A 257,614-nucleotide genomic window follows, 5' to 3' on the forward strand; every position below is an offset into this window, starting at 1 on the left:
GCGAATACGTATCAAGATTCACACTGCCCCCCACTTTGAGGGCCAAAAGAGTGCGGAGGCGCGACATAGCTGACGCGCAATTCTTGTGCTGCGATCAGTCTTCGGCCACATGCGCTATGATGCCGGTCGGTACGTGCTTGAGACGTACGGCGGATTCACGCTTGTTGCGGTGCTGATCGCCTGGTCCAGACGATTTGTACGTGTCCATTTCGCATTCGCGAAGCAGCTCATCGTCCGTCAATTCTAAGTAATTCTTCTTCTTCGAAGAAGAAGATGAAGAACAATTGTCATTGGTGCTGAATTGCAAGACAAGAACAATGGCTTATAATTCCCGCAATGCTTGTACAACGGAAAGTTTATATTTTTCCTTCCGAGTTGGGGAATCCGAAGCAGGAATTGAGCGGCCAACGCCATCATAAATTTCAATTTCCCTCTATGTGTATGTGATAATCAAAGCAAAGCTTCATTCTGGTAACACATTCTTATAGCAGGCCCAGCCCAATCCAGCCGAGTCTGGCAAGTGAGCTTTAAATAGGTGTTCGACTGTAAAGATATGTCTAATTAAATAGTGTCAAATATAATAAAAATATATCATTTTATTTAAAGATGCATCCATCCATGGTTTTATACTTCAATTTGAAATGGTGACGGTTTATTTTGGACCAGTGATGATCTTATTCAAAATTTGATTTAATAACCATAAATGAAAGGGTATCATGAAAAGTGACAATCCAAATAAAAGAGTACATAATTATCTATAAATAGAAGTCAAGACCTTTCTGTGATCTATCTAATCTTCCTATCGTACTCTTTTTTTCACTAGAAAAACTACATTTGTAATGTGTCTCGAAGCACCATCAATTCTTACCTATATTTCAATTAAAATAAGAGTGAAACTATTGGCACCCCTTCATTATTCTTATAAAACCCTATTTCAAATAAAATTACAATTAAGAGCAAAGAAGAAATAAACACATGTAGGATTTTTTTCCCCAACAAATTACTTTCATTAATAATCAATCCTTTTTTTATTTCCTACCTATTATTTCTTATCTAAGATAAATTGTATAAATTTAGAATAATCTATTTTTCTTTTCCTATTTCTTATCGATTAAATATTTTTGTACTCAAGATTACTTTCAAACTACAATCTAAAATATGTGTTATTTAAGCTAATGATTAGCATTCAAACTTTATCACCTAAAAAACTTTTTAATTTGTATGTAGGATAACAATACGATTGCAAAAGAGATGAAAAAAAACACAATACTACTTTGAGTTTTAACAATAAAAGAAGATTAAATGAAAAACTAAAAGAGTGTCTTTGAAAATAAAAGGAAATTTTTGGAAATAAAATAAATATAACTGAAAAAGGGTTTGATGAGGAGACTAGAGGGGTGCCAATAGTCCAACTTTTAAAATAAAGTTTTATCAATTATTGCTCCCTTTTTCTGCAATTATTATTCCCCACAGATATTTCTTCAACATTTTATTTCATATATTTACTCCCATTACACTATAACAAAGGACGCCTTTTGGACTACATCAGTTTGTAGATGCATTTTATTAATAAATTAAATAAAGGCACCATCTATTGTTCAATTTCTCTAAATAACCACTTTCTGTCAGCTCTATTAAAATTTATTAAGGAATCTATGTTGAAGACCATTTCATCCTTAGTATTGTGTAAATGTATAAAATACATTTTACACTTTGAAATTTAAAATGACCTTATTTTAGCATAAAATTTTAAAACAAATGCCGCTAACTAAGGGACAAATTTTAGAATACATGATCAGTACCATGTTAGCCATATAAAAAGTAAATCATACTATGATATATGTGCACTTATTTTGAAAAACTATCATGTAAATGATGGTTATATTGAATCTAAGTAAGTGCATATCATACATGACACAACCTGACCCAACCTCTTTGCCAAATTCGAGGTGAATCATGTGATCTTATATCTAAAGCTTGTGACATAAATTTAATTCATGAATACATAACACTAGCCTCGGCCTTTGTTATAAACAAATAATAACATATGTACCTCATTCAAAAATATATTCAAAACTTACACAGTTCACATCTTACTGTACATACATACACTTTAGATATATACATATAAACATAAACGTGCTCAAAATATAAGTCATGCAGTAATGCATGTTGTGGCCCAACCTCAACTGATTAGAAACTGAATTGCACAAAATCCTACGAAAATCTTAAAGAAATGGGGTAAATAGGAAAATAATATACTTGTGGCTAAATGAATGGATATAATTGTGTGTTTGTGTGTTTGTATCTATATATATATATATATATATATATATATATATATATATAAATTAGTGCTCTGGTGCTTGTACATAATTGTATGACATACCTTCACACTGAACACATTACACAAGCAAATATGAAATCATATATATATGATAAAACTGCACCAAATAATATGTAGGAGAAATAACTCTCAATATTTACTGGAATCATCATTGCACAAGTAAAGTGGGAGAAAAAACTCTCAATACTCAGCGAAATTAACTACATCACAAGGGTCGAGTAATCTAACTCTCACTACACATGCATAGAGCCTATGGGGAAGGGTACACATATGGTATCTGGCAATCACATCTCATGATTCAATCAATCATATAATATGCGTACATATAATCATAACATGATACTAAATCATACTATCAAACATAAATACTTTGTAGAATATATATAAATAATAATAATAGTAATCCACTCACAAAACATGTTTCACTTCGGGGTTCGTTGGAGCTCCGATAGATTCCTTAATTCTTGGATTTCTCCTAAAATATAGGATTCAAAAATTAATTGTTAGAACTGATATAAAAACTTATACATATGACATAAACTAAATCATAATTGTTCAAATTTCTTAAATACGTTACCTACTGACTTACTGGATATAGATATAACTATCCAATTCTCTTTCCGATAATATTTCCTCTCAATTCCTCTTTTCAAAATCATTTCTCACTCTCGGTTTTTCTTTTCTTTATTTTTTCTTCTTCATCTTTTGTTCTTTTGTTCTTTTCCTCTTCTTTCTTCATCTTTTCTTCTTTTCCTCTTCTCTTTTCCTTTTGTTTTCTTCCCTTCTCAGCTTTTCCTTTCTTTTTCTTCTCTTTGAATTACATTGTTTTAGTTTGATTCATGAAAATGGTGACAGCTGCTTCAATTCTTTACTTTATATATATCCATTGCCTCCAATCATGCATGACAAGCACATAGGTGAAGCATGCATGTGCTTTGCTTTAAGCTGACAGCTTGCTAATTAGCCACATGTACTCCCTTTTAGCTTGCATGTGCGTCACAATACGTGCATTAATTGATTGTATTATTTTTAATATATTATATAATTTCTTTTAGTGAAGGATGTAGCCAACAATTTTATCCAGCTAAACATGTTCTTTGACATATAATACAGTTTATGGTCCAACAACTCATAAGTAGTTGAAATTAAATTATTTTTTAATATCAATTTTCCTTTTCTCTGAATTTGAAAATACTTTAAAAGATTTTCAAACATAAGATACAATGGTATACAATTGAAGCCTAATCCAACATAGAAAGATTAAATAAAATTAATTTTCATCACTATGCAAGAGACTTGAAAAGATATTAAGGTAGCGTTTATTTTTAATTTAAAGTCTGAATAGGTTAGAATTTGATTAAAATTTGAATGGTTTTGAATATAAATGTTTCAATAACATGTTTATTTTTTTAATATCTAAAAATTAAGTGGCATCTTGTTTGTTTTTATAAAGAAAACACATTAAATGTAGTTATTTAACATTTATGTCCTTATAAGTCAAAACGAATAAAAGGGATTAGGTTTTGTAGTTTATGAAATAACTATATTGAATTGAAATATTTTTAGGATATAGTATTTATTTTCCATTCAAACATTTTTTCATTTCGGCAAAGGTCATAAAAATTTTCTTTTTTAATTCAAATGTAAATATCTAAAAATCAAACATATGTTACCAAAAAAAACTAATTTTCTTAAAAAAAGTTAAACTTCATATGTTTAAAATAAACGCTAAGGAACATGAATAAGAGCTATTAAAACAAAAAAAGAATAATTTTGAAACTAAATACAATTAATTGAGAGATGAGGACCGATAAGATAAATTCATAGATAAAAATTAAAATATCAACCCTACTTATTGCTGGCAGTTATGAGCATTAAAGAATAGAAGCCGTGTCTTGATAAGTATGGTGTTCGTGCGGAATTCTCAATTTTAAGATAACTTTTTTTTAAAAAAAAGCTAGACTTCATATGTTTAAAATCAACGCTAAGGAACATGAATAAGAGCTATTAAAACAAAACAAAAAAGAATAATTTTGAAACTAAATACAATTAATTGAGAGATGAGGACGGATAAGATAAATTCAGGGATAAAAAGTAACATATCACCCTACTTATTGCTGGTGGTTATGAGCATTAAGGGTGCGTTTGGGATTGAGGTGCTGTAGCTTTTAAGCTACAGCTGCTGTGAAAAAAAAGCTGTAATTATGAAACAAAAGTTAATAATATATAGTAAATATAAATTTTAAATAATAATTTTGATAAATTTATTAAAGATATAATAAATTTTATATTATACAAGTGAAAAATCATATCAACATAGCTTAAAAGCTACAGCAGCTAGTGTTTACCAAACACTTTAGTGCTGTAACTTTTAAGCTACAGCTGCCCAACCTCAATCCCAAACGCACCCTAAAACACAGAAGCCGTGCATTGAAAAGTATGGTGTTCTTGTGGACTTTTCAGCTAAAAGTCTACAAAGCAGTTGAATTAATCAATCATCGTGGAGTGCACGGTGCTTGGACAATGAGATGAAATTGAAAAATTATCACAGAACTTGAAGGAAGCTTCATGGCATCGATTTATTCTACAGAGTCGCTCACATTTGGTTCAATAATTGTTTTCATCCGAATCAAAATCTTTTTCTAATCAATTCAACTGATTTTGTTGATTATGGCTTCTTCTTCTCAAAACAACAAGAAGTATGATGTTTTTGTTAGTTTCAGAGGAGAGGACACCCGTGACAACTTTACTAGCCATCTCTGTTTTGCTCTGTGTCGACAAAATATCCAAACTTTCATTGATGACCAACTTAACAGAGGAGACGAAATTTCGGAGTCACTTGTGAATGCAATTGAAGCATCAGCCATTTCAGTTATTGTCTTCTCAGAAGGGTATGCATCTTCCAGATGGTGTCTCGATGAACTTGTAAAGATCCTCGAGTGCAAGAAAGAGTATTCACAGATTGTGATTCCAGTTTTCTATCGGGTTGATCCATTAGACGCGAGAAACCAAACAGGGCCTTTTGGGATTTCATTTTCGAAGCTTGAAGAAAGATTTAAGGAGAATTTAGAGAAGCTGCAGACTTGGAGGAAAGCTTTGAAGGAAGCAGCCAGTTTGTCTGGCTTTCATTCTCTTAACATCAGGTGAAATTGAAAAGTTACCTTTAATTTCTCATACTAATATTTAACAATAAATAAAATTCACGCAGCACTCTTAGTTAAATTTCCAGATGCTAAACTTCAATTTTAAATATTTTTAAGCATCAAATTCTAGACTTCTTGACTTCCTCACTTTTGTGCTCTATAATTACAAAATAATTTTGATAGAAAAAGCAAGAGAATTTTACAATATATATCTAACAAAATTAGTGGTGATCTGTTGTTTTTTAAGCAATGTCAACCTATCACTCATACAGCACCATTAAAAAAAAAAACTCACGCATATTCGTGTAATTTAAGAGTTATCAATTCATTGGAAGATTGAAGACTTGTATGGTATGTATTAATTTCAGTAGGAAAACTGACAATCTCTCTTATTTCTTATTTAATGCAAATTCCTCCTATTAATTTGAAGTTACTGCTGCTAATTTTAAGTATTTGCTAGGCATGAGTCGGAACTTACAAATGAAGTTGTTAATCACATTTTGAAGAGATTGGATGAAGTATTTCAGCCGCGTGATAATAAAAACCAGCTGGTTGGAGTGGAATCAACAGTTGATGAAATTGAATCTCTATTAGGTGTTGAGTCGAAAGGTGTTTACGCTTTAGGGATTTGGGGCATTGGTGGTATAGGCAAAACAGCAATCGCTAGAGCTATTTTCGACAAAATCTCAGGTGATTTTGAATGTTCTTGCTTCCTCGAAAATGTTAGAGAAGAGTCACAAAGACCAGGAGGATTAGCTTGCTTACGACAAAAACTTCTTTCAAATATATTGAAGGATAAAAATGTGATGCCTTATATTGACCTCAATTTTAGAAGGCTCAGTCGCATGAAGGTTTTGATTGTTTTTGATGATGTGACTTGCTTCAGCCAATTGGAATCTTTAATGGGAAGCCTTGATTGGTTGACGCCAGTGAGTCGAATCATATTAACCACCAGAAATAAACAAGTGCTTAGAAATTGGGGGGTGAGTAAAATATATGAGATGGAGGCATTAGAATATCATCATGCTCTTGAGCTTTTTAGTCAACATGCCTTCAAACGAAACCATCCTGATGTTGGTTACGAGAAACTTTCAAGCAACGTAACGAAATATGCTCAAGGTATTCCTTTAGCTCTTAAAGTTTTGAGTTGCTTTCTACATAAAAGGGAAAAAGAAGTTTGGGAAAGCGCAATAGATAAATTGCAAAGAATCCTCCATCCAAGTATTCTAGAGGTATTAAAAATAAGTTATGATGATTTGGACGATAAAGAGAAAAGTATTTTCCTTGATGTTGCTTGTTTCTTTCGAGGTGAGCATGTAAATCCTATAATGAAATTCTTTAATGCAAGCGGCTTCTACCCAGAAATAGGAATAAGTGTTCTTGTTGATAAGTCTCTCATCGCTATTGATTCACACAAAAAGATAACAATGCATGATTTACTACAAGAATTGGGTAGGGAAATTGTTCGACAAGAATCAATTAATCCTGAAAACCGCAGTAGATTGTGGTATCATGAGGATATTTATGAAGTTTTTACATATAATATGGTAAGCAGTTTGTTGTGGATTATTATTTTGGAATAATGTAGTGTTTAAAAACTTGATGTGAATATATTTACATACGCTCGAACGGGATGAGTCTTAGAATTAATAGAAGAGTGGCAATGATTAGAAAAAACAATAGTGGTTAGATGACGTAGCAATAAATTATAAATGCGATGACAACTTGCATAACCGTTTGTAAGCATAATTGATATGTAAATTTGTGTAGTACACGTACAGAATTTTTATTTTTATGTTAATATGTTTCTTTGTGCATTTGCAATTAAGTGTTTGATATGAGTAATTAAAGAGAGCCCCTCTCCAATCCCACATAAACTCCATACAAGAATAAATAAAAATTGAATTAATAACTAAGCTACCTCTAATTGTGAATTAGGGACAAAATTGCCCCAAAAATTTGTCTTGGTGGGGTTGAAGTGCGATTCATTAGTGGAATATACATATCTTTCATTTGATTTTAACTTTAATTTTTTTTATTCATTTTTAGGGGACAGAAAAAATCGAGGGCATCTGTTTAGATATGTCAAAAGTAAAAGAGATCCGTCTAAATCCCAATACTTTCACAAAGATGCCTAAATTGAGATTTCTAAAGTTCTACAGTTCATCATTCAATGGAGAGAACAAATGTAAGGTGTCTTATTTGCAAGACTCTGGATTTGCTGAAGTGAAATATCTTCACTGGCATGGATATCCGCTGAAGTCATTGCCTTCAAACCTTAGTGCAGAGAAGCTTGTGTTACTTGAAGTGCCTGATAATGACATTGAACAACTTTGGGATTGTGTGAAGGTATGCATATCTTATTATATATGTGCAATCTTTCAATAACAATATTAAATTATTATATGTGGTAACGATTTTGTCTTGGCCTCTTTTTTGACCGAGCAGCATTAGAGTAAGTTAAACCAGATAATCCATGCTGCCTACAATAAGATAATTGCCAAAGCACCAAATCCCACGTTGATGCCACGTCTGAACAAGCTAGTTATCTTGAATCTAAGAGGTAGCAAAAGCCTGAAAAGTCTTCCATCTGGAATATTTAACTTGGAATTTCTTACCAAACTTGATCTTTCGGGCTGCCCAAAACTGAAGAGGCTTCCAGAGATCTCATCAGGTAATATAAGCTGGTTATTTTTAAGGGGGACTGCAATTGAAGAACTGCCCTCATCAATTGAGCGTCTACTTAGGCTTGGGTTCTTGGTCCTTTCAAATTGTAAAAGGCTTAAGAGTCTCCCAAGCAGCCTATGGAAGTTGAAATCTCTTGGAATTCTTGATCTCCGGGGTTGCTCCAAGCTTCAGAGATTGCCCGAATGTCTTGGCCAATTATCCTACCCAATAATATTGAATCTAGCGAAAACCAATATTGAGAGGATACCAGAAAGCATTATCCAACATTTCATGTTGCGATACCTCCTCTTAAGTTATAGTGAGAGGCGTCAATCTTTACCAAAGCCTCCATTCCTTGCACGAGATTGCCTAGCACCGTAACCATTCTTAGGTTTGTTCTCTAAGTTATGAATCTTATACGCAATGTTTTTTGACCGGAGCAATAATTTTAAATTGGAAGGTAATTATACTGCAGGAATTGTTGAAGATACCCAGAGAATTCCGCATATGGACTATATGCTAGCTTTCCGTTGGTAAGAAATACAGGAAAATGTGTGTCTTTAACTCTCTCTGTTTACAATTTCTACAATTTTTTTTTTGGGTTTAAAATTATGATTTTTTGGTACAAAGAGGTTTTTCCATGGGCTGATACGCCGCGGAGGTCGTCAAGGATTCCAAAGCCTAGCAACAAGTATGCTGGGTACATTTGAATTATGCATGGATGCTTGGAAGTCGAACGGTCACATGGCTCAAGACTTATGCATACGTTACATGCAACATGCAGTGCGTTGGAAGAATGGTCGTTGGAGCAGTCTACATGGATCATGGGGGGGATTCGGTCAACATGGGATCACTTGCTGATTTAATGGAGATTTATCATTTGGTTTAATTCATTTTCGGTTGTTTAGTTAAGCTAAAAGAATAAGTCAAGTTGTTAGCTTAGGACCTGCCTACAATCTCGAGTGATAGTTAGATTGTTTGGCTAAGTTGTTTTAAGTATAAATAAGCTCCAACAGACTTGAATAAAGGGCATTGACTATTTTCTAAAAATCAAATATCTTGTGGTCTTATTTCTCACCCTAAGTAGAAATATATTCAATCACTTACGCTTTGACTGGGACCTCTATCAGTGGTATCAGAGCGAGGTTACTATGTCAACCAACAAGGAACGCATAGAGCGTGTGGAAGCCGAGATCGGAAGCTTGCAAGATGGAATGAAGCGTATGGAACTAGGGCTTACTGACAGATTACACCGCCTAGAAGAAACAATGAGCAAACTGGTAGATTCACTTTCAACTTCAAAAGGGACGCCAAGTCACAACAATTCTGATCACGTTGGATCCTCACAGCCTAGCCGTGGAGACAGTGAAGGGAGCCGCCATCAGCTAGCATCAAGACTTACCAAACTAGAGTGTCCACGATATTCCGGCGACGACCCAACGGAGTGGTATAATAGGATCATGCAATTTTTCGAGTACTAGGAAGCAACCAACGAACAGAAAGTCTCCTTAGCTTCTTTTCACCTCGAAGGAGAGGCCAACCAATGGTGGCAGTGGATGCGACGAACTTATCAAGAAGAAGAAAAAACAGTAACGTGGGAAATTTTTGTGGAGGAGCTTTGGGCACAGTTTGGCCCTACTGAGTGCGAAGATTATGATGAGGCGTTGTCCAGGGTTAAGCAGACAGGGTCACTACGTGATTATCATAGGGAATTCGAAAGGCTTGGGAACCGGGTACGAGGCTGGATGCAAAAGGCCTTGGTCGGGACCTTTATGGGAGGATTGAAGCCGGAAATCTCAGAGGAAGCTATAAGCCTCGCACGTATGAAGGATGATCAATTGACGCGACAAAGGAAGTTGCTACGACCACAGTACCTCAACCGTACACCACCAGCACCAACAAACAATACGCGTGCCCAACCAACGAGACCCATCAAACGGCTGACTTGGGACAAATGCAGTGGCGTCGAGCAATGGGACTTTGCGTCAATTGCAACAATCGGTTTACAGCAGGTCATAAGTGCACCCAACCTCAGCTATTGCTCCTTGAAAGTGAGACAATGAATGATGAAACTACATATGAGGGAATTCCTGAAGTCTTATGCACAGAACCTGACACTAAAGAGCCAACCAATCCAAAAATCACTTTCTATGCCCTCACTGGATGGGCAGCCCCAAGAACCATGCGGGTCACGACAAAGGTAGGACCATATGAGATTATGGTTCTGATCGATAGCGGTTCAACTCACAATTTCATCAGCTCCCGAATGGCCAACATGTTACGGCTGCCAATCATTCCCACAACAGGATTTTTGGTGCGAGTGGCAAACGGAGAAACGCTATCGTGCAAGGGAAAATTCAAACGGGTTCAGGTATTATTACAAGAAGTTCCATTCACTTTGACTCTTTATTCACTTCCAATTACATGGTTGGAGATGGTGCTTGGAGTCCAGTGGCTTGAGATGCTAGGCTCAGTGGTTTGCAACTGGAAACAACTTACCATGGATTTCACTTGGGAGAACAAAAGTTGCCGGTTACAAGGCATCGGGCCTCAATCAATCCAAACAGCATCCTTGACCGAAATTACCAAAGAGCTGAGACAAGGGCAGTCCGGTTTTGCTATTTGTTTCCATGTGAATGTAGAAGACTCTCTCAACACAACAACTCCAGATATGCAAGATTTGTTAAAGGAATACAACACTTTATTTCAAGAGCCAACAAAACTGCCACCTAGACGAGAAATCGACTATAACATCACATTGAAAGAGGGAACTGAGCCAGTCAACGTACGGCCATACCGCTACGCCTATTTCCAGAAAGCCGAAATTGAAAAACAAGTCCAGGAGATGCTGAATTCGGGACTCATTCGGCCTAGTACCAGCCCTTTTTCATCACCAGTACTACTTGTCAAAAAAAAAGATGGAAGTTGGCGATTTTGCACCGACTATCGGTCTCTCAATAACGCCACTGTTAAAGACCGATTTCCAATCCCTACAGTCGATGACATGCTGGACGAGTTACATGGAGCAGCGTACTTCACTAAATTGGACCTAAGGGCCGGATACCATCAGGTACGTGTAAACCCAGCCGATATCCATAAAACGGCTTTTCGTACACACAACGGACATTACGAATACTTAGTAATGCCGTTTGGCTTATGCAATGCACCATCGACATTCCAGGACATCATGAACTCTATCTTCCGTCCCTATCTCAAGAAATTTATCCTTGTTTTCTTTGACGATATACTGATATACAGTCCCTCTTGGTGTAGCCACCTTACTCATGTTAAGCAGGCAATGGAGGTTCTTAAACAACATCAATTTTTCCTTAAAGCAAGCAAGTGCACTTTTGGCCAACAAGAACTCGAGTACCTTGGCCACATAATTACCAGCCATGGGGTAAAAGTAGATGAGACAAAAATTGCGGCCATGGTCTCCTGGCCTCAACCGAAGAACATCTCAGAGCTACGGGGATTCCTTGGCCTTACAGGTTACTATAGAAAGTTCGTCCAAGGATATGGAGTTTTAGCTCGGCCACTCACGAATCTTCTAAAAAAAGGACAGTTTGAATGGAATACAGAAGCGAACAAAGCTTTTATCAATTTAAAAAAGGCAATGACAAGTACACCCACATTAGCCATGCCTAATTTTAATGAAACTTTTGTTATTGTGACAGATGCATCCTGTGACGGCATCGGCGCAATACTCCAGCAACAAGGGCATCCCATCGCATTTATGAGTCGTGCCTTGGGAGTCACAAAAAAATCTTGGTCCACATACGCAAAAGAGATGTTGGCGATTATAGAAGCTATCCGTGTGTGGCGACCTTATCTGCTGGGACGAAAGTTTATCATCCAAACCGATCAACGCAGCCTTAAGTACCTTTTGGAACAAAAAATTATGACACCCGAACAGCAACAGTGGCTGGCCAAATTGATGGGGTTTGAATATGAAATCCAATATAGGCCCGGCCGTGAGAATGTTGCCGCCGACGCCCTTTCACGACGACCTGACAGTTCTGCTCTTAACAGTTTATTTGTGGCGCAGGTATCTATTTGGAACGAAATAAAAACGGCTGCCCAAGATGATGATTACATGCAGCAAATTACACATCAGGCTCTCAACCTACTGGCCCTTATTTCATGCGTAATGGGCTGATTTTCTTCAAGGGCCGAGTTGTATTTCCTCTTCGACTCCGTCAATCTTTAATTTTTGAAGCCCATGACACTAAGATGGGAGGTCATTCAGGAGTTCTACGTACTTACAAACATTTGAAACAACAATTCTTTTGGCCTTCAATGTTTCAAACGGTTCATGACTATGTAGGTAAATGCGAGATTTGTCAAAAAACGAAAGCATCAACCCTTAAGCCTGCGGGTCTCCTCCAGCCCTTGCCAATTCCTTGCCAAGTGTGGGATGATATCACGCTTGACTTCGTTGAAGGGCTGCCAAACTCACTCGGTAAAAATTCTATTCTAGTGGTGGTGGATCGGCTCAGCAAGAGTGCACACTTTATGGCCTTGACTCACCCATTCACAGCAAAAACAGTGGCTGAGAAGTTTATTGATGGAGTGGTAAAATTACATGGCATGCCGAAATCAATAATCAGTGGTCGAGACCCTATTTTTATTAGCAAGTTTTGGCAGGAGTTTTTTCATATGTCCGGTACACAACTCAAGATGAGTTCTGCGTACCATCTGCAAACCGATGGTCAAACGGAAGTTATTAATAGATGTCTTGAACAATACCTGCGAAGCTTTGTTCACCAATGGCCGAAGCAATGGAACTCTTATCTACCTTGGGCAGAATACTGGTACAACACAACGTACCATGAGTCCACAGGCATGACTCCTTTTTTGGCTTTGTATGGGCGACATCCACCGGTAGTACCAATGTATCATGTGGAATCTTCTCCAGTGCACGAGGTAGATCAAGCTTTGTTGTCTAGGGATGAGCTGCTGCGACAATTAAAACAGAATTTGAAAATGGCAACCAATCACATGAAACAATTTGCGGATACAAAAAGGCGCGACGTGGAGTTTAAGGAGGGTGACATGGTATTCCTAAGACTTCCACCGTATAAGCAGACTACTGTATTCCGTCGTGCTCATCAGAAGTTGGCCAGTAAATACTTTGGGCCATATCCAATTCTGCGAAGAGTGGGACAAGTGGCTTATGAGCTTAAACTACCGACGGGATCTCGAGTGCATCCGGTATTTCATGTGTCCTTACTCAAAAAATACGTTGGTGAGATGCCTCAATTCAGTGCAGTTCTTCCATATGTCAATGACGACGGAGTACTCGTTTTAGAACCGGACAAAATTATTGATGTTCGTTGGCTTAAAAGAGGTGGCAAGTTGGTGGAACAAAGTCTTGTCCGTTGGAAACGCCTTCCACATGAGGACGCAACATGGGAAGATTCAGAGTTCCTGGCAAAGCAATTCCCTCACCTGACCCTTGAGGACAAGGGTCCTCTTCGTGGAGGCGGTATTGATACGCCGCGGAGGTCGTCAAGGATTCCAAAGCCTAGCAACAAGTATGCTGGGTACATTTGAATTATGCATGGATGCTTGGAAGTCAAACGGTCACATGGCTCAAGACTTATGCATACGTTACATGCAACATGCAGTACGTTGGAAGAATGGTCGTTCGAGCAGTCTACATGGATCATGGGGGGGATTCGGTCAACATGGGATCACTTGCTGATTTAATGGAGATTTATCATTTGGTTTAATTCATTTTCGGTTGTTTAGTTAAGCTAAAAGAATAAGTCAAGTTGTTAGCTTAGGACCTGCCTACAATCTCGAGTGATAGTTAGATTGTTTGGCTAAGTTGTTTTAAGTATAAATAAGCTCCAACGGACTTGAATAAAGGGCATTGACTATTATCTAAAAATCAAATATCTTGTGGTCTTATTTCTCACCCTAAGTAGAAATATATTCAATCACTTACGCTTTGACTGGGACCCCTATCATGGGCAAACTTCATATCGTACTGTCTGGGAATGAAATTCCAAAGTTGTTTAAGCTTCAAAGTGTGGGATCTTTTATAACCTTGGAGATGCCACCAGATTTCTTCCGTAATAACATAGTGCAGGGCATTGCATTTTGTGCTATTTTAGCATTTTCAGACAGTCATGTAGATTGTGGCAGATGGTTTTCATTTTCTTGTGAGCTCAAAGTGAAAACCACCAAAGATTGTGGTCCCCATGGCACAGTTATTTCAGAGCAGAGTTAATTATGTAGAATCAGATCACTTACATTTGGGGTACTACCTGTTCTGTGAAGAGGATTTTAATGGTTTTTGGAAATGCAATTGCATTCCTGAGGCAGTCGACTTTAATGTTTTTCCACCTCTGGAGTGCCAGTGCTGCGGGGTGAAAAAATGTGGGATCCATTTACTTCACACCCAAGATTCTACGAATTCAATAGAAAATCCAAGCATGTGTTTCAACTGTAACGAAGAAGACTGAGATTTTCATGAATGTATTTTCACTGTTTTCCTTTTTCTAATGACAATTAATAACTTTCGAAGAAGACTGAGAAAATGCCAAAATCAGTTCTTAGAACAAGACATCCATGTAATAACATTCGAGGAATCTGGTGCATTTAACACAAATTCACACTAGAGAACTTTACGTTATTAGGCGAAGAGTATAATGTATGAAAAGCACATGATGTATATTGTAAAATTAAAATTATCGGCTTTCTTTTTCTTACTTTGTGCACACAACACATCACGATTTTGTTATTGAGCCTTACAACTCAAAACAATCCACGTAGTTAGGAGAGCACGTAACTTATAAACCAGTAATAAAACTCACAAGCTAGGCGATATCGGATATTACAGGACGCACAACAATTCTTATTGGCGAAGCTATGTTGTGGGCCCATCTCTCTATCAATGAAAACTTGCCACTCACCGCACTGCGCACCATATCAACTCTCATCTATATAATGCAATCACATTTGAAAATTTTCTACTTTCTTAAGTCTAAATTTTTGTATATGGGAAAGTTTCATCATGTGGAAACAAAGCCATAAAGAGGGAACAGTTAAAACACCATCAAATCTTATATATTTAAAAAATATATATTTGTATACTGATTAAAAAAAAAAAAGGATAGGTGTCGTTTTCACTCTACTTATTTGTGTTGTGAATCCATTCGCTTAAACATGTGTGCACTTTTTCAAGTATATGTACCAATTCCATATTTGGAATGGTGCATTTGATTCCACAGTTGACGTGGTATCGTCTATCGCTGGAATTTATATTTATAAAACTGACTTGTAAGGAAAGGATTGACGATGCCTGTGAACTTATATTTCGATTTAGATTATTGTATGTTTTCCATGTATAAAATTGGATCCTATCATTCACATATCGTTAACATGAGCAATTTAGATTACTAAATAATTGTTCTTTATTATTATGCTGAATTTGACTTTTTATTGAATAATTTGATATATGCCTTGAATCAATTTGGAGCTTCTACAACTTGTCAGGGATCAGTTTCTCCTACATTCTTTTCGGCGCCAAAAGATATTCAAGCGGTTGAATAAGATTTGATATATACAATATAAATACAAGAGCTGTTTGTCTTTTTACAATAGGAATAATATATAATGCTCATCAAAACTTGCTGATGAGAAAGTAAATTCCTCAGAAATTAAATGTTTCAGCCAACCAAGGAAGCAGCTTTTCGTGGACCAACTCGGGTCTGTCGTCATGGGGACAATGTCCTACTCCTTCCAACACAATTAACTTCACATATGAAAGTTGAGAAGGCAGAGATTAGAAGTATCTACCAACAGGTCCATCGAGGGGGGTGAATGGATCCTCATCACCCTATAAAACTAGTACAGGTATAGAGATTGATGGCATCAATTGCACGGGGTTCGGCCCTGGTGGGCCTGTCACAATCGAAACAAATGCATCAAGTGCCCCTTCATCATTGGCGGGTTCTCGAATGATCTGCAATTTTTAGGTCAATTCATGAATTCTGAGTAGCCATTTTTGTAAGAGGTTAAAATGGCACATAAGTGGAGAATATTAATACCTCTACCAGTGTTTCATCCACAGATTTCTTATTTGCATAGATGGACAGTAAAATGTTCCTCAGTGTTTCCCTACAGCACCAATATATACACATCATAGAATTTTTTTAATTTTTGACTGTACTGTTTTAGGATAACGAAAAATGGACTGAATAGAGAGAAGAGAAAATACCTTCGTTTCACATCTTCAAAGATTGCATCTGCAATTGGCCTTTGCTTCAACAAGAAATCAATGAACCAAAGCAATGGCAACCGTGGCTTGATTCTCCAATCATCAACAATTGCCTTGTTGTTCATGCTGCCACCAGCACAATTCAACAAAACAAGCCCTCGAACAAGTGTTTGACTGGATTTTTATGGTAGAAAATATAGCAGGTTTTCGCAAACCATATTAACCGAAAAGGCTAATCAGGTGCAAGTGTTTCTTTGCAAGCATGATGACGAATATCTGATGCCCAAGAGGAAGTTGAATTAATATACCTGAGGCAGCAAAAACACAAGGTAGGCTTCGAACAGAATTACGTACAAGCACTATTGGCTTCTGAGCAGCTTCATCCAAGAAATCCAATATTAGCTGTATCGGTGAGTCTCACTCAAGTTAGCAAGGAAAATAACTACAAATTAAATATGTGTTCATTGTCCACAATTTACAAATTAAATATGTGTTCATTATCCACAATTCAATCTGTCAAATGTATGTTGAAACTTATGGAAGTCGTTTTTTTTGTTGTCAATAATTTTGAATTTTCAGGCACATTTGGCACCACAAAGCCATACCCAATTTAACTTCCAAAAATACATCAATAGGTCACTGGAAGAGGATTTCAAGGTGGTTGTGGGAATCAGGTCAGTACATTTAGTTGTAAACCTTCTTATTTATTTAGTAGTGATGCACATCTTAATTGCAAATTCCACGTTATAAACGAACTTAACCCTTTTTATTGCTTTAATTTCAATTTCAGTCCATTAATCTGGTTCTTCGCAGTGGTGTTTCTGCTTTTCAACACTCATGGTGAGTAAATTATATTTTCAAATAATACTCATTTATGTTCCATGTGTTTTATTTTTATATCCAATACTAACCGAACAAACTGACTAATATGTCATCTTACAATTCTTTCTGTACAGGCTGGTATGCTTATCTATGGCTACCCTTTATCCCATTAATTGTAAGCACATATAATTAAGTTAATTATCTTTCCAAACTTTTATACATCCTTAATCAGCCTACCCTTTTTATTAGTTAACAGCGGGATTATTAATCAACGGCTGATGATAAATTTGCAGGTGATCTTGCTGGTGGGAACCAAGCTGCAAGTGATCATAACCAAAATGGGAATTAGAATTCAAGAAAGAGGAGAAGTTCTAAAGGGAGTTCCAGTAGTTCAGCTTGGTGATGACCTGTTTTGGTTCAGTCAGCCTCGCCTCATTCTTTATCTCATCAACTTTGTTCTCTTTCAGGTACCTATTTAACTTGTAAATTGATGATATAAGTACAGGAGTTGTGAAATAACTTTAAAGGAAAATAATTGCTTATCCTTAACATTTGTGGATGCCTACAATTATATGTTCACAGAAGTAAATAGAATAAAAAAAATAGTACATTATCAATAAGAAAAGTTCACTACAAGATGAAAATTATTTTTTGTCATTTGTGCCTTGTGTACTAAATTTTGTGTTATTTTATTACATATAATATTATTCTACGGAATGCGGGAAGAAAAAATGTGGGGTCGATTTATTGTAAGCCCCAAATTCAACCGAAGATCCAAGCGCAAGTTTCAAACTAAACCAACCCAAAGTTTGGGCAACAGTCCAACGCAACCCAACTAAAATCATTTTAATTTGATTTTAGTTTGGGTTGACTTAATTAGGCTTTGATAAATTCACATGTTGTATACCATAATTAAAATAAAGTATCATTTGTCATACATTTTATACATTAAACACATAAACGTCCTCTCTGGAATCTTTGTGGGCAACGCATACGTGGTATCTTCACTAATAAGTGTTGAATCTTTAGCTTCAAAGGAAAGAAACTAAAAAGGTTTGTAAATTTACCCCACTTCTAGAAAATAATTATAATGAATTCACAATAGTTTTTAAAAATTCAAATTAATAAAAATTTTGTATAGTTAATCAATTAAATCCTTCTATTATTTTTTTTATTAGATTTCTTTGAGTGTATTTGATCATAAACTTGATATAAATTTTACTTTACTATTTTAGTATTATGATATAAAATGGCCAAATTGTACAATAAACACGGGTTATTGTATCCAATAATTTAGGTATTTAATTATGTGAACTAATATTTTTAAATGAAATTTAACTATTATTTTCACTATCTTACCTGTAAATGATGTAAATTTGACAAGCTAATAATTTATATGAGTATTGTGCCATAAAGGCATTATGTTTGTTTAATTAATGTTTTACAATCATACTAATAAAATAGTATTAAAAATAATGAATTTGGTATAAAATTAGAAAATATTGAAGTTAAAGAATTAGTTTTACCTTATAAGGATAAAATAATCAATTTAGACTTATGTCAAATCAATCTTTATGATCAAATATAATAAAAAAATTTAAGTCACAAAAAGTAAATTAAAATAGATTTGTTAATTTGTTCTCCAAAGTTCAAAATGAGTAAAAGGGATTAGGCTTCGTAGTTTAGGAAATAAATTTACTGAATAGAAATATTTTTAGTATATATTATTTATTTTTCATTCAAACATTTTCTCATTTCAGCAAAGGTCACAAAAATTTACTTATTTAATTTAAATGTAAATGTCTAAAAGTTAGATATAAATTATTAAAAAAAATTAATTTTTTTTAAAAAGTTAGACTTCATATGTTTAACAATCAACCCTAAGGATAATGAAAAAGAGCTATTAAAACAAAAAATAATAATAATTTTGAAACTAAATACAATTAATTGAGAGATGAGGACGGATAAGATAAATTCAGAGATAAAAATTAAAATATCACCCTACTTATTGCTGGCAGTTATGAGCATTAAAGCACAGAAGCACGTGTGTTGAAAAGTATGGTGTTCGTGTGGAATTTTCAGCTAAAAGTCTACAAGGCAGTTGAATTAATCAATCATCGTGGAGTGCACGGTGGTTGGACAATGAGATGAAATTGAAAAACTATCACGGAACTTGAAGGAAGGTTCATGGCATCGATTTATTCTACAGAGTCACGCACATTTGGTTCAATAATTGTTTTCATCCGAATCAAAATCTCTCTCTCATCAATTCAACTGTTTCTGTTGATTATGGCTTCTTCTTCTCGAAACAACAAGAAGTATGATGTTTTTGTTAGTTTCAGAGGAGAGGACACCCGCGACAACTTTACTAGCCATCTCTATTCTGCTCTGAGCCGACAAAATATCCAAACTTTCATTGATGACCAACTTAACAGAGGAGATGAAATTTCGGAGTCACTTGTGAATGCAATTGAAGCATCAGCCATTTTAGTTATTGTCTTCTCAGAAGGGTATGCATCTTCCAGATGGTGTCTCGATGAACTTGTCAAGATCCTCGAGTGCAAGAAAGAGTATGCACAGATTGTGATTCCGGTTTTCTATCGGGTTGATCCATCAGACGCGAGAAACCAAACAGGGCCTTTTGGGATTTCATTTTCGAAGCTTGAAGAAAGATTTAAGGAGAATTCAGAGAAGCTGCAGACTTGGAGGAAAGCTTTGAAGGAAGCAGCCAGTTTGTCTGGCTTTCATTCTCTTAACATCAAGTGAAATTGAAAAGTTACCTTTAATTTCTCATACTAATATTTAACAATAAATAAAATTCACGCAACACTCTTAGTTAAATTTCCAGATGCTAAACTACAATTTTAAATATTTTTAAGCATCAAATTCTAGACTTCTTGACTTCCCCACTTTTGTGCTCTATAATTATAAAATAATTTTGACAGAATTAATAATAGAAGCGCGAGAATTTTACAATTTTTACATAGCAAAATTAGTGGTAAAAAAAAAATCACACATATTCCTGTAACTTAAGAGTTATCAATTTATTGTGAGATTGTAGACTTATAGTGATATATATTAATTTCAATAGGAAAACTAACAATCTACCTTATTTCATATTTAATACAAATTCCTAGCTCCTATTAATTAATTTGAAGTTACCTCGGCTAATTTTATGTATTTGCTAGGCGTGAGTCGGAACTTATAAATGAAGTTGTTAATCACATTTTGAAGAGATTGGATGATGTGTTTCGGCCGGGTGATAACAACAACCAGCTGGTTGGACTAGAATCAACAGTTGAGAAAATTGAATCTCTATTAGGTGTTGAGTCGAAAGATGTTTGGGCTTTAGGGATTTGGGGCATTGGTGGTATAGGCAAAACAACAATCGCTAGAGCTACTTTCGACAAAATCTCTAGATATTTTGAAGGTTCTTGCTTCCTTGAAAATGTTAGAGGAGAATTACAAAGACCGGGAGGATTAGCTTGCCTGCGACAAAAACTTCTTTCAAATTTATTGAAGGATAAAAATGTGATTCTTGATATTGGCCTCAATTTTCGAAGGCTCAGCCGCATGAAGGTTCTGATTGTTTTTGATGATGTGACTTGCTTCAGCCAATTGGAATCTTTAATTGGAAGTCTTGATTGGTTGACGCCTGTGAGTCGAATCATAATAACCACCAGAAATAAACAAGTGCTTAGAAATTTGGGGGTGGGGAAAGTATATGAGATGGGGCCATTAGAGTATCATCACGCTCTTGAGCTTTTTAGTCGACATGCCTTCAAACGAAACCATCCTGATGTTGGTTACGAGAAACTTTCAAGCAACGTAATGAAATATGCTCAAGGTGTTCCTTTAGCTATTAAAGTTTTGGGTTGCTTTCTATATATAAGGGAAAAAGAAGTCTGGGAAAGTGCAATAAATAAATTGCAAAGTATCCTCCACCCAAGTATCCTAGAGGTATTAAAAATAAGTTACGATGGTTTGGACGATAAGGAGAAAAATATTTTCCTTGATGTTGCTTGTTTCTTTCAAGGCGAGGGTGTAGATCTGGTAATGAAATTCTTTAATGCAAGCGGTTTCTATCCAGAAATAGGAATAAGTGTTCTCATCGATAAATCTCTCATTGTTATTGATTCATACAGCAAGATAACAATGCATGATTTACTACAAAAATTGGGTCGGGAAGTTGTTCGACAAGAATCAATTAATCCTGAAAACCGCAGTAGGCTGTGGCATCATGAGGATACCTATGAAGTTCTTACACATAATACGGTAATCATTTTGTTGTGGATCATTATTTTGGAATATTATAGCATTTACAAACTTGATATATATATATATATATACGGGCTCGAACCGATGAGCCTTGGAATTAATAGCAGTGTGACAATGATTAGGAAAAAAAAAAACAATAATGGTTAAATGATGTAACAATAAATTATAAATGCCATGACAACTTGTGTGATCGTTTGTAAGCCTAATTTAAATATCAACTTGTATACTATACATACATAATTTTTATGTTAAATATTATGTGTGATATTATGTTTCTTTGTGCATTTGCAATTAAGAGTTTAGCTGCCGAGCAATAACCTTAAACATGGATTATTGAAATTTAATTCCTGTAATGGCAGAGAGCCCCACTCCTATCCCACCTCAACCCTACTCAAGAATAAATAAACGTTGAATTAAAAACTAAGCTACCTCTAATCGTGAATTAATGACAAACTTGCCCCAAAAATTTGTCTTCGTTGGGTGTTGAGGTGCGATTCATTGGTGGAATATACATATCATTTTTCATTTAATTTTAACTTTATTCTTTTTTTTTAAATTAAATTTTAGGGGACAGAAAAAATTGAGGGCATTTGTTTGGATATGTCAAAAGTAAAAGATATCCACCTAAATCCTAGTACTTTCACAAAGATGCGTAAGTTGAGATTTTTAAAATTCTATAGCTCATCATTCAATGGAGAGAACAAATGTAAGGTGTCTTATTTGCAAGACCCCGGATTTGCTGAAGTGAAGTATTTTTACTGGCATGGATACCCGTTGAAGTCATTGCCTTCAAACCTTAATGCAGAGAAGCTTTTGTTTCTTGAACTGCCTGATAGCGACATTGAACAACTTTGCGATGGTGTGAAGGTATGTATATCTTGATATATATGTGCAATCTTTCAATAATAACGTTAAATTATCATACATGGTAATGATTTTGTGTTGGCTTCCTTTTGATCGAGCAGCGTCATGGTAAGTTAAACCAGATAATCCATGCTGCCTGCAAGAAGCTAATTGCCAAAATTCCAAGCCCCACGTTGATTCCACATCCGAACAAGCTAGTTGCCTTGAATCTAAGAGGTAGCAAAAGCCTGAAAAGTCTTCCAGCTAGAATATTTAATTTGGAATTTCTTATCGAACTTGATCTTTCGGGTTGTTCAAAACTGAAGAGGCTTCCAGACATCTCATCTGGTAACATAAGCCGGCTATATTTAAGTGGAACTGCAATTGAAGAACTGCCCTCATCATTTCAGCTTCTACTTAGGCTTTCGTGGCTGGACCTTTCAGATTGTAAAATGCTTAAGAGTCTCCCAAGCAGCCTATGTAAGTTGAAATCTCTTGGAGTTCTTGATCTCCATGGTTGGCCAAATCTTCAGAGATTGCCTGAACGTCTTGGCCAGTTATCGTCGCCAATAGTATTGAATCTAGTGAAAACCAATATTGAGAAGATACCAGAAAGCATTATCCAACTTTTTGTGTTGGGATGCCTCCTTTTAAATTATTGTGAGGTGCATCACGAATCCTTACCAAAGCCTCCATTCCTTGTACGATGGTTAGGTGCCGATCATTGCCCGATACTACAATCATTGATAGGTTTATTCTCTAAGTTCTGAATCTTATAAGCAGTGTTTTTTGACCAAAGCAATAATTTTTAATTGGAAGGTAATTCTACTGCAGGAATTATTGAAGATTCTCAGAGAAGTGAGCATATGGGCCATGTGGTAGCTGCCCGTTGGAAAGAAGTACGGGAAAAGGTGTGTCTTAACTCTCTCTCCTTACTTTATACAACATTTGTTTTGTTTAAAATTATGATTTTTTGGTGCAGAGAGGTATTCCCATGGAAAAAAGTCATTTTGTACTAGTTGGGAATGAAATTCCAAGGTGGTTTAATTTTCAAAGTGTGGGATCTTTTATAACCTTGGAGATGCCCCCAGATTTCTTCAATAACAACAGAGTACTGGGCTTTGCATTTAGTGCAATTTTAGCATTTTCAGACCGTCATGTAGATTGTGGCAGATGGTTTTCATTTTCTTGTGAGCTCAAAGTGAAAACCAACAAAGATTGTGATCTGCATGACAAACGGTTATTTCAGAGCAGAGTTAATTATATAGAATCAGATCACTTACATTTTGGGTACTATCTGTTCTGTGAAGAGGATTTTAATGGTTTTTGGAAAAGCATTTCCATTCCTGAGGCCGTCCACTTTAATGTTTTTCCGCCTTTGAAGTGTGAGTGCTGCGGGGTGAAAAAATGTGGGATCCATTTAGTTTGCCTCCCAGATTCTACGAATTCAATGGACGATCCAAGCACATGTTTCAACGATAACGAAGAAGACTAAGATTTTCATGAATATATTTTTTTTTTGCTTTCCTTTTTCTAATCACTATTAATAATAGGAAAAAATGTCAAAATCAGTTCTTGGAACAAAACATTCATGTAATAACTTTCGAGGGATCTGGTGCATGTGACACAGATTCACACTAAAGCATTGAACTTTACCTTATTAGATGAAGAGTATGTTGTATGAAAAGCACATGATGTATTATAAAATTAAAATTATTGGCCTATTTCCTGCTTTGCACACGCAACCCATGACGATTTTGTTATTGAGCTTTGTAACCCAAAACACATCTACTTAGTTAGGAGAGTACATGACTCATAAACAAGTAAAAAAAACTCACTTGCTAGTGATGTGAGATATTTCATGACGTGCAGCAAGTTCTTATTGGCAGAGCTATGTTGTGGGCCCATATCTCTATCAATGAAAACATGTCACTCACCCCGTTGGCGCACTATATCAACTCTCATGTATATAACACAATCACATTTGACAATTTTCTATTTCTTAAATCTAAATTGTTGTATATGGGAAGTTTCATCATTGGGAAGCAAAAGCCATAAAGAGGGAACAGTCAAAACACCATCGCCACTTCGGCCTTGGCCGAAGTGGTGGGCTGCTGCCCTCACAATGCTTGTGAGGGCAGCGGTTCTAGCCCCCACAAAAGCATTGTGGGGGCTAAATGTTCTTTATATCCTTCTCCCTTGCGAAATGCAAGTGGAGTATGGACATCCTCTCCTGTGAGGGGTTATTTGTATTGGGCATGTACTTCATAGAATTTATTGTAATAATGTAAGTCCCAATCATGTATATCTGATTGTAAATATCAGTGTAATATCTCTGCTACAATAAGCAGTTGTTGTAAATATCTGTGTAATGCAGTAATATGATGATTAATCAGTCTCAAAAAAAAAAAAAAACACCATCAAATCTAATATATTTTAAAAAATATATTTGTATACTGATTAAAAAAAGAAGAAAGAACAGGATAGGTGTCATTTTGACTCAACTCATTTGTGTTGTGAATCCATTTGCTTAAACATGTATGCACTTTTTCAAGTATCTATACCAATTCCATAATCGGAATGGTGCATTTGATTCCATAGTTGACATGGTATCGTCATATGGCTAGAATTTAATTACCGTTAAAAAACTGACCTGTAAGGAAAGGATTAAAGATGCCCGTGAACTTATATTTCTATTTAGATTATTTTATTTTTTCCATGTGTAAAGTTGAATCCTATTAACATGAGCGATATAAATTACTAAATCGCTGTTCTCTATTCTTTAGATTGCTGTATCTTTTTCATGTAAAAAATCGAAGCCTTTCATTAACATATCATTAACATGAGCAATATAGATGACTAAATCATTGTTCTTTACTATTGTGCTGAATTTGACTTTTTGAAGCGAGTTAGACTTTTCATTGAATTATTTGGTACATTTCTTGAATCAATTTGGAGCTTCTGCAACACGTCAGGGATTAGTATCTCCTACATTCCTTTCAGTGCCAAAAGATATTCAAGCAGTTGAATAAGAATTGATATATACAATGTAAATACTAGAATTGTTTGTCATTTTACAATAGAAATGATCAACAATTGCCTTGTTGTTCATGCTGCCACCAGCACAATTCAACAAAACAAGCCCTCTAACAAGTGTTTGACTGGATTCTTATGGTAGAAAATATAGCAGGTTTATCGCAAACCATAGTTACCGAAAAGGCTAATTAAGTGCGGGTGTTTCTTTGCAAGCAAGATGACTAATATCTGATGCCCAAGAGGAAGTTAAATTAATATACCTGAGGCAGCAATAACACAAGTAGAGATGGTCAATGCAAGGCCCATGCGTGCTTGTGCCCGTGCAGTGCCCATTATATGTTTCGTGCCGTGCCATAATTTTTTTTGCTTAGGACAGGGCCGGCACACGTGTCATGTCTATTAGTGCCGTGCCGACACATGCCATGCCATGGGCTGTACCGTGCCGTGCCATGCCTAAGAAAAAAAGCCCAATAAACTTTTTTCTTTTTTTTAAATTTTTTTAAGAGCACATGCTAAACTGTTGGTGTACTTTTTTCAAGTATATGTATTCTTTCTTGGGTCTATGCCTTTATTCCAATTTAATAGAATCGAAAAAATTCAAAATTCAAGTTCATATTTAATAATAATAAACTAATAATAGTAAGAAAATATAATATTAATTATTAAGTTTGACCTTATAGTATTAGAATTTTCTTAATACTTAACAACAACAATAATAATAATTTTTTTTAAAGGTTAACTTAATTGTTAACTTGTGCTTACATAGAGTTATAAATCATAGTTCATAATAATATTAATGCATATTTATAAAATCATGATATTTATAATTTTATTCATTAAAATCATGATATCAATTATTTATTTAATAAATTATAAATAAAAATCAATTATAGTATTTTTTAAACTAAGAATTTAATGAATTTAAAAATTCAATTTCAAGTTATTTGTAAAATCATAAAATTTTAAGTTTACCTTCATTAAAAAATAAAACGTGCTTATTGCAGCCTTTTTTATCGTGTCGTGCTTAGCTCATCTCTAATCGTACCGTGTTTTTAAGGCATGTGTGCGTAAAATTCTAAGTTCGGCCCGGTAGATGTGTGTGCCGTGCCCCGCGCCCTACCGAAATGTGCTCGTGTATTGCCGTGCCACGTGCCGTCCGACCCATTGGCCATCTCTAAACACAAGTTAGGCTTCGAACCGAATTACGTATAAGCACAGCTGGCTTCTAAGCAACTTCATCCAAGAAATCCAACATTAGCTGTATCGATGAGTCTCACTCAAGTTAGCAAGGAAAATAACCTAAGGTCGAGCGATTGATGATATAAGTATAGGAGCTGTCATATTTGACCCCCTTATTATATTTTATTAGCCCCATTAATCACTTTTATATAAATAGTTTTTACTCTTTATCTTTATATGAAATAACTTGAAAGGAAAATAAGTAATGATCCTTAACGTTTGTGGATGCCAACTATATGTACACAACAGTAAATAGTATAAAAACTAGTACATTATAAAAAAAATCACTACAAAATAAAAATTATTTTTGTCATTTGTGCCTGTGTTATTTTTATTACATGTAATATTATTGCACGGATGCGGGAAGAAAAAATTTGGGGTCGATTTGTTGTAAGCCCCAAATGCAACCGAAGATCCAAGCGCAAGTTTCAAACCAAACCAACGCAAAGTTTGCGCGGCAATCCAACTCAACCCAACTAAAATCATTTTAATTTGATTATAGTTTGGGTTGACTTAAGCTTTGATAAATTCGCATGTTATATAACACAATTAAAATAAAATATCATTTGTCATACATTTTATTCATTAAAAACATAGTAAAAAAAATTTCAAAAATTCAGTGGCGCCCAACGTCCTTTCTGGTATCTTTGTGGGCAACACGTACGTGGTGTCTTCACTAAGTGTTGAATCTTTAGCTTCAAAGGAAAGAAACAAAAAAAAAGGTAGGGATATTTCCACCCCATTATTTTTGTAAATTCACACCACTTTTATAAAATAATTATAATGAATTCACAATATTTTTAAAAAATACAAATTAATAAAAATTGTGTATAGTTAATCAATTAAATCATTCTATTATCTTACTTCTTAGATTTCTTTGACTCTATTTGATCATGAACTCTGATATAAATTTTATTTTTCTATTTTATTATTATGATATAAAACAAAAAAATTGCCTAACAAACATGAGTTATTGTATCTAATAATTTATGTATTTAATTATGTGAACTAATATTTTAAATGAAATCTAATTATTATTTTCACTACCTTACAAATAAATGATATAAATTTGACAAGCTAATAATTTACATGAGTATTGTGCCATAAAGACATTACGTTTGTTTAATTAATGTTTTATAATCATACTAATAAAGTAGTATTAGAAATAATGAATTTGGTATAAAATTAGAAAATATTGAAGTTAAAGAATTAGTTTTACCTTATAAGGATAAAATAATCAATTTAGATTTATGTCAAAGCAATCTTTATGATCAAATATAATAAAAAATATTTAAGTCACAAAAAGTAAATTAAGATAGATTTGTTAATTTGTTCTCCAAAGTTCTTTTTTATTTAATTTTAAAAAAAAATAATGTGTACTTTTTGTAATTATTTTTTACAAATGGAGTGGATTTGGAGATATCATTAGCCAACAAAAAATTTAGTAAGGATTAATTTGATAATTGCCCATAAAAAGAAGGCATATGTGCATGTGGTGGTAGGGAAGCGTTTTTCCATTCTAAAATTACATGTAAGAATCTATTATAAAAAATTTATCAGTTCTTCACTCCACTAAAATTTATCAGAGAATGATGTGAAAAATATGGGCCAAATAAAACTATTAACATATAAAAAAATTTAAATTATTAAAAATAATAACTAAAAAATACATATTTGTTAAGAATTTTGGAATTATTTTTCTTTGAGTAATGATACTATAATTCAAAAGACGCTTTTTGAATTACATCAGATTTTTTATTCAAAACGAACAAAGGGATTATATTTTACCATTTAGGAAATAACTATATTTAATAGAGATAATTTTGGGATATATCATTTACTTTCTATTGAGACATTTTCATATATTAGATAAAGTTACAAAAGTTTACATTAAAAAAAAAGAAAAATTAGACTTCACACGTTTAACAAATAACCCGAAGGAGTATGAATAAGAATTATTAAAATAAAAATGATAAATAAGGATAATTTTAAAATTAAATGCAATTAATGGAGAGATGATGACTGATAAGAAAACTTGGGGGGCAAAAATTAAAATATCAACCTACTACTCATGGTTGATAGTCATGACCCACTCAATTTGAGAATTAAAAGCACAAAAGCCATGTGTTGAAAACTTTGGTGTTCATGGGGAAATTTCAGCAAAAAGTCTAAAAAGCAGTGAAATTATCTTGCAGTGCACGGTGCCGGGACAATGAGATGAAGTTGAAAAATTATCACGAAAAATTCCAAGGAAGAGTGCCAATAGTCTTACTCATAACGCCGTGTCTAACTCAAAACACAGAGTAGGAGTTCTATGAAAGTAACGGAAGAGTGCCAATAGTCTTAACTCATAATTTCAACTGAAAAAATCTGCCAAGTCGAAAAATTAGGTGGGCATTCCAATAACCCTTGAATATTCCACGAATCATTGTCCAGGAAGCTTGGAAAATGAGCTATCAGGTCAATATATGCTGCAGAGTCACGCTCATTTTGGCTTTGTAATTGTTTCATCTTATCACAATCTCTCTCTAATCAATTCAACTGCTTCTGTTGATTATGGCTTCTTTTTCTGGAAACAACAAGAAGTATGATATTTTTGTTAGTTGCAGCGGAGAAGACACCTGCGACAGCTTTACTAGCCATCTCTATTCAGCCCTGTCTCGACAAAATATCCAAACTTTCATTGATGACCAACTTAACAGAGGAAATGAAATTTCAGAGTCACTTGCGATTAAAGCATCAGCCATTTCGGTTATCATTTTCTCTGAAGACTACGCTTCTTCCAGATGGTGTCTTGATGAACTTGTGGAGATCCTCGAGTGCAAGAAATGTTGTGCGCGGAATGCAGAATCAAGCGAACCAAATAATTATAGAAAAATAAATGACACAAGAATTACATGGTTCGGTAATTAAACCTACATTCACGGAGGCAAGAAAGAATAATTGTTTATTTAACAATTAATAGAGTACAAATATTTGAGTAACGAATCTCACTTCCTAGAAACCCAAATATACCCAGTACTCTCACACTCTGCAGGAAAGATAAATTCCTCAGACACACTTCTCTCAAAAGCTTAGAAACTTATAAGCTTAACAATTTTGGGATGAAATGGAATGAAGAAATGCTCTCTATTTATAGGCTTAAAGCTAGTACTATTCCACCTAACCCATGCAAATATGTCAATAGTGTCCATTTGGCAAACTTGACAAATTTGCCAACTTTTCATTTTTTCTTCAAATGTTTGGTAGCTCTTTGAAAAATTGCATGCTTTCTTGAATTTCATGCCACGTGCATGATTTTTCAACAATTCTCCACCTCGGCGAAAATTTGTCCAAATCTGAGCCGACTACCAACGAACCATCATCCCCAAAGTGGCTGCATCTCTGTGATTGTCTACGTACCCAAAATTTGGGATCAAGCCAACCGTAGTTCAAAATTCCCGAAGGACATATCTTAACACAAGCGAAGGATTTGAATTAGTTTCAAGCAATGTTGAAACTTAACTCCAGAAACTACCCTCGTCAACATATCTGATGGATTATCTTTGGTATCGATCTTTCTCAACAATACAACACCGCTCTCGATAATCTCTCTCACATAATGATATTTCACATCTATGTGCTTCGTTCGAGCGTGATATGTTTGATTCTTCGCAAGGAATATCGCACTTTGATTATCATAGAAGACCGCAATGTTCTCTTGGATTACTCCCAAATCACCTAACAAGCCTTTCAACCAGATAACTTCTTTTACAGCTGCAGTTGCTGCCATATACTCTGCTTCCGTAGTGGACAGAGCAATTGTCGATGGCAAAATCGACCTCCAACTAACTGGATCTCCACCCAATGTGAATACGTAGCCTGTTGTTGATCTTCACTTGTCAAGGTCTCCAGTGAAATCAAAATCACAATACCCAACACATTGTTGACCACAATCCTTCTTGAACAATAACCCAACATCAACTGTCCCATACAAATATCGGAGAATCCACTTTACCTCAAGCCATTGATTTTTACCTGGATTGTGCATGTATCTACTTACCATGCTCACTGCTTGAGATATATCGGGCCTTGTGCATACCATAGCATACATAAGACTACCCACGGCACTAGCATATGGAACACAAGCCATGTAATCGCGCTCTTCTTGAGATCTAGGACATGAAGAAGAGCTTAATTTGAAACGAGGAGCTAGAGGTGTACATACCGGTTTAGTTTTGTCATCCATACTGAATCTTTCTAGCACTTTCTTCAAATAATACTTTTGAGTCAACCATACGCTCCCATTCTTCTTGTCTCTACGAATCTCCATCCCAAGTATTCTCTGTGCATCACCCAAGTCTTTCATCTCGAACTCAGAAGCCAGCTGCTTCTGTAATCTTTCGATCTCATCTCTATTCTTCGAAGCTATAAGCATATCATCGACATAGAGTAACAAATAGATGAAACCTCCATCTGGTAGTCTTCTAAAGTAAACACAATGATCGTGTTCACTTCTGGTGAATTTCTACCCTTGTATAAATTGATCAAATCTTTTGTACCACTGCCTTGGCGATTGCTTCAGTCCGTACAAAGATTTAATCAACCTACACACATGATTCTCCTTTCAGCAACTCTGAAACCACAAGGCTGAATCATATAAATTTCCTCCTCCAAATCTCCATGTAAGAACGTCGTCTTAACATCCAACTGAGCCAACTCTAACTCATTTTCTGCAACTAAAGCAAGTAGGATACGAATGGAAGTATGTTTTACAACTGGAGAGAAAACTTAATTGTAGTCAATACCTTCCTTTTGAACAAAACCTTTTGCCACGAGCCTTGCCTTGTATCGAGGAGTTGATTGAGTCAGAGATGCTTGCTTTTTGGTGTAGACCCATTTATTGCCAATAGCCCTTTTCTCCTTTGGTAATTTTACAAGTTCCCAAGTCTGGTTTTGATGGAGAGATTTCATTTCTTCCTCCATGGCTAACTTCCACTGATCACTTTCGCTACTATGTAATGCTTCACCGAAAGTGTTGGGGATGTCATCATCAATAACTGGAAGTGCATAGGCTACCACCAGAGCTTTAGTAAGCCATCCGGGTTTCTTTATCTCTCTTCTTGGCCTCCTTGTTGCTATAAAATCATCATTATATACATCATCAATTGTTTCTTCATTTTGTGGGACATCAGAAGAAACAACCTCTTCTTCAACTCTAGGTGTCACCTCCATAGTTGAACCATTCTTTGATGTAGAACTAACTGGTACATATAGAGTTGCATCAAACTCCACCCGCTGCAATACCTCTTTGGTCTTGTTCTCCACCTGCTGAGAACTTGAAGCTTTCATCATTGAAGCTTCATCAAATGTGACATCTCTACTACACACAAACTTTTTGTCTTCGAGATCCCAAAGCTTAAAGCCCTTTACTCCACGTTTGAATCCCACAAAGATAGCTTTTTTAGCACAAGGATCCAGTTTACCATCTTTAACATGATAATAAGCTGGACATCCGAATATACGAAGGGAATCATAGTCTTGTGCATGCTTTCCAGACCACATTTCTATAGGAGTTTTACCTCCAATTGCAGCAGAAGGCAACCGATTTACCAAGTGACTTGCGTAGCCCACAGCTTCAGCCCAAAACTTTTTATCTAAACCAGCATTAGATAACATACACCGTACCTTCTCCAGTAAAGTATGATTCATACGCTTAGCCACACCGTTCTGTTGTGGAGTATGTCTCACTGTGAAATGTCTTTTAATATCCTCATTCTGGCATACTTGCAAGAATGGATCAGAAGTATATTCACCCCCATTATCAGATCGTAATACTTTGATCTTTCTGCCAGTTTGAGTCTCCACCAATTTCTTCCATTTCACGAAAATCTCTAGAACCTCATCCTTTGCTCGCATGGTGTACACCCACACACGTCTAGAGAAATCATCAACAAATGTAACAAAATAATGGCTTCCACCAATTGATGCAGTCTTGGTTGGTCCCCATACATCACTATGAACATATTCAAAGATCTCACGAGTATCGTGATTAGCTGTACCAAACTTGACCCTTGTTTTCTTGCCTACTACACAATGCTCACAGAAATTTAATTTACAGGTTTTGGTACCTTTTAAGAATCCATGCCTCATCAGATTTTGCAAAAACTTCTCTCTAGCATGTCCTAGTCGTACATGCTATAACTTGGTGGTGTCACTGTGCGCCTCAACAACATTTGCTTCATCAGTTGTGCCTTCCTTCAAATAGTACAGATTGTGACACCGAACCCCTTGTAGAATCACCATAGCCCCATGTGTAAACTTTATTATACCATTTTTAATGGTAACCTTGTAGCCTCTTGTAGCCTTTAGCTTCTAAAGCACCCATAGAAATTAGATTTTTCTTTAAAGCTGGAACAAATCTAACCTCTTTGAGTTCTCTGACCATTCCATCAAACATTTTGAGCCGAATTATTCATATCCCCCTTGTTCGACAAGGTTGATCATTGCCCATCACAACTGCACCGGATTCCAGATTACGAAAATCTGTAAACCATTCCTTAATAGGACACAAATGATAGGTTGCTCCAGTATCAAGTATCCACTCGCTCGAACTAGCCACGTATACTACAGGAGTAATACTTAGTGAATAATCAGAGTCTTCATCTTTCCGTGCCATGTTTGCTACTGCTGGTTTCTTCCCATCTCTCTTTTGAGCCTTTGGACAATCTTTCCTCCAATGGCTCTTTTCATGACAAAAGGCACACTCGTCTCGAGCTATATATCTGCTTCTCGATTTGGATCGAGAATTCTTTCCACCACGCTTTTTCTTTTTCTCCATCTCCCAATCTCTGGTCACCAAAGCTTCAGACGATGCTCGTTCAGAATTTTTATTATTATTCTAAATCTCCAAGTTAGTCAATGTTGTGCAAACATCTTTGAAGATGATCACGCTTTTTCTATATATTAAGGTAGTCACAAAATGGCTATATTGCTCTGGTAGTGAGTGTAACAAAATCATAGCCTTGACTTCATCCTTAATACCTTTATCAAGATTCTTCAAATCAGCAAGTAACTTTTCAAATCTTAAGACATGATCGTGCATTGACACCCCAGGCTTCATTCGAAAACCATATACTTGGCTCATTGCATGAAGGCGATTTTCAGGACTTTTCACCAGGTACTTCTCCTCCAATGTACGCCACAAAGTCACCGCACACTCCTCATCTTTCACCAAGTATTTCACCTCCTTGGTCAAACAAGATCTGATCTGACCACAAGGTTTCTCGTTCATACGATCCCAAATTTCTTCATCATACAAGTGTCTTTTATTTTTCAAAACAACATCAAGATCGATTTGAATAAAGGCATCCATAACTTCGCGCCTCCACATGCCGAAGTTGATTTTCCCATCAAACTTTTCAACATCGATTTTCTGGCCTCCTATAACAGGTGCTGAATAGCGATTTGACAAATCTCACCTCCACCTGAAGTGTCTCCTGAAATAGTCTCGGTAGATCTCTCCCCAATTCTGGAAGTTTCACCTTCTACCATTTTCTCAATGAACTATTTTCACTTGAAAAACAGTCTCTATGATGTTAATTTCGCATGAATAAATGCACCAGGAAAGTTTCCAGGAGACTGGACGGGAACTTGGTCCCAATTAAAAGCCAGAATCCTCAGACTCTTATCGTCTTTGTTGACAGAACTTTCCTAGACATGCAAAAATACACACTACTTACAATAGACTGTCTCCCAAGTACAAATGGCCATCTCCACCGTATTCGTGAACAGTACCGTATACGGGAATAGTACCGTATATGTGAACAGTACCGTATCCCCCCAAGTACGAACCGTCGGCTCTGATACCACTTGTTATGCGCGGAATGCGGAATCAAGCGCACCAAATAATTATAGAAAAATAAAGGACACAAGAATTACGTGGTTCGGTAATTAAACTTGCATCCACGGAGGCAAGAAAGAATAATTGTTTATTTAACAATTAATAGAGTACAAATATTTGAGTAACGAATCTCACTTCCCAGAAACCCAAATATACCCAGTACTCTTATACTCTGCAGGACAGATAAATTCCCCAGACACACTTCTCTCAAAAGCTTAGAAACTTATAAGCTTAACAATTTTGGGATTATATGGAATGAAGAAATGCTCTCTATTGATAGGCTTGAAGCTAGTACTATTCCACCTAACCCAAGTACTATTCCACCTAACCCAAGCACTATTCCACCTAACCCATGCAAATATGTCAATGGTGTCCATTTGGCAAATTTGCCAACTTTTCATTTTGTCTTCAAATGTTTGGTAGCTCTTTGAAAAATTGCATGCTTTCTTGAATTTCATGCCACGTGCATGATTTTTCAACAAGAAAGAGCATGCACAGATTGTGTTACCGGTTTTCTATCGCGTTGATCCATCATACGTGAGAAACCAAACAGGGAGTTTTGGGGATTCATTTTCAAAGCTTCAAGAAAGATTTGAGCAAAATTTGGAGAAGCTGCAGACATGGAGGAAGGGATTGAGAGAAGCGGTCGGTTTGTCTGGATTTCATTATCGTAGCATCAGGTGAAAAGTTACTTTTAATTTCTCATGCTAATTCATGCAGCACTCTTAGTTAAATTTCCGGATGCTAAACTACAATTTTAAATTTTTTTTAGGTATCAAATTCTAGGCTTCTTGACTTCCCCACTTTTGAACCCCGATAATTATGAAAGAACTTTGACAGAATTAATAATAAAAGACCAATAATTTTACAATATATTTAACAAAATTAATGGTGGTCTGTCGTTGTTTAAGCAATTTCAACCTCACATACCTCCATCAGAAAAAAAAGAAGTCACACATACTCCTATAATTTAAGAGTTATTAATTTATAGGGAGATTGTAGTGGTATATATTAATTTCAATTGGAAAACTAGCAATCTCCCTTATTTCATATTTGATGCAAATCCCTCCTATTTGAAGTTACTGCTGCTAATTTTTTGTATTTGGTAGGCCTGAATCAGAACTTATAAACGAAGTTGTTAATCACATTTTGAAGAGACTGCTGGAAGAAGTGTTTCGGCCGCGTGATAACAAAAGCCAGCTGGTTGGAGTGGAATCAAGAGTTGAGGAAATTGAATCTCTACTAAGTGTTGAGTCGAAAGATGTTTACGCTTTAGGGATTTGGGGCATTGGTGGTATAGGCAAAACAACAATCGCTAGAGCTACTTTCGACAAAATCTCTAGATAGTTTGAAGGTTCTTGCTTCCTTGAAAATGTTAGAGGAGAGTCACAAAGAACGGGAGGATTAGCTTGCTTGCGACAAAACTTATTTCAAATTTATTGAAGGATGAAAATGCGATTCCTGGTATTGACCTCAATTTTAGAAGGCTCAGCCGGATGAAGGTTCTAATTTTTTTTTATGATGTGACTTGCTTCAGCCAATTGGAATCTTTAATGGGAAGCCTTGATTGGTTGACGCCAGTGAGTCGAATCATATTAACCACTAGAAATAAACAAGTGCTTAGAAATTGGGGGGTGAGTAAAATATATGAGATGGAGGCATTAGAATATCATCATGCTCTTGAGCTTTTTAGTCGACATGCCTTCAAACGAAACCATCCTGATGTTGGTTACGAGAAACTTTCAAGCAACGTAATGAAATATGTTCAAGGAGTTCCTTTGGCTCTTAAAGTTTTAGGTTGCTTTCTATATAAAAGGGAAAAAGAAGTCTGGGAAAGTGCAATAAATAAATTGCAAAGAATCCTCTATCCAAGTATTCTAGAGGTATTAAAAATAAGTTATGATGGTTTGGACAATAAAGAGAAAAATATTTTCCTTGGTGTTGCTTGTTTCTTTCAAGTGAGGATGTAAATCTAGTAATGAAATTCCTTATTGCAAGCGGCTTCAACCTAGAAATAGGAGTAAGTGTTCTAGTTGATAAGTCTCTTATTGTCATATCAAATAACAACAAGATAACTATGCATGATTTGCTACAAGAATTGGGTAGGGATATTGTCAGTCAAGAATCAAATGATCCTGGAAACCACAATTGGTTGTGGCATCACGAGGATATCTATGAAGTTCTTACATATAATACGGCAAGCAATTTGCTGTGGATTATTACTTTGGAATATTCTAGCATTTACAAACTTGATATGGACATATCAAGTTTGCTCAAACTCTCAAATTGATGAATCTAGAATTAATAGAAGAGTGAAAATGATTAGAAAAAAACAATAGTGGTTATAAATGCCGTGACAACTTGTATAATTCTTTGTAAGGATAATTTATAATGTCAATTTGTTTTGTATCCCACATGCGTAAATTTCATGTTCAGTATTACTTGTATTATTATGTTCCTTCGTTCGTTTGCAATTAAGAGTTTCAGTGCCTAGCAATAACTATATAAACATGAATTACTGAAATTTGATTAGAGCAATGATAAAAATTTTGCTGCTTCTGATACAGATCCCTCGACTGCGAAAATTAGATCAAGCTGAGCTTGCATTCCCCGTAGTTAACCCAAAAAAAAAATAATAATCATTACTATGACTTAAATTTTAATAGAAAACAAAAAACGAAGCAAGAGTGAATAAAGTAATACCAGAGCAAATTTAGGATTGTTAGGTCGAATTTGTGGACCAACTTCAGAACATCTAATAGTAAACTTAGGAGGAAGGATTTGAAGAAGCTGCGGCGGCGGCAAATACGCATCAAGATTCACACTGCTCCTCACTTTGAGGCCAAAAGAGTGCGGAGGCGCGACAAAGCTGACGCGCGATTCTTGTGCTGCGATCGGTCTTCGGCGGCCTGCGCTATGACGCCGTCGGTACGTGCTTGAGACGTACAGCGGATTCGCGCTTGTTGCGGTGCTGACCGCCTGGTCCCGACGATTTGTACGTGTCCATTTCGCATTCGCGAAATTGCTCATCGTCGGTCAATTCGAAGTAATTCTTCTTCGAAGAAGAAGAAGTTGAAGAACAATTGTCATTGTAATTGCAAGACAAGAACAATGGCTGATAATTCCCACGATGCCTGTACGACGAAAAGTTTATATTTTTCCTTCCGAGTTGGGGAATTCAAAGGCTGAATTGAGCGGCCAACGTCATCATCAATTTCAATTTCGTATGTGATAATCAAAGCAAAGCTTCGTACTAGTAATATTTGAACAATCTTCATTTGGCAGGCCCAGCCCAGTCCAGCAAGTGAGCAATGTTATCATTTTTGAACTCGTGGCGGTTCTGTATTATTTGCAAATTATTTGCAAAATACTCTTTTTAAGGGAGAGGGATATATTTGATGCTAGAATATTTTTAAAATAAATGGTGCTTTTAAAAGGTGTACGACTGTAAAGATATGTCTAATTAAACAGTGTCATATTTAATAAAAACATATTCTTTTATTTAAAGATGCATCCATTCACGGTTTCTTGTTTTAGTTTGAAATGACAATAGTTTATTTTGGACCAATGATGATCTAATTCAAAATTTGATTTAATAACCATGAATGAAACAACCACTTTCTGGTAGTTCTCTTAAACTTTATTAAGGAATCTATGTTGAAGGCTGTTTCATTCTTTAGTGTTGTAAAAAATACATTTTACACTCTGAAATTTAAAATGACCTTTTTTTAAATAAAATTTAAAAACAAATGCCTCTAACTAAGGAAGAAATTTTAGAATGCATCAGAAATACCATGTCAGTCATACAACAAGTGAATCATGCTCGACATATGTGCACTTATTTTAAAAAATTATCATGCAAATGATGGTTACATTAAATCTAAATATGTATATATCATAGATGACACAACCTGCCTCAACCCTTTTGCTGGATCTGAGGTGAATCATGCAATTTTATATCTAAAGTTCATGACATAAACTTAATTCATGAATATATAACACCAGCCTTGGCCTTTGTTATAAACATATAATAATCTATGTGCCTCATTAAAAAAAATATATTCAAAACTTGCATAGTTCACATCTCACTGTACATACATACACTTCAGATACAGACATATAAACATAAACGTGGTCAAAATGTAAGTCATGCAGTAATGCGTGCGTGGCCCAACCTCAATTGATTAAAAACTGAACTGCACAAAATCCTATAGAAACCTTAGAGAAATGGGGTAAATAGGAAAATAACAAGCTTGCAGCTCAATGAATGAATATAATTCTATATAAAAATAAATTAGTGCTTTAGTGCTTGTACATAATTGTATGACATAACTTCATACTGAACGCTTTACAAAAGCAAACATGAACTCATATATACATACATGAAAAAATTGTACCAAATAATATATGGAGAAATAACTCTCAATACTCACTAGGATCATCGTCGCATGAGTAAAGTGGGGGAAAAAACCTCTCACTACTCAGCGAAATTAACTACATCATACGGGTTGAGTAATTTAACTCTCAATACTCATGCGTATAGCCTATGGGGAAGGGTACACATATGGTGCTTGGTGTTGTGCAAATTTTAATGTACTCGCAAGCGCACGAATCTATTGTAGTATAGATCAATGGTGACGAGTGTCGATCCCACGAGGAGGTGGATTTTAATTATATGTAGAATTAATTTTGTAAATGGGTGGTTGAAATTGTGGTGGAAGTGATTTAAATTATCCTAAAATTGGAATTGAGATTCTAAAATTGGAATTGCAATGGCGAGAATAAATTGAAGCGAAATCTATTGAAATGACGTACTTGGGTATCTGGATCCGTATCAACGTGCATCATGGGCTAAATAATCCGTATTAATGCCAATTAAATCATGAGGGGGGAATCCACACCTCATGAACCACGCTCTAATCAATATGGTGCTAAGGGCTTATCGTGCCAAATAATAATAACCTTGTACCAGAGGGCCGGTGAAACCAAGGCGGTACTAGACAAGATTAGTATTATTTGTCGACGAGAAGTCAAAACATCCACAAAAACTAGAGGGGAAGAGAAAATAAATTTACCAAATAAAGCCCATGACACATGTTGAGACTTCACCTTCAACCCAAGCTTGAAAGAAAATTAGCCACTCATAATTGAACTAGGGGCAAAATGGGAATTTATTAAAATACGAAGAAAATACAAGATGGAGAAGGAATTACAGAAAATGGATCCCAAAAATGGATTCAGAGATATCAAATTAGGGGGGGAAAGCCCCGTTTTTATAGATACATGGAGTAAATCATGGCCATCGGATTAAAAACAGTTTGGACGCTCAGGATTGCGCCACGTCATCAGTCAACAGTCTACGGTTTGACCACGCGGATGAACAGTAACACATTTTGACTCGGATGAATAGTAACGCGGTTTGACTCGGATGAACAGTAACGCGGTTTGGTTGAAAATAATCCTGTGTGATGCATGTACTGTACGCGAGATTTTTCATCCACTGATATGCTGCCACGTCACCATCAACAGTACATAAGAATTTTAGCCCAACAGGATCGTGACACCTCATCAGTCAATGCCACATCATCGGTCAATGCCACGTCATCGATCCGTCTATGTGAACAGTGTTGTGAACAGTAACGTAGTTAGTACCGTACACGTGAATAGTACCGTACATATGAATAGTGCCATTTTTCCTTTTATGCTCCTCCTAAGGTTTTCGACCGTCCTGAGTTCAAAAGTGATGTCCGTTCTGATCTCTCCTTTATTGTGAAATGACTATAATGCCCCTAAAATACATAAATTACTTAATTAAAATAAAACACACGTAATTAAATCACAAGAATGTTAAAAACATAAAAGTAAGGGTTGTTAGTAAGACTTAAAATGTAAAATGATGGTTTTCTCCTTTATAAATATGCATTTTCTAACACTCAACACACCCCCCAACCAGCTTATTGCTAGTCCCTAGCAAATAAAGCGAAAACAAAATTCAAATTCAAAATGATTTTTTTTTTGAAACACTCGTATTTATTCAATCAGATGAATGATAGCAATCAAATAAAAGTATAAGCATTATCTCCAGTCTAAAGAAATATCACACCCATATCAACCATCCACATGAATTAGCCCAGTAGACTTTGTTATAGCTACTTTCAAGAATGACATGTCAAACCCCAAAATCTCACTGGAAGTAGTGACACTCTCACAAATAAATTAAACCCAATAAAAATAGTCACTCTAATGAATGGTAATTGAGAGAGAAAATAATAAAGAAGTGATATCACATGCTCTCACCAAGGTGAAATAAATATGCCCTCAGCTTATAAATAATACGAACTCAAGTCAAACAAAAATGCTAGTCAACCCACTTTATTTATCTTTTTTTTTTATTATGCATCACTACATCTTTTTAGCCCATATAACTAGCTTCTACTTCAAACTATAGTTCCCTAAAATCAAGAAGGACTTTTATTAGGACGAAACGTAGGCTAGGGACATGGCTAACAAAGAAGGAAAATAAGGAAAACAAAGTGTATGTTTGAGAAAAATGCAGAGATTTTTTTTTTTTTTTGGAAGTTGCAAGGTGGATTTCACCTATTATTTTTATTTATTTTTCTTTTTGAAACAACAACTTTTGTTTTTTTGTTTTTTTGGCATAACTTTACTGAACAACATGATTATTTACATTTTCTCAAACATAAATAGGTGATGGAACTTATAAGACATTGGGTAATACTCCAAATTGGAGTGGGTCAAGATGATAAGTTGACAAAGAAAAAGGTTTTTTTTTTTTTAAAGGCTCAAAAGGGTTAACTATGGATATTTGATAAAAGGGATGGCTAGAAAGGCTCAAACGGATCAAAGATGGCCTTTCCATCGTCTTTTAGGGCTCTAAATAATCTTCCATATCTACTAGTTAGATGGGCCTCCAAATATAGCAACACACTCTTTTTTCTTTTTTTCTTTTTTTTTTCTTCTTTTCTTTTTTTTTTTTACAATTTTTTTAAGGGTTAACTCAAAAGCAATTTAGAGATCGTGTGTAAAATAATAAACTGCTAAGCTGTATAAAGAGTGGGCGAAAGGGTTATTCTCCAAGAAAAATAATAGGCTCAAAAACTCACTTGGTACTTATTATGACATGTTCATTCCTTCAAGCAACTCATATTTGTCTCTGACATCAACATGTAGAGTAGCAAACATAATGTAACATCACTTAAGACCAAAGATAATACAAATACTAAAATTTGAAATTAATCATGTCATCCAATGTTAAAACAAATCACACAAAATTTTTTTTTTTTAAACAACATTCTACCCCCCAACCTATTCTAAACATGAAAGGAAAATATGCATGCAGAAATGTGAAAATGATGCATAAAAACTAATTAGAAAAGTTACACGTAAAATGATAGAAAACGAAAATTTTTTTTTTTTGTTTTTTAAAGAAGATGCGTTTCTAGAGGAACTACACTCCATATTCAGCCATCTTCGACTCACAAGTTGGAAAATGTATATTTATAGAGGAGAAATTAAAAAGAAGAAAAATAAACATAAAAACATAATAAAGAAAAAGAAAATGTTTGAAATTTTTTTTTAGTTTTTTAATTTTTTTTTTTTTACGATAAAGATGCGTTTCTAGAGTCACTACACTCCATGTTCAGCTATCTTCGACACAAAAAGTTAGCAACAGTTAGTTTCTACAACAAAAATTAGTAAAAACTTAACCAAAATTCCACAATTGTCGACTATTCCCTCCCCCCAACCAGAACGAAACATTGTCCTCAATGTTTGAAAGGAAAGAAGTAGAGTTTAGAAGACATCACCTGGGTGGTGCAATACAGAAAATAATATTTACAAGCGGAGAGTTAAATCTAATTTGTACTTCTTACTGCGGCTACTGTTACCATCATTATTTGGGCGCTCCAACAAAAAGGTCCAGGGGTCTGGCCCCGGTTTATAAGCTTGTAACATATCAAGTAGCTCATTAGCAGTGTGAGCACAAATAAAAAGTTTTTTCACATTAGAAGGAATGAAATAGTTTTTTATTGCATGGTTAAGAAATGCGATAAAGCCATCATAAAAGTTATTGACATTTAGCAAACCGATGGGTTTCTAGTGGATGTGCAGATGGGCCCAAGATGCTAGTGTGATAAGTGTCTCTAGTGTTGCAAGATCTCCTGGAAGGAAAATAAAAGCATCAGCATGATTAAGCATTTCAGTTATTCTTTCTTGCATACCTGAGACGACTAACTCTTCTCCAGTTGATGAGTCAGACGAACTGCCCAATGGTTTTAAGACTCTTGGGATGATGCCTAACACTTGACTTCCTCTGATAAAAGCTGCTTCTGAGACCATTTTTGATAACCCTCGATTACCTCCTCCATACACCAAGTGTAATTTTCTCGCTGCTATGCTTCGACCAAGATCTATGGCTGCCTCAACGAACTCTTTATGTTTGCCATATGTAAATCCAGAAAGCACACAAATATTCTTGAATTGTCTATTGGGAGTAGCTGACATTGTGATACTTCTCAAAAATAATTTGTGAGTGCTTGACAAAAAAAAGAAATCACATTTAAGAGTCTCGGTGATAGTGGGTCATGGTTGTGTATGAGGTAATATGTCAGTGTCAAATAACGCGTAAAGCACGTGGCTCGCAAGTCAAAAAGAAAACAGTAAAAAGGAAAAAGCAAATAGTAATAAAATTATTAAAGACAATAATGCAAACAATAAGACAATAGTGAAATAAAATAACAATAAAGTAAAAGGATATTTACAGGTAGTTGCGACTGTGGCTCACATCTTCCTCTGGTTTTACGTCCAGAAACGGCTTGAACGCCCTCTATGGGTCGAGGATAGGCTTCCTATCCAGTTTTCTTATAAACTGGCAAACAGGGTCGTTTATAGTCAGATTCCCGAGACTATATCGTGCATGCTCTTTCTGGAATAATGGCCATAACTGGAGAATCACTCTTTGCACATATCCACTGGGATGCGTTTCAAGAGACAAAAAGATATCATCCAATGACTCCTTATTCAAGCCATCCCTAATGAATTGAATCTTATCTTCCCTGTTATCAGACACCATTCCTAAAGAACATGGGTTTTTATTGCAACTCATTCTGGCACACTTATGACAAGCAACAGAAATTCTTCGAGCTCGTTGTTTTCTTGCATAATTTCCTTTATCACAACCAGGCATGTATGCAATAAATTTTGGAGGTAACTCACCTGCCGATCGTACTTTAGCCTCGATTAACCAACGGATGTCAGCAGGTATGTTATTCCTCATGAGTAATCGCATGCGTTCGGACCGAGCTTTATAGATCGTAAGGAGGGCATTCTGAGGAAGTGAAGGGAATCGCTTGTGAAGCTTCACTAGAATCTCGTTTCTGTCCATACTTTCGCCTCAGAATATCAGTTATTATGGGAAACTGAAGTAACCGACTTGATTGTCACGGAGTACCGTTATCCGCCACTTCACCGGGGTAACAAACTAAAGCACACAAATAGAAAAACAAATTAAAACACACAAAGAAAATTAAAATCGTCCTCTTATTGAATTTACCTCAAGCTCCAACTGGATGTCGTAAACACTTCTCTCAATGTCTTTGAGTTGGCGTTCTAAACCCTCAACATAGGCTACTAACTCTGGTGGTTGTAGAGCCCAAATACGTTGTGTTTTACAAAATTGAATCTGCCTTTTGAGATGAGTTTTGACACGTTGAAGTGGTTTAAGAATGTTCAGAAGGAACGGTCTAAGTATGAGACTCATGATTAAAAATGATAAAAGAAAACTTAATGGTAAAATAAACACACTTATGCAAAAACAATTTCAATTAGCAAAAGAATAATAATAAAAAGAAAGAAAGAAAAATCAAATCAACAAAAAGAAAAAAAAATCAATTCAAATTTGGTGGGTCACTCAAATTTATTTCGGTGTCTTCTTCATGTGGTTGGTACTCTAGATATGGCTTTAATCTTTGACCATTAACTTTAAACGTGACACCGTTCTTTGGGTCCTTAATTTCAATTGCCCCATGTGGAAAAACAGTATGAACAATAAATGGGTCAGACCAACGAGAGCGTAACTTACATGGGAATAGGTGCAAGCGAGAATTGAATAAAAGCACTTTCTGACCTGGAGTGAACGATTTTCTCATAATTTGCTTATCATGGAAGACTTTCATTCTTTGCTTGTAAATCTTGGCATTTTCGTATGCATCATTGCGAATTTCTTCAAGTTCTGCCAGCTGTAATCTTCTTTCTGAGCTGGCTTGCTGCATGTCAAAATTGAATTTCTTGATGGCCCAATACGCACGATGCTCGAGTTCCACATGTAGGTGGCAAGCTTTTCCATACACTAGCCTGTAGGGTGACATCCCAATCGGGGTCTTGAAAGCCGTTCTATATGCCCATAAGGCATCATCAAGTCTTAATGACCAATCTTTTCTGTCTGGCCTCACCGTTTTTTCTAATATGTGCTTTATTTCTCGATTGGAGATCTCAACTTGGCCACTGGTTTGCGGATGATATGGGGTTGCCACTTTGTGTGATTGAATACTTTGTCAAAAGAGCCTTGAATGCTTTGTTACAAAAGTGGGCACCACCATCACTGATTATCGCTCGAGGGAATCCAAAGCGTGAAACAATGTTGCTTTTCAAAAATGCTATCACCACCTTGTGATCATTGGTCCTACATGGAATTGCTTCTACCCATTTCGATACGTAGTCAACAGCAACCAATATGTATTGATGGCCAAAAGACGGGGAAAAGGGTCCCATGAAGTCGATACCCCATACGTCAAAAATTTCAACCACTAAAATTGGATTTAATGGCATCATATTCCTTCGTGTAATGCTCCCCATTCGTTGACACCTATCACATGAAGAACAGAAAGTGTAAGCATCTCGAAATATAGTTGGCCAATAGAAACCACATTGTAAAACTTTAGTCGCTGTTTTCTTAGCGCTGAAATGGCCTCCACAAGCTTGTTCATGGCAGAATGAAAGGATATTCGGAATTTCACTTTCTGGGATGCATCGTCTAACAATTTGGTCTGCACAATACTTGAACAAATACGGGTCATCCCAAAAGAAATTCTTTATTTCTGCAAAGAATTTAGCCTTGTCTTGCTTGGTCCAATGCTCTGGAAGTTTACCTGTAACAAAATAATTAACTATATCAGCATACCATGATAATACTTCCACATTCATTAATTGTTCATCTGGAAATGACTCATTCAATATTAATGGCTCTGTGATTGTGTCAAAATGGAGACGAGAGAGGTGGTCTGCCACAACATTTTCTGTCCCTTTCTTATCTTTGAATTCCAAGTCAAATTCCTGCAAAAGTAACACCCAACGAATTAGTCTAGCTTTTGCATCTTTCTTTGTGAGAAGATATTTAAGAGCAGCATGATCTGTGAAAACAATTATTTTACAACCAATGAGATAAGATCGAAATTTTTCTAATGCAAACACTACTGCTAGCATTTCTTTTTCAGTAGTTGAATAGTTCAACTGTGCATCATTCAATGTCATACTCGCATAGTAAATAACGTGGGAAATTCGATCAACTCTTTGTCCTAATACCGCTCCTACTGCATAATCAGATGCGTCACACATTAGCTCAAATGGTAAGCTCCAGTTTGGGGCCTGAATAATGGGTGATGATGTCAACAACTATTTTAATTTTTCAAACGCCATAAGACATGAATCACTAAAGATAAAAGGTACATCCTTAGCAAGTAAATTGCATAAGGGTCTAGAAACTTTGCTAAAATCTTTAATGAAACGTCTATAGAAACCAGCATGTCCAAGGAAAGATCTTACTTCTCTGACTGTTTTGGGTGGAGGAAGATTAGAAATGAGATCCACCTTGGCTTTGTCAACCTCAATACCTTTGCTCGAAATGATGTGACCGAGAACAATACCTTGTTTTACCATAAAATGACATTTCTCCCAATTTAAGACCAAATTCTTCTCGATACATCTCTGCAGAACTAGTGTTAGATGATGTAAACATTGATCAAATGAGTCACCAAAGACAAAAAAATCATCCATAAAGACTTCAAGGAATCGTTCAACCATATCAGAAAAAATGCTCAACATGCATCGTTGAAATGTAGCAGGTGCATTACATAATCCAAATGGCATTCTCCTATATGCAAATGTGCCAAAAGGGCAAGTGAAAGTAGTTTTCTCTTGATCTTTTGGTGCTATGGGAATCTGATTATATCCTGAGTAGCCATCTAGAAAGCAATAAAATTCATGTCTTGCTAATCTATCAAGCATTTGATCAATAAATGGTAAAGGAAAATGGTCTTTACGTGTGACAGAATTCAACTTTCTATAATCAATGCATACACGCCATCCTGTAGTTACTCTAGTGGGTATCAATTCATTATCGGCATTGGTAACTACAGTGACTCCTGACTTTTTGTGGACAACTTGTACAGGACTGACCCATGAACTATCAGAAATTGGGTAAATGATACCTGCGTCTAATAGCTTAAGGACTTCTGTTCTAACAACTTCTTTCATATTAGGATTTAACCGACGTTGCATTTCCCTAGTAGATTTAGCATTTTCATCAAGGTGAATGTAATGCATACAGTCTACTGGGTTTATACCTTTAATGTCTGCTATGGTCCATCCTAATGCTCCTTTGTGCTCTTTTAAAACATCCAACAACTTACCTTTTTGTTCGTCATTTAGGGATGATGAGATGATTACCGGTAGAGTACTTTCTTTTCCCAAAAACGCATATTCCAAAGTGTTGGGCAATGGTTTGAGCTCGAGTTTCGGTGGTGATTCTGATGATGGGATGAGTTTCTTCTCTGATGGTGCTAGTTGTTCAACTCTTGACTTCCATTTATTAGTGTCCATAGATGGTGCTGAGTCAAGCAGGGCGTTGACCTCATCAACCGATCTGTCAATATCAAAATCAAAACCAAAGTGAGTTAAACATGTTTGTAAAGGATCATCACTAAGGTTTGAAACAAAAGTATCATCAACTAATGCTTCAATTAAATCCACATTAACAATTTCATCATCTGCATTGTGAGGTTGTTTGGCAATGTTGAAGATGTTCAGCTCCATAGTCATGTTGCCGAAGGACAACTGCATATTTCCAGTCCTGCATTGAATGTAAGCATCCGCAGTTGCCAAGAAAGGTCGGCCTAGAATAATGGGGATGTGCTTCCTTGAATCCTGTATTGGTTGAGTGTCAATTACAATGAAATCAACAGGAAAATAAAAATTGTCTACTTGGATAAGCACGTCCTCCACAATACCACGAGGTATTTTCGTGGACCGATCTGCAAGCTGTAACACCACTGGAGTTGGGTGTAATTCTCCAAGTCCAAGTTTCACGAATACAGAGTAAGGCAAAAGATTTACACTAGCTCCTAAATCCAACAAAGCATTCTCAATTGTGTGGTTCCCTATACTACATGAGATAGTGGGGGAGCCTGGGTCTTTGCATTTTAGAGGAATTTTATGTTGGAGGATAGAACTAACGTTTTCTGTTAAAAATGCCTTCTTTTGAACATGCATATTTCTCTTTTTAGTACAAAGGTCTTTAAGAAACTTGGCATAAGATGAAACTTGTTTAATAGCATCAAGCAAAGGGATGTTAATACTTACCTGTTTGAAGATTTCAAGAATCTCACATGTGGATTTTCCCTTCTTTCCTTTCGCTAACCTCTGAGGAAATGGAGCTTTAGGAACATATTCTCGTGGGTTGGTTTCTTCTTTTTCCTCCGGTGGTGAGTCCTCAACATTCACAGGTACGATTTGATTTTCTTTTGTCACCGGCATCTCCACTTTGTTGTCGACTTCTTTTCCTTTTCGCAAGGTCATGACTGCTTTGACCTCTCCATGCTGTTGTGGTGAACTGGTACTTGCTTCATGTACTCCTTTAAGATTAGGCACTGGTTGACTTGGAAATTTACCTTTCTCAATAATCATTGCCAAGGTTTGAACTGAAGAAGCAAGTTGTCCCACCATCTTCTCGAGGCTTGAAACTGATTGAGCTTATGAGTTGAAGCCTGCTCTCAACTCATTTCGTAGTCCATCAATGGTGCGGTTCTGTTGCTCAATCGTGGAGTGAGTAACATTCCTGAAATTCTGGCATGCATCCTCCCATGGTCTAGGTTGAGAGTGGTTCTGGTTCTGATTGTATGGTCTAAATGGTGGTTGAGAGGCTTGAGGATTTTGTGGAATTGGTGGAACTGGAGCTGCTGGTCCATTCTGTTGGAATCCTTGAGACCATGAAAAATTGGGGTGGTCTCTCCATCCAGGGTTATATGTGTTGGAGTATGGGTTGTAGTTTGAAGGCTTTCTCATTACACCTATGGCATTGGCTTGATCTAGATATGAGTCAGGGTCATGTGGCTCTGTTGATTTAGCAGTCGATAACGATGCTATTTGTCGAGAGAGACCTTCAATTATTGCTTTGACTTCTTTAATTTCTGAACTAGATTCGCCAATGTGAACCTCATTCACTCCTTTAATTATCTGCTTGTCGCTGGAAGAATTCCCAAATTTCTGATGCACTTTTTGACATTAGCTCTCCTCCACTTGTTGCCATTAGCCATTCTTGCACATTCGGTAATAATCCTTCCAAAAAGTATTGGCATTGGTGCCATTTCTCGTACCCATGATGTGGACACTTCAAGAGTAGCCCATTGAATCGCTCCCATGTTTCGAAAAATTGCTCGTCATCTCTCTGAGTAAACTCTGAGATTTCCCTGCGAATAGCATTGGTTTTATGCACTGGGAAATATTTATTCAAAAATTTCGTTACCATTTGTTCCCATGATGAGATGCTATTAGCAGGTAAAGTATTTAAGCATGAACGAGCTCTATCCTTTAAAAAAAAATGGGAATAATCTGAGTTTAACATCATCGTCTGAAAATTTTTCATATTTAAAAGTTTGACAAATGGCATGAAAATCATTCAGATGATTATATGGGTCCTCATTTTCTAGGCCATAAAATGTGGGGAGACAATTTAGCACACTAGGTTTTAATTCAAAGCTCCTAGCAGCTACATTTGGGTATCTTATGCATGATGTGCTCAAATTAGCTAAGGGACTAAAATAGTCTTTAAATGGCCTCTCCTGTGGTGCTTGTAAATCCATTTCAAATTTATTTTTAATGTGCTTTTGTGTGCGAAGTGTTTTTTCTAATTCAAGGTCTATAGGTTCAAGATTAGGTAATAATGACCTACGACCATGCATGCAAAACAAATAAAATAAAAATAAAGATGGGAACAAAACAAATAAAAATAAAGAAGAGGGAGAAATTACGATACTAACCTTATTACGCTATTACAACCTTACTATAAAAATACACAAAAACAAATACGTGAAATGAATCAACTAAAAATAAATTAATAAGATAAACAAACAAACAAAAATTACAAAGAAAAATAAATTGAAAATGAAATTACAGAATTTTAAAGAAGAGAAAAAGAAAAAAAATACTAACCTTTAAATGTAGATTCACTTTTTTTTTCTTTTTTTTTAATAAAAATAAAAAATACAAGAAAAAAAATAAAAGAAATTATTCATAAAAATTAATTCTATGAATTAAAAGTACTTACCTCCCCGGCAACGGCGCCAAAAACTTGTTGTGCAAATTTTAATGTACTCGCAAGCGCACGAATCTATTGTAGTATAGATCAATGGTGACGAGTGTCGATCCCATGAGGAGGTGGATTTTAATTATATGTAGAATTAATTTTGTAAATGGGTGGTTGAAATTGTGGTGGAAGTGATTTAAATTATCCTAAAATTGGAATTGAGATTCTAAAATTGGAATTGCAATGGCGAGAATAAATTGAAGCGAAATCTATTGAAATGACGTACTTGGGTATCTAGATCCATATCAACATGCATCATGGGCTAAATAATCCGTATTAATGCCAATTAAATCATGAGGGGGGAATCCACACCTCATGAACCACGCTCAAATCAATATGGTGCTAAGGGCTTATCGTGCCAAATAATAATAACCTTGTACCAGAGGGCCGGTGAAACCAAGGCGGTACTAGACAAGATTAGTATTATTTGTCGATGAGAAGTCAAAACATCCACAAAAACTAGAGGGTAAGAGAAAATAAATTTACCAAATAAAGCCCATGACACATGTTGAGACTTCACCTTCAACCCAAGCTTGAAAGAAAATTAGCCACTCATAATTGAACTAGGGGCAAAATGAGAATTTATTAAAATACGAAGAAAATACAAGATGGAGAAGGAATTACAGAAAATGGATCCCAAAAATGGATTCAGAGATATCAAATTAGGGGGGGAAGGCCCCGTTTTTATAGATACATGGAGTAAGTCATGGCCATCGGATTAAAAACAGTTTGGACGCTCAGGATTGTGCCACGTCATCAGTCAACAGTCCACGGTTTGACCACGCGGATGAACAGTAACACAGTTTGACTCGGATGAATAGTAACGCGGTTTGGCTCGGATGAACAGTAACGCGGTTTGGTTGAAAATAATCCTGTGTGATGCATGTACCGTACACGAGATTTTTCATCCACTGATATGCTGCCACGTCACCATCAACAGTACATAAGAATTTTAGCCCAACAGGATCGTGACACCTCATCAGTCAATGCCACATCATCGGTCAATGCCACGTCATCGATCCGTCTATGTGAACAGTGTTGTGAACAGTAACGTAGTTAGTACCGTACACGTGAATAGTACCGTACATATGAATAGTGCCATTTTTCCTTTTATGCTCCTCCTAAGGTTTTCGACCGTCCTGAGTTCAAAAGTGATGTCCGTTCTGATCTCTCCTTTATTGTGAAATGACTATAATGCCCCTAAAATACATAAATTACTTAATTAAAATAAAACACACGTAATTAAATCACAAGAATGTTAAAAACATAAAAGTAAAGGTTGTTAGTAAGACTTAAAATGTAAAATGATGGTTTTCTCCTTTATAAATATGCATTTTCTAACACTCAACACTTGGCAATCACATCTCATGACTCAATCAATTATATAATGTACGTACATATAATCACAACATTATACTAAATCATACTATCAAATATAAATGCTTTGTAGAATACATAATATGAATAATAATAATCCACTCATATATCCTATTTCACTCCGGGGTTTGTGAAGCGTGCACGTTCTTTGCTTTAAGCTAACAGCTTGCTATTGCTTTGACAAATAACCACATGTGCCTCCTTTTAGCTTGCACGTGCATCACAATACATGCATTAGAATTGGTTGTATTATCATAGGTGATGCATGAATGTGCTTTGCTTTAAGCTAACAGCTTGCTATTACTTTGACAATTAGCCACATGTGACCCATTTTAGCTTACAGGTGTCTTACAGCAAATGCATTAAAATTGGTTGTATTATCTTTAATATGTTATAATTTTTTTTAATCATAAAAGGGCTCTTAAAAGAGCTAAGGCAATACTAAACGGGAGTGTGCAACCCCACAAACATCATTATGTAATATGCTAAACATATATGAAGGAATAGACTAAAAGCAATATAAACCCAAAGGAAAAGAAAAACTGTAAGAAGCAAGGAAATCTGCTGCTACATTGGCTTCTTGGTAGATATGGTCCACTTTGATCAACCAATCACGACAAAGGAGATCATGGATGGCCCAAATGAGAGTAAAAGGTTCATTGATAGGAGGCTTTGGGCTAGAGACTAACTGCATAGCACACTTACTGTCAATTTTCACTTGAACCCTAGGAAAACCATATTGCCAAGCAATAGATAGCCCGTGAAATAAACCCTAGAGCTCAGCTGAAGTCATTGAGCAAGTACCTAAATTAGCACTGTAACCTGCCTGCCAAACACTCTGTAATCACGGATTAGCCCACCAGCTCCTGCAATGCCTGTAGATTTCTTGGCACCGTCTGTATTTAATTTAACCCAAGGCCAAACAGGAGCAGTCCAGCGAATCCATCTTTCAATACGGCGCATGCCAACAGCAAGAGGGGACATAATTCTTTTAACAAAGGATGTAGCCAACGATTTTATCCGGTCGAACATGTTCTTCGACTTATAATACTATTTATGGTCAAACAATTCATAAGTAGTTGAAATTAATTTTTTTTTGGGGTAGATAATCTCAATTTTAAAATACTTTAAAAGATTTTCAAAGATAAGATACAATGGTATACAACTAAAGCCTAATCCAACATTGTTGAAAAGTATGGTGTTCGTGTGGAATTTTCAGCTAAAAGTCTACAAAGTAGCGGAATTAATCAAACGCCGTGGAGTGCACGGTGGTTGAACAATGAGATGAAATTAAAATATCACCCTACTTATTGCTGGCAGTTATGAGCATTAAAGCACAGAAGCATGTGTGTTGAAAAGTATGGTGTTCATGTGGAATTTTCAGCTAAAAGTCTACAAAGTAGTGGAATTAATCAATCATCGTGGAGTGCACGGTGGTTGGACAATGAGATGAAATTAAAAAATTATCACGGAACTTGAAGGAAGGTTCATGGCATCGATTTATTCTACAGAGTCGCGCACATTTGGTTCAAAAATTGTTTTCATCTGAATCAAAATCTCTCTCTAATCAATTCAACTGTTTCTGTTGATTATGGCTTCTTCTTCTCAAATCAATTCAACAGAGGAGACGAAATTTCGAAGTCACTGGTGAATGTAATTGAAGCATCAGCCATTTCAGTTATTGTCTTCTCAGAAGGGTATGCATCTTCTAGATCGTGTCTTGATGAACTTGTAAAGATCCTCGAGTGCAAGAAAGAGTATGCACAGATTGTGATTCCGTTTTTTTATCGGGTTGATCCATCAGACGTCAGAAACCAAACTGGGAGTTTTGGGGATTCATTTTCGAAGCTTGAAGAAAGATTAAAGGAGAATACTGAGAAGCTGCGGAGTTGGAGGAAAGCTTTGAAGGAAGCAGCCAGTTTGTCTGGCTTTCTTTCTCTTAACATCAGGTGAAAAGTTACCTTTAATTTCTCATACTAATATTTAACAATAAATAAAATTCACGCAGCACTCTTAGTTAAATTTTCGGATGCTAAACTACAATTTTAAAAATTTTTAAGCATCAGATTCTAGACTTCCTAACTTCCCCACTTTTGTGCTCACATCTAACAAAATTAGTGGTGGTCTGTCGTTTTTTAAGCAATTTCAACCTCTCACTCATATACCACCATTAGAAGAAAAAAACAAAGAAAAAAACTCACACATATTCCTGTAACTTAAGAGTTATTAATTTGCTGGGAGATTGTAGACTAGTAGTGGTATATATCAATTTCAATAAGAAAACTGACAATCTCCCTTATTTCATATTTAATGCAAATTCCTCATATTAATTTGAAGTTACTTTGGCTAATTTTATGTATTTGCTAGGCATGAGTCAGAATTTATAAATGAAGTTGGTAATGACATTTTAAAGCGATTGGATGAAGTGTTTCGGCCGCGTGATAACAAAAACAAGCTGGTTGGAGTGGAATCAAAAGTTGAGGAAATTGAATCCATATTAGGTGTTGAGTCGAAAGATGTTTACTCTTTAGGGATTTGGGGCATTGGTGGTATAGGCAAAACAACAATCGCTAGAGCTATTTTCGACAAAATCTCGGGTGATTTTGAAGGTTCTTGCTTCCTCGAAAATGTTAGAGAAGAGTCACAAAGATCAGGAGGATTATCTTGCTTACAACAAAAACTTCTTTCAAATTTATTGAAGCATAAAAATGTGATGCCTTTTATTGACCTCATTTTTAGAAGGCTCAGCCGCATGAAGGTTCTGATTGTTTTTGATGATGTGACTTGCTTAAGCCAATTACAATCTTTAATTGGAAGTCTTTATTGGTTGACGCCTGTGAGTCGAATCATAATAACCACCAGAAATAAACAAGTACTTAGAAATTGGGGGGTGAGGAAAATATATGAGATGAAGGCATTAGAATATCATCACGCTATTGAGCTTTTTAGTTGACATGCCTTCAAACAAAACCATCCTGATGTTGGTTATGTGGAACTTTCAAGCAAAGTAATGAAATATGCTCAAGGTGTTCCTTTAGCTCTTAAGGTTTTGGGCTGCTTTCTATATGAAAGGGAAAAAGAAGTTTGGGAAAGTGCAATAGATAAATTACAAAGAATCCTCCTTGCAAGTATTTTTGAGGTATTAAAAATAAGTTATGATAGTTTGGACGATAAGGAAAAAAATATTTTCCTTGATGTTGCTTGTTTCTTTCAAGGTGAGGATGTAGATCCAGTAATGAAATTTTTTAATGCAAGTGGCTTCTACCCAGAAATAGGAATGAGTGTTCTTGTCGATAAATCTCTCATTGCTATTGATTCATACAACAAAATAACAATGCATGATTTACTACAAGAATTGGGTAAGGAAATTGTTCGACAAGAATCAATTAATCCTGAAAACCGTAGTAGATTGTGGCATCATGAGGATATCTGTGAAGTTCTTATGTACAATACAGTAAGCCGTTTGTTGTGGATTATTATTTTGGGATAATGTAGTGTTTAAAGACTTGATGTGAATATATTTACATACACTCGAACTGATGAGTCTTAGAATTAATAAAAGAGTGGCAATGATTAGAAAAAACAATAGTGGTTAGATGACGTAGCAATAAATTATAAATGCGATGACAATTTGCATAACCGTTTGTAAGCATAATTGATATGTAAATTTGTGCAGTACACATACAAAATTTTTATGCTAAGTATTACTTGTGTTGTTATGTTTCTTTGTGCATTTGCAATTAAGCGATAACTATAAACATGAATTATTGAAATTTGATCCGAGCAATGACAGAGAGCCCCACTCCAATCCCACATAAACTCCATGCAAGTATAAATAAAAATTGAATTAATAACTAAACTACCTCTAATTTTAAATTAGTGACAAAATTGTCCTAAAAATTTTTTCTTGCTGGGGTTGAAGTGCAATTCATTAGTGGAATATACATATCATCTTTCATTTTATTTTAACTTTATTGTTTTTTTATTTATTTTTAGGGGACAAAAAAAATTGAGGGCATCTGTTTGGATATGTCAAAAGTAAAAGAGATTCATCTAAATCCTAGTACTTTCACAAAGATGCCTAAATTGAGATTTTTAAAGTTCTATAGTTCGTCATTCAATGGAGAGAACAAATGTAAGATATCTTATTTGCAAGATCCAGGATTTGGTGAAGTGAAATATCTACACTGGTATGGATATCCGTTGAAGTCATTGCCTTCAAACCTTAGTGCAGAGAAGCTTATGTTACTTGAAGTGCCTGATAGTGACATTGAACAACTTTGGGATTGTGTGAAGGTATGCGTATCTTATTATATATGTGCAATCTTTTAATAACAACATTAAATTATTATACGTGGTAACGATTTTGTCTTGGCCTCTTTTTTGACCGAGCAGCATTATAGGAAGTTAAACCAGATAATCCCTGCTGCCTGCAATAAGCTAATTGCCAAAACTCCAAACCCCATGTTGATGCCACGTCTGAACAAGCTAGTTCTCTTGAATCTAAGAGGTAGCAAAAGCCTAAAACGTCTTCCATCTAGAATATTTAACTTGGAATTTCTTACCAAACTTAATCTTTCGGGCTGCTCAAAACTGAAAAGGCTTCCAGAGATCTCATCAGGTAATATAAGCTGGTTATTTTTAAGGGAGACTGCAATTGAAGAACTGCCCTCATCAATTGAGCGTTTACATAGGCTCGGGTACTTGGACCTTTTAGATTGTAAAAGGCTGAAGAGTCTCCCAAGAAGCCTATGGATGTTGAAATCTCTTGGAGTTCTTAATCTCAGTGGTTGCTCAAATCTTCAAAGATTGCCCGAATGTCTTGCCCAATTTTCCTCGCCAATAATATTGAATCTAGCAAAAACCAATATTGAGAGAATACCAAAAAGCATTTCCCAGCTTCTCATGTTGCGATACCTTCTCTTAAGTTATAGTGAGAGCCTTCAATCCTCACCAAAGCCTCCATTCCGTGCACGAGGTCCCCTGGCACTGCAACCATTTTCAGGTTTGTTCTCTAAGTTATGAATCTTATAAGCAGTTTTTTTTTTTTTTTACCGGAGCAACAATTTTAGATTGGAAGGTAATTCTACTGCAGGAATTGTTAAAGATACCCTGAGAATTCAGCATACGGGCCATACGCTAGCTGTACGTTGGCAAGAAATATGGGTAAATGTGTGTCTTTAACTCTTTCTACTTACAATTTCTACAATCAGTTTTTTTTTTGGGTTTAAAATTATGATTTTTTGGTACAGAGAGATTTTCCCTTGGAAAAAATTCATGTCGTACTAGCTGGCAATGAAATTCCAAAGTGGTTTAAGTTTCAAAGTGTGGGATCTTTTATAACCTTGGAGATGCCATCCGATTTCTTCCATTATAGCAGAGTGCAGGGCATCGCATTTAGTGCTATTTTAGCATTTTCAAACCGTCATGTAGATTGTGGCAGATGGTTTTCATTTTCTTTTGAGCTCAAAGTGAAAACCACCAAAGATTGTGGTCCACATGACACACAGTTATTTGAGAGTAGAGCTAATTATATAGAATTAGATCACTTACATTTGGGTCACTATCTGTTATGTGAAGAGGATTTTAATGGTTTTTGGAAATGCAATTGCATTCCTGAGGCAGTCCAATTTAATGTTTTTCCATCTTTGGAGTGTGAGTGCTGTGGGGTGAAAAAATGTGGGATCCATTTATTTTGCTTCCTAGATTCTACGAACTCAATAGAAGATCCAAGCACATGTTTCAACTATAACGAAGAAGACTGAGATTTTCATGAATGTGTTTTTATCTCTTTCCTTTTTCTAATCACTTTTAATAATAGGAGAAAATGTCAAAATCAGTTCTTGGAGCAAAACATTCATGTAATAACTTTCGAGGGATCTAATGCATGTAACACAAATTCACACTAGAGTATTGAACTTTACCTTGTTAGATGAAGAGTATAAAGTATGAAAGGCACATGATGTATATTGTAAAATTAAAATTATTGGCCTTCTTTCCTGCTTTGCGCACGCAACCTATGACGATTTTATTATTGAGCTATATAACCCAAAACACATAGAGCACGTGATTTATAAGTCAATAAAAAAACTCACTTGTTAGCGGTGTGAGATATTTCAGGACGCGCAGCAAGTTCTTATTGGCAGAGATATGTTGTGGGCCCATATCTCTATCAATGGAAACATGTCACTTACCCCGTTAGCGCACTATATCAACTCTCATGTACATAACATAATCACATTTGAAAATTTTCTACTTTCTTAAATCTAAATTGTTGTATATGGGAAAGTTTTATCATGTGAAAGCAAAAGCCATAAAGAGGGAACAATCTTATATATTTTAAAAAATATATTTGTATACCGATTTAAAAAGAAGAAGAAGAAGAAGATAGGTATCATTTTGACTCAAGTCATTTGTGTTGTGAATCCATTTGCTTAAACGTGTATGCACTTTTTCAAGTATCTATATATACCAATTCCATAATCGGAATAGTGCATTTGATTCCATAGTTGACATGGTATCGTCATATGGCTAGAATTTACCGTTAAAAAACTGACCGGCAAGGAAAGGATTAAAGATGCCCGTGAACTTATATTTTTATTTAGATTATTTTATTTTTTCCAGTTGAAAAATTGATTCCTATTAACATAAGCAATATAAATTACTAAATCACCTTTCTCTATTCCTTAGATTGCTGTATCTTTTTCATGTAAAAAATTGAATCCTTTCATTCACATATCATTAACATGAGCAATATAGATTGTGCTGAATTTGACTTTTTGAAGCAAGTTAGACTTTTTATTGAATAATTTGGTACATTTCTTGAATCAATTTGGAGCTTCTGCAACATGTCAGGGATTAGTATCTCCTACATTCCTTTCGGTGCCAAAAGATATTCAAGCAGTTGAATAAGAATTGATATATACAATGTAAATACTAGAATTGTTTGTCATTTTACAATAGGAATGATATATAATTCTTATCAAAACTTGTTGATAAGAAAGTAAATTCCTCAGCAATGAGATGTTTCAGCCAACCAATTAAGGAAGTAGCTTTTCGTGGACCAAGTCAGGTCTGTCGTCATCTGGACAACGTCCTACTTCTTCCAATATAATTAACTTCACATTTGAGAGTTGAGAAGGCAGAGATGAGAAGTATTTACCAACAGGTCCATCGACGGGTGTGAATGGATCCTCATTACCCCATAAAACTAGTACAGGTATAGAGATTGATGGCATCAATTGCACTGGGTTCAGCCCTGATGGGCCTGTCACGATCAAAACAAATGCATCAAGTGCCCCTTCATCAGTGGCGGCTTCTCGTATGATCTGTAGTTTTGATGTCAATTCATGAATTATGAGTGGCCATTTCTGTAAGAAATTTAAATGGCACATAAGTGCAGAATATTAATGCCTACTAGCGTTTCATCCACAGATTCATTATTTGCATAGACAGTAAATTGCTCCTCAGTCTTTACCAGCAGCACCAATATATACACGTCATAGTGTTTTTTAGTTTTGACTCTAGTGTTTTAGGAAAATGAACAATGGACTGAATACAGACGAGAAAATTCGCATGTTATATAACACAATTAAAATAAAATATCATTTTTCATACATTTTATTCACGTCGGCGTGGATCACCTCAGCCAAGTAGTACGAGCAGAACACGGGGGCAAACATGAACCGACCAGAGACGAATACCGACCAGAAGCATATACCGAGCCGGTACTCATCCCCCAGGAAAGCGGGAACATGATCCCACAGAATCGCTGTAGTTGTGCTTTTCCCAGAACCGATTGAAGGACATGCGAGATCCCACGTTTGCCCACAATGTAACAGTTAGAGCCCCATGAGGGCCTGCCACCACCCGAAAAAGGAGGGATAAAGGGTAAACGGAAAACGTGGGACAAAGGGGCGGTTATAAAAGAGGGAGAAATCGATGAAGAAAAAAAAAAGAAGATTGAGAGAGGGAAAACGCTGCCAAATTGCAATCAGGCCTTTTTCTTACAAACTTCAAATAAATTAAAAATCATTCTTGAATCCAAATTGCACTGTTTTCTCATAAACACTTTGTGCTAACTTAGGCATCGGAGGGTTTACGCCGGCAAAACCACCGACGTCTTTGATCCATTTTTGGTGAACGCAGGTCTAGTAAGAGAAAGGAGGGCGATTCCAACCCCAATGGTTCGAGCAACAATTGATAACACAAACATTGGTGAAAGAATCTGGTCGGTCAAAAGGCGAGCAGATTTAAGCATCAACATTTTGGCGCCGTCTGTGGGGAGCTGGATAAAAAGCTACCACCGAATTAGTAGTTACCGGAGAAACAGCGAACGATTAGACATGGATGTGCCAAGGAAGGACGCTTTGAGGGAGGATAACGAAGCTGGGGAGACAATCACTCTTCTGGAAATTGCAAATGAAGCCCAGGAGAGGATGATGCAAGATGGATTAGAGCGGATGGAGAAACAAATGAAGACTCTCGCGACCATACTGCACGAGCTGAGGGATAAGCGGAGAAGGGATTGTGAAACCCCCGTGGGAAGAGATGATGTTGGAGCAGAACCCAGCCTCCGGAGGCGTAGAGTCGAGGAAATCCCTCCACCGAAAGACCAACCTAACGGGGTGCATCCCCACAAAAGCACTGGTCGGGTTTCAGGAGAACGAATAGATGAAGGGAGGGACCAACCTCTCCCCGGACGGGTACTGGAAGTCAATGGGCGAGGGGGCAGTGTTGATGAAGGAGAACGAGACCAGATAGCTACACGTGATCCTGACCGTGTAGTAGAATTGGAGGGGGAGGTGCGCAGACTGGCGCAGGTGATGGAGGAGATACAGGGCAAGAGAAAGCCCCCGAGCTGGAGGATAATGCTGGATGAAGAATCTCCGTTATCAACCGAGATCATGGGTATAGTAATCCCAAGAGATTTCTGCTTCCCCGACCTCAAATACTCCGGTTGAAGTGACCCGCTGGTGCATATTGAGCGTTTCAATGACATGACAGGGGTGCAGGGGTTGACACCAGCTCAGAGGTGCAGAGTGTTCCCATTGTCACTCGAGGGGCGAGCCCGAGAATGGTACCGCAAGCTGCCCCGAGGAGGTATAAAAGGGTACGAGCAGATGTGCCAAGAGTTGGCCGAACAGTTCCGAGGAGCAGTAGCCCAGAGGACGACATGATGGAACCGATGGGGATGAAATAGGAGGAGCATGAGTCCCTCCGAGATTTTGTAAAGCGATATCACCGGGCCGTGTTAGATTTGGGAGCTTTTAATCACCCACAAGCGTTGAGAGGATTAAAAGAAGGTGTAAAAATCGGCCGATTGTGGTATAACTTAAGAAGCCCCCTAGTGCAGAATTATTCGGCGGGGTACGAACAGGCGAGGCGAGATATAGAAATCGGCAAGGATAAAGAGTGAGCAGCTGGAAGAGCTGAGGCGAAAAGAACGGAGAGCCCCAAACGGGAGCGGATCGGGAAAGCGAGCTGGGGAATCCTCAGTTATGGGCGGAATATCAGCTCAATCTCGCCCTTACCCCGTAGCTCAGAGACCACAACAGTTTCAACACAGCCGAGCCCAACCTCTGCACACCTCGTTCCCGGAGCGGCAACGAGAATTCAGGCAGATGGCTGCCCACCCTTATCACAACACTCCCAGAGCGTTACATGCAAATGGTTCCAGGGCTGGACGACCAGATCAGCTTGCGACAATACCAGCCCGAGATGGCATTCAGGATAGCCAAGCAGTTCAGCTGATAGCCCAGAGCTTGGCATATAGACAGTACACTCCATTGAAGATCTCCATGGAGGAATTGTATGAGAGGATCGAAGGACGAGGCCTGCTGTACCCTCCAGCCCCTATAACCAAACCAGCTCACCGATGGGATAAGAGCAGATTCTGCAAATTCCACGACACTCATGGTCACACTATCAGCCAATGTCGTGACCTGAAGATTCAGGTGGAGGATTTAGTGAGGAACCGATACTTGGATGAGTATGTAGATGGAGTGTCCCCTGTTATTGAATCACAGTACACGCGGGATGAAGGAGTTGAGAGGTCTGGAACGTGAACAGCTGACCATCCGTGTAATAGCAGGAGGGCCAACATTGGCCGGGGATTCGAACAGAGCACGGAAGAACTACGGGAGATACGCCATGACTAGCAAAGAAGTGCTTTTCAATTTGCCAGCAGCTAAGAAGGTAAAATTGTGGCAAGTTCCCATTATATGGACAGATGACGATGAAGAGGGTATCTTATATCCTCATGAGGATGCACTGGTGATTAAGGCAATAGTGGCTGGTACATAATTGCGATGAATACTGGTAGACACGGGCAGCTCAGTTGACATCTTGTTTAAGTCGACCCTAGATGATATGGGAATTGCAGACTTAAAATTGGAACGGATAAATACATCCTTAAAGGGATTTGGAGGGGGACGGCTAACTCCCATGGGGATCATCGAACTCCCAATTACTGTGGGGACAAAGCCGTTTGAAAGAACGATGATGCTGGATTTTGTCGTAGTAGAGGAAATAAGCCCTTACCAGATGATACTGGGGAGATCCTTCATGAGGATAAGCCAATGCGTTGTATCTACGCATTATTTGGCACTAAAATACAGAGTAAACGGAGTGGTTGGCGTAGTAAAGGCGACCAGAGGATGGCAAGGAGTTGTTATGCTACAGCGGCCAAGGAGACACTGCAGGTTACTTCTCTAGATAATCGAGGAGAGTCTAAAAAGGGCCGCCAAGAGCCTGTTGAGAAACTGAAAGAAGTTGCGGTAAGCAAAAGAAACCCGAGCAGAGTGGTGAAGATCGGATCAGGATTGGTTGGGGCAGTAAAAGGCGAGCTGGTAAATTGCGTACAGTCTCATGCAGATATATTCGCCTGGTCTCACGAGGATATGCCAGGAATTGATCGCGGGGTAGCTTGCCACAAGTTGGCAATCAAGAAGGGGCCGAGGCCGGTGAGACAGAAGAGGAGATGCTTTAACCAGGAAAGGTACGAGGCCATAAACGCCGAGGTGGAGAAGCTGTTGAAAGCAGGGTTTATAAGGGAGGCCAGGTACCCGGAGTAGATTTCCAATGTAGTACTGGTAAAGAAGGCCAACGGGAAATAGAGAATGTGTGTGGATTTCACAGATCTTAATAAGGCATGCCCGAAGGACAGTTTTCCCCTACCAAAGATAGATCAATTGGTGGACTCAACAGCAGGTCACAGTCTGCTCAGCTTCATGGATCCCTTTTCAGGATACAACCAGATACCCATGGACGAGCAGGATGAGGAAAACACCACCTTTATAACTAACATGGGTTTGTTTTGCTATAGGGTGATGCCTTTTGGCCTGAAAAATGCAGGAGCTACCTATCAAAGGTTGGTGAACAAGATCTTCAAGCCCTTGATCGGTCATACTATAGAAGTATATGTGGACGATATGATCACAAAGTCCAGAGAACCGAGGGATCACGTGAAACACTTGGAAGAAACCTTTGAATTACTGAGGAAGTATGAAATGAAGCTAAACCCGGAGAAATGTGCATTTGGGGTTAGCTCGGGCAAATTTTTGGGATTCCTAGTGAGCCACCGAGGGATCGAGGCCAACAAGGAGAAAATACAAGCAGTAACAGAAATGAGATCCCCCCGAACAGTTAAGGAGGTGCAGAGCCTTACAGGGAAAGTGGCAGCATTGAACCAATTCATCTCGCGGGCCACGGATAAATGCCACCCTTTCTTCCAAACCATAAAGAAAGGGAGGAAGATGGAGTGGACATCAGAATGTGATGAGGCGTTTGGGCAGCTGAAGGAGTATCTGGCCCATGCCCCGTTACTATCAACTCCAAGGGAAGGTGACCAGCTGTTTTTGTACTTGGCAATCTCAAAATGGGCTACCAGCTCAGTGTTAGTCCGAGAAGAAGAAGGGAAGCAACACCCCATGTATTACACTAGTAAAGCCCTGGTAGACGCAGAAACTACGTACCTATTGATAGAGAAATGGGCACTGGCTTTAATAACAGCAGCACAGAAACTGCGACCATATTTTCAGGCCCACCCGATAATTGTGATGACTGACCAGCCTCTTCAACAAATGCTCCAAAAACCAGATGCATCAAGGCGGTTAGTGAAGTGGTCCGTGGAACTGAGCGAATTCGACCTATCCTACAGGCCCCGAGGAGCGATCAAGGCCCAAGCCCTGGCTGATTTTATGGTTTACTGTGTTGAACCAGGGGAAGAGGTCCAAGAAGAACAACCAGCAGAGCAGGAGGATAAAAAGGGGGTATGGCTGGTAATGGTTGATGGTTCACGTGGTGAACATGGATCCGAGGCAGGAGTTATAATACGAAGCCCAGAAGGTGTCGAGGTATCCTATGCTGTAAAGTTCGAGTTCCAGCTTACGAACAACCAAGCTGAATAAGAGGCCTTCATTACTGGGCTCGGTCTTGCACATGCACTACGGGCAGAAAGAGTAGAAATTCGAGTAGATTCCCGGCTAGTATGTAACCAGCTCAGCAATCAATTCCAAGTAAGGGAAGAGAAATTGGGGCTTTATTTGAAGAAGGCGAAGCAAATGGTTGAACTCTTCAATGAAGTAGAGGTGAAGCAGATATCCCGGAATGAAAATTACCGAGCTGATATGTTGGCTGGAATGGCTGCAACTGCAGATCCGAAATTACCTAAGTCGGTCCCACTAGAGGTAAGGACCTTGCCAAGTATAGGGGAGGAAGTAAAAGTGATGAGAGTAAGCACTAGAGAATCTTGGATGGAACCGATTCGCGCATATGTCCGCGATGGAGTTTTACCGGAGGACGAAAGGCAAGCAAGAAAATTAAAATGCCGAGCAGCGAAGTACACGCTACTAGATGGAGTGCTGTACCGCCGAGGGTTCACCTTGCCCCTTTTGAGATGTTTGGATGAGGAGGAAGCAGATTATGTACTGAGGGAGATTCATGAAGGAATATGCGGCAATCACTCGAGAGCAAGAACTTTAGCCTCAAGGCACTCCGGCAAGGATACTTCTGGCCGACCATGCACTAGGATGCGAAAAGGATGGCAAAGAACTGTAAAACCTGCCAAAGCTTCTCTGAGATTCCTGCACAACCCCCAGAAAAGCTGACCACCATGGCATCCCCGTGGCCTTTCGCTCAATGGGGAATCGACTTGATTGGTCCGTTACCTAAGGGCCGAGGAGCGGCGACACATGCAATTGTGGCAATAGACTACTTCACCAAGTGGGTGGAAGTGGGAGTCCTCAGCCAAATCACGGAGAGAAAGACAACGGATTTTATTTGGAAGAATATCATCTACAGATACGGGATCTCCTATGCCATCATTATAGACAATGGGAGGCAATTTGACAACAGCAACTTTAGGGAGTTTTGCTGAAATTTGGGGGTGGACCTGAAGTTCTGCACCCCTGCACACCCCCAGGCAAACGGACAAGTGGAAGTAGCCAACAAAGTGATAAAGAAGCTCCTGAAAACTAGATTGGGAGAGAAGAAGGGAGCTTGGGTTGATGAACTACTAGGAGTATTATGGGCCTACCGGACAACTCGCAAAACCGCCACAGGGGAAACTCCGTTCGCTTTAGCTTTTGGTCATGAGGCGGTAGTCCCAGCAGAAATTGGAGTGGGGACACATCGAACGGAATATTTCACTGAGGAGCAAAACAACGAGCAGATCTGCTTAAGCCTGGACCTGCTAAAGGAGAAAAGGGAAGGGGCCTCGCAGAAAGTGGCCCAGTGCCAGCAAAGGGTCATGCGTTATTACAACAAGAACGTACGTGTAAGGCAATTCCGAGCAGGAGATTGGGTACTTAGGAAGGTGAACCAAAACACCAGGGATCCTAACCATGGCGCTCTTGGGCCGAAATGGGAAGGCCCATACAGGGTGATACGAGCCACGGGACCAGGAGCTTATAAGTTAGCGTACCAAGATGGACGAGACGTGAAGACGTCGTGGAACGCCGAGCACTTGAAGAAGTATTTCCAGTAAGCAAAGTCTCTACTAAATCCTCATTTTGATAGGTTATTTTTGTTAACTGCATGATGGCTTGTTACAACATGCATATATTCTGTATTTTTTGTAATACATTCAAATTTCAAATAAAGATGAATTCAGTATGAAATCCCCCTGTTAGCAAGCCCGACGAAAATTTTACTAAGGCAAGTAAGTGCCTGTTTCTGCTCGGTCAACGAAAGACCAGCAGCTAATTTTATGAGAATTTTACTAAGGCAAGTAAGTGCCAGCTTCTGCTCGGTCAACGAAAGACCAGCACCTAATTTTACGAAAGTTTGCTAAGGCAAGTAAGTGTCTGCTTCTGCTCAGTCAACGAAAAGACCAGCAGCTAATTTTATGAAAATTTTACTAAGGCAAGTAAGTGCCTACTTCTGCTCGGTCAACGAAAGACCAGCAACTAATTTTACGAGAATTTTACAAAGGCAAGTAAGTGCCTGTTTCTGCTCGGTCAGCGAAACACCAGTAGCTAATTTTACGAGAATTTTACTAAGGCAAGTAAGTACCTACTTCTGCTCGGTCAACGAAAGACCAGCAGCTAATTTACGAGAATTTTACTAAGGCAAGTAAGTGCCTACTTCTGCTCGGTCAGTGAAACACCAGCAGCTAATTTTACGAGAATTTTACAAAGGCAAGTAAGTGCCTGTTTCTGCTCGGTCAGCGAAACACCAGCAGCTAATTTTATGAGAATTTTACAAGGGCAAGTAAGTGCCTGTTTCTGTTCGGACAACGAGAGACCAGCAGCTAATTTTACGAGAATATTACCAAGGCAAGTAAGTGTCTGTTTCTGCTCGGTCAGCAAAACACCAGCAGCTAATTTTACGAGAATATTACCAAGGCAAGTAAGTGTCTGTTTCTGCTCGGTCAGCGAAACACCAGCAGCTAATTTTACGAGAATTTTACTAAGGCAAGTAAGTGCCTACTTCTGCTCGGTCAGCGAAACACCAGCAGCTAATTTTACGAGAATTTTATAAAGGCAAGTAAGTGCCTGTTTCTGCTCGGTCAGCGAAACACCAGCAGCTAATTTTATGAGAATTTTACAAAGGCAAGTAAGTGCCTGTTTCTGTTCGGACAACGAGAGACTAGCAGCTAATTTTACGAGAATATTACCAAGGCAAGTAAGTGTCTGTTTCTGCTCGGTCAGCGAAACACCAGCAGCTAATTTTACGAGAATTTTACTAAGGCAAGTAAGTGCCTACTTCTGCTCGGTCAGCGAAACACCAGCAGCTAATTTTACGAGAATTTTACAAAGGCAAGTAAGTGCCTGTTTCTGCTCGGACAACGAGAGACCAGCAGCTAATTTTACGAGATTATTACCAAGGCAAGTAAGTGTCTATTTCTGCTCGGTCAGCGAAACACCAACAGCTAATTTTACGAGAATTTTACTAAGCAAGTAAGTGCCTACTTCTGCTCAGTCAACGAAAGACCAGCAGCTAATTTTACGAGAATTTTACAAAGGCAAGTAAGTGCCTGTTTCTGCTCGGTCAGCGAAACACCAGCAGCTAATTTTATGAGAATTTTACAAAGGCAAGTAAGTACTTGTTTCTGCTCGGTCAGCGAAACACCAGCAGCTAATTTTATGAGAATTTTACAAAGGCAAGTAAGTGCATGTTTCTGCTCGGACAACGAGAGACCAGTAGCTAATTTTACGAGAATATTACCAAGGCAAGTAAATGTCTACTTCTGTTCGGTCATCGAAAGACCAGCAGCTAATTCTACAAAAATTTTACTAAGGCAAGTAAATGCCTACTCCTGCTCGGTTCACTAAGGCAAGTAAAATCAGATAAGTTGTCCAATCATTTTGCAGAAACAATCTATGAGCAAAAACCAGACAAGAAAGCCAATAGAGAACATCTAAAAATTTATGAGTGTTCAATTATTTACAAAACAAATGCAAACTTAGAGTTTATACAAAAATAGACTTAAAGATTAGGAGAGTCAGCGGTTCCAGCAGCTGAAGGATCAGCAGTCTTGGGAGGTAAAGGATCAACAATCTCAGGAGGTGGGAGATCAGCAATACCGGGAGGAGGAGGCACGGACCCTTGACCCACTTCGAAAGCTCGTCCCCCAGCTTCCCCCTCTTGCACCCTATCCAAAGGAGCCTCCACCTGATCCTGCTCACCCTGCCCCTTATCTCCCTGGCCAGCCTCAGCCATATATCTCTCCACTCCAGCCTCCAGCTTGCTCATGTCCAGCTCGGGATATTCTTCCTTAAGCACAGACATGATGCACTTATAGGAGAAAGCAACCCCAGAATCATACTCGGCATCCAGCCGATCGTCAACATCAGCGGATTTGCCTTTCTCCTCAGCCAGCTGCTCGCTCAGAAACTTGATTTCTCCCTCAAGGGCGGTCCTTAAAGTATCTCTCTCACTTTGAGTAGCCTGAAGATCAGATTTCAGGTCACCCAACTAACCCTCAAGTTTAGAAGTGGTGGATTCAGCAACAGCAACTTTCTCCTTCAAGTCTGTGATCTGCTTGTTCAACTCCGCCAACTTCTCCTTCGAGCGATCAGCAGATTCGGCCTTCTTCTTCAACTCCTGGTTGTCCGCTTGAAGCCTCCTCTCAAGGCGCGTGGACCCATTCTTGTAACACGAAACCAAGGTGGCCAGCCTAAAGGAGACCCTTTGAACAGAACCAGCCAGCTCGGAGAGGTCCATGCTCTCGATGTCCATCACCATCTTGGGCCCCACTGATTTTCTGTAATCCTTTTGATACGGACTCAGGTAGTCACCTTGATCTCGGGATGGAAGAGGAGAGGATCGGTCCCCAGATTGGATGCTGACCTCAGGACTCTTATCGGAAGCTTTCTCCCCACCACTCCTACGAGGTGGAGGAGGGAGCAGAGCAGGAACAGGCGCCTTAGAATGACCGACACTGGTTTTCTTTGGAGGAGGGGGAGGGTTGCTGGAGCTGCTTGGAGCCCGACCATGCTTTCTGCTCATCGCGTTGAGGATCTTGTTATCCATTCCAGCAGTTATGTCCACTAGACCCGAACTGACCAGGTTTGTTGGTGACAAGAGGTCTTGGCAGGTAGACGCGTTCACCAGAGCAGTTTCCACCTGAAGCAAAGGTCGGTCTTCAAGCCCTTCAATCAAATCCCACGACTCTGAAATAGCAAAAAAGGTTAAAGAACCCAATAAGTGACAATTTGACTAAGAACATAGGCAAAAATGAACGACCTGGGGTGACAAAATGTGTTGGAAGGTAAATATCCCCACCAAGCGACCGAACTGCTGGACACCAGTTTCCTCCAGCAAACAAGAATTTATTCTTCCAATTTTTACATGAAGAAGGAAACCCAGTGATCGGTTTCCTCTTTACAGAACTGGACATAAAGTAGTACCAGCCCGCTTCCCTCAGGCTACTCCGCAGCTGGTACAGGTGTTTCACTTCAACAAGGGAAGGCTCCCCCAACCCGCATCTCTCCCACAACACAAACATTGCCGAGAGAACCCTCCACTTGTTTGGGTGTAGCTGACCTGGGGCCAGGTGCATACCGCCCAGTATCTTCACAAAATAACTTTGAAGGGGCAGCCGAGCTCCCAATTTGAAACTTTCCAGGTGCATCGTCACATACCCTTTCGGAGGCCGACTAGGGACGTCACCTTTTCCAGGAACTACCAGGAGAACCTCATTGGGAATGTTGTAGAGGTTCCTAAGCTTAAATAGATCAGTAGGGGTGGTGGCACAATCTATGAAATCAATAGGGTAGGAATCCGCCTCCACCCTATGGCCGAGATTCCTTTTCTTAGCAGGTCCGCTCGGTCCAGAGCTGCTCCCCGAACCATCACCAACTCCCTCAGGGACCCCAACCCCACCAAAGCTGTGGTTCTCACCAGAGCCCGACGCGGGTTCACCTCTATTCCCTACAAGCTCTAGTTCGGGGGAGGGAGAAACAGCCAAGGGGCGTGGGTACTCAAGGGTATCCCTACCATGGGAGGGCCCTACACTACTAGAGGGACGTAAAAAATCAGTGGGTATCGACAAGTTAAGGTCTGAATCCCCCGTTTCTTCGTCACTCTCATCGGCAATCAATTTCCTTTTCCGATTTGACATATCGGAGCCCCAAAAGGAAACCAAAACAAATCCAAGTATACGAATACAAAAAGGGGCAACACAGAACCCAATCAACAACAACCAAAGAAGAAGTTAAAGGCTATACCTGGAATAGTCTGGCACTGATAATGTCGTTGTGATGGAGGGAAGACCCCGCAAACGGAAGTCCCAGACGCGGAGAGTATGAACGAAGTTCGTAGGAGTTGTCTCACAACAGAGAAGCGAATAGAACAAAGCGACAATGATTTAAGTCTAGGGATTTGAAACGAAAAGGAAAATGAAAGCATTTAAGTGATGGGGATGCCAGCTCACTCACCGAATATCGAGGACAGATAGCCCGTCGTTTCAAATTTCAAATGTGAAGAGTCTGGAAAGGCCACGTCACTAACCGTTACAAGAGGCCAAGCTAGATGCAAGCCCAGATAGGCAATGGACACGCTCATTCAAGCCCATGCTCAGGTCGGGATCTCCCCAGAATAAGAATGGTACCTCAGGTCCGTCCCAGTAAACAGGAAATCAGATGTGAAGCTCCCCGTGTTGGTCAGATTTGGCTATCAGTTTCTACTCTTGACTCATTTCACTCGCAAGACCAGAAACTGGGGGACTGGTGTTAAGTAAATAAAAGCACCAGGTCGGCCATGCTACTATCCACCCCGGCGTGGATCACCTCAGCCAAGTAGTACGAGCAGAACACGGGGGCAAACATGAACCGACCAGAGACGAATACCGACCAGAAGCATATACCGAGCCGGCGCTCATGCCCCAGGAAAGCGGGAACACGATCCCACAAAATCGCGGTAGTTGCGCTTTTCCCAGAACCGATTGAAGGACACGCGAGATCCCACGTTTGCCCACAATGTAACAGTTAGAGCCCCATGAGGGGCTGCCACCACCCGAAAAAGGAGGGATAAAGGGTAAACGGAAAACGTGGGACAAAGGGGCGGCTATAAAAGAGAGAGAAATCGATGAAGAAGAAAAAAAGAAGATTGAGAGAGGGAAAACGTTGCCAAATTGCAATCAGACCTTTTTCTTACAAACTTTGAATAAATTAAAAATCATTCTTGAATCCAAATTGCACTGTTTTCCCGTAAACACTTTGTGCTAACTTAGGCATCGGAGGGTTTACGCCGGCAAAACCACCGGCGTCTTTGATCCGTTTTTGGTGAACGCAGGTCTAGTAAGAGAAAGGAGGGCGATTCCAACCCCAATGGTTCGAGCAACAGTTGATAACACAAACGTTGGTGAAAGAATCTGGTCGGTCAAAAGGCGAGCAGATTTAAGCATCAACACACGTCATAGTGTTTTTTAGTTTTGACTCTAGTGTTTTAGGAAAATGAACAATTGACTGAATACAGACGAGAAAATTCGCATGTTATATAACACAATTAAAATAAAATATCATTTGTCATACATTTTATTCATTAAAAACATAGTAAAAAAAATTTCAAAAATTCAGTGGCCGCAAACGTCCTTTCTGGAATCTTTGTGGGCAACACGTACGTGGTGTCTTCACTAAGTGTTGAATCTTTAACTTCAAAGGAAATAAAAAAAAAAGGGTAGGGATATTTCCACCCCATTATTTTTGTAAATTCACACCACTTTTATAAAATAATTATAATGAATTCACAATATTTTTAAAAAATACAAATTAATAAAAATTGTGTATAGTTAATCAATTAAATCATTCTATTATCTTACTTCTTAGATTTCTTTTACTCTATTTGATCATGAACTCTGATATAAATTTTATTTTTCTATTTTATTATTATGATATAAAACGAAAAAATTGCCTAACAAACATGAGTTATTGTATCTAATAATTTATGTATTTAATTATGTGAACTAATATTTTAAATGAAATCTAATTATTATTTTCACTACCTTACAAATAAATGATATAAATTTGACAAGCTAATAATTTACATGAGTATTGTGCCATAAAGACATTATGTTTGTTTAATTAATGTTTTATAATCATACTAATAAAGTAGTATTAGAAATAATGAATTTGGTATAAAATTAGAAAATATTGAAGTTAAAGAATTAGTTTTACCTTATAAGGATAAAATAATCAATTTAAACTTATGTCAAAGCAATCTTTATGATCAAATGTAATAAAAAATATTTAAGTCACAAAAAGTAAATTAAGATAGATTTGTTAATTTGTTCTCCAAAGTTCTTTTTTATTTAATTTTAAAAAAAATAATGTGTACTTTTTTGTAATTATTTTTTAAAAATGGAGTGGATTTGGAGATATCATTAGCCAACAAAAAATTTAGTAAGGATTAATTTGATAATTGCCTATAAAAAGAAGGCATATGTGCATGTGGTGGTAGGGAAGCGTTTTTCCATTCTAAAATTACATGTAAGAATCTATTATAAAAAATTTATCAGTTCTTCACTCCACTAAAATTTATCAGAGAATGAGGTGAAAAATATGGGCCAAATAAAACTATTAACATATAAAAAAATTTAAATTATTAAAAATAATAACTAAAAAATACATATTTGTTAAGAATTTTGGAATTATTTTTCTTTGAGTAATGATACTATAATTCAAAAGATGCTTTTTGAATTACATCAGATTTTTTATTCAAAACGAACAAAGGGATTATATTTTACAATTTAGGAAATAACTATATTTAATAGAGATAATTTTGGGACATAGCATTTACTTTCTATTGAGAAATTTTCATATATTAGACAAAAGTTACAAAAGTTTACTTAAAAAAAAAAGAAAATTAGACTTCACACGTTTAACAAATAACCCGAAGGAATATGAATAAGAATTATTAAAACAAAAATGATAAATAAGGATAATTTTAAAATTAAATGCAATTAATGGAGAGATGATGACTGATAAGAAAAATTGGGGGGCAAAAATTAAAATATCAACCTACTACTAATGGTTGATAGTCATGACCCACTCAATTTGAGAATTAAAAGGACAAAAGCCATGTGTTGAAAACTATGGTGTTCATGGGGAAATTCAGCTAAAAGTCTAAAAAGCAGTGAAATTATATCTTCAACAATTCCTGCACTGCAATAATTTTCGAGGGACGTGGTGCATGTAACACAAATTCACACTAGACTATTGAACCATACCTTATTAGATGAAGGGTATAATGTACCGAAAGCACGTATTTAGCATTGTAAAATTAGTGGCCTTCTTTTCCTGCAGATTTAATCTACTTGGCGTGTTATTTTTTTTCCTTTTTTTTTTTTTTGAATGCCAGTGTTTCATTCATGATATTTCTAAATTTTTATCCATGATGTTTTAACTTTATTTTTATTGATTCATGATATATTTTAAAAAATATATTTGTATATTGATTTGTCATTTTCACTCAACTCATTTGTGTTGTGAATCCATTCGCTTAAACATGTAAGGAAAACTGACTTGTAAGTAAACTAATATTAGTTTATGAAGTGAATATTGCGCCGAAATATATGGAAAATACAAACAGATAGTAATCAATTAATTTTGCGCGAGAGAGGCAGATAGTTAATTACCGTGTGCAAATGGTGGATATTGGTTTGAATATTATCATTATCAGTGTGAATGAGGAGGGATCGAACTTTATGCCAATTGAGGCAACAAGTGAAGACGCCACTCATGCGAAACAACATCATCAAAGCAGAGCTAAACCAAGAGGGAAACCTAGGATGGCCGATTTGATGATGACGCTTCTTCATCATTCCCCATTATTTTACTTCTCGCTACGTACGTAGTACTCTATGCTACCTTTCTTGCTTCCTTCAAGCGTACATTTAATTGAACACAATGGTATTAGTAGTATTATAGGAATTTATATTTACAAAACTGACTTGTAAGGAAAGGATTGAAGATGCCTGTAAACTTACGTTTCTATTTAGATTATTGTATCTTTTTTATCTATAAAATTGGATCTTATCATTCTCATATCATTAACATAAGTGGAGAATGTTAATACCTCTACCAGTGTTTCATCCACAGATTTCTTATTTGCATAGATGGATAGTAAAATGTTCCTCAATGTTCCCCTGCAGCACCAATATATACACATCATAGAGTTTTTTTAGGATAATGAACGAAGGACTGAATAGAGAGAAGAGAAAATACCTTTGTTTCACATCCTCAAAGATTGCATCTACAATTGGCCTTTGCTTCAACAAAGGATCAATCAACAAAAGCAATGGAAACAATAGCTTGACTCTCCAATCATCAACAATGCCTTGTAGTTTATGCCGCCAGCATAATTCAACAGAACAAGCCCTCTAACAAGTATTTGTATGTATGTATGATCATTCATTCTCAATCAACCACCAAACTGATGTCAACAAAGCCATGAGGATTGTCTCACAAGTCTTTCATTTTCCCTCTCTTTTGGCCGGAGACCAGTAAACCATTTGAATATGGATGTGCAAACCAGTAAATAAATCATGAAGTTACACACTAGTCTGCTTTCACACTCATTTGGAACTATAATTGATACTTACTGCAGGTATGGTGTATAAATTATACTAAAGTGAAGGCTGGATCAATAAGAAATTCAAAATGTTTCATCACATTTGGGGCTTGATGATGCCAAAGAAAGACCATACCAATTATCACAAACGGTAAAATGTGAACAAGAACAAGCATACATTCAAGAAAGCAGAGAAACATAATTAAAATAAAGCATTCTTCTCACTATTCTATTTTGTTGGAAAATGGACCAAAATAAAAAAGAAACCATATATGGAACATCACAACAAGAATATTTGTGCATTTGGAGATCATAGGATATTGGGAAGACATCGGCAGAAAAGTACAATTTTTTTTTTTTTTTGGGGAAAGGAACAGAGAAGTGCAAGTCAAAAAGGAGAAAAAATGAAAACAGAGAGATGAAAAGGAATGCAATCTAATTAATCGTCTAAGGAGGCTACTATGCTACATTTAGCCATTTGGTTGAATAAGCAGCTTGTCTTCTAGTACAACTTTAAATTTACCAAGATTAAGAATTTTCCTTCTGAAGAAAAGTAATTTCTATAGCAGCTATTACCATCTTCATCCCAACGGTAAGCAGCTCCATACTAAGGAAAGAGTGAAATAGGTGTGCTTTACTTATAGAAGCCCGTTCCTGTCCAGAGTGATTAGTAAGTTGTTTCACCATGACCCCCATTATGGTTGACTGGAAAAAGAAAAAAAAAATATTTGCCCAACACAGAAGTAGCACCCAAAAAGTCCTACTTAAGCGGCTTCATACCCTGCACAAATTGGAAAGTTTTTTAAAATTTTCATGTTCCAAATGAAGATTGCCCATTAAAAAATTACACACATAATGTATGTAAAGCAATTAAAACAGAAAAACAAGGATAACCCAGAAACAATCCAGCCATCAATAACATAAAACTTTTGTAAATCTGGTAAAGTGAATGAGAAGCATAACATACATTTCACTTAATAATGAAAGATACATCTTTTTATCAGTTTTTGCTCTTGCTTTGTTCTTGTACTTCCTTCCAATAACAATTCATAATGCAGGTAGGTATCTTAAAAAATTATATCATACATTTCTCTTATCAAAAGAAATACAGTTGATTAATTGAACTGTATTTCTAAAAAAATTATATCATACAAACATGTCGTTTATTAATTGAACTGTGGTCATTAATACACGCACACACATGTATGCTTATGGTACAGTCACACCGAATCTGTTATAGACTAATTAAATACAATATGTTTTAACTAAAGTTGGTTAGTGTGAGTGGTTCGGCACTCTCACTCCTTAAGAGAGGTCAGGGGTTCAAGCCCCACTCTCATATGGATTCACCACTTTGGCCAGCACTGTACCCCTTACGGGCCGATCCGGTGAGAGCGGGGATTAGTCTGGGTTGTGGTACGCACTTAAAGGTACCTCCCACAGTTGGGGCCCACTCAGAACCACCTCGTGGTTTAGACCCAAAAAAAAAAATACAATATGTTTCTTTTACTAGCTATATGATTGGATCTTCATTAATGACCGAAGAAGAAATTATAACAACCCATGCAAGTATTAGTACTTCTCCTAAAGCTAATATTAATGAAACAAAACAACTTCAAATATTTCCCAATAAGCCACTAGATCAGGATCAAGTCCACAATTCAATATTCCACATGATTTTTCCCTTTCATCTGCAATTACTAGATTAAAAGGTAATAAAATTAATTACTTAACATGCATTCTAAATCATCCTTAAATTTGATATGTTGGGTTCCAGCTGTAGGCAAAACTTTGGATAAGTACAGAAAAAAAAATTTTAAATGAGTAAAAATGAAAAAGGAAGAAAATATCGATCAAACCTCTTGTTCAAACGGAGGGGCGGCGCTAGTTTTTGATCTAACAGTATGCTAATTTTTTTTTCTTAATACAAGTACAAATTATATCGGTCTTAATTCATAATGCAGGTAGGTATTCTATGATCCATCTAATCTTTCTACACTTTTTTTTTGTACTAGGAAAGCGATATTTATAACGTATCTCAAAAGAAATACAGTCAATTCTTACTGTTTTAGGATATAGTATTTAATTTGCATTCAAACATTTTCTCATTTCAGAAAAGGTCCTAAAAATTTATTTTTTTAATTCAAATATAAATATTAAAAAAATCATATATAAGTATAAAAAATAATTTTTTTTAAAAAAAGTTAGATTTCATATGTTTAACAATCAATGCTAAGGAATATGAAAAAAGAGCTATTACAAACCCAAAAAAAAAAGACTAATTTTGAAACTAAATACAATTAATTGAGAGATGAGGACCATAAGAAAAATTGAGGATAAAAACTAAAATATCAGCCCCTCGTTGCTGATAGTTATGAGTATGAAAGCACAGAAGCCGTGTGTTGAAAAGTCTGGTGTTCATGTGGAATTTTCCGTTAGAAGTCTACAAAGCAGTGGAATTAATCGATCATCGTGGAGTGGACGGTGGTTGGAGTTGGACAATGAGATGAAATTGAAAAATTATCACGGAACTTGAAGGAAGGTTCATGGCATCGATTTTTTCTACAGAGTCGCTCACATTTGGTTCAATAATTGTTTTCATCCGAATCAAAATCTCTCTCTAATCAATTTAACTATTTCTGTTGATTATGGCTTCTTCTTCTCGAAACAACAAGAAGTATGATGTTTTTGTTAGTTTCAGAGGAGAGGACACCCGAGACAACTTTACTAGCCATCTCTATTCTGCTCCGAGTCGACAAAATATCCAAACTTTCATTGATGACCAACTTAACGAGGAGATGAAATTTCAGAGTCACTGGTGAATGCAATTGAAGCATCAGACATTTCTGTTATCGTCTTCTCAGAAGGGTATGCATCTTCCAGATGGTGTCTCGATGAACTTGTAAAGATCCTCGAGTGCAAGAAAGAGTATGCACAGATTGTGATTCCGGTTTTCTATCGGGTTGATCCATCAGACGCGAGAAACCAAATAGGGCATTTTGGGATTTCATTTTCGAAGCTTGAAGAAAGATTTAAGGAGAATACTGAGAAGCTGCGGACTTGGAGGAAAGCTTTGAAGGAAGCAGTCAGTTTGTCTGGCTTTCATTCTCTTAACATCAGGTGAAATTGAAAAGTTACCTTTAATTTCTCATACTAATATTTAACAATAATAAAATTCACGCAGCACTCTTCGTTAAATTTCTGGCTACTAAACTACAAGTTCAAAAATTTTTAAGCATCAAATTCTAGACTTCCTGACTTCCCCACTTTTGTGCTCTCATAATTATAAAATAATTGTGACAGAATTAATAATAAAAGCTCGAGAATTTTACAATATATATGTAACAAAATTAGGGGTGGTCTGTCGTTTTTTAAGCAATTTCAACCTCCCACTCAGATACCACCATTAGAAAAAAAAAACTCACGCATATTCCTGTAATTTAAGAGTCCTTAATTTACTGGGAGATTGTAGACCAGTGGTGGTATCTATTAATTTCAATAGAAAAATTGGCAATCTCCCTTATTTCATATTTAATGCAAATTCCTCCTATTAATTTTATGTATTTGCCAGGCGTGAGTCGGAACTTATAAATGAAGTTGTTAATCACATTTTGAAGAGATTAGATGAAGTGTTTCGGCCGCGTGATAACAAAAACCAACTGGTTGGAGTGGAATCAACAGTTGAGGAAATTGAATCTCTATTAGGTGTTGAGTCGAAAGGTGTTTACGCTTTAGGGATTTGGGGCATTGGTGGTATAGGCAAAACAACAATCGCTAGAGCTATTTTCGACAAAATCTCGGGTGATTTTGACGGTTCTTGCTTCCTCGAAAATGTTAGAGAAGAGTCACAAATACCAGGAGGATTAGCTTGCTTACGACAAAAACTTCTTTCAAATTTATTGAAGGATAAAAATGTGATGCCTTATATTGACCTCAATTTTAATTAGAAGGCTCAGTCGCATGAAGGTTCTGATTGTTTTTGATGATGTGACTTGCTTCAACCAATTGGAATCTTTAATCGAAAGTCTTGATTGGCTTACGCCTGTGACTCGAATCATAATAACCACCAGAAATAAACAAGTGCTTAGAAATTGGGGGGTGAGGAAAATATATGAGATGCAGGCATTAGAATATCATCACGCTCTTGAGCTTTTTAGTCGACATGCCTTCAAACGAAACCATCCTGATGTTGGTTATGAGGAACTTTCAAGCAAAGTAATGAAATATGCTCAAGGTGTTCCTTTAGCTCTTAAAGTTTTGGGTTGCTTTCTGCATAAAAGGGAAAAAGAAGTCTGGGAAAGTGCAATAGATAAATTGCAAAGAATCCTCCATCCAAGTATTCTTGAGGTATTAAAAATAAGTTATGATAGTTTGGACGATAAGGAGAAAAATATTTTCCTTGATGTTGCTTGTTTCTTTCAAGGTGAGCATGTAGATCCAGTAATGAAATTCTTTAATGCAAGTGGCTTCTACCCAGAAATAGGAATGAGTGTTCTTGTTGATAAATCTCTCATTGCTATCGATTCATACATCAAGATAACAATGCATGATTTACTACAAGAATTGGGTAGGGAAATTGTTCGACAAGAATCAATTGATCCTGGAAACCGCAGTCGGTTGTGGCATCATGAGGATATCTATGAAGTTCTTACGTATAATACGGTAAGCAGTTTGTTTAAAAACTTGATGTGAATATATTTACATACGCTCACACTCATGAGTCTTAGAAATGCGATGACAGTTTGTATAACCGTTTGTAAGCATAATTGATATGTATTACTTGTGTTATTATGTTTCTTCGTGCATTTGCAATCAAGAGTTTAACTGCCTAGCAGTAACTATAAACATGAATTATTGAAATTCGATATGTGTAATGACAGAGAGCCCCACTCCAATCCCACATAAACTCCATGCAAGAATAAATAAAAATTGAATTAACAACTATCAATTAAATGAAGTTCAATTCATTAGTGGAATATATATATCATCTTTCATTTGATTTTAACTTTATTGGTTTTGTATTTACTTTTAGGGGACAGAAAAAATTGAGGGCATCTGTTTGGATATGTCAAAAGTAAAAGAGATTCGTCTAAATCCTAATACTTACACAAAGATTCCTAAATTGAGATTTTTAAAGTTCTATAGTTCATCAATCAATGGAGAGAACAAATGTAAGATATCTTATTTGCAAGATTCCGGATTTGCTGAAGTGAAATATCTTCACTGGTATGGATATCCGTTGAAGTCATTGCCTTCAAACCTTAGTGCAGAGAAACTTGTGTTACTTGAAGTGCCTCATAGTGACATTGAACAACTTTGGGATTGTGTGAAGGTATGGATATCTTATTATATATGTGCAATCTCTCAATAACAACATTAAATTATTATACGTGGTAACGATTTTTTGTCGGCCTCTTTTTTGACTGAGCAGCATTATAGTAATTTAAACCAGATAATCCATGCTGCCTGCAATAAGCTAATTGCTAAAACTCCAAATCCCACGTTGATGTCACGTCTGAACAAGCTAGTTTTCTTGAATCTAAGAGGTAGCAAAAACCTGAAAAGTCTTCCATCTGGAATATTTAGCTTTGAATTTCTTACCAAACTTGATCTTTCGGGCTGCTCAAAATTGAAAAGGCTTCCAGAGATCTCATCAGGTAATATAAGCTGGTTTTTTTTAAGGGGGACTGCAATTGAAGAATTGCCCTCATCAATTGAGCGTCTACCTAGGCTCGGGTACTTGGACCTTTCAGATTGTAAAAGGCTTAAGAGTCTCCCAAGCAGCCTATGTAAGTCGAAATCTCTCGGAGTTCTTATTCTCTGTTGTTGCTCAAATCTTCAAAGATTGCCGGAATATCTTGGCCAATTTTCCTTGCCAATAGTATTGAATCTAGTGAAAACCAATATTGAGAGAATACCAAAAAGCATTAACCAACTTGTCATGTTGCGATACGTCCTCTTAAGTTATAGTGAGAGGCTTCAATCCTCACCAAAGCCTTTATTCATTGAACGAGGTCGCCTGGCACTGCAACCATTTTTAGGTTTGTTCTCTAAGTTATGAATCTTATAGGCAGTTTTTTTTTTACTGGACTAATAATTTTAAATTGTAAGGTGATTCTACTACAGGAATTGTTCAAGATACCCTGAGCCATATGCTAGATGTACTTTTGCAAGAAATATGGGTAAATGTGTGTCTTTAACTCTCTCTACTTACAATTTCTACAATCGTTTTTTTTTTGGGCGTTTAAAATTATGTTTTTTCGGTACAGAGAGGTTTTTCCATGGGCAAAGTTCATATAGTACTACCTGGGAATGAAATTCCAAAGTGGTTTAAGTTTCAAAGTGTGGGATCTTTTATAAACTTGGAGATGCCACCAGATTTCTTCAATAATAGCATAATGCAGGGCATTGCATTTAGTGCTATTTTAGCATTTTCTAGCCGTCATGTAGATTGTGGCACATGGTTTTCATTTTCTTTTGAGCTCAAAGTGAAAACCACTAAAGATTGTGGTCCGCATGACACACAGTTATTTCAGAGCAGAGTTTATTATATAGAATCAGATCACTTACATTTCGGGTGCTATCTGTTCTGTGGAAAGGATTTTAATGGTTTTTGGAAATGCAATTGCATTCCTGAGGCAGTCTACTTTAATGTTTTTCCGCCTTTGAAGTGTGAGTGCTGCGGGGTGAAAAAATGTGGGATCCATTTATTTTGCTTCCCAGATTCTACGAATTCAATAGAAGATCCAAGCACATGTTTCAATATAACGAAGAAGACTGAGATTTTCATGAATGTATTTTTATTTCTTTCTTTTTTCTAATCACTTTTAATAATAGGAGAAAATTCAAAATCAGTTCTTGGAGCAAAACATTCATGTAATAACTTTTGAGGGATCTAGTGAATGTAACACAAATTCACACTAGAGTATTGAACTTTCCCCTGTTAGATGATGAGTATAACGTATGAGAGGCACATGATGTGTATTGTAAAATTAAAATTATTGGCCTTGTTTTCCTACATTTTGCGCACATATATCTACCAATGAAAATATGCCACTTATAGTCATGACCCAGCCTAGATTGTCATGACCTAACCTAGACCTAAAAAGATATTGTCAGCTTTGAACCTTAACAAGGCATGCACGGTTTTGTTTCTAGAGTGCCTATACACCCTAAAACGCGTCTTGCCAATTTAGGTGTGGATTACCTCTTATAGACCCATCATCTCTCTCGTGTTTTGTCAATGTGGGATTTGCCTAAGGTGTTATATACACTCCCGTTTAGGGACTCAATATCCTTACTGAGGTTTGCCTCAACATTGTTCAAGAGGACACGTGAAGCTGCATAGATACCATCTGTCATGATCCAACCCAGATTGTGATTTCGGTTTTCTATCAGGTTGATCCACCAGACATGAGAAACCAAAATGGGAATTTTGGGGATTCATTTTTGAAGCTTGAAGAAAGATTAAAGGAGAATACTGAGAAGCTGCAGAGTTGGAGGAATGCTTTGAAGGAATTTATGCCCAGTTTGTCTGGCTTTCATTCTCTTAACATCACATGAAAAGTTACCTTTAATTTCTCATACTAATATTTAACAATAAATAAAATTCACGCAGTACTCTTAGTTAAATTTTCGTGTGCTAAACTACAATTTAAAAAATTTTTAAGCATCAAATTCTAGACTTCCTAACTTCCCCACTTTTATGCTCTCACATAAAATAATTTTGACCGAATTCATAATAAAAACACGAGAATTTTACTTCACATATCTAACAAAATTAGTGGTGATCTGTCATTTTTTAAGCAATTTCAACCTCTCACTCATTTACCACCATTCAAAAAAAAAACACATATTCCTGTAATTTAAGAGTTATCAATTTATTGGGAGATTGTAGACTTATAGTGGTATATATTAATTTCAACAAAAAAAATGACAATCTTTCTTATTTCTTATTTAATGCAAATTCCTCCTATTAATTTCAAGTTCCATTTCTTATTAACAGCTAAACTTTGAGACTAATTGATAATTAGGCATGAAATTCCCAATGAAACATGCAACCCTAATTCGAATTGAACATCATCAATACCCAATTTAAAAAATCAATCAAACAAACAAGTAACAAAAGGCAGCAGCTCAATTGAACGCACCAACACCGGCACCAGTCTGGCGGGCAAGTTTTGTCCATTCAGTGTGGAAAGACCCAGGGCGATCAATCCTCTCATAAGTATGCGCCCCAAACAAGTCTCTCTGAGCCTGAACAAGATTCCCTGGCAGCCTCGCCCTCCTGTAAGTATCAAAATAAGAAAGAGTAGCACACATCCCAGGAGTGCTAATCCCAGCAGAAATAGCCAACCCCACAACTCTCCTCCACGCTGCCTACCTCTGCACCATCTCCCTCGCAAACTCTGGATCCATGACCAAGCTAGCCAAATTTGGATTCCTCTGATAAGCCTTATTAATCCTATCCAAAAAATAGCTCTAATAATACACCCGTCTTTCCAAATCCTCGCCAATTCACCAAAATTCAAATTCCATCCTTTCTCATTACTCTTACTCCTCAACAGATTCATCCCTTGCGCATAACTACAAATCTTGGAAGCATACAGAGCTTGCCTCACATCATCAATCAATCTCTTCTTGTCAACATGTACTCCCACATTTTGTACCTCATCCTTCAATCCCGCCTCTTTCAAGACCTTGGCGGCTTCCTCTCTTTCCTCTTTCAAACCACTCAAGTACCTACAATCCAATGACCCAGCAATGGTCAGGGCAGCGATTAAGAGCTCAGCAGCTTGCTGAATGGTCCATTTGCCAGTCCCTTTCATTCCGGTCTTATCTAAAATCTTATCAACAAGCTCACCCTCACCATATTCATCCTTCACCTTGAAAATATCAGCAGTGATCTGAACCATGAAACTCTCCAACTCGCCCTTATTCCACTCATCAAATATCTCTGCTAACTCGGCATTGCTGACTCCACCCACGTGCTTCAAAAGATAGTAAGCTTCGGAAATCAACTGCATGTCTCCGTATTCAATTCCGTTATGAACCATCTTAACGAAATTACTAGACCCGCCTTCACCAATGTAAGTAACACAAGGGCCATCATCAACTTGGGCGGCAACTTTTTGCAAAATACCTTGAATATTATTATAGGCCTCGAAGGAGCCACCGGGCATCAAAGAGGGACCATGACGCGCCTTCCTCGCCCCCGGAGACCCCCATGCCGAGATAAGGCAAACCCTTCTAACTGGCTTCATGGATACTGCGCTCGGTATTGAGGTACCACTCGTTGCTCCGAGAGGGCGGTGATGGTCTGGTCAACGGGGGAGTCGGCTTTTACTAAGATGATGACGGATCTAGGGCGTTGGATGGAGAGGACGAAGTCCCTGCGAGTGTAATGGTCGTTCAAAGGGAGTTGACCCTCGCGGTGGGCCCGATCTAGGGTTTCGTCGACTTTAGAAGTAGTGCGGTTTTAGACGGAGATTGGGAAGCCTTTTTCAGCGATGTTTAGGGCGAGGTTCTGGCCCATGACGGCTAGGCCAGCAAGACTGATACGTGAGAGAGCAAAGGCTTGTTGAAAAGTCAAAGAATGGCTTGCAAATTTCAAAAGACAAAGTTGGAGGGCTTGCCAATTTCAAAAGACAAGGTTGGTGGCACGATTTTGTTGAAGTTGCATGGAGGAAAAATGTGATGGTTTTCTAGAAGCCAATTGATTTTTTCAAAATTGTTGATTTTGTTGCCCACCAAATTAATTTTCCATTCTAAATTCAATATGTCAATTTGGCAAGTTGTAGCCAAATTGAAAGTGGTAGGTGAGCCACGGTTCCTATAAATAGAAGGGCCATTGTTCATTTGTTAGCATCCCAAAATTGTTAAGCTTATAAGTTTCTAAGCTTTTGAGAGAAGTGATAGAAGTGTGTCTGGGGAATTTATCTTTCCTGTAGAGTGTGAGAGTACTCGGTATATTTGGGTTTCTAGGAAGTGAGATTCGTTACTCAAATATTTGTACTCTATTAATTATTAAATAAATAATTATTCTTTCTTACCTCCGTGGATGTAGGTTTAATTACTGAACCACGTAATTCTTGTGTCTTTTATTTTTCTATAATTATTTGGTGCGCTTGATTCCGCATTCCGCGCACAATAAGTGGTATCAGAGCCGACGGTTAATACTTGGGGGGATACGATACTATTCACATATACGGTACTATTCCCGTATACAGTACTATTCACGAATACAGTGGAGCCGGCCATTTATATTTGGGAGACAATCTATTGTAAGTAGTGTGTATTTTTGCATGTTTAGGAAAGTTCTGTCAACAGAGGCGATAAGAGTCTAAGGATTCTAGTTTTTAATTGGGATCGAGTTCCCGTCCAGTCTCCTGGGAACTTTCATGGTGCATTTATTCATGCGAAATTAACATCATAGTCCATAGAGGCTGTTTTTCAAGTGAAAATAGTTCGTTAAGAAAATGGTAGAAGGTGAAACTTCCAAAATTGGGGAGAAATCTACCAAGACTATTTCAAAAGACACTTCAGGTGGGAGGCGAGATTTGTCAAATCGCCATTCAACACCTGTTATAGGAGGCCAGAAAATTGATGCTGAAAAGTTTGATGGGAAAATCAACTTCAGCATGTGGAGGCGTGAAGTTATGAATGCCCTTATTCAAATCGATCTCGATGTTGTTCTGAAAAATAAAAGACACTTGTGTGATGAAGAAATTTGGGATCGTATGAACGAGAAAGCTTGTGGTCAAATCAGATCTTGTTTGACCAAGGAGGTGAAATACTTGGTGAAAGATGAGGAGTGTGCTGTGACTTTGTGGCGTACATTGGAGAAGAAGTACCTACTGAAAAGTCCTGAAAATCGTCTTCATACAATGAGCTAAGTATATGGCTTTCAAATGAAGCATGGGGTGTCAATGCATGATCATGTCTCAAGATTTGAAAAGTTACTTGCTGATTTGAAGAATCTTGATAAAGATATTAAGGATGAAGTCAAGGCTATGATTCTGTTACACTCACTACCAGAGGAATATAGCCATTTTGTGACTACCTTGATATATGGGAAGAGTGTGATCGTCTTTAAATATGTTTGCACAACATTGACTAACTTGGAGATTCGGAATAATAATAAAAATTCTGAACGAGCATAGTTTGAAGCTTTGGTGAGCTGAGATTGGGCGATTGAGAAAAAGAAAAAGTGTGGTGGAATGAATTCTTGATCTAAATCGAGAAGCAGAAATATAGCTCGAGATGAGTGTGCCTTTTGTCATGAAAAATACCATTGGAGGAAAGATTGTCCAAAGGCTCAAAAGAGAGATGGGAAGAAACCAGCAGCAGCAAACATGGCACGGAAAGATGAAGACTCTGATTATTCACTAATTATTACTCCTACAGCATACGTGACTAGTTCGAGTGAGTGGATACTTGATACTGGAGCAACCTATCATTTGTGTCCTATTAAGGAATGGTTTACGGATTTTCATAATCTGAAATCCGGTGCAGTTGTGATGAGGAATGATCAACCTTGTCGCACAATGGGAATAAGAACAATTCGGCTCAAAATGTTTGATGGAATGGTCAGAAAACTCAAAGAGGTTAGATTTGTTCCAGCTTGAAAGAAAAATCTAATTTCTGTGGGTGCTTTGGAAGCTAAAATCTATAAGGTTACTATTGAAGATGGTATAATAAAGTTTACACATAGGGCTATGGTGATTTTGCAAGGGGTTCGGCGTCACAATCTGTACTATTTAAAGGGAGGTATAACTGATGAAGCAAATATTGTTGAGGCGTACAGTGACACCACCAAGCTATGGCATGTACAACTGGGACATGTTGGCGAGAAGTCTTTGCAAACTCTGATGAGGCACGGACTCTTAAAAGGTACCAAAACCTGTAAATTAAATTTCTGTGAGCATTGTGTAGTAGGCAAGAAAACAAGGGTCAAGTTTGGTACAACTAATCACGATATTCGTGAGATCCTTGAATATGTTCATAGTGATGTATGGGGACCAACCAAGACTGCATCAATTAGTAGAAGCCATTATTTTGTTACATTTGTTGATGATTTCTCTAGACGTGTGTGGGTGTACACCATGCGAGCAAAGGATGAGGTTCTAGAGATTTTCGTGAAATGGAAGAAATTGGTGGAGACTCAAACTAGAAGAAAGATCAAAGTATTACGATCTGATAATGGGGGTGAATATACTTCTAATCCATTCTTGCAAGTATACCAGAACGAGGGTATTAAAAGATATTTCACGGTGAGACATACTCCGCAACAGAACGGTGTGGTTGAGCGTATGAATCGTACTTTACTGGAGAAGGTACGGTGTATGTTATCTAATGCTGGTTTAGATAAAAAGTTTTGAGCTGAAGCTGTGAGCTACGCAAGTCACTTGATAAACCGATTGCCTTTTGCTGCAATTGGAAGTAAAACTCCTATGGAAATGTGGTCTGGAAAACATGCACAAGACTATGATTCCCTTCGTATATTCGGGTGTCCAACTTATTATCATGTCAAAGATGGTAAACTGGATCCTCGTGCTAGAAAAGTTATCTTTGTGGGATTCAAAGGTGGAGTAAAGGGCTTCAAGATTTGGGATCTCGAAGATAAAAAGTTTGTGTGTAGCAGAGATGTCACATTTGATGAAGCTTCAATGATGAAAGCTTCAAGTTCTCAGCAGGTGGAAAACAAGACCAAAAAGGTATTGCATCGGGTGGAGTTTGATGCAACTCCATATGTACCGGTTAGTTCTACATCAAAGAATGGTTCAACTATGGAGGTGACACCTAGAGTTGAAGAAGATGTTGTTTCTTCTGATGTCCCACAAAATAAAGAAACAATTGATGATGTAGATAATGATGATTTTATAGCAACAAGGAGGCCAAGAAGAGAGATAAAGAAACTCGGATGGCTTACTAAAGATATGGTGGTAGCCTATGCACTTCCAGTTATTGATGATGACATCCCCAACACTTTCGGTGAAGCATTATGCAGCAGTGAAAGTGATTAGTGGAAGTTAGCCATGGAGGAAGAGATGAAATCTCTCCATCAAAACCAGACTTGGGAACTTGTAAAGTTACCAAAAGGGAAAAGGGCTATTGGCAATAAATGGGTCTACACAAAAAAGTAAGGATCTCCGAATCAATCAACTCCTCGATATAAGGCAAGGTTCGTGGCAAAAGGTTTTGCTCAAAAGGAAGGTATTGACTATAATGAAATTTTCTCTCCAGTTGTAAAACATACTTCCATTTATATCATACTTGCCTTAGTTGCAGAATATGAGTTAGAGTTGGCTCAGTTGGATGTTAAGACGGCGTTCTTACATGGAGATTTGGAGGAGGAAATCTATATGATTCAGCCTTGTGGTTTCAAAGTTGCTGGAAAGGAGAATCATGTGTGTAAGTTGATTAAAACTTTGTACGGACTGAAGCAATCGCCAAGGCAGTGGTACAAAAGATTTGATCAATTTATACAAGAGCATAAATTCACCAAAAGTGAACACGATTATTGTGTTTACTTTAGAAGACTACCAGATGGAGCTTTCATCTATTTGTTACTCTATGTCGACGATATACTTATAGCTTTGAAGAATAGAGATGAGATTGAAAGATTAAAGAAGCAGCTGGCTTCTGAGTTCGAGATGAAAGACTTAGGTGATGCACAGAGAATACTTGGGATGGAGATTCATAGAGACAAGAAGAATCAGAGCGTATGGTTGACTCAAAAGTCTTATTTGAAGAGAGTGCTAGAAAGATTCGATATGGATGACAAAACTAAACTGGTATGTACACCTCTAGCTCCTCATTTCAAATTAAGATCTTCTTCATGTCCTAAATCTCAAGAGGAGGGCGATTACATGGCTCGTGTTCTATATGCTAGTGTTGTGGGTAGTCTTATGTATGCTATGGTATGCACAAGGCCCGATATATCTCAAGCAGTGAGCATGGTTAGTAGATACATGCACAATCCAGGTAAAAATCAATGGCTTGAGGTAAAGTGGATTCTCCGATATCTGTATGGGACAGTTGATGTTGGGTTATTGTTCAAGAAGGATTGTGGTCAACAATGTGTTGGGTATTGTGATTCTGATTTCGCTGGAGACCTTGACAAGCGAAGATCAACAACGGGCTACGTATTCACATTGGGTGGAGATCCGGTTAACTCGATTCTACAATCGACAATTGCTTTGTCCACTACGAAAGCAGAGTATATGGCAGCAACTGAAGCTGTAAAAGAAGCAGTTGAAAGGCTTGTTAGGTGATTTGGGAGTAATCCAGGAGAACATTGCGGTCTTTTGTGATAATAAAAGTGCGATATTCCTTGCGAAGAATCAAACATATCACGCTCAGACGAAGCACATAGATGTGAAATATCATTATGTGAGGGAGATTATCGAAGGTGGTGGTGATGTGTTGTTGAAGAAGATCGATACAAAAGATAATCCATCAGATATATTGACGAAGGTAGTTTCTAGAGTTAAGTTTCAACATTGCTTGAAACTAATTCAAACCCTTCGATTGTGTTAAGTTATGTCCTTTGGGAATTATAAACTACGGTTGGCTTGATCCCAAATTTTAGGTACGTAGGCAGTCATAACGATGCAGCCGCCTTGGATCTTTTTGAGGATCATTTGGGGATGAAGTATTATGGTCCGTTAATGTCGGCTCAGATTTGGAAACTTTTCACCGAGGTGGAGAATTGTTGAAAAGTCAAAAAATGGCTTGCAAATTTCAAAAGACAAAGTTGGTGGGCTTGCCAATTTCAAAAGGCAAGGTTGGTGGCACGATTTTGTTGAAGTTGCATGGAGGAAAAATGTGATGGTTTTCTAGAAGCCAATTGATGTTTTCAGAATTGTTGATTTTGTTGCCCACCAAATTGATTTTCCATTCTAAATTCAATCTGTCAGTTCGGCAAGTTGTAGCAAAATTGAAAGTGGTAGGTGAGCTACGGTTCCTATAAATAGAAGGGCCACTGTTCATTTGTTAGCATCCCAAAATTGTTAAGCTTATAGGTTTCTAAGTTTTTTAGAGAAGTAAGAGAAGTTTGTCTGGGGAATTTATCTTTCCTGCAGAGTGTAAGAGTACTGGGTATATTTGGGTTTCTAAGAAGTGAGATTCGTTACTCAAATATTTGTACTCTATTAATTGTTAAATAAACAATTATTCTTTCTTGCCTCCGTGGATGTAGGTTTAATTACCGAACCACGTAATTCTTGTGTCCTTTATTTTTTTATAATTATTTGGTGCGCTTGATTCCGCATTCCGCACACAGCAAGGCTTCCATTGAAATCGTCGAGGAAGCGAAAGGCAACTGACTTAACGACAAAAGCAAACGAATAAGAGCGTGCAATGATTCCGAGGGACAATACAAATTGAGCTAACTGCCCATACGACGGCGTACGCATCTTTTTTTTTACTTTTTTATTATTTTTATTTTCATGGACTGCTAAACGCAGCCCCCTATTAATTTGAAGTTACTGCTGCTAATTTTATGTCTTAGCTAAGCGTGAGTCGGAACTTATAAATGAAGTTGTTAATCACATTTTGAAGAGATTGGATGAAGTGTTTCGGCCGCGTGATAACAAAAACCAACTGGTTGGAGTGGAATCAACAGTTGAGGAAATTGAATCTCTATTAGGTGTTGAGTCGAAAGGTGTTTACGCTTTAGGGATTTGGGGTATTGGTGGTATAGGCAAAACAACAATCGCTAGAGCTATTTTCGACAAAATCTCGGGTGATTTTGATGGTTCTTGCTTCCTCGAAAATGTTAGAGAAGAGTCACAAATACCAGGAGGATTATCTTGCTTACGACAAAAACTTCTTTCAAATTTATTGAAGGATAAAAATGTAATGCCTTATATTGACCTCAATTTTAGAAGGCTCGGTCACATGAAGGTTTTGATTGTTTTTGATGATGTGACTTGCTTCAGCCAATTGGAATCTTTAATGGGAAGCCTTGATTGGTTGACGCCAGTGAGTCGAATCATATTAACCACTAGAAATAAACAAGTGCTTAGAAATTGGAGGGTGAGTAAAATATATGAGATGGAGGCATTAGAATATCATCATGCTCTTGAGCTTTTTAGTTGAGATGCCTTCAAACGAAACCATCCTGATGTTGGTAACGAGAAACTTTCAAGCAACGTAATGAAATATGCTCAAGGAGTTCCTTTGGCTCTTAAAGTTTTAGGTTGCTTTCTATATAAAAGGGAAAAAATAAGTCTGGGAAAGTGCAATAAGTAAATTGCAAAGAATCCTCCATCCAAGTATCCTAGAGGTATTAAAAATAAGTTACGATAGTTTGGAGGATAAGGAGAAAAATATTTTCCTTGATGTTGCTTGTTTCTTTCAAGGTGAGCATGTAGATCCAGTAATGAAATTCTTTAATGCAAGTGGCTTCTACCCAGAAATACGAATAAGTGTTCTTGTTGATAAACCTCTCATTGCTATTTGTTCATACAAGAAGATAAGAATGCGTGATTTACTACAAGAGTTGGGTGGGGAAATTGTTCGAAAAGAATCAATTAATCCTGGAAACCGTAAGCAGTTTGTGGTGGATTATAATTTTGAATTATTCTAGCATTTAAAATTTGATATGAATATATTAATATATGCTCAAACTGATGAGTCTTAGAATTAATTGAAGAGTGACAATGATTAGAAAAAACAATAGTGGTTAGATGGTGTAGCAATAAATTATAAATGCGATGACAACTTGCATAATCGTTTGCAAGCATAATTGATATGTCAATTTGTATCGTAAACATACATAATTTTTATGTTAAATATTACGTTAATTGTTATGTTTATTTGTGCATTTGCAATTAAGTGTTTAACTGCCTAGCAATAACTATAAACATGAATTATTGAAATTTGATATGTGTAATGACAGAGAGCCCCACTCCAATCCCACATAAATTACATACAAGAGTAAATAAAAATTGAATTAATAACTAAGCTACCTTTAATTGTGAATTTGTGATTGCCCTAAAAATTTGTCTTGGTGGGGTTGAAGTGCGACTCATTAGTGGAATATACATATCTTTCATTTGATTTTAACTTTATTATTTTATTTATTTTTAGGGGACAAAAAATTGAGGACATCTGTTTGGATATGTCAAAAGTAATAGAGATCTGTTTAAATACCAGTACTTTCACAAAGATGCCTAAATTGAGATTTTTAAAGTTCTATAGTTCATCATTCAATGGAGAGAACAAATGTAAGATATCTTATTTGCAAGATCCCGGATTTGCTGGAGTGAAATTGAACAACTTTGGGATAGAGTAAAGGTATGCATAGCTTATTATATATGTGCAATGTGAAGGTATGCATATCTTATTATATATGTGCAATCTTTCAATAACAACATTAAATTATTATACGTGGTAACGATTTTGTCTTGGCCTCTTTTCTGACACAGTTATTTCATAGCAGAGTTAATTATGTAGAATCATATCACTTACATTTGGGGTACTATCTGTTCTGTGAAGAGGATTTTAATGGTTTTTGGAAATGCAATTGCATTCCTGAGGCAGTCCACTTTAATGTTTTTCCACCTTTGGAGTGCCAGTGCTGTGGGGTGAAAAAATGTGGGATCCATTTACTTCACACCCAGATTCTACGAATTCATGAATAGAAGATCCAAGCACGTGTTTCGTGAATGTATTTTCACTATTTTCCTTTTTCTAATGACAATTAATAATAGGAGAAAATGCCAAAATCAGTTCTTAGAACAAAACATCCATGTAATAACTTTCGAGGATCTGGTGCAGGTAACACAAATTCACACTAAAGAACTTTACCTTTGTTGATGCCAAAATTTGGATAAGTTGGTCAGATCTCAGATCCCTACATCATCATTAAATTTATTTGGTGGGAAGCTGATGATTAGTTAGCACCATGAGCAGATTTTCTATGGGCAGATGTTTTGTGAGCAGACAACCCATGAGCAGATAATCCATGAGCAGACGATCCATGAGCAGAGAACCCATGAGCAAACAATCCATGAGCAGACAACCCATGAGCAGACAATCCATGAGCAGAGAACCCATGAACAGACAATCCATGAGCAGACGATCCATGAGCAGATAACCTGTAAGCAGATAATCCATGAGCAGATAACTCATGAGCAGACGATCCATGAGCAGATAACCCATAAGCAGACAATCCATGAGTAGACAACCCATGAGTAGACGATCTATGAGCAGATAACCTGTGAGCTTGTGAACACAACCAATAGTCAGGAGGTGCCGGAAGTTTTTCTGGCAAGAACCCTCCGACGCTCAAGTCAGCGATTCGGGTCTTACTTGGAAAAACCCATACCACAATTCATGTGGCTTAATTATGATTGCTTTAAACAAAAAGCTTTTAAGTAAATTTAAAGGAAAAGAATTAAAAATAATCAATCTTAAAGAAATCACAGGCGAAAGAGAAATTTCTCAGTGGTAGAGAGAGAAAAAGGCCCAATGGGTTCAGTTGCTTAGAGAAAGAGAGAGAGAGAGAGCTAGAAGAATCCCCCCCCTTTCCTTCCCCTTCCTAGGGTTTTTATAGGAAACTATAGCGGTTTTTATCCACTCTCCTAGAATTATCAAGAAAACTACTAAATTTCAGCCCACTAAGAATATGGTCCCTAATATTTCGGAGAAACTGTTTTAACTGAATCTTGCTTCCTGGTAACTTCCTGGTCGAGGTGACCAATAACATCCTGGTCGAGGAAATGTGCTCGAAGTCACCACATATTATTCTGGTCGAGGTGACCAATAATATCCTGGTCGAGGTGACCAATAACCTCCTGGTCGAGGTGATGTGCTCGAGGTCACCACATATTACTCTAGTCGAGGTGACCAATAACATCCTGGTCGAGGAAATGTGCTCGAGGTCACCACATATTATTCTGGTCGAGGTGACCAATAACATCCTGGTCGAGATGATCTGCTCGAGGTGACCAATAACCTCCTAGTCGAGGTGATGTGCTCGAGGTCACCACATATTACTCTAGTCGAGGTGATCAATAACATCCTGGTCGAGGAAATGTGCTCGAGGTCACCACATATTATTCTGGTCGAGGTGACCAATAGCATCCTGGTCTAGATGATCTGCTCGAGGTGACCGATAACCTCCTGGTTGAGGTGATGTGCTCGAGGTCACCACATATTACTCTAGTCTAGGTGACCAACAACATCCTAATCAAGGTGATATGCTCGAGGTCACCACACAACATCCTGATCGAGGTGATCTGCTCAACCATTTGCTCGCTTTTACTTTGGAGGAGAGCACGATAATGTATGAGCAAACACCTTTATCTTGGTCACCCTATTTCATTCCCTAAACAACCTTATTAAGCGAAGAGTATAATGTATGAAAAGCACATGATGTATGTTGTAAAATTAAAATTATCGGCTTTCTTTTTCTTACTTTGTGCACAAAACAATTCTTATTCAAAACAATCCACGTAGTAAAACTCACAAGCTAGGCGATGTCGGATATTATAGGATGCACAACAATTCTTATTGGCGGAGCTATGTTGTGGGCCCATCTCTCTATCAATGAAAACTTGCCACTCACCCCATTGCGCACCATATCAACTCTCATCTATATAATGCAATCACATTTGAAAATTTTCTACTTTCTTAAATCTAAATTGTTGTATATGGGAAAGTTTCATCATGTGGAAACAAAAGCCATAAAGAGGGAACAGTTAAAACACCATCAAATCTTATACATTTAAAAAATATATTTGAATACTGATTAAAATAAAAAAGGATAGGTGTCGTTTTCACTCTACTTGTTTGTGTTGTGAATCCATTCGCTTAAACAATTATGCACTTTTTCAAGTATATGTACCAATTCCATATTTGGAATGGTGGATTTGATTCCACAGTTGACGTGGTATCGTCTATGGCTGGAATTTATATTTATAAAACTAACTTGTAAGGAAAGGATTGAAGATGCCAGTGAACTTATATTTCGATTTAGATTATTGTATCTTTTCCATGTATAAAATTGGATCCTATCATTCACATATCATTAACATGAGCAATTTAGATTACTAAATAATTGTTCTTTATTATTGTGCTGAATTTGACTTTTTATTGAATAATTTGATATATGCCTTGAATCAATTTGGAGCTTCTACAACTTGTCAGGGATCAGTTTCTCCTACATTCTTTTCGGCGCCAAAAGATATTCAAGTGGTTGAATAAGATTTGATATATACAATATAAATACAAGAGTTGTTTGTCTTTTTACAATAGGAATAATATATAATGCTCATCAAAACTTGCTGATGAGAAAGTAAATTCCTCAGAAATTAAATGTTTCAGCCAACCAAGGAAGCAGCTTTTCGTGGACCAACTCGGGTCTGTCGTCATGGGGACAATGTCCTACTCCTTCCAACACAATTAACTTCACATATGAAAGTTGAGAAGGCAGAGATTAGAAGTATCTACCAACAGGTCCATCGAGGGGGGTGAATGGATCCTTATCACCCTATAAAACTAGTACAGGTATAGAGATTAATGGCATCAATTGCACGGGGTTCGGCCCTGGTGGGCCTGTCACAATCGAAACAAATGCATCAAGTGCCCCTTCATCATTGGCGGGTTCTCGAATGATCCGCAATTTTTAGGTCAATTTATGAATTCTGAGTAGCCATTTTTGTAAGAGGTTAAAATGGCATGTAAGTGGAGAATATTAATACCTCTACCAGTGTTTCATCCACAGATTTCTTATTTGCATAGATGGACAGTAAAATGTTCCTCAGTGTTTCCCTACAGCACCAATATATACACATCATAGAATTTTTTTAATTTTTGACTCTAGTGTTTTAGGATAACGAAAAATGGACTGAATAGAGAGAAGAGAAAATACCTTCGTTTCACATCTTCAAATATTGCATCTGCAATTGGCCTTTGCTTCAACAAGAAATCAATGAACCAAACCAATGGCAACCGTGGCTTGATTCTCCAATCATCAACAATTGCCTTGTTGTTCATGCTGCCACCAGCACAATTCAACAAAACAAGCCCTCGAACAAGTGTTTGACTGGATTTTTATGGTAGAAAATATAGCAGGTTTTCGCAAACCATATTAACCGAAAAGGCTAATCAGGTGCAAGTGTTTCTTTGCAAGCATGATGACGAATATTTGATGCCCAAGAGGACTATTGGCTTCTGAGCAGCTTCATCCAAGAAATCCAATATTAGCTGTATCGGTGAGTCTCACTCAAGTTAGCAAGGAAAATAACTAAAGGTCAAGCAATTGATGATATAAGTACAGGAGTTGTGAAATAACTTATATGAAATAATTGCTTTTCCTTAACATTTGTGGATGCCTACAATTATATGTTCACAGAAGTAAATAGAATAAAAAAAATAGTACATTATCAACAAGAAAAGTTCACTACAAGATGAAAATTATTTTTTGTCATTTGTGCCTTGTGTACTAAATTTTGTGTTATTTTATTACATATAATATTATTCTATGGAATGAGGGAAGAAAAAATGTGGGGTCGATTTATTGTAAGCCCCAAATTCAACCGAAGATCCAAACGCAAGTTTCAAACTAAACCAACCCAAAGTTTGGGCAACAGTCCAACGCAACCCAACTAAAATCATTTTAATTTGATTTTAGTTTGGGTTGACTTAGGCTTTGATAAATTCACATGTTGTATACCATAATTAAAATAAAGTATTATTTGTCATACATTTTATACATTAAACACATAAACGTCCTCTCTGGAATCTTTGTGGGCAACGTATACGTGGTATCTGTTGGAGAATTAATAAATAAAACACACAAAAAACACACTATTTTATTTCTTCAACAATACTCATCACCAATTACAACTCTTATTTTTCACTCTCTACACCTTAGAGATTTTGCTACTTCACTTCATGTTTAAACCAAAGGGGAGAGGGGATATTTATACATAAAACAAACTAATCACAACCATTCATTTATTCAACTAATAAACAAATCATCACCATCCATTAAAACATACCACTCACTTACTTCACCAATCATACCTAACACGCCTAACACAAATAATTCAAACCTCACCAACCATATCTACTCATGGAACCTTCCATGAGTTGGGCTTGATTTATTCATCTTGGATCAAGTTTATGATCCAACACCTCCCCTTAAACTTGATCCTGTGACACCAAGCAAACTTCTGAATCTTACAAAGTCTTCTTGCTTGAGTGGCTTAGTGAAGATATCAGCTACTTGATCTTGTGATTTTACATACTTGATTTGCACTTCTTTTCTTGCAATACACTCTCTTATGAAATGATAGCGAGTGTCTATGTGTTTACTTCGATCATGAAAGACTGGATTCTTGGATAGGGCAATTGCTGATTTATTATCAACACAAATCTCGTTTGGCTCTTCTTGTGCCAAACTCAACTTCTTCAGCAAATTTTTGAGCCAAATTACATGACAAACACTTGATGTGGCAACTACATATTCAGCTTCACAGGTGGATAGCGTGACAATTGGTTGCTTCTTTGACATCCATGTGAAAGCAGTATCTCCCATAAAGAACACAAATCCTGTGGTGCTCTTTCGATCATCTACATCTCCACCTCAATTGCTATCGCTATATCCAACAAGCTTGTAGTCATTAGAAAATGAGTATAGCAAGCCGAAATTAGTTGTACCTTTGATGTAGCGAAGGATTCTTTTTGCAGCTTTAAAATGGGTGGTCTTTGGATTCTCCATGTATCAGCTCACAAGTCCAACAACATAAAGGATATCTGGTCTTGTGCATGTCAAATAACGTAGGCTTCCAACCAAACTTTTAAAGAATGTTGGATCTATATCTTCGCCTTCATCGTGTTTAGATAACTTGACTCCGCATTCCACTGGCGTGCTTATAGGCTTACAATCATTCATCTTGAACTTCTTGAGAATCTCCTTTGCATAGCTTTCTTGGGAGATAACTATGCCTTCTTCATTTTGCTTGACTTCAATGCCGAGGTAACATGCCATCAGTCCGATGTCAGTCATCTCGAACTCTTTGATCATCACTCTCTTGAACTCTTCAAACAAGCTTGGATTACTTCCAGTGAAGATGAGATCATCCACATACAGGCACACAATCAAAATATCTCCATCTTTTTCTTTGACGTAGAGAGCATGTTCATATGGGCATTTGGTGAAGCCTTTCTCTTGAAAATACTTGTCAATTCTGTTATTCCATGCCCTTGGTGCTTGCTTTAACCCGTAAAGAGCTTTCTTCAATCTCAAAACTTTTTCTTCGTGTCCTTTCACCACATAGCCTAATTGTTGTTCAATGTAAACTTCTTCTTCAAGGAATCCATTCAAGAAAGCAGACTTCACATCCATTTGAAAAATCTTCCATTTGTTCTGAGCAGCCAAAGAAATAATAAGTCTAATGGTTTCAAGTCGAGCTACATGAGCAAATACCTCATCATAGTCTATGCCAGCCTTTTGACTATAGCCTTTTGCAACTAGCCTCGCCTTGTGCCTTTCAATTTCTCCCTTCGCATTTCTTTTTGTTTTATACACCCATTTGACACCGATCGCCTTGTGACCTTTGGGAAGAGTAGTAAGCTCCCAAGTATCATTCTTCACAATGGCTTTGATTTCTTCATCCATTGCAATTCTCCACTTCTCATCTAGTGCAGCTTCTTAGAAGTTGACTGGCTCACAATCAGCAAAGAGGCAAAAGAGAGTGAGATTATCATGTCTCTCAATTACCTCATAGAGATCTTGAAGACTCCTTGTATGTTCTTCGATTCTTTCATTTAAGAAAGACGGCGGTGAATCTCTACATGTGGTTGGTGCTAGTGAGATAGGTGGAGTGGCAGACTCTTGTTGTTCATCTACTTGTTTTATCTGTGTATGATCATCTTCTTAAATGGGAAAGAAGTTGAAGTCATCCACACCAGAGCCAAAATCTCATTCTCCTTCTTCATAAAAAATTACATCTCGACTGATCACGATCTTCCCGTTGTTTGGATTGTAAAGCTTGTATCCTTTGGAGTTGTTGTCGTAGCCGATGAAGATGAACTTCTCACTTTTGTCATCCAGCTTGGCTCTACTTTCGTTTGGTACATATACATGAGCAATGCTTCCGAAAACTCTTAGATGGGTGATGTCGGGTTTTCTTCCACTCCAAGCTTCTTATGGCGTCTTGCCCTACACGCTTCTTGTTGGAGATCGATTGGATAAGTAGACTGCACATGCAACTGCTTCAGCCCAAAATTCTTTAAGTAGCCTCTTACTCTTAAGCATGCTTCTTGCCATGTCGAGGATGGTTCTGTTATTCCTTTCTGTAACACCATTTTGTTGGGGGGATCTTGGAACTGTCAAAGGGCGTCAAATTCCATTTGCTTCACAAAACTCTAAAAATTCTTTGGAAGTGAACTCTCCACCTCGATCAGATCTCATGGCTTTAATCTGGTATCCACTTTCTTTTTCAACTGCAGCTTTAAACTTCTTGAAAGCTTCGAAGACTTCTGATTTTTGCTTCAAAAAATACACCCAAGTTTTTCTTGAAAAATCATCTATGAAGAGAAGGAAGTAGTTACTTTTACCAAGGGAGTTTAGCTTGAATGGACCGCACACATCAGTATGAATGAGCTCGAGTGGCTTCTGAGCTCTTGAGTTTGACTCATTTAGAAAGCTCTTTCTAAACTGCTTGCCAAGTAAATATCCTTCACAAAGTTGATCAGGGTGATTGATGTATGGTAAGCCTTTCATCATGTTCTTCTTAGATAGCAGCTCCAGTCCTCCAAAGTTGAGATGCCCATATCGAAGATGCCAAGTCCATGATTAATCTTTGTGACAGGCTTTGAGACATTTTGCAACATCATTTTGAATATTTAAAGGAAACATTCTATTCTTTGACATTCTCACCTTTGTAATTAGATTTCCTTTGTCATCTCTTAGGAAAAGACTATAATCTTTTAAGTGAATATCATAGCCTTTTTCTAAAAGTTGACCTAAACTAAGAATGTTGCTTTTCATATTGGGCACATAGTAAACATTTGAAATTATTTGGTGGCTACCATCTTTTGCATGAAAAAGAATGTTACCTCTACCCTTCACTGGTACTTTTGAACCATCTCTAAAAGCGACACTGACATTCACAGATTGACTTAGTTGCACGAACATGCTTTATTTCCACTCATATGATTGCTAGCACCTGTGTCAAGATACCATGTATTTTCTTGACCTCCACTTGTGTCATTGCGTGCTAGTAAAAGTGTGCCATCTTCACTATTTTTTTCTTCAGCATAGTTCACTCTCTCTTCAATTCTGGTGCTTGGAGCTCTGCATTCTGAAGTATAATGCCCAAACTTTTGACAATTATAGCACTGTACTTGGGATTTGTCATACCTCGATCTTGGATTGCCTCTGCCTCGTCCTCTGGTTGAGCTTTCTCCTTTGGCATAATTGGAGTTGTTGTTGTTGAAATTCCAACCTCGTCCATGACCACGACCTCTACCTCGGACATAGTGCCTTCTCTCGTTGTCGGAGCTTTCTTCTCTTTTCTTTGGATTGACTTCCATCTTGAGAAGTTTTTCTTTGATTCCTTGCTTCTTTTTTTATTTTTCTTCATAGGCTTGCAACCTTCCTTGAAGTTGCTCGATCGTCATATCCTCCAGATCTCTTGTTTCTTCAATTGTCACAACAATATGGTCAAACTTCGAGTCTACTGATCGAAGTATCTTTTCAATGATCCTTACCTCTTTTAACTCCTCGCAATTTCTTTTTAATTCATTGGAAACGGTCACAACCCGAGTAAAGTAGTCAGAAATTGACTCCAACGCCTTCATGTGTAAGGACTTAAATTCTCCTCGTAATGTTTGGAGACGAACCTTCTTAACTTGCTCCGCTCCTTTGTAAGAGGTCTCTAGTTTCTCCCATGCTTCTTTTGAGGAGGTTGTACCAGCAATCTTTTCAAAAGCATCTTCATCTAATGATTGAAAGATGAGATACTTTGCTTTCTTCTCTTTCTTCTTCAAGTCTTTTAAATTCTCCTTCTCCACCGCAGTTAAAGTGGCTTCATTTTCTGGCACAATAAAGTCTTTCTCCACGACATCCCATACGTCATGTGCGCCCAATAGAGCCTTCATTTTAATACTCCAATTGTCAAACTTACTTCCCTTTAATTGTGGAACTTAAAATGACATCATACCACCGTTTGCCATAACTCACAAATTGAGTGAGAATTTAGAGATTCTGAAAGCACAGATGGATCCGGCACGTCGAAAAACCTTGGGAAGGACTCGAGTCAACATTCGGTCACGGTCAACGGTCAACGCTGGTCAACGGTCAACGTCGGTCAACGGTCAACACTGGCTTGGTAGTCTTGGTTCGGTCCGGATTGGTTCAGCTCGAGTTGGCTCGGTTCAGCTCGGCTCGGCTTGGTTCAGTTCGGCTCAGCTTGGTTCAACTCAGTGAGTCGACTCAACTTCAGGACAGAAAACTTCCGGCGGCAAGTGTGTGGGCGTTCGGTCTCGGATCGGGATGATTTTTGCGGCGTCACGTTCCTCTCGTCGAGATCTTCGATTTGATATGCTATATGACTATATATAGCATCAAACACTAGCTCTGATACCACTTTGTTGGAGAATTAATAAATAAAACACACAAAAAACACACTATTTTATTTCTTCAACAACACTCCTCACCAATTACAACTCTTATTTTTCACTCTCTACACCTTAGAGATTTTGCTACTTCACTTCATATTTAAACCAAAGGGGAGAGGGGGTATTTATACATAAAACAAACTAATCACAACCATTCATTTATTCAACTAATAAACAAATCCTCACCATCCATTAAAACCTACCACTCACCTACTTCACCAACCATACCTAACACACCTAACACAAATAATTCAAACCTCACCAACCATACCTACTCATGGAACCTTCCATGAGTTGGCTTGATTTATTCATCTTGGATCAAGTTTATGATCCAACAGTATCTTCACTAATAAGTGTTGAATCTTTTGCTTCAAAGGAAAGAAACTAAAAAGGTTTGTAAATTTACCCCACTTCTAGAAAATAATTATAATAAATTCACAATATTTTTAAAAAATACAAATTAATAAAAATTTTGTATAGTTAATCAATTAAATCCCTCTATTACTTTTTTTATTAGATTTCTTTGAGTATATTTGATCATAAACTTGATATAAATTTTATTTTACTATTTTAGTATTATGATATAAAATGGCCAAATTGTACAATAAACATGGGTTATTGTATCTAATAATTTAGGTATTTAATCATGTGAACTAATATTTTTAAATGAAATTTAACTATTATTTTCACTATCTTATGTGTAAATGATGTAAATTTGACAAGCTAATAATTTACATGAGTATTGTGCCATAAAACCATTATGTTTGTTTAATTAATGTTTTATAATCATACTAATAAAGTGGTATTAGAAATAATGAATTTGATATAAAATTAGAAAATATTGAAGTTAAAGAATTAGTTTTACTTTATAAGGATAAAATAATCAATTTAGACTTATGTCAAATCAATCTTTATGATCAAATATAATAAAACAATTAAGTCACAAAAAGTAAATTAAAATAGATTTGTTAATTTGCTCTCCAAAGTTCAAAATGAGTAAAAGGAATTAGGCTTCGTAGTTTAGGAAATGAATTTACTGAATAGAAATATTTTTAGTATATATTATTTATTTTTCATTCAAACATTTTCTCATTTCAGCAAAGGTCACAAAAATTTACTTATTTAATTTAAATGTAAATGTCTAAAAATTAGATATAAGTTTTTTAAAAAAAAAATTTAAGTTAGACTTCATATGTTTAACAATCAACCCTAAGGATAATGAAAAAGAGCTATTAAAAAAAAAAGAATAATTTTGAAACTAAATACAATTAATTGAGAGATGAGGACGGATAAGATAAATTCAGAGGTAAAAATTAAAATATCACCCTACTTATTGCATCAGTTATGAGCATTAAAGCACAGAAGCACGTGTGTTGAAAAGTATGGTGTTCGTGTGGAATTTTTAGCTAAAAGTCTACAAGGCAGTTGAATTAATCAATCATTGTGGAGTGCACGGTGGTTGGACAATGAGATGAAATTGAAAAACTATCACGGAACTTGAAGGAAGGTTCATGGCATCAATTTATTCTACAGAGTCATGCACATTTGGTTTAATAATTGTTTTCATTCGAATCAAAATCTCTCTCTAATCAATTCAACTGTTTCTGTTGATTATGGCTTCTTCTTATCGAAACAACAAGAAGTATGATGTTTTTGTTAGTTTCAGAGGAGAGGACACTCGAGACAACTTTACTAGCCATCTCTATTCTACTCTGTGTCGACAAAATATCCAAACTTTCATTGATGACCAACTTAACAGAGGAGACGAAATTTCGGAGTCACTGTTGAATGCAATTCAAGCATCAGCCATTTCAGTTATCGTCTTCTCAGAAGGGTATGCATCTTCCATATGGTGTAAGTAAGTACAAGAGATAAAAGCAAAAGGTCAAGCATCTCATTTGAGCCTGTCACTAACAAATGGTCAATGAGCAATGTCTAGCTATGACTGAGCAACAAAATCAATAAACAGAGACAAAAAATAATAATCAAGTCATCTGTCAAATGCTAGTCCATGAAAATCATATATAGATATAGAGAGAGAGAGAGAAATATTCCAGTTAAGAATTTTAAAGTGCGAGAAAGTACGGGAAACCTTTAAAACCATTAAAACCGCATGGTTTTAAAGGCTTAAAACTATAGGCTTTTAAAATCGTGTGGTTTAAAGTTTTCCCAAACTTTTCCGTACTTTAAAATCCCTGACCAGAAAACTACTCTATATATATATGTATGGATATGTATATGTATGATCATTCATTTCTCAATCAACCACCAAATTGATGTCAACAAAGCCATGAGGATTGTCTCACAAGTCTTTCATTTTCCCTCTCTTTAGGCCAGAGACCAGTAAACCATTTGAAATATGGATGTGCAAACCAGTAAATAAATCATGAAGTTACATACTAGTCTGCTTTCACACTCATTCGGAACTATCAATGATACTTACTGCAGGTGTGGTGTATACATTATACTAAAGTGAAGGCTAGATCAATAAGAAATTCAAAATGTTTAATCACATTTGCGGCTTGATGATGCCAAAGAAAGACCATACCAATTATCATGAACAGTAAAATGTGAACAAGAACAAGCATACATTTAAGAAAGCAGAGAAGCATCATTAAAATAAAGTATTCTTCTTACTATTCTATGTTGTTGGAAAATGGACCAAAATAAAAAAGGAACCATATATGGTTAACGTCACAACAAGAGTATTTGTGCATTTGTACATCATAGGATATTGGGAAGACATCAGCAGAGAAGTGCAAAATTTTTTTTTTTTTTGAGGAAAGGAACAGAGAAGTGCAAGTCAAAAAGGAGAAAAAATGAAAAGAGAGAGATCAAAAGGAATGCAATCTAATTAATTGTCTAAGGAGATTACTATGCTACATTTAGCCATTGGTTGAATAGGCAGCTTGTTTTCTAGTACAACTTTAAATTTTCCAAGATTTAGAATTTTCCTACTGAAGAAAACTAATTTCTAAAGCAACTATTACCATCTTCATCCCAACGGTAAGCAGCTCCATACTAAGGAAAGAGTGAAATAAGTGTGCTTTACTTATAGAAGCCCATTCCTGTCCAGAGTGATTAGTAAGTTGTTTCACCATGACCCCCATTATTGTGACTGAAAAAAGAAAAATAAAAGAAGAAAATATTAGCCGAACACAATAGTAGCACCTAAGAAGTCCAACTTAAGAGGCTTCATACCCTGCACAAATCGGAAAGTTTTTAAAAATTTCATGTTTCAAATGAAGATTGTCCATTAAAAAATTACACACATAATGTATGTAAAGCAATTAAAACAAAAAAAAAAAAAACAAGCCAGAAACAATCCAACCATCAATAACATAAAACTTTTGTAATTCTGGTAAAGTGAATGAGAAGCAGAACATACATTTCACGTAACAATTCTCGTGCTTCCTTCCAATAACAATTCATAATGCAGGTAGGTATCTTGAAAAATTATATCATACATTTCTCTTATCAATGGGGCAGACACTCAACAACAAAACACAGACTTATTGTATTTGTTGCACAAATAAGAAAGAAGATAACAATTTTAAATTAACCAACAGGTTTTATCGTAATACACACTATCAACTATGAATTAGCATACCTTTAGAAGTCCTGAACTTATTCACAGCCATTCAAAGAGAATCATCCGATAGAATCAACCGTGACAATGCTCTAGTGCTTAACCTGCGAAAAATAGATCAAGCAGAGCTTGCATTCCCTGAAGTTAACCACAAAAAAAAAACATTACGATGACTTAAATTTTAACAGAAAACAAAAAAACAAAGCAAGAGTGAATAGAGTAATACCAAAGCAAATTTAAGATTGTTAGGTCCAATTTGTGGTCCAACTTCTGAACGTCTAATAGTAGACTTAGAAGGAAGGATTTGAAGAAGCTGTGGCGGCGGTGAATACGCATCAAGATTCACATTGCTCCTCACATTGAGGGCTAAAAGAGTGCGGAGGCGCGACAAAGCTGACGCGCGATTCTTGTGCTGCGACCGGTCTTCGGCGGCATGCGCTATGACGTCGGTCGGTACTATTAAGTTTTATACGAAACTGTGATATTCTTTGGTTACTAAGAAAATAGGAAGAAAGAAAACTTCTGTAAGCTGAGAATTCTATTATTATTGATCTGAATGAATCTGGAGGTTACAAGCCTTTTTGTATGTGCATAGAAGATTCTACACACATTGCACACACGCACAGATTACTACTAACGACTTCTATAACAACCTTTAGCTGACTCAGCTGCCATGTCAGCATACTCATTAATTAACTTGATTATATTCTTAACATCCCCCCTCAAGCCTAAGGTTTCGGAGAAACATTAAGCTTGTTTCTCAAATAAGCAAACTGATTATAGGCTAAGGGCTTAGTAAGAATGTCTGCTAATTGATCAAAGCTGGGAACATGATCAATAGAAAGTTCATGCTTAGCTATATGATCTCTAACAAAATGCAGATCAAGTTCTATGTGTTTGGTGCGTGAATGGTACTTTGGATTACTAGTCAATGCTTCAGCACTCTTATTATCACAATATAAGATAGGAAGCTTGAGCAAAGAAAGCTTCAATTCTTTTAGAAGATAAGTGATCCAGAGCATCTCAAAGGCAGCAAGTGCAAGTGCTCTGTGTTGTGCAAATTTTAATGTACTCGCAAGCGCACGAATCTGTTGTAGTATAGACTAATGGTGACGAGTGTCGATCCCACGAGGAGGTGGATTTTAATTATATATAGAATTAATTTTGTAAATGGGTAGTTGGATTTATGGTGGAAATGATTTGGAATATGCTAATAATTAAATTAAAATGGAGAGAATAAATTCTAAAATTGGAATTGAAATGGCGAGAATAAATTGAAGAGAATTCTATTAAAATGACGTACTTGGGTATCTAGATCCGTATCAACATGCATCATGGGCTAAATAATCCGTATTAATGCCAATTAAATCATGAGGGGGGAATCCACACCTCATGAACCACGCTCTAATCAATATGGTGCTAAGGGCTTATCGTGCCAAATAATAATAACCTTATACTAGAGAGCCGGTGTAACCAAGGCGGTATCTAGACAAGACTATTATTATTTGTCGACGAGAAGTCAAAACATCCACAAAAATTAGAGGGGAAGAGAAAATAAATTTACCAAATTAAGCCCATGACACATGTTGAGACTTCACCTTCAACCCAAGCTTGAAAGAAAATTAGCCACTCATAATTGAACTAGGGGCAAAATGGGAATTTATTAAAATACGAAGAAAATACAAGATGGAGAAGGAATTATAGAAAATGGATCCCAAAAATGGATTCAGAGATATCAAATTAGGGGGGGGAGGCCCCCTTTTTATAGATACATGGAGTAAATCATGGCCATCGGATTAAAAATAGTTTGGACGCTTAGGATTGCGCCACGTCATCAGTCAACAGTCCACGGTTTGACCACGCGGATGAACAGTAACACGGTTTGACCCGACTTTGAACAGTAACGCGGTTTGACCCGGATGAACAGTAACGCGGTTTGGTTGAAAATAATCCTGTGTGATGCATGCACCGTACGCGAGATTTTTCGTCCACTGATATGCTGCCACGTCACCATCAACAGTACATAAGAATTTTAGTCCAACAGGATCGTGACACCTCATCGGTCAATGCCACATCATCGGTCAATGCCACGTCATCATCCGTCTATGTGAACAGTGTCGTGAACAGTAACATATACAGTATCGTACACGTGAATAGTACCGTACATGTGAATAGTGTCATTTTTCCTTTTATGCTCCTCCTAAGGTTTTCGACCGTCCTGAGTTCAAAAGTGATGTCCGTTTTGCCGTCTGATCTCTCCTTTATTGTGAAATGACTATAATGCCCCTAAAATACATAAATTACTTAATTAAAATAAAACACACGTAATTAAATCATAAGAATGTTAAATACATAAAAGTAAGGGTTGTTAGTAAGACTTGAAATGTAAAATGACGGTTTTCTCCTTTATAAATATGCATTTTCTAACACTCAACACACCCCCCAACCAGCTTATTGCTAGTCCCTAGCAAATAAAGCGAAAACAAAATTCAAATTCAAAATAATTTTTTTTTGTTTTAATAGAAACACTCGTATTTATTCCATCAGATTAATGATAGCAATCAAATAAAAGTATAAGCATTATCTCCAGTCTAAAGCAACATCACACCCACATCAACCATCCACATGAATTAGCCCAGTAGACTTTGTTTTAGCTACTCTCAAGAATGACATGTCAAACCCCAAAATCTCACTGGAAGTAGTGACACTCTCACAAATAAATTAATCCCAATAAAAATAGTCACTCCAATGAATGGTAATTGAGAGAGAAAATAATAAAGAAGTGATATCACATGCTCTCACCAAGATGAAATAAATATGCCCTCAGCTTAGAAATAATACGATCTCAAGTCAAACAAAAATGCTAGTCAACCCAATTTACTTATCTTTTTTTTTTTTTTTTTTTTTTTATTATTATGCATCACTACATCTTTTTAGCCCATATAACTAGCTTCTACTTCAAACTATAGTTCCCTAAAATCAAGAAGGACTTTTATTAGGACGTAACGTAGGCTAGGGACATGGTTAACAAAGAAGGGAAATAAGGAAAACAAAGTGTATGTTTGAGAAAAATGCAGAGAATTTTTTTTTTTTTTTTTTTTTGAACTTGCAAGGTGGATTTCACCTATTATTGTTATTTTTATTCTTTTGAAACAACAACTTTTGTTTTGTTTTTTTTTTTTTACTTTTATTTGGCATAACTTCACTGAACAAAATAATTATTTACATTTTCTCAAACATAAATAGGTGATGGAACTTATAAGATATCGGGTAATACTCCAAATCGGAGTGGGTCAAGATGATAAGTTGACAAAGAAAAGGTTTTTTTTTTTTTTTTTTTTTTTTTTTTTTTTTTTTTTTTTTAAAGGCTCAAAAGGGTTAACTATGGATATATCACAAAAGGGATGGCTAGAAAGGCTCAAACGGATCAAAGATGGCCTTTCCATCGTCTTTTAGGGCTCTAAATAATCATCCATATCTACTAGTTAGATGGGCCTCCCAATGTAGCAACACACATTTTTTTTTTTTTTTTTTTTTTTATTAAGGGTTAACTCAAAAGAAATCTAGAGATCGTGTATACAATAATAAACTGTTAAGCTGTATAAAGAATGGGCAAAAGGGTTACTCTCCAAGAAAAATGATAGGCTCAAAAACTCACTTGGTACTTATTATGACATGTTCATTCCTTCAAGCAACTCATATATGTCTCCGACATCAACATGTAGAGTAGCAAACATAATGTAACATCACTTAAGACCAAAGATAATACAAATACTAAAATTTAAAATTAATCATGTCACCCAATGTTAAAACAAATCACACAATTTTTTTTTTTTTTTTTTTTTTTTTTTTTTTAAACAACATTCTACCCCCCAACCTATTCTAAACATGAAAGGAAAATATGCATGCAGAAATGTGAAAATGATGCATAAAAACTAATTAGAAAAGTTACACATAAAATGATAGAAAACGAAAATGATTTTTTTATTTTTATTTTAAAAGAAGATGCGCTTCTAGAGGAACTACACTCCATATTCAGCCATCTTTGACTCAAAAGTTGGAAAATGTATATTTATAGAGGAGAAATTAAAGAAGAAAAATAAACATAAACACATAATAAAGAAAAAGAAAATGTCTGAAATTTTTTTTTTTTTGAATTTTTTTTTTTTTGAATTTTTTTTTTTTAAACAATGAAGATGCGTTTCTAGAGTAACTACACTCCATATTCAGCCATCTTCAACACAAAAAGTTAGCAACAGTTAGTTTCTACAACAAAAAATTAGTAAAAACTTAACCAAAATTCCACAATTGTCGACTATTCCCTCCCCCCAACCAGAACGAAACATTGTCCTCAATGTTTGAAATGAAAGAAGTAGAGTTTAGAAGACATCACCTGGGTGGTGTAACACAGAAGAAAATATTTACAGGCGGAGAGTTAAATCTAATTTGTACTTCTTACTGCGGCTACTGTTACCATCATTATTTGGACGCTCCAACACAAAGGTCCAAGGGTCTGGCTCCAGTTTATAAGCTTGTAACATATCAAGTAGCTCATTAGCAGTGTGAGCACAAATAAAAAGTTTTTTCACATTAGCGGGAATGAAATAGTTTTTTATTGCATGGTTAAGAAATGCGATAAAACCATCATAAAAGTTATTGACATTTAACAAACCGATGGGTTTTTGGTGGATGTGCAGATGGGCCCAAGATGCTAGCGTGATAAGTGCCTCTAGTGTTGCAAGATCTCCTGGAAGGAAAATAAAAGCATCAGCATGATTAAGCATTTCAGTTATTCTTTCCTGCATACCTGAGACGACTAACTCTTCTCCAGTTGATGAGTCAGACGAACTGCCCAATGGTTTTAGGACTCTTGGGATGATGCCTAACACTTGACTTCCTCTGATAAAAGCTGCTTCTGAGACCATTTTTGATAACCCTCGATTACCTCCTCCATACACCAAGTGTAATTTTCTCGCTGCTATGCTTCGACCAAGATCTATGGCTGCCTCAACGAACTCTTTATGTTTGCCATAGGTAAAACCGGAAAGCACACAAATGTTCTTGAATTGTCTATTGGGAGTAGCTGCCATTGAGATACTTCTAAAAAAACAATTTGTGAGTGCTTGACAAAGAAAATCACATTTAAGAGTCTTGGTGATAGTGGGTCATAGTTGTGTATGAGGTCACATGTCCATGTCAAATAACGCGTAAAGCACGTGGCTCGCTAGTCAAAAAGGAAACAGTAAAAAGGGAAAAGCAAACAGTAATAAGGAAAAAGCAAACAGTAATAAAATTATTAAAGACAATAATGCAAACAATAAGACAATAGTGAAATAAAATAATAATAAAGTAAAAGGATATTTACAGGTAGTTGCGACTGTGGCTCACATCTTCCTCTGGTTTTACGTCCAGAAACGGCTTGAACGCCCTCTATGGGTCGAGGATAGGCTTCCTATCCAGTTTTCTTATAAACTGGCAAACAGGGTCGTTTATAGTCAGATTCCCGAGACTATATCGTGCATGCTCTTTCTGGAATAATGGCCATAACTGGAGAATCGCTCTTTGCACATATCCACTGGGATGCGTTTCAAGAGACAAAAGGATATCATCCAATGACTCCTTATTCAAGCCATCCCTAATGAATTGAATCTTATCTTCCCTATTATCAGACACCATTCCTAAAGAACATGGGTTTTTATTGCAACTCATTCTGGCACACTTATGACAAGCAACAGAAATTCTTCGAGCTCGTCGTTTTCTTGCATAATTTCCTTTACCACAACCAGGCATGTATGCAATAAATTTTGGAGTTAACTCACCTGCCGATCGTACTTTAGCCTCGATTAACCAACGGATGTCAGCAGGTATGTTATTCCTCATGAGTAATCGCATGCGTTCGGACCGAGCTTTATAGATCGTAAGGAGGGCATTCTGAGGAAGTGAAGGGAATCGCTTGTGAAGCTTCGCTAGAATCTCGTTTCTGTCCATACCTTCGCCTCAGAATATCAGTTATTATGGGAAACTGAAGTAACCGACTTGATTGTCACGGAGTACCGTTATCCGCCACTTCACCGGGGTAACAAACTAAAGCACACAAATAGAAAAACAAATTAAAACACACAAAGAAAATTAAAATCGTCCTCTTATTGAATTTACCTCAAGCTCCAACTGGATGTCGTAAACACTTCTCTCAATGTCTCTGAGTTGGTGTTCTAAACCCTCAACATAGGCTACTAACTCTGGTGGTTGTAGAGCCCAAATGCGATGTGTTTTACAAAATTGAATCTGTCTTTTGAGATGAGTTTTGACACGTTGAAGTGGTTTAAGAATGTTCAGGAGGAACGGTCTAAGTATGAGACTCATGATTAAAAATGATAAGAGAAAACTTAATGGTAAAATAAACACACTTATGCAAAAACAATTTCAATTAGCAAAAGAATAATAATAAAAAGAAAGAAAGAAAAATCAAATCAACGAAAAGAAAAAAAAATCAATTCAAATTTGGTGGGTCACTCAAATTTATTTCGGTGTCTTCTTCATGTGGTTGGTACTCTAGATATGGCTTTAATCTTTGACCATTAACTTTAAACGTGACACCATTCTTTGGGTCTTTAATTTCAATTGCCCCATGTGGAAAAACAGTATGAACAATAAATGGGCCAGACCAACGAGAGCGTAACTTACCTGGGAATAGGTGCAAGCGAGAATTGAATAAAAGCACTTTCTGACCTGGAGTGAACGATTTTCTCATAATTTGCTTATCATGGAAGACTTTCATTCGTTGCTTGTAAATCTTGGCATTTTCGTACGCGTCATTGCGAATTTCTTCAAGTTCTGCCAGCTGTAATCTTCTTTCTGAGTTGGCTTGCTGCATGTCAAAATTGAATTTCTTGATGGCCCAATACGCACGATGCTCGAGTTCCACAGGTAGGTGGCAAGCTTTTCCATACACTAGCCTGTAGGGTGACATCCCAATCGGGGTCTTGAAAGCCGTTCTATATGCCCATAATGCATCATCAAGTCTTAATGACCAATCTTTCCTGTCTGGCCTCACCGTCTTTTCTAATATGTGCTTTATTTCTCGATTGGAGATCTCAACTTGGCCACTGGTTTGCGGATGATACGGGGTCGCCACTTTATGTGTGATTGAATACTTTGTCAAAAGAGCTTTGAATGCTTTGTTACAGAAGTGGGCACCACCATCACTGACTATTGCTCGAGGGAATCCAAAGCGTGAGACAATGTTGCTTTTCAAAAATGCTATCACCACCTTGTGATCATTGGTCCTACATGGAATTGCTTCTACCCATTTTGATACGTAGTCAACAGCAACCAATATGTATTGATGGCCAAAAGAAGGGGGAAAGGGTCCCATGAAGTCGATACCCCATACGTCAAAAATCTCAACCACTAAAATTGGATTTAGTGGCATCATGTTCCTTCGTGTAATGCTTCCCATTCGTTGACACCTATCACATGAAGAACAGAAAGTGTAAGCGTCTCGAAATATAGATGGCCAATAGAAACCACATTGTAAAACTTTAGTCGCTGTCTTCTTAGCACTGAAATGGCCTCCACAAGCTTGTTCATGGTAGAATGAAAGAATATTCTGAATTTCATTTTCAGGGACACATCGTCTAACAATTTGGTCTGCACAATACTTGAACAAATATGGGTCATCCCAAAAGAAATTCTTTATTTCTGCAAAGAATTTAGCCTTATCTTGCTTGGTCCAATGCTCTGGAAGTTTACCTGTAACAAGATAATTAACTATATCAGCATACCAAGGTAATACTTCCACACTCATTAATTGTTCATCTGGAAATGACTCATTTAATATTAATGGCTCTGTAATTGTGTCAAAGTGAAGACGAGAGAGATGGTCCGCCACAACATTTTCTGACCCTTTCTTATCTTTGAATTCCAAGTCAAATTCCTGCAAAAGTAACACCCAACGAATTAGTCTAGCTTTTGCATCTTTCTTTGTGAGAAGATATTTAAGAGCAGCATGATCTGTGAATATAATTATTTTACAACCAATGAGATAAGATCGAAATTTTTCCAATGCAAACACTACTGCTAGCATTTCTTTTTCAGTAGTTGAATAGTTCAACTGTGCATCATTCAATGTCATACTAGCATAGTAAATAACATGAGGAATTCGATCAACTCTTTGTCCTAAAACTGCTCCTACTGCATAATCAGATGCATCACACATAAGTTCAAATGGTAAGCTCCAGTTTGGGGCCTGAATGATGGGTGATGATGTCAACAATTGCTTTAATTTTTCAAAAGCCATAAGACATGAATCATTAAAGATAAAAGGTACATCCTTAGCAAGTAAATTGCATAAGGGTCTAGAAACTTTGCTAAAATCTTTAATGAAACGTCTATAGAAACCAGCATGCCCAAGGAAAGATCTTACTTCTCTGACTGTTTTGGGTGGAGGAAGATTAGAAATGAGATCCACCTTGGCTTTGTCAACCTCAATACCTTTGCTCGAAATGATGTGACCGAGAACAATACCTTGTTTTACCATAAAATGGCATTTCTCCCAATTTAAGACCAAGTTCTTCTCGATACATCTCTGCAGAACTAGTGTTAGATGATGTAAACATTGATCAAACGAGTCACCAAAGACAGAAAAATCATCCATAAAGACTTCAAGGAATCGTTCCACCATATCAGAAAAAATGCTCAACATGCATCGTTGAAATGTAGCAGGTGCATTACATAATCCAAATGGCATTCTCCTATATGCAAATGTGCCAAAAGGGCAAGTGAAAGTAGTTTTCTCTTGATCTTTTGGTGCTATGGGAATCTGATTATATCCTGAGTAACCATCTAGAAAGCAATAAAATTCATGGCCTGCTAATCTATCAAGCATTTGATCAATAAATGGTAAAGGAAAATGGTCTTTACGTGTGACAGAATTCAATTTTCTATAATCAATGCATACACGCCATCCTGTAGTCACTCTAGTGGGTATCAATTCATTATCAGCATTGGTAACTACTGTGACTCCTGACTTTTTAGGGACAACTTGTACAGGACTGACCCATGAACTATCAGAAATTGGGTAAATGATACCTGCATCTAATAGCTTAAGGACCTCAGTTCTAACAACTTCTTTCATGTTAGGATTTAACCGACGTTGCATCTCCCTAGTAGTTTTAGCATTTTCATCAAGGTGAATGTAATGCATGCAATCTACTGGGTTTATACCTTTAATGTCTGCTATGGTCCATCCTAATGCTCCTTTGTGATCTTTTAAAACATCCAACAACTTACCTTTTTGTTCGTCATTTAGGGATGATGAGATGATTACCGGCAGAGTACTTTCTTCTCCCAAAAACGCATATTCCAAAGTGTTGGGCAATGGTTTGAGCTCGAGTTTCGGTGGTGATTCTGATGATGGAATGAGTTGCTTCTCTGATGGTGCTAGTTGCTCAACTCTTGACTTCCATTTATTAGTGTCCATAGATGGTGTTGAGTCAAGCAGGACATTGACCTCATCGACCGATCTGTCAATATCAAAATCCAAACCAAAGTGAGTTAAACATGTTTGTAAAGGATCACTAAGGTTTGAAACAAAAGTATCATCAACTAATGCTTCAATTAAATCCACATCAACAATTCCATCATCTACACTGTAAGGTTGTTTGGCAATGTTGAAAATGTTTAGCTCCATAGTCATGTTGCCGAAGGACAACTGCATATTTCCAGTCCTGCATTGAATGTGAGCATCCGCAGTTGCCAAGAAAGGTCGGCCTAGAATAATGGGGATGTGCTTCCTTGAATCCTGTATTGGTTGAGTGTCAATTACAATGAAATCAACAGGAAAATAAAACTTGTCTACCTGGATAAGCACGTCCTCCACAATACCACGAGGTATTTTTGTGGACCGATCTGCAAGTTGTAACACCACTGGAGTTGGGTGTAATTCTCCCAGTCCAAGTTTCACGAATACAGAGTAAGGCAAAAGATTTACACTAGCTCCTAAATCCAACAAAGCATTCTCAATTGTGTGGTTCCCTATACTACATGAGATAGTGGGGGAGCCTGGGTCTTTGCATTTTAAAGGAATTTTATGTTGGAGTATAGAACTAACGTTTTCTGTTAAAAATGCCTTCTTTTGAACATGCATGTTTCTCTTTTTAGTACACAAATCTTTAAGAAACTTGGCATAAGATGGAACTTGCTTTATAGCATCAAGTAAAGGGATGTTAACACTTACCTGTTTGAAGATTTCGAGAATCTCACCTGTAGATTTTCCCTTTTTTCCTTTCGCTAACCTTTGAGGAAATGGAGCTTTCGGAACGTATTCTCGTGGGTTAGTTTCTTCTTTCTCCTCCGGTGATGAGTCCTCAACATTCACAGGTACAATTTGATTTTCTTTTGTCACCGGCATCTCCACTTTGTTGTCGACTTCCTTTCCTTTTCGCAAGGTCATTACTGCTTTGACCTCTCCATGCTGCTGTGGTGAACTGGTACTTGCTTCATGTACTCCTTTAGGGTTAGGCACTGGTTGACTTGGAAACTTACCTTTCTCAACGGTCATTGCCAAGGTCTGAACTGAAGAAGCAAGTTGTCCCACCATCTTCTCGAGGCTTGAAACTGATTGGGCTTGTGAGTTGAAGCCTGCTCTCAACTCATTTCGTAGTCCATCAATGGTGCGATTCTGTTGCTCAATCGTGGAGTGAGTAAGATTCTTGAAATTCTGGAATGAATCCTCCCATGGTCTGGGCTGAGAGTAATTCTGGTTCTGATTGTATGGTCTAAATGGTGGCTGAGAGGCTTGAGGAACTTGAGGAATTTGTTGCATTGGTGGAGCTGGAGCTGCTGGTCCATTCTGTTGGAATCTTTGAGACCATGAAAAATTGGGATGGTCTCTCCATCCAGGGTTATATGTGTTGGAGTATGGGTTGTAATTTGATGGCTTTCTCATTACACCTATGGCATTGGCTTGATCTGAGTATGAGTCATGGTCATGTGGCTCTGTTGATTTAGCAGTCGATAACGATGCTATTTGTCGAGCAAGACCTTCAACCATCTCCTTGACTTCTTTGATTCCTGAAGTTGATTCGCCAATTTGAACCTCATTCACTCCTTTAATTCTTCTAGTAGTCCTAAGTGATCGACTCCGTTGTTGGGAATTATCTGCTTGTCGCTGGAAGAATTCCCAAATTTCTGATGCACTTTTTGACATTAGCTCTCCTCCACTCGTTGCCATTAGCCATTCTTGCACATTCGGCAATAATCCTTCCAAAAAGTATTGGCATTGGTGCCATTTCTCGTACCCATGATGTGGACACTTCAAGAGTAGCCCATTGAATCGCTCCCATGTTTCGAAAAATTGCTCGTCCTCTCTCTGAGTAAACTCTGAGATTTCCCTGCGAATAGCATTGGTTTTATGCACTGGGAAATATTTATTCAAAAATTTAGTTACTATTTGTTCCCATAATGCAATGCTATTAGCAGGCAATGTATTAAGCCATGAACGAGCCCTATCCTTTAAAGAAAATGGGAATAGTCTAAGTTTAACATCATCGTCTGAAAAATTTTCATATTTAAAAGTTTGACAAATGGCATGAAAATCGTTCAGATGATTATATGGATCCTCATTTTCTAGGCCATAAAATGTAGGGAGACAATTTAACACACTAGGTTTTAATTCAAAACTCCTAGCAGCTACATTTGGGTATCTTATGCATGACGTGCTCAAATTAGCTAAGGGACTAAAATAGTCCTTAAATGGCCTCTCCTGTGGTGCTTGTAAATCCATTTTATTTTTAACGTGTTTGTGTGTGCGAAGTGTTTTTTCTAATTCAAGGTCTATAGGTTCAAGATTAGGTAATAATGACCTACGACCATGCATGCAAAATAAATAAAATAAAAATAAAGATGGGAACAAAACAAATAAAAATAAAGAAGAGGGAGAAATTACGATACTAACCTTATTGCGCTATTACAACCTTACTATAAAAATACACAAAAATAAATACGTGAAAGAAATTAACTAAAAATTAAATTAATAAGATAAACAAAAAAAAATTACAAAGAAAAATAAATGAAAAATTAAATTACAAAATTTTAAAGAAGAGAAAAAGAAAAGAAATACTAACCTTTAAATGTAGATTCACTTTTTTTTTCTTTTTTTTTTTTAATAATAAAAAAAAATACAAGAAAACAAATAAAAGAAATTATTCACAAAAATTAATTCTATGAATTAAAATTACTTACCTCCCCGGCAACGGCGCCAAAAACTTGTTGTGCAAATTTTAATGTACTCGCAAGCGCACGAATCTGTTGTAGTATAGACTAATGGTGACGAGTGTCGATCCCACGAGGAGGTGGATTTTAATTATATATAGAATTAATTTTGTAAATGGGTAGTTGGATTTATGGTGGAAATGATTTGGAATATGCTAATAATTAAATTAAAATGGAGAGAATAAATTCTAAAATTGGAATTGAAATGGCGAGAATAAATTGAAGAGAATTCTATTAAAATGACGTACTTGGGTATCTAGATCCGTATCAACATGCATCATGGGCTAAATAATCCGTATTAATGCCAATTAAATCATGAGGGGGGAATCCACACCTCATGAACCACGCTCTAATCAATATGGTGCTAAGGGCTTATCGTGCCAAATAATAATAACCTTATACTAGAGAGCCGGTGTAACCAAGGCGGTATCTAGACAAGACTATTATTATTTGTCGACGAGAAGTCAAAACATCCACAAAAATTAGAGGGGAAGAGAAAATAAATTTACCAAATTAAGCCCATGACACATGTTGAGACTTCACCTTCAACCCAAGCTTGAAAGAAAATTAGCCACTCATAATTGAACTAGGGGCAAAATGGGAATTTATTAAAATACGAAGAAAATACAAGATGGAGAAGGAATTATAGAAAATGGATCCCAAAAATGGATTCAGAGATATCAAATTAGGGGGGGGAGGCCCCCTTTTTATAGATACATGGAGTAAATCATGGCCATCGGATTAAAAATAGTTTGGACGCTTAGGATTGCGCCACGTCATCAGTCAACAGTCCACGGTTTGACCACGCGGATGAACAGTAACACGGTTTGACCCGACTTTGAACAGTAACGCGGTTTGACCCGGATGAACAGTAACGCGGTTTGGTTGAAAATAATCCTGTGTGATGCATGCACCGTACGCGAGATTTTTCGTCCACTGATATGCTGCCACGTCACCATCAACAGTACATAAGAATTTTAGTCCAACAGGATCGTGACACCTCATCGGTCAATGCCACATCATCGGTCAATGCCACGTCATCATCCGTCTATGTGAACAGTGTCGTGAACAGTAACATATACAGTATCGTACACGTGAATAGTACCGTACATGTGAATAGTGTCATTTTTCCTTTTATGCTCCTCCTAAGGTTTTCGACCGTCCTGAGTTCAAAAGTGATGTCCGTTTTGCCGTCTGATCTCTCCTTTATTGTGAAATGACTATAATGCCCCTAAAATACATAAATTACTTAATTAAAATAAAACACACGTAATTAAATCATAAGAATGTTAAATACATAAAAGTAAGGGTTGTTAGTAAGACTTGAAATGTAAAATGACGGTTTTCTCCTTTATAAATATGCATTTTCTAACACTCAACACTCTGTACTCAAACTCTGCTGTTGATCTAGAGACAATAGCCTGCTTCTTTGAGGACCATGAGACTAGATTATTGCCAAGGAATACACAATAACCGCCAATAGATTTTCTATCATCAGGATCTAATCCCCAGTCAGCATCAGAGTAAGCATTTAGAAGGAGAGAACCTGAGTTAAGAAATTGAAGTCCATAATTTACTGTACCCTGTAGATATCGCAGAACCCTCTTACAAGCTTGCCAATGAAGGACAGTAGGTGCAGCAAGGATTTGACTCAGTTTGTTGACTGAGAAGGCAATGTCAGGTCTTGTTAAAGTCACATACTAAAGAGATCTAATGATACTTCTGTAGAGAGAATGATTCTCAAATAGGACACCATTTTCTTTCCTTAATTTTTCAGTTATGCTCATGGGTGTGTTGTAGCCTTTGCTGTCTAACATGTGTTCCTTTTGAAGAATATCACCGATATATTTAGTCTGAGAGAGATGTAACCCATCCAGACTAGGAGTTACTTCTATGCCAAGAAAATAGTTAAACTCCCCCAAGTCTTTTAGAGCATAAGTTGAGCCAAGCTTACTAATTACCTCTTCAACAAGCCTTGTATTTGATCCAGTGATGAGTATGTCATCCACATAAATCAGAACAACCAAAATATCAGCCCCAGTATGTTTAATAAAGAGAGAAGTATCAGACTTAGAAGTTTGAAAACCCCATTGCACCAGTGAACCTTTTAGCTGATCATACCAGGCCCTTAGAGCTTGTTTGAGGCCATATAATGCCTTGTTCAACTTGCATATATGATAAGGAAATCTGGAATCAATGAAACCCTCTGGTTGGTGCATATATACATCTTCAGTAAGTACTCCATTCAAGAAGGCGTTATTGATATCTAGTTGCCTAATAGTCCAGTGCTGCATTACTGCTAAGCTGAGAATAATTCTGACTATACAAGGCTTTACAACAGGGCTAAAGGTTTCAAAGAAATCTACTCCATGTGTTTGGTGAAAGTCGTTAGCCACCAAGCATGCTTTGTACTTAGAAATGCTGCCATCTGGATTGTATTTGACTCTGAAAATCCATTTGTTACCTACAATCTTGTTAGCTGAATCAGAAGGAACCAAAGTCTATGTCTGATTTCTATGTAAAGCATCCACCTCTTCTTTCATAGCCATATACCATTTCTGACTAGACAGTGCTGCCTTGACACTTGTTGGTTCTATGTCCTAAGTTGCTGCTAAATAGGTTTTGGGTTTGAATATTCCAGATTTTGCTCTAGTCACTATAGGATGTATAGAAATGGAAGGTCTGGAAGAGATAGATGGGATATTTGTTGATGCTGGTGATTGGCTTAAAGGTGAACTTGGCTCAGGGGTAACAGCAGGGAGTTGAGTTCCACTTCTGAAGTTGCTATAGGTGGTGCTACTACATTACTGTCATCAAGATGAGGATTTGACAAAGAAAAATGAGTGAAAGACTGATTTGCAGGAGTGACACATTTTGTTGGAATAGAGGAAGAGTTGTTGGAAGCAGAAAACAACTCTGGATATGAAAATTCAGACTCATTAAACACAACATGTCTGGCAATGTAAATTCTACCTGATTTGTCTAGACACTTATAACCTTTATGTACAAGATTGTAGCAAAAAAAAATGCATTTTTGTGTATAGAAGTCTAATTTGTGTTGATTAAAGGTCTCAATAATAGAAAGCATGAGCAACCAAAAACTTTAAGGAACTGATAATCAGGTAAACGATTGTGTAGCTTCTGATAGAGTGATTTATTGTTTAAAACTGGTGTAGGAATCCTATTTATCAGATAGGTTGCTGTGTGAAAAGCTTCCCACCAAAAGACAAGTGGAGGATTTGCTAGAGCAAGAAGAGTAAGGCCAGTTTCAACAATATGTCTATGTTTCCTCTTCACAACTCTATTTTGATGGTGTGTATGGGGACAACTAAATTTAATATGTATCCCTTATTGCTGAAGAAATGAACCAAAGGCTCTAAATTCACCCCCCATGTCTAATTGCATGGTTTTAATAGACTTGGAAAATTGTTTTTCAACAAGGAGTTTATACTGTTTGAATGTGTCTAATGCTTCTGATTTTAAAGTGAGAGGAAATATCCAACTACATCTAGTGAAATCATCTACAAAGGATATGTAATATTTGTATCCATCTTTGGATGACATTGATGCTGGTCCCTAGGATCAGTGTGTATTAATTCAAGTGGTGCTCTAGTTTTTATGTTAGTGACAGGGAAGTGAAACTGATGTAGTTTGCCATAGTGACAAGCATCACAGAAGCTTAGATAATGATTGACAATATGTGAAGTTTGAGTCTTTAAAATGATTTGCATAGCATGTTTATTGGGATGACCAAGTCTATTATGTAACAGCTGCATTGAGATACAACTAGAAGTATTGAAACTTGCAGGAGAATTGTTGAAAGACACTGAATTAACAAAAACTGACTTGATAGACTTTGGACAAGAGTTTACAATTTTATTTGAAACAACTGACAACATAGAATTTGGCTTTAAAACTTGTACTTCAGAATTGGAGAACAAATCATCTTCAGATAGTAGTTTGTAGAGACCCCCTTCAGCAATTCCTGTGCTATAATGTCCCCTTCACCTTGTCCTTTACAAAACAAAATTCAGAGGTGAATTCTATAATCATACTATTATTAGCAAGGAGTTTGGACACACTGATGAGATTCTTTGTTATATGAGGAACACGTCGCATGTCAGTAAGATGTAGTAAAGCTCCAAGGGAAGTGTAAAAATAAGTGTAACCAATATGAGTAATAGAAAGGCCTTTACCATTACCAACTAGCAGCATCTCAGAACCAGAGTAAGACTTACCAACAGTCAGATTTTGCACAGCATTTGTGAGGTGATGTGTTGCTCCACTGCCTAAGTACCACCCTTGATCAGTAACTCCTTCTGATGTCACCATGTATGCAGCTCTTGGTCCTTGATTTTGATTTGGAAAGGAACTCTGAACTGGAGGATTTGGCACAAAATTTTGGTTAAACCTATTTCTGCACTCAGCAGCTGAATGATTTGGCTTGAAACAGATCTGACATATGATACCTCTGCCACTTCCTCTTCCAGAATTATTGAAACCAGCAGTAAATCCATTTCCATTGAATCCAACAAAGCTATTTCCATTAAATCCAATAAATCCACCTCTGCCTTGATTACCTCCTTGATTTCCATGCCATTGTCCCCTTCCAGTACCATATCCTGCATTACCTCCTCTCCTTGCTCCAGAATTTCCTTTACCATAATTTCCATTCCAATTTCCACCTTCAGTTCTGTTTCCAAAATTTCCAGTGTAGTTGCCTTGATTATTATTATTATTCCAGCCAGCATTATAATTGTTTTTCCTTTGATTATTTCCAGTTTGAACCAAATTAGCAGCATAGTTCATTTTAGCTTCTTTACTGGCATTAGAGTTAGCACTTTCCAATCGAGCTTCATGAGTCAGAAGCATAGAGTATGCTTCATTAATACTCATCTTAAGTACATTAGCTTCAATATAAACCACAACTGGATAATAAGGTTGTCCTAGACCAGAAATTAAATGAGTAATAAAGTCTAGATTACTAACTGGACTACCAGCAATGGCTAACTCATCAGTAATAGATCTCAACTTACTAAAGTATTCAGTCATAGTCAGGGAAGCTTTATTGAGATTATTCAGCAACATTTTCAAGTGAACCTTTTTAGCAGCAGTTTCATATCCGAATTGCTGTTCTAAATTAGTCCAAAGCTCAAAAGAAGTTTTAGATGTTACTACTAATCTGAGAACTTCAATACTGATTGAGGAAAGAAGCCAGCTCAGGAGCATCTGATCTTGTTTCTTCCAAGTGATGTAGGCTGGATTCTCACGTAAATCTGCACTGGAGCTTCTAGGTTCATCATCAAGAAATTGGCTAGGACAGATCTTGGAGCCATCAAGAAATCCTTCTATATCATTTGCTCGAACTGAAGATAGGATCTGAGATTTCCAGATCATGTAATTGGAACGATCAAGTTTGATTGGTGTTGTGAAGGTGAATGATGAGATGGAAGAAGAACCATTTGTATTCGAGTTGACAGAAGCCAACAAAGATTGAATTAGAATGGCTCTGATACCATATTAAGTTTTATATGAAAATGTGATGTTGTTTGGTTACTAAGAAAATAGGAAGAAAGAAAACTTCTGTAAGCTGAGAATTCTATTATTATTGATCTGAATGAATCTGGAGGTTACAAGCCTTTTTATATGTGCATAAAAGATTCTACACACATTGCACACACGTACGGCGGATTCGCGCTTATTGCGGTGCTGACCGCCTGGTCCCGACGATTTGTACGCGTCCATTTCGCATTCACAAAACAACTCATCGTCAGTCAATTCTAAGTAATTCTTCGAAGAAGAGAAGAAGAAGTTGAAGAACAATTGTCATTGGTGTTGTAAATTGCAAGACAAGAACAATGGCTGATAATTCCCGCGATGCTTGTACAACGGAAAGTTTATATTTTTCCTTCCGAGTTAGGGAATCCGAAGCACGAATTGAGCGGCCAACGCCATCATCAATTTCAGTTTCCCTCTCTGTGTATGGGATAATCAAAGCAAAGCTTCGTACTGGTAACACATTCTTATAGCAGGCCCAGCCCAATCCAGCCCAGTCAAGCAAGTGAGCAATGTTATTATTTTATTATTTTTGAACTCGCGGTGGCTCTGTATTATTTGCAAAATACTCATGTAAGGCAGAGAATATATTTTATATTGGAATATTTTCAAAATAAATGGTGCTTTAAACAGGCGTCCGATTGTAAAGATATGTCATATGCCTAATTAAACAGTGTCAGATATAATAAAAATATATCTTTTATTTAAAGATGTATTCATTCACGGTTTTATACTTTAATTTGAAATGGTGATGATTTATTTTAGACCAGTGATGATCTAATTCAATTTTTAATTTAATAACCATAAATAAAAAATTACATTTGCAATGTGTCTCGAAGCACCATCAATTCTTACCTATATTTCAATTAAAATAAATGTGAAACTATTGGCACCCATTCATTATTCATATAAAACTTATTTCAAATAAAATTACAGTTAAGGGCAAAGAAGAAATAAACACATATAGGATTTTTTTTCCCAACAAATTACTTACATTAATAATCAAACCTTTTTTTTTTAATTTCCTACCATTATTTCTTATCTAACTAAGATAAATTGTATAAATCTGGCATAATCTATTTTTCTTTTCCTATTTCTTATTGATTAAATATTTTCGGACTCAAGATTACTTTCAAACTACAATCTAAAATATGTGTTATTTAAGCTAATGATTAGCATTCAAACTTTATCACCTAGAAAACTTTTTAATTTGTATGTAGGATAACAATAAGATTGCAAAAGAAATGAAAAATAGCACAATACTACTTTGAGTTTTAACAATAAAAGACGATTAAATGAAAAACTAAAAGAGTGTCTTTGAAAATAAAAGGAAATGTTTGGAAATAAAATAAATATAACGGAAAAAAGGATTTGATGAGGAGACTAGAGGGGTGCCAATAGTCCAACTTTTAAAATAAAGTTTTATCAATTATTGTTCCCTTTTTCTGCAATTATTATTCCCCACAGATATTTCTCCAACATTTTATTTCATATATTTACTCCTACTACACTCTAACAAAGGACGCCTTTTGGACTACATCAGTTTCTAGATGCATTTTATTAATAAATTAAATAAAGGCACCATCCCTTGTTCAATTTCTCTAAATAACCACTTTCTGTCAGCTCTCTTAAAATTTATTAAGGAATCTATGTTGAAGACCATTTCATCCTTAGTATTGTGTAAATGTATAAAAACACATTTTACACTTTGAAATTTAAAATGACCTTCTTTTAGCACAAAATTTTAAAACAAATGCCTCTAACTAAGCGACAAATTTTAAAATACATGATAAATACTATATCAGTCATATAAAAGGTGAATCATACTATGATATATGTGCATTTATTTTGAAAACCCATCACGTAAATAATGCTTATATTGAATCTAAGTAAGTGCATATCATACATGACACAACCCGGCCCAGCCTCTCTTACGGATTCGAGGTGAATCATGTGATCTTATATCTAAAGCTTATGAAATAAATTTAATTCATGAATGCATAACACCGCCTTTGTTATAAACATATAATCACATATGTGACTCATTCAAAAGTATATTCAAAACTTGCACATTTTACACCTTACTATACATACATACACTTTAGATATATACATATAAATATAAACATAAACATGCTCAAAATATAAGTTATGCAGTAATGCGTGTCGTGGCCCAACCTCAATTGATTAGAAACTAAATTGCACAAAATCCTATGAAAATCTTAAAGAAATGGGGGTAAATAGGAAAATAGTATACTTGTGGGTAAATGAATGGATATAATTATATAAATTAGCGCTCTAGTGCCCGTACATAATTGTATGACATAACTTCGCACTGAACGCATTACACAAGCAAACATGAAATCATATATTTATACATGATAAAATTGCACTAAATAATATCTAGGAGAAATAACTCTCAATACTCGCTGGAATCATCATTGCACAAGTAAAGTAGGGGAAACACCTCTCAATACGCAGCGGAATTAACTACATCACAAGGGCCTTGTAATCTAACTCTCAATACACATACATAGAGCCTATGGTGAAGGGTACACATATGGTATCTGGCAATCACATCTCATTATTCAATCAAGCATATAATATGAGTACATATAATCATGACATGATACTAAATCATACTATCAAGCATAAATACTTTGTAGAATACATATAAGTAATAATAGTAATCCACTCACAAAACATTTTTCACTCCAGGGCTTGTTGGAGCTCTTATAGATTCCTTAATTCTTGGATTTCTCCTAAAATATAGGGTGCAAAAATTAACTGTTAGAACTGATATAAAATTTTTTACATATGACATAAACTAAATCATAATTGTTCAAATTTCTTAAATACATTACTTACTGATTTACTGGATATAGATATAACTATCCAACTCTCTTTCCTATAATTTTTCCTCTCAATTCCACTTTTCAAATTTATTTTTCACTCTCGGTTTTTCTTGTCTTTATTTTTCCTTCTTCATCTTTTATTCTTCTGTTCTTTTCCTCTTCTTTCTTCATCTTTTCTTCTTTTGTTCTTTTCCTCTTCTCTTTTCCTTTTGTTTTCTTCCCTTCTCACCTTTTCCTTTCTTTTTCTTTTCTCTTTGAATTGCTTTGTTTTAGTTTGATTCTTGAAAATGGTGACAGTTGCTTCAATTCTTTACTTTATATATATCCATTGCCTCCAATCATGCATGACAAGCACATAGAATGCATGTGCTTTGCTTTAAGCCGACAGTTTGCTAATTAGCCACATGTGCTCCCTTTTGGTTTGCATGTGCGTCACAATATATGCATTAATTAGTTGTATTATTTTTAATGTATTATTAAATTTCTTTTAATGAAGGACGTAGTTAACAATTTTAACCAGTTAAACATGTTGTTTGACATATAATACAGTTTATGGTCAAACAACTCATAAGTAGTTGAAATTAAATTATTTTTTAATCTCAATTTTCCTTTTCTCTCAATTTTAAAATATTTTATAAGATTTTCAAACATAAGATACAATGGTATAGAATTGAAGCCTAATCCAACATAGAAAGAATAAATAAAATTAATTTTCACCACTACTCAAGAGACTTGAAAGGACATTAAGGTAGCGTTTATTTTTTTTATTTAAAATATGAATAGGTTAGAATTTGATTAAAAGCTGAATGGCTTTGAATATAAATGTTTCAATAACATGTTTTTTTTAATATCTAAAAATTAAGTGACATCTTGTTTGTTTTTATAATAAAAAAAATATTAAATGTAGTTATTTAACATTTATGTCCTTATAAGTCAAAACAAATAAAAGGGATTAGGTTTCGTAGTTTATGAAATAACTATATTGAATTGAAATATTTTTAGGATATAGTATTTATTTTCCATTCAAACATTTTTTCATTTCGGCAAAGGTCACAAAAATTTACTTTTTTAATTCAAATGTAAATATCTAAAAATCAGACATATGTTACAAAAAAAAAAAATAACTAATTTTTTTTTAAAAAAAGTTAAACTTTATATGTTTAAAATAAACGCTAAGGAACATGAATAAGAGCTATGAAAACAAAAAAAAAGAATAATTTTGAAACTAAATACAATTAATTGAGAGATGAGAATCGATAAGATAAATTCATAGATAAAAATTAAAATATCAACCCTACTTATTGCTGGCAGTTATGAGCATTAAAGAACAGAAGCCGTGTCTTGATAAGTATGGTGTTCGTGCGGAATTCTCAATTTTAATATATATATATATATATATTTTAAAAAAAAGTTAGACTTCGTATGTTTAAAATCAACGCTAAGGAACATGAATAAGAGCTCTTTAACAAAACAAAAAAGAATAATTTTGAAACTGAATACAATTAATTGAGAGATGAGGACCGATAAGATAAATTCAGAGATAAAAAGTAACATATCACCCTACTCTCACACTGATTTGTATTATATCTATTACGCCTCTTTCAGTCTTGTACATGAATTTATTAATATATAATTCGAGATAGGTGATAAAAGATATGAAATCTTAAAAGAAAAAACTTGCAGGGGTCACAACTTATGCCAACCACCACATATCCATTCGATGGAGCCGTACCCTAATAATTAAAATTTGGAAGTACGATGAAAATTAGAAATGGGTATTTAATAAGTTGGAGATTATGTTAAGATTTATGGAGCCAAGAGTGCCGGTTAAATAATCCTGTGAGAATTGACAAAATCTTATATTAGATTAGATGGATGGGTGGATGTACAAATAACTTGATTTGCATATCTCACCGAGATTGTCTATTTCAATTTGAGATTTAAAGAAAAATAAACCTTAAAAATTGTAACAAAAAATGGGGAAAATCGTACCACACATGGATTGCATGGGTCTAATGATCAAGGGGGCATCCAATGAATGGGAGCCTAGGTTTTGAGATAAATTGGTGGTGGTGGTGGTGGTGGTGGTGGTCCTTGCGCGTGAGATGAGTTAATTTATTAAATGGATTATTATTTTCTTTTATTTTTCGAAGGGAGAAAAAAAATAATAAAAAGGACATCTAGAGGTTGTGAGCCGTGGGTTGAAAAGTATGGTGTTCATGTGGAATTTTCAGCTAGAAGTCTACAAAGCAGTTGAATTAATCAATCATCGTGGAGTGCACGGTGCTTGGACAGTGAGATGAAATTGAAAAATTATCACGGAACTTGAAGGAAGGTTCATGGCATCGATTTATTCTACAGAGTCGCTCACATTTGGTTCAATAATTGTTTTCATCCGAATCAAAATATCTCTCTAATCAATTCAACTGTTTCTGTTGATTATGGCTTCTTCTTATCGAAACAACAAGAAGTATGATGTTTTTGTTAGTTTCAGAGGAGAGGACACCCGGGACAACTTTACTAGCCATCTCTATTCTGCTCTGAGTCGACAAAATATCCAGACTTTCATTGATGACCAACTTAACAGAGGAGATGAAATTTCGGAGTCACTTGTGAATGCAATTGAAGCATCAGCCATTTCAGTTATCGTCTTCTCTGAATCATACGCTTCTTCTAGATGGTGTCTCGATGAACTTGTAAGGATCCTCGAGTGCAAGAAATATTATGCACAAATTGTGATTCCGGTTTTCTATCGGGTTGATCCATCAGACGTGAGAAACCAAACTGGGAGTTTTGGGGATTCATTTTCGAAGCTCGAAGAAAGATCAAAGGAGAATACTGAGAAGCTGCGGAGTTGGAGGACTGTTTTGAAGGAAGCAGCCAGTTTGTCTGGCTTTCATTATCTTAACATCAGGTGAAAAGTTGCCTTTAATTTCTCATACTAATATTTAACAATAAATAAAATTCACGCAGCACTCTTAGTTAAATTTCCGGATGCTAAACTACAATTTTAAAATTTTTTAAGCATCAGATTCTAGACTTCCACACTTTTGTGCTCCCATAATTATAAAATAATTTTGACAGAGTTAATAATAAAAGCTCGAGAATTTTACAATATACATCTAACAAAATTAGTGGTGGTCTGTCATTTTTTTAAGCAATTGCAACCTCACTCATATACCACCATTAGGAAAAAAAAGGAAATTATCCTTGCACCACCTTCCTTTTATCTATTGTACATCCAACCACTACAAAATTCTAACATATTCTTTGCACCACCTTTTTTTAAAAAAAAAATTTGAATCAATAAGCCACTTTTGCACTAACACCATGAAATAATTTAAATGAAATGATAATTTTTCCCTTAAATAAATTAAAAGACCATTTTTATTTTATAAAAACTATGAAAATAAAAATTATAATTATAAAAATACCCCTAAATTTAATTAAAAATAAATCCCAAAATTACAATTTTTATTTTTTAATAAAAATTATTTTAGTAAAAAATTATAATTATAAAAATAATTACAAAATTTTGGGATTTAATAAAAATCCCCTAAATTATTAAAATTTGAGGATTTATTTTTAATAAATAAATTCAGTTATTTTAATTAAATTTTACAAAATTATAATTTATAATAATAAATTCAGTTATTTTTATTAAAATATTGCAAAATTATAATTTTTTAAAAAATTAGTATTAAAATTTTGTAAAATCTAAATTTAATAAAAATTAGCTGAGCACCTCTATTTGAGATTTATGTCTTATTAAATTTAGGGGTATTTTTTTAATTATAATTTTTTTATTTTTCCAAGCTTTTATAAAATAAAATGATCTTTTAGTTTATTTAGAGGTAAATTTATCATTTTCTTTAAATTATTTAACGGTGTTAGTGCAAAAGTGGTTAATAGATACAAATTTAAAAAAAAAAGGTGAAAAGAATATGTTAGAATTTTATGGTGGTTAGATGAACATAAGACAAAAGAGAAGTAGTATAGTGATAATTTTCCCAAAAACAAAAATACTCACACATATTCCTGTAATTTAAGAGTTATTAATTTACTGGATATTGTAGACTAGTGGTGGTATTTATTAATTTCAATAAGAAAACTGACAATCTCCCTTACTTCATACTTAATGCAAATTCCTCGTATTAATTTGAAGTTACTTTGGCTAATTTTATGTATTTGCTAGGTGTGAGTCGGAACTTACAAATGAAGTTGTTAATCACATTTTGAAGAGATTGGATGAAGTGTTTCAGCCCCGTGATAACAAAAACCAGCTGGTTGGAGTGGAATCAACAGTTGAGGAAATTGAATCCCTATTAGGTGTTGAGTCGAAAGATGTTTACGCTTTAGGGATTTGGGGCATTGGTGGTATAGGCAAAACAGCAATTACTAGAGCTATTTTCGACAAAATCTCGGGTGATTTTGAAGGTTCTTGCTTCCTCGAAAATGTTAGAGATGAGTCACAAAGACTAGGAGGATTAGCTTGCTTACGACAAAAACTTCTTTCAAATTTATTGAAGGATAAAAATGCGATGCCTTATATTGACCTCAATTTTAGAAGGCTCAGCCGCATGAAGGTTTTGATTGTTTTTGATGATGTGATTTGCTTCAGCCAATTAGAATCTTTAATTGGAAGTCTTGATTGGTTGACGCCTGTGAGTCGAATCATAATAACCACCAGAAATAAACAAGTGCTTAGAAATTGGGGGGTGAGGAAAATCTATGAGATGAAGGCATTAGAATATCATCACGCTATTGAGCTTTTTAGTCGACATGCCTTCAAACAAAACCATCCTGATGTTGGTTATGAGAAACTTTCAAGCAAAGTAATGAAATATGCTCAAGGTGTTCCTTTAGCTCTTAAAGTTTTGGGTTGCTTTCTGCATAAAAGGGAAAAAGAAGTCTGGGAAAGTGCAATAGATAAATTGCAAAGAATCCTCCATCCAAGTATTCTTGAGGTATTAAAAATAAGTTATGATAGTTTGGACGATAAGGAGAAAAATATTTTCCTTGATGTTGCTTGTTTCTTTCAGGGTGAGGATGTAGATCTAGTAATGAAATTTTTTAATGCAAGTGGCTTCTACCCAGAAATAGGAATGAGTGTTCTTGTTGATAAATCTCTCATTGCTATTGATTCATACAACAAGATAACAGTGCATGATTTACTACAAGAATTGGGTCGGGAAATTGTTCGACAAGAATCAACTAATCCTGAAAACCGCAGTAGGCTCTGGCATCATGAAGATATCTATGAAGTTCTTACGTATAATACGGTAAGTAGTTTGTTGTGTATTATTATTTTGGAACAATGTAGTGTTTAAAAACTTCATGTGAATATATTTACATACGCTCGCACTCGTGAGTCTTAGAATTAATGGAAGAGTGGCAATGATTAGAAAAAACAATAGTGGTTAGATGACGTAGCAATAAATTATAAATGCGACGACAATTTGCATAACCGTTTGCAAGCATAATTGATATGTAAATTTGTCTATTACACATGCAGAATTTTTATGTTAATTATTACTTGTGTTATTATGTTTCTTAACTGCGTAGCAATAACTATAAACATGAATTATTGAAATTTGATTCGAGTAATGACAGAGAGCCCCACTCCAATCCCACATAAACTCCATGCAAGAATAAATAAAAATTGAATTAATAACTAAGCTACCTCTAATTGTAAATTTGTGACAAAATTGCCCCAAATTGTTTTTCTTGGTGGGGTTGAAGTGCAATTCATTAGTGGAATATACATATCATCTTTCATTTGATTTTAACTTTATTTTTTTATTTATTTTTAGGGGACAGAAAAAATTGAGGGCATCTGTTTGGATATGTCAAAAGTAAAAGAGATCCGTCTAAATCCTAATACTTTCACAAAGATGCCTAAATTGAGATTTTTAAAGTTCTATGGTTCATCAGTCAATGGAGAGAACAAATGTAAGATATCTTATTTGCAAGATCCTAGATTTGCTGAAGTGAAATATCTTCACTGGTATGGATATCCGTTGAAGTCATTGCCTTCAAACCTTAGTGCAGAGAAACTTGTGTTACTTGAAGTGCCTGATAGTGACATTGAACGACTTTGGGATTGTGTGAAGGTATGGATATCTTATTATACATGTGCAATCTTTCAAATTACAACATTAAATTATTATACGCGGTAACGATTTTGTCTTGGCCTCTTTTTTGACCGAGCAGCATTATAGTAAGCTAAACCAGATAATCCATGCTGCCTGCAATAAGCTAATTGCCAAAACTCCAAATCCCACGTTGATGCCAAGTCTGAATAAGCTAGTTATCTTGAATCTAAGAGGTAGCAAAAGCCTGAAAAGTCTTCCAGCTAGAATATTTAATTTGGAATTTCTTATCAAACTTGATCTTTCGGGCTGCTCAAAACTGAAGAGGCTTCCGCAGATCTTATCAGGTAATATAAGCTGGTTACTTTTAAGGGGGACTGCAATTAAAGAACTGCCCTCATCAATTGAGCTTCTACATAGGCTCGGGTACTTGGACCTTTCAGATTGTAAAAGTCTTAAGTGTCTCCCAAGCAGCCTATGTAAGGTGAAATCTCTTGGAGTTCTTGATCTCAGTGGTTGCTCAAATCTTGAGAGATTGCCCGAATGTCTTGGCCAGTTATCCTCGCCAATGTTATTGAATCTAGCGAAAACCAATATTGAGAGAATACCAGAAAGCATTATCCAACTTTTTGTGTTGCGATACCTCCTCTTAAATTATAGTGAGAGGCTTCAATCCTTACCAAAGCCTCCATTCCTTGCACGAGGGTTAGATGCCGATCATTGCCCACTGCAATCATTATTAGGTTTATTCTCTAAGTTCTGAATCTTATAGCAGTGTCTTTTGAGCAGAGCAATAATTTTAAATTGAAAGGTCATTGTACTGCAGGAATTGTTGAAGATGCCCTGAGAATTCAGCATATGGGCCATGTGCTAGCTGTCCGTTGGAAAGAAATACGGGAAAAGGTGTCTTTAACTCTGTTTCCTTACAGTTTATACAATTTTTTTTTTTTGGGTTTAAAGTTATGATTTTTTGGTACAGGGAGATTTTTCCATGGACAAAGGTCATATCGTACTACCTGGGAATGAAATTCCAAAGTGGTTTAAGTTTCAAAGTGTGGGATCTTTTATAACCTGGGAGATGCCGCCAGATTTCTTCAATAATAGCCGAGTACAGGGCATTGTATTTTGTGCTATTTTAGCATTTTCAGACCGTCATGTAGATTGTGGCAGATGGTTTTCATTTTCTTTTGAGCTCAAAGTGAAAACCACCAAAGATTGTGGTCCGCATGACACACGATTATTTCAGAGCAGAGTTAATTATGTAGAATCAGATCACTTACATTTGGGGTACTATCTGTTCTGTGAAGAGGATTTTAATGGTTTTTGGAAATGCAATTGCATTCCTGAGGCTGTCCAATTTAATGTTTGTCCACCTTTGGAGTGCCAGTGCTGCGGGGTGAAAAAATGTGGGATCCATTTACTTCACGCCCGAGATTCTATGAATTCAATGTAAGATCCAAGCAGATGTTTCAACTGTAACGTAGAAGACTGATATTTTCATGAATCTATTTTTATTGTTTTCCTTTTTCTAATGATTATTAATAATAGGAGAAAATGCTAAAATCAGTTCTTGGAACAAAACATTCATGTAATAACTTTGGAGGGATTTGGTGCAAGCAACACAAATTCACACTAGAGCATAGAACATTACCTATAAATAAAAGTAAAAAGACAACCTAAATGAAGGAGCACATGATTATCTATAAATAAAAGTCGCAACATTTTCTATAAATAGAAGTTACGCCATTTCGTGATCCACATATCTTCTTGCACCACTCTTTTTTTTCTTTTTTTATTTTAACCCCTCTTTCCTAAAACGAATTTCTGCATAATACATCTATATTTTATGCATCAAATCCTTAATATATTATTTTTTACAGGAACAATATATTAATTTTTCGTAAGCTTACAACATACAAGGACATTTAGGTTTGCTTTTGTTAGTGCATAATACAGGCAAATATACACAAACACTTCATTATATCATGGAGGCATATTTGCTTAACTTATGTATATCACTCAATTGGAAGAGGGAGTAAATAACGTCTTGAGGAAAACAATATTGTGTCTCGTAGCACTGTTAATTCATACAGTTTACTATTATGATTATTATTCTTTGTACCTATAAAGTTTCATCAATTATTTCTCCAATTTTCCACAATTATTATTCCCCACGAATATATTTCCAATATTTTATTTCACATATTTACTTCTGCTACTAGTGTGATAACAAAAGATACCTTTTTGACCTACATCAGTTTCTAGATCTATTTTATTGAGAAACTAACCGAACGCACCATCCATTATTTAATTTATGGGTCAAATAAGTCATAAGTAGTTGAAATAAAATGTTTGTTTGGTAGATAATATCGATTTTTAAAATAGTTTAAAAGATTTTCAAACATAAGATACAATAATATACAATTGAAGCCTAGTCCAACATAGAAAATCAAATAAAATTAATTTGCATCACTACTCAAGAGACTCAAAGAATACTAAGGTAGCATTTTTTTTTTAATTTAAAATTTGAATAGGCTTGAATTTGGGTGAAGTCTTAACATAAATGTCTGAATAATATGTTTATTTTTTTTAATATCTGAAAATTAAGTGACATCTTATTTTTTTTATAATTTTTTAAAAAATAAACATGATTATTTGACAATTTTGTCCTTATAAGTCAAAATGAATAAATGGATTAAACTTTATAGTTTAAGAAATAACTATATTTAATAGAAATATCTTTAAGATATAGTATTTACTTTCCATTCAATATATGTTTTCATTTTGATAAAAGTCACAAAATTCACTTTTTGTATTCAAATGTAAATATCTAAAACTTAGACATAAGTTCCCCAAAAAACAAATAAATAAATAAACAAGCAACATTAAGGGAAAAAAAAGGTTACGTAGCTTTTGTTTTAAACAAAAATGATAAATAAGATAATTTTCAAAATTAAATACAATTAACTGAGAGACGAGGACTGATACGATAAATTGAGCGATAAAAATTAAAATATCTCCCTGGTCGTTGCACAGAAGCCGTGTGTTGAAAGTATGGTGTTCATGTGGAAATTTCAGCAAAAAGTCCACAAATTAAATTCAGTCATCGTACAGTCCACGGTGCTTGGACAATGAGATGTTGAAAAATTATCACGGAACTTCAAGGGAGGTTCATAGCATCGATTTATTCTACAGAGTCACGCACATTGGATTCAATAATTGTTTTCCTCCCATCAAAATATCTCCCTAATCAATCCAACTGTTTCTGTTAATTATGGCCTCTTCTTCTCGAAACAACAAGAAATATGATGTTTTTGTTAGTTTCAGAGGAGAGGACACCCGTGACAACTTTACGAGCCATCTCTATTCAGCTCTGTCTCGACAAAATATCCAAACTTTCATTGATGACCAGCTCAACAGGGGAGATGAAATTTCAGAGTCTCTTGTGAACGCAATTGAAGCATCAGCCATTTCAGTTATCATTTTCTCTGAATCATACGCTTCTTCCAGATGGTGTCTCGATGAACTTGTAAAGATCCTCGAGTGCAAGAAAGAGTATGCACAGATTCTGATTCCGGTTTTCTATCGGGTTGATCCATCAGACGTGAGAAACCAAACTGGGAGTTTTGGGGATTCATTTTCGAAGCTTGAAGAAAGAGTAAAGGAGAATTCAAAGAAGCTGCAAACTTGGAGGAATGCTTTGAAGGAAGCGGCCACTTTGTCTGGCTTTCCTTCTCAGAGCATCAGGTGAAAAAGTTACTCTTAATTTCGCATACTAATATTCAACACTGTACATAAAATTCACGCAGCACTCTTAGTTAAACTTTCCAGATGCTAAACCACACTTTTAAATTTTTTCAGGCATCAAATTCTAGACTTCTTGAACTTCCCCACTTTTGAACTCCTATAAGAGAATTTTTGCAGAATTAGTAATAAAGTTCCAGAAGTTTACAGTATATTTTAACAAAATTAATGGTGTTTTGTCGTTTTTTAATTAATTTCAATCTCTCACCCATATACCATTAGGGGAAAAAAAATCTCTTCCACATATAACATATTCCAGTAATTAAAGAGTTATTAATTTATAGGGAGATTGTAAATTGCCTTACTCAAATCAATATATACCATCTATGCTGACTATTTTTACAATATTTAATAACTCTCGTGGTACCATCACTTTACAATATTATTCTTATGAAAAAAAATAAGTGGTATATATTAATTTCAATTGCAAAACTAGCAATCTCCCTTATTTCATATTTGATGCAAATCCCTGCTGCTAATTTTATATATTTGGTAGGCCTGAATCGGAACTTATAAACGAAGTTGTCAATCACATTTTAAAGAGACTGCTGGATGAAGTGTTTCGGCCGAGTGATAACAAAAGCCAGCTGGTTGGAGTAGAATCAAGAGTTGAGGAAATTGAATCTCTACTAGGTGTTCAGTCGAAAGATGTTTACGCTTTAGGGATTTGGGGCATTGGTGGTATAGGCAAAACAACAATCGCTAGAGCTACTTTCGACAAAATCTCTAGTGATTTTGAAGGTTCTTGCTTCCTTGAAAATGTTAGAGAAGAGTCACAAAAACCGGGAGGATTAGCTTGCTTGCGACAAAAACTTATTTCAAATTTATTGAAGGATAAAAATGTGAGTCTTGATATTGGTCTCAATTTTAGAAGGCTCAGCTTCATGAAGGTTCTGATTGTTTTTGATGATGTGACTTGCTTCAGCCAATTAGAATCTATAATTAGAAGTCTTGATTGGTTGACGCCTGTGAGTCGAATCATAATAACCACCAGAAATAAACAAGTGCTTAGAAATTGGGGGGTGAGGAAAATATATGAGATTGAGGCATTAGAAAATCATCACGCTCTTGAGCTTTTTAGTCGACATGCCTTCAAACGAAACCATCCTGATGTTGGTTACGAGAAACTTTCAAGCAAGGTAATGAAATATGCTCAAGGTGTTCCTTTAGCTCTTAAAGTTTTGGGGTGCTTTCTATATGAAAGAGAAAAAGAAGTCTCGGAAAGTGCAATAAATAAATTGCAAAGAATCCTCCATCCAAGTATCCTAGAGGTATTAAAAATAAGTTACGATAGTTTGGACAATAAGGAGAAAAATATTTTCCTTGATGTTGCTTGTTTCTTTCAAGGCGAGGATGTAAATCTGGTAATGAAATTCCTTAATGCAAGCGGTTTCTACCCGGAAATAGGAATAAGTGTTCTTGTTGATAAATCTCTCATTGCTATTGGTTCATACAACAAGATAAGAATGCATGATTTACTACAAGAGTTGGGTAGGGAAATTGTTCGACAAGAATCAATTAATCCTGGAAACCGCAGTAGGTTGTGGCATCATGAGGATATCTATGAAGTTCTTACATATAATACGGTAAGCAGTTTGTTGTGGATTATTATTTTGAAATATTCTAGCATTTACAAACTTGATATGAATATATTTATATATGCTCGAACTGATGAGTCTTAGAATTAATAGAAGAGCGACAATGATTAGAAAAAACAATAGCGGTTAGATGACGTAGCAATAAATTATTAATGCCATGACAACTTGCATAATCGTTTGCAAGCATAATTGATATGCCAATTTGTATTTTAAGTATTACTTGTGTTATTATGTTTCTTTGTGCATTTGCAATTAAAAGTATAACTGCCTAGCAATAACTATAAACATGAATTATTGAAATTGGATTTGAGAAATAATGGAGAGTCCACTCCAATCCCACATAAACTCCACTAAAGAATAAATAAAAAGTTGAATTAATAACTAAGCTACCTCTAATTGTGAATTAGTGATAAACTTGCCCCAAAAATTTGACTTGGCGGGGTAAAAAGTTGAATTAATAACTAAGCTACCTCCAATTGTGAATTAGTGATAAACTTGCCCCAAAAATTTGACTTGGTGGGGTTGAAGTGCGATTCATTGGTGGAATACACATATCTTTCATTTGATTTTAACTTTATTGCTTTTTTATTTATTTTTAGGGGACAAAAAATTGAGGGCATCTGTTTGGATATGTCAAAAGTAAAAGAGATCCGTCTAAATCCCAGTACTTTCACAAAGATGCCTAAATTGAGATTTTTAAAGTTCTATAGTTCATCATTCAATGGAGAGAACAAATGTAAGATGTCGTATTTGCAAGACCCTGGATTTGCTGAAGTGAAATATCTTCACTGGCATGGATATCCGTTGAAGTCAATACCTTCAAACCTTAGAGCAGAGAAGCTTGTGTTACTTGAAGTGCCTTATAATGACATTGAACAACTTTGGGATTGTGTGAAGGTATGCATATCTTATCATATAAGTGCAATCTTTCAATAGCACCCTTAAATTATTATACGTGGTAACGATTTTGTCTTGGCCTCTTTTTTGATCGAGCAGCATTATAGTAAGTTAAACCAGATAATCCATACTGCCTGCAATAAGCTAATTGCCAAAACTCCAAATCCTATGTTGATGCCACGTTTGAACAATCTAGTTATCTTGAATCTAAGAAGTGGCAAAAGCCTGAAAAGTCTTCCATCTGGAATATTTAACTTGGAATTTCTTACCAAACTTGATCTTTCGGGTTGCTCAAAACTGAAAAGGCTTCCAGAGATATCATCAGGTAATGTATGCTGGTTATTTTTAAGGGGGACTGCAATCGAAGAACTACCCTCATCAATTGATCGTCTACGTAGGCTTGGATACTTGAACCTTTCAGATTGTAAAAGGCTTAAGAGTCTCCCAAGCAGCCTCTGTAAATTGAAATCTCTCAAAGTTCTTAATCTCTGTGGTTGTTCAAATCTTCAGAGATTGCCCGAATGTCTTGGCCAATTATCCTCGCCAATAATATTGAATCTAGCGAAAACCAATATTGAGAGAATACCAGAAAGCATTATCCAACTTTTTGTGTTGCGATACCTCCTCTTAAGTTATAGTGAGAGGTTTCAATCCTTACCAAAGCCTTTATTCCTTGCACGAGGTTGCCTGGCACTGGAACCATTCTTAGGTTTGTTCTCTAAGTCATGAATCTTATAGGTAGTGTTTTTTTACCGCAACAATAATTTTAAATTGCAAGGTAATTCTATTGCAGGAATCATTGAAGATACCCAGAGAATTCCGCATTCAGACCATATGCTAGCTATCGATTGGCAAAAAATACGAAAAAATGTATGTCTTTAACTCTCTTTACTTACAATTCTACAATTTGTTTTGTTTAAAATTATGATTTTTTGATACAGAGATGTTTTTCCTTGGGCAAAGTTCATATCGTAGTGCCTGGGAATGAAATTCCAAAGTGGTTTATGTTTCAAAGTGTGGGATCTTTTATAACCTTGGAGATGCCACCGGATTTCTTCCATAATAGTAGAGTGCAGGGCATTGCATTTAGTGCTATTTTAGCATTTTCAGACCGTCACGTAGATTGTGGCAGATGGTTTTCATTTTCTGTTGAGCTCAAAGCGAAAACCACCAAAGATTGTTGTCTGCATGACACACAGTTATTTCAAAGCAGAGTTAATTATATAGAATCAGATCACTTACATTTGGGGTACTATGAGTTCTATGAAGAGGATTTTAGTAGTTTTTGGAAATGCAATTGCATTCCTGAGGTAGCCCAATTTAATGTTTTTCCATCTTTGGAGTGTGAGTGCTGCGGGGTGAAAAAATGTGGAATCCATTTAATTCGATTCCTAAATTCTACGAATTCAATAGAAGATCCAAGTGCATGTTTCAACTATGATGAAGAAGACTGAGATTTTCATGAATGTATTTTTATTTCTTTCCTTTTGCTAATCACTATTAATAATAAGAGAAGATGTCAAAATTAGTTCTTGGAACATAGCATTCATGTAATAACTTTCGAGGGATCTGGTGCATGTAACACACATTCACACTAGAGTATTGAACTTTACCTTATTATATGAAGAGTATAACGTATTAAAAGCACATGATGTGTATTGTAAAATTAAAATTATTGGCCTTCTTTCCTGCATTGCGCACACAACAATCTAGAATAGATCTATTTAATTAGGAGAGCACGTGACTTATAAACCAGTAAAACAAATCACTCGCTAGCGATGTGGGACATTATAAGACATGCAGCAAGTTCTTATTGGGGGAGCAATGTTGGAGGCCCATATAAGGCCTGACAAGATGACGCAACGTTTTGCTAGATTTTGCTCTAACTTGCGTTCTCACGAAGAGAAGAGGCATAACAAATTCTGAATTAGAATTTGAAATAAGAAAACTCAAATTTTGATTGAAGATAGATTGGCTTTTGCAATGGATTTAGTACATATTTATAGTACTCGTATTCAATTATACCTACTCAACAGACATACTACTGCAATCCACTAAACAAAAAACACCTACTCTATTCCACTATTTGGGCCCTCATATCTTATGTTGGATCACTTTCTCCCTCTCTTAAAAACAACTCGTCCTCGAGTTAGTCAAAGCATTCATTCTGGACTATGATACTTGTACAAATCTTGAACATTAAAGTGTTAGGAATGGCATAGTGTTCGGGGAGATCGATGATATAGGCATTATCATTAATCTTTTGAAAGATGCGGAAAGGACCAATTTTCTTCCACTTGAGCTTACTGTATTTTCCTGCGGGAATTCATTGTTTGCGCAGATATACCATGACATAATCACCCACTTCATATGACTTGAACCTTCTATGCTTGTCAGCAATGGCCTTGTATTTTGCAGTAGATTCTTCAAACTTTTTTTTTACCTCTCCATGTACATCGATCACTTTATCGATTAGATGATTAATAATGATGCTCATTCCAGGAAGCTTTGGTAAAGGAACCAAATCTAAAGTGTGCAATGGAGGACAAATATAAACAATTTCAATTGGAGATTTACCACTAGAATGATTAGGCACATTGTTGTAGGCAAATTCAGCTTGTGGCAAAAGATTCTCCCGTTGTCTTGGGATTTTTTTAACCAAACATCGCAAGATATTACCTAGTGTGCGATTGGTGACTTCAATCTGCCCATTTGTTTATAGATAACAAGTGCTACTAAATTGTAAATCTGTATCAAGTCTTTTTCATAAAGTACGCCAAAAATGACTAAGAAATATGTTATCTCGATTAGAAACTATTGTCTTTGGCAATCCATGTAGACCGACAATTTCTCGAAAGAATAGTTGAGCAATGTAGGTAGCATCTAAATTTTTCCTACATGGAATAAAATAAACCATTTCAGAAAAATTATCTACCACAACAAAGATAGAATCAAAACTTTTTAGTGTTCGCGGTAATCCTAAAATGAAATCCATGGACAAGTCTTCCCAAGGCATCTGGAATTGGAAGTGGCATGTATAACCTAGTATTTTGAGCTTGTCCTTTTGCAGCTTGCTAGCAATAAGCTAATTGCCAAATCTAAACAAGCTAGTTATATTGAATTTAAGAGGTAGCAAAAGCCTGAAAACTCTTTCATCTGGAATATTTAATTGGGAATTTCTTACCGAACTTGATCTTTCAGGCTGCTCAAAACTGAAGAGGCTTCCAGAGATCTCATCAGGTAATATAAGCTGGTTATTTTTAAGGGGGACTACAATTGAAGAACTGCCCTCATCAATTCAGTGTCTACTTAGGCTCGGGTACTTGGAAGAGTCTCCCAAGCAGCCTATGTAAGTTGAAATCTCTTGCAGTTCTTGATCTCCATGGTTGCTCAAATCTTCAGAATACCAGAAAGCATTATCCAAATTTTCGTGTTGCGATACCTTTCCCTAAATTATAATGAGGGGCTTTAATCCTTACTAAAGCCTACATTCCTTGTACGACGCTTAGATGCCGATCATTGCCTGGCACTGCAATCATTATTGGGTTTGTTCTCTAGGTTCTGAATCTTATAGCCAATGTTTTTCAACCAGAGCAATAATTTTATAAATTGGAGGGTAATTCTACTGCAGGAATTGGTGAAGATGCCCAGAGAATTCAGCATATGAGTCATGCGCTAGCTGCCCGTTGGAAAGAAGTACTGGGAAAGTTATGTCTTTAACTATCTCTCCTTACAATTTATACAATATTTTTTTGGGTTTAAAATTAAGATTTTTTGGTACAGAGAGATTATTCCAAGGACAAAGTTCATATCGTACTACCTGGGAATGAAATTCCAAAGTGGTTTAAGTTTCAAAGTGTGGGATCTTTTATAACCTTGGAGATGCCACCTGATTTCTTTCATAATAGCAGACTATAGGCATTGCATTTAGTGCTATTTTAGCATTTTCAGACCGTCATGTAGATTGTGGCAGATGGTTTTCATTTTCTTTTGAGCTCAAAGTGAAAACCACCAAAGATTGTGATCCGCATGGCACATGGTTATTTCATAGCATAATTAATTATGTAGAATTAGATCACTTACATTTGGGACACTATCAGTTCTGTAAAGAGGATTTTAATGGTTTTTGGAAATGCAATTGCATTCCTGAGGCAGTCCACTTTAACGTTTTTCCATCTTTGGAGTGCCAGTGCTGCGGGGTGAAAAAATGTGGGATCCATTTATTTCGCATCCCAATTTACACGAATTCAATGGAAGATCCAAGCACATGTTTCAACTATAACGAAGAAGACTGAGATTTTCATGAATGTATTTTTATTGTTTTCCTTTTTCTAATCACTATTAATAATAGGAGAAAATGCCAAAAATTAGTGCGTGTAACACAAATTCACACTAGAGTATTGAACGTTACCTTATTAGGTGATAAGTATAATATTGGAAAATTAAAATTACTAGTTATTAAGCTTTACTACCCAAAACAAGTTTACCAAATTAGGAGAGCATATGACTTATAAACCAATAATAAAGTTTACAAGCTAGCAATGTGGGATATTACAGGACATGCAACAGTTCTTATTGGTGGAGCTATGTTGTGGGCCCATATCTCTATCAATGAAAACATGCCACTCACCCCGTTGCGCACTTTATCAACTCTCATGTATATAACGCAATCACATTCGAAAAATTTCTACTTTCTTAAATCTAAATTGTTGTACATGGGATAGTTTCATCACGTGCAAACAAAAGCCATAAAGAGGGAACACTTAAAACACCATCAAATCTTATATATTTAAAAAAAAATATTTTGTATACTGATTAAAAAAAAAAAGGATAGATGTCATTTTCACTCAACTCATTTGTGTTGGGAATCCATTTGCTTAAACATGTATGCACTTTTTTAAGTATCATTACCAATTCCATAATCGGAATGGTGCATTTGATTCCATAGTTGACATGGTATCGTCATATGGCTAGAATTTAATTACCGTTAAAAAACTGACCTGTAAGGAAAGGGTTAAAGATGCCCGTGAACTTATATTTCTATTTAGATTATTTTATTTTTTCCATGTGTAAAGTTGAATCCTATTAACATGAGCGATATAAATTACTAAATCGCTGTTCTCTATTCTTTAGATTGCTGTATCTTTTTCATGTAAAAAATCGAAGCCTTTCATTAACATATCATTAACATGAGCAATATAGATGACTAAATCATTGTTCTTTACTATTGTGCTGAATTTGACTTTTTGAAGCGAGTTAGACTTTTCATTGAATTATTTGGTACATTTCTTGAATCAATTTGGAGCTTCTGCAACACGTCAGGGATTAGTATCTCCTACATTCCTTTCGGTGCCAAAAGATATTCAAACAGTTGAATAAGAATTGATATATACAATGTAAATACTAGAATTGTTTGTCATTTTACAATAGGAATGATATATAATGCTTATCAAAACTTGTTGATAAGAAAGTAAATTCCTCAGCAATGAGATTTTTCAGCCAACCAATTAAGGAAGCAGCTTTACCAACAGGTCCATCGACGGGTGTGAATGGATCCTCATCACGCCATAAAATTAGTACAGGTATAGAGATTGATGGCATCAATTGCACTGGGTTCAGCCCTGATGGGCCTGTCACGATCAAAACAAATGCATCAAGTGCCCCTTCATCAGTGGCGGCTTCTCGTATGATCGGTAGTTTTGATGTCAATTCATGAATTATGAGTGGCCATTTCTGCAAGAAATTTAAATGGCACATAAGTGCAGAATATTAATGCCTACTAGCGTTTCATCCACAGATTCATTATTTGCATAGACAGTAAATTGCTCCTCAGTCTTTACCAGCAGCACCAATATATACACATCATAGTGTTTTTTAGTTTTGACTCTAGTGTTTTCGGATAATGAACAATGGACTGAATACAGACAAGAGAAAATTCGCATGTTATATAACACAATTAAAATAAAATATCATTTGTCATACATTTTATTCATTAAAAACATAGTAAAAAAAATTTCAAAAATTCAGTGGCGGCAAACGTCCTCTCTGGAATCTTTGTGGGCAACACGTACGTGTTGTCTTCACTAAGTGTTGAATCTTTAGCTTCAAAGGAAAGAAACAAAAAAAAAAAGGGGGTAGGGATATTTCCATCCCATTATTTTTGTAAATTCACAGCACTTTACAACATAATTATAATGAATTCACAATATTTTAAAAAAATACAAATTAATAAAAATTTTGTATAGTTAATCAATTAAATCCTTCTATTACCTTTCTTCTTAGATTTCTTTGACTCTATTTGATCATAAACTCTAATATAAATTTTATTTTTCTATTTTATTATTATGATATAAAATGAACAAATTGCCTAACAAACATGAGTTATTGTATCTAATAATTTATGTATTTAATTATGTGAACTAATATTTTTAAATGAAATCTAATTATTATTTTCACTACCTTACAAATAAATGATATAAATTTGACAAGCTAATAATTTACATGAGTATTGTGCCATAGAGACATTATGTTTGTTTAATTAATGTTTTATAATCATACTAATAAAGTAGTATTAAAAATAATGAATTTGGTATAAAATTAGAAAATATTGAAGTTAAAGAATTAGTTTTACCTTATAAGGATAAAATAATCAATTTAGACTTATGTCAAAGCAATCTTTATGATCAAACATAATGAAAAAAATTTAAGTCACAAAAAGTAAATTAAGATAGATTTGTTAATTTGTTCTCCAAAGTTCTTTTTTATTTAATTTTTTAAAAAATAATGTGTACTTTTTGTAATTATTTTTTAAAAATGGGGTGGATTTGGAGATATCATTAGCCAACAAAAAATTTAGTAAGGATTAATTTGATAATTGCCCATAAAAAGAAGGCATATGTGCAGGTGGTGGTAGGGAAGCCTTTTTCCATTCTAAAATTACATGTACATTTAATTGAACACAAAACTGACTTGTAAGGAAATGATTGAAGATGCCTGTAAACTTACGTTTCTATTTAGATTATTGTATCTTTTTCATGTATAAAATTGGATCTTATCATTCTCATATCATTAACATAAGTGGAGAATGTTAATACCTCTACCAGTGTTTCATCCACAGATGTCTTATTTGCATAGATGGATAGTAAAATGTTCCTCAGTGTTCCCCTGCAGCACCAATACATACACATCATAGAGTTTTTTAATTTGACTCTAGTGTTTTAGTATAATGAACGATGGACTGAATAGAGAGAAGAGAAAATAACTTTGTTTCACATCTTCAAAGATTGCATCTGCAATTGGCCTTTGCTTCAACAAAGGATCAATCAACCAAAGCAATGGAAACAATAGCTTCATTCTCCAATCGTCAACAATGCCTTGTAGTTTATGCCGCCAGCATAATTCAACAGAACAAGCCCTCTAACAAGTATTTGTATGTATGTATGATCATTCATTCTCAATCAACCACCAAACTGATGTCAACAAAGCCATGAGGATTGTCTCACAAGCCTTTCATTTTCCCTCTTTTGGCCGGAGACCAGTAAACCATTTGAATATGGATGTGCAAACCAGTAAATAAATCATGAAGTTACACATTAGTCTGCTTTCGACTCATTCGGAACTATAATTGATACTTACTGCAGGTATGGTGTATAAATTATTCTAAAGTGAAGGCTGGATCAATAAGAAATTCAAAATGTTTCATCACATTTTGGGCTTGATGATGCCAAAGAAAGACCATACCAATTATCACGAACGGTAAAATGTGAACAAGAACAAGCATACATTCAAGAAAGCAGAGAAGCATCAATAAAATAAAGCATTCTTCTCACTATTCTATATTGTTGGAAAATGGACCAAAATAAAAAAGAAACCATATATGGAACGTCACAACAAGAATATTTGTGCATTTGGAGATCATAGGATATTGGGAAGACATCGGCAGAAAAGTACACTTTTTTTTTTTGGGGGGGGGGGGGGGAAAGGAACAGAGAAGTGCAAATCAAAAAGGAGAAAAAATCAAAACAGAGAGATGAAAAGGAATGCAATCTAATTAATCATCTAAGGAGGCTACTATGCTACATTTAGCCATTGGTTGAATAGGCAGCTTGTCTTTTAGTACAACTTTAAATTTACCAAGATTGAGAATTTTCCTTTTGAAGAAAAGTAATTTCTATAGCAGCTATTACCATCTTCATCCCAACGGTAAGCATCTCCATACTAAGGAAGGAGTGAAATAGGTGTGCTTTACTTATAGAAGCCCGTTCCTGTCCAGAGTGATTAGTAAGTTGTTTCACCATGACCCCCATTATGGTGACTGGAAAAAGAAAAAAAGAAATATTTGCCCAACACAGAAGTAGCACCCAAAAAGTCCTACTTAAGTGGCTTCATACCCTGCACAAATTGGAAAGTTTTTTAAAATTTTCATGTTCCAAATGAAGATTGCCCATTAAAAAATTACACACATAATGTATGTAAAGTAATTAAAACAGAAAAACAAGGATAACCCAGAAACAATCCAACCATCAATAACATAAAACTTTTGTAATTCTGGTAAAGTGAATGAGAAGCAGAACATACATTTCACGTAATAATGAAGATACATCTTTTAATCAGTTTTTGCTCTTGCTTTACTCATAATGCAGATACGTATCTTCAAAAATTATATCATACATTTCTCTTATCAATGGGGCAGGTTGCTATTGAACATTATTCATAAACAAAGAGCCAAATATGCTTTAAAGCTACTTAAAAATATGCCATCAGGCATTGACGCAGACACTCAACAACAAAAAATGGACTTATAGGCACTTAACAACACAAAAGTAAAAAGGAAAATACTCTTACTCAAGTATTATATTTGTTGCACAAATAGGAAAGAAGATAACAATTTTAAATTAACCAACAGGTTGAGTCTTATCGTAATACACACTATCAGCTATGAATTAGCATACCTTAGAAGTCCTCAACTCATTCACCGCTATTCGAAGAGAATCATCCGATAGAATCAACCGTGACAATGCTCCAGTGCTTAAACTGCCACATTTATAAAAGATCACCATACGAGAGAAATCTTAAATTAAAAAAAATATTGGAAACCTAAACGCCAATCAAACACATTACATATAGCAATTTCTCTTTTTAAAGTTCAATTATCACTTGATAGAGTATTAAGCTTAATGCAATACCCCAATAATTTTGCTGCTTCTGATACAGATCCCTGGACTGCGAAAATTAGATCAAGCAGAGCTTGCATTCCCTGTAGTTAACCAAAAAAAAAAAAAAACGAAGCAAGAGTGAATAGAGTAATACCAAAGCAAATTTAGGATTGTTAGGTCCGATTTGTTGACCAACTTCTGAACTTCTAATAGTAGACTTAGGAGGAAGGATTTGAAGAAGCTGTGGCGGCGGAGAATACGCATCAAGATTCACACTGCTCCTCACTTTGAGGGCCAAAAGAGTGCGACAAAGCTGACGAGCGATTCTTGTGCTGCGATCGGTCTTCGGCGGCCTGGGCTATGACGCCGGTCGGTACGTGCTTGAGACGTACAGCTGATTCGCGCTTGTTGCGGTGCTGACCGCCTGGTCCGGACGATTTGTACGTGTCCATTTCGCATTCGCGAAGCAGCTCATCGTCGGTCAATTCTAAGTAATTCTTCTTCTTTGAAGAAGAAGATGAAGAACAATTGTCATTGGTGCTGTAATTGCAAGTCAAGAACAATGGCTGATAATTCCCGCGATGCTTGTACGACGGAAAGTTTATATTTTTCCTTCCGAGTTGGGGAATCCGAAGCAGGAATTGAGCGGCCAACGGCATCATCAATTTCAATTTCCCTCTGTGTGTATGGGATAATCAAAGCAAAGCTTCGTACTGGTAACCCATTCTTATAGCAGGCCCAGCTCAATCAGCCCAATCCAGCCCAGTCCAGCAAGGGAGCAATGTTATTATTTTATTATTTTTGAACTCGCGGTGGCTCTGTATTATTTGCAAAATACTCATGTCAGGGAGAGAATATATTTTATACTGGAATATTTTCAAAATAAATGGAGCTTTAAATAACTGTTTGATTGTAAAGATATGTCTAATTAAACAGTGTCAAATATAATAAAAATATATTCTTCTATTTAAAGATGCATCCATTCATGTTTTTATACTTCAATTTGAAATGGTGATGGTTTATTTTGGACCAGTGATGATCTAATTCAAATTTTGATTTAATAACTATAAATGAAAGGGTATCATGAAAAGTGACAATCCAAATAAAAGAGTACATAATTATCTATAAATAGAAGTCAGGACCTTTCTGTGATCTATCTAATCTTCCTATGATCCTATCGTACTCTTTTTTTCTCTAGAAAAACTACATTCGTAATGTGTATCGAAGCACCATCAATTCTTACCTATATTTCAATTAAAATAAGAGTAAAATTATTGGCACCCTTTCATTATTCTTATAAAACCATATTTCAAGTAAAATTACAGTTAAGGGCAAAGAAGAAATAAATACATGTAGGATTTTTTTTCCCAACAAATTACTTACATTAATAATCAATCTTTTTTTTAATTTCCTACCTATTATTTCTTACCTAACTGAGATAAATTGTATAAATTTAGAATAATCTATTTTCTTTTCCTATTTCTTATCGATTAAATATTTTTGTACTCAAGACTACTTTCAAGCTACAATCTAAAATATGCGTTATTTAAACTAATGATTAGCATTCAAACTTTATCACCTAAAAAACTTTTTAATTTGTATGTAGGATAACAATAAGATTGCAAAAGAGATGAAAAATAGCACAATATTATTTTGAGTTTTTAACAATAAAAGAAGATTAAATGAAAAACCAAAAGAGTGTCTTTGAAAATAAAAGGAAATTTTTGGAAATAAAATAAATATAACTGAAAAAAGGGTTTGATGAGGAGACTAGAGGGGTGCCAATAGTCCAACTTTTAAAATAAGTTTTATCAATTATTGCTCCCTTTTTCTGCAATTATTATTCCCCATAAATATTTCTCCAACATTTTATTTCATATATTTACTCCTACTTCACTCTAACAAAGGAGACCTTTTGGACTACATCAGTTTCTAGATGTATTTTATTAATAAATTAAATAAAGGCACCATCCATTGTTCAATTTCTCTAAATAACCACTTTCTGTCAGCTCTCTTAAAATTTATTAAGGAATCTATGTTGAAGACCATTTCATCCTTAGTATTGTGTAAATGTATAAAAATAGATTTTACACTTTGAAATTTAAAATGACCTTCTTTTAGCATAAAATATTAAAACAAATGCCGCTAACTAAAGGACAAATTTTAGAATACATGATCAGTACCATGTCAGCCATATAAAAAGTAAATTATATTATAATATATGTGCACTTATTTTGAAAAACTATTAGGTAAATGATGGTTATATTGAATCTAAGTAAGTGCATATCATACATGACACAACCCGTGTTAACATATATATTTCCATAATGTTGATTTTGATGATAACAAACAAAATTAAGAATGATTAATCTTTTAAGCTCAAATTATTTTTTATACATTTTAAATAAATCATTATTTTCACATTATAAAGGTTTTATATTTAATGGAAAAATGATTTTATGAAATTAGTTATTTTTTAAGTTTATAATTTAACTGAAAGAGTTTTGAAAACTTTGAAATCAACAAATATGGCTTGAAATTTTGGAGAAGGACTTATTTAAAAAGTTTCATATCATTTTGGGCCGTATCATAATTTCAGAAAGTTTTGGGAATATCAAGCATTATTTAGAGATTCTGAAATTGGACCTATTTGCAAAACAATATAACTTTTTGGGCCATAATACAATTTTATAAAGTTTTGAGGTCAAACTATAATTTTAAAAAATAGTGCACTTTACCGGTTACTGTAGCAAGCGGCTAACCGGATGTGACAAACGGCTAGCCAAATTTTGGGCAGTAAGCTTCTAGAATGAAAGCGGCTATCCGGATTTCGAAAAGGGCTAAACGAATTTCAAAAGCGGCTAACCGAATATGAAAAGCAGCATGCTGGATATTTTGAAATTTCAATTTTTGCTGTAATGGTAACATAAAAGCGGCTAACCAGATTCCATAAACGGTAAGCCGATTATCACCAAAATGTGCATAACGACTAGTTTTTGAGTTCAAACTATATAAACTCAAATCTAATTCATTTTTGGTAATCTTGGCAAGCATAAACAAGTGCACACAACATATATTGAGCTTCAATCTCATAAATAATCATTTATTAAAATATATTTGTTCTTCAATTTGTATATCTACTATTTGATAGAGTTTTTGTTGTAATTTTCAATTCCTCATCAAATTTGTGAGTGTTTAAGTGTTTGAGAGACACTTGAGTGAAGAGATTGGGAGATAATCTCTTTGTTGTAAAGGTTCATTGACACCTTGGAAGTCAATTGTAAGCTTTTGAAGCCTTGGAAGGCTTAGATAGTTAAATCCTCAAGCTTGGGTTGCTTGGAGGCGTGGACGTAGGCGGTGATTGTCGAACCACGTAAAAATCCTTGAGTTTGCTTTCTCTTCCCTTACTCTTTTATTATTGTGCTTTCATTGAAATTATTGTTTTCAAATTTATTAAGGCATTAGATTAGATTGTTGTGTGGTTTGATTAGGATAAGTTTTAAAAACCCAATTCCCCCCCCCCCCCTCTTGGGTTGCATAACTTGTATTTCAACCCGACCCAACCTCTCTGCCAGATTCGAGGTGAATCTTGTGATCTTATATCTAAAGCTTGTGACACAAATTTAATTCATGAATACATAACACTAGCCTCGGCCTTTGTTATAAACAAGTAATAACATATGTACCTCATTCAAAAATATATTCAAAACTTGCACAGTTCACATCTTACTGTACATACTTACACTTTAGATATATACATATAAACACAAACGTGCTTGAAATATAAGTCATGCAGTAATGCGTGTTGTGGCCCAACCTCAACTGATTAGAAACTGAACTGCACAAAATCCTATGAAAATCTTAAAGAAATGGGATAAATAGGAAAATAATATACTTGTGGCTAAATGAATGGATATAATTGTGTGTGTGTATATATATATATCTATAAATAAATTAGTGCTCTAGTGCTTGTATATAATTGTATGACATAACTTCGCATTGAACACATTACACAAGCAAATATGAAATCATATATACATATATATATATATATATATGATAAAACTGCACCAAATAATATGTAGGAGAAATAACTCTCAATATTTATTGGAATCATCATTGCACAAGTAAAGTGGGGGGGAAATCTCTCAATACTCAGCGGAATTAACTACATCACAAGGGTCGAGTAATCTAAGTCTCACTACACATGCATAGAGCCTATGGGGAAGGGTACACATATGGTATCTGGCAATCACATCTTATGATTGAATCAATCATATAATATGCGTACATATAATCATAACATGATACTAAATCATACTATCAAACATAAATAGTTTGTAGAATACATATAAATAATAATTGTAATCCACTCACAAAACATGTTTCACTTCGGGGTTCGTTGGAGCTCCTATAGATTCCTTAATTCTTGGATTTCTCCTAAAATATAGGGTTCAAAAATTAATTGTTAGAACTGATATAAAAACTTATACATGTGACATAAACTAAATCATAATTGTTCAAATTTCTTAAATACGTTACCTACTGACTTACTGGATATAGATATAACTATCCAATTCTCTTTCCTATAATATTTCCTCTCAATTGCTCTTTTCAAAATCATTTCTCACTCTCGGTTTTTCTTTTCTTTATTTTTTCTTCTTCATCTTTTGTTCTTCTGTTCTTTTCCTCTTCTTTCTTCATCTTTTCTTCTTTTGTTCTTTTCCTCTTCTCTTTTCCTTTTGTTTTCTTCCCTTCTCACCTTTTCCTTTCTTTTTCTTTTCTCTTTGAATTGCTTTGTTTTAGTTTGATTCATGAAAATGGTGGCAGCTGTTGTGCAAATTTTAATGTACTCGCAAGCGCACGAATCTGTTGTAGTGTAGATCAATGGTGACGAGTGTCGATCCCACGAGGAGGTGGATTTTAATTATATATAGAATTAATTTTGTAAATGGGTGGTTGGAATTATGGTGGAAATGATTTGAAATATGCTACAACTTAAATTAAAATGACGAGAATAAATTCTAAAATTGGTATTGAAATGGCGAGAAGAAATTGAAGAGAATTCTATTGAAATGACGTACTTGGGTATCTGGATCCGTATCAACATGCATCATGGGCTAAATAATCCGTATTAATGCCAATTAAATCATGAGGGGGGAATCCACACCTCATGAACCACGCTCTAATCAATATGGTGCTAAGGGCTTATCGTGCCAAATAATAATAACCTTGTACTAGAGGGCCGGTGTAACCAAGGCGGTACTAGACAAGATTAGTATTATTTGTCGACGAGAAGTCAAAACATCCACAAAAACTAGAGGAGAAGAGAAAATAAATTTACCAAATTAAGCCCATGACACATGTTGAGACTTCACCTTCAACCCAAGCTTGAAAGAAAATTAGCCACTCATAATTGAACTAGGGGCAAAATGGAAATTTATTAAAATACGAAGAAAATACAAGATGGAGAGGGAATTACAGAAAATGGATCCCAAAAATGGATTCAGAGATCTCAAATTAGGGGGGGGAGGCCCCCTTTTTATAGATACATGGAGTAAATCATGGCCATCGGATTAAAAACAGTTTGGACGCTCAGGATTGCGCCACGTCATTAGTCAACAGTCCACGTTTGACCACGCGGATGAACAGTAACACGGTTTGACCCGACTTTGAACAGTAACGCGGTTTGACCCGGATGAACAGTAACGCGGTTTGGTTGAAAATAATCCTGTGTGATGCATGCACCGTACGCGAGATTTTTCGTCCACTGATATGCTGCCACGTCACCATCAACAGTACATAAGAATTTTAGTCCAACAGGATCGTGACACCTCATCAGTCAATGCCACATCATCGGTCAATGCCACGTCATCATCCGTCTATGTGAACAGTAACGTATACAGTACCGTACACGTGAATAGTACCGTACATGTGAATAGTGCCATTTTTCCTTTTATGCTCCTCCTAAGGTTTTTGACCGTCCTGAGTTCAAAAGTGATGTCCGTTTTGCCGTCTGATCTCTCCTTTATTGTGAAATGACTATAATGCCCCTAAAATACATAAAATACTTAATTAAAATAAAACACATGTAATTAAATCACAAGAAGGTTAAATATATAAAAGTAAGGGTTGTTAGTAAGACTTAAAATGTAAAATGACGGTTTTCTCCTTTATAAATATGCATTTTCTAATACTCAACACACCCCCCAACCAGCTTATTGCTAGTCCCTAGCAAATAAAGCGAAAACAAAATTCAAATTCAAAATAATTTTTTTTTTTTTGTTTTAATAGAAACACTCGTATTTATTCCATCAGATTAATGATAACACTCAAATAAAAGTATAAGCATTATCTCCAGTCTAAAGCAACATCACACCCACATCAACCATCCACATGAATTAGCCCAGTAGACTTTGTTTTAGCTACTCTCAAGAATGACATGTCAAACCCCAAAATCTCACTGGAAGTAGTGACACTCTCACAAATAAATTAATCCCAATAAAAATAGTCACTCCAATGAATGGTAATTGAGAGAGAAAATAATAAAGAAGTGATATCACATGCTCTCACCAAGATGAAATAAATATGCCCTCAGCTTAGAAATAATACGATCTCAAGTCAAATAAAATGTTAGTCAACCCACTTTATTTATCTTTTTTTTTTTTTAATTATGCATCACTACATCTTTTTAGCCCATATAACTAGCTTCTACTTCAAACTATAGTTCCCTAAAATCAAGAAGGACTTTTATTAGGATGAAACGTAGGCTAGGGACATGGCTAACAAAGAAGGAAAATAAGGAAAACAAAGTGTATGTTTGAGAAAAATGCAGAGAAATTTTTTTTTTTTTTTTTTTGGAAGTTGCAAGGTGGATTTCACCTATTTTTATTCTTTTGAAACAACAACTTTTGTTTTTGTTTTTGTTTTTGTTTTTATTTTTATTATTTTATTATTATTATTTTTTTTTTTTTGGCACAACTTCACTGAACAACATAATTATTTACATTTTCTCAAACATAAATAGGTGATGGAACTTATAAGACATCGGGTAATACTCCAAATCGGAGTGGGTCAAGATGATAAGTTGACAAAGAAAATATATATATATATTTTTTTTTTAAAGGCTCAAAAGGGTTAACTATGGATATTTAATAAAAGGGATGGCTAGAAAGGCTCAAACGGATCAAAGATGGCCTTTCCATCGTCTTTTAGGGCTCTAAATAACCTTCCATATCTACTAGTTAGATGGGCCTCCAAATGTAGCAACACACTCTTTTTTCTTTTTCTTTTTTCTTTTTTTTTTATTTTACAATTTTTTTTTTTTAGGGTTAACTCAAAAGTAATTTAGAGATCGTGTATAAAATAATAAACTGCTAAGCTGTATAAAGAGTGGGCAAAAGGGTTATTCTCCAAGAAAAATAATAGGCTCAAAAACTCACTTGGTACTTATTATGACATGTTCATTCCTTCAAGCAACTCATATATGTCTCCGACATCAACATGTAGAGTAGCAAACATAATGTAACATCACTTAAGACCAAAGATAATACAAATACTAAAATTTAAAATTAATCATGTCACCCAATGTTAAAACAAATCACACAAATTTTTTTTTTTTTAAACAACATTCTACCCCCCAACCTATTCTAAACATGAAAGGAAAATATGCATGCAGAAATGTGAAAATGATGCATAAAAACTAATTAGAAAAGTTACACGTAAAATGATAGAAAACGAAAATGATTTTTTTTTTTTAAAGAAGATGCGTTTCTAGAGGAAATACACTCCATATTCAGCCATCTTCGACTCAAAAGTTGGAAAATGTATATTTATAGAGGAGAAATTAAAAAGAAGAAAAATAAACATAAACACATAATAAAGAAAAAGAAAATGTCTGAATTTTTTTTTTTTTTTATAAACGATGAAGATGCGTTTCTAGAGTCACTACACTCCATATTCAGCCATCTTAAGTTAGCAACAGTTAGTTTCTACAACAAAAATTAGTAAAAACTTAACCAAAATTCTACAATTGTCGACTATTCCCTCCCCCCAACCAGAACGAAACATTGTCCTCAATGTTTGAAAGGAAAGAAGTAGAGTTTAGAAGACATCACCTGGGTGGTGCAACACAGAAGAAAATATTTATAGGCGGAGAGTTAAATCTAATTTGTACTTCTTACTGCTGCTACTGTTACCATCATTATTTGGACGCTCCAACACGAAGGTCCAGGGGTCTGGCTCCGGTCTATAAGCTTGTAACAGATCAAGTAGCTCATTAGCAGTGTGAGCACAAATAAAAAGTTTTTTCACATTAGCGGGAATGAAATAGTTTTTTATTGCATGGTTAAGAAATGCGATAAAACCATCATAAAAGTTATTGACATTTAACAAACCGATGGGTTTCTGGTGAATGTGTAGATGGGCCCAAGATGCTAGTGTCATAAGTGCCTCTAGTGTTGCAAGATCTCCTGGAAGGAAAATAAAAGCATCAGCATAATTAAGCATTTCAGTTATTCTTTCTTGCATACCTGAGACGACTAACTCTTCTCCAGTTGATGAGTCAGACGAACTGCCCAATGGTTTTAGGACTCTTGGGATGATGCCTAACACTTGACTTCCTCTGATAAAAGCTGCTTCTGAGACCATTTTTGATAACCCTCGATTACCTCCTCCATACACCAAGTGTAATTTTCTCGCTGCTATGCTTCGACCAAGATCTATGGCTGCCTCAACGAACTCTTTATGTTTGCCATAGGTAAATCCAGAAAGCACACAAATGTTCTTGAATTGTCTATTGGGAGTAGCTGCCATTGTGATACTTCTCGAAAATAATTTGTGAGTGCTTGACAAAAAAGAAATCACATTTAAGAGTCTTGGTGATAGTGGGTCATGGTTGTGTATGAGGTAATATGTCAGTGTCAAATAACGCGTAAAGCACGTGGCTCGCAAGTCAAAAAGAAAACAGTAAAAGGAAAAAGCAAACAGTAATAAAATTATTAAAGACAATAATGCAAACAATAAGACAATAGTGAAATAAAATAACAATAAAGTAAAAGGATATTTACAGGTAGTTGCGACTGTGGCTCACATCTTCCTCTGGTTTTACGTCCAGAAACGGCTTGAACGCCCTCTATGGGTCGAGGATAGGCTTCCTATCCAGTTTTCTTATAAACTGGCAAACAGGGTCGTTTATAGTCAGATTCCCGAGACTATATCGTGCATGCTCTTTCTGGAATAATGGCCATAACTGGAGAATCGCTCCTTGCACATATCCACTGGGATGCGTTTCAAGAGACAAAAGGATATCATCCAATGACTCCTTATTCAAGCCATCCCTAATGAATTGAATCTTATCTTCCCTGTTATCAGACATCATTCCTAAAGAACATGGGTTTTTATTGCAACTCATTCTGGCACACTTATGACAAGCAACAGAAATTCTTCGAGCTCGTCGTTTTCTTGCATAATTTCCTCTACCACAACCAGGCATGTATGCAATAAATTTTGGAGGTAACTCACCTGCCGATCGTACTTTAGCCTCGATTAACCAACGGATGTCAGCAGGTATGTTATTCCTCATGAGTAATCGCATGCGTTCGGACCGAGCTTTATAGATCGTAAGGAGGGCATTCTGAGGAAGTGAAGGGAATCGCTTGTGAAGCTTCGCTAGAATCTCGTTTCTGTCTATACCTTCGCCTCAGAATATCAGTTATTATGGGAAACTGAAGTAACCGACTTGATTGTCACGGAGTACCGTTATCCGCCACTTCACCGGGGTAACAAACTAAAGCACACAAATAGAAAAACAAATTAAAACACACAAAGAAAATTAAAATCGTCCTCTTATTGAATTTACCTCAAGCTCCAACTGGATGTCGTAAACACTTCTCTCAATGTCTCTGAGTTGGTGTTCTAAACCCTCAACATAGGCTACTAACTCTGGTGGTTGTAGAGCCCAAATGCGATGTGTTTTACAAAATTGAATCTGTCTTTTGAGATGAGTTTTGACACGTTGAAGTGGTTTAAGAATGTTCAGGAGGAACGGTCTAAGTATGAGACTCATGATTAAAAATGATAAGAGAAAACTTAATGGTAAAATAAACACACTTATGCAAAAACAATTTCAATTAGCAAAAAAAAAAAAAAGAAAGAAAAATCAAATCAACGAAAAGAAAAAAAAATCAATTCAAATTTGGTGGGTCACTCAAATTTATTTCGGTGTCTTCTTCATGTGGTTGGTACTCTAGATATGGCTTTAATCTTTGACCATTAACTTTAAACGTGACACCATTCTTTGGGTCTTTAATTTCAATTGCCCCATGTGGAAAAACAGTATGAACAATAAATGGGCCAGACCAACGAGAGCGTAACTTACCTGGGAATAGGTGCAAGCGAGAATTGAATAAAAGCACTTTCTGACCTGGAGTGAACGATTTTCTCATAATTTGCTTATCATGGAAGACTTTCATTCGTTGCTTGTAAATCTTGGCATTTTCGTACGCGTCATTGCGAATTTCTTCAAGTTCTGCCAGCTGTAATCTTCTTTCTGAGCTGGCTTGCTGCATGTCAAAATTGAATTTCTTGATGGCCCAATATGCACGATGCTCGAGTTCCACAGGTAGGTGGCAAGCTTTTCCATACACTAGCCTGTAGGGTGACATCCCAATCGGGGTCTTGAAAGCCGTTCTATATGCCCATAAGGCATCATCAAGTCTTAATGACCAATCTTTTCTGTCCGGCCTCACCGTTTTTTCTAATATGTGCTTTATTTCTCGATTGGAGATCTCAACTTGGCCACTGGTTTGCGGATGATACGGGGTCGCCACTTTGTGTGTGATTGAATACTTTGTCAAAAGAGCTTTGAATGCTTTGTTACAAAAGTGGGCACCACCATCACTGATTATCGCTCGTGGGAATCCAAAGCGTGAAACAATGTTGCTTTTCAAAAATGCTATCACCACCTTGTGATCATTGGTCCTACATGGAATTGCTTCTACCCATTTTGAGACGTAGTCAACACCAACCAATATGTATTGATGGCCAAAAGAAGGGGGAAAGGGTCCCATGAAGTCGATACCCCATACGTCAAAAATCTCAACCACTAAAATTGGATTTAGTGGCATCATGTTCCTTCGTGTAATGCTCCCCATTCGTTGACACCTATCACATGAAGAACAAAAAGTGTAAGCGTCTCGAAATATAGATGGCCAATAGAAACCACATTGTAAAACTTTAGTCGCTGTTTTCTTAGCGCTGAAATGGCCTCCACAAGCTTGTTCATGGCAGAATGAAAGGATATTCTGAATTTCACTTTCTGGGACACATCGTCTAACAATTTGGTCTGCACAATACTTGAACAAATATGGGTCATCCCAAAAGAAATTCTTTATCTCTGCAAAGAATTTAGCCTTATCTTGCTTGGTCCAATGCTCTGGAAGTTTACCTGTAACAAGATAATTAACTATATCAGCATACCAAGGTAATACTTCCACACTCATTAATTGTTCATCTGGAAATGACTCATTTAATGGTAATTGTTCTATAATTGTGTCAAAATGGAGACGAGAGAGATGGTCCGCCACAACATTTTCTGTCCCTTTTTTATCTTTGAATTCCAAGTCAAATTCCTGCAAAAGTAACACCCAACGAATTAGTCTAGCTTTTGCATCTTTCTTTGTGAGAAGATATTTAAGAGCAGCATGATCTGTGAACACAATTATTTTACAACCAATGAGATAAGATCGAAATTTTTCCAATGCAAACACTACTGCTAGCATTTCTTTTTCAGTAGTTGAATAGTTCAACTGTGCATCATTCAATGTCATACTAGCATAGTAAATAACATGGGGAATTCGATCAACTCTTTGTCCTAATACTGCTCCTACTGCATAATCAGATGCATCACACATGAGCTCAAATGGTAAGCTCCAGTTTGGGGCCTGAATGATGGGTGATGATGTCAACAACCGTTTTAATTTTTCAAACGCCATAAGACATGAATCATTAAAGATAAAAGGTACATCCTTAGCAAGTAAATTGCATAAGGGTCTAGAAACTTTGCTAAAATCTTTAATGAAACGTCTATAGAAACCAGCATGCCCAAGGAAAGATCTTACTTCTCTGACTGTTCTGGGTGGAGGAAGATTAGAAATGAGATCCACCTTGGCTTTGTCAACCTCAATACCTTTGCTCGAAATGATGTGACCGAGAACAATACCTTGTTTTACCATAAAATGGCATTTCTCCCAATTTAATACCAAGTTCTTCTCGACACATCTCTGCAAAACTAGTGTTAGATGATGTAAACATTGATCAAACGAGTCACCAAAGACAGAAAAATCATCCATAAAGACTTCAAGAAATCGTTCAACCATATCAGAAAAAATGCTTAGCATGCATCGTTGAAATATAGCAGGTGCATTACATAATCCAAATGGCATTCTTCTATATGCAAATGTGCCAAAAGGGCAAGTGAAAGTAGTTTTCTCTTGATCTTTTGGTGCTATGGGAATCTGATTATATCCTGAGTAGCCATCTAGAAAGCAATAAAATTCATGTCCTGCTAATCTATCAAGCATTTGATCAATAAATGGTAAAGGAAAATGGTCTTTACGTGTGACAGAATTCAACTTTCTATAATCAATGCATACACGCCATCCTGTAGTTACTCTAGTTGGTATCAATTCATTATCGGCATTCGTAACTACTGTGACTCCTGACTTTTTGGGGACAACTTGTACAGGACTAACCCATGAACTATCAGAAATGGGGTAAATGATACCTGCATCTAATAGCTTAAGGACTTCAGTTCTAACCACTTCTTTCATATTAGGATTTAACCGACGTTGCATTTCCCTAGTAGATTTAGCATTTTCATCAAGGTGAATGTAATGCATGCAGTCTACTGGATTTATACCTTTGATGTCTGCTATGGTCCATCCTAATGCTCCTTTGTGCTCTTTTAAAACATCCAACAACTTACCTTTTTGTTCGTCATTTAGGGATGATGAGATGATTACCGGTAGAGTACTTTCTTCTCCCAAAAACGCATATTCCAAAGTGTTGGGCAATGGTTTGAGCTCGAGTTTCGGTGGTGATTCTGATGATGGAATGAGTTGCTTCTCTGATGGTGCTAGTTGCTCAACTCTTGACTTCCATTTATTAGTGTCCATAGATGGTGCTGAGTCAAGCAGGGCGTTGACCTCATCGACCGATCTGTCAATATCAAAATCCAAACCAAAGTGAGTTAAACATGTTTGTAAAGGATCATCACTAAGGTTTGAAACAAAAGTATCATCAACTAATGCTTCAATTAAATCCACATCAACAATTCCATCATCTGCACTGTGAGGTTGTTTGGCAATGTTGAAGATGTTCAGCTCCATAGTCATGTTGCCAAAGGACAACTGCATATTTCCAGTCCTACATTGAATGTGAGCATCCGCAGTTGCTAAGAAAGGTCGGCCTAGAATAATGGGGATGTGCTTCCTTGAATCCTGTATTGGTTGAGTGTCAATTACAATGAAATCAACAGGAAAATAAAACTTGTCTACCTGGATAAGCACGTCCTCCACAATACCACGAGGTATTTTTGTGGACCGATCTGCAAGTTGTAACACCACTGGAGTTGGGTGTAATTTTCCCAGTCCAAGTTTCACAAACACAGAGTAAGGCAATAAATTTACACTAGCTCCTAAATCCAACAAAGCATTCTCAATTGTGTGGTTCCCTATACTACATGAGATAGTGGGGGAGCCTGGGTCTTTGCATTTTAAAGGAATTTTATGTTGGAGTATAGAACTAACGTTTTCTGTTAAAAATGCCTTCTTTTGAACATGCATATTTCTCTTTTTAGTACAAAGGTCTTTAAGAAACTTGGCATAAGATGGAACTTGTTTAATAGCATCAAGCAAAGGGATGTTAACACTTACCTGTTTGAAGATTTCGAGAATCTCACCTGTAGATTTTCCCTTTTTTCCTTTCGCTAACCTCTGAGGAAATGGAGCTTTGGGAACGTATTCTCGTGGGTTGGCTTCTTCTCTCTCCTCCGGTGGTGAGTCGTCAACATTTACAGGTACAATTTGATTTTCTTTTGTCGCCGGCATCTCCACTTTGTTGTCGACTTCTTTTCCTTTTCGCAAGGTCATGACGGCTTTGACTTCTCCATGTTGCTGTGGTGAACTGGTACTTGCTTCATGCACTCCTTTAGGGTTAGGCACTGGTTGACTTGGAAACTTACCTTTCTCAACGGTCATTGCCAAGGTTTGAACTGAAGAAGCAAGTTGTCCCACCATCTTCTCGAGGCTTGAAACCGATTGAGCTTGTGAGTTGAAGCCTGCTCTCAATTCATTTCGTAGTCCATCAATGGTGCGGTTCTGTTGCTCAATCGTAGAGTGAGTAACATTCTTGAAATTTTGGAATGCATCCTCCCATGGTCTGGGTTGAGAGTAGTTCTGATTCTGATTGAATGGTCTAAATGGGGGCTGAGAGGCTTGAGGAATTTGTTGCATTGGTGGAGCTGGAGCTGCTGGTCCATTTTGTTGGAATCCTTGAGACCATGAAAAATTGGGGTGGTCTCTCCATCCAGGATTATATGTGTTGGAGTATGGGTTGTAATTCGATGGTTTTCTCATTACACCTATGGCATTGGCTTGATCTGAGTATGAGTCATGGTCATGTGGTTCTGTTGATTTAGCAGTCGATAACGATGCTATTTGTCGAGCAAGACCTTCAACCATCTCCTTGACTTCTTTGATTCCCGAAGTTGACTCGCCAATTTGAACCTCATTTACTCCCTTAATTCGTCTAGTATTCCTGAGTGATCGACTCCGTTGTTGGGAATTATCCGCTTGTCGCTGGAAGAATTCCCAAATCTCTGATGCACTTTTTGACATTAGCTCTCCTCCACTTGTTGCCATTAGCCATTCTTGCACATTCGGCAATAATCCCTCCAAAAAGTATTGGCATTGGTGCCATTTCTCGTACCCATGATGTGGACACTTCAAGAGTAGCCCATTGAATCGCTCCCATGTTTCGAAAAATTGCTCGTCATCTTTCTGGGTAAACTCCGAGATTTCCCTGCGAATAGCATTGGTTTTATGCACTGGGAAATATTTATTCAAAAATTTCGTTACCATTTGTTCCCATGATGAAATGCTATTAGCAGGTAAAGTATTTAACCATGAACGAGCTCTATCTTTTAAAGAAAATGGGAATAGTCTAAGTTTAACATCATCATCTGAAAAATTCTCATATTTGAATGTTTGACAAATGGCATGAAAATCATCCAAATGATTATATGGATCCTCATTTTCTAGGCCATAAAATGTAGGGAGACAATTTAACACACTAGGTTTTAATTCAAAACTCCTAGCAGCTACATTTGGGTATCTTATGCATGACGTGCTCAAATTAGCTAAGGGACTAAAATAGTCCTTAAATGGCCTCTCCTGTGGTGCTTGTAAATCCATTTTATTTTTAACGTGTTTGTGTGTGCGAAGTGTTTTTTCTAATTCAAGGTCTATAGGTTCAAGATTAGGTAATAATGACCTACGACCATGCATGCAAATAAATAAAATAAAAATAAAGATGCAAACAAAACAAAAAATAAAGATGGGAACAAAACAAATAAAAATAAAGAAGAGGGAGAAATTACGATACTAACCTTATTGCGCTATTACAACCTTTCTATAAAAATACACAAAAATAAATACGTGAAAGAAATTAACTAAAAATTAAATTAATAAGATAAACAAAAAGAATTACAAAGAAAAATAAATGGAAAATTAAATTACAAAATTTTAAAGAAGAGAAAAAGAAAAGAAATACTAACCTTTAAATGTAGATTCACTTTTTTTTTCTTTTTTTTTAATAATAAAAAAATACAAGAAAACAAATAAAAGAAATTATTCACAAAAATTAATTCTATGAATTAAAATTACTTACCTCCCCGGCAACGGCGCCAAAAACTTGTTGTGCAAATTTTAATGTACTCGCAAGCGCACGAATCTGTTGTAGTGTAGATCAATGGTGACGAGTGTCGATCCCACGAGGAGGTGGATTTTAATTATATATAGAATTAATTTTGTAAATGGGTGGTTGGAATTATGGTGGAAATGATTTGAAATATGCTACAACTTAAATTAAAATGACGAGAATAAATTCTAAAATTGGTATTGAAATGGCGAGAAGAAATTGAAGAGAATTCTATTGAAATGACGTACTTGGGTATCTGGATCCGTATCAACATGCATCATGGGCTAAATAATCCGTATTAATGCCAATTAAATCATGAGGGGGGAATCCACACCTCATGAACCACGCTCTAATCAATATGGTGCTAAGGGCTTATCGTGCCAAATAATAATAACCTTGTACTAGAGGGCCGGTGTAACCAAGGCGGTACTAGACAAGATTAGTATTATTTGTCGACGAGAAGTCAAAACATCCACAAAAACTAGAGGAGAAGAGAAAATAAATTTACCAAATTAAGCCCATGACACATGTTGAGACTTCACCTTCAACCCAAGCTTGAAAGAAAATTAGCCACTCATAATTGAACTAGGGACAAAATGGAAATTTATTAAAATACGAAGAAAATACAAGATGGAGAGGGAATTACAGAAAATGGATCCCAAAAATGGATTCAGAAATCTCAAATTAGGGGGGGGAGGCCCCCTTTTTATAGATACATGGAGTAAATCATGGCCATCGGATTAAAAACAGTTTGGACGCTCAGGATTGCGCCACGTCATTAGTCAACAGTCCACGTTTGACCACGCGGATGAACAGTAACACGGTTTGACCCGACTTTGAACAGTAACGCGGTTTGACCCGGATGAACAGTAACGCGGTTTGGTTGAAAATAATCCTGTGTGATGCATGCACCGTACGCGAGATTTTTCGTCCACTGATATGCTGCCACGTCACCATCAACAGTACATAAGAATTTTAGTCCAACAGGATCGTGACACCTCATCAGTCAATGCCACATCATCGGTCAATGCCACGTCATCATCCGTCTATGTGAACAGTGTCGTGAACAGTAACGTATACAGTACCGTACACGTGAATAGTACCGTACATGTGAATAGTGCCATTTTTCCTTTTATGCTCCTCTTAAGGTTTTCGACCGTCCTGAGTTCAAAAGTGATGTCCGTTTTGCCGTCTGATCTCTCCTTTATTGTGAAATGACTATAATGCCCCTAAAATACATAAAATACTTAATTAAAATAAAACACATGTAATTAAATCACAAGAAGGTTAAATATATAAAAGTAAGGGTTGTTAGTAAGACTTAAAATGTAAAATGACGGTTTTCTCCTTTATAAATATGCATTTTCTAATACTCAACAGCAGCTTCTTCAATTCTTTATATATATACATTGCCTCCAATCATGCATGGCAAGCACATAGGTGAAGCATGCATGTGCTTTGCTTTAAGCTGACAGCTTGCTAATTAGCCACATGTGCATCACAATACATGCATTAATTGATTGTATTATTTTTAATATATTATATCATTTCTTTTAATGAAGGATGTAGCCAACAATTTTATCCAGCTAAACATGTTCTTTGACATATAATACAGTTTATGGTCCAACAACTCATAAGTATTTGAAATTAAATTATTTTTTAATATCAATTTTACTTTTCTCTCAATTTTAAAATACTTTAAAAGATTTTCAAACATAAGATACAATGGTATACAATTGAAGCCTAATCCAACATAGAAAGATTAAACAAAATTAATTTTCATCACTATGCAAGAGACTTGAAAGGACATTAAAGTAGCGTTTATTTTTAATTTAATGTATGAATAGGTTAGAATTTGATTAAAATTTGAATGGTTTTTAATATAAATGTTTCAATAACATGTTTATTTTTTAATATAAAAATTAAGTGGCATCTTGTTTGCTTTTATAAAGAAAACACATTAAATGTAGTTATTTAACATTTATGTCCTTATAAGTCAAAACGAATAAAACGGATTAGGTTTCATAGTTTATGAAATAACTATATTGAATTGAAATATTTTTAGGATATAGAATTTATTTTCCAGGTAAAAGCTCATTTAGTCCCTGTATTTTAAGATTAGTGCCCATTTAGTCCCTATATTTTTAAAAATGTCTCGAAACATCCCTGCCGTCTAAGTATTGATACCCCTACAGTTACTTTTTATTTATTTTGGCTTACTTTTATAATATTATCCTTTTATAATAATTTTTTTGTTTGGACATTAATAAAAAGAAAATAATTAAATTACCAATTTAACCCTAAAAATAAAAAAAATTATATTAACTTTTAATTGTCAAAAATTGTATGCAAACTACCAAATGTGCAAATGGTGCTTGCAAAAAATTAATATAATTTTTTTATTTTCTAGGGTTAAATTGGTAATTTAATTATTTTCTTTTTATTAATGTCCAAAGAAATTATTATAAAAGGGTAATATTGTAAAAGTAAGCCAAAATAAATAAAAAGTAACGGTAGGGGTATCATACTTTAACGACAGAGATGTTTTGAAATATTTTTAAAAATATAGGGATTAAATGGACACTAATCCTAAAATACAGGGATTAAATGAGTTTGTACCCATAAATAGTTAATCAAACATGGAAAAGTAATCGAAATTGAAAAATCTATACAGATAGGGAAATTCTCCTTTTGGCATCAATGGGTCTACATAATTTATTTTGCATCAATTATGCACCATCACATTCTTCAACTGCTTTCAATTATTTATGCTCCAATAACTGCGAATTGTTCTTTTCAGTGCAATCAACTTGCAACTCCCCTAATCGCAAAAAAACTGACAACTTCCCTTTCATAAATAGTAGTGCCCATTTCCCCAGTAGTCTCGCATTAACATTTAAACATGATTATCAAACACTTGGTTTAGTGGTGACCCTTTATTTTTAAGGTCAGAAGTTACCTAATCTTTTCATATAGATATGGGAGTAGATTTTTTTGTTTTTCTCCCAATTTCACAGTAATTAGCTAGTAAACCCCTCTAACCTTAGAGAAGAGTTGAGAAGTTATGGATCGAATTTCTGACTGATTACATTAAAAATGGTTCCGTTAATTTCCATCAAACTTATTTTTATAATATCAATACACTAAGGGCGTGTTTGGCGCCCCGCATAACACTGTATTAGAACGCCATATTGTATTAAGATATTACAATAAAATGTTTGGCTGCTATGCGGTATTGCATAAAAAAAAATTAATGCGGCAAAACCCGTATAATGGAATCTAGCGTGAGTGTCGAGTTGATTTGATTTAATTTTTATTTTACAGATTATATATTTAAAAAATACTGAAAAAATAAATGTTATGCTACTAAAATTTAAGGTCATAAGCTCAAATCTATTGAAGAATGATGATATATTTTTTAACATTTATATTACAACAATAATGTTAAATTTTCAAAATTTAAGAGTTTTATATTCAATATTTTTCTAAGTATTAAATATTAATAAATATTATTTTCTAAATATGTAATTTAAATTAATCAGCAAAGGAATTAATACAGAACAATGCAACACCAAACATAGTGTAACTAAAAATTAATACAGTATAGTGTAGCACCAAATATTGTACAATATTATTATAATATAGTGTTAATACAATACAACATAATACAATACACCTGCATTAAAATAATGCAATACAATGTAATACAATATAATGTGTCAAACGCACCCTAATTGTATTGTCGTATCTAAAAAAAAAAGATAATTAGACTGTTTTAACCATGATTATCTAACATTAGATTGAATTAAAAGAGTCAAAATTTATGTTAAAATTTTAAAATAAAAAATTGAAGTTAAAATATTCCGATCCATTAAAAAAAATGTTTCTAACCATGACCATTGACTAGTCAACACTCACCAGCTTAAAGTAGTGTACATATTCGGACACTCACAAATTCTTTAATGGCAAAGTGCCACTTACTAATTCTTATGTTCAAGTACAGTAGACAAATAAGTTAAGCATTCATTTCTCTACAATAAAAGTACCAGTCTTCACTCTTCACTCCATAATTAGATGAGTGGGTCTGCCTGCAATGTGTTTTGATCTAACCGGTTATCCCGTTGAAGCCACAATTCTCCCGCCAAAGTTAATGATTCTAATTGCACTAAAAAAAAAAAATTCACAAATTTGTAAAAGATTCCATTTTTTCCAGGTACCCTTACTTTTGCTGGAATACAAAGGGTAAAAGCTCATTTAATCTCTGTATTTTCATTTCGGCAAAGGTCATAAAAATTTATTTTTTAATTCAAATGTAAATATTTAAAAATCAAACATATGTTACAAAAAAAAAACTAATTTTTTTAAAAAAAGTTAAACTTCATATGTTTAAAATAAATGCTAAGGAACATGAATAAGAGCTATTAAAACAAAAAAAAAAGAATAATTTTGAAACTAAATACAATTAATTGAGAGATGAGGACCGAAAAGATAAATTCATAGATAAAAATTAAAATATCAGCCCTACTTATTGCTGGCAGTTATGGCATTAAAGAACAGAAGCCGTGTCTTGATAAGTATGGTGTTCGCGCGGAATTTTCAGCTAGAAGTGGACGGTGGCTGGACAATGAGATGAAATTGAAAGATTATCACGGAACTTGAAGGAAGGTTCATGGCATCGATTTATTCTAAAGAGTCACTATATTTGGTTCAATAATTGTTTTCATTCGAATCAAAATCTCTCTCTAATCAATTCAACTGTTTCTGTTGATTATGGCTTCTTCTTCTCGAAACGACAAGAAGTATGATGTTTTTGTTAGTTTCAGAGGAGAGGACACCCGAGACAACTTTACTAGCCATCTCTATTCTGCTCTGAGTGGACAAAATATCCAAACTTTCATTGATGACCAACTTAACAGAGGAGATGAAATTTCGGAGTCACTTGTGAATGCAATTGAAGCATCAGCCGTTTCAGTTATTGTCTTCTCAGAAGGGTATGCATCTTCCAGATGGTGTCTCGATGAACTTGTAAAGATCCTCGAGTGCAAGAAAGCGTATGCACAGATTGTGATTCCGGTTTTCTATCGGGTTGATCCATCAGACGCGAGAAACCAAACAGGGCCTTTTGGGATTTCATTTTCGAAGCTTGAAGAAAGATTTAAGGAGAATACTGAGAAGCTGCGGACTTGGAGGAAAGCTTTGAAGGAAGCAGCCAGTTTGTCTGGCTTTCATTCTCTTAACATTAGGTGAAATTGAAAAGTTACCTTTAAAATTCAAGCAGCACTCTTCGTTAAATTTCCGGCTGCTAAACTACAATTTTAAAAATTTTTAAGCATCAAGTTCTAGACTTCCTGACTTCCCCACTTTTGTGCTCTCATAATTATAAAATAATTGTGACAGAATTAATAATAAAAGCTCGAGAATTTTACAATATATATGTAACAAAATTAGGGGTGGTCTGTCGTTTTTTAAGCAATTTGAACCTCTCACTCAGATACCACCATTAGAAAAAAAACAATTTCACGCATATTCCTGTAATTTAAGAGTTATTAATTTACTGGGAGATTGTAGACCAGTGGTGGTATATATTAATTTCAATAGAAAAATTGGCAATCTCCCTTATTTCATATTTAATGCAAATTCCTCCTATTAATTTTATGTATTTGCCAGGCGTGAGTCGGAACTTATAAATGAAGTTGTTAATCACATTTTGAAGAGATTGGATGAAGTGTTTCGGCCGCGTGATAACAAAAACCAACTGGTTGGAGTGGAATCAACAGTTGAGGAAATTGAATCTCTATTAGGTGTTGAGTCGAAAGGTGTTTACGCTTTAGGGATTTGGGGCATTGGTGGTATAGGCAAAACAACAATTGTTAGAGTGCAATTTATGCACTAGTTTTTCATTGTTTACTTCCCTTAATATCAATGTTTTGCACTTAATAATAGTAATTTACTTGTGTTTTACTTTTGTAGGTGCAATTCTATTGATTGATGATAAAATTGAGCTATAAGATGATGTTTAAGGATGATTGTTCTCTTGGAGAAATTATGAGCGTCAGAAGAACTTTGTTGATAAGGCGTGAGCGCGTGCTGTCAACTGCTGACCTGCAGTTTTTAGTTTAATGTGTTTTGTATTTTTGGTTATTTTTGTAATTACGAATTTAATATTTCAGATATTAGTATTTTATTTTAAATAGAATTCTAGAGGAGAAGAGAGAGAGAGTATTTAAGGGAGGAATCTATTGTGAAAAAGGGGATTTTGGATTGGAGAAAAAGAAACCCTAGCTCTAATTTTTCTCTTCTCTCTATGAAGAACTAAACTTATTTTTCTGGTTGAAGGTTAATGAAGCTTTGATTCATCACTACTGTGAGATCTTTCTTATGCTTTAATTATTTTATTACTTTTTGGGTATTTGTTTATTCTCTGAATTAGTTTCATGATTATGTTTGTTAATTAGGTAATTGGCCACTATTTAATTAGCAACTTAATCTATTGTCAATTAAAGGATTCATCGTATGAAGAATTTAATGTTTGTGACAAATAACATAGCAGAGAGTTGTGTTGTGAGAATAAACAATCTAATTTAAATGAATCATCATATGTGTTGATTATGATTTGGGTCTCTCTAGTTTTTCAGGCTGTCAATTGATTAAATCCTATGATCGTATCTAAGGTTGTCTATTGATTAGGGAAATATCCAACGGTCGTACCTTGGTTATCGACTAGTTAAGGAGAGATTGGCTATTAGAGGGTCTCAATAGCTATAACCGGTTTATTCATAAGTAATAATAATCTATATTTGAATCAATGATCAGTAGTCGAATCAAGCTGAGTTAATTCCTTCAACCAGAGCTTTCTCCAATTTGAATTACAACTTTAATTTGCATTCTTATTATTTTAATTTGATTTTTATTATTGTCAACAAAACCCCCATTTTATGTTTTACGTTTTAAAAGGATTTAAATAATTACCGATCTCTGTGGACACGACCCTGCTCAATTACTATACACAATTTATTTAGAGCAGGAATTTATTTTTGTTGGCTTCGACACCCATCAACAATCGCTAGAGCTATTTTCGACAAAATCTCGGGTGATTTTGACGGTTCTTGCTTCCTCGAAAATGTTAGAGAAGAGTCACAAATACCAGGAGGATTAGCTTGCTTATGACAAAAACTTCTTTCAAATTTATTGAAGGATAAAAATTTGATGCCTTATATTGACCTCAATTTTAGAAGGCTCAGCCGCATGAAGGTTCTGATTGTTTTTGATGATGTGACTTGCTTCAACCAATTGGAATCTTTAATCGAAAGTCTTGATTGGCTGACGCCTGTGAGTCGAATCATAATAACCACCAGAAATAAACAAGTGCTTAGAAATTGGGGGGTGAGGAAAATATATGAGATGCAGGCATTAGAATATCATCACGCTCTTGAGCTTTTTAGTCGACATGCCTTCAAACGAAACCATCTTGATGTTGGTTATCAGGAACTTTCAAGCAAAGTAATGAAATATGCTCAAGGTGTTCCTTTAGCTCTTAAAGTTTTGGGTTGCTTTCTGCATAAAAGGGAAAAAGAAGTCTGGGAAAGTGCAATAGATAAATTGCAAAGAATCCTCCATCCAAGTATTCTTGAGGTATTAAAAATAAGTTATGATAGTTTGGACGATAAGGAGAAAAATATTTTCCTTGATGTTGCTTGTTTCTTTCAAGGTGAGCATGTAGATCCAGTAATAAAATTCTTTAATGCAAGTGGCTTCTACCCAGAAATAGGAATGAGTGTTCTTATTGATAAATCTCTCATTGCTATTGATTCATACATCAAGATAACAATGCATGATTTACTACAAGAATTGGGTAGGGAAATTGTTCGACAAGAATCAATTGATCCTGGAAACCGCAGTCGGCTGTGGCATCATGAGGATATCTATGAAGTTCTTACGTATAATACAGTAAGCAGTTTGTTGTGTATTATTATTTTGGAATAATGTAGTGTTTAAAAACTTGATGTGAATATATTTACATACGCTCACACTCATGAGTCTTAGAAATGCGATGACAATTTGCATAACCGTTTGTAAGCATAATTGATATGTAAATTTGTCTATTACACATAGAGAATTTTTATGTGAAGTATTACTTGTGTTATTATGTTTCTTCGTGCATTTGCAATCAAGAGTTTAACTGACTAGCAGTAACTATAAACATGAATTATTGAAATTCGATATGTGTAATGACAGAGAGCCCCACTCCAATCCCACATAAACTCCATGCAAGAATAAATAAAAATTGAATTAACAACTATCAATTAGATGAAGTGCAATTCATTAGTGGAATATATATATCATCTTTCATTTGATTTTAACTTTATTGGTTTTGTATTTACTTGTAGGGGACAGAAAAAATTGAGGGCATCTGTTTGGATATGTCAAAAGTAAAAGAGATCCGTCTAAATCCTAATACTTTCACAAAGATGCCTAAATTGAGATTTTTAAAGTTCTATAGTTCATCAATCAATGGAGAGAACAAATGTAAGATATCTTATTTGCAAGATTCCGGATTTGTTGAAGTGAAATATCTTCACTGGTATGGATATCCGTTGAAGTCATTGCCTTCAAACCTTAGTGCAGAGAAACTTGTGTTACTTGAAGTGCCTGATAGTGACATTGAACAACTTTGGGATTGTGTGAAGGTATGGATATCTTATTATATATGTGCAATCTCTCAATAACAACATTAAATTATTATACGTGGTAACGATTTTTTGTTGGGCTCTTTTTTGACTGAGCAGCATTATAGTAATTTAAAGTAGATAATCCATGCTGCCTGCAATAAGCTAATTGCCAAAACTCCAAATCCCACGTTGATGTCACGTCTGAACAAGCTAGTTTTCTTGAATCTAAGAGGTAGCAAAAGCCTGAAAAGTCTTCCATCTGGAATATTTAGCTTGGAATTTCTTACCAAACTTGATCTTTCGGGCTGCTCAAAATTGAAAAGGCTTCCAGAGATCTCATCAGGTAATATAAGCTGGTTTTTTTTAAGGGGGACTGCAATTGAAGAACTGCCCTCATCAATTGAGCGTCTACTTAGGCTCGGGTACTTGGACCTTTCAGATTGTAAAAGGCTTAAGAGTCTCCCAAGCAGCCTATGTAAGTCGAAATCTCTTGGAGTTCTTAATCTCTGTGGTTGCTTAAATCTTCAAAGATTGCCGGAATGTCTTGGCCAATTTTCCTCGCCAATAGTATTGAATCTAGCGAAAACCAATATTGAGAGAATACCAAAAAGCATTACCCAACTTGTCATGTTACGATACGTCCTCTTAAGTTATAGTGAGAGGCTTCAATCCTCACCAAAGCCTTCATTCATTGAACGAGGTCGCCTGGCACTGCAACCATTTTTAGGTTTGTTCTCTAAGTTATGAATCTTATAGGTATTTTTTTTTTTTTTACCGGAGTAATAATTTTAAATTGTAAGGTGATTCTACTCCAGGAATTGTTCAAGATACCCTGAGCCATATGCTACCTGTACGTTTGCAAGAAATATGGGTAAATGTGTGTCTTTAACTCTCTCTACTTACAATTTCTACAATCTTTTTTTTTTGGGGGGTTTAAAATTATGTTTTTTTGGTACAGAGAGGTTTTTCCATGGGCAAAGTTCATATAGTACTACCTGGGAATGAAATTCCAAAGTGGTTTAAGTTTCAAAGTGTGGGATCTTTTATAAACTTGGAGATGGCACCAGATTTCTTCAATAATAGCAGAGTGCAGGTCATTGTATTTAGTGCTATTTTAGCATTTTCTAACCGTCATGTAGATTGTGGCACATGGTTTTCATTTTCTTTTGAGCTCAAAGTGAAAACCACTAAAGATTGTGGTCCGCATGACACACAGTTATTTCATAGCAGAGTTAATTATGTAGAATCAGATCACTTACATTTCGGGTACTATCTGTTCTGTGGAAAAGATTTTAATGGTTTTTGGAAATGCAATTGCATTCCTGAGGCAGTCCACTTTAATGTTTTTCCGCCTTTGAAGTGTGAGTGCTGCGGGGTGAAAAAATGTGGGATCCATTTATTTTGCTTCCCAGATTCTACGAATTCAATAGAAGATCCAAGCACATGATTCAACTATAACGGAGAAGAGTGAGATTTTCATGAATGTATTTTTATTTCTTTCTTTTTTCTAATCACTTTTAATAATAGGAGAAAATGTCAAAATCAGTTCTTGGAGCAAAACATTCATGTAATAACTTTTGAGGGATCTAGTGAATGTAACACAAATTCACACTAGAGTATTGAACTTTCCCTTGTTAGATGAAGAGTATAACGTATGAGAGGCACATGATGTGTATTGTAAAATTAAAATTATTGGCCTTCTTTCCTACATTTTGCGCACATATATCTACCAATGAAAATATGCCACTTATTGTCATGACCCAACCTAGACCTAAAAAGATATTGTCAGCTTTGGACTTTAACAAGGCCTGCGCGGTTTTGTTTCTAGAGTGCCTATACACCCTAAAACGCGTCTTGCCAATTTAGGTGTGGATTACCCTTTATAGACCCAGCATCTCTCTCATGTTTTGTCAATGTGGGATTTGCCTAAGGTGTTATATACACTCCTGTTTAAGGACTCAATATCCTTACTGAGGTTTGCCTCAACATTGTTCAAGGGGACACGTGAAGCTGCATAGATACCATCTGTCATGATCCAACCCAGATTGTGATTTCGATTTTCTATCAGGTTGATTCACCAGACATGAGAAACCAAACTGGGAATTTTGGGGATTCATTTTCGAAGCTTGAAGAAAGATTAAAGGAGAATACTGAGAAGCTGCAGAGTTGGAGGAATGCTTTGAAGGAATTTGTGGCTAGTTTATCTGGCTTTCATTCTCTTAACATCACATGAAAAGTTACCTTTAATTTCTCACACTAATATTTAACAATAAATAAAATTCACGCAACACTCTTAGTTAAATTTCCGGGTGCTAAACTACAATTTTAAAATTTTTTAAGCATCAAATTCTAGACTTCCTGACTTCCCCACTTTTATGCTCTCACATAAAATAATTTTGACAGAATTCATAATAAAAACACGAGAATTTTATTTCACATATCTAACAAAATTAGTGGTGATCTGTCGTTTTTTAAGCAATTTCAACCTCTCACTCATATACCACCATTAAAAAAAAATCACACATATTCCTATAATTTAAGAGTTATCAATTTATTGGGAGATTGTAGACTTATAGTGGTATATATTAAAAAAAAAGTAGGAGTCAATTAAAAAAAAAAACTTCATACAAGAAGATAAGAATGCGTGATTTACTACAAGAGTTGGGTGGGGAAATTGTTCGACAAGAATCAATTAATCCTGGAAACCGTAAGCAGTTTGTGGTGGATTATTATTTTGAATTATTCTAGCATTTACAAATTTGATATGAATATATTAATATATGCTCAAACTGATGAGTCTTAGAATTAATTGAAGAGTGACAATGATTAGAAAAAACAATAGTGGTTAGACGGTGTAGCAATAAATTATAAATGCGATGACAACTTGCATAATCGTTTGTAAGCATAATTGATATGTCAATTTGTATCGTAAACATACATAGTTTTTATGTTAAATATTACGTGAATTGTTATGTTTCTTTGTGCATTTGCAATTAAGTGTTTAACTGCCTAGCAATAACTATAAACATGAATTATTGAAATTTGATATGTGTAATGACAGAGAGCCCCACTCCAATCCCACATAAATTCCATGCAAGAGTAAATAAAAATTGAATTAATAACTAAGCTACCTCTAATTGTGAATTTGTGACAAAATTGCCCCAAAAATTTCTCTTGGTGGGGTTGAAGTGCGACTCATTAGTGGAATATACATATCTTTCATTTGATTTTAACTTTATTATTTTATTTATTTTTAGGGGACAAAAAATTGAGGACATCTGTTTGGATATGTCAAAAGTAAAAGAGATATGTTTAAATACCAGTACTTTCACAAAGATGCCTAAATTGAGATTTTTAAAGTTCTATAGTTCATCATTCAATGGAGAGAACAAATGTAAGATATCTTATTTGCAAGATCCCGGATTTGCACATATCTTATATATGTGCAATGTGAAGGTATGCATATCTTATTATATATGTGCAATGTGAAGGTATGCATATCTTATTATATATGTGCAATCTTTCAATAACAACATTAAATTATTATACGTGGTAACGATTTTGTCTTGGCCTCTTTTCTGACTGAGCATCATTATATTAACTTAAACCAGATAATCCATGTTGATGCGAGATTCTGGTTGTCCTCTTTCTATGACCAGGGTCTTTACTCGATCAACTTCACCACGATCAGGATCTCTCCTCGTAAAACTTCTTCTCCAGAGGTTCCTGCATACACAGATAGGTCAGAGTACGCCGGTTGTTTCCCCGACGCAAACCCTCTGACGCTCAAGTCAGGAATGAAGGTTCTGGGAATGTTTGCCACAAATCTTATGGCTTCTCTTTAATCTCAGTTCTTAGAGCTCTCTTTTCTTAGTTCTAATAGCAAAAAATCTAACCCTTTTACCTTCGTTGGCTACCTTTTTATAAGTTCTGCTGAATCCAGACCTTCCCCTCATTTGCGCTCGTTATCCTCCCACCTCTCGGACGTGGATACTCCATTTCTGTAATCGTGGGTGGTTGCGTGGCCTTAGTGCTTTGATTCTCGGATTGCGGAGCCCGCCTTACCAACTGTCGTTGACCGGGTCTCCTCGACTAAAACCTTTAGCAGGAATGCTCCATGTTATAGCAGGAGCCCGGCCTCGTGGACGGCATACTTGTGGACGAGCAGAATATTCCTGCTCCTGTTCCCCGGCTACCAGGCTCTTACAGGACACACCTGTTCACAGAACTCTGCCACCAGATATCTGCTCATCATGCCTGGTCTCGTCGACGTACTTCTCTCAAACAATCCATGCAGCCTGCAATAAACTAATTGCCAAAACTCCAAATCCCACGTTCATGCCACGTTTGAACAAACTAGCATAAAACTCCAAATCCCTCTTGAATCTAAGTGGTAGTAAAAGCCATAAAAGTCTTCCATCTGGAATATTTAACTTGGAATTTCTTACAAAACTTGATCTTTCGGGCTGCTCAAAACTGAAAAGGCTTCCAGAGATCTTATCAGGTAATAAAAGCTGGTTATTTTTAAGGGGGACTGCTATTTGTCCGTTGGCAAGAAATACAGGAAAATGTGTCTTTAACTCTCTCTGCTTACAATTTCTACAATTTTTTTGGCTTAAAATTTTGATTTTTTGGTACAGAGAGGTTTTTCCGTGGGCAAAGTTCATATCGTACTACCTGGGAATGAAATTCCAAAGTGGTTTAACTTTCAAAGTGCGGGATCTTTTATAACCTTGGAGACACCACCAGATTTCTTCCGTAATAGCAGAGTGCAGGGCATTGCATTTAGTGCTATTTTAGCATTTTCAAACCGTCATGTAGATTGTGGCAGATGGTTTTCATTTTCTTTTCAGCTCAAAGTGAAAACCACCAAAGATTGTGGTCCCCACGACACAGTTATTTCATAGCAGAGTTAATTATGTAGAATCATATCACTTACATTTGGGGTACTATCAGTTCTGTGAAGAGGAGTTTAATGGTTTTTGGAAATGCAATTGCATTCCTGAGGCAATCCACTTTAATGTTTTTCCACCTTTGGAGTGCCAGTGCTGCGGGGTGAAAAAATGTGGGATCCATTTACTTCACACCCAGATTCTACGAATTCATGAATAGAAGATCCAAGCACGTGGTTTGTGAATGTATTTTCACTTTTTCCTTTTTCAAATCACTATTAATAATAGGAGAAAATGCCAAAATCAGTTCTTAGAACAAAACATCCATGTAATAACTTGCGATGGATCTGGTGCATGTAACACAAATTCACACTAGAGAACTTTACGTTATTAGGCGAAGAGTATAATGTATGAAAAGCACATGATGCATATTGTAAAATTAAAATTATCGACTTTCTTTTTCTTACTTTGTGCACACAACACATCACGATTTTGTTATTGAGCCTTACAACTCAAAACAATCCACGTAGTTAGGAGAGCACGTAACTTATACACCAGTAATAAAACTCACAAGCTAGGCGATGTCGGATATTACAGGACGCACAACAATTCTTATTGGTGGAGCTATGTTGTGGGCCCATCTCTCTATTAATGAAAACTTGCCACTCACCCCATTGCGCACCATATCAACTCTCATCTATTTAATGCAATCACATTTGAAAATTTTCTACTTTCTTAAATCTAAATTGTTGTATATGGGAAAGTTTCATCATGTGGAAACAAAAGCCATAAAGAGGGAACAGTTAAAACACCATCAAATCTTATACATTTAAAAAAATATATTGGAATACTAATTAAAAAAAAAAGGATAGGTGTCGTTTTCACTCTGCTTATTTGTGTTGTGAATCCATTCGCTTAAACATGTGTGCACTTTTTCAAGTATATGTACCAATTCCATATTTGGAATGGTGCATTTGATTCCACAGTTGGTATCATCTATGGCTGGAATTTATATTATAAAACTGACTTGTAAGGAAAGGATTGAAGATGCCTGTGAACTTATATTTCGATTTAGATTATTGTATCTTTTCCATGTATAAAATTGGATCCTATCATTCACATATCGTTAACATGAGCAATTTAGATTACTAAATAACTGTTCTTTATTATTGTGCTGAATTTGACTTTTTATTGAATAATTTGATATATGCCTTGAATCAATTTGGAGCTTCTACAACTTGTCAGGTATCAGTTTCTCCTACATTCTTTTCGGCGCCAAAAGATATTCAAGCGGTTGAATAAGACTTGACATATACAATATAAATACAAGAGCTGTTAGTCTTTTTACAATAGGAATAATATATAATGCTCATCAAAACTTGCTGATGAGAAAGTAAATTCCTCAGAAATTAAATGTTTCAGCCAACCAAGGAAGCAGCTTTTTGTGGACCAACTCGGGTCTGTCGTCATGGGGACAATGTCCTACTACTTCCAACACAATTAACTTCACATATGAAAGTTGAGAAGGCAGAGATTAGAAGTATCTACCAACAGGTCCATCGAGAGGGGTGAATCCTCATCACCCAATAAAACTAGTACAGGTATAGAGATTGATGGCATCAATTGCTCGGGGTTCGGCCCTGGGGGGCCTGTCACAATCGAAACAAATGCATCGAGTGCACCTTCATCATTGGCGAGTTCTCGTATGATCTGCGATTTTGAGGTCAATTCATGAAATCTGAGTCCATTTTTGTAAGAGGTTAAAATAGCACATAAGTGGAGAATATTAATACCTCTACCGGTGTTTCATCCACAGATTTCTTACTTGAATAGATGGACAGTAAAATGTTCCTCAGTGTTTCCCTACAGCACCAATATATACACATCATAGAATCTTTTAATTTTTTACTACTGTTTTAGGATAACGAAAAAATGGACTGAATAGAGAGAAGAGAAAATACCTTCGTTTCACATCTTCAAAGATTGCATCTGCAATTGCCCTTTGCTTCAACAAGAAATCAATGAACCCAAGCAATGGCAACCGTGGCTTGATTCTCCAATCATCAACAATTGCCTTGTTGTTCATGCTGCCACCAGCACAATTCAACAAAACAAGCCCTCGAACAAGTGTTTGACTGGATTTTTATGGTAGAAAATATAGCAGGTTTTCGCAAACCATAGTAACCGAAAAGGCTAATTAGGTGCAAGTGTTTCTTTGGAAGCATGATGACAAATATCTGATGCCCAAGAGGAAGTTAAATTAATATACCTGAGGCAGCAAAAACACAGGGTAGGCCTCGAACAGAATTACGTACAAGCAACCAACAAAGTGTTGGCTCCACTGGCAATGGAGTCCCCTTAAGTGGCTTGACTGGGTTTGCTCCCCAGTTCGAGTCGCAGGAAAGTCGCCTTTGTTGGGAGAACCTGTGCCTCTCGGTTCAAGCGGAAACTTCTAGTATGGGTTATAGTACGGGCTTAAAGGTGCCTCCCACAGTTGGGGCCCTCCCCATAATACCTCGTGGTCAAAACCAAAAAAAAAAAGAATTACGTACTGTAACACATGCACTTTGATTTTTCCTAATTAAGTGTATGATTTAATTTTTCCTCTTCGATATTAATTTTAAAATTGTCACAACATTAAATCAAGATAAATTGAGCGTGACCAAAAGCTCGAGTAGTCGGATTTTATTTTCGTCACGGGTCTGGTATAAGCTTAATTTGTATTAAGCTTAAGTGCAAAAAAAAAAGAAAAGAAAAAGAAGCCAGTTTCTATAAATGGAAAGGGGAAGCTGGTTTCCAAAAAAGGAAAGAAAGAGGGGCACGTGAGAGAGAGAGAGAGAAAGAGAGTTGACCCGATTTTGACCTGGATTCGACCCGACCCGCGGCCTTGACCCGAACGGATCTCGCGATTCCAGCCACCTCACCGGCTGAGCTTGGTACCGATATGAAGCTTGGAAGCTGGCCGTCATAACACCGCCGTTTAAACCTAAAAAATTCACAGCCAAAAACCCATCACCATCGCCGTTGATTTCACCGGAGTTTGGGCACACCTCCAGCTGGGTTCTACTCCTCACGTCACCAGCATCATTTTCCGACCAACCTTGTCACCTGAAATGGCGAATTGTCGACGATCGGCCACTTGGAAAGCTCGCGGCTTTGGGAGCTCAATCCGCTGTCATCGCCACGCGTGGGAGGTCACCGCCGTCACCATTGGACTCATCGAGGTCTGAACTATCAGACCTAAGCTTCCCGTCGTCGTTGACTGAAAACCGGTCACTGTTGACCGGCAGGGGTAATTCGGTAAATTTATAAAACTTTAGGGTGAATTTGTAATTTATGGAATCAGTGAATAATTTGGTAATTTTAGGTTAGGGCAGTGAGGTAATTTGAAATTACGAGGGTAATTCGGTAATTTAAGTCGTTAAGGACATTTTGGTAATTTTACGTGCCGAGGGTAATTTCGTAATTTATGACATTGTGGTTATTTTCGTGATCTGAATTGAGGACAATTTAGTAATTGAAGATTCTGAGGATAATTTTGGTAAAATAATGAATTTTGGCATGTAGGGGTATTTCGGTAATTTTGTGCATGCGGGAATAGTTTATTGTTGATAGTTATTCGTTTCGAGAATTATTATGTAAGATTAGTTGTATTTCAAATTTACGGAGAATGATTATGTCGTTTCCTTGATTAAGAGGATCCGCGAACGAGAATCAACCCGCGGACGTTGTTGATACCGAGTCTGGACTTCGTCACTGTGAGTGGAATATACAAAACCTATTTTTATAGTATATACTGATTTTATGATACAGTGCAATATGTTTTGATGAATAAGTATTTGATGTTTTGATTTAATGATTTTCTAGAAAATTGATTTTTATCTATGTGTTGATATTTATCGTTATTAAGAATGAGTTTGATTAATGATTTTATTATTGTTTTTGAGTAAACGCATGATATTAGAATTGAGTGGATTTGAGATATGTTGAATAAAAAGAAAATGAGATTTCAGATGTGATTATATGTTTATGTACATGTGTATAAATGTTGTTTGGAAAATCATTGGACAGTACCCTTCCCCTCTAGATACAGAGATACAAATAATACGAGATGAATACAGAGATACAGATGAGATGAGATGAGATAGAGGCCTTTGGGGCCTGTCTGAACACACATAGAGGCTTTGGGCCGTGTGTTTGGGCGCTTTTGCCTTTTGGGGGCTTACGCATGCAGTATGATGATTACAGAGATACAGATGTTGAGATACATGTGATATGAGATGAGATTTCCCATCTATCCGTTGTAGCTCCGGGGCATGATGGTTCCCTGATTGCCCGTCCGTCGAGGTCCGAATATGATGAGATCATTCCCCTGGGTACTTGTTTGATGATAGTTTTTGGTATTCAGTATTTGATATTATAAGTATTATAATTTCATTGATTTTATGCATATTTATGTAATATTGTTATTTCAGTGCATGATTTGAATTGAATATGTTTATATAAGTTCTTATGATATTTTGATGAAATTGATTTGAGAAAGATTAAATTGTTTTAAATAAATTTATTTTTCAAAAACTATTATCCACTCACTGAGTTCACTGAGTTTTATACTCACCTCATTTTTATTATATTTTCTCCCGCCACAGGAGATTTGCAGGTACATCAGTCGACCCAGCAGCGATAGTTAGATTTGAAATTGTGGCCACGTGATGGTGCTAGGAGTCGTAGATTTAATATTTTAATATTTGGGATATTGCGAATTGTATTTATTTATTATATTTTGTAATTAAAGATAACCATTGTATTTTAATATTAGAATGATTTGGGTGATATTTGATATGTTGACTTGAGAAGTTGGTTATGAAGGATGGATGGATATTGAGTTATTTTTGGGAGTATTGTTTTGTAAATGCAGGTTTGGGGATGTTTTATTTATAGGGGAGATTTTGCCGAATTTTTGATAGAATTATTAGATATCATAATTATTATCGATTCGATTATACGAGTTTAGATAGACTCGCCCTGGGGGTGCGGGACGGGTCGTTTCACGTACAAGCACTATTGTCTTCTGAGCAGCTTCATCCAAGAAATCCAATATTAGCTGTATCGGTGAGTCTCACTCAAGTTAGCAAGGAAAATAACTAAAGGTCAAGCAATTGATGATATAAGTACAGGAGTTGTGAAATAACTTATATGAAATAATTGCTTATCCTTAACATTTGTGGATGCCTACAATTATATGTTCCCAGAAGTAAATAGAATAAAAAAAATAGAACATTATCAATAAGAAAAGTTCACTACAAGATGAAAATTATTTTTTGTCATTTGTGCCTTGTGTACTAAATTTTGTGTTATTTTATTACATATAATATTATTCTAAGGAATGCGGGAAGAAAAAATGTGGGGTCGATTTATTGTAAGCCCCAAATTCAACCGAAGATCCAAACGCTATTTTCAAACTAAACCAACCCAAAGTTTGGGCAACAGTCCAACGCAACCCAACTAAAATCATTTTAATTTGATTTTAGTTTGGGTTGACTTAGGCTTTGATAAATTCACATGTTTTATACCATAATTAAAATAAAGTATCATTTGTCATACATTTTGTTAAGTAAATAAGAGCATCAGCTCAGCCATGCCATCATCCCCACCACGGCATGGATCACCTCAGCCAAGTAGTACGAGCAAAACACCGATAATGAGCATCTCAGCCAAATGGTACGGCAGAACACTGATAATGAGCCTCCTACGAACATGGGCCAACCAGAGACGAGTATCAGTCAGAGGAATATACCGACCAGAGACATGTGCCGAGCAGATACCCATCTCCCAAAAAAGCGGGAACACGATCTCACGAAATCACGACAATTGCGCTATGCCCAGAACCGTTGAGGGAAATACGGTGCCCCACGTTTACCCATAGTGTAGCAGTTGGAGTCCCATGAGGGGCTGCCACTACCCGAAAAAGGGGGAGATGAAAGGGGAACGGAAACGTGGGACAACGGCTATAAAAAGAAGGAAAAACCAATGGAGAGGGGACAAAAAAATTGAGGGAAGGGAAAACTCTGTTGAATTGAAAACAGACCATTTTCAATACAAACTGTGAGCGAATTATAAGCAACTTGTCAAATTTAAATTATACCATTTTCCCGTAAACACCTTGTGCTAACTTAGGCATCGGAGGGTTTACGCCGGTAAAACCACCGGTGTCTCTGATCCACTTTAGTGAACGCAGACTTAGTAGGAAAATGAAGGGCAATTCCAACTTCTGTGACTAGAGAGATCGTTGAAGCAAGAAAAAATTGACACCCTCACTACCGATCACATAAGCATTAGTGTAAAGATCTGGTCGGGCCAAAGGCGAGCAGATTTTAGCAACAACATTTTAGTGCCGTCTGTGGGAAAGCTGGATAAAAAGCTACCACCAAACTAGTAGTCATCAGAGAAGCAACGAACAGTTGGTTATGGATATAACGAGGAAGGATGCCCTAGGTGGCGACAGTGAAACTGGTGAAACAATTACTCTTCGAGAGATAGCAAATGAAGCTAGAGAGAGGATGATGCAAGATCGAATGGAACAGATGGAGACACAAATGGAAACTCTCACGGCCATATTGCATGAGTTGAGGGATGAGCGGAGAAGGGACTATGAAACCCCTGTGGGGAGAGATGAAGTTAGGGCAGAACCCAGCCTCTGGAGACGTAGAGTTGAGGAAATCCCTCCACCAGTGGACCAACCTTATGGGGTGCACCCTCATAGAAGTACTGGTCGGGTTCCAGGGGAGCGCGTGGATGAAGGGAGGGACCAATCTCGCTCCGGACGAGTACTGGAAATTGATGGCCGAGGGGCCAGGGTTAATGAAGGAGAGCTCAGACAAAGGTTGCAGAATGCCGAGCAGGAGCGAGATCAAATAGCTGCACGTGATCCTGACCGTGCTGTGGAATTTGAGGGAGAGGTGCGCAGATTGGCGCAGGTGATGGAGGAGATTCAGGGCAAGAGAAAGCCCCCGAGCTTAAGGATAATGCTAGATGAAGAGTCTCCATTATCAACCGAGATCATGGGTACTGTAATCCCAAGAGATTTCCGCTTCCCCGACCTCAAATACTCCAGGCAAAGTGACCCGCTGGTGCATATTGAACGTTTCAACGACATGACGGGTGTGCAGGGACTAACACCAGCCCAGAGGTGCAGGGTGTTCCCATTGACACTAGAGGGACGAGCCCAAGAATGGTACCGCAAGCTACCACGAGGAAGTATAAAAGGGTACGAGCAGATGTGCTAAGAGTTGGCCGAGCAGTTCCGAGGAGCAGTGGCCCCAAAGGACGACATGATGGAACTGTTGGAGATGAAGCAGGAGAAACATGAATCCCTTCGGGATTTTGTAAAATGATACCACCAGGTCGTGCTAGATTTGGGAGCTTTCAATCACCCGCAGGCGTTGGGGGGATTAAAAGAGGGTGTGAGAATAGGTCGACTGTGTTATAACTTGAGAAGTCCTCTGGTGCAGAGTTATTCGGCGGGGTATGAGCAGGCAAGGAGGGATATAGAAATCGAAGAAGAAAAATCAGCGAGGATAAAGAGTGAACAGCTGGAGGAGCTGAGACGAAAGGAAAGGAGAACCCCGAGCGGGAGCGGGTCAGGAAAGCGAGCTGGGGAATCCCCGGTGATGGCGCAATATCCGCTCGGTCTCGACCTTACCCTATGGCTCAGAGACCGTAACAGTTCCAATACAGCCGAGCACAGCCACCGCGCCCCCCATTCCCGAAGCGGCAACGAGAATTCCGGCAGTTGGCTGCCCATCCTTATCACAATACTCCCAGGGCATTACATACCACAAACTCTAGAGCTGGGCGGCCAGGTCAGCTGCCTACAATATCAGCTTGGGACGATATCCATGATAGCCGAGCAGTCCAGCTGATTGACCAGAGCTTGACATATAGACAATACACTCCATTAAAAGTCCCTATGAAGGAGTTGTATGAGAGGATCGAGGGACGAGGACTGCTGTACCCCCCAGCCCCTATAACAAAACCCGCTCACCGACGTGATAAGAGCAGATTCTGCAAGTTCCACGACACTCATGGTCACACAATCAGCCAATGTCGCGACCTAAAGATTCAGGTGGAGGATTTGGTGAGGAACCGGTACCTGGATGAATATGTAGATGGAGTGTCCCCCGTCATTGAATCACCGTACACGCGGGATGAAGGAGTTGAGAGGAGCCTAGAACGTGAACAGCCAATTATCCGTGTGATAGCAGGGGGGCCAACATTGGCTGGGGATTCGAACAGGGCACGGAAGAACTATGGGAGATACGCCATGACTAGTAAAGAGGTGCTTTTCAATTTGCCAGCAGCTAAGAGGGCGAAAGTGAGGCAAGTTCCCATTATGTGGACAGATGACGACGAAGAAGGTATTTTATATCCTCATGAGGATGCACTGGTGATTAAGGCAATGGTGGCTGGTACAGAATTACAGCGAATACCGGTGGACACGGGCAGCTCGGTTGACATACTGTTTAAGTCAGCCATAGATGATATGGGAATTTTATACTTAAAACTGGAACGGACGAATACATCCTTGAAGGGTTTTGGAGGAGGACGGTTAACCTCCATCGGGATCATCGAGCTCTCAATTACTGTAGGATCAAATCCGTTTGAAAGAATAATGATGCTGGACTTCGTCGTGGTAGAAGAGAGAAGCCCTTACCAGATGATACTGGGACGACCTTTCATGAGGATAAGCCAATGCGTTATATCTACGCATTATCTGGCGTTGAAATACAGAGTCAACGGAGTTGTAGGCGTAGTAAAAGGTAACCAGAGAATGGCGATGAGCTGTTACGCTACAGCGGCCAAGGAGACACTACAAGTTACCTCACTGGACAACCGAGGAGATTCAAAAAAGGGTTGCCAAGAACCTGTTGAGGAACTAGAGGAGGTTGTGGTGAGCAAGAGTAACCCGAGCAGAGTGGTTAAGATCGGATCAGGACTGACCGGAGCAGTAAAAGGCGAGCTGGTAAAGTGCCTACAGTCTCATGCAGATATATTTACATGGTCTCACGAGGACATGCCAGGAATTGATCGCGGGGTAGCTTGCCACAAGTTGGCAATTAAGAAGGGGGCAAGGCCGGTGAGGCAGAAAAGGAGGTGCTTTAATCAGGAAAGGTATGAGGCCATAAATGCCGATGTGGAAAAGCTGATGAAAGCAGGATTTATAAGGGAGGCCAAGTACCTGGAGTGGATTTTCAATGTAGTACTGGTAAAGAAGGCCAACGGGAAATGGAGAATGTGCGTGGACTTCACAGACCTTAATAAGGCATGCCCGAATGACAGTTTTCCCCTACCAAAATAGATCAATTGGTGGACTCAACAGCGGGTCACAGTCTGCTCAGCTTCATGGATGCCTTTTCGGGATACAACCAGATACCTATGGACAAGCAGGATGAGGAAAACACCACCTTCATAACTAACATGGGTTTGTTTTGCTACAGGGTAATGTCTTTTGGCCTAAAAAATGCAGGAGCTACCTATCAAATGTTGGTGAACAAGATAATCAAGCCATTGATCGGTCACACTATGGAGGTATATGTGGACGATTTGATCGCAAAGTCTAAAGAACCGAGGGATCATGTGAAGCACTTGGAAGAGACCTTTGAGTTATTGAGGAAGTATGAAATGAAGCTGAACCCGGAGAAATGTGCATTTGGGGTCAGCTCGGGCAAATTTTTGGGATTCCTGGTGAGTCATCGAGGGATCGAGGCCAACCCGGAAAAGATACGGGCGGTAACAGAAATGAGGTCCCCACGAACAGTTAAGGAGGTGCAGAGCCTTACAGGGAAATTGGCAGCATTGAACCGATTCATCTCGCGGGCCACAGATAAATGCCACCCTTTCTTCCAAACCATAAAAAAAGGGAGAAAGATGGAGTGGACATCAGAATGTGAGGAGGCGTTTGAGCAGCTGAAGGAATATCTGGCCCGCACCCCATTACTATCAACTCCGAGGGAAGGTGACCAGCTGTTTTTGTACTTGGCAATCTCAAAATGGGCTACCAGCTCGGTATTAGTCAGAGAAGAAGAAGGAAAGCAACACCCCGTATACTACACTAGCAAGGCCCTGGTAGACGCAAAAACCAGGTATCCACTGATGGAGAAATGGGCACTAGCTCTAATAACAGCAGCACGCAAACGCCGACCATATTTTCAGGCCCACCCGATAGTTGTGATGACTGACCAGCCTCTTCGGTAAATGCTCTAAAAACCAGATGCATTAGGTCGGTTAGTAAAGTGGTCCGTGGAGCTAAGTGAATTCGACCTATCTTATAGGCCCCGAGGAGCAATTAAAGCCCAAGCTTTGGCCGATTTTATGGTTGACCGCATCGAATAAGGGGAAGAAGTTCAGGAGGAACAACTAGTGGAACAGGAGAATCCAGAGGGGGTGTGGAAGGTAATGGTTGATGGGTCACGTAGTGAACAAGGATCCGGAGCAGGAATTGTAATACGAAGTCCAGAAGGGGTCGAGATATCCTATGCAGTGAAGTTTGAATTTCAGCTCACGAACAACCAAGCTGAGTACGAAGCCTTCATCACTGGGCTCGGGATCGCACATGCAGTACGAGTAGAAAAGGTAGAAATCCGAGCAAATTCCCAATTAGTCTGTAATCAGCTCAGTGATCAATTCCAAGCAAGAGAAGAGAAGATGGGGCTTTATTTGAAGAAGGCAAAGCAGATGGTCGAGCTCTTCCAAAAGGTAGAGATAAAGCAGATATCCCGAAATGAGAATTACCGAATAGATATGTTGGCCAGAATGGCCGCAGTTGTGGATCCAAAGTTACCCAAATCAGGCCCACTGGAAGTGAGGACCTCGCCAAGCATAAAGGAGGAAGCAGAAGTAATGCGGGTGAGCATTAAGGAGTCCTGGATGGACCCAATTTTCTCCTACATCCATGATGGTATTTTACCGAAGGGCAGAAAGCAAGCAAGGAAATTGAAATGCCGAGCAGCAAGGTATACGCTACTCGATGGGGTACTTTACCGCCGAGGGTTCACCTTGCCCCTTTTGAGATGTTTGGATGACGAGGAAGCAGATTATGTGTTGAGGGAGATTCACGAAGGAATATGTGGCAACCACTCGGGAGCAAGAACTTTAGCCTTCAAGGCACTTCGACAAGGATACTTCTGGCCGACCATGCACCAGGATGCAAAAAGGATGGTAAAGAACTGTAAAATCTGCCAGAGCTTCTCGGAGGTTCCTGCTCAGCCCCCAGAAAAGCTAACCACTATGTCATCCCCATGGCCTTTTGCCCAATGGGGAATCGATCTGATTGGTCCATTAACTAAGGGCCGAGGAGCAGCAACACATGCAATTGTGGCTATAGACTACTTCACCAAGTGGGTAGAAGTGGGAGTCCTCAGCCAAATCACGGAGAGAAAAACGACGGATTTTATTTGGAAGAATATCTATCATCTGCAGATACGGGATCCCTTATGTCATCATTACAGACAATGGGAGGCAATTTGACAACAACAACTTCAGAGAATTTTGCCGAAACTTGGGGGTGGACCTGCAGTTCTGCACTCCCGCACACCCCCAGGCAAACAGACAGGTGGAAGCGGCCAACAAAGTAATAAAGAAACTCCTGAAAACCAGACTGGGAGAGAAGAATAGAGCTTGGGTCGACGAGCTACCAGGAGTATTGTGGGCTTACCGGACAACTCACAAAACTGCCACAGGGGAAACCCCGTTCGCTTTAGCTTTTGGTCATGAGGCTGTAGTCCCAGCAGAAATGGGAGTGGGGACACATCGGACATAATACTTCAACGAGGAGCAAAACGACGAGCAGATCTGCTTGAGCCTGGACCTGCTAGAGGAGAAAGGGAAGGGGCCTCGCAGAAACTGGTGTTGAGTATTAGAAAATGCATATTTATAAAGGAGAAAACCGTCATTTTACATTTCAAGTCTTACTAACAACCCTTACTTTTATGTATTTAACCTTCTTGTGATTTAATTACATGTGTTTTATTTTAATTAAGTATTTTATGTATTTTAGGGGCATTATAGTCATTTCACAATAAAGGAGAGATCAGACGGCAAAACGGATATCACTTTTGAACTCAGGACGGTCGAAAACCTTAGGAGGAGCATAAAAGGAAAAATGACACTATTCACATGTACGGTACTATTCACGTGTACGGTATTGTCTACGTTACTGTTCACGACACTGTTCACATAGACGGATCGATGACGTGGCATTGACCGATGATGTGGCATTGACTGATGAGGTGTCACGATCCTGTTGGACTAAAATTCTTATGTACTGTTGATGGTGACGTGGCAGCATATCAATGGACGAAAAATCTCGCGTACGGTACATGCATCACACAGGATTATTTTCAACCAAACCGCGTTACTGTTCAACCCGGGTCAAACCGTGTTACTGTTCATCCGCATGGTCAAATCGCGTACTGTTGACTGATGACGTAGCGCAATCCTGAGCGTCCAAACTGTTTTTAATCCGATGGCCATGATTTACTCCATGTATCTATAAAAAATGGGCCTCCCGCCCCCCTAATTTGATAGCTCTGAATCTATTTTTGGACTCCATTTTCTATAATTCCCTCTTCATCTTGTATTTTCTATGTATTTTAATAAATTCTCATTTTGCCCCTAGTTCAATTATGAGTAGCTAATTTTCTTTTAAGCTTGGGTTGAAGGTGAAGTCTCAATATGTGTCATGGGCTTTATTTGGTAAATTTATTTTCTCTTCCCCTCTAGTTTTTGTGGATGTTTTGACTTCTCGTCGACAAATAATAATAATCTTGTTTAGTACCGCCTTGGTTTCACCAGCTTCCTAATACAGGGTTATTATTATTTGGCACGGTAAGCCCTTAGTACCATATTGATTAGAGCGTGGTTCATGAAGTGTGGATTCCCCCCTCATGATTTAATTGACATTAATAAGGAATATTTAGCCCATGATACATGTTGATGCGGATCCAAATACCCAAGTACGTCATTTTAATAAAATTCTCTTCAATTTATTCTCGCCATTTCAATTCCAATTTTAGAATTTATTCTCGCCATTTTAATTTAAGTTTTAGCATATTCCAAGTCATTTCCACCACAAATCCAATCACCCATTTACAAAATTAATTCTACACACAATTAAAATCCACCTCCTCGTGGGATCGACACTCGTCACCATTAATCTATACTACAATAGATTCGTGGGCTTGCGAGTACATTAAAATTTGCACAACAAGTGGCCCAGTGTCAGCAAAGAGTCATGCGTTACTACAACAAGAACGTACGCGTGAGGCAGTTCCGAACAGGGGATTGGGTACTCAGGAAGGTAAACCAAAACACTAGGGATCCTAACCATGGCGCTCTTGGCCCAAAATGGAAAGGCCCCTACAGGGTAATACGAGCAACTGGACCAGGAGCTTACAAGCTGGCTTACCCAGATGGACGAGACGTGAAGAGGTCGTGGAACGCTGAGCACTTGAAGAAGTACTTCCAGTAAGCAAAGTGCTCTACTAAATCTTTATTTTGATAAGTTATTTCCGTTAAATGCATGATGACTTGTTGCACATGCATATATTCCGCATTTCTGTAACACACGCAAGTTTCAATAAAGATGAATTCAGCATGAAATCCCCCTGTTAACAAGTCCATTAAATTCTACTAAGGCAAACAAGTGCCTATTTCTGCTCGGTCAACAAAAGACCAACAGGCAATTTTACAGAAATCTACTAAGGCAAACAAGTGCCTAATCCTGCTCGGTCAACAAAAGACCAGCAGGCAATTTCACGAAATTCTACTAAGGCAAACAAGTGCGTATTCCTGCTTGGTCAACAAAAGACCAGCAGGCAATTTTACGGAAATCTACTAAGGCAAACAAGTGCCTAATCCTGCTCGGTCAACAAAAGACCAGCAAGCAATTTTACAGAAATCTACTAAGGCAAACAAGTGCCTAATCCTGCTCGGTCAACAAAAGATCAGCAGGCAGTTTTACGAAATTCTACTAAGGCAAACAAGTGCCTATTCCTGCTCGGTCAACGAAAGACCAGCATGCAATTTTACGAAAATCTGTTAAGGCAAGTAAGTGTTTATTCCTGCTCAGTCGCCGAAAGGACCAGCAGGTAATTTTATGAAATTTTTATTAAGGCAAGTGCCTATTCCGGCTCGGTCGTCTAATGGGCCAGCAGTTAAATCTACTAATTTTACTAAGGCAGGCAAGTGCCAGTTCCTGCTCAGTCCACTAAAGAACCAACAGGCAAAATCAAACAAAGTTGTAAAGGAGATTTGTAGAAACTACCCACAAGCAAAACCAAGACAAGAAGGCCAGTAGAAAAGCAGCCAAGAATTTATAAGCGTTCAAACGTTTGCAAACAAATGAAAGTTCAAAATTTATACAAAAATAAGTCTAAAGGTTATGAGGATCAGCAGCCTCAACAGTTGAAGGATCAGCAATCTCTGGAAGAGGAAGATCAGCAACATCAGGGGGAGGAGGCACTGACCCTTGACCAACTTCAGGAGCACGATCTCCTGCTTCCTCCACCTGCACCCCTCCTAAGGGAGCCTCCACCTGGTCTTGGTCATCCTGCTCCTTACTCCCCTGGTCGGCCTCGGCCATATTCCTCTACACTCTAGTTTCAAGCTTGCTCATGTTAAGCTCTGGATATTCTTCCTTAAGCACAGACATGATGCACTTATAGCAGAAAGCAACCCTAGAGTCATACTCTGCATCCAGCCGATCATCCACATCAGCAGATTTGCCTTTCGCCTCGGCCAACTGCTCACTCAGAGATTTGATTTCTCCCTCAAGAGTCGTCTTCAAGGTATCCCCCTTACTCTGAGTGGCTTGGAGATCAAACTTCAGATCACCCAACTCACTCTCAAGCTTGACGGAGGTGGACTCAGCCATGGCCACTTTCTCCTCCAAGTCCATGATTTGCTTGTGCAGATCGAGCAGCTTTTCCTTTGAGCGGCCGGCAGACTCAGCTTTTTTCTTCAAGTCCTGGTTATCAGCTTGAAGCCTCCTCTCATGGCGAAGGGACCTGTTCTTGTAGCATGAAACAAGGGTGGCCAGCTTAAAGGAGACTCTTTGAACGGAGCCAGCCAACTCGGCGAGGTTCATACTCTCGATATCCTTCACCATCTTGGGCCCACCGATTTGCCATAATCCCTCTGGTACGGGCTCAGGTAGTCACCTTGATCCCGAGATGGAAGAGGAGAGGATCAGTCCTCGGACTGAATGCTGACCTTAGGACTCTTATCACTCACCTTCTCCCCACCATTTTTCTGAGGTGGAGGAGGGGGCAGAGCAGGAACAGAAGCTTTGGGTGGACCAACATTGGTTTTCTTTGAAGGAGGAGGGGGATTGCTGGAGCTGCTTGGAGCCCGACCACGCTTCCTGGTCATAGCACTGAGGATCTCGTTATCCATTCCGGCAGCTACGTCCACTAAACGCGATCTGACCAGATTTGTTGATGACAGGAGGTCTTGGCAGGTAGACGCGTTCACTAAAGCAGTTTCTACCTGGAGCAAGGGTCTGTCTTCAAGCTCCTTAATCAAACCCCACGATTCTAAAAGAGAAAACAAGGTTAAAGAACCCAATAAGTAACGATTGGAGAAAGAAAATAGGTAAAAAATAAACAACCTGGGATGACAAAGCGCATAGGAAGGTAAATATCACCACCAAGCGAGCGGGCTGCTGGACACCAATTTCCTCCAGCAAAAAAGAATTTATTCTTCCAATTCTTACAAGAGGAAGGAAAGCTGGTGATTGGCTTCCTCTTTGCAGAGCTCGACATGAAGTAATACCAGCCTGCTTCCTTTAGGCTACTCTTGAGTTGATACAAATGCTTCACTCCAACAAGGGAGGGTTCCACTGATCCACACCTCTCCCATAATACATACATAGCGGAGAGGACCCTCCACCCATTTGGGTGTAGCTGACCTGGAGCCAGGTGCATACCACCCAATATCTCGACAAAATAACGTTGAAGGGGCAACCGAGCTCCTAGTTTGAAACTCTCCAAATGCATCATCACATACCCTCTCGGAGGCCGACTAGGAACGTCATCTTTCCCAGGGATTACAAGGAGAATTTCTTCAGGTATGTTATAAAGGGTTCTAAGCTTGAGCAGGTCAGTTGGGGTGGTGGCACAAGCTATATAGTCAATAGGATAAGAATCTGCCTCCATCCAATGGCCAAGGTTTCTCTTCGTAGGGGGTGCTCGGCTCAGAACTGCTCCCCTCACCGTCACCCACTTCTTCAGGGACCCCTGCCCCACTAGAACTATGGTTCTCACCGGAGCCTGACGCGGGTCCACCTCGGTTTCTTACAAGCTCTAATTCGGTTTCTTAAAATTGGATCCTATCATTGACATGAGCAATATGGATTACTAAATCATTATTCTTTATTATTGTGCTGAATTTGATTTTTTATTGAATAATTTGATATATTTCTTGAATCAATTTGGAGCTTCTACAACTTGTCAGAGATCAGTTTCTCCAACATTCCTTTTGGCGCCAAAAGATAACCAAGCGGTTGAATAAGAATTGATATATACAACATAAATACAAGAGTTGTTTTGTCTTTTTACAATAGGAATAATATTTAATGCTCGTTAAAACTTGCTGATGAGAAAGTAAATTCCTCAGAAATTAAATGTTTCAGCCAACCAAAGAAGCATCTTTTCATGGACCAACTCAGGCCTGTCGTCATGGGGGCAATGTCCTACTCCTTCCAATACAATTAACTTCACATTTGAGAGTTTAGAAGGCAGAGATGAGAAGTATTTACCAACAGGTCCATCGAGGGGTGTGAATGGATCCTGATCACCCCATAAAACTAGTACAGGTATAGAGATTGATGGCATCAATTGAACTAGGTTCGGCCCTGGTGGGCCTGTTACAATCGAAACAAATGCATCAAGTGCCCCTTCCTCATTGGCGGGCTCTCGTATGATCTGCAGTTTTGAGGTCGATTCATGAATTATGAGAAGCCATTTTTGTAACAGGTTAAAATGGCGTATAAGTGGAGAATATTAATACCTCAACCAGTGTTTCATCCACAGATTCCTTATTTGCATAAATGGACAGTAAAATATTCTTCAGTGTTTCCCTACAGCACCAATATATGCACATCATAGAGTTTTTTTTTTTAATTTTGACTCTAGTGTCTTGGGATAATGAACAATGGACTGAATAGAGAGAAGAGAAAATACCTTTGGTTCACACGCTCAAATATAGCAGAAGCAATTGGCCTTTGCTTCAACAAAAAATCAATGAACCAAAGCAATGGTAACAATAGCTTGATTCTCCAATCATCAACAATTGCCTTGTTGTTCATGCCACCAGCACAATTCAACAGAACAAGCCCTCGAACAAGGGTTTGACTAGATTCTTATGGTAGAAAATATAGCAGGTTTATCGTAAATATAATCATTCAATCAGAGCATTATAACCTCCTACTCCTAGGCTTCCCCACTCCTAACCTTTGTCTTTTTGATCATCACAGCGAGCCCCACCACTGCCTTAATTTTTCTCCTTTTTCTTTTCTTCTCTCTCATTTCAAAAAGCAAACCAGATTTTTGAAAGATGATTTAAATACAGAGATTGACTATACAGTACAGTTTTAGTTCTAGTATTGTTTACTTCAACAACTTTCCATCTGTTTTTAATATCTAGTTTTTCTTTTTTCTTTTGAGCTCCAAATTTCATTCTTGACCTTTAACCCATTTGGTATGATGAGTATTGCATTATAGAAATATACTATAATGCAATACTCATCAATGAGACTTATACGTTGTCGTTTCAGTAATCCGGTTTTGATTCGCATCAAAACTTTGAGATGATCTCGCCACTTTGTGCTTTTTATTTGAAATCACGAGCAAATAAATTAAGCTGTCGGTTTCGAATTTTCTATCCCAAAGGCGAACAAATTGGCAAGCGCAGCTTAATGGGGTATCATATTCAAATCCAAAATGAGTTAAATTCTGTTTTGAGTTCGATGTCCAATTAGTGTTTATGTCAAAAAAACATCAATTTTTTTTTGCTGTTAGCACAAAGCAATAATTGACTGATGTAAACTAAAGATAAAATGTAGCAAAACATTTTAATTATTTTTACTTTTAACAAATAGTGTAGAACCTTTGTATGCGTGCGCCAGGTGGTTCTGTTGCATGCACAATGGTCCATCACTAAATCATCTTTCTAGAAGACAAGTTATTATTTTAATTTTTAAAACGAGGTTCATTTAAAAAAGGTCAATACTCAATAATACATCACCACGATGAGTGCAACTACAAGATTACATGGGATCAAATACATTATTTAAGACAAAGTATAAGACTCAAGTCTTAATTAAGCAATGGCTAATAATAAAAATATATAATACATTCTTTACGTATTTTTTAAAACTAAAAGAAGAATAAATGGCTTCATATTAAATCTAATACGGAGTTGGTGGGCATTTTCGACTATATTTTCTACCTTTCCTCTCCAAAACAAAAACAGCACACACTTTCAAAGGGAAAAACAGAAAAAAAAAAAAACAATGGCACCAAAAGAGAGAACAATTAGTGGCAACAGGAAAAACATTGACAACAGGAACAACAATAAGAAAGAGGTGCATTACAGAGGAGTTAGAAAGAGGCCTTGGGGCCGATACGCTGCCGAGATAAGAGACCCCGGGAAGAAGAGCCGCGTGTGGCTTGGCACCTCCGATACCGCTGAGGAAGCCGCCAGGGCTTACGACGCCGCGGCGCGTGAGTTTCGCGGCTCGAAGGCCCAAACGAGCTTCCCTTTACCTAGCGAAATCGTGGCCATCAACAAGAATAGCAACAACCAGCAGAGCCCGAGCCAGAGCAGTACCGTGGAGTCCTCGTCCAGCCCTCCGCCGATGGAGCCCAACGTAGAGCGTGAGGTCACGCGCCACGTGGGTTGTTTTGGCAGTGGAAGCGGACTGGTGGGTCGGTTTCCGTTTATGTATCAGTAGCCGGGAGTGGTGGCGTTGGGAGGTGGGTGCGTAACCGGGGCGTCTATAATGCAATACTCATCATACCATACCACGTATCCATACCAAAAAAAAAATATAGTCGAAAATGCCCAGAACGCAATTTGAATTGAACTCACAATAAAGGAGCTACGTTTTTATGCACCCAATAATTAACCCGCTACACAATTCACAACAAGAAAGAGCAATCTTATCTCGCTAACCTGCGCCAGTGAGGAATGGAGGCACCAAAGCCATGGACAAGGAGTAGAGGAGGAGTAGAGGAGGAGAATTGGGATGTGAATTTGGAGTTGAAGAAACCAAGTAATTGATGAAGTGCTGACCCTTCCATTTCCACATTTTGCAACTCTCCCTTATCTCATTAACCTCCAATTCCAGTGCAGCAGAAGCAGAATCCCCTCCACTGCTACTGTTAGTATAACTGATGGTAACATTTTGTCTGTTCTTCTTCTCCTTATTCCTCTGCTGGAACTGCAACTGAAACTGCCAACTCTTATTGCTCAATAGGGGCAAGCGCAGGCCTTTTACATCTCCATTTCCATTTCCAATCCTAAGTGTTGTTATTGGAATAATGAAAGAGGGAGCCCGAGCCCTTACCATCCACACGCTCTTTCTTTTCTTGCTTTTTCAATTGAATATTTTCTGTGGCCTGGCTTGGCCTGCTCCTCCCCTGCTTCCACCTCTATGAGACTACTATGACTCCAAAACTTTTTATATAATTATTTATCGGGCTTATTCCACTATTATATGAAAATTTTACTGATATTCCTCAAAAATCAAGATGATAATACTTCGTCTGAAACGAATATCAGGTGCTTTACTAAAATACTCCGGGTGATTGGTATTTCCGTCCAATAATTTTTGCAAACTCATCCCATTTTTTTAAAAATAATTATAAAACATACATGCTATGCTTAAAAATTTTCAAACAAAGAAGAACTTTGTAGAAGTAATTAACTCAATTTATTTTAGTTTACTTTCTCCTGATTTAGATTATTTTATTATATTTGGTTACAAAGATTGCTTTGTCATAAATTTAAATTGATTATTTTACCCTTATAAGGTAAAACTATTAAGAATTTACTTTAACTTTAATATTTTTCTAATTTTGTACCAAACTCATTGTTTCTAATACTATTTTATTAGTATGAGTTTTAATCTTTCATTAAACTAAAATAGTATCTTTAGGGCATGATACTCGTGTAAATTATTGGGATGTCAATTTTATGTAATTTAAACATAAAAGTAAAGAAAATAACAATTAAATTTTATTTAAAAATATTAGATTATAAGCTAGATACATAAATTATTAGATACAATAATTCATGTTTATAATGGTAATTTAGTCGCTATATATCATAATAATAAAATACTAAAATAAAACTTGTATTAAAGTTTATGATTAAAGATGGTCAAAAAGCCCAAGAAAAAAAATCAATAGAAGGATTTAACTGATTAACTATACAAAATTTTTATTAATTTGTATTTTTTTAAAAAAATATTGTGAATTCATTGCAATTAGTTTCTAGAAGTAGGGTGGATTTACAAAAATAGTGGGGTGCAAATACCCTTACCCAAATACTCCATAAAAAGTGAAAATTATTACCTTTTTTGATGTACTTCTCTTGAATTTTTTATTTCGAAGGATAAAGTTTAATTCATTCCCAAATAAAATGATAATCTCTAATTTGCTCTCAATGTAAACCTCAATTTATTCTTCATTTCCGTCCAAAAGATGAGGGGCAAATAAGGAATGTGTTGATGGTTTTTTTGTTTTAATCTTCTTAACAATATATGGGGTAACTTGATATTTTTATACTTTTAGGTGATAAATTAAAGATTTTCATTTTAAATTGGGGGCAAATTAAAATCTATCCTATTTCTAAAGGCACCACGTGATTTGGCAAAATAACTATAAAGATATTTTGTTTTTAGAAAATGTCACACATGTCTCTTTTGAGATACACAAACTCTTTTTTAGCTAAAAGATTGGGATTTGTGTGATTATTTCTGAACCAAATGGTTTGTGTTTTAAAAAAAATGATTATGTGACTGTTTTGCCTAACCAAGAGGGTCATTATTCAAACACCAATCACATTTTTGTTTTAAAACACCCTTTCATTTATTCTTTAAGCTTCTTTTTTTTTCCCCAAAAAATGATGAATAGATATTGAAAATTTTGTTTTCATTTTTTTATTGAAAAAAATGAAAAACACCAAATATTACTGCTTCCTTGTCCATACTGTTTCGTCCTATATTACCTTAATTTTATATCGTTTTCTCTATTTCTATTTTTATAGTCCAATTCTGAAAATACACTATTAGACACATTTTTAAATTGAAAAACACCAAACATAGTGCATCATTTTCATTATAAGCATTAACACCAGACGTACACATTCTCCAAATGGGACTAAAAATGGTGACTCCTTCAGAAATGAAGTTGTACAATTAGTTTGAATTGAGTCGATACAGAGACGTCTCCATTGCGTCATCTATTCAACTGTCTTGTGCAACCTTATTCTGTACAAGTAGGATTCCACATTGGCCAAGTACTGTATATGCATAGTTGCTGGTTTATTAACCCCAAAACACCCTCCACTTAATTCAAGGTCTTAAAGAGAAGTCCAATCTTACAGGTTCGTTAACATTTTAAAGGTAAGTTTTATCTTGTAACATTCACACAAAATTTATAATCAACTGGGGCGGAAATTTTGAAAATACTATGATTAGCACAAGCATTTCAACAATAAAGGATGTAATAAAAGCTCATTAAGTTTAAACTTGAAAGCAAAATTAGGGCAAGGTCATTTCTTTAAAAAGAATAAGGCAAGATGATGCACGGCATGAAATACCTGTGACCAAGCCTCAAAAGATTCCTCAAGCCCAGTATTTTGCTTGCCCTCGGCATAATTACACTTGGCTTCCCAAACAAATAATTGCTGGAGCTCGGACAATGGAAGTATTCAATTTAACTACATAAATATCAGCCGGAGCATAATTACACTTGGCTCCCTAACGAATAATGCTCGAGCTCGGACAATTTAACTGTACATAGATGTGCGGGGTTTTGGTGGCAAGTAAAAAGACGTGCCACTATCAGTTGAGGAGTGCATAAGAGGATTACATCTATCAAATACTATCCGGCCCCCTCGGCCAATTCTTCCATGAAATTTGTGAGTTCGTGCTATAGTGCCATTCCTCGTAGAAGAATCTGACGGCGGAACAATACCTGCAGCGTCCAATTTTTCTGGCACAAGGGGTTTTGTGAACAACAAAACTGGCTCAAGAGGATCCTGAAACCCCACAGTTACATTTTCAAAATGATGCACTGCTGATATTCAGAAATAAAATAAAATAATGATAAAACATTTTGGAAAGTTTACTTAAATCATTTTTCTTTCCAGCCACAGATAGGTCAATAAGTCAAATATATGAGGAAAAATACTAAAGAAACTGACAGAGGGCAGGCAGAATTAACTACAAAACCACCAGATTTATCGTGTTTTTGTATTGTTAATTAATTGTTTTCAATTAACACGGTAACCCGGCTCGGGTGTTAACTCTGTTTCTGTTGAATATTTCTGTTTAAAAATCAGCACTCGCATGTAAGTAGTATGGCAGCAGCAAAATATCATGTGTAATAATTAGGCTATATTAGTTCTGGGTCCAGGAATCGAGATAATCAGATTAGGTGCAAAAGCTATATGTACCAATTTATGTAGCCATGCATAATATATTCATTTTTTACTTGCAAATTCTTCCTTTTCACAACTTTAGGTACAACTTTTCCTTTCCTTTTGAAGGCCCACTCCACTGGCATAGAGAGTAAAAAGAGTTTCTTATAAATAATTTTAGGAGGATGCTTCTGCCACGACAAGTAATACCATAAACAGATTATTTCACCACATTTCAAGAAAGCATTTAACTTATGCCTCATTTTCATTCTAGCAATTTGCTTGCCATTGGCTGATTGGAAAAAGTGCATTTAAGTGATAGATTACTGTCAACCTATAGCACGAATAGGGGTTAAACAAAGTAAATCCCTACCTTTACATGTCAAATAACAGATTTTCATAATATCAAATATCAAAACTCATGTCTAGTAAAGGATTCCCCAATGCTGGCTCTCAAAATTGCTTTTGTTTCATGGATGAGATGATCGTTTTTGTGGATATTCTGCTCAACTTGGATTATGACTTGGGTCAGATCCCAACTTGCTGCAAAGCTCACCTGACTAAATCTTAGTTGATTTGCTTTTCCAAACTAAATCCAAGCAAGTAAGTACAAGAGATAAAAGCAAAAGTTCAAGCATCTCATTTGAGCCTGTCACTAACAAATGGCCAACGAGTAATGTCTAGCTATGACTGAGCAACAGAATCAATAAACAGACAGACAAAAAATAATAATCAAGTCATCTGTCAAATGCTAGTCCATGAAAATCATATATATATATATATAGGAGGCTAGTCCATGAAAATCATATATATATATATAGGAGGTTGTTCCAATCCGAGAGTCCCAGATTGGAACAGCACTCTATTAATTTTTTTGGTTTGGCTGCACATGGTGGGCTCCACCAAGGCCACCAGCCTCCCTCCCGGACATTGTTCCAATCTGGGATTCCGGATTGGAATAGCACTCTATATATATATATATATATATATATATATATATATATATATATATATATATATATATATATATATATATATATGTATATATATGTATGTATATGTATATGTATGATCCTTCATTTCTCAATCAACCACCAAATTGATGTCAACAAAGCCATGAGGATTGTCTCACAAGTCTTTCAATTTCCCTCTCTTTAGGCCAGAGACCAGTAAACCATTTGAAATATGGATGTGCAGGTATGGTGTATACATTATACTAAAGTGAAGGCTGGATCAATAAGAAATTCAAAATGTTTCATCACATTTGGGGCTTGATGATGCCAAAAAAAGACCATACCAATTATGATGAACAGTAAAATGTGAACAAGAACAAGCATACATTTAAGAAAGCAGAGAAGCATCATTAAAATAAAGTATTCTTCTTACTATTCTATGTTGTTGGAAAATGGACCAAAATAAAAAAGAAACCATATATGGTTAACGTCACAACAAGAGTATTTGTGCATTTGTACATCATAGGATATTGGGAAGACATCAGCAGAGAAGTGCAAATTTTTTTTTTTTTTTTGAGGAAAGGAACAGAGAAGTACAAGTCAAAAAGGAGAAAAAATGAAAACAGAGAGATCAAAAGGAATGCGATCTAATTAATTGTCTAAGGAGACTACTATGCTACATTTAGCCATTGGTTGAATAGGCAGCTTGTTTTCTAGTACAACTTTAAATTTTCCAAGATTTAGAATTTTCCTACTGAAGAAAACTAATTTCTAAAGCAGCTATTACCATCTTCATCCCAACAGTAAGCAGCTCCATACTAAGGAAATAGTGAAATAAGTGTGCTTTTTTTGTTCACATTTGTTACAAATTAACAACTTTTTTTACAAATGTTATTACATTTGTTATTAGATTTTTTTTTTTTTTTGGGGAAAGGAACAGAGAAGTGGAAGTCAAAAAGGAGAAAAAATGAATTAGATCATCCGGTAGAATCAACCGTGACAATGCTCCAGTGCTTAACCTACGAAAATTAGATCAGGCAGAGCTTGCATTCCCTGAAGTTAAAAAAAAAAAAATAAAATTACGTTGACTTAAATTTTAACAGAAAACAAAAAACAAAGCAAGAGTGAATAGAGTAATACCAAAGCAAATTTAGGATTGTTAGGTCCAATTTGTGGACCAACTTCTGAACTTCTAATTGTAGACTTAGGAGGAAGGATTTGCAGAAGCTACGGCAACGGCGAAAACGCATCAAGATTCACACTGCTCCTCACTTTGAGAGCGAAAATAGTGCGGAGGCGCAACAAAGCTGACGCGCGATTCTTGTGCTGCGATCGGTCTTCGGCGGCATGCGCTATGACGCCGGTCGGTACGTGCTTGAGACGTACGGCGGATTCGCGCTTATTGCGGTGCTGACCGCCTGGTCCCGACGATTTGTACTCGTCCATTTCGCATTCGCGAAACAGCTCATCGTCGGTCAATTCTAAGTAATTCTTGGAAGAAGAAGAAGAAGAAGTTGAAGAACAATTGTCATTGGTGCTGTAATTGCAAGACAAGAACAATGGCTGATAATTCCCGCGATGCTTGTACGACGGAAAGTTTAGTTCCCGTTCGGTATCATTTTATAGGCCCTGTTTTCATTTTCTTTTTCTAAATTTAAGTTAGTACGTGTTCGGTGGCTGAATTTCAAAAAACAAATTATAAAAGTTGGGGAATCCGAAGCAGGAATTGAGCGGCCAACGCCCTCGTCAATTTCAATTTCCCCACCGTGTATGGGATGATGAAAGCAAAGCTTCGTACTAGTAACACATTCTTATGGCAGGCCCAGCCCAATCAGCCCAATCCAGCCCAGTCCAGCAAGTGAGCAATGTTATTGTTTTATTATTTTTGAACTCGTGGTGGCTCTGTATTATTTGCAAATTACTCGTATAAACTATAAGGAGAGGGACATATTTTACGCTGGAATATTTTCAATATAAATGGTGCTCTAAAAATGTGTCCGACTGTAAAGATATGTCTAATTAAACAGTGTCATATATAATAAAAATGTATCCTTTTATTTAAAGATGCATCCATTCACGGTTTCATGCTTCAATTTGAAATGACGATAGTTTATTTTGGACCAGTGATGATTTAATTCAAATTTTGATTTAATAACCATGAATGAAATAACCACTTTCTATTATTTCTCTTAAAATTTTTTAAGAAATCTATATTGAAGGTCGTTTCATCCTTTAGTGTTGTAGAAAATACACTTTACATTTTGAAATTTAAAATGACCTTCTTTTAAATAAAATTTTAAAACAAATGGCTCTAACTAAGAAAGAAATTTTAGAATACATCAGAAGTACCATGTTAGCCATACAACAAGTGAATCATGCTATGACACATGTGCACTGATTTTAAAAAACTATCATTCAAATGGTGGTTATATTGAATATAAATATGTACATATCATACATGACACAAACCGCTGGATATGGGGTGAATCATGCAATTTTATATCTAAAGCTCATGACATAAACTTAATTCATGAATATATAACACTAGCCTTGGCCTTTGTTATAAACATATAATAATCTATGTGCCTCATTCAAAAATTTATTAAAAACTTACATAGTTCATATCTCACTGTACATACATACACTTCGAAAATATACATATAAACATAAACGTGGTCAAAATGTAAGTCGTGCAGTAATGCGTGTCGTGGCCCAACCTCAATTGATCAGAAATTGAACTACACGAAATCCTATGGAAACCTTAGAGAAATGGGGTAAATAGGAAAATATTAAGCTTGCGGCTCAATGAATGAATATAATTATATATAAAAATAAATTAGTGCTTTAGTGCTCGTCATAATTGTATGACATAACTTTACACTGAACGCTTTACAAAAGCAAACATGAACTCGTACATACACACATGACAAAATTGCACCAAATAATATATAGGGGAAATAACTCTCAATACTCACTGGGATCATCATCGCATGAGTAACAAGGGGGAAAAACCTCTCAATACTCAGTAGAATTTACAACATCACAAGGGTCGAGTAATTTAACTCTCAATACGTACGCGTAGAGCCTATGGGGAAAGGTACACATATGGTGCCTGTCAATTACATCTCATGACTCAGTCAATCATATAATGTACGTACATATAATCATAACATTATACTAAATCATACTATCAAACATAAATGTTTTGTGAAATACATAATAGTAATAATAATAATAATAATCCACTCACAGATCCTATTAATGAAGCACGCACGTGCTTTGCTTTAAGCTAACAGCTTGCTATTGCTTTCACAATTAACCCATGTGCCTCCTTTTAGCTTGCTCGTGCGTCACAATACATGCATTAGAATTGGTTGTATTCTCATGGGTGAAGCATGAATGTGCTTTTCTTTAAGCTAACAGCTTGCTATTGCTTTGACAATTAGCCACATGTGACCCGTTTATAGTTTAGGAAATAACAATATTGAATAGAAATATTCTTAGAATATAGTATTTATTTTCCATTCAAACATTTTCTCATTTAGGCAAAGGTCACAAAAAGAAAAAATTACTTTTTTAATTTAAATGTAAATATTTAAAAATCATATATAAGTTATAAAAAATAAATAACTATTTATTTTTAAGTTAGACTTTATATGCTTAACAATCAACCCTATGGAACATGAATAAGAGCTACTAAAACAAAAAAAAAAAGAATAATTTTGAAACTAAATACAATTAATTGAGAGATGAGGACGGATAAGATAAATTCAGAGATAAAAATTAAAATATTACCCTACTTATTGCTGCCAGTTATGAGCATTAAAGCACAGAAGCACCTGTGTTGAAAAGTATGGTGTTCGTGTGGAATTTTCAACTAAAAGTCTACAAGGCAGTTGAATTAATCAATCATCGTGGAGTGCACGGTGGTTGGACAATGAGATGAAATTGAAAACTTATCACGGAAATTGAAGGAAGGGGCATGGCATCGATTTATTCTACAGAGTCACGCACATTTGGTTCAATAATTGTTTTCATCCGAATCAAAATCTCTCTCTCATCAATTCAACTGTTTCTGTTTATTATGGCTTCTTCTTATCGAAACAACAAGAAGTATGATGTTTTTGTTAGTTTCAGAGGAGAGGATACCCGCGACAACTTTACTAGCCATCTCTATTCTGCTCCGTGTCGACAAAATATCCAAACTTTCATTGATGACCAACTTAACAGAGGAGACGAAATTTCGGAGTCACTTGTGAATGCAATTGAAGCATCAGCCATTTCAGTTATCGAGCCCGTTTGGGAGTGTGGTGAGGTAGCTGGACTGTTAAAGGCCAGCTACTAAGGTGTTTGGTAACACTTGTAGTTGAGTTTTAGTAGCTTAGTAGATTTTTTTTTTCAACTTCTACTCTACAGCTATAGCTTTTACTCCACAGCAGCTGCAGCTTAAAAGTTACAGCACCTCACTCTCAAACACACCCATCTGCTTGTCAGAAGGTATGCATCAGCCATTTAAGTTACCCAAAATTCAACCGAAGATCCAAACGCAAGTTTCAAACTAAACCAACCCAAAGTTTGGGCAAGAGTCCAACGCAACCCAACTAAAACCATTTTAATTTGATTTTAGTTTGGGTTGACTTAGGCTTTGATAAATTCACATGTTCTATACCATAATTAAAATAAAGTATTATTTGTCATACATTTTATACATTAAACACATAGTGAAGGAAAAAAGTTTCAAAAATTCAGTGGCGGCAAACGTCCTCTCTACAATCTTTGTGGGCAACGCATACGTGGTATCTTCACTAATAAGTGTTGAATCTTTAGCTTCGAAGGAAAGAAGCTAAAAAGGGTAGGGATATTTCCACCCCATTACTTTTGTAAATTTACCCACTTCTAGAAAATAATTATAATGAATTCACAATATTTTTTAAAAAATACAAATTAATAAAAATTTTGTATAGTTAATCAATTAAATCATTCTATTATTTTTTTTACTAGATTTCTTTGAGTATATTTGATCATAAACTTGATATAAATTTTACTTTACTATTTTAGTATTATGATATAAAAAGGCCAAATTGTACAATAAACACAGGTTATTGTATCTAATAATTTAGGTATTTAATTATGTGAACTAATATTTTTAAATGAAATTTAACTATTATTTTCACTATCTTACGTGTAAATGATGTAAATTTGACAAGCTAATAATTTACATGAGTATTGTGCCATAAAGCCATTATGTTTGTTTAATTAATGTTTTATAATCATACTAATAAATTAGTATTAGAAATAATGAATTTGGTATAAAATTAGAAAATATTGAAGTTAAAGAATTAGTTTTACCTTATAAGGATAAAATAATCAATTTAGACTTATGTCAAATCAATCTTTATGATCAAATATAATAAAAAAATTTAAGTCACAAAAAGTAAATTAAAATAGATTTGTTAATTTGTTCTCCAAAGTTCAAAATGAGTAAAAGGAATTAGGCTTCGTAGTTTAGGAAATAAATTTACTGAATAGAAATATTTTTAGTATATATTATTTATTTTTCATTCAAACATTTTCTCATTTCAGCAAAGGTCACAAAACTTTACTTATTTAATTTAAATGTAAATGTCTAAAAATTAGATATAAGTTATTAAAAAAAATTAATTAATTTTTTTAAAAGTTAGACTTCATATGTTTAACAATCAACCCTAAGGATAATGAAAAACAGCTATTAAAACAAAAAAAAAGAATAATTTTGAAACTAAATACAATTAATTGAGAGATGAGGACGGATAAGATAAATTCAGAGATAAAAATTAAAATATCACCCTACTTATTGCTGGCAGTTATGAGCATTAAAGCACAGAAGCACGTGTGTTGAAACGTATGGTGTTCGTGTGGAATTTTCAGCTAAAAGTTTACAAGGCAGTTGAATTAATCTGAGGTAGCGTTTACTTTTTGGATTGGAGTGGGAATCCTGAGGAGTGGGAATCCTAGGATTGGGAGTGTGGAGTGGGAGTGGGAATAGGTTGTTTACTTGCACTGGAATAGAATCATGGAATGGAGATCAGAATCAAATTTATGTGTTTACTTTGCCTTAGATTGGGAGTAAATAGTTTCAAATTACAATTTTATCCTTATGTAAAGAATTATAGTTTTTAATTACAAAGTTAATAAAAAATATATTTAATGAATAAACATTTATTTTATTATATTTGTAAATTTATAATAATTATTAATATTCTTAATTATGAACATCAATTTTTTTTTAATTTTAATTATATAAATTAAAAATTGTTGATAAGGGCAATATAAATGAAATATTTTTACTATTAACATAGTATGAAATTAATATTTTCTTAGAATAAACTATTTATTAGTATTAATTATTAATATTAAATAAATATAATACCATTATTTTTAAATAAATATAATAATATTATATTTTCAAATAAAGATTGTATTAGTTTGGTAGCTTTCCTGTGCGGCGGTGATGGTCAAATCGGCATCGGAGATGCGTGAACAGTGGCTGCCCTTTGTGGTGATGGCGGCTGGGGAGAGAAAATGATGGGTTTAGGGTTTCAATGGTTTTTATCATTGAGGTCCCTATAGTTCCATAGGCTAACAAGTTTCAATTTTTTGCATTGAAGTCTAAAACAATTTTGGACTTAATGAATCCTAGTTTTAGGCCCAATTTCAATTGGGCTTAATGGATTAAAATGCATAGATAAAATTGAACACATTAAATTTATTTTTGGTCCAAAAGTTTTATTTTAATAAAAAAATTGAATTATTTATTTATTTCCTTTCAAAATTCAAATTGGACCAACAATAAATTTAAAAGCCTAATTCCCCTAGTCCATTTACAAAGACAAACCTATGAAAAGATGAACATTGACAAAAAGCCCAATGAAGATTAGGCTTACGGTTAATGTATTTTTTCATTTTAGGAAAGCCATGAATTAAGATTATTTAATTGTTTTTCTATATGTTATGTTTTGGATGATAACATGCCATGATAACATGTCATATAGAATAGGTAGTGCCACTCTATGCATAATGATACATATCATTCATATATTATGAATCTCGTTATATTGTTTGTAATTTGTGTATGCTTAATAATATTGGATATCATCTAGATAATATTATAGGAAGCATGCAATTAACAATATGTATTTTTTAAAAAGGAAAAATCAATTTTAAAATATTGAGTGGGAGAGGGAAAATTCAAGATAATTTTTTCTCACGGACTCCATTGTTAGTTTAATAATAAAATTATATATATACCTCGACTTCATGATACGGTGATGCTCCCTACGGAGGGTATATATATTAGATATTTTATTTGATGAACTTATTTAAAGATAAAATTGAAATATTTTTCAATCGATTGTTCACCCCAACGGTGATTATTGATATGAAAAATACGTAGATTGAAACAATGATTATACACTCAACTAAAATTTGTTATTAACCTTCCCAACGAAGCTCTGTTAACAAATTTAGGTCCAAAAGGATAACGATAATTATTTATCATGTCTCTATATGAAAGTAAATAATTCAATGGATAATTGGGTCTAATAAGTGTAGACATGACTTCCCCAACGAATAGCTTGTCAAAGCAGTACTAGATTATCGTTACAAGAAATTAAAATGCATTTATGGTTTTTTGCAATTTTGTCATTTATTGTGAATATTATTTCAAAGTATTTATGCATGTCTATTTTTTTTTTCAGAAAATGTCTTTCATCAACCTATGATTAATTATCCTTGTTAAAAATGAACTCACTGGCGAAAAATATTTAGATTGGAAACACAATCTATTTAATATTCTCACTGCTAAAGGCTGCAAATATGTGTTGACCCAGCCATGCCCTCCAAAACCATCATTATACGATTATACAAATCAGAGGGAGCTTTATGAGAAATGGTGCGAAGCTAACAAAATGGCTAAGTGCTATATATTGGCTTCGATTTTTGTGGAACTGCATAAGAAACATCGGAGCATGGAAACAGCCACTGAAATAATGGCTAGTCATGTTTGGGTTTGCCAGAGAAGCAGCATTAAAACGTATTATGGATACTAAGATGGAAGAGGGCACAAGAGTTCGTGATCATGTCCTCAAAATGATGGACTATTTGAATGAAGTAGAGATTCATGGTGTTCAAATCGATGATAAAACAAAGATTAGTATGGTGATTGAATCTTTGCCTGATACATTCAGAGAGTTTAAGGTCAGCTATATCTTAAACAATAAAGATATGACCTTAATTGAATTAATGCACGAACTACATGCTATAGAAGAATTTTATCATAGTAGAAAACTTCCTGGAAAAGGATTCTCTTCAAGCCTTAAGTCAAAAGACAGGAATAAGCAAGAAAGAGTTGGGATCAGCAAACTATCCACTAAAAGAAATGGCAAGCCAAGAGGCAAGTGTTACAAATGTGGACAGAACGGTCACTGGAAGAAAGATTGTCCTAAGATTATTAAAATCAGGTATAGGAAATCTTTAAGCTTCCTAATTAGTTCATATTTCTATTGATTCATGCAATAGTATATTCTGAGATAACTAATCTTATTTGAAATTCATTTATTTGATTTTCAGGAAACCAAGAGATTAAGTGAAGAAAGCTTCAAACAGCAGTTGAGGACATGCTAGTTTATATCAATTGAAAGGCTAGATCAATTTCACAAGACTTTAGTTTTGATATTTGTCTTTATTTTTCCAAATATTAAAGGAATTTAATTTCGGTGGCTTGTTTTAATAAACAGGAGTACACTATTATTTTTGGATCCTCTGTTTATTACTTATTTTGGTTATTTGTAAAGACAATTTATATCATATAAGTCCATTGATCTATTCAAAGCAAGATATAATGATAAAGAGTATATGCATTTATCTAAGAAAAGAAATGTTTCTTCTAACCAAAATCACCTCTGATATTTATGCTTAAGTCATATAAACTATAATAAGATTTTAAGAAAATGATTAATGATAGACTTGTTGGCCTATTAAGATTAATCATTATAACTCTATAAATCTTATTTAGAAAAGTAATATGACGAGGATGTTCTTTTTGAGCTAAAAGCATAACATTGTATTGGATGATTTAGCGCATACAAATGTATACGGACTAATCAGTTTACATGTTATAAGAGGTTATGAGTATTCTATCAATCTTGTTGATGAATATTCATTTTATTTATGTTTGTCTAAATGCGTCATGATTCCATTGCTTTTGAAATTCAAAAGAGTACGTGGATAAGACAGAAGCAATTAGACAAGAATATAAAAGAACTTCGATATGATCGAAACAAAGAATATCTCTATGGAGAATTCAAGCTCTATTTGGTTGTCAAAGAACACTATGATACAATAGTATAATTAAATGGAGAAACAAGATTCTTTTGGATAAGACAAGATATATACTAAGTCATTTATCATTTACCTTTTTTATTCCAGATACTAGTATTTAAAACTGCAAAGTTTGTTGAACTTAGTTTCGTCTATCTCGATGTCTATTACTCTAAGAAATTATGAAAAAGTCACAAACATAGTTTGAGACACATTCAAATTTGGAGTTTACTAGTATTTGTACTAGAATCAGAGGTAGAGAAGATGGATTCGTGTTCAGAAGCTTGCATGTTTTAGGTATCTTAAAGGAATAAAGGAAAGTCTGAATTATAGTCCTCAAGATAGGAATGTATTTATAGACATATTCTTTACTTTCTTTGAGGAAGACTATATAATGACTTATAACCTAAGAGTAAGGCAAAACTAGAGAAATAAAAGAGATCAGGTTGATGCTCAGCTTTCAACATCTGTTATAGAACAGGAAGAACAACAACAACCAGCTGATCAACACAGGATTATCCCTGAACAACCATCACTTTTAGAATCTCGTCGTAGTGGGAGGGTAACTAGGTTACCTGCGAGATACATGTTATTAAGAGAAATCTATACGGCGATTTCTGTTGAACATGTATAAGATCCCACTAGCTACAACGAAACTCTAATAGGCAGATATGTTGAATTTTGGAAAAAGGTCATGAATCAAGAAATGGAATCTATATATTCCAATAAAGTCTGGGAACTTGTAGAGGCACCAAATGGGGTAAAACCTATAAGGTGCAAGTGAATATATAAGAGAAAAAGAGGAGTAAAAGGAAGGGTGGAAACATTTAAAGCAAGATTAGTAGCCAAAGAGTTTTACTCAGAAAGAGAAATAGATTATGAGGAAACCTTTTCTCCGGTTGATATGCTTAAATCCATCAGGATTCTGCTCTCCATTGCTACAGTGCTAGCTTATGAAATTTGGCAAATGGATGTCAAGACTGCCTTTCTAACCGGCATCTTGAAGAAGACATCTACATGCAGCAACTGGATGGATTCATACAAAAAGGCCAAGAACACATGGTATGTAAGTTGTAAAGATCCATTTATGAATTGAAGCAAGCATCTCGGTCATAGAATATCAGATTTGATCAAGCGATTAAATCATTTGGATTCATTCAAAACATTGATGAACCATGTGTGTACAAAAAAAAATCAGAGAAAATATGTAGCCTTCCTAATTCTTTATGTAGACGATATTCTTCTAATTGGAAACGATATAGGAGTATTGACTACAATAGAGAGTTGGTTAGCAAAACAATTTGATATGAAAGACCTGGGAGAGGCAAGTTATATTCTTGGTATCAAGTTACTACGAGACCAGAAGAATAAAACTTTAGTCTTGTCTCAAGCTGTCTATATCGAAAAGATATTGGCTACATTTAGCATGAAAAATTTCAAGACTGGTTTATTATCATTCATACATGGAATTACATTCTCTGAGGATCAATCACCTAAAACATCTGAAGAGATAGAGAGAATGAGACGAGTTCCCTATGCAGAAGCTGTGGGAAGTCTTATGTATGCCATGCTTTGCACTTGGCCAGACATCTATTTTGCGGTAGAGATGACTAGTAGATATCAATCTAATTCTGGACCTGAACACTGGACTGTGGTCAAGCATATAATAAAGTATATGAAAAGAACTAAAAATTATATGCTTGTGTATTCTGGTGATGAACTCATTCCAGTGGGTTATACTGATTCTGACTTTATGTTAGATAAGGATTCCAGAAAATCAACTTCCAACAATGTGTTTACATTAAGAAGTGGAGCTATTAGTTGGAGGAGTGTGAAAATCTTATATCACAGACTCCACAACTGAAGCTGAATCTGTGGCTACATTTGAAGCTGCAAAAGAAGCTATATGGCTCCACAAGTTCCTACAAAATCTTAAGGTGGTACCTGTTGTAACTGCACCCCTTAAACTATTTTATGATTATGGAGGTGCGTAACTCAATCTAAGGAACCAAGGAACCACAAGAAACAAAACATATTGAGATAAAGTATCATCTTATAAGGGAATAGTGTAGAAAGGTTATATGACAGTACCCAAGTGGCATTAGATCCTAAATGACAGATCTTATTACAATGGCCATTAGTGGGAAACCTTTATAACCTGCACTTAGAGCCCTATAGCATGTGCAATATGCAAGATATGCTTTAAGAGCTAGTGGGAGATTGTTGGGATTATATGTTCTTTTAAAGCATATTAATTTATTTTCTGATTAATAAAATATTTGAGATATTTTCAATTGCATAAATATATATTGAATAAGGTCCGTTTAATCATATTATATGTATTTATGTGATCATCATATGGATTCACAGAAAATATAAATATAAGTTATCTTATGATTAAACAAATTTAGTTCGCAGTTGATAAATAGAGTTGGGCACTCTATTTATGTTTAGACTATAGTAAATTTATTGAATGATTTGTCTTAATTATATATGAATTTACTGATGTAGTTTGACTACATTGAGCTGGATCACATATGAGATTTAATTAACCTTGAAATGACTGTCAGACTTATTAAATCTCATAGGTATTGATTTTACTGTAATCTTAATCTTGAGTTAGTTATGATTTCATGATTATAATTGTTATTCCATTTGAGTTCCCAATGGGCACGACACACAATTGTGGTCGAGATTACCCGGTATCTTGGTGGGAGCAATTATGAGTATTGGAGTCATAGATTAACAATATAGAATTTTTACAACACATTTATTGATGCGTTTTCGGCACTTGATCATAGAATTCTCTGGCCAGAGTGTGTCAATATATTTAGTATGTTGAAAATGATCATTAGAGAAAACCAGTAAGTATCAAGGAATAAGATGTAATTAAATCGATTGGACAGTTGAGATATCGATTTAATTAACGATGTGGTATAAATGATTAGGCAATAAAGAAATTGATGTGGTTTGGGATGAATTATTATTCGAGCATACAATTATAGAGGTCAATTCCAATCTTTTAGTGGAGTAGATTTGGAATTAAATAATTGGGTTAGTTTAATTACAGGCCTAATTATTGTAGCCACTATTGTATGTTCCCAAATGATCCTGAGTTAGCTCATTTAATTGACTGCACCATTATTGGATTAATAAGCAAGATTACTAGCTATTTAGGTCAAAAGCCTAAATATATCATTTGGTGGGAGGCTCCATTTAATATGCTTGTATGTAAGGGGCTTTGTGTTATTTTACAATATGGGCCCCCTATAGAAAAAGCAAGTAACGTGGCTTTTGATTTTCATTATTTGGAGCCTAGGGTTTTCACTAAAGGAAGATACAAAAAGGCTTATTTTCTCTAAAGAAAGATAAGGCAACCACTTTATACAGATCAGAGAAAAAGATTTTTCTCTCTAATTTTAAGAGAAAAATTTTCTCGTGCTAGTTGTTTTAGTGGTGATAAAGGCGCCCACACGTCAAGTGCAGATCAAACTTGAGTCATAGCCTAGAAGATTATTTGGTGGCGGATCATGATCTAGCAGGAGTGGTGGTAACGGATCGTGATCTAACAGGAGTGGTGGTGACGGATCGTGATCTGGGAGCCTAAATCACTTCAGTGGAAAAAGCCAAATCGGATTATTTTTAAGGTACGATTTCTAGATTACATATTCTTATATATTGTATGAGAGCAATCCTAAAAGTTTTATAAAAAATTTTAAAAAACTGATTTTTCTCCAACAAAAACACCATCAAATCTTATATATTTTAAAAAATATATTTGTATACTGATTAAAAAAAGATGAAAGAACAAGATAGGTGTCATTTTGACTAACTCATTTGTGTTGTGAATCCATTTGCTTAAACATGTATGCACTTTTTCAAGTATCATTACCAATTCCATAATCGGAATGGTGCATTTGATTCCATAGCTGACATGGTATCATCTTATGGCTAGAATTTACCTTTAAAAAACTGATCTGCAAGGAAAAGATTAAAGATGCCCGTGAATAGGGATGGCAAATATCCAATTATGGATGGATAATATCCATCTAAATACAAATCCATAATTATCCATGATGGATATATCCATATCCATATCCAGTATTTAATATTGGACATGGATATGAATTTTATCCATATAGATATGGATATCCATAGATATCCATAGATATTTGATTTTTATTATATAAAAATAAAAATAAAAAATATAATAAAAATAATAATATAGAATAGTTAAAACCAGTATTAGATTCCAATATCAAATAAAAAACAATAAACATAACAAATATCAAAACTATGAATTAACAAAAAGAAACTATAATATGAAATTACAAATTAATTTCAAATTAAATACAAAAAGTTCATTCTTCTAACGCATCATTAATCTCCAACCAGATTATCATCATTAATCTGCAAATTAAAGCAAAGCATTAAACAACTAAATAATTTGTATTATTTAGGACCATGATCATTCATAATTGAGCATCACAATAAGCATCAAGCACATACCAAAAAAAGAAAAATAAACACTATTCAAAACATAGTTGGGTCTCCTCTTCATCATCATTATCAGTCACTTCTTTATTTATTTCTTCCCCATTCATCACCTTATCTTTAGGAATCCCACCTAATTTAAAAAAAAAAACTTGTAAAATATAAAGAAAACAAATACTATCAAAATCAAATAAGTGCATAAGTGAGCTGAATTTGATACCTTTTAATTGAGCCCATATCCAATTCTGAGTATACATTAAGGCTCTACTGTACTCGGATGAAGTCTACTACGATGTGGGCTTAAACATCAACCTCCCGCACTAAAAGCAGATTCGGAAGCAACTGTAGAGACCGAAACAGCCAGCAAATCTCTAGCAATCTCAGACAATATCGAATATCTACTTCTATTCACCTTCCACCACATTAAAATATCGAAGTCTGGAGTAGTCTTATCCTCTTCTTCCAAGTAAGTATCTAACTCCGACTTAACTCGTTTACGAATATGTTGGCTTTTGAATTCATTAAATTTTTGCACACCCACATGCCCATCACAACCGAAGATTGGAAACTTTTCTTTGTCATCTTCCATGTGACAGATTTAAGACGCTACCACTAAATTTTATGTGAGGACTGTGTAATTTTGTACAGTAATTGTAAACCACCTACTCTTTTCAATGTCTCTTACTTTCCTTTTAACCTTTATCTTATCTCACATCTCCCCCACCACCAGCTGGTACCATCCCCAATCACGACTTTGTAGTATTATTATTTTACTAGCAAATGTAAAAATCAAATCTTTATATAGTGTCAAGACATTTCATTTTTTTGGCAGCTGTACTAACATCACCATTTCTCACTCTCTCTCTCTCCCTGCCTCTCTCTCTGAATTCCACTCAGTCAAGTCAGTGTATGCTCTCATTGTACATGTTTTGCTTCACTTTTGGGTTCCAGCTCAGAATTGTTTAGCTTTTCTGGGTTTGTTTTGCCTTGTTTTTTTTTTTTATATAATTGCATTGTCATAAATTCAATTATGACAAGTGATAGACCATAGAAATCAAACCTCTCCATTCTTACACAGTGATAGACCAATTGGCTTCTCTATTCTTTCCTTTGGTATAGGCTTATCATAACAAAACAGGGATAAATGACTCAGACTTCAATAAAAGGCATAGACTACTTGACTCATACTGCAATAAAAGGCGTAGACTACTTGATTGCTAAAGAAAAGGCATAAACTACTTCAATCTATTCAATCATGCAAAACTAAGACCACCACAACATCATTTGCAGTTAATGATGGGATGCATAAACTACTTCAATATATTCAATCATGCAAAACTATGTTATTGATTTTTTTTCCTAGTTAATGATGTGACAATACACAATGTATGCCAAATAGCACAAAAGTGGGATAAATATTTGCAGGCTTTCTCAATTCGCATTTGCAAACTTTCTAATTTCTCCTACCCATTTATCTTTTCTCCAATTTCCATGATACAACCTGTCGACAATCGATTGTAGAAAAGAAACAAGAACTGACGACCTCTAACAAAATGAATCGAGTGCAAGTGAAGAAAAAGAGAGAGAGTTACATATACGCAGTGACAGAGAGAAAAGAGAAGAGAAGCGACGAGCGATGAGCGGACGAGCAACGAGCGACGAGCGCCGGCGAGCGACGAGTGGCTGGTGAGCGGTGACAATCTTAGGGTCTGCAAAATCAATAACATATGGCATTTGTTTTTATTTTTTTATTTTAGTTGTACGATATAAATTTTTTTAACCTAAAATCGGGTAAATGAATTGGATACTGGATATCCATCAAATATCCATATTCATCCAATATCTAATTGGATATCTTTTAAAATATCCATATCCAAAAATGATTTTGGATGGATATTACCCAATCCAATTGGACTGGATATGTAGATATTCAATTTGGATGAACTAATTTGCCATCCCTACCTGTGAACTTATATTTTTTTAGAGGATTTCTTTATGATAATGTATGTGTTTTTACAGCATTGATAGTGGGATTAATGTGGACCATTAATTTTAAGTATTTTAATCTCAATTGTCCATTTAATGTAATGGATAATTAAATAATTAATGAAAATGTCGCATGTAATTTATAAGTTGCTGGTAAATATTTGTTTTATAATTTTAAATTAATATTAATTTGAGAAAAAGCCACACACACCCCAAGGTTTGCTCAAATAGTCATATAGATCCACTTAGTTGCATAAATGGTAATACCGACCCCCTAGTTTTCATAAATGACTATTATACATTTTGATTTAAATAACCTTAATATATATACATATAGAAATAGGATAATAATAATAATAAATATCATATGATACAAATAAAATATTACAATAAGTATAATTAACAAAATAACTTGTAAAATGAATTTTTTTAATATTAAGTTACTATTAATCTATCCCGATGGATTTATTAAAATCTAATCCAAAAATTGACTTTAAGATAGATATTAATACATATATAATTAGAAAAGATATTGTAAATAAACACTATAATTTTTTATAAATTACTGTGAGTGTTAGGTATAACTATTTCAATATTCTATATCATACATCATACTTAAGTTGTTGATTTTGTTGAAGTGTTATGTTATTAAACATTAAGCTTTACATTTATAATGTGTTACAACTTTAATGTAAAATGTAATAAAAAAATATAAATACATTTTTTAGTAGTCAATTGTATTGTAATATGATCAAATTACGACAAAGTTATCATATTTTCACTGTTGAATATGCATATGATTCTTATTGAATACGAAGGTGCATCATTACGGATAGCACAATTTCGACATCATCACCATCTTGCATCCATTAAAAAAATGGAAATATAGACCTAAAATAAGCTAATGGAGGAAGACCAACAATCCTGAAAAGTTGTTCCATAAATTTAACCTTACGGTGATACTTATTTCTAGACTGACACTCCAAGTAACTTAGGGCATATTCAATATCATTTTGTAGCCCCTATTTTCATTTTCATTTTAATAGTACAAGTGTAATATATGTTCGGCGAGCCTAAACCTTAAATTAAATTATAAAATGTATTAAACAGAATCTATTTGACAGTAATAAAAGTTAAAACATGTTAAACACGTTTTCTGTAAATTACAATACGAATTATAAAATAATATACTACACATCCTCCAAAGCATAACAAATAAAATATATTTTACAAACACTACGATAGAAAGACATATGTTAAGTTAGTAGAGGTGATTTCTCTTGTAGTCATTAAGACATATGAATTGATACCCACACACACACACATATTGAGTACTTCTATCTACCCCTATTATTAATAGAAGGAAAATTAAAATCGTAATTACCCTATATATTATGAATTGATATGTCATATATAAATATCAGTGAAAATTAATTTTTAGATTAATGAAGTAAACCATATATAGGCATTTAATTAATCTAAGGTAAAATGAAATATATCACATGACATTTCATGCAGCAGTCCAATTTTTAACACTTGCAAATAGTTTTTAAGCTAATAAGCCAATGAAATATACCACATGAGAAATTGAAGGGCTATTATTTATATTTCACTATTGGACAAATATGGATCTTCCAATTGTCTTCCATGGCCATAAATTAGAATAAAAACATCACATAGTAGAGACTACATCCGTTTGCATGCTCTCAAAATAGATTTTGAAATTAGTTTTGCATGCTTTCAAAATAAATTTTGAAATTAGTTTGATTACATGATAATCAAATTATCTTATAACATTAAAGATATAATTTAAGCACTATTTTAGCAATTGTGAGTTTTACATTAAATCTTCAAATTAATTACATATTGTCACTCTTTCTTGTTTTGCTTGAAATTTATATTTAATAAAATTACGAAAAGTTGATAATGAATGGTTTAGGATACATAGGTAAGATAAACTATAAAAGTCTAATGAAACATTCCTATGAATATGGGTTTTGTATGCATGTTCATATATTCCATTGAAATCATATATTTTATTGAATTTTATGTTATTAAACGAATTATGTTATTCGAGTGAAAAATATGAGAATATTTAAAACTGTAGGTGTTCATTGAAATTTCTCATACCTCTGCCAACTCCACGATCCAACAATTTTTTTAAGAATTCCCAACAGTCTAGCCACTTTGTTAACCGGTTATGTTATTTTAAAAATAATTAATAAATATAATGTGCATTGTTGATTAAATCTAATGGTTAATATTGCTTACACTATTGATGCTATAAAAAAATTATAGCATGTAACATATGTGAAAAATAAAATAAAAATGAGGCAGTTAAGGATTTTATTAATAAATAAAAGAAGCTGGAAAAAACAGAGCAAAAACAAAAGCCACACGTGTGTGAGAGAGTGAGAGAGAGAAGCCGTCAACCCGACCCGGAACCTGCGAATGTGACCCGACCATATCTCCTATTTTCAGCCACCGTTTCAGCCGAGCTTGGTACCAATCTGTAGCTTAGAAGCCGGCCATTGTTCCCCTACCATCCTCGCTGCCGAAAACCAACCGGAATGCCGGCGATCGAAGCTTGAAAACCCGCGACTGTTTCGATTTGTTCTGTTGGGATTTTCACCGGTTTTCGGTGATACCACCGGTTAGATTTTGTTCCCCACGACTCCCTCTTCCATTTCCGACCATCCATAGCCATCAGGAGTCACTATTTTACCACCGGTCAATTGTTGGAATTCACGGCTGCCAAGCTAGATTCCAGCGTCGTTGCCACGCGTTAGAGCTCACCACCGGTACTATTGAACTCAGCTTGGCCAAAAGTGTCTAACCCATGCTTCCTGGCCAGCGTGGCCAAATTCCGGTGACCGTTGACCGGCAAGGGCATTTCGGTAATTTCACACTCCGAGGGCAATTTTGTAATTTCTGAGCCTGTGGATATTTTAGTAATTCTTGGGATTGAGGATTGGATGTAATTACAATTTCGAGGGTAATTCGGTGATTTAAGATTTCAGAGTACTTTAATGATTTACGGACTCGAGGGCATTTTAGTAATTTTATCGACACGGGAGTTGTAAATTATAGATAGATGTTCGTTTCGAGTTTATTGCATAAATTTAGTCGTAATTCCAATTTACGGAAAATAATTATGTCGTTTCCTTGATTTAGGAGGATCCGCGAGCGAGAACCGGTCTGCAGACGTGGACGATAACCGAGCATGAACACCGTCACTGTGAGTGGAATATACAAAACCTATTTTCACCTATTTTCATAGTTAATTACGATAGTAAAGCATGTTTGCGAAATAAGTTTTTTTAAATGTTCTGATTTAATGATTTCTTCAAAATTGACTTTATTCACGCATTGGTATTTTATTAAAATGTTTGGTTAATGATTTTGTGTATCTACTTTGAATAAAACATGATAGCATTTTAAAGACAAGAAAAGTGGATTCAAATGTGGTATGATTTAAAGTATGGTTAAAAGGTATGTGAATATGAGTGAAATGATTGCTTTTGAAGTCATTAGACAGTACCATTCCCTCCAGATACAGTGATACATACGAGATGAGATGAGAGGCCTTTGGGGCCCGTTTGAACACACATAGAGGCTTTGGGCCGTGTGTTTGGGCGCTTTTGCCTTTCGGGGGCATATGCATGTGGTATGATGATTACAGATACACAGATATGAGATACAGACATATATTGAGATATAGATGATACGAATGAGATACAGGCCTTTGGGGCCCGTCTGAGTACACACAGAGGCTATGGGCCGTGTGCTTAGGCGCTTTTGTCCTTTGGGGACTAGATTATGCATGCACATATATGATGAGATATGAGATGGTATTTCCCTGTCTATCCGTGTAGCTCCGGGGCGTGATGGTACCCAGATAGTACGTCATTGCCCGTCCGTTAAGGTCCGGATATGACGAGATTATTTTCCTGGGTACTTGTTTGGTGATGATTTTCAGATTTTTGTATTCTATATGATATTGTGATATGATTTTCATAATTATTTAGTACGATAATATATATGCTTTTCATGGTTAGTAATTTAATTTAAATGTTAAATGATTTATTACTGGTTTCTCGCATATGGTTTGATGAAATCGTGTTTGGAAATGATATGATTATTTCTTTTAAAGTAAGAATTAATTTTTAAAAACTAATATCCACTCACTGAGTTTTAAACTCACCCCGTTTTTATTATATTTTTCCCCTACCAGGAGGTTGCTTGTTAGAAGTTATAGATGTTTTTGTTGGGACAACTTGATTATCTCGTTCTTATGGGATTGTATACTTTTGTTATATTATTCTTTTGGGATTAAGAATAAACTGAGATATTAATATTAAAACTCAACATTTTGGTTGAGGATGTTGATCACTGGAGTTTGTTGTATATTGAATTATATTGGGAGTGTTATATTCATATTTGTAGATTGGGAGTGTTATATATATAAAGGAGACTCTACCGAATTTTCGGCAGAATCCTTACTAATTCGATTATTATCAAGTCTGTTTTGATGAGACTAGATTAACTCGCCCGGGGGAATTCGGGGCGGGTCGTTTCACAACATCATAGAGGGACCCGTATTTAGATTATTTTGTTTTTTCCAGGTGAAAAATTGATTCCTATTAACATGAGCAATATAAATTACTAAATCACCTTTCTCTATTCTTTAGATTGCTATATCTTTTTCCTGTAAAAAAATTGAATCCTTTCATTCACATATCATTAACATGAGCAATATAGATCACTAAATCATTGTTCATTACTATTGTGCTGAATTTGACTTTTTGAAGCAAGTTAGACTTTTTATTGAATAATTTGGTACATTTCTTGAATCAATTTGGAGCTTCTGCAACACGTCAGGGATTAGTATCTCCTGCATTCCTTTCGGTGCCAAAAGATATTCAAGCAGTTGAATAAGAATTGATATATACAATGTAAATACTAGAATTGTTTGTCATTTTACAATAGGAATGATATATAATGCTTATCAAAACTTGTTGATAAGAAAGTAAATTCCTCAGCAATGGGATGTTTCAGCCAACCAATTAAGGAAGCAGCTTTTCCTGGACCAAGTCAGGTCCGTCGTCATGAGGACAATGTCCTACTTCTTCCAATACAATTAACTTCACATTTGAGAGTTGAGAAGGCAGAGATGAGAAGTATTTACCAACAGGTCCATCGACGGGTGTGAATGGATACTCATCACCCCATAAAACTAGTACAGGTATAGAGATTGATGCCATCAATTGCACTGGGTTCAGCCCCGATGGGCCTGTCACGATCAAAACAAATTAATGCATCAAGTGCCCCTTCATCAATGGCGGCTTCTCGTATGATCTGTGGTTTTGACGTCAATTCATGAATTATGAGTGGCCATTTTTGTAAGAAATTTAAATGGCACATAAGTGCAGAATATTAATGCCTACTAGTGTTTCATCCACAGATTCATTATTTGCATAGACAATAAATTGCTCCTCAGTCTTTACCAGCAGCACCAATATGTACGCATCATAGTGTTTTTTAGTTGACTCTAGTGTTTTAGGATAATGAACAATGGACTGAATACAGACAAGAGAAAATACCTTTGCCTCGCACGCTCAAAGAACGTAAAGGCAACTGGCCTTTGCTTCAACAAAATATCAATGAACCAAAGCAATGGTAACAGTAGCTTGATTCTCCAATCATCAACTCAACAAAACAAGCCCCCGAACAAGTGTTTGACTGGATTCTTATGGTGGAAAATAGAGCAGGTTTTTCGCAAACCATAGTTACCGAAAAGGCTAATTAAGTGCCAGTGTTTCTTGCAAGCAAGAAGACTAATATCTGATGCCCAAGAGGAAGTTAAATTAATATACCTGAGGCAGCAATAACACAAGTAGAGACGGCCAATGCAAGGCTTATACGTGCTTATGCCCGTGCCGTGCCGTGCCATGCCGACAATGTGTTTCGTGTCGTGCCGTGCCGTGCCCATTATGTGTTTCGTGTCGTGCCATGCCGTGCTTAAATTTTTTTGTTTAGAGCTGGTCCGGCACACGTGTTGTGCCTATTTGTGCCGTGCCCACATATGTTGTGCTATGGGCCGTGACGTGCCGTGCTTAAGAAAAAAAATCAAATAAGCTTTTTTTAAAAAAAAAATTTAAGAGCGCATGCAAAGTTGTTGGCGTACTTTTTTCAAGTATATGTACGTTTTTTGCATCTATGCCTTTATTCAAATCTAATAAAATCGAAAATTCAAAATTCAAGTCCATATTTAATAATAATAAACTAATAATAGTAAGAAAATATAATATTAATTACTAAGTTTGACCTTATAATATTAGAATTTTTTAATACTTAACAACAACAATAATAATAATTTTTTTTTAAAGCTTAACTTAATTGTTAACTTGGACTTCCATAGAATTATAAATCATAGTTCACAATAATATTAATGCATATTTATAAAATCATGATATTTATAATTTTATTCATTAAAATCATGATATCAATTATTTATTTAATAAATTATAAATATAAATCAATTATAGTATTTTTTTAAACTAAGAATTAAATGAATTTAAAAAATTCAATTTTAAGTTATTTGTAAAATCATAAAATTTTAAGTTTACCTTCATTAAAAAAATAAAACATGCTTATTACAGGTTTTTTTATTGTGCTGTGCTTAGCCCATCTCTAATTGTGCCGTGCTTTTAAGGCCCGCGTGCCTAAAATTCTAAACTCAGCCCAACCCACGTGCGTGCCGTTAGCTGTATCGATGAGTCTCACTCAAGTTAGCAAGGAAAATAACCTAAGGTCGAGCGAATGATGATATAAGTATAGGAGTTGTCATATTTGACCCCTCATTATATCTTATCAGCCCCATTAATCACTTTTATTAAATGCTTTTTACTCTTTATCTTTATATGAAATAACTTAAAAGGAAAATAAGTAATGATCCTTAACGTTTGTGGATGCCAACTATATGTACACAAAAGTAAATACTATTAAAAAAATAGTACATTATAAAAAAAATGCACTACAAAATAAAAATTATTTTTTGTCATTTGTGCCTGTGTTATTTTTATTACATGTAATATTATTGTACGGATGCGGGAAGAAAAAATTTGGGGTCGATTTGTTGCAAGCCCCAAATGCAACCGAAGATCCAAGCGCAAGTTTCAAACCAAACCAACCCAAAGTTTGCGCGGCAATCCAATTCAACCCAACTAAAATCATTTTAATTTGATTTTAGTTTGGGTTGACTTAGGCTTTGATAAATTCGCATGTTATATAACACAATTAAAATAAAATATCATTTGTCATACATTTTATTCATTAAAAACATAGTAAAAAAAATTTCAAAAATTCATTGGCGGCAAACGTCCTCTCTGGAATCTTTGTGGGCAACACGTACGTCGTGTCTTCACTAAGTGTTGAATCTTTAGCTTCAAAAGAAAGAAACCAAAAAAAGGATATTTCCACCACATTATTTTTGTAAACTCACACTAATTTTACAAATTAATTATAATGAATTGACAATATTTTTAAAAAATTCAAGTTAATAAAAATTTTGTATAGTTAATCAATTAAATCTTTCTATTACCTTTCTTCTTAGATTTCTTTGATTATATTTGATCATAAACTTTGATATAAATTTTATTTTACTAATTTATTATTATGATATAAGACGAAAAAAATGCCTAACAAACATGAGTTATTGTATCTAATAATTTATGTATTTAATTATGTGAACTAATATTTTTAAATAAAATCTAATTATTATTTTCACTACCTTACTTACAAATGAATGATATAAATTTAACAGCCTAAAAATTTACATGAGTTTTGTGCCATAAAGACACTATGATAGTTTAATTAAAGTTTTATAATCATATTAATAAAGTGGTCTTAGAAACAAGGTCCAACTACCATGCACCCGGTGCATTGTACCCTCCATTTTGTCCATTTCTCATTCCATTTAAAATTTAACCCATATTTTTCACCTCATTCTCTATAAATTTTTGTAGAGTGAGGATAAAGAATCCACAAGTGAACATCAATTTTTCTATCCACATCATGTTCCACATTTATCTATTTTATAATAGATTCTTACATATAATTCTAATGAAATAAAAATTAAAATGACTCAAATGGAATCATCACTAACATATCATAAAAATATTTAAATTATTAAAAATATACATATCCATTAAGAATTTTGGAATTATTTTTTCTCCTTCCTCAAAAACTTATCAAAATTTGGTGGGTGGAACCTGTGAACCATCTCTAGTCAGCCACATTGGACTTCTTACGGTCGGTCTTCAAAAAACTGCGAAAATATGATGTCTTTGTCAGTTTCAGAGGAGAGGACACCCGAGACAACTTTACTAGCCATCTATATTCAGATCTCTCTCGACAAAAATATCCGAACTTTCATTGATGACCAGCTCAACAGAGGAGATGAAATTTCAGAGTCTCTTGTGAATGCAATTGAAGCATCGGCCATTTCAGTTATCATTTTCTCTGAATCATACGCTTCTTCCAGATGGTGTCTCGATGAACTTGTAAAATCCTCGAATGCAAGAAAGAGTATGGACAGGTTGTGATTCCGGTTTTCTATCGGGTTGATCCATCAGACGTGAGAAACCAAACTGGGAGTTTTGGGGATTCATTTTCGAAGCTTGAAGAAAGGTCTAAGGAGAATTCAGAGAAGCTGCAGACTTGGAGGAATGCTTTGAAGGAAGCGGCCAGTTTGTCTGGCTTTCCTTCTCAGAACATCGGGTGAAATGTTACCTTTAATTTCGTATAGTAATATTCAACACTGTAAATAATATTCACGCAGCACTCTTAGTTAAATTTTCCAGATGCTAAACTACACTTTTAAATTCGATTTGAATTCGATTCATTTATTCATTTTGCCACCCCTACGTAGAATCAGATCACTTACTTTTGGGGTGCTATTTTTTCAGTGAGGAGGATTTCAATGGTTTTTGGAAATATAATTGCGTTCCTTACTTAAATTTTCCAGATGCTGAACTACAGTTTTGAATTTTTTTAGGCATGAAATTCTAGACTTCTTTCCCCACTTTTGAACTCCTGTAAAAGAATTCTTGTAGAATTAATAATAAAAGTTCCAGAAGTTTACAATATATTTCAACAAAATTAATGGTGTTCTGTCGTTTTTTAGTCAATTTCAATCTCTCAGTCATACACCATTACTAAAAATAAATTAAAAAAAGTAAAAAATAGTATTTAATAAATCACTTACTTTTGGGGTGCTATTTTTTCAGAGAGGATAATTTTAATGGTTTTTGGAAATACAATTGCGTTCCTGAGGCAGTCCGCTTCTTTTTTGATGATTTTGATCGTTTTCCACCTTTGGAGTGCGAGTGCTGCGGGGTGAAAAAATGTGGAGTCCATTTACTTTACATCCCAGATTCTACGGATTCAATGGAAGTTCCAAGCAGTTGTTTCAACTCTTACGAAGAAGACTAAGATTTTCATGAATGTAATTTTATTTTTTTCTCTTTTGCTAATCACTATTAATAATTAAAAAAAAAAGAGCCAAGATTAGTCTTGGAACAAAACATGCATGTAATAATTTTCGAGGGACGTGGTGCATGTAACACAAATTCACACTAGAGTATTGAACTATACCTTATTAGACGAAGGGTATAATGTACCGAAAGCACGTATTTAGCTATGTAAAATTACTGGCCTTCTTTTCCTGCAGATCTAATCTACTCGGCGTGTTATTTTTTCCCTTTTTTTTTAAATGCTAGTGTTTCATTCATGATATTTCTGAATTTTTATCCATGATTTTTTAATTTTATTTTTATTGATTGAATGAGGTTTCCTTAACAAATACCCTCAAGCCTTAAGCATTTGTATATATTGCAGTAAGAATTTTGAATCAGGCGCACATTTGCATATAAGAATTTTGATTAGGTGCGCGGCGGGACATGTAGTGATTTCTTATTAGTGCAGCTCTGCCTAACACACCACTTGCGCACCATATCAACCCTCGTGTTTATGACGCAATCACATTTGAAAAATTTCAACTTTCTTAAACCTGAATTGTTGTATATGGGAAAGTTTCATCACGTGGAAGCAAAAACCATAGAGAGGCATAGTGAAAATACCATCAAATCTTATATATTTTAAAAAACATATTTGTATATTGATTGAAAAAAGAATAGGATAGGTGTCATTTTCACCCAACTCATTTGTGTTGTGAATCCATACGATTAAACATGTATGCACTTTCTCAAGTATCTATACCAATTCCATATTTGGAATGGTGCATTTGATTCCATAGTTGATGTGGTATCGTCTATGGCTAGAATTTATATCTACAAAACTGACTTGTAAGGAAAGGATTGAAGATGCCGGTGAACTTATATTTCTATTTAGATTATTGTATCTTTTTCATGTATAAAATTGGATCTTATCATTCTCATATCATTAACATTAGTGGAGAATGTTAATACCTCTACCAGTGTTTCATCCACAGATTTCTTAATTGCATAGATGGATAGTAAAATGTTCCTCAGTGTTCCCCTGCAGCGCCAATATATACACATCATAGAGTTTTTTAATTTTTGACTCTAGTGTTTTAGGATAATGAACGATGGACTGAATAGAGATGTTTTCAACTGATTTTGGGGTAGGAAAAGCCAAAATCTATCTTGAACAATGAATTTATATTTTTGGGGGAGATGGGGTACCTCACTGGTTTGTTGTGTGCGGTGCGGTGTATCTGAAGTTCGAGGGAGGTGAGAAGGGGAGAGAGAGTAGTAACAATGGTGAAAGGTCAAAACCAAGAGAGGTGTCCTTCAAAATGAACTACATGCCTGCAAAATAGTGAAATAGAGGTTAAAGGTGAAGCCGGGGTACCCCGGCGTTCACACTCCGACGCTCAAGTTAGCAAACTTAAGCTTTTATGGCAAAGAGAGCTGGCTAGCCCTCTGTAAATTAGGGTTTAAGGTTGAAGAAAACCTCTTTTTTGGAGTGTGAGTGTTAATGGTGAGTGAGAGCATGATGGAGAATGAAACTTAGGCACCTTTATATATGGAGTACCTCAGCTGCCACGTGGCGTACCCTTTTTGGCTAACGTCCTTTTACCTTTTTATGATTTTTGGGCCGTTATGTGCATGTTCGCGGCGTATCTCATCCTTTGGAAACGTGGCGCGCGCTGGAGAGTGGTCCAGGGTACCTCTACAGTAACTGTCGGGTAGGCGGCTGAGGACCACTGTCCTTGGGACAATGTCCTTTACTTTTGGCAGAGGTAGCAGGCGGCTGTCCCCCCCTTTTGGTATGACGTTCTTGATTCCTTATTCTGACAAAATCGAATAATATATTTTAAGAGGTGGAGACGTTTCTCATGGCGGATATTTTCGGAGGATTCTCTTGCATCTAATCTGCCGGGTACCTCGAGTTACGTGGGGTACCTCAATTTATGTGGGGTACCCCTAATTGTGCGGGGTACCTCTTATCATGTGGGGTACCTCTATTTGTGTGGGGTACCTCTAATCAAGCCGGTGACCTCTAATTACGCCGGGTACCCTAATCATGCGGGGTATCTCTAATCACGCCGGGTACCTCTAATCATGCGGGGTACCTCTAATCAGGCCGGATACCTCAAATCATGGCAGGTACCTCTAATCGTGCGGGGTACCTCTAATCATGTCGGGTACCTCGGATTGCACTGAAGTTATTCCATTCGTCGACACGTGGCGTTCTGCTATCTTTCTTATTTTTCCCCCAAACAACATCCCCCTAGTTTCTTTTGGCGAGAAGTATTGGAGGCAAAAGAAACTTACATAAAAAGTAGGAGCGACACGTGGCGATATGAAGTTTAGCTCGATGGGCAGCTGAATAGAGGACGCCTCTAGGGGTACCCTTATGAAGGGAAGATCTCTGGAGTGAACAAGACTTTGAGGGGACACTTTGATGAAGTTTCAGAGGAGAAGGCCCATACGGTGGGAGACCCTGAGGAGCTTTAAGTTAAACTTGAGGACTTGGTATCTCGACAGAAGAACATAGTTGACAATGCTTTTGAGCGCATCATGACCGAGGAATGGAGTGCTGATATGGGGCTGGTGGTGCCAAGAGTAAAGAACTAGGTAGATAGGCTGGCTATCTTGAAGGCAATTGAGAATATCAGGGCTTCCCACACATCTTGGTATGAAAGCCCATAGAGATCAACTGGGGTACCTCAGATGAAGTCGCCATAAGGTACCCTTGATACCGACGCTTGTGTTTCTGCTATTTCTAGCACTTTTGTTGATCCCCTTATCCTAAATGATGAAGGTGAAGATAACCATCTTAGTATGTAACCTTGTTCGACATTACCGACAAGGCGTATGGGGTACCTCGGGTACCCTTAAGCTTGGATATCCCCTGAGCTATCTGTTACTTCATGGCGGGATAACCCAATTTTATCAAACATGTGGTGATTCCTCCGGATATGCTTGTTGCTTATCTCAAGCATTCTTAGGGTTCCTCTTGGTGTATTTGAGGAGTGACTTTCTGGCGTGGGGTACCTCGGAGATACCCTTAATTAGTGTATGGCGATTTTCATAGAAATGCTTGCCGCAAATCTTCACAAAACTTATGGCGATTTCTTTTGAGAGATGATGGAAAACCTCATGATCCACCATTCACTCTACATCAAATATGCAAGACAAATAGTAATAAAGGTGGGCTGCTCGCCTACCCTTATGCAAGGTGGTAAAAAATCTTATGATCCGCCATTCGCGTAGAATCAAATAGACAACATAGATTGAGATAAAGGTGGCTGCTCGCCTACCCTTATGCGATATGGTCGAAAACCTCATGATCCACCATTCGCTAGAATCAAATAGACAACATAGATTGAGATGAAGGTAGCTGCTCGCCTACCCTTATGCGAGATGGTCGAAAACCTCATGATCCACCATTCGCATGGAATCAAATAGACAATATAGATTGAGATAAAGGTGGCTGCTCGCCTACCCTTATGCGATATGGTCGAAAACCTCATGATCCACCATTTGCTGGAATCAAATAGACAATATAGATTGAGATAAATGTGGCTGCTCGCCTACCCTTATGCGATATGGTCGAAAACCTCATGATCCACCATTCGCTGGAATCAAATAGACAATATAGATTGAGATAAAGGTGGCTGCTCGCCTACCCTTATGCAATATGGTCGAAAACCTCATGATCCACCATTCGCTGGAATCAAATAGACAATATAGATTGAGATGAAGGTAGCTGCTCGCCTACCCTTATGCGAGATGGTCGAAAACCTCATGATCCACCATTCGCATGGAATCAAATAGACAATATAAATAAAGATGAAGGTGGCTGCTCGCCTACCCTTATGCGAAATGATTGAAACCTCATGATCGACCATTTGCTCAGAATCAAATATGACGAACAAATAATGATAAAGGCGGCTCTGATGTTGAGTAGATTATCATAATTGGAGATAGGTCAAGTACCTCGAGTACCCTGGAGTAAGATGATCTCTGCATACCCTCTTGCATCATAATAAACAATACTTTTACTAGTAGTATGACTTTTCTTTATTGGATTGGTGGCCCAAATCGAGACTGAAACCGAGTCTTCAACCGGGGTACCCCACGCATAACTCTGGAGTAACTAGTTATGGGGTACCCTACCACCGAGGCCTCGGTGGTGGCTCTTGCTGCTCTGGTAGTGGCGATCTTGGAGGTTAGGATACCCGTGAGATACCCTGAGTGTTAAACACTCATCCCCGCGGGGCAACCCGTGGAGTGCTCCGCATTTGGGGTACCCTTGGTATTGGGGCTTCCGTCCTCTTCGGCTTCTTCTTATTCTTTGTGACCTCGACCTTATCTTCTTGGCGCTTCAAATGACATTTCTCATCCATCTCCACTTGTTGCAACGCCCGTGAACGGGCTTAATCTAGTCCCCGTGGGGTACCCCGCATAACTCTAGAGTAACTAGTTATGGGGTACCCTACCACCGAGGCCTCGGTGGTGGCTCTTGCTGCTCTGGTGGTGGCGATCTTGGAGGTTGGGGTACCCGTGAGATACTCTGAGTGTTAAACTCTCGTCCCTGCGGGGCAACCCGTGGAGGGCTCCGCATTCGGGGTACCCTTGATATTGGGGCTTCCGTCCTCTTCGGCTTCTCCTTATTCTTTGTGACCTCGACCTTATCTTCTTGGAGCTTCCAATGACATTTCTCATCCATCTCCACTTGCTGCAACGCTCGGGAACGGGCTTAATCTGGTCCCCGTGGGGTACCCCGCATAACTCTAGAGTAACTAGTTATGGGGTACCCTACCACCGAGGCCTCGGTGGTAGCTCTTGCTGCCCTGGTGGTGGCGATCTTGGAGGTTGGGGTACCCATGAGATACTCTGAGTGTTAAACACTCCTCCCCGCGGGGCAACCCGTGGAGGGTTCCGCATTCAGGGTACCCTCGGTGTATCCGATGATGTCGCCGCCATTTGAGAAGCCTTTTTGGCGTTTAACTTCTCACGGAGATCTTCGTGGGTACGCTTTGCACGTTTCGTACCCTAGCTGCTGCGGGAATTGCAAGGGAGGTGGAACACTCGTCGCGGGAGCCCACGATTTGAAAATTAGAACGAGTACCCAATGGCCTATGCTTTGGTTTGTTGGCCTCGAGTACCTCTTTTTTTATTATAGCTTGGTCGCCCGTTTGAGGTGGTGGAGCATCTACCGTCACTGGTGGAAGTGAACTTTCAGGTGCCCGATATCCAACCGCCCTAAGTATTGCGTGGACAAGATCCTCGAAACGCTTGTGAGAAATAGGTTCCTCCTCTTGGCGAACACCCGTCGATTGCTTGATACCCTTGCCCTTGTTGATGCGGGCTACACTTCTTGCAGGATCACTACCTTCACTGCTGCTATCATCTCTCATCCTTGTAGGATCCCCCATTAAACCTTCGGGAGGTACGTCGGGTGCCATGTATTGAAGTACACACAACAAATAGTTTGGTAACCGCGGAGGAGGCTTTTTGTGCGACTTCCCACAGACGGCGCCAATTGTTTTCAACTGATTTTGGGGTAGGAAAAGCCAAAATCTATCTTGAACAATGAATTTATATTTTTGGGGGAGATGGGGTACCTCACTGGTTTGTTGTGTGCGGTGCGGTGTATCTGAAGTTCGAGGGAGGTGAGAAGGGGAGAGAGAGTAGTAACAATGGTGAAAGGTCAAAACCAAGAGAGGTGTCCTTCAAAATGAACTACATGCCTGCAAAATAGTGAAATAGAGGTTAAAGGTGAAGCCGGGGTACCCCGGCGTTCACACTCCGACGCTCAAGTTAGCAAACTTAAGCTTTTATGGCAAAGAGAGCTGGCTAGCCCTCTGTAAATTAGGGTTTAAGGTTGAAGAAAACCTCTTTTTTGGGGTGTGAGTGTTAATGGTGAGTGAGAGCATGATGGAGAATGAAACTTAGGCACCTTTATATATGGAGTACCTCAGCTGCCACGTGGCGTACCCTTTTTGGCTAATGTCCTTTTACCTTTTTATGATTTTTAGGCCGTTATGTGCATGTTCGCGGCGTATCTCATCCTTTGGAAACGTGGCGCGCGCTGGAGAGTGGTCCAGGGTACCTCTGCAGTAACTGTCGGGTAGGCGGCTGAGGACCACTGTCCTTGGGACAATGTCCTTTACTTTTGGCAGAGGTAGCAGGCGGCTGTCCCCCCCTTTTGGTATGACGTTCTTGATTCCTTATTCTGACAAAATCGAATAATATATTTTAAGAGGTGGAGACGTTTCTCATGGCGGATATTTTCGGAGGATTCTCTTGCATCTAATCTGCCGGGTACCTCGAGTTACGTGGGGTACCTCAATTTATGTGGGGTACCCCTAATTGTGCGGGGTACCTCTTATCATGTGGGGTACCTCTATTTGTGTGGGGTATCTCTAATCACGCCGGGTACCTCTAATCATGCGGGGTACCTCTAATCAAGCCGGGTACCTCAAATCATGGCAGGTACCTCTAATCATGTCGGGTACCTCGAATTGCACTGAAGTTATTCCATTCGTCGACACGTGGCGTTCTGCTATCTTTCTTATTTTTCCCCCAAACAAGAGAGAAGAGAAAATACCTTTGTTTCACATCCTCAAAGATTGCATCTGCAATTGGCCATTGCTTCAACAAAGGATCAATCAACCAAAGCAATGGAAACAATAACTTGATTCTCCAATCGTCAACAATGCCTTGTAGTTTATGCCGCCAGCATAATTCAACAGAACAAGCCCTCTAACAAGTATTTGTATGTATGTATGATCATTCATTTCTCAATCAACCACCAAATTGATGTCAACAAAGCCATGAGGATTGTCTCAAAAGTCTTTCATTTTCCCTCTCCTTTGGCCGGAGACCAGTAAACCATTTGAAATATGGATGTGCAAACCAATAAATAAATCATGAAGTTACACACTAGTCTGCTTTCGCACTCATTCGGAACTATCAATGATACTTACTGCAGGTATGGTGTATACATTATACTAAAGTGAAGGCTGGATCAATAAGAAATTCAAAATGTTTCATCACATTTGGGGCTTGATGATGCCAAAGAAAGACCATTCCAATTATCACGAACGGTAAATTGTGAACAAGAACAAGCATACATTCAAGAAAGCAGAGAAGCATCATTAAAATAAAGCATTCTTCTCACTATTCTATATTGTTGGAAAATGGACCAAAATAAAAGAGAAACCATATATGGAACGTCACAACAAGAATATTTGTGCATTTGGAGATCATAGGATATTGGGAAGACATCGGCAGAAAAGTACAATTTTTTTTTTGTTTTTTTTTGGGGGGAAAGGAACAGTGAAGTGCAAGTCAAAAAGGAGAAAAAATGAAAACAGAGAGATGAGAAGGAATGCAATCTAATTAATCATCTAAGGAGGCTACTATGCTACATTTAGCCATTGGTTGAATAGGCAGCTTGTCTTCTAGTACAACTTTAAATTTACCAAGATTGAGAATTTTCCTTCTGAAGAAAAGTAATTTCTATAGCAGCTATTACCATCTTCATCCCAACGGTAAGCAACTCCATACAAAGGAAAGAGTGAAATAGGTATGAAGATTGTCCATCAAAAAATTACACACATAATGTATGTAAAGCAATTAAAACCAAAAAAACAAGGATAACCCAAAAACAATCCAACCATCAATAACATAAAACTTTTGTAATTCTGGTAAAGTGAATGAGAAGCAGAACATACATTTCACGTAATAATGAAGATACATCTTTTAATCAGTTTTTGCTCTTAATTTATTCTCGTACTTCCTTCTAATAACAATTCATAATGCAGGTAGGTATCTTGAAAAAGTATATCATACATTTCTCTTATCAATGGGGCAGGTTACTATTGAAATATGCCATCAGGCACTGACGCAGACACTCAACAACAAAAAACAGACTTATTGGCACAAATAAGAAAGAAGATAACAATTTTAAATTAACCAACAGGTTGAATCTTATCATAATACACACTATCAGCTATGAATTAGCATACCTTAGAAGTCCTGAACTCATTGACGGCCATTCGAAGAGAATCATCCGATAGAATCAACCGTGACAATGCTCCAGTGCTTAACCTGCCACATTTATAAAAGATCACCATACGAGAGAAATCTTAAATTAAAAAAATATTGGAAACCTAAACGCCAATCAAACACATTACATATAGCAATTTCTCTTTTTGAAGTTCAATTATCACTTGATAGAGTATTAAGCTTAATGCAATACCCCAATCATCATTACTATGACTTCAATTTTTATAGAAAACAAAAGACGAAGCAAGAGTGAATAGAGTAATACCAAAGCAAATTTAGGATTGTTAGGTCCAATTTGTGGACCAACTTCTGAACTTCTAATTGTAGACTTAGGAGGAAGGATTTGAAGAAGCTGCAGCGGCGGCGAATACGCACCAAGATTCACACTGCTCCTCACTTTGAGGGCCAAAAAAGTGGGGAGGCGCGACAAAGCTAACGCCCGATTCTTGTGCTGCGATCGGTCTTCGGCGGCCTGCGCTATGACGCCTGTCGGCACGTGCTTGAGACGTACGGCGGTTTCGCACTTGTTGCGGTGCTGACCGCCTGGTCCGGACGATTTGTACGTGTGCATTTCGCATTCGCGAAGCAGCTCATCGTCGGTCAATTCTAAGTAATTCTTCTTCTTCGAAGCAGGACAAGAACAATGGCTGATAATTCCCGCGTTGCTTGTACGACGGAAAGTTTATATTTTTCCTTCCGAGTTGGGGAATCCGAAGCAGGAATTGAGCGGCCAATGCCATAATCAATTTCAATTTCCCTCTCTGTGTATGGGATAATCAAAGCAAAGCTTCGTACTGGAAACCCATTCTTATAGAAGGCCCAGCCCAATCAGCCCAATCCAGCCCAGTCCAGCAAGTGAGCAATGTTATTATTTTATTATTTTTGAACTCGCGGTGGCTCTGTATTATTTGCAAAATACTCATGTCAGGGAGAGAATATATTTTATACTGGAATATTTTCAAAATAAATGGAGCTTTAAATAAGTGTTTGATTGTAAAGATATGTCTAATTAAACAGTGTCAAATATAATAGAAATATATTCTTCTATTTAAAGATGCATCCATTCATGATTTTATACTTCAATTTGAAATGGTGATGGTTTATTTTAGACCAGTGATGATCTAATTCAAATTTTGATTTAACAACCATAAATGAAAGGGTATCATGAAAAGTGACAATCCAAATAAAAGAGTACATAATTATCTATAAATAGAAGTTAGGACCTTTCTGTGATCCATCTAATCTTCCTATCTTACTCTTTTTTTCTCTAGAAAAACTACATTTGTAATGTGTCTCGAAGCACCATCAATTCTTACCTATATTTCAATTAAAATAAGAGTGAAACTATTGGCACCGCGTCATTATTTTTATAAAACCCTATTTCAAATAAAATTACAGTTAAGGGCAAAGAAGAAATAAACATATGTAGTATTTTTTTTCCCAACAAATTACTTACATTAATAATCAATCTTTTTTTTTAATTTCCTACCTATTATTTCTTATCTAACTAAGATAAATTGTATAAATTTAGAATAATCTATTTTTCTTTTCCTATTTCTTATCGATTAAATATTTTTATACTCAAGATTACTTTCAAACTACAATCTAAAATATGTGTTATTTAAACTAATGATTAGCATTCAAACTTTATCACATATAAAACTTTTTAATTTGTATGTAGGATAACAATAAGATTGCAAAATAGATGAAAAATAGCACAATACTACTTTGAGTTTTAACAATAAAAAAAGATTAAATGAAAAACTAAAAGAACGTCTTTGAAAATAAAAGGAAATTTTTGGAAATAAAATAAATATAACTGAAAAAAAGGTTTGATGTGGAGACTAAAGGGGTGCCAATAGTCCAACTTTTAAAATAAAGTTTTATCAATTATTGCTCCCTTTTTCTGCAATTATTATTCCCCACAGATATTTCTCCAACATTTTATTTCATATATTTACTCCTACTACACTCTAACAAAAGACGCCTTTTTGGACTACATCAGTTTCAAGATGCATTTTATTAGTGAATTAAATAAAGGCACCATCCATTGTTCAATTTCTCTAAATAATCACTTTCTGTCAGCTCTCTTAAAATTTATTAAGGAATCTATGTTGAAGACCATTTCATCCTTAGTATTGTGTAAATGTATAAAAATAGATTTTACACTTTGAAATTTAAAATGACCTTCTTTTAGCATAAAATTTTAAAGTAAATGCTTCTTACTAAGGGACAAATTTTACAAGACATAATCAGTACCATGTCAGTCATATAAAAAGTGAATCATACTATGATATATGTGCACTTATTTTGAAAAACCATCATATAAATGATGGTTATATTGAATTTAAGTAAGTGCATATTATACATGACACAATCCGACCCAACCTCTCTGCCAGATTCAAGGTGAATCATGTGATCTTATATCTAAAGCTTGTGACATAAATTTAATTCATGAATACATAACACTAGCCTCGGCCTTTGTTATAAACAAATAATAACATATGTACCTCATTCAAAAATATATTCAAAACTTGAACAGTTCACATCTTACTATACATACATACACTTTAGATATATACATATAAACATAAACGTGTTCAAAATATAAGTCATGCAATAATGCGTGTCGTGACCCAACCTCAACTGACTAGAAATTGAACTGCACGAAATCCTATGAAAATCTTAAAGAAATGGGGTAAATAGGAAAATAATATACTTGTGGCTAAATGAATGGATATAATTGTTTGTGTGTGTGTGTGTACATATATCTATAAATAAATTAGCGCTCTAGTGCGGGTGCATAATTGTATGACATAACTTTGCACTGAACGCATTACACAAGCAAATATGAAATCATATATATATATATATAAACTGCACTAAATAATATCTAGGAGAAATAACTCTCAATATTTACTGGAATCATCATTACACAAGTAAAGTGGGGGAAATACCTCTCAATACTCAGCGGAATTAACTACATCACAAGGACAGAGTAATCTAACTCTCACTACACATGCATAGAGCCTATGGCTACACATGCATAGAGCCTATAGGGAAGGGTACACATATGGTATTTGGCAATCACATCTCATGATTTAATCAATCATATAATATGCATACATATAATCACAACATGATACTAAATCATACTAAACATAAATACTTTGTAGAATACATATAAGTAATAGTCGTAATCCACTCACAAAATATGTTTCACTTCAGAGTTCGTTGGAGCTCCTATAGATTCCCTAATTCTTGGATTTCTCCTAAAATATAGTAATCCACTCACAAAATACTTTGTAGAATACATATAAGTAATAATAGTAATCCACTCACAAGTGCAGATGAAACCTGAGTCATAACCTAAAAGATCATTGGTGACAGATTGTGATCTAACAAGCGTAGTGGTGACGGATTGTGATCTAACAAGCGTAGTGGTGACGGATTGTGATCTAACAAGCGTAGTGGTGACGGATCGTGATCTAACAGGTGTGGTGCTGACAGATCGTGATCTGGGAGCCTAGATTAACTCACTGAAAAAGTCAAATCAGATTGTCAAGGTATAATTTTCTAGATTACGAATTCTTATATATTATATGAGATCGATCTTAAAAGATTTTACAAAAATTTAAAAAATTGATTTTTCTCCAACAATTGGTATTTAACAACAAATTTAAGTGTTGGCGTGGTTGTCTGGTCTCTACGTAGCTCAACCAGATTTCTGTATCAACAAACATGTATCCACTCTTTCAAGTATTTATACCAATTCCATATTCGAAATGTTTCATTTGATTCCATAGTTGACGTGGTATCATCTATGGCTAGAATTTACCTTTAAAAAACTAGCTTGTAAGGAAAGGTTAAAGATGCCCATGAGCCTATATTTCTATTTAGATTATTGTACCTTTTTCATTTGAAAAATTGAATCTTATCATTCGCATATCATTAACATGAGCAATATGGATTAATAAATCATTGTTCTTTATTATTGTGCTAAATTTGACTTTTTATTGAATAATTAGGTACATTTCTCGAATCAATTTGGAGCTTCTACAACTTGTTAGGGATCAGTTTCTCGTACACTCTTTCGATGCCAAAAGATTTTCAAGCGGTTGAATAAGAATTGATAGATACAATATAAATACAAGAGTTGTTTGCCATTTTACATTAGGAATAATATATAATGCTCATCAAAACTTGCTGATGAGAAAGTAAATTCCTCAGCACTTAAATGTTTCAGCCAACCGAGAAAGCAGCTTTTCATGGATCTCCTTGGGTCTGTCGTCATAGGGATGATGTCCCACTCCTTCCAATACAATTAACTAGCACATTTGAGAGTTAAGAATGTAGAAATGAGGAGTATTAACCAGCAGGTCCATCAAAGAGGGTGAATGGATCCTCAACACCCTATAAAACTAGTATAGGTATAGAGATTGATGGCATCAATTGCACTAGGTTCGGCCCTGGTAGGCCTATCACAATCAAAACAAATGCATTAAGCGCCTATTCGTTATTGGTGGGTTCTCGTATGATTTGTAGTTTTGAGGTCAATTATGAATTCTGAGCCGTTTTTGTAAGAGGTTAAAATGGCACATTAGTGGAGAATATTAGGGCCTGTTCGGTACCATTTTATGGGCCTGTTTTCATTTTCCTTTTATGAATTTAAGTTAATGCGCGATCGATGGGCGAAATTCAAAAAACAAATAATTCATATCTTCTTTTATAGTTATAAATTTGAGAACGTATTTCGGCCACCTGATAACAAAAGCCAGCTGGTTGGAGTAGAATCAAGAGTTGAGGAAATTGAATCTCTACTAAGTGTTGAGTCGAAAGATGTTTACGCTGTAGGGATTTGGGGCATTGGTGTTATAGGCAAAACAACAATCGCTAGAGATTGTTCAAGGTGTTCCTTTAGCTCTTAAAGTTTTGGGGTGCTTTCTATATGAAAGGGAAAAATAAGTCTGGGAAAGTGCAATAAATAAATTGCAAAGAATCCTCCATCCAAGTATTCTAGAGATATTAAAAATAAGTTATGATGGTTTGGATAATAAAGAGAAATATTTTCCTTGATGTTGCTTGTTTCTTTCAAGGTGAGGATGTAAATCTAGTAATGAAATTCCTTAATGCAGGCAGCTTCTACCCAAAAATAGGAATAAGTGTTCTCGTTGATAAGTCTCTTATTGTCATATCAAATAATAAGAAGATAACTATGCATGATTTGCTACAAGAATTGGGTAGGGATATTGTCAGTCAAGAATCAAATGATCCTGGAAGCCGCAGTTGATTGTGCATCATGAGTGACAACTTGTCGTGGATTATTACTTTGGAATATTCTAGCATTTACAAACTTGATATGGATAATTTATATACTCTCGAATTGCTGAATCTAGAATTAACAGAAGAGTGACAATGATTAGAAAAAAACAATAGTGGTTATAAATGCCGTGACAACTTGTATAATTAAATTCTTTGTAAGGATAGTTTATTTGTGAATTTGTTTTGTATCCCACATGCGTAAATTCCATGTTTAGTATTACTTGTATTATTATGTTCCTTTGTGCGTTTGCAATTAAGAGTTTCACGGCCTAGCAATAACTATATAAACATGAATTACTGAAATTTGACTCGACCAATGATAAAAAATTCCACTCCAATCCCACCTCAATTCCACGCAAGAGTAAAAAAAAAGATTGAATTAATAACTAAGTTACCCCTTGTTGTGAATCAATGCCAAACATGCCCCAAAAATTTGTCTTGGTGGGGTTGAGGTGCAATTCATTGGTGGGATATAAATATCGTTTTTCCTTTTTTTATTGATTATTAGGGGACTGAAAAAGTTGAGGGCATCTGTTTGAATATGTTCAAAGTGAAAGAGATCCATCTAAATCCCAATACATTCACAAAGATGCGGAAATTGAGATTTTTAAAATTCTATAGCTCATCATTCAATGGAGAGAACAAATGTAAGGTGTCTTATTTGCAAGACCCTAGATTTACTGAAGTGAAGTATCTCCACTAGCATGGATATCCATTGAAGTCATTGCCTTCAAACATCAGTGCAGAGAAGCTTGTGTTTCTTGAAATGCCTAATAGCAGCATTGAACAACTTTGGGATGGTATGAAGGTATGTATAACTTAATACATTATGTGTGGAATCTTTCAATAATAACGTTAAATTATCATACATGGTAATGATTCCTCTTGGCCTCTTTTTTGACCAAGCAGCATCGTGGTAAGTTAAACCAGACAATCCATGCTGCCTGCAAGATGCTAGTTGCCAAAACTCCAAACCCCACGTTGATTCCACATCTAAACAAGCTAGTTATCTTGAATCTAAGAGGTAGCAAAAGCCTGAAAAGTCTTCCAGCTGGAATATTTAATTTGGAATTTCTTACAACACTTGATCTTTCGGGGTGCTCAAAACTTAAGAGGCTTCCAGAGATCTCATCTAGTAATACAAGCTGCCTTTTTTTAAGTGGAACTGCAATTGAAGAACTGCCTTCATCAATTGAGCTTCTAATTAGGCTGGGGTACTTGGACCTTTCGGACTGTAAAAGGCTTAAGAGTCTCCCAAGCAGCCTATGTAAGTTGAAATCTCTTGAAATTCTTGATCTCAGTGGTTGCTCAAATCTTCAGAGATTGTCCAAATGTCTTGGCCAGTTGTCCTCTCTAGGAACATTGCTTCTAGAGAAAACCAATATTGAGAGAATACCAGAAAGCATCATCCAAATTTCTGTGTTGACTTACCGCCGCTTAAGCTATTGTGAGAGGCTTCAATCCGTACCAAAGCTTCCATCCCTTATACGGAGATTTCTGAAGCCCCTTGCTTACGTAGAATCAGATCACTTACTTTTGGGGTGCTATTTTTTCACTGAGGTAGTCCGCTTCTTTTTTGATGATTTTGATCATTTTCCACCTTTGGAGTGCGAGTGCTGCGGGGTGAAAAAACGTGGGGTCCATTTACTTTACATCCCAGATTCTACGGATTCAATGGAAGTTCCAAGCAGATGTTTCAACTGTTACGAAGAAGACTAAGATTTTCAAGAATGTAATTTTATTTTTTTTCTCTTTTGCTAATCACTATTAATAATAAGAGAAAAAGCCAAGATCAGTCTTGGAACAAAACATGCATGTAATAACTTTCGAGGGACGTGGTGCATGTAACACAAATTCACACTAGAATATTGTACTATACCCTTATTAGATGAAGGGTATAATGTACGGTAAAATTACCGGCCTTCTTTTCCTGCAGATTTAATCTCTTTTTTCCCCTTTTTTTATTTTTCAAATGCCAGTGTTTTATTCATGATATTTATGAATTTTTATCCATGATTTTTTAATTTTATTTTTATTGATTGAATGAAGTTTCCTAGACACATGCCCTCAAGCCTTAAGCGTATGTATATATTGCAATAAGGCGTACATAGGAATTTTGATCAGGTGCATATAAGAATTTTGATTAGGTGTGCGGCGGGACATGTAGTGATTTCTTATTAGCGCAGCTGTGTTGTGGGCCCCACAGCTCTGCCTACCACACCACTTGCGCACTATATCAACCGTCCTGTGTATGACTGAAATTTTCTACTTTCTTAAATCTGAATTGTTTAATATGGGAAAGTTCCATCGTGTGGAAGCAAAAGCCATAGAGAGGCGACAGCGAAAACACCATCAAATCTTATATATTTTAAAAAATATATTTGTATATTGATTAAAAAAATACATTTGCAAATTTTCAACTTTCTTATATGTTTTCACTCAACTCATTTGTGTTGTGAATCCATTCGCTTAAACACGTATGCACTTTCTCAAGTTGAAGTGGCATCGTCTATGGCTAGAATTTATATTTACAAAACTGACTTGTACGGAAAGGATTGAAGATGCCTGTGAACTTATGTTTCTATTTAGATTATTGTATCTTTTTCATGTATAAAATTGGATCTTGTCATTCTCATATCATTTACATAAGTGGAGAATGTTAATACCTCTACCAGTGTTTCATCCACAGATTTCTTATTTGCATAGATGGATGGTAAAATGTTCCTCAGTGTTCTCCTGCAGCACCAATATGTACACATCATAGAGTTTTTTAATTTTTGACTAGTGTTTTAGGATAATGAACGATGGACAGAATAGAGAGAAGAGAAAATACCTTTGTTTCACATCTTCAAAGATTGCATCTGCAATTGGCCTTTGCTTCAACAAAGGATCAATCAACCAAAGCAATGGAAACAATAGCTTGATTCTCCAATCGTCAACAATGCCTTGTAGTTTATGCCCCCAGCATAATTCAACAGAACAAGCCCTCTAACAAGTATTTGTATGTTTGTACGATCATTCATTCTCAATCAACCACCAAACTGATGTCAACAAAGCCATGAGTATTGTCTCACAAGTCTTTCATTTTCCCTCTCTTTTGGCCGAAGACCAGTAAACCATTTGAAATATGGATGTGCAAACCAGTAAATAAATCATGAAGTTACACACTAGTCTGCTTTCACACTCATTCGGAACTATCAATGATACTTACTACAGGTATGGTGTATAAATTATACTAAAGTGAAGGCTGGATCAATAAGAAATTCAAAATGTTTCATCACATTTGGGGCTTGATGATGCCAAAGAAAGACCATACCAATTATCATGAACGGTAAAATGTTAACAAGAACAAGCATACATTCAAGAAAGCAGAGAAGCATCAATAAAATAAAGCATTCTTCTCACTATTCTATATTGTTGAAAAATGGACCAAAATAAAAAAGAAACCATATATGGAACGTCACAACAAGAATATTTGTGCATTTGGAGATCATAGGATATTGGGAAGACATCGGCAGAAAAGTACAATTTTTTTTTTGTTTTTTTTTGGGGGGAAAGGAACAGAGAAGTGCAAGTCAAAAAGGAGAAAAAATGAAAACAGAGAGATGAGAAGGAATGCAATCTAATTAATCATCTAAGGAGGCTACTATGCTACATTTAGCCATTGGTTGAATAGGCAGCTTGTCTTCTAGTACAACTTTAAATTTACCAAGATTGAGAATTTTCCTTCTGAAGAAAAGTAATTTCTATAGCAGCTATTACCATCTTCATCCCAACGGTAAGCAGCTCCATACTTAGGAAAGAGTGAAATAGGTGTGCTTTACTTATAGAAGCCCGTTCCTGTCCAGAGTGATTAGTAAGTTGTTTCACCATGACCCCCATTATGGTGACTGGAAAAAGAAAAAAAGAAATATTTGCCCAACACAGAAGTAGCAACCAAGAAGTCCTACTTAAGTGGCTTCATACCCTGCACAAATTGGAAAGTTTTTTAAAATTTTCATGTTCCAAATGAAGATTGCCCATTAAAAAATTACACACATAATGTATTTAAAGCAATTAAAACAGAAAAACAAGGATAGCCCAGAAACAAATCCAACCATCAATAACATAAAACTTTTGTAATTCTGGTAAAGTGAATGAGAAGCAGAACATACATTTCACATAATAATGAAGATATATCTTTTAATCAATCAACAAAAAACAGACTTATTGGCACTTAACAACACAAAAATCAAAAGGTTGAGTCTTAGCATAATACATTCACCGCTATTCGAAGAGAATCATCCGATAGAATCAACCGTGACAATGCTCCAGTGCTTAAACTGCCACATTTATAAAAGATCACCATACGAGAGAAATCTTAAATTAAAAAAAATATTGGAAACCTAAACGCCAATCAAACACATTACATATAGCAATTTCTCTTTTTGAAGTTCAATTATCACTTGATAGAGTATTAAGCTTAATGCAATACCCCAATAACCTGCTTCTGATACAGATCCCTCGACTGCGAAAATTAGATCAAGCAGAGCTTGCATTCCCTGTAGTTAACCAAAAAAAAAAAAAAAAACGAAGCAAGAGTGAATAGAGTAATACCAAAGCAAATTTAGGATTGTTAGGTCCGATTTGTGGACCAACTTCTGAACTTCTAATAGCAGACTTAGGAGGAAGGATTTGAAGAAGCTGTGGCGGCGGAGAATACGCATCAAGATTCACACTGCTCCTCACTTTGAGGGCCAAAAGAGTGCGACAAAGCTGACGGGCGATTCTTGTGCTGCGATTGGTCTTCGGCGGCATGCGCTATGACGCCGGTCGGCATGTGCTTGAGACGTACGGCTGATTCGCGCTTGTTGCGTTGCTGACCGCCTGGTCCGGACGATTTGTACGCGTCCATTTCGCATTCGCGAAACAGCTCATCGTCCGTCAATTCTAAGTAATTCCTCGAAGAAGAAGAAGAAGAAGAAGAAGAAGTTGAAGAACAATTGTCATTGGTGCTGTAAATTGCAAGACAAGAACAATGGCTGATAATTCCCGCGATGCTTGTACGACGGAAAGTTTATATTTTTCCTTCCGAGTTGGGGAATCCGAAGCCGGAATTGAGCGGCCAACGGCATCATCAATTTCAATTTCCCTCTCTGTGTATGGGATAATCAAAGCAAAGCTTCGTACTGGTAACCCATTCTTATAGCAGGCCCAGCTCAATCAGCCCAATCCAGCCCAGTCCAGAAAGTGAGCAATGTTATTATTTTATTATTTTTGAACTCGTGGTGGCTCTGTATTATTTGCAAAATACTCATGTCAGGTAGAGAATATATTTTATACTGGAATATTTTCAAAATAAATGGAGCTTTAAATAAGTGTTTGATTGTAAAGATTTGTCTAATTAAACAGTGTCAAATATAATAAAAATATATTCTTCTATTTAAATATGCATCCATTCATGTTTTTATACTTCAATTTGAAATGGTAATGGTTTATTTTGGACCAGTGATGATCTAATTCAAATTTTGATTTAATAACCATAAATGAAAGGGTATCATGAAAAAGTGACAATCTAAATAAAAGAGTACATAATTATATATAAATAGAAGTCAGGACCTTTCTGTGATCCATCTAATCTTCCGATCGTACTCTTTTTTTCTCTAGAAAAACTACATTTGTAATGTGTCTCGAAGCACCATCAATTCTTACCTATATTTCAATTAAAATAAGAGTGAAACTATTGGCACCCCTTCATTACTCTTATAAAACCCTATTTCAAATAAAATTACAATTAAGGGCAAAGAAGAAATAAATACATGTAGGATTTTTTTTCCCAACAAATTACTTACATTAATAATCAATCCTTATTTTTTTTTATTTCCTACCTATTATTTCTTACCTAACTGAGATAAATTGTATAAATTTAGAATAATTTATTTTCTTTTCCTATTTCTTATCGATTAAATATTTTTGTACTCAAGATTACTTTCAAACTACAATCTAAAATATGTGTTATTTAAACTAATGATTAGCATTCAAACTTTATCACCTAAAAAACTTTTTAATTTGTATGTAGGATAACAATAAGATTGCAAAAGAGATGAAAAATAGCACAATACTATTTTGAGTTTTAACAATAAAAGAAGATTAAATGAAAAACCAAAAGAGTGTCTTTGAAAATAAAAGGAAATTTTTGGAAATAAAATAAATATAACTGAAAAAAGGGTTTGATGAAGAGACTAGAGGGGTGCCAATAGTCCAACTTTTAAAATAAGTTTTATCAATTATTGCTCCCTTTTTCTGCAATTATTATTCCCCATAAATATTTCTCCAACATTTTATTTCATATATTCACTCCTACTACACTCTAACAAAGGACACCTTTTGGACTACATCAGTTTCTAGATGCATTTTATTAATAAATTAAATAAAGGCACCATCCATTGTTCAATTTCTCTAAATAACCACTTTCTGTCAGCTCTCTTAAAATTTATTAAGGAATCTATGTTGAAGACCATTTCATCCTTAGTATTGTGTAAATGTATAAAAATAGATTTTACACTTTGAAATTTAAAATGACCTTCTTTTAGCATAAAATTTTAAAACAAATGCCGCTAACTAATGGACAAATTTTAGAATACATGATCAGTACCATGTCAGCCATATAAAAAGTAAATTATATTATAATATATGTGCATTTATTTTGAAAAACTATAAGGTAAATGATGGTTATATTGAATCTAAGTAAGTGCATATCATACATGACACAGCCCGTGTTAACATATATATTTCCATAATGTTGATTTTGATGATAACAAACAAAATTAAGAATGATTAATCTTTTAAGCTCAAATTATTTTTTATACATTTTAAATAAATTATTATTTTCATATTATAAAGGTTTTATATTTAATGGAAAAATGATTTTATGAAATTAGTTGTTTTACAAGTTTATGATTTAATTAAAAGAGTTTTGAAAATTTTGAAATCAACAAGTATGGCTTGAAATTTTAGAGAAGGACTTATTTGAAAAGTTTCATATCATTTTGGGCCGTATCATAATTTTAAAAAGTTTTGAGAATATCAAGTATTATTTAGAGATTCTGAAATTGGACCTATTTGCAAAATAATATAACTTTTTAGGCCATAATATAGTTTTATAAAATTCTGGGGTCAAACTATAATTTTAAAAAATAGTGCACTTTACCGGTTACTGTAGCAAGCGGCTAATCAGATGTGACAAATGGCTAGCCGGATTTTGGGCAGTAAGCTTCTGGAATGAAAGCAGCTATCCGGATTTCGAAAGCGGCTAAACGAATTTCAAAAGCGGCTAACCGGATATGAAAAGCGGCATGCTGGATATTCTGAAATTTTAATTTTTGTTGTAATGGTAACATAAAAGTGGCTAACTGGATTCTATAAACGGTGAGCTGGTTATCACCAAAATGTGCATAACGACTAGTTTTTGAGTTCAAACTATATAAACTCAAATCTAATTCATTTTTGGTAATCTTGGCAAGCATAAACAAGTGCACACAACATATATTGAGCTTTAATCTCATAAATAATCATTTATTAAAATATATTTGTTCTTCAATTTGTATGTCTACTCTTTGAGAGAGTTTTTGTTGTAATTTTAATTCCTCATCAAATTTGTGAGTGTTTAAGTGTGTGAGACACTTGAGTGAAGAAATTGGGAGATAATCTCTTTGTTGTAAAGGTTCATCGACACCTTGGAAGTCAATTATAAGCTTTTAAAGCCTTGGAAGGCTTAGATAGTGAAATCCTCAAGCTTGGGTTGCTTGGAGGCGTGGACGTAGGTGGTGATTGCCGAACCACGTAAAAATCCTTGAGTTTGCTTTCTCTTCCCTTACTCTTTTATTATTGTGCTTTCATTGAAATTATTGTTTTCGAATTTATTAAGGCATTAGATTGGATTGTTGTGTGGTTTGATTATGATAAGTTTTAAAAACCCAATTCCCCCCCCCCCTCTTGGGTTGCATAACTTGTATTTCAACCCGACCCAACCTCTATGCCAGATTCAAGGTGAATCTTGTGATCTTATATCTAAAGCTTGTGACACAAATTTAATTCATGAATACATAACACTAGCCTCGGCCTTTGTTATAAACAAGTAATAACATATGTACCTCATTCAAAAATATATTCAAAACTTGAGCAGTTCACATCTTACTGTATATACTTACACTTTAGATATATATATATAAACACAAATGTGCTTGAAATATAAGTCATGCAGTAATGCGTGTTGTGGCCCAACCTCAACTGATTAGAAACTGAACTGCATGAAATCCTATTAAAATCTTAAAGAAATGGGATAAATAGGAAAATAATATACTTGTGGCTAAATGAATGGATATAATTGTGTGTGTGTGTGTGTGTATCTATAAATAAATTAGTGCTCTAGTGCTTGTATATAATTGTATGACATAACTTCGCACTGAACACATTACACAAGCAAATATGAAATCATATATACATACATACATATATATATATATATATATATATATATATATATATATATATATGTGATAAAACTGCACCAAATAATATGTAGGAGAAATAACTCAATATTTATTGGAATCATCATTGCACAAGTAAAGTGGGGGGAAAATCTCTCAATACTCAGCGGAATTAACTACATCACAAGGGTCGAGAAATCTAAGTCTCACTACACATGCATAGAGCCTATGGGGAAGGGTACACATATGGTATCTGACAATCACATCTCATGATTGAATCAATCATATAATATGCGTACATATAATCATAACATGATACTAAATCATACTATCAAACATAAATACTTTGTAGAATACATATAAATAATAATTGTAATCCACTCACAAAACATGTTTCACTTCGGGGTTCGTTGGAGCTCCTATAGATTCCTTAATTCTTGGATTTCTCCTAAAATATAGGGTTCAAAAATTAATTATTAGAACTGATATAAAAACTTATACATATGACATAAACTAAATCATAATTGTTCAAATTTCTTAAATACGTTACCTACTGACTTACTGGATATAGATATAACTATCCAATTCTCTTTCCTATAATATTTCCTCTCAATTGCTCTTTTCAAAATCATTTCTCACTCTCGGTTTTTCTTTTCTTTATTTTTTCTTCTTCATCTTTTGTTCTTTTGTTCTTTTCCTCTTCTTTCTTCATCTTTTCTTCTTTTGTTCTTTTCTTCTTCTCTTTTCCTTTTGTTTTCTTCCCTTCTCACCTTTTCCTTTCTTTTTCTTTTCTCTTTGAATTGCTTTGTTTTAGTTTGATTCATGAAAATGGTGACAGCTTCTTCAATTCTTTATATATATACATTGCCTCCAATCATGCATGACAAGCACATAGGTGAAGCATGCGTGTGCTTTGCTTTAAGCTGACAGCTTGCTAATTAGCCACATGTGCATCACAATACATGCATTAATTGATTGTATTATTTTTAATATATTATATCATTTCTTTTAATGAAGGATGTAGTCAACAATTTTATCCAGCTAAACATGTTCTTTGACATATAATACAGTTTATGGTCCAACAACTCATAAGTAGTTGAAATTAAATTATTTTTTAATATCAATTTTACTTTTCTCTCAATTTTAAAATACTTTAAAAGATTTTCAAACATAAGATACAATGGTATACAATTGAAGCCTAATCCAACATAGAAAGATTAAATAAAATTAATTTTCATCACTACGCAAGAGACTTGAAAGGACATTAAGGTAGCGTTTATTTTTAATTTAAAGTATCAATAGGTTAGAATTTGATTAAAATTTGAATGGTTTTGAATATAAATGTTTCAATAACATGTTTATTTTTTAATATATAAAAATTAAGTGGCATCTTGTTTGCTTTTATAAAGAAAACACATTAAATGTAGTTATTTAACATTTATGTCCTTATAAGTCAAAACGGATAAAAGGGATTAGGTTTCATAGTTTATGAAATAACTATATTGAATTGAAATATTTTTAGGATATAGTATTTATTTTCCGGGTAAAAGCTCATTTAGTCCCTGTATTTTAAGATTAGTGCCCATTTAGTCTCTATATTTTCAAAAATGTCTCGAAACATCCCTGCCATCAAAGTATTGATACCCCTACCGTTACTTTTTATTTATTTTGGCTTACTTTTACAGTATTATCCTTTTATAATAATTTTTTTGTTTGGACATTAATAAAAAGAAAATAATTAAATTGCCAATTTAACCCTAAAAATAAAAAAAATTATATTAATTTTTAATTGTCAAAAATTAAATTGTCAAAAATTGTATGCAAACTACCAAATGTGCAAATGGTGCTTGTAAAAAAATTAATATAATTTTTTTTATTTTCTAGGGTTAAATTGGTAATTTAATTATTTTCTTTTTATTAATGTCCAAAGAAAATTATTATAAAAGGGTAATATTGTAAAAATAAGCCAAAATAAATAAAAGTAACGGTAGGGGTATCATACTTTAACGACAGAGATGTTTTAAAATATTTTTAAAAATACAGGGATTAAATGGACACTAATTCTAAAATACAGGGATTAAATGAGTTTTTACCCATAAATAGTTAATCAAACATGGAAAAGTAATCGAAATTGAAAAATCTATACAGATAGGGAAATTCTCCTTTTGGCATCAATGGGTCTACATAATTTATTTTGCATCAACTATGCACCATCACAGTCTTCAACTGCTTTCAATTATTTATGCTCCAACAACTGCGAATTGTTCTTTTCAGTGCAATCAACTTACAACTCCCCTAATCGCAAAAAAACTTACAACTTCCCTTTCATAAATAGTAGTGCCCATTTCCCCTGTAGTCTCGAATTAACATTTAAACATGATTATCAAACACTTGGTTTAGTGGTGACCCTTTATTTTTAAGGTCAGAAGTTCATATAGATATGGGAGTAGATTTTTTTGTTTTTCTCCCAATTTCACAGTAATTAGCTAGTAAACCCCTCTAACCTTAGAGAAGAGTTGAGAAGTTATGGATCGAATTTCTGATTGATTACATTAAAAATGGTTCCGTTAATTTCCATCAAACTTATTTTTATAATATCAATACACTAAGGGCGTGTTTGGCGCCCCGCATAACACTGTATTAGAACGCCATATTGTATTAAGATATTACAATAAAATGTTTGGCTGCTATGCGGTATTGCATAAAAAAAAATTAATGCGGCAAAACCCGTATAATGGAATCTAGCGTGAGTGTCGAGTTGATTTGATTTAATTTTTATTTTACAGATTATATATTTAAAAAATACTGAAAAAATAAATGTTATGCTACTAAAAATTTAAGGTCATAAGCTCAAATCTATTGAAGAATGATGATATATTTTTTAATATTTATATTACAACAATAATGTTAAATTTTCAAAATTTAAGACTTTTATATTCAATATTTTTCTAAGTATTAAATATTAATAAATATTATTTTCTAAATATGTAATTTAAATTAATCAGTAAAGGAATAAATACAGTACAATGCAACACCAAACATAGTGTAACTAAAAATTAATATAGTATAGTGTAGCACCAAATATTGTACAATATTATTATAATATAGTGTTAATACAATACAACATAATACAATACACATGCATTAAAATAATGCAATACAACGTAATACAATACAATGTGTCAAACGCACCCTAATTGTATTGCAGTATCTAAAAAAAAGATAATTAGACTGTTTTAACCATGATTATCTAACATTAGATTGAATTAAAAGAGTCAAAATTTATTTTAAAATTTTAAAATAAAAAATTGAAGTTAAAATATTCCGATCCATTAAAAAAAATGTATTTAACCATGACCATTGACTAGTCAACACTCACCAGCTTAAAGTAGTGTACATATTCGGACACTCACAAATTCTTTAATGGCAAAGTGCCACTTACTAATTCTTATGTTCAAGTACAGTAGACAAATAAGTTAAGCATTCATTTCTCTACAATAAAAGTACCAGTCTTCACTCTTCACTCCATAATTAGATGAGTGGGTCTGCCTGCAATGGAGCCCATGCATCTAAATCTTCAATTAGATTTGATAGGCAGCCATAAATCAATAGACATGTGTTTTGATCTAACGGGTTATCCCGTTGAAGCCACAATTCTCCCGCCAAGTTAATGATTCTAATTGCACTAAAAAAAAAAAAAATTCACAAATTTGTAAAAGATTCCATTTTTTTCAGGTACCCTTACTTTGCTGAAATACAAAAGGTAAAAGTTCATTTAATCCCTGTATTTTTATTTCGGCAAAGGTCGTAAAAAATTATTTTTTAATTCAAATGTAAATATTTAAAAATCAAACATATGTTACAAAAAAAAACTAATTTTTTTAAAAAAAGTTAAACTTCATATGTTTAAAATAAACACTAAGGAACATGAATAAGAGCTATTAAAACAAAAAAAAAAGAATAATTTTGAAACTAAATACAATTAATTGAGAGATGAGGACCGATAAGATAAATTCATAGATAAAAATTAAAATATCAGCCCTACTTATTGCTGGCAGTTATGAGCATTAAAGAACAGAAGCCGTGTCTTGATAAGTATGGTGTTCGTGCGGAATTTTCAGCTAGAAGTGGACGGTGGCTGGACAATGAGATGAAATTGAAAGATTATCACGGAACTTGAAGGAAGGTTCATGGCATCGATTTATTCTAAAGAGTCACTATATTTGGTTCAATAATTATTTTCATTCGAATCAAAATCTCTCTCTAATCAATTCAACTGTTTCTGTTGATTATGGCTTCTTCTTCTCGAAACGACAAGAAGTATGATGTTTTTGTTAGTTTCAGAGGAGAGGACACCCGAGACAACTTTACTAGCCATCTCTATTCTGCTCTGAGTCGACAAAATATCCAAACTTTCATTGATGACCAACTTAACAGAGGAGATGAAATTTCGGAGTCACTTGTGAATGCAATTGAAGCATCAGCCGTTTCAGTTATCGTCTTCTCAGAAGGGTATGCATCTTCCAGATGGTGTCTCGATGAACTTGTAAAGATCCTCGAGTGCAAGAAAGAGTATGAACAGATTGTGATTCCGGTTTTCTATCGGGTTGATCCATCAGACGCGAGAAACCAAACAGGGCCTTTTGGGATTTCATTTTCGAAGCTTGAAGAAAGATTTAAGGAGAATACTGAGAAGCTGCGGACTTGGAGGAAAGCTTTGAAGGAAGCAGCCAGTTTGTCTGGCTTTCATTCTCTTAACATCAGGTGAAATTGAAAAGTTACCTTTAAAATTCACGCAGCACTCTTCGTTAAATTTACGGCTGCTAAACTACAATTTAAAAAATTTTTAAGCATCAAGTTCTAGACTTCCTGACTTCCCTACTTTTGTGCTCTCATAATTATAAAATAATTGTAACAAAATTAGGGGTGGTCTGTCGTTTTTTAAGCAATTTCAACCTCTCACTCAGATACCACCATTAGAAAAAAAAAAAAAAATTCACGCATATTCCTGTAATTTAAGAGTTATTAATTTACTGAGAGATTGCAGACCAGTGGTGGTATATATTAATTTCAATAGAAAAATTGGCAATCTCCCTTATTTCATATTTAATGCAAATTCCTCCTATTAATTTTATGTATTTGCCAGGCGTGAGTCGGAACTTATAAATGAAGTTGTTAATCACATCTTGAAGAGATTGGATGAAGTGTTTCGGCCGCGTGATAACAAAAACCAACTGGTTGGAGTGGAATCAACAGTTGAGGAAATTGAATCTCTATTAGGTGTTGAGTCGAAAGGTGTTTACGCTTTAGGGATTTGGGGCATTGGTGGTATAGGCAAAACAACAATCGCTAGAGCTATTTTCGACAAAATCTCGGGTGATTTTGACGGTTCTTGCTTCCTCGAAAATGTTAGAGAAGAGTCACAAATACCAGGAGGATTAGCTTGCTTACGACAAAAACTTCTTTCAAATTTATTGAAGGATAAAAATTTGATGCCTTATATTGACCTCAATTTTAGAAGGCTCAGCCGCATGAAGGTTCTGATTGTTTTTGATGATGTGACTTGCTTCAACCAATTGGAATCTTTAATCGAAAGTCTTGATTGGCTGACGCCTGTGAGTCGAATCATAATAACCACCAGAAATAAACAAGTGCTTAGAAATTGGGGGGTGAGGAAAATATATGAGATGCAGGCATTAGAATATCATCACGCTCTTGAGCTTTTTAGTCGACATGCCTTCAAACGAAACCATCCTGATGTTGGTTATGAGGAACTTTCAAGCAAAGTAATGAAATATGCTCAAGGTGTTCCTTTAGCTCTTAAAGTTTTGGGTTGCTTTCTGCATAAAAGGGCAAAAGAAGTCTGGGAAAGTGCAATAGATAAATTGCAAAGAATCCTCCATCCAAGTATTCTTGAGGTATTAAAAATAAGTTATGATAGTTTGGACGATAAGGAGAAAAATATTTTCCTTGATGTTGCTTGTTTCTTTCAAGGTGAGCATGTAGATCCAGTAATGAAATTCTTTAATGCAAGTGGCTTCTACCCAGAAATAGGAATGAGTGTTCTTGTTGATAAATCTCTCATTGCTATTGATTCATACATCAAGATAACAATGCATGATTTACTACAAGAATTGGGTAGGGAAATTGTTCGACAAGAATCAATTGATCCTGGAAACCGCAGTCGGCTGTGGCATCATGAGGATATCTATGAAGTTCTTACGTATAATACGGTAAGCAGTTTGGTGTGTATTATTATTTTGGAATAATGTAGTGTTTAAAAACTTGATGTGAATATATTTACATACGCTCACACTCATGAGTCTTAGAAATGCGATGACAATTTGCATAACCGTTTGTAAGCATAATTGATATGTAAATTTGTCTATTACACATACAGAATTTTTATGTGAAGTATTACATGTGTTATTATGTTTCTTCGTGCATTTTCAATAATTCATGTTTAACTATAAACATGAATTATTGAAATTCGATATGTGTAATGACAGAGAGCCCCACTCCAATCCCACATAAACTCCATGCAAGAATAAATAAAAATTGAATTAACAACTATCAATTAGATGAAGTGCAATTCATTAGTGGAATATATATGTCATCTTTCATTTGATTTTAACTTTATTGGTTTTGTATTTACTTTTAGGGGACAGAAAAAATTGAGGGCATCTGTTTGGATATGTCAAAAGTAAAAGAGATCCGTCTAAATCCTAATACTTTCACAAAGATGCTTAAATTGAGATTTTTAAAGTTCTATAGTTCATCAATCAATGGAGAGAACAAATGTAAGATATCTTATTTGCAAGATTCCGGATTTGCTGAAGTGAAATATCTTCACTGGTATGGATATCCGTTGAAGTCATTGCCTTCAAACCTTAGTGCAGAGAAACTTGTGTTACTTGAAGTGCCTGATAGTGACATTGAACAACTTTGGGATTGTGTGAAGGTATGGATATCTTATTATATATGTGCAATCTCTCAATAACAACATTAAATTATTATACGTGGTAACGATTTTTTGTTGGCCTCTTTTTTGACTGAGCAGCATTATAGTAATTTAAACCAGATAATCCATGCTGCCTGCAATAAGCTAATTGCCAAAACTCCAAATCCCACGTTGATGTCACGTCTGAACAAGCTAGTTTTCTTGAATCTAAGAGGTAGCAAAAGCCTGAAAAGTCTTCCATCTGGAATATTTAGCTTGGAATTTCTTACCAAACTTGATCTTTCGGGCTGCTCAAAATTGAAAAGGCTTCCAGAGATCTCATCAGGTAATATAAGCTGGTTTTTTTTAAGGGGGACTGAAATTGAAGAACTGCCCTCATCAATTGAGCGTCTACTTAGGCTCGGGTACTTGGACCTTTCAGATTGTAAAAGGCTTAAGAGTCTCCCAAGCAGCCTATGTAAGTCGAAATCTCTTGGAGTTCTTAATCTCTGCGGTTGCTCAAATCTTCAAAGATTGCCGGAATGTCTTGGCCAATTTTCCTCGCCAATAGTATTGAATCTAGCGAAAACCAATATTGAGAGAATACCAAAAAGCATTACCCAACTTGTCATGTTGCGATACGTCCTCTTAAGTTATAGTGAGAGGCTTCAATCCTCACCAAAGCCTTCATTCATTGAACGAGGTCGCCTGGCACTGCAACCATTTTTAGGTTTGTTCTCTAAGTTATGAATCTTATAGGTAGTTTTTTTTTTTTTTACTGGAGTAATAATTTTAAATTGTAAGGTGATTCTACTGCAGGAATTGTTCAAGATACCCTGAGCCATATGCTACCTGTACGTTTGCAAGAAATATGGGTAAATGTGTGTCTTTAACTCTCTCTACTTACAATTTCTACAATCTTTTTTTTTGGGGGGGGTTTAAAATTATGTTTTTTTGGTACAGAGAGGTTTTTCCATGGGCAAAGTTCATATAGTACTACCTGGGAATGAAATTCCAAAGTGGTTTAAGTTTCAAAGTGTGGGATCTTTTATAAACTTGGAGATGCCACCAGATTTCTTCAATAATAGCAGAGTGCAGGTCATTGCATTTAGTGCTATTTTAGCATTTTCTAACCATCATGTAGATTGTGGCACATGGTTTTCAATTTCTTTTGAGCTCAAAGTGAAAGCCACTAAAGATTGTGGTCCGCATGACATACAGTTATTTCAGAGCAGAGTTAATTATATAGAATCAGATCACTTACATTTCGGGTACTATCTGTTCTGTGGAAAAGATTTTAATGGTTTTTGGAAATGCAATTGCATTCCTGAGGCAGTCCACTTTAATGTTTTTCCGCCTTTGAAGTGTAAGTGCTGCGGGGTGAAAAAATGTGGGATCCATTTATTTTGCTTCCCAGATTCTACGAATTCAATAGAAGATCCAAGCACATGTTTCAACTATAACGAAGAAGACTGAGATTTTCATGAATGTATTTTTATTTTTTTTCTTTTTTCTAATCACTTTTAATAATAGGAGAAAATGTCAAAATCAGTTCTTGGAGCAAAACATTCATGTAATAACTTTTGAGGGATCTAGTGAATGTAACACAAATTCACACTAGAGTATTGAACTTTCCCTTGTTAGATGAAGAGTATAACGTATGAGAGGCACATGATGTGTATTGTAAAATTAAAATTATTGGCCTTCTTTCCTACATTTTGCGCACATATATCTACCAATGAAAATATGCCACTTATTGTCATGACCCAACCTAGACCTAAAAAGATATTGTCAGCTTTGGACTTTAACAAGGCCTGCACGGTTTTGTTTCTAGAGTGCCTATACACCCTAAAATGCGTCTTGCCAATTTAGGTGTGGATTACCCCTTATAGACCCAGCATCTCTCTTGTGTTTTGTCAATGTGGGATTTGCCTAAGGTGTTATATACACTCCTGTTTAAGGACTCAATATCCTTACTGAGGTTTGCCTCAACATTGTTCAAGAGGACACAACTGCATAGATACCATATGTCATGATCCAACCCAAATTGTGATTTCGGTTTTCTATCAGGTTGATCCACCAGACACGAGAAACCAAACTGGGAATTTTGGGGATTCATTTTCGAAGCTTGAAGAAAGATTAAAGGAGAATACTGAGAAGCTGCAGAGTTGGAGGAATGCTTTGAAGGAATTTGTGGCCAGTTTGTCTGGCTTTCATTCTCTTAACATCACATGAAAAGTTACCTTTAATTTCTCACACTAATATTTAACAATAAATAAAATTCACACAGCACTCTTAGTTAAATTTCCTGGTGCTAAACTACAATTTTAAAATTTTTTAAGCATCAAATTGTAGACTTCCTGACTTCCCCACTTTTATGCTCTCACATAAAATAATTTTGACAGAATTCATACGAGAATTTTATTTCACATATCTAACAAAATTAGTGGTGATCTGTCGTTTTTTAAGCAATTTCAACCTCTCACTCATATACCACCATTAAAAAAAAATCACACATATTCCTGTAATTTAAGAGTTATCAATTTATTGGGAGATTGTAGACTTATAGTGGTATATATTAAAAAAAAAGTAGGAGTCAATTAAAAAAAAAAAATTCATACAAGAAGATAAGAATGCGTGATTTACTACAAGAGTTGGGTGGGGAAATTGTTCGACAAGAATCAATTAATCCTGGAAACCGTAAGCAGTTTGTGGTGGATTATTATTTTGAATTATTCTAGCATTTACAAATTTGATATGAATATATTAATATATGCTCAAACTGATGAGTCTTAGAATTAATTGAAGAGTGACAATGATTAGAAAAAACAATAGTGGTTAGACGGTGTAGCAATAAATTATAAATGCGATGACAACTTGCATAATCGTTTGTAAGCATAATTGATATGTCAATTTGTATCGTAAACATACATAGTTTTTATGTTAAATATTACGTGAATTGTTATGTTTCTTTGTGCATTTGCAATTAAGTGTTTAACTGCCTAGCAATAACTATAAACATGAATTATTGAAATTTGATATGTGTAATGACAGAGAGCCCCACTCCAATCCCACATAAATTCCATTCAAGAGTAAATAAAAATTGAATTAATAACTAAGTTACCTCTAATTGTGAATTTGTGACAAAATTGCCCCAAAAATTTGTCTTGGTGGGGTTGAAGTGCGACTCATTAGTGGAATCTACATATCTTTCATTTGATTTTAACTTTATTATTTTATTTATTTTTAGGGGACAAAAAATTGAGGACATCTGTTTGGATATGTCAAAAGTAAAAGAGATCTGTTTAAATACCAGTACTTTCACAAAGATGCCTAAATTGAGATTTTTAAAGTTCTATAGTTCATCATTCAATGGAGAGAACAAATGTAAGATATCTTATTTGCAAGATCCCGGATTTGCACATATCTTATATATGTGCAATGTGAAGGTATGCATATCTTATTATATATGTGCAATGTGAAGGTATGCATATCTTATTATATATGTGCAATCTTTCAATAACAACATTAAATTATTATACGTGGTAATGATTTTGTCTTGGCCTCTTTTCTGACTGAGCAGCATTATATTAACTTAAACCAGATAATCCATGCAGCCTGCAATAAGCTAATTGCCAAAACTCCAAATCCCACGTTCATGCCACGTTTGAACAAACTAGCATAAAACTCCAAATCCCTCTTGAATCTAAGAGGTAGTAAAAGCCATAAAAGTCTTTCATCTGGAATATTTAACTTGGAATTTCTTACCAAACTTGATCTTT

At 35.9% G+C, this 257,614-nt stretch overlaps 11 protein-coding genes, 2 long non-coding RNA genes, 4 other non-coding genes and 5 pseudogenes across 25 annotated transcripts; 13 read left to right on the plus strand and 9 right to left on the minus strand.

Moving 5' to 3' along the window:
* LOC107174391 (uncharacterized) overlaps window positions 1-414 on the minus strand; it is a 1,494-nt pseudogene extending 1,080 nt beyond the window's left edge.
* A 4,468-nt stretch (window positions 415-4,882) lies between these two features.
* Window positions 4,883-23,825, plus strand: LOC127900746 (disease resistance protein RPV1-like). The gene is made up of 6 exons (XM_052435949.1): window positions 4,883-5,490; window positions 20,398-21,484; window positions 22,055-22,354; window positions 22,453-23,080; window positions 23,165-23,241; window positions 23,313-23,825. Exons 1-6 carry the CDS (start codon window positions 5,018-5,020, stop codon window positions 23,823-23,825), a joined length of 3,078 nt encoding a protein of 1,025 aa, XP_052291909.1. The 5' UTR covers window positions 4,883-5,017.
* On the minus strand, window positions 15,821-16,885 carry LOC102617947 (pheophytinase, chloroplastic-like; annotated as a pseudogene).
* Window positions 16,899-17,683, plus strand: LOC127900896 (uncharacterized). Its single transcript, XR_008052767.1, has 4 exons — window positions 16,899-17,061; window positions 17,178-17,227; window positions 17,344-17,384; window positions 17,503-17,683. It is a non-coding gene; the product is annotated as an uncharacterized LOC127900896 (long non-coding RNA).
* Window positions 19,317-20,344, plus strand: LOC127900888 (disease resistance protein RPV1-like). Its single transcript, XM_052436238.1, has one exon. It carries the CDS (start codon window positions 19,397-19,399, stop codon window positions 19,973-19,975), a length of 579 nt encoding a protein of 192 aa, XP_052292198.1. The 5' UTR covers window positions 19,317-19,396; the 3' UTR covers window positions 19,976-20,344.
* Window positions 23,826-49,150: 25,325 nt separating the features above from the next.
* Window positions 49,151-49,254, plus strand: LOC127901575 (small nucleolar RNA R71). The gene has a single exon (XR_008053819.1). It is a non-coding gene; the product is annotated as a small nucleolar RNA R71 (small nucleolar RNA).
* A 2,854-nt stretch (window positions 49,255-52,108) lies between these two features.
* On the plus strand, window positions 52,109-56,544 carry LOC127900747 (probable WRKY transcription factor 19). Its single transcript, XM_052435950.1, has 6 exons — window positions 52,109-52,173; window positions 53,142-53,468; window positions 53,887-54,128; window positions 54,735-54,973; window positions 55,516-55,815; window positions 55,915-56,544. Exons 1-6 carry the CDS (start codon window positions 52,109-52,111, stop codon window positions 56,542-56,544), a joined length of 1,803 nt encoding a protein of 600 aa, XP_052291910.1.
* Window positions 52,926-132,569, plus strand: LOC112495478 (disease resistance protein RPV1-like). 4 transcript variants are annotated; one of them, XM_052436177.1, is made up of 7 exons: window positions 52,926-53,004; window positions 127,286-127,864; window positions 129,146-130,232; window positions 130,764-131,063; window positions 131,164-131,785; window positions 131,869-131,945; window positions 132,022-132,569. In XM_052436177.1, the coding sequence occupies exons 2-7, from the start codon at window positions 127,392-127,394 to the stop codon at window positions 132,493-132,495; spliced, it is 3,033 nt and encodes a 1,010-aa protein (XP_052292137.1). In that variant the 5' UTR covers window positions 52,926-53,004; window positions 127,286-127,391; the 3' UTR covers window positions 132,496-132,569. The 4 variants fall into 4 exon arrangements, with proteins under 4 accessions (XP_052292137.1, XP_052292139.1, XP_052292138.1 ...); XM_052436178.1 differs by lacking the exon at window positions 52,926-53,004 and having other exon boundaries at window positions 127,180-127,864; window positions 129,146-129,917; window positions 129,993-130,232; XM_052436179.1 differs by lacking the exon at window positions 52,926-53,004 and having other exon boundaries at window positions 127,179-127,864; window positions 131,164-131,389.
* LOC107174793 (uncharacterized) lies at window positions 67,450-69,586 on the minus strand. Its single transcript, XM_052435951.1, has 3 exons — window positions 68,710-69,586; window positions 67,975-68,636; window positions 67,450-67,911 (listed from the first exon to the last, which is right to left on the minus strand). The coding sequence occupies exons 1-3, from the start codon at window positions 69,584-69,586 to the stop codon at window positions 67,450-67,452; spliced, it is 2,001 nt and encodes a 666-aa protein (XP_052291911.1).
* On the plus strand, window positions 76,677-77,981 carry LOC107175115 (TMV resistance protein N-like; annotated as a pseudogene).
* LOC127900748 (disease resistance protein RUN1-like) lies at window positions 78,090-81,597 on the plus strand. The gene is made up of 6 exons (XM_052435952.1): window positions 78,090-78,696; window positions 79,067-79,366; window positions 79,466-79,691; window positions 80,161-80,216; window positions 80,304-80,480; window positions 81,433-81,597. The coding sequence occupies exons 1-6, from the start codon at window positions 78,151-78,153 to the stop codon at window positions 81,595-81,597; spliced, it is 1,470 nt and encodes a 489-aa protein (XP_052291912.1). The 5' UTR covers window positions 78,090-78,150.
* On the minus strand, window positions 82,129-84,294 carry LOC102626078 (6-phosphogluconate dehydrogenase, decarboxylating 3, chloroplastic-like; annotated as a pseudogene).
* Window positions 103,863-122,497, minus strand: LOC127900749 (uncharacterized; annotated as a pseudogene).
* Window positions 115,564-115,667, plus strand: LOC127901636 (small nucleolar RNA R71). Its single transcript, XR_008053880.1, has one exon. It is a non-coding gene; the product is annotated as a small nucleolar RNA R71 (small nucleolar RNA).
* Window positions 132,570-134,229: 1,660 nt separating the features above from the next.
* LOC107175100 (disease resistance protein RUN1-like) lies at window positions 134,230-171,221 on the plus strand. 2 transcript variants are annotated; one of them, XR_008052747.1, is made up of 5 exons: window positions 134,230-134,789; window positions 135,343-136,432; window positions 137,044-138,050; window positions 138,135-138,211; window positions 138,283-138,970. XR_008052747.1 is itself a non-coding variant. In XM_052436194.1 (3 exons), the coding sequence occupies exons 1-3, from the start codon at window positions 134,317-134,319 to the stop codon at window positions 171,198-171,200; spliced, it is 1,902 nt and encodes a 633-aa protein (XP_052292154.1). In that variant the 5' UTR covers window positions 134,230-134,316; the 3' UTR covers window positions 171,201-171,221. The 2 variants fall into 2 exon arrangements, 1 of the variants encoding a protein (XP_052292154.1); XM_052436194.1 differs by lacking the exons at window positions 137,044-138,050; window positions 138,135-138,211; window positions 138,283-138,970 and adding an exon at window positions 170,862-171,221.
* Window positions 142,683-233,854, minus strand: LOC102613942 (uncharacterized). Of its 2 annotated transcripts, XR_008052765.1 has the most exons (5): window positions 146,527-146,956; window positions 146,293-146,374; window positions 144,604-145,732; window positions 144,436-144,505; window positions 142,683-143,074 (listed from the first exon to the last, which is right to left on the minus strand). XR_008052765.1 is itself a non-coding variant. In XM_052436247.1 (4 exons), exons 1-4 carry the CDS (start codon window positions 233,671-233,673, stop codon window positions 145,712-145,714), a joined length of 480 nt encoding a protein of 159 aa, XP_052292207.1. In that variant the 5' UTR covers window positions 233,674-233,854; the 3' UTR covers window positions 145,374-145,711. The 2 variants fall into 2 exon arrangements, 1 of the variants encoding a protein (XP_052292207.1); XM_052436247.1 differs by lacking the exons at window positions 142,683-143,074; window positions 144,436-144,505 and adding an exon at window positions 233,368-233,854 and having other exon boundaries at window positions 145,374-145,732; window positions 146,527-146,597.
* LOC127901559 (small nucleolar RNA R71) lies at window positions 161,482-161,585 on the plus strand. Its single transcript, XR_008053800.1, has one exon. It is a non-coding gene; the product is annotated as a small nucleolar RNA R71 (small nucleolar RNA).
* On the plus strand, window positions 167,049-167,989 carry LOC127900893 (disease resistance protein RPV1-like). Its single transcript, XM_052436249.1, has one exon. The coding sequence runs from the start codon at window positions 167,245-167,247 to the stop codon at window positions 167,719-167,721; it is 477 nt and encodes a 158-aa protein (XP_052292209.1). The 5' UTR covers window positions 167,049-167,244; the 3' UTR covers window positions 167,722-167,989.
* On the minus strand, window positions 195,219-195,734 carry LOC127900895 (uncharacterized). Its single transcript, XM_052436251.1, has one exon. It carries the CDS (start codon window positions 195,663-195,665, stop codon window positions 195,264-195,266), a length of 402 nt encoding a protein of 133 aa, XP_052292211.1. The 5' UTR covers window positions 195,666-195,734; the 3' UTR covers window positions 195,219-195,263.
* Window positions 228,263-230,831, minus strand: LOC127900900 (uncharacterized). The gene is made up of 2 exons (XR_008052773.1): window positions 228,644-230,831; window positions 228,263-228,551 (listed from the first exon to the last, which is right to left on the minus strand). It is a non-coding gene; the product is annotated as an uncharacterized LOC127900900 (long non-coding RNA).
* Window positions 233,855-240,918: 7,064 nt separating the features above from the next.
* LOC102629180 (uncharacterized) lies at window positions 240,919-243,561 on the minus strand. 2 transcript variants are annotated; one of them, XR_008052770.1, is made up of 4 exons: window positions 243,021-243,561; window positions 242,683-242,746; window positions 241,258-242,391; window positions 240,920-241,160 (listed from the first exon to the last, which is right to left on the minus strand). It is a non-coding gene; the product is annotated as an uncharacterized LOC102629180 (transcript). The 2 variants fall into 2 exon arrangements; XR_008052769.1 differs by having other exon boundaries at window positions 240,919-241,160; window positions 241,258-242,746.
* A 7,412-nt stretch (window positions 243,562-250,973) lies between these two features.
* Window positions 250,974-255,462, plus strand: LOC127900877 (disease resistance protein RPV1-like). Of its 3 annotated transcripts, XM_052436175.1 has the most exons (7): window positions 250,974-251,656; window positions 252,039-253,125; window positions 253,554-253,853; window positions 253,953-254,178; window positions 254,275-254,562; window positions 254,652-254,713; window positions 254,796-255,462. In XM_052436175.1, the coding sequence occupies exons 1-7, from the start codon at window positions 251,184-251,186 to the stop codon at window positions 255,306-255,308; spliced, it is 2,949 nt and encodes a 982-aa protein (XP_052292135.1). In that variant the 5' UTR covers window positions 250,974-251,183; the 3' UTR covers window positions 255,309-255,462. The 3 variants fall into 3 exon arrangements, with proteins under 3 accessions (XP_052292135.1, XP_052292133.1, XP_052292134.1); XM_052436173.1 differs by having other exon boundaries at window positions 253,953-254,562; XM_052436174.1 differs by having other exon boundaries at window positions 253,953-254,562; window positions 254,652-254,707.
* Window positions 255,463-257,614: the final 2,152 nt, after the last annotated feature.

Source organism: Citrus sinensis, chromosome 3 (genome assembly GCF_022201045.2).
Source record: "Citrus sinensis cultivar Valencia sweet orange chromosome 3, DVS_A1.0, whole genome shotgun sequence".
NCBI lineage: Eukaryota > Viridiplantae > Streptophyta > Magnoliopsida > Sapindales > Rutaceae > Citrus > Citrus sinensis.

Coding starts and splice junctions, on each gene's coding strand:
- LOC127900746 (XM_052435949.1), top strand. CDS start 5,018: ATGGCTTCTTCTTCTCAAAACAACAAGAAGTATGATGTTTTTGTTAGT. Junction 5,491..20,397: donor TTTCATTCTCTTAACATCAG/GTGAAATTGAAA, acceptor TGTATTTGCTAG/GCGTGAGTCGGAACTTATAA. Junction 23,081..23,164: donor GATACTACAATCATTGATAG/GTTTATTCTCTA, acceptor ATTCTACTGCAG/GAATTATTGAAGATTCTCAG.
- LOC127900888 (XM_052436238.1), top strand. CDS start 19,397: ATGGCATCGATTTATTCTACAGAGTCACGCACATTTGGTTCAATAATT.
- LOC127900747 (XM_052435950.1), top strand. CDS start 52,109: ATGGTCCACTTTGATCAACCAATCACGACAAAGGAGATCATGGATGGC. Junction 54,974..55,515: donor AAGTTCTTATGTACAATACA/GTAAGCCGTTTG, acceptor ATTTATTTTTAG/GGGACAAAAAAAATTGAGGG. Junction 55,816..55,914: donor AACTTTGGGATTGTGTGAAG/GTATGCGTATCT, acceptor TTGACCGAGCAG/CATTATAGGAAGTTAAACCA.
- LOC107174793 (XM_052435951.1), bottom strand. CDS start 69,586: ATGTCAAATCGGAAAAGGAAATTGATTGCCGATGAGAGTGACGAAGAA. Junction 68,637..68,709: donor AACACATTTTGTCACCCCAG/GTCGTTCATTTT, acceptor TTGCTATTTCAG/AGTCGTGGGATTTGATTGAA. Junction 67,912..67,974: donor ACTTGAAGGAGAAAGTTGCT/GTTGCTGAATCC, acceptor TCTGATCTTCAG/GCTACTCAAAGTGAGAGAGA.
- LOC127900748 (XM_052435952.1), top strand. CDS start 78,151: ATGCAGGCATTAGAATATCATCACGCTCTTGAGCTTTTTAGTCGACAT. Junction 79,367..79,465: donor AACTTTGGGATTGTGTGAAG/GTATGGATATCT, acceptor TTGACTGAGCAG/CATTATAGTAATTTAAACCA. Junction 79,692..80,160: donor GCTTCCAGAGATCTCATCAG/GTAATATAAGCT, acceptor ATTCTACTACAG/GAATTGTTCAAGATACCCTG.
- LOC112495478 (XM_052436177.1), top strand. CDS start 127,392: ATGGCTTCTTCTTATCGAAACAACAAGAAGTATGATGTTTTTGTTAGT. Junction 131,064..131,163: donor GACTTTGGGATTGTGTGAAG/GTATGGATATCT, acceptor TTGACCGAGCAG/CATTATAGTAAGCTAAACCA. Junction 131,786..131,868: donor CCCACTGCAATCATTATTAG/GTTTATTCTCTA, acceptor ATTGTACTGCAG/GAATTGTTGAAGATGCCCTG.
- LOC107175100 (XM_052436194.1), top strand. CDS start 134,317: ATGGCCTCTTCTTCTCGAAACAACAAGAAATATGATGTTTTTGTTAGT. Junction 134,790..135,342: donor TTTCCTTCTCAGAGCATCAG/GTGAAAAAGTTA, acceptor TATATTTGGTAG/GCCTGAATCGGAACTTATAA. Junction 136,433..170,861: donor AAGTTCTTACATATAATACG/GTAAGCAGTTTG, acceptor ATTTACTTGTAG/GGGACAGAAAAAATTGAGGG.
- LOC127900893 (XM_052436249.1), top strand. CDS start 167,245: ATGGCTTCTTCTTCTCGAAACGACAAGAAGTATGATGTTTTTGTTAGT.
- LOC127900895 (XM_052436251.1), bottom strand. CDS start 195,665: ATGGTAAGGGCTCGGGCTCCCTCTTTCATTATTCCAATAACAACACTT.
- LOC102613942 (XM_052436247.1), bottom strand. CDS start 233,673: ATGCACACGTACAAATCGTCCGGACCAGGCGGTCAGCACCGCAACAAG. Junction 146,598..233,367: donor ACAATCCTAAATTTGCTTTG/GTATTACTCTAT, acceptor GGTTAACTACAG/GGAATGCAAGCTCTGCTTGA. Junction 146,375..146,526: donor GAAGCAGCAAAATTATTGGG/GTATTGCATTAA, acceptor TAAATGTGGCAG/TTTAAGCACTGGAGCATTGT.
- LOC127900877 (XM_052436173.1), top strand. CDS start 251,184: ATGGCTTCTTCTTCTCGAAACGACAAGAAGTATGATGTTTTTGTTAGT. Junction 251,657..252,038: donor TTTCATTCTCTTAACATCAG/GTGAAATTGAAA, acceptor TGTATTTGCCAG/GCGTGAGTCGGAACTTATAA. Junction 253,854..253,952: donor AACTTTGGGATTGTGTGAAG/GTATGGATATCT, acceptor TTGACTGAGCAG/CATTATAGTAATTTAAACCA.